The sequence below is a fragment of the Diplotaxodon limnothrissa genome, linkage group LG8, assembly GCF_057381915.1.
Source record: "Diplotaxodon limnothrissa isolate DT_005_m linkage group LG8, D_limnothrissa_male_GT1.1, whole genome shotgun sequence".
Classification (NCBI taxonomy): Eukaryota; Metazoa; Chordata; class Actinopteri; order Cichliformes; family Cichlidae; genus Diplotaxodon; species Diplotaxodon limnothrissa.
In genome coordinates this window covers 12719646-12997960 of record NC_140603.1, presented here as the reverse complement: position 1 = coordinate 12997960, position 278315 = coordinate 12719646, and the positions used below count along the sequence as shown (strand labels likewise).

Genomic DNA, 278315 nt, shown 5'->3' with positions numbered 1-278315 from the left:
TTGCATGATATACATGGCCCGCCCCTCACATGAGCACTCTTGTGACAGCCACCGTTTGCCTCACTCCACTGCCTATTGCTCAAACTTCTGGTGTCCAATGGGAAGTTTATTAAACCCTTAATCTCCTTAGTGAGTTCATGGAACAGGCCAGAGTTTTTAAAGCAGCCTTTCCTTCTCTCAAATCTCCCTCCACCCCAGTTCCTCTCAGGTTTTTTTTGTACTTGCTTCCTTTCTTTATCAAGAAACTGCAGCTCCATCTCCTCCCTATTTTCCTGTACTCCACAGCAATGTGCTATCTTTCATCATGTCTACTTTATTGGCTGACCACTGGCTAAAACCTGGCCTAGCTGACCTTCTCTAATTGATGGAGTAAGCTCCCACTCTCCCCCTTCATCCTTTAGGAGTTGCTCTCTCCCAGAAGTACTCTCTCCTTCATCCCCAGTGAAATAATGCCCCTTGGGGGGTTGTAGTTCACTGTGCACTTTTCACAGGCAAATTGCAAACACTTCATCTACTATTTTTAAAGAAAAAAGTGTGTCTCAGGTATTTAGTGCAGGTTTTTTAGTCATTGCAACTGCTCATAGGTCTTCAACATCACTGTTTGGATATACACAAGAAAAAGTGTGTTGGAAAACAAAGAGAACAACTGCAACAAGCAGGTTAAGTTGCACTCCACAGATTTTAGTGTAGCATGAAGTCTGCCCTGGAAATTGGTTGGAGGTCATGTGTCTGACACCCTATACTTTTCAATCAGTTGTAGTATAGCAGCATTGGTACCTTTGGGGCACTATCTTGCAAATGAATGTTCTTCTTTTACACAGGTGAGTGCACAAAATGTCTGTGTCTACAGTGTCAACATCCTGTTGTGACCTTATTGAGGCACTCATCTGGTACAGCGCTGACGTTAAACAGATACGAGCGTGCTCCAACTCAGCGGAAGACAAATGTCCTGAGAGGAACTTAAAGCGAAAAAAGAACAAGAGATGAGCAGCCTGACCTCCCCCTTTAGACTGGTCTGTGCCATACCATTCCATAGTAAAAGGGCTGCAGAACATCTGATCCTTAACCCCTTTAGCTCTTAGACCTGCCTTTTTATCACCTAAGAAGTGTCCCCTGGGAAGCTGACAGATAATGACAAACCCTGTCTCTATGTATTAGCAATGTGAAATTGCGCTGACAGCCAGCTGTAAATCACTTTTATGACTCTGTTTCTTTTCATAGAATTAATGGGAGTTTAAAAAATACAAAAACTATATCTAAATATCTAAATTAGTCACAAAACAGGAGTTCACTTTAAGACCCTACATACAGGAAGAAAAAAAATGTTCCAACTTTTAAATATGTATTCCCCTGACCCACATGTAAGCTAACACCAGTCTCTGTGAACCATGGGGAAAAAGAGCAAAATACACTTGGTTCCCCTAGAGTCTCTGTTCTGGAACTGTTAACCCACAAGACACACATGGAATGTAATTTGCAATTTATCTGCCGGCTTCCTGTTTTGTTTTTTCTCTACCAAATCAACCACCATCCCATCCCCCATCACCATAGTGCATAACCCACTCAAAAACCTAAATTCAACCCTTCCCCTAATTCAAATTACTACAATGTTTGTCTTTCTGCACCAGAACATCCACTTAATTCATCAGGTTAGGATTATATGCTTATAGCATCTTCATGCTCAGCTTTCCTGCTGCTTTGTGCTTTGTTACATACTCCAAACTGAGCTCTATGAAGGCCTCCATTGACAGAATGCTGAAGGCTGATGGGGTGGATGCTATGTGGAGTTCTGATCTGAATGCCTGATAGTGGAAATGGACTTGTGTATTGTAGAGGGCTGTGGAAAGAGCAGAAATGTGAGGGCATGATTATCCTCCATAACAGTCCCATAATAATTAATCTTCCTGACAGGACTTTGTACTGTACTCCCCTGCCTTGTAAACCTGAAATTACACAGATTTTTTAAAAGCATAACTAGATGGCATCCTCATCTTGAATTTCTATGAATATTAATCCACATTAGCTGAACCGGAGAACAGAACATACAGAGCAGAACACTGACTAAATATGAAACACAGCACGCTCTCACACCGAGCCCTGGCTGCCCGGTGACGGCTGAGCTGCTTGTTGCCATGGAGCTGAGAGTTGCTATGAAGGCAGTATGTTCCGAGCGGCGGTAATGTCTGTCGAGGACACTGTGGTCTGTTTAAACTCCAGCAAGTCCTCTTGCTGGGCTCAAATGACCTTTCGCAGGACAGAACACAATCTATTCAGGAAACCAAAGAGTATTTATGCACAAAGCACACAAATAATGTGTTCTTTATAGCAGTGTGGACACAACTTCTTCTGCACTCTTAGTGTACCTATATAAAGTGAACTTTTGTCCAACCAGCAGGAGATAAAAGACAACAAACTCCATTTTTTCCCTGTTGTGTGACTTGAGCTGTCTGGCCCCAGGGTAATCTATTTTTATAACAAAATATGAATAAAACATGAGCGTAATCTAATAATATGACATTTATTCTCATAAGCGTGAATATTGTAGCCAACTTGCATTCCCTAGTTTTTAAAGAAAAAAGTTGCAGGCAGCACAGCACCACTGTAGGGCAGTCCATAAAGAGGTCATAGTCACATCGCCCCATTATATCTCCCAACAAATGTTCACAACAGTAAGAAACAACTGACAGTTTGGTATGAAGGCAAGAATTTTACCCATTTTATCAACTGAAATCTCATTATTAGACAGATCTTTAGCTTGAGATTGAGGAAGCAAAGGATGGAACCCCCTTAAGGGCCACCACACACATTATGATTATATATGGAACAGTTTGCCTGAGATTTCCATCTTCCTTGTTTCTGCGGTTTTGCCGAATCCTCATTTGGGAGTGGGAGTGTGGCGTTTGAAGTTTTCCATGCATCTGTGCCGTATACAAATGTGTTCATGGTATGTGTCTGTGTAGGTGTAAATATTTGAGAGTATATGCTCACATTTGTTCATATGAGCGTGGGGGGATTTATGTCAGGATTCACATGTCTGTGTTTGGTTTGTGTGTGTAACGGGAAGGAAATGCAGCAGGGGTTTAGGACCCGCGCATGTCTGGGGTGGGGGGTGTAGGGTGGTCCTCTGGTGCTGTAGCATAGGAATGTATAGCCTGAAGAAGAAGGCGTGGCCCTGAACACTCTCCCTACTGTCCAGAAGCACCTGTTTTTCAGCTTAGCTTTCAGATAGAGAGCTGGGAAACAGTGGGATGTAATGACTGCATGACAGCTGCTTCAATTCCACAATTCACACACTCATTTCTAACTCAGTCCCCAGATACCGAACACATTTTATCTTTAAACTTCTTTAAAAACAGTAGTTTTGCATTTGGAGAGTTGACTTAGGGATTGATAGCAATTTCATATCTTTTACATTAAAACTGAAAAAAGGAAAACACAATTTTACCTGCCCAAAACCAACCAGTTATTGGTTAATTTCTCCTTTAGCCAGTTCTGTAAGCTGTAGAAAAGCCAAACTAAAAAAAAAGAAAAGAAAGAAATTAATGATTTGAGCTTTAACAGGGAGTGCCAGGTTATTTCTGAGGAGTGAACAGTAACTTCCTGGCAACCTCAAGGTGACAAAGACTCTAACAAGACAAATAAATAACATAGTACCCAGTGACCTTTAAAAGTGTCGGCACAGACGGATTTTTGTTCCCCTCAGAGAGGGGAAGCTCACTGGCTGCTTGCTATAGTGTACTACACAGCTACGAGAGAGAAACGCTGAGCCTCCAAATAACCTCTTAAAGGTGCAAAAAGGCACCTTTAAGAGGTTATTTGGCTTGAACCAATCACTGTAATCTCAGGAAGAACTAACAACTGAGATTGTTTTTGCAAATGCTGGGGGTGACAGGAATGTTCTTAATGGACTATATAACCTGCTAGAAATGCACTTAGTGCGATTTGCTGACACGAAAATAAAATAACAAATATTAATCAATTCTAAACTGTCATGAAACATTGCGTTAAAAGTAAGAGAAATGTAAGTTAACGATTGAGGAGCAAAAATGAAATTAAAGTACTGACACCCTCTCAGCAGGGTTTAATCATTAAAACGGAGCGACTGGATGCAGCATTCCTTTCTCTGCTCGTAGAGAAACTTTTGTTTGAAAGAACAATTCAGTGCTGAGGAGTCATAGGTAGGTCTACATAAAGAAATGCCCGAGGGGAGGCTGGGTTTGATTTGGCTTAATGCCCAGAGGGCCGATAACCTTGGGCATGAATTCTCAGTCTGAAAGATAGAGAACGAATAACCACAAGAAAAATGTCCAAAACAATACAGTTATTATTCACCCAGTGCAACTTAGTTATATATGACAGTTAGATCTTCAAAGGAGTGGCAGAGTAAAGGAGCTATTTCTCTGGGGAGTGATACCAGCTTGACCTTTAGTCAGAAATCAGTCATAACAAAACTCCCTCTGACCACACCAGTCATTAGGAATAGCTTTTGTATGTGTGTGAGAAAGCTCGGGAAAATATCTCACCCTTCTTCCTCCACCCATGGGGACTCATTAACTTAGAACTTGATACTTAACAACCCTATGAAGCCCACACCGTCACTTGGCTGCAATGTTTACTAAAGGAGCAGCTATCTATCACAGAGACTTAAACAATCCCCTTTCTGTCACAGAGGGCAACATTATGTTTATGGGTACACGGGGCAACATTGTGTGCTGCAACAGTGTAATCGCTGGAGATGAGGCATCATGAAAAGATGGGGAGCTGGCATGCAATTGTCTCTGAAAGTAGCCTCGACAAACCCCCAAAATGATATTCCCATTTAGATTCACCTAATCCAATTGTTAACAACCTCAATATTCTTCACCCTGGATAATAGGTAGATATACAGGGCAGTAAATCTGATGCATGTTGCTGTGACTGGGCGTAATTTTATTCCGTGGACAGACCATTGAGTGATGAGACAATCTGGAGGGCAAACGCAGTAAATCTGAACAGTGTGGTGGCCCATTGCTCCTTCTATCTCTGTGCTGTGGTGAAATGAGTTGCTGTGATTTACAGTGCTGCTTTATAAAGCCTCCTTCCTGTCTGTGCAGCATATACTGTAGGCTGTCTGGTTTCCTGACCCCAGCTTCACTGGTTATCCCTTCGACTTCCTATAAACACTCGCCCTCTTTTGATCGGCTGTTTGCTGTGGATGCTCCGTGACCACATGGTGCCGTTTTGTTTATATCTTGCACGACCTGCAAGTAAACGTTGGGGCATAAAAAGATGTGTTTTTTGATTGGAAACATGTGTTGGTTTTTGACGAGCGGCTCTTGGTTCTCCACGTGTTGAGATTGGCAGATGGTCAAGATTGGATTTGTAATAAAACTGCAGGAAGGTTTCATAAACTGACTGCACAGTTAAGGCAACTGGAGCTACAAAGATTTACATCTGAAAGACTTTCCGTACTGGTAAATTGTGAAAATATTCTTAAAACCTTGTGCGTACCACTCTTGATACAAAACACTGTGCCTGTGCGCTAATCCACTCTGTCCCTCTTTAACTCTGTGTGTGTGAATGCAGAGCTGCCATGCGCATTTTCCACTCAATTGAATGGCCCTCTCAGATCATTAAATATCCATTCATTTGTGAGGGACACTGGGAGGAACTCAGCAGCAAGGCAAATACAGAGAGGCCTGTCTGAGGGGCACCGCACTTCACAATGTGACCTGGAAGAGGATGGGTGGCAATACCACTCAAAAATGCCCACCGACTCAGTATGTAGCCATATATATATATATATATATATATATATATATATATATATATATATATATATATATATATATATAGAGAGAGAGAGAGAGAGAGAGAGAGATAGATAGATAGATAGATAGATAGAGAGAGAGAGAGAGAGAGAGATAGATAGAGAGAGAGATATAGCTATATTTAAAAGTTCAGATTCAGATAAAGTTAATTAGCTAATCTACTCTAAAATCTGTATCTGTAGCAAGTAAATGTACCCCCTGAGGAACAAGTGCTTCTGTTTTTCTGGTCTAGACTTGGTGTTTTTACTTCTCTCCTGGGGACACCAAATCCTGAAAAAAAGGAAAGGGGAAAAAAGAAAACCCGCCAATACAGGAGGGAGTGGTGGTAGGATACTCAACCCCTGCAGCAAAATATTTCTGCATATACTTTCACACTAACGCTCCCAGGCTGGCTTTAGCACCTGATTGTCTCAGATGTGCAACATTTAATTCAAGGGACATGAATTCAAAAACACGGAGATGAGAACACACAGAGTTTGAAAGAGAAATGTGCTGGAATGGGAACTCTCGACTTTCGCCATGCTTAGACATGCCTACGAAAATCTATGCTGTGTTAACAAGCCCACCAGATAAGTAGGTGGATGTCTTACACAAGACCTTTCTGTGATTTTTCTTTCAAGCATTCATTTTCCAGTCAGAGGTAGTCGGTGGGAGCAATTTTAGGCCACAGAAAGGTGCTGAACACTAGCTGATTTTATGTGCCTTAAAATGTGAAACTCTTCGGAATTTAGCATTTTATTATTAACAGTTACGCCACAACTAGAAGTGAATTACTGTTAATGTGTGAGGTCAGATCAGAAGCAGAAATGCCAATACATTTGATAGTGTTTATGGGAAAAAGTGGTGTCACACTGACTGCAGATTTCTTATAGATAGGCTGCTTCCAAGGAAGCACTTTCATCTAATTTGTATGTTTCAGACTAAGCCCGAATAAACATGTCTGGATTTGGGTGGGGCTTCCTGCTGAAATCCTGGGAGAGGGCATCTCAACCCATAGACTCAGGAGAGTGTTGTATATTCACTCTCCAGGGATCAGTGCTAGAAGAGACTATGACAAAAGGGGTGAAGGGTCAAGATGGACTGTCAAAAATTGGTACCGAGAGTCATGAGAGACAGAGACATTTGCAAATATTACACATAGTTTAAATTAAAGTTTAGTGGGAGGTTCTGGATGGCAGCTGGCTGAAGAAGCAGATAGCTTTAAATTACAAATCATGGCAAGTCTAGCCTTGTGAATCCACTTGGCTCATGGCCCATTTAGAGAGTGGCCTCAATGAATGGAAAAGTTTGAGTGGTAGGTGAACAAAGGGGTGGTAATCAAAGAAGTCTCTCTCTTTTGATCACTCCCTGAACAGCTGTTTCTGCGGACCGCTCTTACTCATCCACTCTTGGCAAAGTGGAGCCAGAGAATAGGCGCATTCTTGTCAGGGAAGCTGGGGCTGCCAAGATGGGGACACTTGTACGGATGCATCTGTGCAGCTTCTGGTTTCGGTGCCAGCTGAATCGATGGAGTGGACAGACCATGTGAGGAACACAAAAAGATGTAATACAGCTAAAAAAATTTAAATTAAAAATAAACAAACAAACAAAAAAGGTTAGCAAAGAGGAAGTGGCCAGAGGATGGACAGGATATTGATGTGGACACCTTTTTTTCCCTGTGTATGAAAAGAACACACAAACAGTGCGTTGTTAGGCTGCCTATTGTTCAGCTCAATGGAGTTGGCTCTGCTCTCGCACACCACTCAATTAGTGCAGTGCAGTGTTTCAAATACTGACTGACATGGAATGCTATACAGGTCATAGGCCTGTTGTCTCTATCCAGGAGGCTGTTTGTTTATGTGCCTGCTTTCAAACTGTTAAATAGTGGATACTTGTTGAAGTAGTGTGTCATCACAGTGGGAGGTCTGATTACAGTGGAGTCATACTGGACAGCTTGGTATGATTAAAATGAAAATAACCAGTGATGTTTTTTTAATATGCATATAAGCACCACTTTCTATTACTACTGGCTATTTTATCTATTTAGCTATCCACTGATTTGACCAGTTTATTTTTAGAAACATATTTAAACTGTTTATCAGTCACCTTTAGCCTTTTCAACATTTTAACTACTTCACAGGGTTTTTTTTATTACTTATGGTACTTCAGTTATTGTCTTTAGGCACATATTTGAACTCTGAGTTACTGGCTTGAGTCTTTTATACAGTCATTTGCTCAAATTAGTAACAGTGGTTAGTAAGGTTTTATGGGAAGCCAAAATAATTCATGCACTTGCATATGTAGGTGCATCTGACAGACACAGATAATAATTATTTCTAACAGAAAGTATCACTGTATTTCTAGTCACCAAAACAGTCTTATAGACTGCAAGAGACCTTTAGGATACAGCAGCTGCTCAAGCACCCCAAAATTTCATCACAGCACTCCTAAAAATAACTTTATTACTAGTAATAATAATAGCATATTTAGTATTATTTTCTGACATTGCTTTCTAAATGTTATATATTCCTAACTTGTCTACTGACGACAGTAGAGAATATAATGAAAACAGGTTTTGTAACCTGTGTTGATGTCATGATGTTGCACTGCACTGACGCAGAGGCGCTGTTGCTGTGGCTTGTCATCAATAGCCTAATAAGACTTCCGTTGCCTCAGCAGAAGGAGAATGCAGAGGGAATTTAATGACGCAAATCAGTGATGCAGATTTAAAACACACTTTAACTGAAAAACAAAAGTTCAAACTGTTCTGATAATGTGGGGATATTGCTATGACTTATAAAGTGTCTGCTTATTTTTATTTGATCAAAAATTAGCACCAAAAACATTCGCTTAGCTAATTTTAACCTTCTGATCCACTAGTCTGCTGGTATATCTGCCAGCAAAGGAGCTGATATATATGCAGCAGCCTGTATTTAGTTTGAATATTGCTATATATTATTGCTATATATGCTATATTTATATTGCTATATGAATCAGTTTGCCTTTCATTCTCTGTAAGATTTAACTTTTGGGTGATGGTGCAAAGACTGAGAGAGGAGGACAGAGTAACATATAAGAGTGGACATGTAGTCAAATTCACCCCAAATCATAAAGCTGTAGCTTCTGTTTTACCCACACTCATTGATGTTGATTTCACATAACTAAGTAGTGTGCTGTACTCTTATCATAATTACTATAAGATTATATTTTTGATATTTTATAACAAATACAATTCTAGATGGTTGGAGAGAGGACAGATAGGATAAAAACAGGAAGAACAAGAAAGCAAATTGTGAAGCTAGCTGGAAAAACAATTGTTATTTTTCACAAAGTAGTTTTTCCACATGTTTCATGGATATTTTTGCATGCTTTCCAGCAGCACACTCAAAATAGATTCTAAAAAGAGCATATTGATATGAATGATCACATTTTACAGGATTTATACCACTCTGAACATGGCTGACACTACATTGATGTGATGACTGCAAATCTGCTGGGGTACATCATGGTCTGTGCTGAGTCTGCATAATAAAGGGAGGGTTTGCATGAATTTAAAAAAAAAACTTTAATATAAAACTTTATTATTAGTTTGTTTTGTGTACAGGTCTGTGGAGTGACAGGGTGATTTTCCAGTGTCGGTACTGAAATTGTGTACAGACACTGTCCTGACACTGTACATTTGATTGTTGGGTTTTTCTCTGTATGTATTATTGTAGGGTCTACCTTACAAAATAAAGCGCCTTGAGGCGACTGTTGTTGTGTTTTGGTGCTATATAAATAAAATTGAATTGAATTGAAAAATGCTACGTTAAGTGATTGATGATTTGCTGGACTGCATCTATGCGGTTAAGAGACTAAAATAATGTTTCTCTTACTTACCTGCTTTGCCACAAATATTTATTTTACTTTAATGTCTGAGCCTTTGCCTGGGGTTTGATAACTAACTTAGCTCCACCCTAAAAGGGGTGGATTATATTGAAATCTCTGATTATTCAAACTGAATTATTCTTAGACGCTACAACAGGTCATCCAACTAATTCGGCCGATTTTTGTCCAGTTTAGTGAAGGTTGGCAGACAACTTATTCTACCCCCAACTATCATTCAAAACAGTCCTGCCCCTCTGTTGCACTTAAACCAGGGATGTCAAACATAAGTCCATGGTAACAAGAATCGGCCTGGCAAAGACTCTAAACCGACCCAGTGGACAACTTCAGAAAATATGATGGATGGCATTCAGTTTTGGATTGTGTGCTGTGTTTTTTCCTGCTGATATGAAATGGGGGAATTTAGCTTCAGAAAATAAAGCTATTTTGGTACTAGGCTATAAACATGTCTATTCCTGCTCTAAAGTTTGGCCTTTTAACGTGGTACTCTGTGGGGACAGAGTCAGTCTCAGAGGTCCACTCAGTAAACCATTTGGCATTTTAATGCTGGCTTCATTTTTCAGCCCCAGAGGTTATCACATGGATTTTAAGAGCTCAGAACTTTTTTACTGAAAAACAAAAAAACAAAAACAAAAACAAAAAAACATTAGTACTTATTTTTGGCCCATTATCTTTTGCTCAAAATTATCCATTAGCACAGTTTGATTATATATCAGCACAATAACAGTGACAAGTAAAATAACAATAAAAAACATAAATTAACAATATGTAACAATGCAGAATAGGAGATGATGCTAGAAGAACAAAGACAGATGTTCAAAGGAAGTGGGTTTCCTCCTTAGCGTGATGGCAGAGAGACAAGTGTCATTAGTGCTCCATTAAAACAAGCAGATGGCCAATAGCTGTGGATCAATTCTGACTTTTAGCCCACAGGAAGAACCCAGTGTGGGTGGAAGACATCCTGCAGAGGAGCATTTAACTTTAGTAGGTGTTTTGGATATGTTGACGTGTGTGTGTGTATTTAGAGAAACGGAGTATGCCCTTTAACTTCTGGCCACATATGTCTTCCATTAGCTCAACGGGCAGCTGTGGACCCCTGGGAACACATACCTGGGCTCTTTCCTCTGGTCCACTTCAGTATACAGCACACACGTGTACACAAATCTTTGCACATAGCACGCTGCTGTGGTGTGAGGAAGCCTGAGAACAGCTTCAGTTCCGTGTAACCAAGCCAACTTACAACACCACTGGGAAGCTGGAGCGATCATTTGTTCCAAAAAAGGTCCCAGATCAAGTCAAGTATTTTAAGCTCAGGGATGGGAGCCCTGAAACTGTCTGCCAGTTTCAGGGGAAGCCAATGATTGTAGTAGCTTTCCGATGACCTTGAGTTTCCCTTTGAGCATTTATACTAAGTCTTGCCCGGGTAATGCATATTGCAGACTATGTATAGTTACCTAGAAGAACTTAGGGAAAACGCTGGCAACCGTTTAATCACAAAAAGAAGTTGAAGTTTAAAGATTCAGGTGATTTTCTCTGCCTGTGTGCACAGCCCTACATCATGTAGATGTCAGAAAGTCCTTGACTTTCCTTTTTATCTCTAATCAGAACTAAAAGAAGATACGCGAATGAGATAGCATTTAATAGACTTCCACGTCTCCCACTCATGAGAGTGCTCTGACTCCCTGAGAGAGCTGGCCATTCAGTCAGATCAGCACAAACCGGGCACTTCGTTATCTCCGGGAGCTCTGCGCTGCTGCCTTGAAGTTTTCAAAGGCAGATAAAATTGCGCTGATTGTTGTGGGGGCGTAGGAAGCAATAAGCTTGTTTCTCTGGCGACACAGACTCGGCGTAATTAAGGTCTAAACATCCTCCTCGATGTAGGTGTGTGTACGTAGGACCACGTGCACATTACTGATGGGGGGTCCCTTTGTTTAATTTATGTGTGTAGGCTGTAAATATGACACTCAGAGTTGCTGTAAGAGTTGGTAGTAAGCGCATGCATAAATGTGCCATTTCTGCGTGAAAAGTGCCGTTCTGTTATTCTTTCCGAAATGTCAAAGAAAGAAGGAATGTAAAACATTTGTCCCGAGGGCTTCCTAGTTTTGAGGGACACTCATTTCACTCTGGAGTGCGAAGGTGGTGTTTTGAAAATCAAAAACCAGAGAAGAGGTGGGACAAGACACACAAGGAATGCTTATACTTGGAATTAAACTTTGATAAGTGCAGTACAGCAATCTTTATCTTATCTAGGTGCTGAGAAAAAAAAAGGTCAACTACCTCTGATCCCCGCTTCATGTGTCATATGCGAGGGTCACTGTCTGTAGTATTTGTCCTTTAATCACACTGATGACTCTGTTTTAAAAGTTTAAAATGGGAAAAATTGCTTTCTCTGGGGGAAAATTGCTTCATTTGTAAGGTACAGTACAAAAGGTACTTTTTTTTAAAGGTCGACAACAATCAGGCTGAACCCAGTCGATAATTGCAGGGTTTTCTCTCTGAAAGGTCTGAGCTTTTGTCCTGTGTTGGCCCAAAGCCAGTTGTTCCACTTTTACACACTGCATTAGAAAAGTACAAAACAGGACCCTGAATGCTGTCTCATGTTACCGTGTTGTGAGGGTTTGATCAGCTTACTTGCTGAGAAGTTCATTTGACCAAAAGATTATCGCCTATATTGCACGTTTCCTTTTAAAGTTATTCGAGACACAGACTCTTACACGCATTTATGACTGGCTTCTGCAGCAATATGTGGAACTGGACATGCAAAATGAGAAATGTAGGAGTTCTTGGTATGTGGGGGATCAGCACTATCAAGTAACAGTAAAGTCAGTATCACATTCAAAACACAAATGGCTTTTAACAGTCCAGCATCAGTTGTTCTGCACTCAGCCTGAAGCCCTTTTTTCCACTAATATTAGAAGGTCCCATGTCTGATATGACAGAGAGCTTAGCTTAAACTTTAAAAGATAAATCCAGTTCAAATTAATGGAGTCTAATGGGACTTTAATAAAACAGTATTTTGACTGTTTTATTAACCAACTTTGTTTTAAGATGTGTATTAATTCAACTGTGTGGCCATTTTGCTGTTGAAATATGAGGGGAAAAACCCAAACTGACTTTTAGTGTTTTGTCCATTCAAATAATGTAAATACAGGTGAATGGTGAATACAGGCTAAATTGTTAAAGCACCCTTCTGACGAGTGCAAAACAATTTGGCGTCGCTGGTTATTCTCCAAAAATACCATATATTTGAATTCATGAAAAATGGGATTTATTGGAGGACAGTGTTAGCTGGTTATACATAGTACTCTGACAAATGATTGTATATTCAAACGTGCATGTGCCCTGAGATAAAGAAACTAGCTTTAATGACTTTTACAACATTTGCACCATCTACTGGTAACTCTGTAGTATTACAACATCTGTTTCACAACAACACTGGAACTTCCATATGTCAAATGTTGTCGCTTATTAATTTCATTCTATTTCTTTGTTTTCGAAAGGCAAACAAATGACATTTTTCTCAAGGTAAAACTCGTAGAGTCACTTGTTACAAGCAAGGTATGGATAAGAGCATCTATGAACACACATCACATTAAAGAAGATGGGTTACAGCAGCAGAGGAACACACTGGTTGACCACTCCTGCCAGCTGCGAAAAGAAAACTGAGGCTACACTTTGGCTTGGCTCACCAAACAGAACATTGGGAAAATGTGTCCTGGACTGATGATTTCTGCTGCAACATTTACAGGGTCACAATTTGGCATAGACAACACCTGCAACACAGCCATGTGGATCACTTTATGACCACAGAGTACCCATCTTCTGACAGCTGTTTCCAGCAGCATAATGTGTTTGTGACAACGCTCAGGTCATCTCAAACTGGCTTCTTGAAAATGAGAGTTAGTTCACTGTACTCAAATGGGCACCACTGTCACCAGATCTCAAGCCAGTAAGGCACCTGAGGTATGTGATGGACCACAGATGGACTCATCTACTCAAAGATGAGTTGTGACCGGTGAGCATAAATAATGCAAATCAGTAGGTGAAAAATATAAACAGACAACGTGTGAGGTCTGAAAGGGCAAGGACAGAAAATGAGTCTTAATAAAGTAAGTTGGTGGTTGCATAGTACATGCATGTACGCCATACTGAATGCCGTAATGTACTGGTACCAAAGACCTCCATCCCAAAGACCTCAGCAGCTACAGGCCGGTAGCCCTGACATCACATCTGATGAAGACCCTCGAGAGGTTGGTTCTAAGCCATCTGCGCCCCCTGGTGAAGTCTTCATTGGATCCACTGCAGTTTGCTTACCAGCCTGGCATCAGGGTGGAGGACGCCATCATCAGCCTCCTGCACCGAGCTCTGACTCACCCGGAGAAGCCTGGCAGCACTGTGAGGATCATGTTCTTTGATTTCTCCAGTGCTTTCAACACCATCCACCCTCGATTTCTGAGGGCCAAGCTGGAGCTATCAGGAGTGGACCACCACATGTCCCAGTGAATACTGGACTACCTCACAGGATGCCCACAGTACATGAGGACACAGGGCTGTGTCTCTGATATGCTGGTCTGTTGGCACTGTTCTTCTTCACTCTCTACACTGCAGACTTCTCCATCAACTCCCCACGCTGCCACCTACAGAAGTTCTCTGACGACTCTGCCATAGTTGGCCTCATCACAGGTGAGGACGACTCAGATATAGATAGTGGACTGTGGACTTTGTGGACTGGTGCCAGCAGAAACACCTGCTGATCAACGCCAGGAAAACCAAGGAGTTGGTGGTGGACTTCCGGAGACGCAGACCCACCACACTGACACCGGTGAACATCCAGAGAGTGGACATTGAGATAGTGGACTCTTATAGGTATCTGGGTGTTCACCTGAATAATACACTGAACTGGAACCACAACACTAATGCTCTTTACAGGAAGGGTCAGAGCAGACTACCTGCTGAGGCGGTTGAGGTCATTTGGAGTCCAGGGAGCGCTTCTAGAGACATTCTATGACTCTGTGGTGGCATCCGTCATTTTTTACACTGTCGTATGTTGGAGCAGCAGTTTATTGGCAGTTGAGAGGAAGAGGTTGGATAAACTCATTAGGAAGGCCAGCTCTGTTCTGGGATGCACCCTGGATCCAGTGCAGGTGGTGGGAGACAGAAGGACTCTGGACAAAATAACATCTCTGATGGACAGAGTCTCCCACCCCATGCATGTAAATGTTGCTGAACTGCAGAGCTCCTTCAGTGACAGACTGCTGCATCCTAGATGCATGAAGGAATGTTTCCACAGGTCCTTCCTCCTTGCAGCTGTCAGACTGTCAAAACTGCTCCCAACAAACATAGATGTTTACATAAGCGCTGTAATTTGCACTAATCAACCGAACACCTACTACTGTTATAAATTGCACATTACGTTTCTTAGTTTATATATACTAACTCATTGGAAGTTACATGTCTACTTTTTAATAACCAAAACAATACACAATCTGTACTTATTCTAAATATTCTTAACTGTTTAAACATATTTCAGTATCCTGCTCTGTTTGCACACTACAACTCGGTTTTGACACTTATCTGTACTTGAATTTTAATAACTGTACAGTACTGTTTTGGTAACTATTGTCCATGATGTAAATATGTAAAAAAAATTGTGTGCTTCTGTTCTATGTCCTGTTCTGTTTCTGTTTCTGTTTGTATTTTTTCGCTGCTGTTACAACCAAATTTCCGCCAGTGGGACAATTGAAGGATTATTCCATTCTATTCTAAATCAATATTTGATGCTCATGGTCTTGAGACCATCGGGTGACACAGGATTAAAATGCCGTGGAAGTCAGTGAATGAGCTCAGGAACACTTCCAGAAATGACTGTCTTCTGGGCAAAGCTCTTTGTGCCATACCAATACAGGTTAAAGCTCTATCATACAAAGAAGAAGCCACATGTGAGCATGTTCCAGTTATTTCAAATGAACAGAGGCAAAGTAGAAAACTATTCTGTGATCAGACAAAAATTGAAATTTGAAATTCTTTTTGGAAAACACAGATGCTGTGTCTGCTGGACTAAAGAGAAGAGAGACTCTGTAGCTTGTTATCACTGCCCAGTTCAAAAGCATCTCTGACAGTATGGAGCTGCCTATGGAGTTGGCAGCTTGCACATCTGGAAGGGTACCGTTACTGCTGAAAGGCATATTCAGGTTTTACAGCAATATATTCTCCATCCCTGTAAGATTTTTATCAGAGAAGGCTTTGAGTATTTGAGCAAGATGATGTTAAACTCCACACTGCATCTATAACAACAGCACAGCTTAGTGGGAGGAGTTTGGGTGCTGAACTGGTCTGCCTGCAGCCTAGACTTTGCACCAATTGAAAACATCTGGCACATCATGACATGCTATATAGCAGGTGCTGTCCATGCAGTGCTTTATATGTTCAAATGATTTAAAGTGGATTCTGATTTTCACGGGAAGCCAGTGAAGAGATGCGAGAATAGGCGTGATATGTGAGAGATGCAAAGATGAAAGGTCTCTTCATCTTTCATGAAGGGAGAAAATTAAAGCGTGTACTAAAAGTTTCGGATAAATTACAGTAAAGATTTGATTTTTTGCAATTTGCAATATTTATAAGGTGAAGGGAAAAAAAGACTGGATGGGCTTTGAGATGTGAGATACAAAATCCAGATACTGGTTAAAGATGATACCGAGGTTCTGAGCAGATGTTACGCTTCATGACTGATTTATGTTTATCGAAAGGGTTGGTGTTATTTTAATGTCTCTGAAATTACAATATCAGGTTATAGGCTTCCACAAATGTAGGCAAATATTAGTCAGCCTTTTTTCTCACTTGTCATAAATAATTATTAAAAAGGGTTTACCAAACATCACACTCCCATTAGTGCAAATTAAATAAATCAATTGTGTCATTGCCATTTAAACATTTAGACCTCTTCTTTTAGAGTTCTTTTAACTTTGGTTCTAACACGGGATCAGATTTTAGCACCAACCGGGTATCTCCTTTAAATTTGTCTTATTTAAAATTTCGTGAACAGAACTTTTGAAACTACAGAGCGGCGCTGCAGGAATTTACCTAAAGAGGGCGGCAGTTCACAACACATGAGAATCTAGAGAGTTGCATAAAAGCAAATCAGAAGCTTCACTTGAAAAGTTTTTAAATAATCTTTAATAGTGAGTCTATGAAAGTTGGTCGTTCAAAATTTTAATTTTAAGCTGTAGATAGAAAAACAATCTTCGTACACCTTTAACTGTATGAAGCTCCAGGTTTTCCTTCTTGCAGGAAGAAAATGAAAGATACATTTGCAATCTCGCACAGCAGGGGGCGCTGTGCACTGTGATTTCATCAGGAGGGACCTAAGCCAAGGAAACACAATGAAAATTATAATGAAAAGTTGTATAAGTGAGAAGGGACGGATTTTAATCATTGATAATATTAGAATAAAAAACATTATATAATAAAACTACAGTTTTACCTCTAATATTATCTAAAGACTGTTATGAACTGGTACAGCGCAGTTCTTAACCGTCATCTTAAACAGTGTTGGTGGAATTTGCATTTACAAAAAGCAAAACACGGACAGTGTGGAGGAATTCAGCCGTAGGCATTATCAGTTGAACGAGTCTTTTATCTATTTGCTGCATCTCTTTCACGTAAAGTCCGCCGTCCGCCAACACCTTTAAATGACAATAGGAGTCTGTGGGAGACGGGTATGCAGCTTTTCAACATGCTGAGCAATGTCTGATCTCTTGGTACTGTTACGAAAACATTGCATAAAACATTGAGGAGACGACCTGGCTGAAGGATTAGTCTTTAGAAAAGCTCTGGGCTACTTTTGTGTTGAAGCACCACGACCCCACTATGCAGCCTGTAGAGCAATTGGGGAGAAAACTGGGCCTTTGGTTTAAGTTTGAACACAGTCTCTAAATGCAATACTTCACGTTTCACACGTGAACAAGTAAATTCAAATGTAAAGGGAACGAAAAAACTCGGGGCAATGGGCTATGTGTGCACATATGCGCTCTTAGCTAAAGGCTGGCTTTCGCCAAGGCTTCGCCCGGAGCGCAAAGGAGGAGGAGGAGAGGGGGCAGTGGAACCAATAGGAAGCCAGCACTAGCTCAGTTCTTTAAAACTGTGTCACAGGGGCAGAGCAATGCCACAACCAAGTTTCTGCAGCTGGAAGAGTTTCAGTGGACTATAGGCTCGTCACAGTCGTGCGTTCAAAGAGCGCGCACACAGCAGTTCTGCGTCGCGAATTTGCTTTGCACAATCCGCAGAAGAAAGGATCCACCAGTGGACTTTCTTTATTCTGGGGGGGACTGCTTTCACAATGAGCGCCGGACAGACGTACGAGAAGAAGATTGCGAGTATTTTGACCGATCTCCCAGGATCTATGAGTTGCCATCCGAACTCCAAGGACTCCCCTACTCTGCCCGAGTCGTCCGTGACGGACATGGGCTACTACAGTGGACAGACGGCCCACGGCCATCATGAATATTATCAGAGTCAGCCGTACGGGCAGCCCATGAACTCTTACCATCACCAGTTTAATCTGAACGGAATGGGAGCTGCTGGAGCGTACGCCACCAAATCTGAATACCCATACACGAATGGCTACAGACAGTACGGACATTACAACAGAGATCACCTGCAAGCTTCACCTCCGGGCTCAGGTAAATGAAGAGATAATCACAGGCTGTGTTTTGTTTTGTATATCTCCAGTGTGCATAATGTGATCTACGCCAACTTTAAATCTAATCACTTGTTTCCCTCTTGCATGATCTGGTTGGACATTTTTTAAAAAGAGGTATCCCTCATAGCAAGTTACATTTCATTATAAACTTTATTTCCTATTTGAATGCCAACTTGGCGCACATTTTGTCATTTTGATTTGATAACAATTGGTAGATATCCAAGTAATCCAAACATAAAAGTATTACAAATATAAAAGCAACGTGGTGCTCACTGATTATTTTATTTCTTGTGCAGTCATGCGTAAAAGATAACATTTGTCCAGTGGTAGTGTGCCGTTTTATGCTACTGTAGTGTTATAATTGCCTACCCTGGACTGAAACAGCAATTAATAGGTATGCATAAACTGGTAAGGGTTAGATGGTAATATATTCACTTCATAAATTTTAATGTTACCAACGTTTAACCTTTGAAGTGAAATGCAAGTTTAGACAAAAATATTTTTTTGAACCGTGAACAGTTTGGTTTCCTTCTTTGCCTCCGATGTTCTTACTAAAGTGCCATACTTGTGTTTTCAACTGAGGAGATTTTTATTATTATTATTTTGATTTAGGAAAATTATTCTCAGTTGTTGTTTTTCCCCCTCCCTGGCTAAATTCCCATATCGCCAAATGTCTTACTACCGTGAGACTGCTACCGTTTTGTTTGTTTTTTAAATTTTATTTTCCTGGTGTTTCATGTTTAAGCCTTTGAGGCCGTTCGAAGTTCTATTCAGTGATCAATATTTATTTATTTATGTGTGTATATATTTATTTATTTGCAGTGAAAGAGGAGCCAGAGCCGGAGGTTCGTATGGTAAATGGAAAGCCGAAAAAGATTCGCAAGCCGAGGACGATCTACTCTAGCTACCAGCTTGCTGCTCTGCAGAGACGCTTCCAGAAGGCACAATACCTCGCCCTGCCTGAAAGAGCGGAGCTGGCGGCTCAGCTTGGCCTCACTCAGACGCAGGTAAGCCACCTGTAAACACCTCACATTTTCCAAATGATCAGCGCTTTAAAGTCACGTGAATTAGGGTTTCCCCAGTATGGCCAATAATGTAACCTTTAATAACACCCTGGTGCGTAATTACGCACAGCATATATGCTTTTTGTGTCTGCACTGGATATCCCTAATTTAGGTAAACGATTAAAAATTAAATGCGCTGCTATCCTGAAGTTAAACACTCTTTGAATAAACTAGAATCACAAACATTTTAACATAACAGTTAATGCTGATCCTCTGATTCGTAGGTCAAGATCTGGTTCCAGAACCGGAGATCCAAGTTCAAGAAGCTGTACAAAAACGGCGAGGTTCCCTTGGAGCACAGCCCCAATGCCAGCGACTCCATGGCCTGCAACTCCCCGCCATCTCCCGCTGTCTGGGACAACAGCAGCACCCCTCAGAACACCCCGATCAGCAGACCTCAGGTGCCGCAGCCGACGCACAGTTCATCGCCGCCGTACCTGGAGGATTATAATAACCACTGGTACCAGCAGGGATCACACCTACAACACCCGGGAGCCGTGCACCACCCAGTCCCGCAGCAAAGCGTGGGAGCTGTTTATTAACACTGACTCAAGAGCAGATTTCTGTCTTCGGTTTTATTTCAAGCGAGGTCTCTCCACAATGACTCTGCAGAGAAAACGATGACTGGACCGGGAGACAAACCTGAGATGAAACATTGCTGTGGTTTTTTTTTTTGTTTTTTTTTTAGATGATCAAGAATGTTTCAGAACTGGGTTTCCATTCACAAAAGTACATAAGGGATTTCTGATCACTTGTGGCAGCATATTTAACGGACATCTGGCGTGTTTTTAAATTATTTATCGCTTCAGTTTTTTCCTTACCTTCTTTTGTAAATGAATAAATGGTAAATATGCAAGTTTTTTTTAAATAAATAAGATGCCTATACACAAACCGAATAATAGCAAAAAGAAAAACAGAAAAACAAAACAAAAAACAAAACTGTGCGGTTGATCCATGCTACATCAAATCTTGTGGGTTTGTAGAGAGCGCTCAAAACAACTCAGGTCATATTTATATGGATTTGTACAAAATGTCGAAGGCTGTAAATATGTGTTTATATGCAGAACCACTATGATCATATTTGTTCAAACGGAACGACTGCACTGTGGTGCTTTCAAAAACCTTCTTTGTTTTTTGTTTTTTTTATATTCATGTAATTAGTCCACTTGTTGCCTTCCTGTCAATTGAATAAAGGTGTTAATTGTACGTGGTGTGTGAAGCCCCTTTCATAAAGAGCCTGTCGAGAGACGCACTGGAAAACCGTGCACACATCTCAGTGTTTTCAGTTTATGTCACCTTAAACTGCGACGCATTTTCAAACCAGTTTGAACTGGATTGAACTGTGGAAGATTTATTTGCACTGGAAGCAGACATTATAATTACGGCTTATACGGACATTTGTAAAGAACAACAAATATGCAAGCGGTAGCCTATGCTTTAAATGTATATTTAATATATTTACTATATATATTTTACGTAACTTTATTTCAACTTCTAAACTGGCCAGTGCCAACATCTGTGCCGAGAGGCGTCTGCTGTTACAGGCGCAGGTACAGTGCGGCTTTTTTGGGATTTAGTGGCGCGCTGACGTGTAGACACATTGGAGTCACTCAGTTTTATTACGATTCTGCTGCCAGATAACAAGAAAGAGTTCAGTGTGTATGTGTGTTAGTAGGGGAGGGAGCGGGGTGGTTAGGTGAAGCAAGACTGTTCCGAGGGGAATCTCCCACGCACGTATGAACGCGCATAAGAATGGAAGAAAACAGTGCCAAATATTGAAGGTACGACAAAACACAAGCGCGTTTGTGTGTGTGTGGGAGAGCGCGCACCCGTTTAAAGGTTTATTCATTCCCTTTGCGTTGGCAGACTAGTTTTCCTCGCCTTCGCTACCGTCATTCACACAGTGATATAAAAGACACTTTTTTTTAATCTCACAAAAGGGCTTTCCCAGGTGATAACATAAAACAGGCTGTGTGTGCGCTCACAAAAGCTGGGGGAAAACACCTATATGAATCACCTGAGAGACGCTTCATAAACACGACATCGACTGTTGTGACAGCTACAATAAGGCTGTCACAGGAAAAGAAGAAGAAGAAGAAGAAGAAGAAGAAAAAACAGCTTTCCCCGCTACACACCACCCCCTTCCCCAGCCTCGACCCTTGCGTCAGCTAATAAATAATGACAGTGGACAATAACCTCGGTTTGGCCACATAAACCTTGCGTTATTAAATATGCAGCCCAAAACTGACATGATGGAGAGCCGCTAATGGCGAGCTTATCCACATGGACCACCAAAGCGCCATTACGCACTGAGCGAAAACGTAGGGTGGGGCAGGGGCTAAGGGTGTGAGAGGTTTATAACCTTTTATACTGCTTCTAGTAACAAGAATGGTATGCCCCCATGAGTGGAGCTGTTAATGTATGAAACTTCACTGCAACATGATGTCGGGTTTCCCTAAATAATTTCGCTGATTTCTCAATTTACCTGAGACAGGAATAAAAAAAATATTTCAATAAGGCTTAATACTGATATCAGCTTTAAAAAAATAATTCTCGTTTCTAATTAATAAATAGTTTTATGTTAGGAAATTAAACCTTGGATAATTTAGCTATATTAGCCAAACGTAAACCTCAAAGTGCAATATTGGAAAAGAGTACATTAACGCAAATTACAATAAGAAAAGAGCTTTAAACTAAAATAATAATAATCATTATTATTATTAATATTATTATAAATCAGTAATCAGAAAAACTTGTAGGGATAAAACAATAATAATAATAATTATTATTATTATTATTATATTGTTTTTGTTGTTGTTGTTGTTGTTGTTCGATATAAACTATGTTTTCAAATTGTTTAATTATTTTACATTTAATTTTTAATTAAAAAAGAATAAAAAATACACAGCTATATTGACTCACATAATGCAAATCTGAGGGATATTAAGAAATATAATGGCAGCTATAATAATAAGTATTGGGCTGTAGAAAAATAGTTTATACTTTAAAATATTGGATATATTTCCCACGTTTTTGTCATTAAGCTGTAATAAAAACCAAGTGTTTTTCCACACCCTTTGTAGTGTGTTTAGAGATTACGTTTATCCTCAAAGTTTCTGCCAGACTTCACACACATTCTCTCATAATTCTGCTGTAAACAGTGAAATGTATCACAGCTCCCAGTTCTGTTTCCCTAATGTCTTCTTGGCTTATTTCTCTGAACCCAACACCAGTTGCCTATGGCTTCAGTCATCATGTCGATGCCCTGTGCTGATTTGACAAAAGCAATATGATTACTATTGCCTTTTAATATCAATGAAATCTCATCAAGAACACATGTGACCTCCCTTCAGCGGCTCCCTCAGCGTGTGTGGGCCTCGGCCGTAGCTGTCAGGGGAAACATTTGTGCACTTGTGTGTGTGGGCTGTAGGACATGTCGATGTATGTCATGCCTAAACATCAACAAGTGTAAGTAGCCACGGAGGTGGAGGTGAACTGTTGAACTTGAATGTGATCCTGCATGGCACGACATCACAGCACCCTAAATAGAGCTGTTGCTCAGGCCCCTGTAACCCTTCTTCTCCTTTTTCCCACTGCAACAATCAACAGTGTGGTGTCAGCACTTGTCCCCAGGGTGCAGCAAAACGGGTTGATGCGGAGGTCGGCAACTCAAATGTATCCATGGAAAGACTCTCAGCAGCTGTCCTGCACTGAGTCCCTGCATGGGCTGGGCCTTGGCTGCATTAGGATCACTCATGCTCTCCATTTTGCTGCAAACTTGGACGAAATGATGGGAGAAAGGCATTCTTGACAGCTGTGGACTTGTGAACCCTGCCTGACCTCAGGCCATGGCTGGGCCGGGCTGTGTGTTGATGCTTCACAGCCAGTCGTCACAACCCGATGAAGCCACGAGGAGACCTTTGTGCATCTTACCTTGGCCTATAAATTAAAGCTCAGGATTTAAAGACTGTCAAATGCTGAAAAGGAGAAAAGGAAACTATATTTTCCCACACTTTCATTTATGATAACACAGGCATGCTCGAATTGAATTCACTGAATCTAAGTGTGAGTCAGTGTACATACCTTTCTGCCTGCATTGTGTTTGTAATCCCTCCAGACTCTGTGTGCATCATGCCACAGAGTAAGCCAGGCCTTCCTTCAGACAAAACCAAATCATGCATTCACTCTCTCTAACAGGGAAGCTGCTCACAATTACCCGAGATGTCAGATCACTCAAGTTAATAACAATAATCACCCCAGAGACCTGCTATGCCATTCACCCATTCAAAGCAAGTGGGATTTAATAACAAGCTATTTTCCCTCTTATTGCTATCCTGCAATTAAAACCCATCAGACAGTTCGTATCTGATAACCCAGACCATCCACATCACTGATACAGTCAGACTTGGCTTTATCATTACCCTTCAACCCACCACCCCAGCTTCCACCCCCCTCCTCTTTAGCCTGTCTATTACACCAGGAGTCTTTTCACTTTCTCTTCAATCCGCCTGCATGATAATTGCCCCCCCGTTTGAAAGGTCCTACTCTTCTCTGTCCAACTCCACAAGCCCATTATTCTAATCTGGAGATGTGAAATTGCCTATAATTTTCCCTGATGCCCCGTCACTTGCTTCAGCAATGCTCGCTTCTTCTTCCCTGGGTCCGCATGTTTAACAAGGCACATAATCATCAGGAATGAGGAAAAGGGCACGAGGGTGTATATATATATAAAGAAGGAGATGTTAATGTAACACAATGCTTGTCGTTATGTGAGAAAATCAGCTCGGAGGAGCGAAAACACGGGGCTATGGTGTGGCTTTGTTCTTCACAGGAGCACCACAGAAGGCTTTAGAGCTCCCGAACAAGGTACCACTTCTCTGACTAGGTAAGGCAGGGCTGATTGCATGCTGTGCGACTGAGTGTTCTGGTGACTTGGTGTGGACATGCAGCTAGAAATGGGTGTTATTTTATGTTTTTGTATCTAAAGAGGCTGTTTTGCAACTAAAGCTTGTTTTTACCAGGTGCTCCGCTAGAAGTTCACTTAGCTTTTGTTTAGAATTATGAAAGGTGGCTGTCTGGATTATTATGAATGCATTTTCTGGGAACTTCTCTACTTCAGCATGAGGCATGAAAATCCTTTCACCACACAACTAAAATATGCAGAATTTTCAGCAATGTACTTTATAGCAACACAAGTTTAGGATAAATATTTCCAAAAGGCTTCACTTTATTTTTTTAAACCCTGAGTGTGACATCAGGAAAAAAAGATAACTAATGCTTGCCAGACAGTTTGAAGCAGCAGAGTGATGAATGAAAAAGACAAAAAGAAGTCACTGGCTGTTTCTCTAAGCTTCATTAAGCAGAAATCAACTCTCCATTTAATCAAGAGCATCAGCCCCGATTGTTTGCAAAGGTATAAAGAGCTAATTCTCCGTGTTTAAACAGTCTAAGCACTAGAATTAGCAAATCATTTCAAAAGACTATAAACCAGGCGAGGTTTATTGTCGGGACAGAGCAGCCATTTATCATCTGATTATGATAGGGCGAGTTTGCTTTTTGATCTCACTGGAAAACAAGGGAAATATTGTAAAAATGCTTTCTTGCACGTCATCTCCGCTCTCCACTTTGATGATGAAAAAAGATGGATGGTGGATATTCTCTTCAACGTCTTTAAACGCATACAACTGTGTGTTTTTAGACTAAACACATTTTATAACCAACACCCAAAACAAGCAATAAAAATGCAGTGAAATGTTATTTTTGAATAATATTAAAGGTATTTTTAGCTGTAATACTGGCTTTCAGATAAAAGCATTTTAACAGCACGTGTCTTAGAGTTTTTATCCTGTGCAGAAATGTTACGTTAAAACTCAGCCACGGTGCGTAAAGGTGGCCACCCTCTCTTTTTTGTCTCAGCTGGAAACAACTGCTTTCCTGTAAGGCAACAGCCTTCCTTTCGATTTATATCGAGCCCAGTCATACTCAAACGGTAAAACCAAAACAGCCTACGAAACCGAAAAAAGATACCAGGGCCGATATTTGCTTTTTGTCTAACAGAAATCAATCCCCAGGTGTTTTGACAATGGCTGTCGAAATTCAAGCAGGGTCGCAGGTTTTTGTGGATCGCAGTTCAGGAGTGTTGATGGACAAAAGACAGCTTTTATTCTCGCACGGCATTATCACAGGCCGAGCTGTGCAGTGCTCAGAAAGCTCTGAAGAGTTTAAGCTTGTGTTTGTCAGTGTCTCATAGCACCGGTTGTTATTAATCCAGGCTTCTTTAAGGAACCGGCAATTCCATCTTTCTTTTGAAATTACCTGAAAGTGAGGGGAAGATAAAGAAACCTAAGCAAAGACATTTAGTGACAATAAAGTGACAGCTGGTTAACTGCTGGCTAATAAAGCAGACGCACGGACACAGTATATTTGAAAAAAGTTATTTTATCCAGAATGTCTTTTAAACTGCACACACAAACCCACGTTTCACTGATGTCAGACCCTGCAACAAGAGCTTGCAGTGATATAACGCCCCCCCCCCCCCCTTTTTTTTCTTTGATGCCTGAATAGTTCTTGTAGTGAGAATTTTAAAATTCAAAACACACACAGAATACAGTGAATATAAACAAGGTCTCCTAAACTCTCAGTTCTGAGAGGAGACCTCTGGAGGCACCAGCAAGTTCAGTGCAGCCCGATGGACTCAAGTGTCCAAAAACTGTCCACTCACATCATCTGAGGCCTGTGCATCGCGTCCTGATGATGAGGGTGATGATTCGGATACCAATGACCGAAAGTGTTCATGTAACTGCTCGGATGGACCGGGGCTCCTTTGTTCGCCATAGAGACCTCCCATAGCTGGGGCAATGCGGGCGAGCAGGGAGAGATGGAGCTGGTGCCGTGGAGATGTTCTCCCTCTGATCCGCTGCCATGCTTCATGATCTTTTTGTACTTGGAGCGCTTATTTTGAAACCATATTTTCACCTAAAGTGGGAGAACAAAAGAGAAAATGGGCATAATTGTCACTGCAGTTAACAATCAGCAGCAATATAAAAGAAATCTCATTGTCGTTTTCTTTTTATTAGCATATTTCCCCCGCATTAAACTCGGTGCTCTTTTCATCATAAACTACCCCGAAGGGAACACTGTGAGCAATAAAGAAAGTAAAACTCATAATAACTCATCTTTTGGGGTTGTTTTTGCAAGTCCCAGGCCTAATCTTGGCGCACAGTTAGCTATTCAGCCTTGCAGATGAGTGCCACTTGTTACCCATTAAAGCTAAGCCCTTTTATTGTTCGCTGTTTTATAAGTCTAGTGATGCATGAGTGTGACAGCAACAAGCCGGGACTGAAAGAATTGTGAAATAAAAGCGGCTCCAAACGCGCCGTGATAGGTCAGCGAAAATGTTTGTGGGTTCAGTTCATGGTGGCTATTTTTATACCCGAGAACAATGGTGTGAATATTCATTTTTTTTAAAAGAAAGCACCAAAGAGCCCGCTGGATATCTAGGCAACAACAACAGCACCAACAACCACACGAATGGCAGAACAACTGGGAGATAATTGTCGGGAGAAGTGTTCAGGGATTAAGAATAAAGTGCAGGAGGCGGCTGAGATGACAGGGTGGATTTCATAATATTGTTTATCTTCTATTTTAAAACTCTGACGACTTAATCGTTTAACTTTAGAACTCAACTGAAACAAAAAAAAGTGATCCAAAGGTCTCATTTTTGTCCCATCCGAGGGGGGTCAGTTGACACGTGCACCTGTTTGTCTTGGAAACGCGTGTAATTATTATAGTGCGTGTGCATGTGTGCTTGTGTGGCCTATAGGTACTGAAAGACTTACAACTACACCGTAAAAAAGTACGTAAAAACGAATAAATACAAGCATATCCCATTGTTAGGGGCTGGTTTAATACTCTATAATAAACTACTGAAAAACATCTGCCAACCACTGCTTTTGCATATATTTTTTCCTCCTTTTGGTAATTTTGTTCCTACTGCAGCCACTGATCACAAAAACTCTTCAAGGACCGCAAATGACAAAAGAGATACAGCCAGTAAATAAGGAATGCATTAAGGGATAGGGGTATGAAATTGCTGTGATCCTCGATAATGCTGCAAGTATTTCTTTTCAATCATATCCAACACTATCCTCTTTCACTAATACATATATTTTATTCAGTCTACCATGAGTCACACTGATTCAAAATTGTTGTATATAAATTATTAGTCTATACAAGGAGTGGAAATGTTGCAAGGGAGTCATTTTAACCATAACATATTGACTATTTCTAGCTTTCACTACATCCTCCTAAATAATCCGTTTATTAGTTAATATAGTGCATAAACGACAGAGAGCCTCGCAAAGTGATGCGTTTAAGGCCTACCTGAGTTTGTGTGAGCCCCAGCTTTGCCGCAAGGTCTGCGCGCTCCGGTAAGGCCAGATACTGTGTCTGCTGGAAGCGCTGGTGCAGAGCCTGCAGCTGCAGACTGGAGTAGATGGTCCGAGGCTTGCGAATTTTCTTCCCTTTTCCATTTAGACGAATGTCTCTGCCTTCAATCACAGAGGACTTGTCGTGGTCTTGAAGATGAAACACAGAGCACAGAGTTTGAGCAGAAGAAGACGTCCGATTTATGAGTTTTCATCATATCCGTCAAACCAAAGCGTAAAAGTCCCATTGGACAAGCTTTGAACGTGGTCTCTGAGCAAAACCTACAGTTGCAACCAACACGAAGACCAGAGGAGTAGTTCGGTTTTACAGCCTTAATGCATACAAATTGTAGTCTCCGGATACTGCATCTGATAGGCCCTGGACGCCAACACAAAACGCCAGGGCCTGAAACGAATTACATTTGCGCATCAGATATTAATCTAATGCTCCCAAATTCTACCTTAATCTGGACGGAACATTTTAGTGCGAGCTTCACGTGGCAATGTTTACACTTCTAAGCTTTCTGGATCAGAAGGCCGTAATGCCAACAACACACGCAGCAAATGATCACACACACAAGGATGAAAGGACGGTTTTATTCCGACACCACTGGGTTAATGTGCATTAACAATAGGGGTACCTGTGGTAGGCCCAGACCATACTCAGAGAATATTATTAATATAATAATTAATATTTAATGCGACTGCATATCTTTCTTATATAACAAGGCAAAGAAAGAACACCCTACCGAGACTTAATCCTTTATTATTTCTGCATTAATAATAATAAAAATACCCCAATGTGAACGTACCTCCACTAAAATTATTTTTTTAGTAAATCTTTGCAATGAAAAAAAAAAAAAAAAAAAAAAAAAAAAAAAAAAATATATATATATATATATATATATATATATATATATATATATATATATATATATATATATATATATATATATAATCAACTCACTACACATCTAAACGCGCTTTCCCCCCCTCTCCCTTGCCATGTGCGCAAATAGACTTAAGGCATATCAGTTTATGGCCGTTAATGATATACAACAGTTCAGTGACTTTCTCACGTACCTGTGTGCTCTAATCTGCTGTGGGTCACACTGTTGCTGTTGCTGTGATTGCTGTGTTGGTAGGGCATGTAAGCGGACGGGGGATGAGTGTTCACCGTGCCGGGGTAGGCGTAGCCCAAAGAGCGGCCATAGGACGCGGTACCAGGAAAGGGGCTTTCGTGCTGGGAATGGCCAGCAGCTTGCAAGCCGTGAACCGGATAAACGTGAGAGAGTCCGGAGGAGTGCTGCTGGTGCGTCGAGTGTCCGTGTCCGAATTCTAGAAAGGCCGACTTGGAGGGATCTGAGCCATTCAGACTGTCAGGGATAAAACCCACAGACATCATTAGCTAATGCGCAAGTCCACAAACCGTCGCTCTGAAGAGGGTTTCATGAGTTCTGTCGGACAGCCTGGAAGAAATCCACGCGTAACTCCAACGCATCATCAGCGAGAAAAGAGCCCCCAGTGGTTACAAGTTGTGGGGTGCATGCTCATAACTGTCGGGGAGTCAAAAAAAATCAAATAAAAGCGAAAGGATCCGTCTTTACATCACGAACAGAGCTCACATGGTTCTTCAAACACCTCCTGCCTGCAGAACCTCAAACTCACACTGGCTTCCATCTACGAGCGCTCTGATTGGTCTTCGGCAGCCAGCTGTCACTGAAGCTCCGCCATTAACTTCATTAACATATGATAGACCTATACAGGATGCAGCTCTGCAGCCCAGAGGCACCTCCTTCCATAGATTAGCAAATAAATATAATTACTATTTATTCCTTTCTCCATTAAGCAATATAAACAACAACTCCCAGGACAATAATCTCATTTTGAGAATTTGAAAAAGAGAGGAAAAACGAGCCAAACTAAATTTATTTGACTTTATTTACTGAATAATATGTGTTTGTGTGTTTCCATGTGCCCGACGCTCTTTTACAGAACGAATCGGACTCATTCGGGGGTGTAAGCAATTTAGTAACCAGCAGAAAAACATCATGCTAATTTTGCTCATTCTTATGTGGCGTTAATGATCACGATTAAGGTCGGGATTGTGAACGCTGTTTTTTTCCAAAGCTCCAGTGTTTTTCTTCTGGTTTTAATAATCGAAATTAAGGCAAACGAAGTTTCTAATAAATTCTTCCTGCATCAAATCTGCGACAAAAAGTTTAATTTCTAAATTTCAGCAGTGTACTCAACGACATTCCTGCACTGTGCTGCCAGAAAAAAAAAGAATTAAAAAAAATATAGTAGTTTACTGCGAATAACCCCTGAACTAACCCTAAAATCGTCGAGAGACATTTTCCAGTATTTGGAAATTCACTTCTTTGATATTGCAACAAACACTTAAAAAATCTTAATAAATGCAAGTACATATACAACTGCTTACAAAGCATGCTTTATTTATTTATTAAAGTGTAACAGGAAATGTTTTTGTTCATTTAATGCTCATTAAAATGTCATATTTTCATTATTTTAGCTTGTGTAATGCTTCTACAGTCAATTTAAACGCAGGGAAATGCGGGCAATAATACACAGAGATTCAGTGACACACATTTTTTTTTAAAGTATGTGTCATTTATTAGTCTTAGAAGGTTCTGGCTACTGCAGATGTGTGAATGTGACAAATATTTCCAGACATATTTCCATACCCTGGAAACCAGAGGGAGAAATAGAAGACAAAGAATAACAAAGTCCGGTATTTATTTATTTTGTTCTGTGAAACTAAGGGAAAAAAAAGGTCAGCCCACACGTCACTCATATTGTCACCACACGATAAGGTTTATAAAACAAGGGAAACTTGCCAAAAGAGGGCAGAATTGCAACTGCGTGGTCAGCAAAATCTAGAAGGTGCTCGTGGATGCAGATGGAGAGACAACTGTGGCAAGAGGCCCAAAGTAGTAATAACTGTTTCTATATTTTCAGGCATGCCTGTTTCAGTCTGGAGCTGCAGTCTCAATCGACTACTACGAGAAAGCTACTGCGGCTACCGAGGCTTTTGCTTTCAATAAAACCACGTTTTACAACACAGTTTGATACAGATCTCAGATAAATCACATATAAGCTGCAGCGAAATTATAAACAGAGTGTTTGGTGGGTTGAGTGTGGTGCTGCGCTGCTGTCCAACCCCGTCATTTTGGTCATGTCCCTACCCTGCCTGAAACTACTGGGAATCCAGCGGCATTAAAGGGCCTGCTGGGGGCTGGACTGCTTCCCAAATCTCCCCACAGGCCTCAACCATGCAGCCAGCCAGAACAAAGCCACAAATTATTATCACAGTCAAATTTCAGTCACAATAAACGAAGAAGAAAAAAATCGGCAGTGAGGCCAGTTTCATATTGTGGGCGACACTGGCTTCACACATAAGAGTTGTAAATGGAAATGGTCTCTGGGAAATTAGAGGTGTTACGTCCATTGGCGTTTTACTGCAACATTATTGTGTTACTGCAGCGTGGAGATTGGAGTTGGAGGGAACTGATGTGACTTTTGGAACAGGTGTTGCTTTCACGGCTTAAAACACCATTGCGCACCGCACAACGCACGGCCTCAGTTTAATTCTTTGAAGGCATGGCCTGTATACAGACACAGCTCTGGTCTTAGGCACTTCCTGGATGTGTGTCAGAGCTAAGGGAAGGGAGGAAGCAAGGTGAGGAGGCTCTTTAAGGTTTGTAATTATGCCTGTATTACCGGTAAAGAACAAAGGCGGGCCCTGCAGTCATAGGGCAGGGATGGACGTTGCTCTATTAATACACGCACAGGGATGATGTTAGAAATAGTCACACTCCTGAATGCAGCCCAGACTTACTGGCGTCTTACTGTGCTGCACAATGCGCATGAGCGTCAAATCTGCAGAGGTGTGTTTGACATAGGTGTTCTCTCTCTCTCTCTCTCTCTCTCTCTCTCTCTCTCTCTCTCTCTTAAACACACACAAGCACGCAAACCGATCGAGTTTGTCCATCTCTAATGCAGAGTGACAGTGTTCTTTGTGTACACACCAGAAAAAACACACACTCCCAGGCAACTGCCGCCACTGTGATCTTCCCCACTGTGGCACGTCTTGTTCTACAAGTAACCCTGTGCTGCTGGAGCTGAGCCGAGGCCCAGATACAGGATGACAGTCCATGACCCCCACACACCCCGAGAAGTGGATGCAAGCATTTATTATCACAGGCTCAACTCAGCACATAATAGACCCGAATAAAGACCCACATGTCCAATTTAAGCGGCACAGCCTGATGGCTCTGAAGCCGAGGCGTGCTTTGACACAATTATCCAACTAGGAATGGATCAGAAACAACATCCCAGGATTTTCTTAAATTATTTTGTGAGATTGAGGAATATCTATGTCGCATATGTGCATGCTTTCGTATTTTAGGTGTTAAGATTGAAGAAAGCTTCCTAGTTTGCCGGTAAAAAATAAAAAAATAAAAAATAAGAATGTGTCCGAACGAGGCGGCTGTGTTTCATCTGTGCAGACAATAGGCCTGACATTTTTCTGACTGTTCTTTGCCCCAGGAAAAAAGAAAATAACGAAAGAAGTAGAGAAGAGAGAAGGTTCCAGAGTGGAGCTGAGGATGAACAGCCTTAATCTCACCTCCAGGCGAAGTCATCACACAGAAACACTCATATCTGCACCGGCCGGATCCTCATTCCTTAAGTGCCGTGCCTTTGCTGGCAGCCTGTGAGGGCCCACAGAGTTCAGCTGTGTCACATGATCAGCATCATTCCAGTGCCGGGTACACACAGATCTAATGTGTACTCACTGGTTCCTCTGACTAAAAATAAAACACCTGCTCATTGGATTATTTTTTTCATCACGCAATTTCCTCATGAAATTTGTTTTTGCCAGTCGAACCACAGAGAAGACGGACTGCGGTTTCATGTTTCCCCCACCGCTCATTAATTTAAATGTTATTTATAATTTCACAACAGAACAGCTCACCACTCACCACTTCAAGTTCATGATACTTTTTTTAATAATCTCCTCATTAGCGAATAATAAAACTAAGGTTTTTTTGTTTTAAATTCAAATACAAATATTTCTTTCCTCCTTAAATTCAACATGTTTTCGTTCGTAAATATATAATTTTCAATAAGTTTTGTTTAATAAGGTAGTTTTGTGAAAAAGTTCGTGTCTGCAGTCTAGCTATTATTATTTGCAATTTAATTAAATTAATTCTATTCTGTTTTCACATTTTATTTTATTTTTTTTTACTAAAAAAAGTTTTGGAGCCAATAAATAAATAAATAATTAAAGATGCCAGTGTGCTAGCAATCAATAAAATGGAAAAAGAAAAAATGCTAATATGACTATTCAGCATCTTCAAATAATTAAAATGCAGGGAGAAACGATCTTTTTCTTGATGAATTCTTTGCGAAATATTCAGACTAAAATAGCCCAAGGTCCAAATATACATTATTATACCAGTTATAGTTCTTATGACGCATTTTTGTGCAATTACAAAATTTAAATTGTTTTTTAGATTTTAATCCGACCCATTTATTGAGCTATCTGTCAAAATTCGGCACCAAAATAAAGACGAAACGAGAAAAGGGGACACAGGACATAGAGAAAATGGGTAGATAGCCTGAATAGCTCAGAGGAAAAAGACACACGTACAATTAAATCTAAAAGCTAAAGTGACTCGAAGTGAATATTGTTGCGTGGGAAATGCCGGAATGTGCCTGGTTTTCCAATCTTAAGCACTAAATTCATCATTGGCATAATTGTTGCCAGACAGCAGATGACAGCAGCATCGCCCACTGCCGCTCACGGTTAAACTTAAACTTAAAACTGACTGGTTAAATACAGATGTCTAGGCAACTCTGTACAAAAAAGAAAGAAAAGAAAAAAGAAAAAGATATAAATAAAAATCCTTCAGGAAACCGTTAGCCGCAATATGCAGGATGAACCATTCTAGTGCAGCCTGAGCTTGATGGCACACGGGGCATCTGATTTAAATGGCTTCATTTGCAAATTATGCATTGCTGATTTTTCTTTCTTTCTTCCAGCCTTCTTCTCTGGTTTAGTGGCGGCTCCAAATACCCAGTTGGTATTATTCTGACTGTGGGCGCACACCGTGACCAGTGCACGCACTTATCTCTCCATGAAAATGCCACTGTGTCAGCAGGCACTAACCTGTCCGCATGGATACAGTGAGAGCCCAGCTGATGGACAGGCAGTGGGAGTGTATAGAGGTACATCTCCAGGCCTGCTCCACATCTGGAACAAAGAAGCCAGTCTGGGTCTACCCTCGGTGTTTACAGCTCTGTTGTTTTTTCACACTCCTCGCAAAATCTTGCCCAAACACACATTCCAGACTCACCAGCTCAACATGGGGGAAAAAAAATGCTATATTTTTCCACTGTAAATCTTGCCCCCAGTACCAAGGGAGGCAGGCAGAACAACAAAAGCTTGAAGCTGGCATGGATCAGTGGAGGCGACAGGAGGGTGGCAGCGGCTCCAGAGAAAGAGAGAAAATCCTGCGTGGCTGGGTGGCTGACATGGCACATGAGTTTAACTGAGGTCAGAAACGGCTGATGGGATGGCATCACAGGCCTTTACAACATTTCTGAAGACACGTGATGCTAGATTCAAGCAGTATTTTTAATTAATATTATTTTTTATCAACACTGATTTTGACAGAGAACATCTTCAGGCCATAAATCTCCTTCTTAAACAATAAAAAGATTCACAGCATTCATTAAGTCACTACAAAGGCCCACAGGTTTAACAAGCTGCATATGTTTAGACAAGTAAGAAATTAAAATGTGCACAGCATCACAATAAAAAAAGCAAAACACCTTTTCTCTCAGTCCAGAGCAGATGAGGTGATGGGAGGTAGAAATGATAAAAACACTGGGCGATGATTTCCCTAGGGGGAATCACAGATGCACACCCGATCAACATACAATGACACAGGGCTCAGGGTTGCCAGGTTTAGACACTAGGTCCTGTTAAAGACCGGTTTACCAGGTCCAAGGATTATCCATCTGAAATTACCTGCCCCTCTGGTAACTTGAACTCCTTTTGTGGTCTGCAGGGCAACTGTGTGCAAGACAAGCATCGGTTTGAAATGCCAGAGGTGACGGGGATGACAAACCGTGGAGGATGGGACGCCTGTCTGAGCAGCAGAATGGATCACACGGGCAGCGGCTCCAGGTTGAGAGACACGGCTGTAACCTTTATCTCCCATCGACGAGGATCTTGTGAGAATTTCTGACAAGGAACATGTAAACTAAGTGTCAAAACAAGTTTCCAGTAAAGCAGAAACACCTACAGCAGATCACCTATTATGTATGACTATCCTTTAATAAGGGAATTAATATTTGGCCCCATATAGATCTTTCACAGCCGTGAGGTCAAAGCCCTTTCTTTATACCTCTTCACTGGGAACAACTTGACTGGATCAAGTTTAGCTCCTGACAACAAGCCCTGGCTCTGTCAAGTGTTAAGTTCCATTGTGACCTACAACAAGACACAATGCCCCTGCAGCACCCTGCCTCTACTGGGCTGCCTATCAAATGACAACATCTCTCGGAGAAAAGCTTGGCAAATTGATATTAAGAAATGCACCTTGGAAGTATCATGTGCTCCTTTTTAAATTTAAAAAGAAAATAAAAGAAAAAAATCAGTACAGTGTACATATAAAATAGGAACAATGATGTGTACAGTACAGATTCTATCCTGTACCTTTACTGCTTTCATAGGAATTTAGAGGTTAAGGAGCAGGTAGGTGCTGCTAATCAAATGCACTTTATTAACTGATCAGCAGCAAGTGTGAGCACCTTTATAAAAGCAGAGGCTTTGATAGTTCTGATCCCTCAAGAGCTACATGTCAGACTCTACAGGGCTCCGTTAGCGTGTTAGATGTTAAAGTTTGTGACGGTACGATTACAGAAAGACTTCCTCCAAAATTCCTCCACAGCAATGCGAGGGAGTCATAAAGTCATATGGAAAACAATGGCTTCAAGTTACCAAGTTATTGCTGCTAAAGGTGCTGCTACAAGCTAACGAATCATGGGGGGTACTTATTTTTTGCAAAAGGATGTCGAGTACAAACTTCTACCAATAAGGAAAAAAATGTTGGTCACATGACAAATATATTATGCCAAGGTGCCACTATGACAGAAACCAGTATAAGCTGGACAATGACAAATTCTCTCTCCTCCTGTTTAGGTTATTATGAAACAACAACTGTGATAAAGCTCAGAAAAAAATCTATAATTATACAGCACAGCATGTAAGAATGATATCCTACATAAAGTATACAGAAATATATAAACATATAAATTATCCATACTTTTAATTCTGTTTTCAACTACCAGCTCCTGTGCCTGATTCTGTAGCTGCTAAATCCTTGACATGCATACAGACTACAACAGTGGGAGTGAACCAAAACAATAAATTTTGTTCCTGAAAACCAACAAAGTGAGTTTAAGAAGGTTATAAATCTTAACAGAGCTGAGAGCGACATCTGGAGATAATTCTCCGTAGGGTTGTCACAACAAGCAGGCAGCACCCTTCAGTTCAGTTCAGTAGTCCTGTGATGATCAAGTCTCAATATGAAGATATTGATTAAAGCAGATTTGACACTGATGATTTTCCTTGAGAATAAATTGACGAATGAAGAGGACTCTTTATGCTTTAAACTGTCATAAATAAACGAGCAGACTGTTCAACTAGAAAGCTATCCCAAGATTAAAGTTGCTCCCCTGACCTTGGTTTCATTGTGACATTTTGCTGCAGTACTTCAGGTGTTTAACCTTGTCACATTAAAGCGTTTGTAACTGCAGGGCTAGACGACTGGGGCCAGGATGGGGCACGGTCTCAAAAAAAAAAAAAAGGCCTGCGCTCCCAGATCATCAGATTGTCAGTGGCCGCCTAAAGCCTGCCAAGAAACATCAAAGCCTTCGAGACTGTCTCGTTTTATCTTTGAACCTCACCAAAACACGCCTTCTCCGCTCCCTCCCTCCCTGCATCCTTATACCACCGGTTTAATTTGATAATTAAAAAAAAAAAGGGAAAAAAGTTCTAAAAAGGAGAACACAATCAAATCAAGTAGAAAGATAAACACAGAAATCCACTGAGGGTTTTGTTTGCGTGTAGCTTTTGTGTAGATGCCTGACATGTCATGCCATTCCTCTGTCACGGCAAGGAGACAGTCTCAGTCTGAGCAAGTCCGTCCTCACAGGGAGCAGCCTTCCATCAGCTCCTGGCTAAGAGTGATGGCTGTGAAAGAGCTACCTGAGGCAGAGATCAAAGACAGACAGGATACATACGCCCCAGCATTTAACTCTTTTCATCCCTCACCGATTCTCTGTGACTCATCGTGACCCTTCACCTGCCTGTCTGTTTGGGCTCTGTGTGACGAGCGGCAGTGGCATTGAAGTGATTATGAAATGTTGCTGTATTGGACAAAAACAAAGGGGAGACAGCATAAAGTTTGGAGAATGGAAATCTACTGTCTGATGCAGCTCTGACAGCCAGGACTGAAAGTAGCCTGGATGTGATTTTTGGCTTTTATTATGTGTTTTTACCGACTCACCACAATAAGCGGGACCTTGGTTTCTCCACTTTCGGCTCACCTCGCAGTGGAGGCCAGTTTCGAGGGCTATTTGCATTCCAGCAGAGAGAGTGAGGACAATTAAGCCATTTCCCCTCCAATCTATCTCCCTCCAGCCAGCTATCCCAGCATCCCCTGGTAGATCAATGGGAAGTGCAGCTGCGAGGCCCATGTGTGCCAGGCTGTGAGACGAGGGAGGAGAAGATTGGGGTTAAAACCCTCCTGGCCCTCAGATTGGCTCCATACCTGAGTCAAAGCACCAGACAAATCCACAGCTGTTGCCGGGCAGAGGAGGGAAGCAAGAGGCTCTCACCGCATCTGTAAAAGCATTACACGCTTTCTGGCTTCGGTCCACTGTTTATTTTCTTAATGATATGAGTTCAAGCATCTGCATTTTGTATTTAGCATCTTGCAATTGAAAGGAGAGAGCTAATGTAGACACAGGTTAATTTCACCACCTGTTACACATAAAGGAAGCAGCCTCTGCTTCTATCACAGTACATCTTTGTGCCCCCCCCTCCCTCTGGGCACTCAGACTGGCCACTCCAAAATCAATTAGCCAAATCACATATCACAAAAGTAGCTGAGCTCTGCTTTCAGTGGCCAGGCCCCTCAGGTGTCACGGAGTCAGCTTAAAGGGGCAGGCGACAAATCTTGGTTTAAGTTGTGTGGGATTAGACCAAACAAAGAGCCATAGATATCCAGCCGCACCTGTGCAACTTGCTCCTCAAGGACCGTTAACAGGGAGACGATTTGGTCCAAATGGTGGCTTGCTCAGAACTTAATCTCCCAGCTCTCGCGGGCAGTTGCAGGTATCTGTTTCCACTGCTCCCAGCAAAAGAGACTGTCCTGAACGCTGACAAAAAGAATTGCAGAGCCATCGTGCAACAGGGACTTCCATCAGTGCGGCCCACGCCGAGTCCAGGTGATCAATCATTTACATGTGTAATTAGGAACGGGTGTCAAAACAGAAACTGTACACTCACCTGGGGACCCTGTGTGCAGAAGGCTGACATCAGACTTGGCAAGTTATTGGGTAAACAGGGGCAGAGAAGAAGAAAAATGAGATGCTGCAGGTTTTTCTGACACTTTCAACTTCTTAGCACCCAAGGGGAAATCTCCTCTTTACCATATCAAGTTATGTAAGACCATGTAGTTAAATAATACTGTGTTTAACTTTAGTAGTAGTGTAAGCGTATCCCTGTATTTCTGAATTCAACTTGGCATACTTTTCCACATTTAGTTTTAAAGCTTTGATGTTTTATGATTCGCTTATATTATGTTTAGCTCACCTTGTTGGACAGGTGACCATATGCCACAAGGCTCAATACAGTAGACTGGGCCAGGGTCTTTTTCCTGCATGTCTTGCCCCACTCTGTCTCCCTGTCTGAAAAATCTTCACTGTTGGATCAAATAAAGGCAAAAAACACCCCCAAAATCCTGGGGAATAGGAATTTTTTGCAGATCAGAGAGAAACGCAAACATAACTGTCACCCTAATGAACAAGTCAAACTACTTCTGTTTTCCTCAAGTGGCTAAATGAGCTTCTAAGTGCCCAAGCAGCCATCCATTTGAACCCACAACAAGGGATTACACAGCAACAACAAACCTGTCTCAGTGTAAGCTGATAGTTTCAAGACATATGATAAAACAGTAAAGTACAGGTCATCTTACACTATTTTTTTTTCAAATATCCTGTCCTGAGATCAAAAGTGAAGCATAGTTCAAATCTTATGTAATCGCGTTCCAGAAATATAAAACTCGCTTAACTGAAACAATCTGACAGGAATTCGCATAAAAATGATGGTGACATTTTCCCACGCTCGGTGGGCGTGTTTGTAGCTGGACCAAAAAATGCTGAAATACCAATGCCCAATAATCCACCCATCACCTGAGGGGGATAGGTGTGGTGCTGCAGGGCTGAGGAGATATGTGCAGGCTGCCGTGACTTACGTGGACTCGCCCAGCCACCACCTCACTACCTGGGGGGGTTTCAGGAGCCTATCTGGGGGCCTAAGTTTAAGGTTTCCCAGTGCAGAGTGGTTCAGCTTTGAAGAGGCAGGTTCAGTAATGAATTAGAGTATTGTCTACGTGGAGGGAGAAGCCTCTGGGTGGGACATCAGATCAAAGGAGGTCTTACTTTATTACTGACTGTGTGAGTTCAGGTATGCAACTGGACAGCACAGAGGGCAGACATGCTGACCCTTAAAAAGGACCGCAAGCACCCTGACGTAAATGTTTAGGATAAAAGATTGTTATTGCAGCCCAAGTGAAATGCAGAGATTAAAGTAGGAATACTATAATAACAGTATAATGGCACCAAGTGACCATTATTATATTTTAAAGCTTACATTTTATGCAGAACTGTAAGTCGACGTCTAGTGAAGAAGATTTCACTGGTTAAATCGTTTTTTTATAGTCAGGAAAGAGTCACCGGATTTGTTCTCGTGGTATGTTGTGTGCTGCAAGGTCTGTAGCTGAGACTGTGAAACAGGTTCTTTCTCTCAGGCATATGATGACTTCTTGTCTTAGCATCGTAGGGCCACTCAGCCTTTACAGTGGAATGCTATGACCTCTCCTCTCAGGTGACTCCACATTGTCCTGGGGCTTGATCAGCCTCTCGCCGGGTCATTCTCCCATGACACTCTCCTTAGTGTGGAGAGGGAACAACACACCTTTGCTTTGAAGTCAAAAGTGGTCAGGTTTAGGGGATAGGGCAATGATGCGAGAGACAAAAGCACCTGGAAGTAGCGTAACTAAACAGGAATGCAGCTTAGATATTACATGAGCGGGTGCCATCAATAAATCTAAACTATTTTTAAAAAGTAGTACACTAAAAGAAATTAGACTGTTTAAATCAATGTTAATGTTAATGTTAATGTTAATGTTACACAAAAATGATTAACAGTCAAAAGGCATAAATGAGCTTATTACTAAATAGGCAAAAGCTCTTGATTGGTTAAAAACGTAGACAGCGCGATGGTCATTTGTATGTGTCTCTAATGAGAGAGCCTACAGTGATCAACAAGTGCATAATTTCCAGCAAAGGTAAAGCATATTTCATATTTCATATTATGCCATCTCTGAAGCAGCAGTACATGTAAAGGTCTTTATAAGATGATGGAGCACTCTTAGAAGAAATATATTAACAATAACCTAAAAATAAATGCACTGTCGCACTTGTAACACATTTTAACACATATTTAACAGAATTTATGTGTAATTATGTGTCAATCCTACTTTTAATTAAATCAAATTGTGTATTAATTGCTGTATAATAAGAATATAAGCAGAATAAAAACGGAATCAGTCCTTGCCATTTTTATTTGGGGCAACATGTGTACTACATTTAGAAAGAGATTGACCCTAATTTAGTTAATCTTTTACTTCTCAAGTGGATATGGAACAACCAATTAGGGACCTTGTAGGCCTACTATAAGCACACAAATCATTTTCATAATTTAAGGTTCTAGAAAAAGTTACTAAAAAAACCACATACCGGTAAATCATTTTATTATATCAGTTTCATTGCAACAATGTGAGCTTTGATTATTGCAGTACTGGAATGATCATCATGCATTGTTGTATGATGCAACTGTGTTTCACTAAAATGATCCCACACCCTTAAAACAAAAAAAAAACAAAGAACCGAAACATGGAGAAAACCAAACACGTGATTGCTGTTGTGGACTTTGCTTTATTTTTCTTATTCAGCTAACAGTATTCCTGTGGGACTAACAATAAAATTCTAGCTTCAATAGCCTCAGCAAACACAGAAATTCTCACAGTCTTTAAAAATTAACATACAAATTTGCCTTTACAACTTTCAGCTGTGTCCCCTTCATTTTCAGCTAGTGTGTTTTCAGTGCCCCTCCAAAGCCCATATAAATGAGAGCCTCAATCAAGAAGAATGTCTGGTATTAAAAATCTTTGCCAAACCAAATATTTCATTGTTAACTGCACAGGGCTTACTGTAACTCAAGTCAATAAAAACAGTAAAAAGTTCAGAAGCTCAAAAATCTATTGAATTATGTTGCCTTAATATTTTTGGTTTTCTGTCCATCCATCCATCCAGTTTATCCATCCTTATTTTTTTGCCTTTGTTTTATATGTTGCTCACTTATGTCAGTCTCCATTGGTTGACAGAAGTCAAACCCAACAGCTAAATGAGACTACAGTCCTAAATTGGCTGAGGCATGAGCATACTTAGTCATCTGTCAGCAAATAAGAGTTTAATAAATGTCATCCATTAACTGCAAAAATATACGTACTGAGGATGAGCCCCGATGACGAGTGCTGACACCGTGCCTGATATTTATTTGTGTAAGTTATAGTTAATGGTTGTGAATATAAAAAAAAACAAAAAACCACACACACAAAACAAGTTCGTCTGCGTTCGAATCTTGAGCTGAATTGGATCAGATCATTACAGCTCTAGTCAAGCATCCATCATCACCCACAAATGAAGAACATAGTCTTTCCATGTGGTGGATTGCTTTCCTGTGGGAACAGTTGCTCTCTGGTTGCCCATTCCTCCCTTCTGTTTCCCACCAGCTGGGACTGCTGCTCAGCCACCCAGCCATAATGTCATAATTGTCCTGTTTCTCTGCTCCTCTTCAGCAAGCCTGAAACAATGGACGACAGCTTAGGCTCAGTGAGAATAGGGCCCGTGGCATACTGGGTGGGTCTCCGATTATTCCCCACACCTGCTGCTCTCACCTGGGCACTGTGAAGATCTCATTCAAGGAGTAGAAAAGCAGCCTGGTGCTTCAAGTGAAAGTTGTAATAATCACTAACTGGACAAATAGTATCTGACTAAAGGAATATGTCAACTCTTTTCAGTTTGGGCTAATGCATGAATGACATCTTAGTGACCAGACAGGGAATTTACTGTAAAACAACTCCAAAGCAGCTAAAAATGAAATCATCCTTCAGTGGAGTTCCCCAGGTCTCAATTAGGCCTGATGACTAACCTAGAGGGAGCTTGTGTTTAAGTCAGCGGAGGAAATTATTGCTGGGGAGGTGTTTTAATTGATTTTTGGCCACAGAACCACAAAACAATTACTGATCACTGATTTATGTTTTGCCAGCCACGACAAACAAGGGGTTTCAATAAAGCAGCAGGAAGGGGCACACTAAAGCTGTACACAGGGGATCAAAGTCACACTGGAAAACTATAATTGCAAGAATATTTAATTCAAAGCTATGATTAGATTTTTTTTTTTTTGACATTAATTTTATATATCTGGCCCGGTGGCACCAGTGTCCGGCAGCCTCGCCTCTGTCAGTGTACCCCAGGGTGGCTGTGGCTACAATGTAGCTTGCCATCACCAGTGTGTGAATGTGTGTGTGAATGGGTGCATGACTGGTTGTGTAAAGCGCTTTGGGGTCCTTAGGTACTAGTAAAGCGCTATACGAATACAGGCCATTTACCATTTTACCATATCTAACAGCGAGCATAAAAGTTTCACTACAATGACACAATGAGCCAAACATGTCTCTACATGTTTTTGAATATAAAAACATCATCCCTTGTGGATCATCTGGCTAAAAGACAAGTGCACATACAAAATGGGACACAAAGGACCAGGGAACAGGTGTCCTGGATGTACTGTATGCAGCTTCATCAGGTAAATGAAACCACAATACCATCTGCCTCAATCCTCTATCCCCCTCTTGCAGGATAGGTGTGCCGAGAGAAATAACCCTTACCATGTACGCACAACTGCGGAACATTTCAGCATTTTTTTCCCCAAGATTTCCTTATAAGCTCATTTGTGGTAGACGTGATTGGCGTCGGCAGTGATGTACTTCCCGTTGGTTTGTCCCTCCGTCTAGCCCGTGGAGAGATCCTATGATAAAGATTTTAAATGGGGCCTGTTTCTCACCAGCTGCCTCCTCCGGTCACATTAACTTGGACCTCATTAGTCATAATCTGGTCCCCAGGGCCTGCCTTGAAAAACCTCTGCCTGCCTGGCAACTGCATAGAAATGCTCCGAGCAAAACGTTCCTCTCATGTGACTGACCCAGAGACGAAAGAAGCAAAATCTTTTATCTGATGGATGGAGCTTTGGCAGTTTTCCTGTTCGAATGAGGCGGAAAGGAAACGCTTTCTCCAAGAGCTGAACTTCAGATAACAGATACAGCCACTTCTGAAAATCTGAATGTGTGGATACATAGCTGTGCAGTCGAGTGATTGAAAGAAAAACATCAAAAATAATGTTAGTATATATTTTTTTGTGGCTACACCTAAAATGGTAACCATTTTTAAAATGCAGGGACAGAAGCCGAGAAACAAGCCGTGACCTGAGGATAGTAATCTCTGGCCGGGGAACTCAGCAGACATGATGTAGTGATAACAGCAGCAGAGTCGCTGATCCTGCTCAAACCCAAACATGTAAGCTCTTCGTTGGCTGTGTAGAGACTAGCATGATATCAAACACATCCATATTTCAGTGACAGCAAGCTTTAGGCTAAAACAACCCAATTAGATGTATGTACCTGTTATAAATACAGCCCACAAGGAGAGCCCCGGGAGGTTGTCTGAGGAGATGTGCGTTTTAAAACTGCATCACGACTTTGATCCCATTAGGCCCAGGGAATCTTTTTTTAATGTACCCTAAAACCAAATGCTCCAAGTAACCTAAATAAATTTATATTATTACACCTTAAAAATGTTGCTATCTTAAAATTGATAGTTTCTTGTAGAATTTCTCTACTTAAGAGTTATTAGTTTTGGTTTGTGAATTAAGCACCACATAAAATGACACATTCCACACGTATGTTTATTGAACTGAAACATGATTACAGGCTGTTCCAAAAAATAGTAATGTCAAAGTATCTTACTGTATATTTTACAGTTTTGTACTGTCTTTCTAGAATATCATTAAATTTACATAAGTAGACTGTGATTTTACATGTCAAAGGTAAAATAACATAACATCACTGTAAATATAGTAAAACACAATTTACTTGTTTTTTAAATGTTTTTCTGTACATATGCATATTTAGATTGTAAAAATACATTCAGAAATGTATCATAATTTCACAAATATTTGTCTGTTATGTGAGAGAATGATCTGTTAAATTCAAATGTAATACTATGGGAAAATATATAAAATGATCGAAAATTAATGAGAATAATCAATAATTAAAGGAGTATCTGAATTATAATTTTGCTGAAGATTTCATGTCATCTAGGTCTGATTCAATAATTCAGAGGTAACAAGTGAAAATATAATTAATAGGAATAAAAACTAAAAAAAAACATATAAAACATTGCATGGCCACGTTGTGCTAATTATATATATTAAAAATAAATGTAGAGGTAGGAATCGCAATTAATATAAATCTGAAAGTTGTTATATCTTCACTCCAGGTTACTAGTATAACAATGATACTCGGACCACGACGTAACTTGCGGTATTTATTATAACGGAGCAACTTAACATGGAGCTAGCCTGAGCAACAGCCGAAAAGCATCATTTCCCATAATGCATCGGGGCAAGCCCACTACGGATCCTGTTATAACCCAAAATACACAACATCTCCTCCCCTCTTACAAAGGATGTACTATGAAATAAACAGGTGATCTACTCACAAACTTCAGTCTTCACTGGCACATGACAGTAATAGCCTCACAAACATTTCACCTCTTATTAACTGTAAGGTTACAACACCAACTCTTTTAATTGCTATCTTGGGGAGTGAGGGTGGACTACCTCAACCTCCCCCATGACCCATGGGGATTATTCTGCCCCGTTCATTTGGGTCAGGTGCCATCTAATAACTCAGACGAACAGGAGGCCGCCGCTCTCTATTGGGGTATCGGCGGTCTGTGGTAACGTCAGTCTGTGTGCTCTCTTGTGGAGCCTTTGTTCCTGACACCGAAGATGTCTCAGTCTCTCTTACAGTCTCCTTTACAGGTGGAACCACTGTTCCTGATGTGGTGGAGTTCTCTACTTGTGTGTGTGAAGGGGCTGACGAGTCGATGAGTGCATTTTCAAGATCTCCGCAAGACCCTTCTGCAGACACTGGTGCGGACCGGAGTACCTGATCCACGTGTCTTCTCCAGACTCCATCGGCCACCTGAACTGTATATGAAACTGGACCAGTTTGAGCAATGACAGTTGCAGGAACCCACTTGTGTACTCCTCGGTAGTTCCTGGCCTGCACTGACTCGCCGGTGCTGAAGACTCTGCCCTTGACCTTTTGACCCCTGTACATGATTTGTTTCTCTTGTTGTTTTTGTACAGTGTCCTTCACAGTTGAGGGTTTCAAAAGATCAAAGGTAGTGCGCAGATCTCTTTTGAACATTGCGTTGGCAGGAGATGTCCTTGTGGTCGCATGTGGACTATTCCGGTAGTTAAGCAGAAACTTGTGCAGTCTCTGATGCAGTGTTCCTTGGCCTTGTGATGTTTTCAGTACATGTTTCATTGTCTGAACAAACCTTTCTGCAAGACCATTCGTTGCAGGATGGTATGGAGCTGACGTAATGTGCTGCACTCCATTAGCCTGTAGGAAAGCCTCCATTTCCTGTGAAACCAGTTGAGGTCCATTGTCAGAGACTATCTGAGTAGGAGATCCAAACCTACTGCACATTTCTCCTAGAGCTTCTATGGTCTTTTCAGTGGTGGCTGATTTCATGATGGTCACTTCAGGCCATTTACTGTGTGCATCAACAGCTACAAGAAACATTTTGTCCTCGTATGGACCTGCAAAGTCAATGTGTACCCGATGCCATGGCTCCTGTGGGAACTCCCAGGGATGAAGAGGAGCAAGTGGTGGGTTGTTCCGGACCATCTGACACGAAGAGCAGTTCTTAGCAATCTCCTCGATCTGTTTGTCCATATTTGGCCACCAAAAATAGCTTCTCGCTATTTCCTTCATTCTCACTATTCCACTATGTCCTGCATGCAGTTGCTTCAACAGTTTTGGTCGCAGTGACATGGGAATGATGACTCTCCTCCCCCACAGCAAACATCCCGCCTGAACAGAAAGCTCCGCCCGCTTTCCCAGGAAAGCCTTCAGGTCTACACCCTTACTTGCAGGCAGACCCTTAATGATCCAGTCCAGCACTGCTGCCAACACAGGGTCATTTCTGGACGCCTTTTTCACCTGCACAGCCGAAACAGGTGCTGTCTCTACCTCCCTGAAGTAGAGGATCTCAACTGTGTCAGAGACGGGTTTTTTAACAGGAAGGGGTAACCTGGACAACCCATCTGCATTGCAATGAGACTCCGATTTGCGATACTTGATGTCATAAGAATGTCCTGACAATATCAACGCCCACCTCTGGAGACGTGAAGCAGCAAGAGATGGAATCCCTGTATAGGGTCCCAGGATGGTTGTGAGAGGCCTATGGTCAGTAAACAGTGTAAACTTCCTACCGTACAGGTACTGGTGGAATTTCCGAACACCGAATACAATGCTCAGCGCCTCTCGTTCCAGCTGAGCATAGTTGGACTCTGCTGTGTTTAATGTCCTTGATGCGAATGCAATTGGCCTTTCTTCGCCATTTGGGAGAATGTGGGAAATCACTGCCCCCACCCCATAGGGAGAAGCATCACAAGCAAGCTGAATTGGGAACTTGGGATTGAAGTGGGTTAGCACCTCAGATGCAGTCAGTGAATCCTTTGCCTTTTGAAAGGCGTCTTGGCAGCTTGCTGTCCACTCCCATGCTTCTTCCTTGCGTAGCAGGTTGTGCAGTGGTTTCAGGAGTGATGCCAAGTTGGGTATGAACCGTCCGTAGTAGTTCAACAGCCCTAAGAAAGACTTTAACTGACTGACATTTCGTGGTGGGGGTGCATCCACGATTGCTGTGATCTTCGAAGGTGCAGTGTGAAGTCCATTTGCATCAATCACGTGCCCTAGATATTCCACAGATGACTGGAAAAAGTCACATTTCTCCTTACGGACTCTCAATCCGTATTCCTTCAGCCTCTGAAGGGTCGCAGCCAAGTTGCGCAGATGCTCTTCATCATCTGCTCCTGTACACAGGATATCATCCAGATAGCATTGCACACCAGGTAGTCCGCTCAGGATTTGATCAATCGCTCGTTGAAACAATGCTGGAGCTGATGTGATGCCAAAAGGCAACCTGCAAAATCTGAAAAGTCCCTTATGTGTGTTAATAGTCAACATGTCACGTGACTGCTCTTCAACGTGCATTTGCAGGTAAGCTTGGTTGAGATCTATTTTGCTGAACTTTTGTCCTCCACTCAGACCAGCAAATAAGTCATCAATCAGTGGAAGGGGATACTGCTCTGCTGTTAATACAGGATTCACGGATACCTTGAAGTCTCCGCAGATCCGGATTCCGCCGTCCTTTTTGGGAACTGGAACGATGGGCGTGGCCCACTCGCTGGTCGTAACCGGCTCCAGAACACCATTCTTGACCAATGCGTCTAAATTAGACTCCACCTTGGGCCGAATGGCGTACGGCACAGGTCTAGCCTTCATAAAGACTGGCTTGGAGTCAGGCTTGAGATGCAGCTTCACTGTAATTTTTTTCATGCTGCCCAGCTCCTCACGAAAAACCTCCTGGTGTTTTCCCAGTATGGCCTGTAGCTGAGAGGAACCATGCGACAGCTTTCTCACCTCTTGCCAGTTGAGTCTGATTGTTTTGAGCCACACACGTCCCATTATAGCAGGGCAGTTCTTCTGCGTAACATACACAGGCAGCTTAGCAGTTTGGCCATTGTATTGAACAGTCACCTCTGCCATTCCTTTCATAGGCACTCGATGTCCAGTATATCCTTTAAATACTGTGTCGGAGGGTTTGAGTGGAAGGTGCTTCAGACATGTCCTATAGACATTATATGACACTAGTGATGCTTTTGACCCAGTGTCAATCTGCATTTTTACAACATGTCCCTCCAGTTTGGGCGTGACCCAAAAGCCGTCTGAGGTTTCGTCCACCTTCAGTATTCGCACAGTATTTATTGCAGACAACACTTCTTCATCTGAGGAGTCATTTGCTCTATCCTCATGAAGCTTAACTGTGTGAACATGTCTTTCTTTTTTGAATCTTGCAGTGCCTCTTTTATTCCCAGGCTTTGAGCCCTTATCCTTGCACCTTTTGTTCCTGCATGCCCGTGCTACATGACCTTTTTTTCCACAGTTGTTGCAATCCATTTCTTTGCACCAGCAATCACTAGCAAGGTGTCCTAACTTGCCACAGCGGAAGCATGGTCCCTGTGCATTTGCTTTACCATTGTCTAGTTTGTGTACTCTGTCTGTAGCATGTAGCGCATGGGCTTCTTTTGATGCCATTTCCATGGTCACACTGATATTAATTGCCTTCTCAAGAGTCAAATCACTTTCCGTGAGCAATTTCTTCTGTGCAGCTTCATTTCTTAAACCACACACGAGTCTGTCTCTTAATGTGTCATTTAAAACATCTTTAAACTCACAGTGTTCAGCTAATTTGCGTAACGATGCAACGAACATTGTGACAGACTCACCCTCTTCTTGGTTTCGCTTGTGAAACTTGAACCGTTCAGCGATCACGAGGGGCTTGGGCGAGAAGTGTTTGGTCAGTGTGTCCACGATCTCTGTGAAACTTTTACTGCCTGGCTTTGCTGGCTGTAGCAGGCTCCTTAGCAGGGTAAAAGTCTTTGGGCCTATCACACTCAAAAAAATGGGCACCAGTTTAGCATCCTGTATGTCGTTAGCCGCAACGAAATATCCAAAACGCTCCGTATATGAGCTCCATTGCTCCGTGCTTTCGTCGAAGGGACCAATAGGGCCAGTAACTCCAGCCATTACTCGGCTCCTGGTTGAATGGCACTCTTCCCCTCACAACTGTTCCTTTTCGTAACGTCTCTTTTATCCGTTTATGTTTTGGTTAACGTCACTTACGGAGTCTGCCTTCGTCGTCCTGTCCGCTGTACATTCCTCCCCGTTTCGATGAGAAAAAAAAAAAAACGGCATCCACCTTCGCACACCGGTAGCGTCGTCCTACCTCCGGCGCCGTCTAACACCAGGTTAGCGCAAGGCATCAGCAGGAAAAAAAATGTAAAACTCCAAAGCGGACTGCAGCGTCGGTCCAGACGTCCTCGTCGCCACTTTTGTTATATCTTCACTCCGGGTTACTAGTATAACAATGATACTCGGACCACGACGTAACTTGCGGTATTTATTATAACGGAGCAACTTAACATGGAGCTAGCCCGAGCAACAGCCGAAAAGCATCATTTCCCATAATGCATCGGGGCAAGCCCACTACGGATCCTGTTATAACCCAAAATACACAACAAAAGTATTCACAACATTCCTGAACAGAAATAGGCCTCTGCACCTGGGGTGAGGGTGTGGCCATGAAAACAATGTGACATGCCATTAGATGTTGGGACACATAATAACATGATGCTAAGCATCGGCCAATGAATGTGAACTAACAACCACAAGGTCGCGGGTATGGCTGCACTGTAGGAAAATCCTAATATAAAAGTATTTTACTGTGCATTTCACAGTTTTGTTCTGTTCTTCTAGAATATCATTAAAGTTACGTAAATAGACTTTGACTTCACATTTCAAATGTAAATTAACGTTAAATCACTGCAATGTAATAAAACACAATTTTCATGATTATTAAATGTATTTGTCTGTACGTATGCATATTTAGATTGTTAAAATACATTCACAAATGTATCATGATTTCACAAATATCTGTAAGTTATTTGAAAGATTGAACTGTTGAATTCAAATGTAATGCTATGGAAAAGTATATAACATGAGTCCTATAAGCTTGCGTTACATCACATAAGTATTATTATCATCGCTATTTAAGGCGATCATGGCTCAAGAGTTAGCAGTTCGCCTTGTGGTCAGAAGGTTGGGGAGCACCTTCTGAGCACCTGGAGACTCTGTTGTCCTGCTGGGAGACTTCAATGCTCACGTGGGTAACGACAGCGAGACCTGGAGGGGCGTGATTGGGAGGAACGGCCTCCCTGATCTGAGTGGTGCTTTGTTATTGGACTTCTGTGCTAATCACAGTTTGGCCATAACGAACACCCTGTTCGAACATAAGATTGTCCATAAGTGCACGTGGCACCAGGACGCTCTAGGCCGTAGGTCGATGATCGATTTTGTAATCGTATCACCAGACCTGCGACCATATGTTCTGGACACTCGGGTAAAGAGAGGGGCTGAGCTGTCAACTGATCACCACCTGGTGGTGAGTTGGATCAGGTGGCGGGGGAGGACGCTGGACAGACCTGGTGCACCTAAACGCGTAGTGAGGGTGTGCTGGGAACGTCTAGCAGAGGCACCAGTCTGCGAGATCTTCAACGCACACCTCCGGCAGCGCTTCAACAGCATTCTGAGGGAGACTGGGGACATTGAGTCCGAATGGACCATGTTCAGCATCTCCATTGCCGAAGCTGCTGCATTGAGCTGCGGCCGCAAGGTGGTTGGTGCCTGCCGTGGTGGTAATCCCCGAACCAAATGGTGGACACCAGAGGTGAAGGGAGCCACCAGGCTGAAGAAGGAGTCCTATCGGGCTTGGTTAGCCTGTGGGACTCCGGAGGCAGCCGACAGGTATCGACAGGCCAAGCGGAATGCGGCTCGGGCAGTGGCTGAAGCAAAAACTCGGGTGTGGGAGGAGTTCGGAGAGGCCATGGAAAAAGACTTTCGGACTGCCTCGAAGAGATTCTGGCAAACCGTCAGGCGTCTCAGGAGGGGAAAGCGGTGCTCTACCTGCACTGTGTATAGTGCTGGTGGAGCGCTGCTGACGTCGACTGAGAAAATTGTCAGGTGGTGGAAGGAATACTTCGAGGACCTCCTTAATCCCACTGACACGTCTTCCGAGGAGGAAGCAGAGTCTGGGGATGAGGGGAATGACCCGCCAATTTCCGGGGGCGAGGTCACTGAGGCAGTTAAACAACTCCTTGGTGGCAGAGCCCCTGGTGTTGATGAGGTCCGCCCCGAGTTCCTGAAGGCTCTGGACGTTGTAGGGATGTCCTGGTTGACACGCCTCTGCAATGTTGCGTGGAGATCAGGGGCAGTACCTGTGGACTGGCAGACCGGGGTGGTGGTCCCCATCTTTAAGAAGGGGGACCGGAGGGTGTGTTCCAACTACAGGGGGATCACACTCCTCAGCCTCCCTGGGAAAGTCTATGCCAGGGTGCTGGAAAGGAGAGTTCGTCCACTAGTCGAACCTCGGATACAGGAGGAACAATGCGGTTTTCGTCCTGGTCGCGGAACACTGGACCAGCTCTTTATCCTCTCCAGGATACTTGAGGGTTCATGGGAGTTTGCCCAACCAGTCTACATGTGTTTTGTGGACTTGGAGAAGGCATTCGACCATGTCCCTCGGGGTGTCCTGTGGGAGGTGTTGCGCGAGTATGGGGTGTCTGGCCCATTGCTACGGGCCATTCGATCCCTATACAACCGTTGCAAGAGCTTGGTTCGCATTGCCGGCAATAAGTCGGACTCGTTCCCGGTGGGTGATGGGCTCCGCCAGGGCTGCCCTTTGTCTCTGGTTCTGTTCATAATTTTTATGGACAGGATTTCTAGGTGCAGCCAAGTGGCGGAGGGCTTTCGCTTTGGTGGCCTCAGAATCTCATCTCTGATTTTTGTGGATGATGTGGTTCTGTTGGCTTCATCGGGTGAGGGCCTCCAGCTCGCACTGGAACGGTTCGCAGCCGAGTGTGAAGCAGCGGGAATGAGGATCAGCACCTCCAAATCTGAGGCCATGGTTCTCAGCCGGAAAAGGGTGGAGTGCCCACTCCGGGTCGGGGATGAGTTCCTGCCCCAAGTGGAGGAGTTCAAGTATCTCGGGGTCTTGTTCGCGAGTGATGGGAGAAGGGAGCTGGAGATTGACAGACGGATTGGTGCTGCGGCCGCAGTGATGCAGACGCTGCACCGGTCCGTCGTGTTGAAGAGGGAGCTGAGTGTAAAAGCGAAGCTCTCAATTTACGGGTCGATCTACGTCCCTACCCTCACCTATGGCCACGAGCTGTGGGTAGTGACCAAAAGAACGAGATCGCGGATACAAGCGGCAGAAATGAGCTTCCTCCGAAGGGTGGCTGGCCTCTCCCTTAGAGATAGGGTGAGAAGTTCGGCCATCCGGGAGGGGCTCAGAGTAGAGCAGCTGCTGCTCCACATCGAAAGGAGCCAGCTGAGGTGGTTCGGGCATCTGACAAGGATGCCCCCTGGGCGCCTGCTGGGTGAGGTGTTCCAGGCATGTCCCACCGGGAGGAGGCCCCGGGGCAGACCCAGGACACGCTGGAGAGATTATATCTCTCGGCTGGCCTGGGAACGCCTTGGTATTCCCCCGGATAAGCTGGAGGAGGTGGCTGGGGAGAGGGAGGTCTGGGCCTCTTTGCTTAGGCTGCTGCCCCCGCGACCCGGCCTCGGATAAAGCGGATGAAGATGGATGGATGGAATATTGTAGGGGTTAAAAAGTTTACATAACACATGAGAGGTCCCGAGATCACTGATCATTTGAGATTACTTGATACCACTGCTGGTACCAAACCTGAATAATTAATTAAAGTTCAAATTGTCAGAACTAAATCTTAATAAAGTCAGCAACAACAGTCAAAAGCTGAGAAAACTCAAAAGTTGTTGAATTAGTTGCCTTGATATTTTGAGTTTTCTTTCTTCTATTTTTACAGTGTAGGTCACTGATGAAACACATTCCTTTGGAATTGCATTAAATAGCAGTATTGATTCATTGCAGTGTTTTGCCTGGAGATTCTTGGCATATTGCAGCGCCCTATTAATTTTTTTGGTCTGTTTTCTTTGCCTGTACAGTATCTCGCCCATCTATGCACTATAGTCTGCACATAGTTCATTAATACTGTAACAGCGGTCCCCAACCCCCGGGCCTCGGACTGGTACCGGTCCGTGAGTCGTTTGGTACCGGGCCGCGAGAGTTGAGGCTCAGGTGTGAAATGTATGGTTTTCAAGGTTTCTATCGGTTTTCAGCGTTATTTTGTTATCGTTTTTATCGTTAACTCGGTTTTCCTGGGTCTTTTCAAGTGTGTTATGAATAAATCTTCTTTTTTTCGGTACCGGTACTAGTTTTATTTTGTTGTATTTATCCGCGACACCTTAAAGGCCGGTCCGTGAAAATATTGTCGGGCATAAACCGGTCCGTGGCGCAAAAAAGGTTGGGGACCGCTGTACTGTAACACATAGAGAGTGGGATTAGCATTAACAAATCTTAGCTTTGCTACACATAATTATTATATTTTTTTCATTTACAGTTAGAGTTCAGCTGCTCAGCTTGTGTTTTATCTGCCATCATATTGGAATAGGTTTTGACGCCATGTGTGAAATGAGTTGCTAGGTAGATTACTATTAGTGTGTTTGAAAAGATTCATAAAGTGTGCCAAAAAAAGGTAAGATACACAGCAAATCCAGCATGTCCAAATTAACACTGTCAGATTTGATTTCAACACTATTAAAGTGTCTATATGGGTCCACACCAGAGTGTTAATTTAACTCTTTTTGGAGGGTTGGTACGTTAACTCTGATTTAGTGTTAAACACCAAATCTGTCTGGAGTTGATAATTTAACACTTGGTGTTAAGAGTTTATATATTAACTCTCAAAGAGTATTTTAGTTTAACTACGTAAGAGTTATCTTCTAATTCAGTCTAAAAAGCGGGAATTTTACTGTTCTGAACTTCTAGAAATTTCTTTTGGAAATAAACATTTACTAAAAAGACGCAATGGTTTTTGAAAAACATTTATTCTGAACTGTGCACCACAATTTCAAAACATTTTCTGAAAGATGTAACAGTATACATGTTCTCACTTTCATTAGAATTTTGTTTATCAAATAGTCTGACATAGCTGAGCTGGTAAATGCAAATAACAGCATTCTCATCACTTATTTCTTCAATACAATATGCATGTCCTTCATTCATCCCTTTGTGGAACTTCAACGCACTTCTGCTCTCCCCCATATTCCATCTTCACAAGCATATCCTGTGCGGAGATTGAATAAAAATTAGTTGACACTAATTAATGGCACAAATAATCCAGTAAACAATTGCAGCACAGTAAAAAAAAAAGGAATCCTCTTTGAGCCATTACTTGTGTAAAGTATTTTTCCAAAAGACAAGGACACAGGCAACAGGTAATACTGAACTAAATGTAAAACCTCATCCTTTTTAATTTTTACCTAAACCGTGTGCACAAAACTCTGGAGGGATCTATGCTAACGTAGAATCCAGTCAGGACGCCTGCTACTGCTGTTTGCTCGTTTTTTTTTATGGGAGATCGTTTTCAGGCTTCAAGCAGCACCATTATACCAACATTTCACATTCTAGACATTGTTTTAGGTGTATTTGACCAAAAGTTTGACTGAAAATTCACATGCAAGCTTTTTTTCAAGGCTGTGGTATTTGCCCGCAAACAATACCTTTCAGCTAGCTAAAACAGAATATTATGCTATCACCGAGCAACATGGCTAATGCCTTTCACACAGCTTTGTCTCGACTCGAAAGAGCCACAGAAGTAAAAGCTAATAATAATAATTGAAACAATCTTTGAAAAAATGACTTACCAAGCATGGCAAACAACTCAAATATGTAGTGCAAAATGTTCTGAAACGGCTTCACTACAGCTTCGATTGGAGCCTATGGTGCTGGGGGCGGAGTCTGTGAATTTACTCTGTAGGAGTTCAGAGTTAAGAGGTCAAGAGTTAATGTTTCCATTGTAACACCTCCAGATTTGACAGAGAAACACTCATTTTTAACACTCGATTTTAACTACTATCATTTTACACCTCAGAGTTACATTAAAAGAATGTGACTCTACTTAGAGTAAAATGAACTCTACTTTTGCAAGAAGACTACTAACACCAAAACATTTAACACTTTTGAATTTGCTGTGTATTTGAGGTAAGATGTCTTATGGAAGTTGATACAAACTCGGTTATTGCTCAGTAAGTAAAATATGAAAAATTCTTTTATGGAAATATTGTAAATATTGTAAAAATTTAATAATTAATTGATTTGAGTAGCAATTATGTTACTTATAGCTACGTAATGTAAGGTAATTAAACACAACAACAACAGCTTGGTTTACGCAGAATATTTACAGCAGCAGCAGAATATAACTGGAGTTTGACGTCTGCATTCTGAGATCACTCCCCACTGGGATGCTGGGCTAGTGAAGGGTTGAAAGAGCCGGCAGGTATGCACGCGAGCAGCAGCACTGACATGTCAGCTTAAATGACGTGGGGAGAGGGAGGTATGTTCCTGTTGTATGACGCTTGATTTGACTTCCTGAATTAGCTCAAAGGCTTCGCTTTACGAACTGAAACTATGTGCTTACGTGATTCGGCTGTACTCAAATAGGACATATGACATGTACGCAAAATGTTTAAATTCTTAAGTTTGTCACTTTAAGCCAGTTGCTTTGATTTTTTTTGTTTACAGTGTGCGTCCCATTTATTGAGTGTCTTTGGCAGGGTGCCATTTTCATTTTCTAAAGGCAAATCAACCTTTTTTGATGCACAGATAGACATTTTCAAAGGGGAGTGTGTGTTTAAGATGAGCAAATATGAAAAGTGTGATGTTAAACTGTTAATATAAATAATGACACTGCAGCTAAACAGTGAAATAATTAACTGTTGATTTCAGAGAGAAATATCATATTTAGTAAATCATTTTTAGGCAGCCTTTTTCCCTGTTTACTTTTTTAAATCTATTTTTTGTGTTTGAAGTCCTGAAGGCCACAAAGTCCCCAAGGGAGGTCACCTTCAATTGTTTCCCATTAGATTTAAAATCCTGTTGTTTTGTCATCTTTGTCCTTTCCTGCTACTGTTCTCTAGTGCACACTGACTCCAGAGCCAGGAGGAATGTTGGAGTAAGACTGGCCAACAATGACCAAAAAAAACAACAATCACAAAAGCCAAAGGGCCAGATGCGACTTAGTCACCGCCCCTACATATACAATGCCCATACTTGCCTCAATGCTTCACCCTGCCCCGCCATTTCAACCCAATCCTTGCCCCCCTGCCAGGTCAGGAATGTTGAGGGACAGCAGCCCTTTCCCCCAGGAGTCCCACCTGGGTTTCTCAGGAAGATTAGGAGGTGGTAGAGGAACTGGGAGTGTCCCAGCGAAGCTCGCTGTTGTTCCCACTTAGAGAACCTTTTGGAGAAGGACCAAGTCTGGAATTCTCAGGTCTTGAATTTCATGCTGTATTGCAACAACCTTGTAGGCTTTTTTCTGCTTCACTGGTTTGGCGACCATTCAAAAATGCAAAACCAACGCAACTGCAACACAGCAGTTTTCTATTACTGAGCTTTCCATTATGAATAACTGAACACAGCCTCATTAAAGGGGCTTCTCCTCAGTGGCAGCAGACTGTTAGCAAACATAAAAGTGTGATTGCTGATTTTATGGGCTTTGCTTTCAAATTTGGTTTCCCTTGACTTCCGTGTTGGCGTTGGAGCGTTGCTCAAAACCAACGTTCCAGCCGTCTGCCAGACTCCCAGGAGAAAAGAACCACAGGGAGCACCATCAGGTGTGTTCACCGTGCTGAGGCACTCATCAGGTGGCCTGAGGCTCCACAACAGCTGTGTGGGTGGCAACACAGGGCCACCAACTGCTGACATTACATGAGCACTGCTGGTTACACAGGGAGCATGACAGCATATCCTCAGCCCCCGCAGACTGTGTGCTGAGCATGAAATGAGAACACACACACACACAGCGTGTATGGACAGCATGTACAGGAAAGTCAGTGTGTGAGAGTGCGTGGGTGTTTAATTCTTATTAACTTTAAAACCCACTTATATTTCCTTCCTTGTGACTATAAATTTCAAAATGCTCTACTGGATGTCATTGACTAGTAAAGTAAAAATTCTAGTTTGTCGAAAAAATGTTAAAAACAAAATGCCTTAATGTTAAAAGAGCAAAGGGGGGAAAAGTGCTGTAAGGAAATCTGCTTACATCTGCATGGCACATTTAAGGATTACCTCAACCATATAAAGTCTCACCATGTTACACACTGGCGAAAAGACAAACAACAGCAATAGTGGCAAGAAAAGCGAACTGAGCGAACTCCAGATTTTAAGATCGCTGCTACAGCTGGGTGTTACCTCAGCAAACCAAACCAAGGAGCCAAACTTCAGAGTTTTCCACAATTAAACTGCAATGTCTGAAATTCCAGCGCTGAGATAAAAAAGTAATCCACATCCTTCGCTCCCGATAGCAAAAGTGTTACCAGACCAGACAATGTGATCATCTGTTCTCACATCTTTGCACTTTAAGTTTTTTCATCTCACACTTTCCTCAGCAACTGAGTGTTATTCAGTTGGTAGCAGTTTGATCTGAATATGAAACTGGGTTCTGGTGTTTCCTAAGCATAGCTTCACATGAATACATTTCAGCTATATAATAATAACACTAAGTACATTTCAGTGATCAAGGGAGAAGCTCTGACTAGTAATTGTGCAATAGTCTGCACTTTTCTCAATCTTTCTGTGAACTGTAGGAAGATTTAAGGAATCTTTTTTAAGCTGAGATATAATCTTGCACTCCTACAAGTGAGCCACTGAACAGCATACATTATAATATAGAACATAAAGCAGTGAGATTCAATTTCACTCATTTGAAGGCTGTATGTGCATAATTATACATTTAAAAATGAGGTAAATAGCTGGAACATCATATACTTATTTTACAATAAAAGCATCAATTTTATTGCCTCTTTCAAGATTAATTGTGTTTCAACTTGTCTGATCATTAATAAAATGTGTCATAAATGTCCATGCTAAATTCCAGTAAGGTGCAGCTAGATTTACAAGCATGAAAAAGTACTTAGACTCACAGCTTCACTGTACGGTAATAGACTGTAATAGACTTTAAGTCTATTAAAGTGATGCATTCATAACCTGTGTGCCAATAAATCATATCCAAGGGATACAATTTTAAGACCAATTAGTTAGAAAACCCAAACAATCAATAAAGGTTTTTAATTGTTTTCGCCACAAATGATTATACCATACTTGCTGCGTAAACAGATTAGTGATTCCACAGTGTAAAGCTCATCATGCAAATGAATTGCCAGTCAAAATCAATAACTCCTAAAGTTGCCAGATCTTATCCATTTAGACGTCTCTTTTCAGATCTTGACCATGAACACAAGACGGGTTTTGGCTTAGGAAACTTAACATCATAATAGCTACCTTAAAAAGTTTAAGTAGTGTAATGCATTGCTCTCGAGTGGATATCTATTTTCTCCCAGTAAATGATTAATCTCAGCAGGACATAGCAAGTTTGTTTGCATCTAGGTGAAACGGAAACCCAATCCATCAGGGCAGGGTGAGGCCGGTGGGCCTGTGCTGTGTGACATAGTCCAGACTCCTTCCTGACAAATCTGGATTCACAGCTGACACATGTGTTACTAACAGCAGACACTGAGGGAAACAAGGGCACCAAGAAACCATCATAAATCAGGACTGACCATTATCTTACTCTGCTTTATTATAGCTAAAACAAATTAATAGCTAAATTGTTAATTTAGAAATTGAAACAAAGAGGGTATATATAACTATCCCAGCCTCTCATAATGTGTTTTATCATAAAGCGATTTAATAAAACTGGTTGAGAGCAGTTAAATGCTAATGCTAAAATGCTAATTTAATGACTTACTATTATGATTACTAATTGTAATTTAAAATGTTTGCAACAGCTCTCACTGCCTCTTTATCCAGGCGCTGCTAATCCACAGGATCCTACTGCAATCAATCCTTTGTAAACTTTACAACTTAAGCAAGTTGGTGTCCTCTGCTGTTTTATCTCAACCTCTCTGTGACCACAAATAGGTCTAAATCAACCCAATTACTTACTGCTTCCTTAAATGCTTAAATGTATGCACTTACTTGCCGTAATCTTACATGTTTAATCTATATGCCTTTGTCACAAAACCAGCCATGTCTCCTTTGGCATCTATCCTACACCTCACTTGTCAAGGGTCACATTAAAATGTGTTGAACAAGCCTAATTTTTGAACATACTATTGTGAATGGGTTTGTCAAATTCCAGACCACAACCTTTTTTTAAACTTAACCAATTTGTTTTTGTTACCTACACCCCAAATATAACTAAACACCAACCAAATAAACTCTCAAACTGGAAACTGAACCAAGGTAGCTTAGTTGAAAAAAACGTACTCTAGACTTACTCTACTGTCCTCTCTGCAAATGGACTTTAACTGCATTTAAGCATGGGGATATTGTGTTAGGCCACCAACATAGACGGACACTTGTGCACATCTTTGAGATGCCGGATGTATTAATCTCTCACACAGTAACTCAGAGGTTATACATTCTTTATAATGTTTATAAGATTCCATTTTCCACAAAACTTTCTATTTAAATCCTCACTGAAGATATTTTAGAACACGCTTGCACATAGTTACACCATGCAGTGCTGCATAAACAGAAAAAAACAGAGAGACAGTGAAGGTGACAGATGAGATTCTCCTCTCTGAGTGGGTTAACATATGGTAGCAATCAGAGAAAGTGAGGGTCTGCCGGCCCAACAGTAATTAGCACACGGCCTCATGTTCATGTTTCTTTTAATAGCTCAACATGGCCCACTGTGGACTAAAAATAAACAGGGCAATTAGAGGCGGCAAGGAAGGCCGTCATTTGAGGGTCTGACCTTTGAACCTGGGTCAGAACCCATATAGAGGTGTCCATGTGGACCACCTGCATCCCCTTGGGTCACTGGGGAAAGGAGCCCTGTAGTGTTTATGTTAAGGGTCAGACACAGAGGTAGGCCTTTGTTGGGTAAACTAGACGTGTGAGTAAATACTGTCTATTTATATCATATGAGGAATCTATAAAGCCTTGTTGTGCTTAGGATCCAAGATGCAACAGTTGCACCAGCTGTCTGCAAGTTCGAACTTGTCCAAGTTGTTTACTAAGTGAAGATATATGAATTATTAAATTAAACTATGCCATGCATTAATTATTTGTCACATGCACACAGGTGTAACTGCTGCACAGCCATCTGAACCACATAACACAGTTAATGTTAGATTGCTTGTGACCCAACAGTAAGAGGGCGTGGTCAACACTTCTGACCGGACTGTGGACCCTATTGCTAGAGGATATTTCACTGTATTAAAATAAAAAACAACAAAAACATTACCACTAGCCATTACATAAAGATCTGTTATAAAAATTCAATGTGTTCTCGTCAATGCAAGTAGTACTAACTCAATGAACACCAGCCTTTGCAGAATTTTGCATACATAAACCTGTACCTTGTTTTGCAAAATAGGTTTAAAGTTACAGTTAAGTAAGTTATTAGTTTGGAGTTTAGTTAGAAGTTTTGTAATGTAACTGCACATATTGTATCCTTTTATGTGATGCTTTTATTCACCCTGTGTGCTCTTTGCCTGTTTGAGGCCACACGTTTGACTGTCATGTGTCCTAGACTTGGTTTCTCTTATAAAGTGACACAGAATGTGAATGAATCCAGGCTCAGTTCATAGGCTATGAAACATCCCTGCAAGTAAGAGAATATGCATGAAGAGGGTGTTGGGCTTGGGTCCAATAATCAACAGAATACAATTCTTTAACAACCAACTATATCTCCTTCTTCCTTTCCAGCTCAGGACATGTCCAGACATTTGAACTAGTTTCACATATGAATTCCAGAAACTGTTCAGAGAATCAGGTCATGACATTGCCAGAAGTTGCCTTTTCTTAAATGCAGCACACAACAGGCAATGGCAAATGTGAGTCAGGTGCATTCACACTTCTGGAACTACTCAGCTTGGTTTGAGCAGCGGTGCTTCCTGGATGGGACGTACAGGAGGCAGCAAGCACGACGCCTGCTTGCACACTTTGAATTCAGAAGACACATATGTGCCCCGTTCTCATGTGGACTCAATCAGATATTACATTTGTACTCTGGAGCTGGCAAGGTAATGAGCGTCTTGTGTCCAGACCTCCTGCATCAGACATTTGCATTTTCACATGAAAGGAGGGAAACTTCTGGGAAAGGTCAGGGCTGCAGAGCATGTGTGAAAACAGCTTGGCAGTCCGGCAAAAGAACTTTAAAACAGATATCCTCGGTTAGAACAATGAGACAGAAAATTAGGAAAATATCAGCCAACATCCACAGCTCCTAGTATCGGCTGTTAAAAACCATAAAGTTGGTTGCTGTGCAAGTATTACTGCAGTAGGTAAATGTTTTTAAACATTAAATCAAATATTAGATTTTCATATTTGATATTTTTACTTGTCAGATTAAAGATCTAACGAGTGAAACACTTTTCTCATTTGGGCCTTAGTATTTGCTTTAGTGTGTATGGCCTCTGACAGTGGACTCATCTCTGTGCTTGTCCTGCTAGACCTTAGCGCAGCATTCGATACTGTTGACCATAATATTCTATTAGAGCGATTAGAACATGCTGTAGGTGTTACAGGTACTGCACTGCAGTGGTTTGTATCATATCTATCTAATAGACTCCAATTTGTGCATGTAAATGGAGAGTCCTCTTCACACACTGAGGTTAATTATGGAGTTCCACGGGGTTCAATGCTAGGACCAATTCTGTTTACATTATACATGCTTCCCATAGGCAGCATCATTAGAAGACATAGCATACATTTTCACTGCTATGCTGATGACACCCAGCTCTATCTGTCCATGAAGCCAGATAACACACACCAATTAGTTAAACTGCAGGAATGTCTTAAAGACATAAAGACCTGGATGGCCGCTAACTTTCTGCTTCTTAATTCAGATAAAACTGAGGTTATTGTACTCGGCCCTGAAAATCTTAGAAATATGGTATCTAACCAGATTCTTACTCTGGATGGCATTACCTTGGCCTCCAGTAACGCTGTGAGGAACCTTGGAGTCATTTTTGACCAGGACATGTCCTTCAACGCACATATTAAACAAATATGTAAGACTGCTTTCTTCCATTTGCGCAACATCTCTAAAGTTAGAAATATCCTGTCTCAGAGTGACGCTGAAAAACTAGTTCATGCATTTATTACTTCCAGGCTGGACTACTGTAATTCATTATTATCAGGATGTCCAAAAAACTCACTGAAAAGCCTTCAGCTAATCCAAAATGCTGCAGCAAGAGTCCTGACAGGGACTAGAAAGAGAGAGCATATTTCTCCTGTTTTGGCTTCCCTTCATTGGCTTCCTGTTAAATCCAGAATTGAATTCAAAATCCTGCTCCTCACATACAAGGTCTTAAATAATCAGGCCCCATCTTATCTTAATGACCTTGTAGTACCATATCACCCTATTATAGCACTTCGCTCTCGCTCTGCAGGCCTACTTGTTGTTCCTAGAGTATTTAAAAGTAGAATGGGAGGGAGAGCCTTCAGTTTTCAGGCCCCTCTTCTGTGGAACCAGCTTCCAGTTTGGATTCGGGAGACAGACACTATCTCTACTTTTAAGATTAGGCTTCAAACTTTCCTTTTTGCTAAAGCATATAGTTAGGGCTGGACCAGGTGACCCTGAATCCTCCCTTAGTTATGCTGCAATAGACGTAGGCTGCCGGGGGATTCCCATGATGCATTGAGTTTTTCCTTTCCAGTCACCTTTCTCACTCACTATGTATTAATAGACCTCTCTGCATTGAATCATATCTGTTATTAACCTCTGTCTCTCTTCCACAGCATGTCTTTATCCTGTCTTCCTTCTCTCACCCCAACCGGTCGCAGCAGATGGCCGCCCCTCCCTGAGCCTGGTTCTGCCGGAGGTTTCTTCCTGTTAAAAGGGAGTTTTTCCTTCCCACTGTTGCCAAAGTGCTTGCTCATAGGGGGTCATATGATTGTTGGGTTTTTCTCTGTATCTATGAAGCGCCTTGAGGCGACTTTTGTTGTGATTTGGCGTTATATAAATAAAATTGAATTGAATTGAAATTGTATCATTATGGTTATATCCTTTCAGGATAGGCGTGGACAGTATAAAGCTGACAGCAGATCGTCACACTGTACCCATCACAATTAACCAGTCATTTATCTAATGCCACTGGAGGACACAAACTCCTGTAGCTCACCAAAGGGCATCTCTATGTAGTTTATTCGATGCCTGTGAAGACTGCATTATGTGAAAGTGTCAAAAAGTACTTTAGCGAAGAAATGCAAAGAGGTTTAATTCCCTAGCCATTTCTCCACCCATAAGTGTATTTTCTCAAAATTACTGTGTGTTTAAGGGGATTTCAAAGTCTCGAGCTTCAGCGTGACTCTTATTCTCTGCACTGGCTAGTAGTCCGACGCAGATGTTCATAAAGGCCCAAGAACAACAAGAAAAGCTTCTCACACATGGCAACTCTCAGGCAAAACTTGGCACCAGAGAACATACAAGGTTGTCCCAGATTGACCTTTCACCTCTTGTGATGTCAATGATCCTCTCAACCAATTAGATGCTGGAACCTGACCTTGGATTTGCCGGCTCCAGACACAAAGACAAATGATTCTATCAGATTAAATGTTTTTTAATGGCAGACAGAGAGGCCAAACGTGGGTCTTTCACTTGAAGCCATATGTGCATTTCTCGGGTTATCATTCAAAATGAGGCTCATTTGTAACCAATATGTGAATGAAAGGCTAAGTTCTGGCAGACATGCAGAGGAAAATTTCTTGTTTGTTAACTCAGAAGGGGACAGCACACAAAAACAGCAATGTAACAATTTATTTCCTTTGGTCAATATTGCTGCCTCATCTGCATGTTCTCAGATTTGATTGACTGTGAGAATAACTGGCAGGCTGTAGTGACACGGAATCATATTATGCAGCTTTGCATATGAAGCGGATTATGGGTAATATGCTCTGACCTCAATCTGCTAAGAGAAACAGTGAGAGCAAGCCACACATCACAGGCCTCTCTATTTTTAAACCCACATTTGGACTTGGCGCTCAGTTCCTACCACAGCAAAGGCTGCTGGAGCCATCATTGAACCCAAGACGAAAACATTGTCCCTGAGGCTGGAGCTTCAAAAGATCAGCAAGGTCAAACACTGTAGTTTTAATTGTTGGTTCTGGGCCGCGCTGTAGGGCCAACTGGACCTCACATTGATTTTCCATGTACACAGACGCAGACCTCTCGTCTCTCACTCATTGCGCTATTATGAGGGAGTAGGATTTGGGGTTCTTTACCTGAAGATGTGGTGACCCAGTCACTCTCATGGTCCTCTGTCAGTAGATTAGCTGCCCCTCCCCCTTTATGAGGAGTTTGTTCTTCCTTGTCAGCCTTCAATTGAGGATAATTGTGTCCTTTAGATCTTGAGCGCCTGTGATCAGCCATCCATTCAGCCCAAAAGGGGGTTATGTTTCACCTCAGGTTGGACAGGGTGCTATTGGAAGGCAGTGATTTCAAATTCAAACAGGAATGCCTTGATATTATTAAGAAAGCAGAGTCAACACCAATATGGCAAACCTGGAATGTTAAGAGAAAAGTTAACATCTGGGACTGATGATCCAAACATTGCACACGATCTTCAGAAGAGGGTGATTCATGGAATTATTCAGGTTGAAAGTCACCGGTACTTAGTAAAATGCACGTTTTATTGAGGTTTTAGTTTTCTTCCTTTTTATATTCTGTTTGTTTTATTGTTGCTCAGACACAGCCATATGCTTGCACACACATACAAACTACTTCCTTTCTACTCCTTCCCCAAGCTGAACATGCTCTGCATAGCAGTCAGTTAAAATTTACATTCCATGTCCAGGACTGCTGACATCAGAGAGGGTTTCCTGCTCTTCCTGCCTTTTCTCTTACACCTGCAGCTGCTCGGGTCACATAATCAACTCCCAATGGCAGTCCTGTAGCAGAACAGCTGTGCACCACTGTGGGAAATTAGCATAAGTTGAGCGTCTAAGATCATCTGTGCATCTGCACAACATAATAATTTTCAAACTCCAAGCGCAGCCTGAATGTTGCCTCAGCTGTCGTCATGCATGCACCCACACAACATATAAACACAACACCCCTCCTTTCTCTCTATCTCTCCATCGTCCTCTCTCTCTCTCTCTCTCACACACACACACACACACACACACACACACACACACACACACACACACACACACACACACACACAAACACACACTATCTGAATTGCGGGGCAGTACCTCATGTGGTGACAATGTGTGCACTATGCTGTGGTGGTGGAGGCAGCAGCCAGTCTGCAAAAAGAGGAAGTGGTGCTGTATACCCTGGAGGAGTAGGGTCCTAGGGAAGAATGTTTATCCTGTCCACCTCCTTTGATCTTTTACTGTTAATCACTTCCTGCACACTGTATATGAACTAAACAGCCACCAGTGACAGGAAGTGGAGGATTTTTGGATATTCTCCACACTCACTTGTATACTTTGTTTAATATGTTAATTTTCATGCAGCACACTATGTACACAATGTACTTCCTTACATAGTGAATGAATTTCAACACGGTAGTGTTGTCTCAAATTAGACTTCAGTTTTGCACAATTTTTGACTGGGCCTGTCCCTAGTTGCTAATTTTGTGCAGCAGCTTTGTGAACATTTGGAAATTGAGTATTATGTGAGGTTGGACCACACATAACACTCAACTATTCTGTGGCAAAGATAAGATTTAAACCCTTGTAAATACTAAAAGAAATCCCACAACTAATATAGTCTATAGTTTTATCTGCAAAGCCTGAAAATAAATCTCCGGATGTTTGCTAGCTTGATAAAAGTACACCTAGACGAGCTGCTTGGCCATGGCATGAAGCTTCTAGCACAGTGTTTGCGCTGATGTTAATGCCAGAGGAGGTTTGTAATTCTACATTTATTGACTAAGCAAAGTGTTGGTGGCTTTTACTAGCTAGCTAGGCGCCTCAGAACTCAGTGGCTCTTTAACTTTGTGGCTGAGTTACTGGGCTAAATACTTTCATTTTGCAGTAATAACAGTTACAGTTGATCAGGAAATTTTAGAAGACACTTGTTGAATTCAAATTCCATGAGCTCTTTCAACTCATCTGTTCACAAATGTTTCTATTGGTAGACTTTGTTGCACAGTGTCCAATTTTATTATTGGAATTCAGGTGTTTGGGAGTGCAAACACCTGAATTCAAAGATGAAGAGGTGTGGCCCAATTTTCTATATAGTGAAGCATTGGCATCATCATCGGTGCTGAGGATGAATCATCCTCTTTTTCGCCCATGTCGCAAAGATAGCTCTGTTTAGAGGGCAAGAAGTGTATAGTGTTCCTCTTGTAGAATACCTCGTGTAGTTGTACATGTTAGCATGCAGTGAAAATAGCAAACAAAGAAAAATGTCTGACAGCAAAATAGTTAAAAGAGTGAAATATTTCTCTGTGTTGCTTTATAGACCACTAAGAACAAAATATATCAAAGTCCAGAGCTGCACAATTGTCTTTTAACATGTAACAGCACTCTGTGGGAGTTCCAGGAAGAGCAACCATGAAGAGTTACAGTAATTCTGCCGTGCTTGAGACTTACGAGGCCCTTATTTGCATCTACCAAACCGTGTGGTTTGACTGGTGGTGACAGTCTGTGGCAATTATAATCCAAAATCTCTGCCTGTGTTATGAAAGTCTCCAAGCCAATGCCACCAATCGCATGAGGAACAACTCAGACGTTCTCTCATGTACAGACTAGTGGCCTGGATTTTGCTTTCCATCTCTGTCTCTTGCTGTCTCACAGGACCCTGTGCAGCACATCCAACCCCCTGCCCATTTTAACCCCCAAGCATCTGAGAGCATTTATACAGCTTAGGAATTCAGAGGGTCTAAACCCCACACCTGGCAACTAAAATTAGGATCTGCAACCAAGGACATTCAGACTTAAATAACACCTTCCTGACCTCTTCAAAAGCCACAGCTTCATGTCTGACTTAAGCTGGGTAGGGCAGAAAAAGAAAACATTAGTTTGTGACAGGTTGAACAGCACCCATTGCCTGCTATGGCAGTTGCCAGTTGGTTGGCAATTGCCAGTGGGTGGATGCACCGCTGAGAGACAAGGCACGAAAGCCTTTGTCAAGTCGTGACCGCTGTGTATTGTGTGTTGCCATGGCAGACTGCATGTGTCATGAAATGCTGTGAACAAATAATTGTCATCGCAAGACGAGCCGACACCAAACAAGGTTGAACTGAGGTGAAGATTTGTAAGGATTTTGCTCTTATTTATTTTGGATAGCATGTGGCAGTGTATGTATTTATGTTTGTGCAGATGAGCGGGTGTGTCCGTGTAAACTGTGTCTGTGTTAGAGAGTGAGTGTGTGTTTGGAGCTTTGTTTTAAATGTGTCTCCTATCAGTCATTCAGCAATGCCCTGCAGCCTGTTCTGAAGCATGTATCCTGCTAGAACAGTCCCTCCTCTCTCACACTTTGTGCTTCTCACACATTTACTGAAACTATGCAGCACGCTCAGCGACGCTCCACAAGGGAAATCACAGTAGCAGTGTGTCGTTGTTACAGTACTTCCAGTAGATGTGTGAACTCAACTGCTCATGCAAATACACAAATCCTAATTATCCCCACACAGTTCTCACTTCTTCTCTGAGGCTGAGACAGCCAAGAAGTTCAGAAATACAAAAATCACGGCCACAGAGAATACGAGAATTTCCAAGAATTCCGCATAACCACACAAGCCACAAATATGGCCTTACACAGCATGTAAAACTACCATTCTGAGGTACTCCTTTGACTCATTTCGTTTAAGTGTGAGGTTTTCGTCTGCGAGCTTTCCTGTGACTGTGCAAGTGTGCGTGCATGCACCTATCTCTGACAGGGCTTGCGTGACTAGTGAGGGAGTGTGAGCAGAGAGTGGAAAGGTTCCTCTTCTGCCTAAGGGAAATAGCAGTGTGTTGTGTGCATCTAACCTCATTTAATCCCACAGGAACTTTTAAAAGGCCATGTAAAACAGCGAGCCCCTCAGGTAGCTGCACACACATGCATTACCATAATGTTAACATGCGTGAACACTACAGCGCCCACAAAGCCTTTGAGCCACCATGTCACGTAAGTGTAACGGCAGTATTGTTCTTCAGTTTATAGTCTTAAAAACTCTGTTAAAATCCTGCAATTCTGCAAGTAAACTTTTACAGATTTAAAGCGTTGCGTGCAGCTCCGTACTTTTCAATAACAGGTTTCAGCAGCTCTCAGCTGCTTGGCACCGCGGCCGTGAGTCAGAGTCATGCTGTTCACGGTGACTCACTGCTTGTCATTTCTCCACCAAAACATTTATTTCCTTTTAAAAATAGTAGTTACTTAATGAAAATTAACCAAGCATGTTCACTTTTCCTTATTCAAATTATGTAATATTCATACCCTCAGGCCGCTCGCTATGTGACCTTTAGCTGATGCTGAAAGGTAGCATCCATCTACCAGAGCTGGCTGGATAATCTATACCCAACAATATAGGAAAGAGTTGGTTTTGTTATAGAAATAATGTAGAAATGAGTTTTAAAGATGAGGAAAAAACGATATAGAGCGTTTCAGTAGCATGTTTGGTCACTCTGTGCTAAGGAACAGCTTCAGTACTTCTTGGTAATGAGTCTCCAAGTTTCTGGAACTCTATTGGTGAGATCTAACACCCTTCGTCCAAATGACAGTTTTGCATTTGGTGTGTATGGTAGCGAATGCAGTTCAACCCAAAAGCATAATTCATCCATAATTCATCCACTTGCTGCACACAATGCCACTTACTGCACATAGTGTCCCCCATGTATATTCACTTAATGTACATAATGTTCTTCTCTCCCCTTTTGCACATTCGAGGAGCGTGTCAGGATACATTTCACTGCGTGTTATAAAGAATAAAGAATCTTGAATCTTGACGTTTCCAAAACTGGGTGTAGACTGCGAAGACCATGCATTATGATTCATACAATTTTCATATTGTACTATTTGATGACACCTAATGCCCTTCAGATGATGTCACTGGCATCCTAGAAAGGACTACTCCCATCAGGTTAGGAATATTTCACCACTGGGAAAGGTTATTTTCATTTGCAGTAGCCGTTCCCACCAAGCCAGTGGTTTCTTTCTGGCCCCACTTCAGAAAGCAAAAGAATTCATGCCCCACAATTTACTTTTTAAAAAGTAAATAATATAACGAGAAAAAAAGGTCCAAGATGACCAGCAACCACCTTCTTTGTTTATTTATTCATTCCACTTATTCTCCTGATCCCCTGGTCATCCACATCTAAACTGCAGTAGCTCCATACACCAGCCCTAAAGTTTGCAGAGAAATAATGGACCCAAGCCTTGCCAAACAACCCCCCACACACCACCACCAGCACCTCGACACATACACAAACCCGCACCTCCCTGCAATTAATACTACCACATTTTAGCCCCTGTTGGGCTAAGTAGCTGTAGTGTTTGTGTACTGCAGTTACTCAGAGATCACTTGCTAATCAAAGGCTGTGGGCAGGACTGCGGTGTCTTTTTGGGATTTGCTGTTAATGTTGTTTGTGTTTCTTTTATTTGTCTGTCCAAAAGTGGCAGATGTTGCTGCTCACGCTAACTGCACAGATCAAAACACTGCTGCTGCTTCTGGAAAAAGGAAGGAAAATGGTATACTTGCTGAGCAGACCGTGGACAGTTTTCAACAGCAGAAAGAAAACTCTGGGCACCTTCAGAAAGCTCTAAAGCTGGATGTCTGGAAGGCAGCAGTAAACTATAAAATTTACTATTAAATTAAAAGCCTGCAGAAGAACAAATAACAATTTATGGTAAAAAATAAAAATAAAAATTGCAGCGCAGCGAAGCAGTTGGCCTTATATGAGAATGGGTGGGTGTAACAGAGATGGAGTATGTAATAGAGGGTGGAAAGGGTGGAGGGAAGCACCCTGCTGGTTCTTAGTCCAAGTGACAGAGTGACAGGTGGAGCTGTGTGTGTTTGAATGCAACAAAACAAGAGCAGGCAGGGCCTTAGGGACGAGGAGGGGGGGCTCTTACCTGTTCTGCTCGTGTCCTGACAGGTAAGATCCCCTTTCTGCCAAAGACCCCACCCCCAGCTCAACTACTGCCAGACCCCACGGTTTCTTTTATTTCTTCTCAGGGTTCAGTTTGGTCAGCAAAGCCCCCCCTTATGTTCTGGTTCGTGGGCAGATGTTCTGAAGCATGTAGATGGCAGCTTAAGGATTCCCATCTGCTGTCCTTGACGCTGTGCCAGAGCAGCTGGGAATTGGCTGTCTCTGTTGCAGGAGGTACAGGGAATTGTTTTCTTACACAGGGTCAGCAAGGATTTCAGGACATTAATACAGCAGGATGATGAAAAACAAAAAATCAAGATGCTTGGAATATCTGATGTGTCTGTGATGAATGTATTGAGACATTAAAACCTGACAAAGTCAATAACACTTATCATTTTTGTTACAATAAGAAGCCTTTAAACAATGTTGCAAGCACACATAGCCGCATTACCAAAACTACACAGAAATGGCTTTGAGGAACTTGAAACTTAAAAAAGAGCCCAAACCCATGACCCAGCATCCAAACTGCCCAGGTCCATGAGATGCACAGGAATAAGCCTCATCCACCACAGCACCCAAAGGATCTTCCTGGTGCCAGACATCTAAAAAAGGATGTGCCCCAGAGGTCCTGTGTCCATGCCACAATGGGTCTGAGCTGTTTCAGCAGCACAACGGGGACATATTAGACAGATGGTTTTAATGTTTTGTCTATTCTGTCTCCACATCATTTTTTATTTTATTTTTTTAAGAGAGTGAAGGTCTGAAAATGCTGACCCAACCCTTCAGTTTGGATTAATGTCCCTGGGGTTGAAGTTAGATTAAACTTGATATGGTTTGGTTTTGGGTGGTTGTGGAGAGGTTTTGGACACAGTTTCACGTTTGCTCTTAAATGCCACCCTGGTGGAGCTGCTTTTTATATGTCATCCTATGAAAAACTTTCATCTTCTCACAAAGAAACTCTGGGATAGTCCTTGATGATAAGAAAACATCCTGACTTCTAGGTTCTCATGCCTTTCGAAGGTTGCTTTTCCCTTTAGTTGTTTTAGCAGTACCATGATACAATGACTGTTTTACTTTAATTGCTCTTAGTAGATACAGCAATTATAAGCAAACATCCAAATGGCATTATGACAAATAACCACAGCTACGTGCTTCTCTGTTATTCTGTCTGTTATATTTCTGTGTGTTCCCCCTGGGGTAGACAGGGAAGTGGTCACTTGGTGCCAGTAAACACAGAGCTTTTGTTTGTGGGAATCGGCCTCAGGTGCAGTTGACCCCTGACCTGTAAGCCTGTAGGTTGAACAAAGGGCCATTAAGGAGCGCTGGGTATGTCTCCACTCCAAAATGACTGAAACAGAGAGGTTTGTGGAGAGCATTCAAAGGGTCAAGGCTTCAGAAAGGCAGGTTAAAGACATTTTGGAATTTACTTTTTTAAGATTACAAAACAGTCATGCAGAGAAAAGGAAATGCCATGCAGAAAAGCCTCCTGTCTTGTTTGTAATATTTATCAGTTTACTGGCATTTTTGAGGGACACCCATCAAAGAAGTGCTGACAGCTGCCATCAACACTTGTGAATCCAGAGCAGGACACTTCATCATCAACCGATCTCTAAAACAAGGTTCCCTTGGAAGTATCTCCTTGTCCTCGTGTCACTGTTATAACAAATTAGAGACAGAGGCCCTCTTCTTAGGGCTATAGCTGGTGACAGGCAAGTCCCTCAGACCAAGCACTCACAATGCCTTCAGTCTCTTGCAGCCCCCGAGGAAACAACTGGGTCACTTAGGAATAAAAAAGTTTTGTGAGTAGGGTGGCCTGTCCTTACACCTGAAAATGAACAGGTGAACTACGGCTGAGAAATCATTTAATGAAAACAGAAAAAAGAAAAATAGGAAATCTAAAACAATTTCTCCCCGTAGAGTTGTTTTAATGAACTTATTGTTGCTTGTCAACATTCACATCTCGCCTTTTGAGAACATACTGTACTGTATGTGCTGTATGTGCATGGAGCCACAGTCCTCCTCTCATCTTTTCCCTCCTCCATCTTTCCCTCCATTTTGGCTCAACACTGCCACCCAGTGATCCAAACCAGCGGGCTTCAGTTCCAAGGTCTGTGGTTAGGCAGACAACATGACCTCACTGTCAGGGAAATACAGAGGACAGGACAGATTGGGATTTTCCATTTCACCCTGAAGGGAGTATGCTCAGACCCCTCTCAATCCTCAAATGATGAGCTAACGCAGAGAAGTGGTTGACACAGCCAGAAAAGTCTGCAGCAGACACCTATGAAGGTCTGAAAATGTGATTTACACCACAGAGCTGCTTTTTGTCTTGAAGCTGCTCTGATTTTCTTTCCCGTCCTTCTATCAGTCTTTAAAAAACAAAAAAAACCCTTTCATCACAAAAGCCAAAATCAAGGTAGACATCTCCTTACGCTGCTTTCAGATTTATTCCAAGGCGCAGTGGAAGGTTTGTGTGTCTGTGCCAAGTGTGATATGCAACAAAAAAGTGCATCAGTGGCGCCAGCACCAGAAGGTTGAATGGCACGAAACATATATTTACATCTGTCATGTATACAAACAAACCACTCCAGGAAAATAGGTCATATCTCAGGGATGACTGTGCAAGTGACTGTTCCCTCCGAAGTAGACATACAACTAAATCACGATGATGTGGATGAAAGGTTGTCATTAAAATTAAATATATAACATGCTAAGATGTTACTCCACACTGAAAGGTAATAACAGGCAATCTTCACTTTTAAACAGGCCAGTAAAGTAATTTGCGAGGCATTAACAAACTGTCCCCATACCCAAAGTGCTTTAGATTATCATCTTCTGCTATTATCCTAACAGGGAGCCTTTCAATAGTGGTTCCTCTGAGAAGACAAGGTATACCATGAAAATGTAGATGTAATTAGTGCTGTGGAAACAGGAGCTGACGGGGGGCATCGTACTTCCCGGAGATCAGCGGCAGTGTCTGTAAAGATGTTTAAATAATTCAAAGTACAGCAATAAAGCTGCTGCTCCCCATACCCCTGCCTAACTTGTTAGTCGATGAATGGGGACTCAAGCATGCAGGTCAGAAACGTGCATGCACAAATAGATGGGTGTTCTAACATTCACACGTTAAAGAACTTGACTGAACAGTAAGTTATACACTTTATTAACAATGGCGACATACAAAGTCATAAACTATTCTGAATACCATTGGGACAGCTGTCATTGTTGTTATCGGTAGTGGGAAGGTTGAATTCAAAAACCTACCTGTCGCTTTCTCGCTGTGAGTTTTATTTTCATACACCTACACTATCCTGTAAAGAGCCTTTTTGGATTAGAAAATAAATCCATAATAATTCACACAAATGACTTGGCGAAATAGAAGAAATTGTGAATATATAACTTTGCAATTATTTTGTTGAGTTTTTCTTTGTTATTTTTACTTTTTTTTTTTAACTATCAACCTTTTTCCGCAATTTCCATATGCAATATACACCAAATCTACAGGCCTGCATGCACAGATACTGAATGTTTGCATGTTTTGAACATTTAAAAACACATGAAATTCAGAGCGGCATCATCCTCCTCCTGCTCGACACCTTGTAGGGATTACAGGTGTTGGTTTTCTTTCCACTGTGCAAGAAGAACCAAGGTCCTACTCCCCATGCACTGGAGGATTTGTATGTATACAAGAGCACCGGAAACCTGATCCTATTTAATAATTCATGACAACTCTGAAACCCCTTCACCTCCATCCATTAGTTCCTCTAAGACCTCTGGCCTAACACTACTTTGTAACTTTTGAGTGTGTCTTCCCACGGCTTTACATTTAGAGTGACTAATATCAGCTGTTGCTTGCAACTCTGGGTCTCACTCATCAGCTGTGTGATCTTGCAATGCACATTTTCAATGATATTTCCAATTAAACATGCACAATGGGGGGTAGAACGGCAGTATATGGTAAATGGTAAATGGCCTGTATTTATATAGCGCTTTACTAGTCCCTAAGGACCCCAAAGCGCTTTACATATCCAGTCATCCACCCATTCACACACACATTCACACACTGGTGATGGCAAGTATAAATCAAGTGCCATGCTGTCCAGCTACACTTTGTCTCCATTTCCCTAATTAATGTGCGCTTCTTGCTCCTGCCATGGACACCGGAGATATAAATCCTAGCTGTCACTGACAGTGCGCATGTAGTGATGCTCGCTAATAAATAATTCACACAGCATACCTAAGAGTGTGACTAATCCAAAGCTCTTGACACGAGATGGCCCAGGCTTAGCCGTGACAGCCGCTGACAACGTCCTGCGCTCTGGCGCCTCTTGGCCTTGGAAGTGCATGCGTATGTGCACCTTGTTCCAGAATAAGCAGAAAGAAAAAGAAAGCATAATAGATGAAATCACAAATCTCATTTTCAACATGGACTGAGACCATCTGCAGTAACAAGCTGGCAGCACAACAAAGGAGAAGACTGTCACTGGAATTGTGCCCTGAGCGCTCTGTAAACTCACGAGTTCGTCTGAGGTGAATAGCTGATTACATTCATCGGTGCATTCGTTTTAATCCAGAGTGCCACCCTGTTCTTCTACTAACACCCTCAACACACCCTAAACAAACATCTTAAATATTAAATAACTTTCTCATGTAAAATCGACTATTAGAAACTCTTTTTTTTGCTCTAGAAAAAGCGAGAGGCACTTATTTAAATTGTTTTTCAGGGTAATCTAATAAGTGCAGTCATAACAGTCGGCAGATCCAGGCTCACGCTGCACCTGCTGGAATGCAGGTTTCCCTTGATAATTGGAGCAATTAGAGATTCCCCCTGCTTCAACTATCACTGGTCATGGAGGAACCCTGTTATTATTATTATTACACAAGTCAGCTAGGAAAGACTTACCTCAGGGTCTGTTACTAGTTCGTGCTAATTATCATATCAGCTTTCCTGTTAGCCAAATGTAAATTATTGACAAAAGGATGTGGGGCCATTACAGCATAATGAGTGCTATTACGAGGTAAATGAGGTTGCAAATGTGTGAAACACTTATCTAATTTTAACTGGCAAGAGACTGGATATGGGGATACATTACATTAAGTTAGTCTAGGCGTAATCAGTGTACGTAACTTTTTTAATGGACTATATATTTTTGTTTTTTATGTTATTTTCACTGTTTAATCACCTTCTCACTGCCAGAGAAACTCTTGAATAAAAGTGTGTAACACTGAAAGTAAAGAACACTTTCGCTGCTGTTCATGAAGCCAAAAAGTGACAACTGAGATCACAAAGAAGGCAGCGTTTAGGTGTGGCTGTCCTAGAAGTGCAACTGTAGGAGTTGCTCTGGCATCTCTCTCTTGAGCAAGTGTTTCTTCTTGTACCTCGTGACAGCTGATGGCAATCATTCACTTTTATTTGCCAGCTATTACTTAAAGACCCCGCAAATTCTCACGCAGGACGGGCCTTTCCTCTCAACTGCCAAGTTAGATTAATATTCTTCACCCACCTTTTTCCACACATTTGAGGCCTTGTTGTTGTTGTGGCTTGGCTTTGGGAACGCTTCACAGAAAAGTCTGGGGGATGACATGGGAGAGAGAAAATACAAGAGGAATATTGTGAGTGATGGAGTTGTCGTTTCAACATGAGCAAAACCAAAAATAAACACGAGATATGTAACGAAAAGCTCAGGCCCAGGTAGGAGACCAGGGCTACCTGTCAGATCCACTGTCTCCACTAAAGCTCTTGTTTTACAATACACAGTGATGGAGACAGCAGACACAGTAAGTAAGTGTTTGTGTCGGGCAAGGCTAAGCCCCTTAGACTCCAATAGTCCCCTGACGTCTACTCAGGTTCCTCAGGTTCTCAGGGTTGGACCTGTGTTCTGTTCCCTGAGTGCTATCATGACACTGGCCCTCAATGCCCACAAACACAAACAGTAATTGTGATAAAGTCACACAAACAGGCACAGTAGCGCGCATGTACACAAACACACTCGGTGTACCACCCCTCCCTTTGGGCAAAAAAAGCATCCCAGTGGAATGTAGTGGTGTGTGCGTCTGACGCCACGCTAAGCCACCTCAGTCCTGCTGAGGAGTCTACTTTTGCAAGCCCTGTCGTCTGCGTCTGGCCATCACAATCATGAGAAAATCACTAGGTGCCTGCAGGGCACATCTCCCTGGTTACAGGTATGCCTGTTGACACATGCCAAATCCCCCTCTTTCTCCCAGCTTGGTGGTGAACGCGCTGGAACGCCCTGTCTAAACCGCAGACATCACATAGGCCGCTAAAGCAGGGCAGGACATGTCGGGTCACGTGATGGAACCGCTGCCTGCGTCGATGCCTTGTAAACATGCATGAGTGTAGACTTGTGTGCTGATCTTTACCTGCACGACAAACACACACACACACACACTTGCGCATGAGCATTCTAGCTGATTAACCAGGTAAGGTGCTGCTGCCCCGAAGGCTCTCTGGGGCCTACAGCGAGCCACGGCTCTGCCTGATCTAGTTGAGCTGCTGATGGATGGGAGTGCTGGCACATTCCTCTGACAGGTGACGGGACCGACTCCTATTTGATCTGCCACCGAGTGCAGAGAGAAGAGGAAGAGGCAGAGAAAATAAAGCTGGCCTGCATGCAAATCTAATGACAAACCTGTTGGGTGGTAGCATGTTGATCTTCAGTAGTTGTCGATGAAAGCTGATATGACATGTGAAATAGAACCCAGTTTTTCCCCCCCCAAAAAATTGGGCTGCTGTATAAAATATTAAGAAAAACACAGCGCAGTGATTTGCAGATCATTTAAAAAGCCTCTGTGTGTTTGAAAATACGTAGCACTTGTTCTCGGAAAATGTCACGTCCTTTTGAAACTGATTCCAGTTGCATACTCGAAAAAAACAAAATAGTTGAAAGAGGAGCATGTTTATTAGAACCTGTTGGGACGCGTATATATATCAGTCAACTTTAGCGGGGCCTTCAAAGAGTTGCACCATTAATGTGCCCGCCCATGCTGTGCCACTCTGGCATCAGATTCAGAGCAAGCATTTATTTTTCAGATGTCTTCGACGTGTGATGTGACATATGCTGTCTAATTCTCTGGATTCCATGAATCTTTTCATCGTATTATGCAATGTAGATGGCCCGGAATGAGTTAAACAAGATATTTTCCCATTTTTGTCTTCAGTTTTAAAAGACCCAGCCTCTCCCCAAAGTTGTTTTTCACTAGCTGGCCTCACGTCCTCATTTTAGTTTTGACAGCGTCTTAGTAGGGAAAGGTGAATGCTTGGACATGCATTGAGCTGCGGTTTGGGGAAGGCCTCAAAAGGGACTGGCGACGGTTCCCGGGCCTGGTTTGGAGGCGTGGCCCCGCTACTGAAATTTTGATACATAATCTCCAATTATATCCAATTCATGCTAAGTGTGAGATGTTTCAATTTTGTTTTGTTTTTTTCTCTGCTATTTTATATTAAAAATTATATCCGTGCATCCATTGTCTTCTGCTTATCCAATTCAGGGTCGAGGCTTGGAGTCTACCCGAGCTGTCATAAAGCAAGAGGCAGAGTACACCCTGCACCAGAAGCCAGTTTTTCAGGGTGAAAACAGTGAGGAAGACAATCATTCAAACTCATGGCCAATTTTAGAATCACCAATTAACCTAACGAGCATGTCTTCGGCCTGTGGAAGAACACCAGAGTGGCTGGAAAGAACCATGCAGGCGCAGGGAGAACATGCAAAACTTCCACAGAAAGGCCTGAACCAGCTGAAACTAAAACCCAGAACCTTCTTGCTCTAAGCATTACTCACCACCACACGTCTGTATCCTGGCATTAAGTCATTAGTGGAGGAAAAAAAACAAAACAAAAAAACCCAAGTACATTCATTTACATATTATACTTTTAAATATGTAAATATATAGATATATAAATGACCTACAGATAAAAATGTGACAATTTATGTGCTATCTTTGTTATTCTAAAATCTTCCTACAGATTACATTACCCTATGAATGTTCCATTATGACCGCTCTGATCCCGTACAACAAAAAAGTCTGCTTACATGGAACAATGGAACAGTTGTAATATATAATAACATACCTAAAATATAACCCAGAACTTGGTCTTTCAACATGAGTGCATTTATTCATTTTGCTGTTTATCTCCAGTTGCATTTTGAATACACCAGTACAATGACTGACTGGACATAAACACTTACAAGGTTGAAAACTGATCTAACAATTATATTTCCTCGTAGCCAGACGTGTGGGTACTTCTAGTCAGCTCACGTTTCAGAAAGTCATTTAACCAACTCTGCCAGCAGCATCTTAACATTTCACCGTGGCCGTGACATCACAAAATTCTCCCATTTATCGTCAGTTGTGCTTGAAACCGCACTGTGTACAGCACAATGCACTCTAAGTCCAACAACCACAAATGCAAGCAGTGCCACAATGCATTCTGTACACCTTAATGCACTATTGTCTCCGCTCGCAAACCATAACATCCTTTAATGTGGGTAAAAGACGCCGCTTTTGTGACTGAAATGCTACCTCTAATGCGAGTATTTGTTTTGCCGCCATAGTGACAGAATCTAGGCGTAGGAGGGAACATGAACAAGCATGGAAACAGGAACAGGGAGACTCAGGTGATCAGTTTGGCATTATATAAAAAACACAGGATCAGACTGTTATCATCACACACTGCAGAATATGCCTGGCACATTATGCCAAAGAGAGAAATGCCTATTTCACAGCACACACTGTCCTGTATGTGTTCCTATCAGCACCAGCTCTACTTGTTGGTTAGCCCCTTGCAGGTATCTGTCATTCTAGCACTAGAGACACAACAAGCTTGTTCACACCCCTGGCGAAGTATTGCATTTCAAAGCCAGGCTTGACATATAGGCAGGCAAGAGCAAGTCTGAAGCAAAATGAAATTCAGTGGTGAGCAAGGGGGGAAAATTTGATTAAAAGTGGATATCATCAAACAACTTATTCTTCTTTGAATGTGAAGTGTTTAATTAAATTTACTCTCTTGTGGCATCGGCCTCTCTGGTGCGTGTAGCTGCTGCCATCACGTGCTATCCTTGTAAATAAGGCTGGCTTGTATTTGCTGCTGCCTGGCTGGCACGCCATCTTTCTGCATCCACTGTGCTGAGGAACTTGTAAGAAGAGAGGAGGAGATGAAGTTGGTGAATTTGTGCAAGTGTGTGTGTACTCATGTGCTTTTCTGTGAAATGCGCTCACTCGTACGTGTGTTTGGGGAGTGGGCTGGATTGCGGAGGGAAGGTGGTTCAGCCACCGCCCTAACTGACTTCCAGGCTCCCGGCAGAACCGCAAAGCCCGCTTCCCCCCTCTCTGCTCACCCCTGCAGAGGCCGCTGCCAGATTCAACACAGCATCCACGAAACAAACACAAACTCCCACTGTTCTCCTCTACGTGGCTTGCAGCGGTTGTGCAAGACGTTTGGTAGAAAATCCTTGTTTATATCTCAACCATAAAACAGTAGATCTACAAAGAGAAACTCCGGCCCACGCCAGAACCACTCAAAACATTACTGACCACCTTTTAAACACTGAAATTGAGCCTCATTGCAATGTAAAGGTTTGGGGCTATGGAGGTTTGGCTCACCCTTGCACAAATTCTGTTCATACTTTTAAATGCGTAAAAATATTAAGACACACATTTTTAAGTTTAAAGTTTTTGAGAAATTTGTTGGAAAATATTAAAAAAGTCTTTGGGTATATGTCATATTTCTGCACCAAAGCGTGACATTTAAGACTATATACATCAGGTTGTAAGAGCCTCAGGAGGGCTGGTTACCTCACGTCCCCGCTCCTCCATGTCCCCCTCTATAAACCTCCAGCACGCCTCTCAGTCTAAGCACTGCCACTCTGTAATTGTGGGGAAACCACAGCACACAGCCCCATATATAAATACTCTATTCTCCCAGCCTTGTCAAAATAAAGGTTATGTGGGGAGAAAGAAATAGGGCTTTTTTGGTGGCCCTCTCCCCCACTTTGGAGCTATTTTGAGTAAACTAACTCTTTACCTTTGGGTGAAGCTGCACAGATTGAATATGATGCTTGAAGACAAAAGTGAGGAGGTTCCTTCCGTGTGTGAGTATTTTTAAAGCATAGCTCAGCATCAAAAGAGCTAAAAATAAAATTGCGTCCCTCTCTTGCAGTCGAGAAATTTTAACAGCTGCACGAGAAAGGTGACTGCATGTAAATATGTTGACACAGGCAGTTCAGAGTATGTGTCATGGTGCTTGTGGGACAACACACAGGTGAGCTGATGTGACAGGTTTATGAAAAAAAGGTATAAATCCTTTGACACAGTGACAAAGAAAGAAATACAGTGATTTGTAAGCCAAGGCCTGAACTATGTACACAGTGCAGCCTGTTGATGTGCAGCCAGCTTTGATCTACGTTTTCAGTGTGCCGAGACTTCCTCATTGTCTTTCCAGCCCACTCACCTGTCTGTGTCTACAGCAGGTCTCGTCTCTTCCAAACACTCTCTCAAAACAAAAACTTCTCCAAGAAACCTGTCCAATGTAGTCTCAGACCAGGTGTCTCAGAACTAAAACCACATTGTTTAACTTCTGCTGTAAAGCAAGTGGGGCGCAAACTTGCAGTCACTGTCTGTCACAAGCAGCAGGGTTCAGATTAAGATCAGAAAATTGCATGTTACACTAACAAGGCATTGTCTACACTGCATGACCTGCCAGCTCAGTATGGAAACCTGTTAACTTAGCACTTAAATGCAGACAGGTTGATGTTAAATGGTTAAAGTAGGCCTTGATAGATTTTAAGCACTTTCTTCCTTCTGTAATACAAACTCACACACTTTGATTAAAATGATAGAAACTGAAAATGTTAAAAAAAAAAAAAGCTGTAAAATTGATGCTAATCACAATTACAGTTTATAATATGTCAAATATCAACGTACTTTATATTTCAGCTGCACTCGTTACACTTCTGGAAAAAAGTGGGATGCTAAGTAGTAAATAAAACAGAAAACAAAAAAAATGTATCGTTGTATAAATGATATAAAATTGTGCCAATAAAAAAGAATTTTGAATTTTATGCCAGCAACACATCTCGGAAAAGCTGCAACTGTGCCATATTTAACATCTGTTGCATCACCTTCTCTTTTAACAGCACTCTGTAAGCATTCAACAACTGAGGACATCAAATGTTGGGCGTTCTTGCACAATCTAGGACTTCTAGTCTTAAAGCCTCTATTCTCATATTTTTTATTCCATTTTGATTGAAATCAAGGTCTGGACTGCAGGAAGGCAAGTTTAGTACCCAGTTGAGTACTACTATGAGCCATGCTGTTGGAAGACATACAGAATGTGGTTTTGGCTTTTTTCTTTTCTTTTTTTTCCAAACAAGCAAGGCTTCACCTGGAAAGGCAACATCTGTATGGCAGCTATGCCAAAAACTACAAATGTATATTCATTTGGCCCTTAATATTATTTCCAGTGATTTAAATGATTTGCTGATACTCATATTATATTTATATTTCCATTTAGTGCCTTAATCTTAAGCTATATCATAAAATAAAGCCAAAATGCTATCACCAAGGACAGTTAAAATATAAATTATATGTTATTTACAAACGATTTTAAAAAGTAGGGGGAAAGATGAGGACAATTCTGAAAAGTATTTCAAACAACAGCCTTTCCTGTTCATTTACTTATCTAAGATTTTATATTAAAACTGCAATTTAAAACAAACATATAGGCATGGTGGCAGCAGCATTATGTGAAAGGGGCTTTCCAGATTTAACAATGTGTCTTAGTCTGTTAAATGTTAAATCTGCTAAATTAAAGCCCATGTTTCAGAGGATTCGTGATGCTACAAATTCATGTTTTCTGACTTCTGTCTTTAGCACAGTTTTTCATCCACTAAGAGTGAAACTAAACTGCTTTGCTTTAAATAAGTTGCACAATAATAGACTGCTTGGTCTAGTCAAAAACATTCAAGAGCAACTCATGTAAGTTTTCTAAAGATGTTTGTCTGTACAGTGGCTATTTAATCAAGTTGGTCTTCTCCTTCTCAGCCTCAGATATCACCACAGTTACTGCTTGTTGTCACTGATCTGGCCCTGTTTTTGCCTTTGCTGCACTATCCACTCAGCAAAAGATGTAAAACATGCACACATCCTGTGTACATATGTTTATGAACATGCAAACATATTGGATCTTTCACACATCTCCTTCCCTTGCTCTCTGTCTTATTCATATCCACACATACACATACAGGCAGGCAGGCAGCCATGGGAGGAGGGAATGTGAGGAATGCTCCAAACCCCGGGCTGGTGTTCTGACTCGTCCCAGACTTCATGCCGTCACCGCCGGGGTCTGTGGCCAGACCTCCCTGTGCCAGACCCACTGGCTCCAACACCCGCCCAGGCCAGCCGAGCAGCAGCTCGCGACCCATAATTAACCAGCAAGCCGCACTGCAGAGCATATCCCCGCCCCCTCCCCACACTAGTAAGCCAAGGGCCCCTTGGAAAATCAGAGGAAGACTATATGGACTCATACTGCAAGAAGGGGAGAAGAAGTGGAGGTATCCATAATGCATATATATGTGTATTAACATCCTTACACGGCAACAGTCTCAGTCATTTGCCTTCGGGTGTCACAAATTCCCTGGTTGTAATTTAGCCTCTGCTGCTTAACTCATAATTATAGCCAGCAATCTTGGCAGAGATCAAAGTCGCAAAGCTAAATGGTTTTCTGAAGAGTTTACCAACTGGAATCATGAGAAAACAAGAGTGTAGAACCTTTTGATACAGAAGAAGCAAGTGTGTGTGTATCTTAACGTGTATTAGAGGTAATGCCAGGGTGCCTGTAATTCTCCTAGACTGGCATAATTATGACTGAGACGTCTGGAGTTGCACTTAAAGAGTAAGCAGTGATCATCTTCATTCTTCTAAAGGCTGATCTCTTGTTCAGGCAGGAAAGACCTTTATTCAGGGTGAGTTTTCTTTAAATCAGGGTTTTATTCACGAATCTCATACCAGCCAAGTTTGGTATGTACGAACATTTGCGCTAAACCGTGACAGAGGTGCTTGACGTGTCTGATTTATCGCTTTTTTTTTCTTTTGAACTCAGAGCCAAACTCAGTACTTTGATTACTTGCTCTGAATCTGATTAATAGACAGTAAAGATTTTTGAAAAGCAACAAGCTAGCTCCATCAAGCGCTAGACATCAAGTCATAAACCTCCATCCATGCCTCCTCTTCCCTGTCAGAGGAGTCTCCTTCCCGCTGATGTGGGGTCATGGCTTGTAAATTTAACAGGGCTTCCTCGAGGAATACCTCATCCTTTGAAAAAGAAACAGGAAAATTACACACTAGACAGCCCACTTGGTTTTTCACCCCCTTTCTTGCACTGTAATTTGCTGCTGGAGCGGGTCGGCCTAAAATAACCTTAACCTAATATTCACAATATAAGAAGACTTTGAGTGATGCTGGAGGTCTCCCCTTGGGTGGCAGTGCACTGTCCTCGTCCTGTGGGCGTCAAGAGATTGTTTACTTGCTTACCTATCTCAGATACATCAAAAGCACAAAGGCAAGGTACTCATTTGAACTACTGATTTATTACAAAAATCAAATGACTTTCCCACTTCTCAGTACAAGTCATGTTTGAAAGAAGTAGGCGTGATGTGATTTACTGCGAATACAGTATATCGCATTCTCTGCATCTCGGTGAATGGCTCCAAGGCTCCGTTTCAGCATTATTTCCCGAGTCTCAACCAGAAAACCACTAAACCAAAGTGATGGGCATCAAAAGAGAATGCCCATGATCTCACTTGAACCAAAGTTTCCTACAGGCAGGTTTCTCATTAATCTGAGGCTCCGCTCTTCTCCATATCCTCATCGTATTTCCATGCTCAGCAACCATGACGCCCCCAGATGTTTATGCAGGAAAGGTTAGAAAAGGATTGGCTCGATTGCAGCTCCAGTATTGTCTCTTTATATACAGTATCCATAAATTTGAGAGGGACTGATGATTTGTCATTCACAAAATACCAACTTGTAGCTCCTATATATTGCGTAGCATGTGCCACATGAATAAGTGAAGGTTACTGTTTTGTTTGTTTCAGGGTATAATTAAAGTGCAACGTAGACAAGGTGTAAAGTTTCTGATTATAGAATAGCATTGTTTTTTAACAACGCTTTAAATATAAATGCTTTTGAATGCTAAGCCACGCCACACATGCCAGCACATATAAGTGTAAAGCTAGCATTTCCTCATAAAAGTATTCACACACACAGGCACATACAAACTTGCCCCACCACCCCCTTCTATTCCTCAACCCCCAACACTCACATGTACCACAAGTCACCACACACACACTGATTCTCATATGGAATATCGTGGGTGGTGCTGGACCGGTAGAGGGCTCTGTAAATAGCTCGGGAGCAACCCCTCCATTTCAGCGACCCAAATTTCCTTTTCTGAGGTCGGCTGCCTGGGCTGGAAGTGCTGTGCAGCAAGCCTCCAGTCGCCACGGGAGACCACAACAGCCACGCTGACAGCACTTCACAGGGACCACGGCATGGCATGGGTGACCAGATGGCCCTCCATGCACATCACATGACAAAGGCGGCCTGAGCCCTCAAACACACCTCATGCGTGCATACGCTCCATGCTCCGGTGCTTTTAGCCATGCACTCATGCACCTTCATGTCTTCAAGTCTTTAAACACTCATTAATTCTGATCTGTTGTTAAGCTTACTGGGAAATATGTGGGACATGCAACAGAGATCCATGCACAAAAGATATGCAACTACATTCTGTCTAAGACACTGTCAAGGAAACAGTGGGTGGGAAGATGGGAGGATGCATGTGGTGCATGTTTGTGTGTTTGGTTTGTATCTGTGAGTGTAGGAGGTGATTAGTTTGCTTTACTTTTTGACTCTAACTATTTTTGACATTGGTTTGTATTATATATGTGTGTTTGTTGTGAGGGTAAATCTCCACAGAGGAGAGATGGAAAAACATTGGAATGGAAGAGGTTCTTTCCACCACCACCACAGATTGCTTCAACTTTACGTTTATATGTTCACATTGCAGGTATGCTGAACACTGGTAAAACTGGTAACTCAACTCATTACTGGCACTTTAACTTTTTAAAGTCTGACAATGTTTTCAATTTTTTCTGGTTTCATATGTTTCATTTACACTGCTACTTTGAGCACTAAGCTTTGATTTGTTTACGTCCACTGGAGGGACTTCATAGTTTGCATTTACATGACCCTGAAAAGCAAAAACACCATTACAGCTAACTGGCCAATGCTGGATAGTAATTTTTCCAGCAGTTTCAAACAAGCATATTTAGACCACGTCTTGAAAGAAGAGCAACATTTAAGTATTTATAATCCACATACTGGATCTTCCAAAGCATTTCCATAGCTAAAAACAAATTTACTGCCAGAGGAGTGAAGAATCCCACTTCTTACACTGTCACTAAGATAAAAGCAAAGTACAAACAGTCATGCATATTTTCTGTCAGGATGTGTCAATAATGTAAAAGCTAATTAGCTAAGCATAGCTAGTTATCAAATGTTCATCCATTTGTCATTCAGAGTGCTTGGGGTAGTAGTGACAAGATGCCAATATGACTTACTCCTATAATAATAGGATATGATAATACTTATTTCTTATGTAAGTATGACTCACCATTAACAAACTGGGATTCTCTGGAGAAGGAGAGATTTATGCTAGTATAACAGCATTCCTGCATATAATGTAATACTTGTAAATAAACGGTTTGGCTTATAAATGTATCTTATTGAACAACTATTCACCCATTTGAAAAGAAAGGCAGCAGAAGGAAGCCTTGATTTCCTCCTACAGGTAAGTAATCCTATAATAAATCACTGTAACGTAAAATCAAACCATAAACACTGCTTAACACAAACAGTTTTGATTAGGCACAGGTTCCAGTGGTGTTTCTGAGGGATGAAAGATAGTCATGAATTGTTTTACCCTCCATTATGGATGCTACTAAATTGCAATATCTCTCTATAAGAGAAGACAAATACTTGTGTCCTGTTTTTATGGAAAATATTAGTGGTAATTTTACAGAAAGGCAAATAGAGACAATGTCTGCCTTTCTGTAAAAAACAAAATAGAAAAATCTTTGTCACAGAGTACTCATTTACCGCCTAATGCTGGGCCAGTTTCCACACAATGTGCAGATTGTATTGTAACTGATCTCAGAGTGGTGAAAGCTGTGCCAGCAGCAGCTTGTCTAGCACGCTAGTCTCCCATGAATTTCACGTGAAAGACCAGAGGCTTATCCACAAAAACTTGTGTCTCTTTGGTAACCCATCAAATGACAAATATGATAGATTTTAGTGTGTCAGAGTCAAGCTCAGTTCCACAAACATTAGCCAACTACAGTGATACAAAAAATGGCAGTAGTTCAAATAATGAAACTAGAACTTTTATGACCAGATCATGTTTGAGCTCTAAGAAAGGAGATCATTTTTACTTAGGTTTTAATAGGTTTTAATTTGATGCCTTTTAGATTTCACTGGACAAGCACAGCTGACTTTGCTTGCCCTGACACAATGATACTGGTAAATAATATGTAATACTTTTTTGAGTTTGATCATTAGCATTTAACACCTGAAAAGCTTGGCTAAAGGAGCACCACGAAGCTACATCATTAATTTTTCCCAAACACATTTGGCTGTTATGCAAATAGTCTGGGTTTTATCATATACTTTTACTATATTTCCAACTGATATAAAACTGTTTAAAAAAAGCAATCACGTGGATTTCACAGACCAAATTTTATAAGTGATGATATTTCCAATAATTTGAAATCATTACTATACGGAGGTGATACTAAACAGTTAGAAGTACTATTCTTTGGGGTTATTAAACCATATCATGCACAATATCTCTGCAAGAAAGCACAGAGCACTTACTAACAACATAAAATGAACTATGAGAAAAGCAAAACATAAGCGCCTGAGCAGCAAAGGAAGAAAAAATAACAATGACTACCCAGTGTCTGTACTTCAAAAACCCCTTTGTTTGTAGTGGAGAAACTGAATGTTGCCATTCACCTCGGCCATTTTTACCCGGGACAATATTTTATAAGCCCTTCAGAGAGAACCTTTTTGCTTCCTTTTCCTGTGGTTTGGCCTGGGCTGAGCTGTCGGTAGAGGGGAACAGCCAAACCCAAATGTAGATGCTCAACTTGGCAGGCTCTCCATGGAGTGTCCTGACCAGACAAAAGCAGAGAGAGAAATACAGCCATTTATTTATATTCACTGTGGTTTTGCGTGCTGCGTCCTAGACTTCCAGACCCCGGGTGGATATTCCGTCTGAAGACGAAGACAGATGGATAGCTTTCCATTGACATACTTAAAGGAACCTTGAGGATTAATGTCAGATCCATATGTGTTAATCGAGTGTGAGCATTTGATGTGTGGTCCACCCTCATCCACCAATGCCATCCTTTTTTTTTCTAAACAGAATGCTGTAGGTCTATCTTTAAGACAAGCTTATGGCTGACGACAGACTATCCTCTTGCTGTATGATGGTCTATAATAACAGCACTGCAAAAAGTATGAAATTTGAGCATTGTCAGAATCACTGGCTCTTTTTTTTCTGTGAGGGATGACCTCATCACTGTCAGCCTGTATGGAAGCAATTTAGAGGAGCTCCCCTGAATTGCCTGTGTTCATATTTGTCAAACTCCAGTACATCTGGGCTCACTTCCACTTAAGTTACATGCATACTTTACTATTGCGGAGACTGTGTGTATGGATTGGGGGTTATAACAAAAACTGAAAATTCTTCCAAAAGAAACTTTACTCGAGCCTCTCTGACTCACACCTGGGTACTGTGTCTATGTGGGAGAGCCCATAAACGAGGCAACCATAGCTATTTCTATATAGTCTTAGAAGCTGGAAGGGGGAAAGGGTATATATGTTCACACACAAACACACACACATACACACACAGTGGCTGCGGCTAGCTAGACCTCTCTGGTCAGGAGTCGATGCCAAGACCAAGCCGAACAGTGGAACACTGGGAGTCTTGTGACTGATTTTGGAGCCTCTGGCTCTCTCCCGACCTTGCTTCAAAATACACTGCGGCTTCGAGGAACAGCACTCTCAGCAGTAGGGAGGCCAGGCATGGAAAATTTAGACGCAACAAGAAAGAAGGAGAGAAAAAAGTTTATGTGCTCATTCACATTTGCGGCCACGGGCATTTTCTTAATGCTTTTAACACACTTACTGTAAAGAGAAAAGCTCACAGAGGAAATTTCAAATCTGAAAGTGAAAGAATAAAAGTGCACTGTAACAGCAGGCTGGTTTGTGACTTTATCCAAACAATCAAGAGACTCTGTATATGCTGCAATGCGATGACAGGTTTCATAACTAGGCATTTCAAAATGTCATTTTGTATGAATTTTGATTTATCTTTGAATGTTTTATTCCAAAACCAACCATATTTTCTCCAGAAAATATCAACTAATCAAGCTATGAAAACAAAACATTACTTTTCATTTAGAAAAGATTTATATATTTGCCTCTTTGTTAATGTATTTCAGAGAGCAGGTTGACTCGTTACTCGTAAGTCTGCTGATCTAGCAATTGTAAGCATGACACACAGCCGCTGCTCTGACATCTCACCTGACACCAGAGGCATAATAACACCTTGTCTTGCTAATAGTGTGTGTTATTGCTGCTCTACCCTGTAATCTCTTCCCTTTCTGACGCTCGCAATGGCTTGAAATATCAAACTGGCCTGCAGTGAAACAATCCATACAAATGCATGTAAACACAAATAGTATGTCATTCAATGATATAAACACACACGCACACACACACATACATGTGAGTGTTTTAGCAGCAAGTGAGCTCATCTGATGAGAGAAGGCCACATATTTTGGTCAACAAGTGACGCCTATTTTGTTTTGTATCCTCGGGAGTGTTATTGTCGTAATCTAACTCTCAGTAGTTATCTGTTTTTTATTTTATTTCAGTATGTATAAAAGCATGTACTCAGATTTGCATGTTGACTAAAGAATCTGCATTAAAAGCACTTCACTTCAAAAGAATAAAACCAAATTTCAATCTTAGATCCAGTATATCTCAGTTGGTTATCTCAACTCACTTTTAAGATATGCAAATGGAAAATGTAGGGAAACAATGTATTTGTATTTGTTTTTTGAGATAATACTAATAATACGTTCTGTTAACAAGGTTGCCAAATTTGTGTGCACATGCCAGCATTTTGAAGCCATTTTCTTTCTTTGGAGCTCATTTAGATCAGATGAATTGTTATCAGGCTGCATTAGCTAGCTTGGTTAGCAAGCTACATCCATAGAACTGTGGGCTAATGCTAAAAAAACTAAAAATTCACTCACCAAAAGAGTTGCCAGGTACACTTATCAGCTCTAACTAGGGAGAAAACAATTTATTTATACATTTTTTGTGCTAGGTGATTTAGTTCAATGCTGACGTTAGATATTTTAACACAATAGTCAATATGGATTTTGTAAGCCTCAAGTGGCCACTGGCGGAAATACAGTTTTGCTGCTTGGCATAATATATGGTGTTGCATATGGTCTGCAGAAAAACAGACTGTGAGTCACCACAAAGGAAATGCAGCATGATTTTAGACCTGACAAAATAGATAAAGATGATGCTTAATTTTATGAATGATGAGAGCCAAAAATGAAGCCACTGTAGCTGTCTGCATTATAATTTATCAAAGCATAATAGAGTTAGCTAGGGCTAAATGTAGTAAGAGCTACACTTAAAAATACAAACATACTAGTGAGTACACTGAGGCTCAACCAAAACACTCAGTAATTTTGGATAAATTTAAAAGCATGTCAGTGTCTCTTTGGGCACTAACCAGTAAATCTTTGATCACAGCTCAGACATTTTAAAACTCTGTCTGTGTTTTCATGTGTGCTTTACATGTGTAACTGATATGTCACTGCTTTGAAAGAGCACAGGTGAGAAGGCAGCCACAAGAGTGGTGGTGTGGTTGTTAGAAGCACATATCAAAGTTAGTGGGATTTTTTTAATGCCACGGTGAAGACTTCTGTCTTCCTTTCATCATTTTATTAGCTTGATTTGGAGAGTCACTGTGAGCGTCTTCTGTTTTCTCTGTGAAACAAACAAAGGCAAGACTACCTCTTTCATTCACCAGAGCATATCTGACAGGATGTTTGATCATTTGTGTGCGGCCCCATCCTGTCTACCTCAGTGCTAATCCCATTGCTCCGATACACATATTAGTACACAAACCCCACATTCCTCCAGTGGGAATATAAACAGTTAAATACCTGAAAGCCCAGATCACATTTGCTGGTATTTTATTAGGATTTTGTTTTATTAGCCTTGCTCTGTGGGAATTTTACAGTTATTTTAATGGCACCGGCTTTGTGAAACATAGCGTATTAAAATGCAGTGTAAGGCATGTATGGTAGCTATGTATTCATGGAAAAAAATACACCTAGATTTTTTTAAAGGAAAGATGAGTAATACCAAAATCAAACATGTTTTGTCTGCTAGTCACTGACAGTTTACACCTCAACACACCTCAGCACACTTCAACACCAAGTGAGTTATGATGCACAGGCACGCCTGTGGGTGAGGAAGACAGACAAAGCGAAAGAAGGGGATGAAAAGGAAAAAAAAGACAGTTTACGAACAGAAACTTGGCCCTGAGAAGGGAGAGAAGAGGTGCAGAGAGGGAGGTGGAATAGGAAAGAGGAAAAAGGGGTGGCGAAGCGGGGAAGACATGAGGAGTGAGCGGAGAGCTAAAGGAGGGTAGGAGAGGATGAAGGGAGGAAGGAGGAGGGGTTGCTTCCTGTCGCCATTCCTGCCTGCCCACATAGACAGCCCGAGAAGGAGAGAGAGAGGGAGAGAAAGAGAATATCTGGGCGGACTGCAGGCCACATGACATTCTCTCTGGGTCCCTTGCTTTTCCTCCGCGCCGAGTGATGTGCTCCTTCCCTTCCCGTTCCCTCCCCCTCTCCCTCCCTTCCTCTGCCCTTCAAAGCTTCGACATGTCATCTCCCACCACAAAAACAGAGGTGGGAAGACTCGCTGGCGCTACCGCTGCCTCAGGGTGTCTGGCACTAAAGCTGACTGCAAATACAGCAGGGAGAGGAGGAGGAGTGGGAGGAGTGAAGAGACAGAGAAAGACAGAAGGAGGGAGGGAAAGAGGAAGAAGGAGATGGAGACAGAAAGCTAAAGAGAGAGAGAGAGACTGAGGCAGCAAGCAGGACAGTGTGAATTAAGCAGGACTCATAAAGCCGTGGGCATCAAAGTGTGTGTGTGAAGAGGAGCTGTTATTAAGGTGGAAAGACTGACATGAGTCCTGTCTGTTCTTTGTTTTTTAAAGTGACACTGTGACAACCGTGCTGGCTGCATCTTCTGTCTCGCACACAAACAGAGTGAAGTTTATGAAGAGGGATTTAGGGACACATCTCAAACTATGTGGTGGGAAACCTGTCAGACACAGAGCTGGGACACTTTTCTAGCTGTGTGGTCTCTCCCACTATCAGAACCGCAAAAACACAATGATGCCCTTAAAGGTTAACAAAAAGGATGAATTGTACTAAGGCTAATATGAAATGCATGGAAACCACAGGCTTATAATTGAATGTATCATCCCCAATTCACATGTAATTTCCTCCAGGACGCTGTAATATTTTCTGCGACTCTAAATGCATACTATGAACAGCTGTTCCGTGTGAATAAACGATTCCAGGCCAACTTGCCGCTCGGATACCACGAAATTTGCAGATTGATTTAAGGAGCAATTATGCACTTGGCTTTTGAACCCCTGAGGCTTTGGAAATGAATTGGTGATTGGCTCCCCGACAAAGTAAGCAGATCTGACCAAAAGAGGCCTTGCCATAGGCTGAGAGTGTCAAAGAAGCCACAAGAGCCCAGCAAACAAGAAGACCAGTAACGTTGTTTATTATGGGCCTCTGGAGACCAGTGGGCACTGACCGACCAACTGATGTTGGAGAATGCTAAAGAGAGGCTGGGAAAAGACAACAAATAATCACACTGAGACAGAGGAATCCAACATATAAATGACACAGACAAGTTCAGTACAAGTCTAAAGCCTTAATACTAAAAATGAAGCTATTCTGCATCCAGTTCATGTCAGAGTTAGCATAATTTCCAGTTCTCCCCACTGGTGAATGGGGAAACAGCTAGCATGCTTCAAGCCAGAGCTATATCATGAGCACACCTCTTTGTTTATATGAGTAAAACATGAAAAACATCAATTTTAGAGGTTCTAACATGTAGATTTAGTTGTCTCGGACCGAGCAGAGCTGAGGCTCAAAAATTAGGCTAATAGATACCAACCCAAATGCTAAAACTGCAGTTCATTGTGTGGCCACTTGGGGCTGGTGTCAAGAGAAGACAAATCTCATAGACTCTCATGTTCAAGTTTTACAGTATTAAAAAGTTAAAATGCTATATACATAGCCTGGTGCAAAGCTGTCACCAAATCTATGGCTCACAAGAAAACTTCATAAAAACTCTTCAGAGGTTAATGTTTTTCTAAAGAGCTGTTTAGATAGCTTTTCAGTGTGAATTAGAAGGTATCTGCATACCTGGGTTTATCTTCCTAATGAAGTGTGTTTATGTTAGCAACATCCCTCTGTTGTAGATAAACAGAACCAAGTAAACTGGTTCCCTTGTGTTTAACTAAGAGCTAAATTATACTTTCCACATCTGCAATTCCAATAAGGTCAGCTTGAGTCCAAGTGACATAAAATGTATTATCAATTAAAATCAATGAAGTATCTGTACTTTCACAATAAGCATACAGATGAGTGTGACATTTATCCTCTCTTCACAGGGCACAATTGACAAAATGTTAGCTTATCCCTTAAGGCAAAGGATGTGTAGTTAAATCCAGTGAACAGAGTAAAACAAACCGATTTTGAATGGAATCTAAATGATTTGACCTACCTCATATGGAAAAGAAATAGTAAAAACTTGTAAGAGACTTGCATAAGATGTGGCCTACTTCATATAGTGAATCATATAAGGCTTATATGATTTACTCATGAAAGTGGCCACTTTCTCATTGCTTTCATATATTGTTTTAGTAAAGTATCCAAAACATACAAGTTTGATTTATATAATTTTTCAAGGGATCTTATATCTGTTTTCACTCTTGTATGCTTTTCATACAAGTTTCACAAAAGACAGATACAAACTTTATAAGATTTATATATATCTTTTCCATATGGGACACATCTGAAAACTAGTATTAAGAACACTTTGTTTCCAACAAAGGTTAATCATTATAATGATCAGAATAACCCAGTTGTGTAATGTCAAAATCAGCTAACATGGCCCACAGAAGTTAGGGGTGGAACTGGTCTAAACCGGTAAGACAACGGCTATGTTCAAGCTATGCAAAGGAAAATTATTTTTTAAAAATGTGAGGATTTTCATAATACTAAGGGAATGATGATTTCTTTTTTGATGATTTTATGCGGTAACACTGAAACACCTCTAGTTGTGATTTTGAGGAGCTCCAAAGTAAACAATCAGCTGCTTCCAGCACACGCCTCTCAGAGAGAACATGTTTCTGTCTTTGACAAAATTTCTCCACCTGACATCACTTCCAAAAAAGCGTGACCACTGCGATAAGATGTATGTGTGAGGCAGTGGAATGCCTTTATCATCTATCAAACAGGAAACGGCTCTTTATAATCTGTTTACATTGAAGACTGCTTACTTTTTAAGTTGTGTGAAATGCTGCCATCAATCATGGCAAAGGTATCTGTACTTTTATTTTTTTCCAATTTTTTCAAAAGAAAGTTGAGATGACAGTGCTGGAGCAGCTGGTGTGGTAGAATCAAACATATCTTATGCTTCTTTTGGTTCAATCCCATGACACCAGGCTGTCTCACACTACTGGAGAAAGCTAGAGCCACCACGATCAGCCTGAAGCCCCCAGTCTGAACATGCAAAGGCAGACAGTGGTATTTCATTCTCAGAGAGCCTTGAAGAGCCAAATTTATGCCTCTCTAGAGAAACCACAGTAAAGTGCCACAGGGCACCAAACGAGAAAAACAACTTGGGGAACAAGAGAGTTAAGAGAGGCGTTCAGACTAAGTGAAATAGTGAAATGTTTAATATTATTTATAGTTACGTGTATACTGCTTTGTAATGCCTAACGTATGAGTGGACTCTTTCACACAAAGGTTGTTCCTGTGTGATTCATGAAAATGATGGGCATCAGGTCTGTGTGGGAGTTACTGACAAAACCTGATCTCTCTTATATCTTAACAATATTTTTATATGCACTTGTGTTTTTGCTTTTAGTTGTGCCTTAGTGTGCTCAGAATCTGAGCGAAATATATAGAATAATTAGCATTATTACATAATTTCCTACCGGTGCCAGTTTTGAAACTTTCTGACTAGGAAAGTGTTGAAATGTGTTTCACATTTATCGACACTGCGGCCTGAGCAGATGCCATCACACAAAGTCTCAAGCATTTATTTATGCAAAATGGGTACTTTCGCAGCAGCAAAAGTTTCATGTTTTAATGGATGTGGTTTAATGCCACTTCACAGTGTACAACAACGCACAAGCAGATGTCTTTGTAGTGGTAAAATATTGTTTTCATTAAAAAAGGAAAAAGGAAAAAAGACACAAAAAAAGACAAAAAAGAACCACAAAAATTAAAGACAAATCATAACATGTGTGATGATGCCCCTGACCAAAACAATACAATCACATTCTTTCATTTTTGACTATGTCATATAAATAGACAAAAACAAGCCCATGGGGAGGAAAATATACTCATCAAGCCTGGTCTCTCCAGTGAGGTTCTGGTGCTTTGAATTTATGTGTTAGACAACACTGACACCTGCTGGATAAGATGTTCACTGTATACAGGTACACATACGTTTATATAGACGTAACATGACTTCTTCAAATTCATACTTCTGCTTTCTAGTCAAATTGTTCCAAGTCCTAATGTATGATCATGATCATTTTGTAGGAGGTAGTTTGTAATAAACTAACCATCTTAATTCAATGAATTCAGTTTTTTTTATGGAGCTACATGCTTCATGAAAAAAATACATTGTGATGTGCAGTACTGTGCAAAAAATTAGAAATAGGTGAAATGATTTATTGAAATATGCAAACATTCATGAAAGTCCAATTTATTTATATAGCACATTTAAAACAATAACTGCCCCTTGAGTTAAGTGCCTTTTTATACTTGAATGAATCATAGATCAGTGTTAAATGGCTTAACAAACAAGCACAAATCATTCCTTTGGAAATGATCAATGCAAGAACTGGACTGAAAATAAGTGAAAAAGCAGCCAAAGTCCAAAGAAAGAGAGAGAGTACCTTTGGAGAAGTCTGAAATGAGGGGCAGCCAAAGACTTTTGCACACTATTGTAGCTCCTACACATATTATACACTATTTTATTCCAGCACAGTGACCATGCTTTGCCACATTTTTTAAAAATGCATTCACTGGTTCATTCAGTTCAACAAAACCCACTTAGTTCCAAATGAATGGACCAACTTGTTAGTATTAAGACAGATTAAGATATGCAGATAAGAACTGTGACAACCATAAAACCACCCCAAGGCAGGAAGAGATAGTATCAGTCCTGATGACTAAAGTTACCACAGCGAGACATCTTACAATACAGTGTCTGTCAGCAGGATATTATGACCCCCAGCTCTAATGAGAGATCCGTAACTGGTGTTGTCAGGTTGCACCACCTTGTTTCATGTATTGGCATTTAGGTATGTGCCTATAGCCTTTTAAAGCCACTTTAAAGTCTATCTGAGCTGTCTCAGAAAGTACCATCCCTATTAAAAGAAGAGCGTGGTGACATGTGAACACCATATGAAACCAGTTATGTAATGGACTCAACAATACAAAAGAGTATGGTTTGCATTAGTTCAGACCACTGATAAATTATCCACAGACGCAGCATATTGGTTTCTGTCATGCATAATTTCCCTGCCTGATGTTGATTAGTGTAATACAGTGGATGTGTTTCAGTGCTAATATAAGGAATAGCCCCCTCTGATTACTGCTTGAACTTTTTTGATTATTGAACAATGTTTACACATGTGAGGAAAGTTCTAGCAGTCTTTGTAATGCGGATAAAGAAGTAGATGAAGAGGATTTACTGGGAAATGCTGAATGCACAATTAGAGGCCTGGGTAAACATGACATCAGCATGGTTACTTGCTGTAGAAAGCTCCCACCAGAGACACAGAAGACATTAAAAATGGTTTTCAGAGGCTGCGTAGTACTAACAACAGTGTGTGTGTAAGTTGTAGTTGTATGTCTCTTTTAATATAATGAAAAGATAAGAACAATGAGAACAGTCCTAACCCATATTTCACTTATTTAAAGGTGAAATGGATCACAGGTGAAGTTCAAACTCAGCGCCCCGCAGTGAATCACTGTCAGAGCAGCGCAGATCCTGAAAAGGCCTCTACCACTGCGTCACATGCAGCGTTCTGTCATTACGGGAGCTCTTTGTGACTCAACCATTTCATATGCAAATGCCGTGCCTCTGATTTCTTTTGATTCGCCTCTCCACGTTAGCCGTGGCTTAGACTACGTGCACACGAGGGCTTTTCAGGTGTAATTGCCTTTCAGGGATAATTGTCCTGGGCTCGTCTTCCTACAGAAGCACCTGTGTGTGGATCAAAGCATTTGATGTGTGTGTCAGCTTTGTTTCGAGTGGGTGTCTTTGGAGCACACAGATTGTCAAGTAATTGCCCCTCCAGAAATTTCTATGACCAGAGTGTGTGTGTGTGCGGGGGGGGGGGTCAGCTTTCATTAAAACAGAGCATTTAAATGGCTAAGTAAGTAAAGAGTATCAAAAGGTTTAATAACAGTGTAATTATCTCAGGAGATGGAAAATAAATCACCCTGCTGACATATCGCTTAATGGAAAAGTTACAAATATTGACATTGTCAGCATTTTCCACACATCTGAGGTCACAAATGTCATGTAACACAATTCATACAGTCTTCATTGCGCTTGAATTTCATCTGCGTTTTTGAGATTTCATCCATCACCTTGTCGTGTATGACTTCTGACCATCAGGTGCACTACACAACCTTCAGCGCTTCCACATGTGTTAAATCGTAATAAGTCAACGCACTTTTATTTCAGTCTACTTGACCTTTGAGGTCACCGCTGTGCTCTCCTGCTTAATAAATTCCCAGCTAAACATTCACCAAGTCAACTGGCAACCCAATAAAACCTTCAAAGTAGACGGGTATATTTACAAAGCATCACTCAAAGACCCGACACACCTGCCCTCTTCCTCTGTAATATCAAAGAAGCATGTGAACATCACAAGGTCACAAATGAGCAAGAGGAGAATATTTTTAGACCAACCACAATCTAGACGTCTAATAAAGATGGAAATGAAAGGCGACCTTCTCAAATGTAAATATTTGATATTGAAGAGGTGGGGTTTTTTTCTTAGAATTGACCCCTGCCTGTAAGTTTTTAGATGACGTCTTATAGGTCCAACTATTTCAAAAAAAAAAAAAAGTTTAATTGTTAATTCAATCACATTTTCTCCCATTTAATGACTACAAAATATGAGGGAAAGAATTTAAAAGCTTGATCTTTTACAAATACTCCAATACAATAAATTAGGGAGTTGTAATAAATTGAATGGTGGCAAGTGAATAGTCCTGTTTAGAGGGGAGGGGTCTATTAGCAGGGGTTTAGAGGTATAAAGGCGCCATGGATGCAGTTCGCACAGACTGAATAATACGAAAACCCATCCTGCCAACATCATCTGTAATGTATTATTAGCTTTTGCTGGGATAAAAAATATATTTGATTAAAAAGAAGTAGAAGCAGAGCTTTTCTCTTTGAGATAGCAATGGATAACTGGAAGATCCAGCTGGTTATTGTGACTTTTTGTGCTTTGGTGCAAACCTATCAGAGATTCTCGTGCAGTGCAGAAGAGCAGAGAGGACTTCTGAAAGAGTGGAAGGTGAGAAGCACTATTGTTTTTATAATGGGTTGAGCAATGGACAAATTTAAATATCAAAGCATTGAGTTCATTCACTTATTCTGTTCAAGCTTAGGTGAAGAGGAGAAAATCTTAGATGATTGTTGAGATTTCTTGCTTATATACAAGAAAAAAATATACTTTCAAAGAAGTCTGAAAGCTGTGTGTTTTAAAATTCTGCATTTGTTTTTGTTTTTTACAAGAGGCAAAGTTCTGTAAGTAACACATATTATAATGGTGCATAAGTATTTTTAACATTTTTGCAAATAAATCTGTATTTCTTTTTTTTTTTACTAATTTGAAAGAAGATACAGAAAGAAAACTCAAAATGTTAGACGACCATTGCATTAACAATGCGTTTGCTTGTAGACTCTTGTAGATATACTTTTTAAATATAAAAACTGGTTTACTTTAAATAAAATAGTGAAATGTTTCTTGCAGGATGAATCACTGCAGACAAGCCTGACCAGTCCAATGTCCAGTGTAATAAAAAGATCCAAAGCCCTTCGATTCTACGGACTCATGGGGAAACGCTCAGGTAACCTTGAAACATATCCATGCATAACATAATGTCTCATTTTTGTGCTTATCACCATTTTTATGTCTCATAATAAGTATTAAAGCCTGTTGCATGACAATAAATTTATCTTTTCACAGATGCAAAAAAACCCTATCAAGTAAAAAGACGTGAGTGGCTTGATCTTATTGAAGCAGAACTCTTATCATACTAACGGTTTTGAAAACTAGTAGTTCCAGAAATTGGAATCTAATATTTAATCACAGCATCATTGCATATTTCTTATTCTTATAGGAAATAAAGGAGAAATGTTTGTGGGCCTGATGGGAAGAAGCATCTCCAGTGGTGGTAAGCATAAAATCATCAATAGACCGCATGTAAATTGTAGATATTTCAAAATATCAAGGCAGCTTTATTGATATTAAAAATATCAAAGTGCTAATACACATTACACAGCTATGATTCAAAGTACAAGCCGAAAACCATCCTAGTCAAACGTTTCCTGTTTATTACAGAATCTCTACCCAAAGTAAATCGTTCTGCAAAGACCACTGCGATCCATGATTCAGAGAACCCATACAAGCAAGGTACGATTGTACCAGTATAAAAACCTGAGGCTGTTTTGTTTCTATGTGCATTCATATAGTGGTGTTACATTTGTATTTTATATCCTCAGCAAATTAAAAATCTCCTCTTTCCCCTCATCATTGGCAGGTTCAGCAAAGGAATGGATCAGAATCCTGTATTGATGGAATTAGAAAAAAAAAAAAAAAAAAGACATTATGACGAAGATCTATACAATTTTATACCAACCAAAGGCGTGTTGCCATAAATCATACTCATTAAAAGTACACCCTGCTCAATTTCATGTTTCGATTCATGCTAACAGTTACTGTATTAACGCTCAAAAAGAATAACCACCATTGTCAAAAAGCACATTTCTCATAGTAAATAAAAATAACCTCTAAATGCACTCAAATGTAGCTATTCTAACATTAATGTTATCCATCACATTGGACCGTTCATCATTTAACATTCAGCACACAAAGGCAGTTTTAAAGCAAATCCTCGACACTCATTTTTCACAATGCTGACAAAAAGCATTTGACTTGGAACGTATGCTGGTTTGGCTAGAAATGACAGTAAAATATAAAAAGGTGTTTAAAAAATTCACATTACAGACAAGAAGAAATAAACAGGGTCAAAGGGATGAAAGAAAAAAAACACTGATCTTTATTGACAGTTCATAGGTCTAGGCTACTTGTGGCTGGTGAGGCTAGAGGCGAGTGTTTTCAGTAGCCTGAGCTTCTCAGTGTTTATGTCCCTTTGGGAGGGGTCCATTTTAGCGAGCTTGGGTCGATGGTTTTGTTGCTATTGCCTCGCTTGATCTCCTTTGCTTTCCACTCATCAATCAGGTCCTGGGATGAGAAACAGGGTAACGAGCTAGGTTATCACATCTAATTTTTCCAGTAAGATAGAAATAGAAAGAAGGGCCTGGTATAAAACGTGTTTTACAGCATTAACGTAAAATTTTACTTCCAAAATTAATCAAAATATTAGAAATAGACAAGTAAATGATCTCAGTAACCCAAATAATTTGATACAAAAGCAATTATTTCAATAAATAAATACAAGCATAAATAAAATGGAGAGGAGCCAGCTTACCTGACGCTTCAGTACTAAGTGCTTTCCCTTCCAATACTTCAGCATCTGAAGAGACTGCAGGGTGCTCACAATGTCCACCGGGTTGACAGCAGTTTCCTGACTGATCTCTGTGCAGCACGCAAATATTAAAACAAATATTAATTGTATGCATTTGTCTTGTTTATTAAATGCATGAATCTTCTTGTGCGGATTCATTATGCTCTTCCTTTTATCTATCATCGATATACATATTCTGAGATCAGTGTATGTACAAGTAATCTTTAAGGGCCTAAAGCTCAAGCTTCAGACTTCTCTAAACACTCTGGTTTAGGCATTTTTTCCTGCTCTTGACTGTCAATGAGAGGGATTTTCTTTAATATGGTTATCTGAGGCACACAGCTCAGACTTTGAGCGCAGCACTCCCACCCAGCTGCTGCTGCGCAAATCTTTTACTTGCAAGGGACAGCCAAACAGAAAAAAACATAGCTTAAGAGGTGAGCTAAGAGGGAAAGAAGCTAAACTGGCTTGTTACTAGTCAGAAGATGGACTTTGGGACTTCACCAAGGCCAATATAAGCTAAAATTAAGATTATTTTAAACTGGTAATTGGTAACTGGTAACAAAGTACAGAGCCACTTTCAGCTTTTTTTGTAAACATATAATTTAAGCTGCCAAATTATAGGGTTTGTGCTTTCACTTACCTTTGATGGAGATCTCCTTGCCTTGAAAGTTGTACATGTATCTGAGTAATACCTCCTTCCAGTAACTCCTGTAACTGATGAGGCCCAGATCAGAGAGAGGTCTCTCTGGCGAGCCCACCTTCTCCTCAACTTTTGACAACAGATAACCTAAATAAAGCACAGGACAGTCAGAATGAACGCTTTCAGAAGGAAGAGAGAATTATCTGTATTTCATTATGCAAAAAGACTAAAATGCAATTTAATGATTACATTGAGAATAGAATAAATTAACATATATACATACTAAAGTCAATGAGCATCTTTCCAAAGCCTTGTCTCATGTACTGTGGCATTGTCAGGATACAGGATACATTGTAGTTCAGGAAGGAATTTTTCTCCTTAAAGAAATAAATAGAAGGAAAAAACACTTTTTAGACATTTCTGTTCTGGAACATAAATTCAATCATTGTGTGGGTAAAAACAATAACCTTGTTCTTCTTTACCTTTGAAAAATAGCCTACTAAATGGCAGCCAGTGTTGTCAGCTTCAGTCATGACATAGAAGAGAAAAGGCTCCACGTCATAGTAAAGTGTTTTGTGGTCCAGAAAAAGCTTGGCAAGTAAACACAAGTTCTGACAGTAGATCTGGGGATGATATGGCCCTTGATTACTTTAAAAGTGGCTTATATATTTGATTACAATTTAAAAAGAAAAGAAATGCCAGTGTTCACTAAGTAAGACTCTTACCTTATTCTTTTTGCCATCGACTTCAAACACAGATATAGACCCCTTTCTGTACACCTCATCTCCTGGAGGATGCTTCCACACACATTTGGCCTGAAAAGACAAATAATCTACAGTACTTCCAAACCAGTGAGTTCATAAAGATAAATTATTCTTATTTAAAGGCCACCGTGCAGTAAAAATATATAATGTAATAAGAGCAACGGCTGTTTGCCAAAACTGAACTTTAAAAAATGAATGTTTAGAATGTTTTTATAAAAATCATTTCTAAGTGTAGCACGACTCCAATGACTTGGGATTAGTCTCTCTCACCATGTGTCGCCTGAGGATGGTCTGGCTCTTCATGTATTTGAGGCAGAATTCACAGACGTACAGACGACCCAGACGCGCATACTCCTCAGGATAGGGCGAGTGGTACCAGGTGTCCAGCTCGTAGCGACCAAACAAGATAGTCTTGATCATGTTACTGCCCTCTGTGATCTGACCCTGGATGCGCAGCTTCTCCTGCAGGCATAAAGATGGGAAACATTAATGTCCAATGTGTGTGATGAGGTTATCAATCAAAAAACTAGAATGCTAACATACTGACAGTTTAAAAAATAAATAAACAAAACAAAATAGTGACAACTCAGTTTTTAAAGAAAAATAATGTACCTGGAACAATGAAAGGCACCAGTTCTAGCTTCATTTCCTTTTATCTTATTCTAAAATGCTAAAAAGAAAGTACTTATGGAGATGTGAAACCCCATCATTACCAGGTCTTCAGATGCTCGGGCCTGTGCTTTCCTGAACAGCTCCAGGTCATATTCACTGGTGATGTTCTCCAGCAGAGGCTCTCTGGTGTTGCCGTGTGTTTGCCGATGCTCCTGTGGGCCACGAGAAAAGGCAAGCAGGAAATGAAGTAACACGCCAGCTATGAGGTGGAATAAGCTTAGAAATAGCAAAACAAAAGTACTGGTGATGTACCACATGCTTTTCTTTCTGCTCCTTCTGCAGGCCAGAGTTTCGACCCTTCCTTATCTCAGCCACTTGCTCCTTGTATCGAATCTGTTTCGGTGTTGGTGTCTACAAATAAGGATAAATAACCAATTCACTTTCCTGGTATGAGAAATTACTGACAGTAGTTAAAATAATAAACAGATAATTAAGCAAAGTGTAAAATTCAATGTCATGCTCTCATTTCTAAAGCAGACCTACCTGGTGACGAGTTGCATGGCGCGAGTTGCTGTCCTCCTGTGCCTTTACCTCCTCCTCTTGTTTCTCACGGCTAATGGCTTTTACCTGACAAATAAATAAATAGATAAATAAATAAAGCATGGATTATATCTCTTCTTGGTCTCTCATTTCTCTCTGATACGGCTCAGGCAGCCAAATACTCATACCAGCCACTTCAACCTACAACATTAATAACATTTGCTGGGAACATCCCTGTTTAAGTGATGCAGTTTGTTACTTGTGGCTGTTTTTACTGATAGCAAAAGACATTGTGTACTTGTACTACAGCTGAAATTGTCATTTACTACACTCAACCTTTGGAGTATCAGTTATGTCCCAAAGAAAGTTGTACAGTCCAGCCACTGCCAGTGTTTCAGGTTAATAACTGTATAGATAAAGTAAATTCACATAATATTGTAAAGTATTCTGAACATGATTTATAATAATCACCTTGCATTCATCAGCAGAAAGATTGTGGTAAAGAGGACAGCCTGACACAGCAAAATGACGTTCATGCTTTCCTGTGAGGTGACCTAAGAAAAAAGAGAAAAATAAGCATGATGTTTGCTGATATGCCATATTTCCCATGTTCAAATTTTTAATAACACTTTTGACGTTTGGCAAAAAAAGTAATATATTTTACCAAGGGAATTGCACCCCGGGGTTGGACATTTCATGTTGAAATTATAGGTTTCGTGACAGCGGCGGCGTTTAGGTCGGTGGGAGAGATCTTTATCCGAATCTCTGTTGGCTTGGTCCTTGGCCTGGCTCTCATCATGTGAGGCATTGGGACTGGAGATGTCCAACTCTGATTCAGAGGAGGGTGCATTTCCAGTGGGCGTCAGTGGTGGAGATTCATCGTGATCCACAGCTCGCTTTAATTCCTGAGTATCTAAGGGAAAATAAAATAAAAGTAATCTTCAAATCACTGTAAAAGTATATATATACATATGTGTGTGTGTGTGCATATGTATAGGCTATGTTGCCAACCCTGAGAGCTTTGGCTAAGGCGAGTAGAGGCTCTGGTGAGGCGCTGTCTCTTGGGCACAGTCCCTTCACTTTCTGAGCTATTGGTCTGTTCTCTTTCAGCAGAGGAGTCAGAGTCTTCAGTTCCATCTGAACCACTCCCAGCCATGTGTCTCTGTCAGGGGAACAAACGGTAAATGAAAGGCACCTTTTACTAAATAATGTCAAATAGAGGTGCGGAAAAAAACAAGCATGGATAACACTGATGGTGTCCACAAGCCAAAAAGACAGAGTTGTTCTGGCGATAGCAACTACAGTTTTACAGAGCAGTTAATTCAGCATTCACAGTATATCTATTCATTGTTGAGTCATAAATCCACCAAATTAAAAGCGTAGCTGAGGTAACACTGTAGAAGTGCTGTTTGTGGACATTTTTCTTTTCGATTTCTGACTGGCTACAATCAAATGATAGCTCTCCATTAGCTGTTTAATTATTATTATCAGCATAAACAGGTCTTAACACCATCTACCCCTTACTAATACCAAAGCAATATATTCCGCCAAACTAGTGTTAAAAACTGGCCAAATACTGTCACACGTGTAGTAATTACCACGACAAAGTAACCAGTCTGCTTAGCACGTCAACTGTTATTGTTGTTAGCTTAGCGTTAACGGTTAGCTCTGCTCTTGGTTTTTAGTATTTGTTTTTTTCCCAGCCAATGTGGCACAACACTGTATTCACAAACAGCAATTTAAGCAGGACTGATCTTGTTTTAGTCTTAGGGCAAAGCCTACATATACATGAACCGCAAAGCGCCGTTACATTTCACCAAACGTGAAGTAAAAGTTTTAGCTTCTTTTAGCTGCTTTTAACTGTACACTGGGTGTTTAATGAGCTCGAACAATACCGACACAAGCTGAATGTGGCAATGCAGTTAAAGTCAGTATGTTTAAATTATTCTGTGCAGATTTATCAGCTGATGCTAACACCGTGTTTTAGCGCGTTACACTGTCAGAATATTGAATGGAATATGGTGGAACCTCCTGGTTAACCATTAGCGCTAACTTAGCTAACGTTACCCTCTTGTGCGACCTACATGCACTCTTACCTGTCTTCTACGAGGCATGTTCTTCTTGATGGCTACTACTTCACGATGGTCTAAAGCAGCAAATGTAAACGTTACGTTTAAAAAATAAACTGTTTAATGATTTATAGATTTTTTACTTTATTAGTTTATATGTACACAGCGTTTAGTAGCTCGAGCTGCATTCCTCGCTCAGACAGAGCGAAGAAATGAATTTCCGGTAACCAGTAGACCAGCAGGGGGCGACTTCCGGATAAAATAAATGTATTACTAATGCCTGTCTAAAATCTGAAGTGGGCTGGGTGGGGGTTAATTTGAAATGCACTGTCGTAGTATCGTGTCTTTTTTTTTCTTTAATAAAAATATGACTCCCAAGGAGCCAATCTTTCTTGCCATTTTGAAAAAAGTGCTCTTGTTCAATAGATCCCAAGGCTTTCTCTGGGACATTTTCAGTTCAGTCCTTGTACCTGACCATTTTCAGAGGAATGCTTTTTTGTTTGTTAAATCACTGAAAATTGAGATTTACAGCAGATGAACAGTATCTGAAAAATCATGTGCTTAAGAAAAAGGGGGGGGAATCCATCAAGGACCTGACACAAGACCTGATATATCTGTTACTTCAGCGGATCCATTTACTGTTGGCCTCAGAAATTGCTTTAGTGCTGTGGTGGCTGTCAAGAAGTTATTCTTAAGGAATAGTATTGGATAACAGCCTTTATCCAAAGAAGAAGCCTTTAAAAACCCCGGAGAACTCATCCTGAAGGTTACTTTAAGAAGTTACAAGATACAGTAGCTTGACTAGGAGAGTTCAGGCTGTGTTGGAGAATAAAGATGGCCATACCAAATATTGACTTTCAAACTCGTAAAAATTATCCAAGCTGCCTTTTAAACTTGTTGGATTTTTACCAACTCTGTTTTTGGCCTATCTATGTTTACACATGCTCCAGTCAGTTCCTGCACATAGTTCCAATTTCCTTACCAAAATATAAAAAAAAGGCTGACTCAAGACTTTTAAATTGTATCTATTAAATTTTGCTTTGTCGAATTTACTGATTTTACTGAGCTGTTTCACTTAGAAGAGCCACGTTCTTGTATATTCATATTTTGTTTGGTTAACTTCAATTTGGTCATATCGTTATTATCATATATTGTATTTTATCAACATGTTTACTTATTGAGCCCTGTTATTTCATTTGACTGTATTTTTCCTTTTTTTTTTTTTTTACTTTATTAAGTTATTGTGTATTTGACACATACTTTATTGAAATATTCTACTTTATTTAAACTTTTATATATATATATATATATATATATATGTAGTGGATGTTCTGGCTGGTCTACCACAGGATTTTTTTTTACTTTTGGAAAATAAATAAAGTATTTTATCTTTATTATATCTACCTTCCTATATATAAAGTTTACATTTACAATTCTACTCTTTAAACAATATTGATGGCCAAAATACTGATTTTAAGTAATTTAATTTTGTTGCATAACTAAGATTTAAACTTAATGAAACGCTGTCAAATGAAATTCACTTGATTATTCATGTATGTGTATGTTGGTAAATGATTCATAAATTCAGCAAAATCAATTTTAAAATTATCAATGTGTCAAGATTTTGTCCAAAATTATTAAAGTTCCATTGCATCCCTCAGGCAATGTTGGTCAACAACCTCCCAAGTGTTGAAGTGGGTCCCATTAGGTAATTTTCTTGTTGGATTCTTTCTGCCCCCACCTCCATCCTCTTAAACAATCAATTAAAGGTGGCTGAACCACTTTGAGAACCCAGAAAATGCATCTGTTTTCCCGAGTGTTCCACAGTCAGGCTATAAAGGGCACGGAAGGGGCTGTGGCAGGCAAGTCTCCTAACAGCTGATACCAGATGGTCTATATATAGCTTCTAGGGCCTGGCCGCTGCATCAGAGCACACTACTAACTCAGCTGGACACGTGTGAGTTAGCTTTCTCTTGGTAAAAAGGAATTGTATAGCAACTTCTCTTTTATTTAAAAACAACAACAAGAATGAACAAACCTAAAATTGTCAGACCAGAGGAAAGGTAAGTGCTGCCAAACTCACTGAGCAATAAAGCATGTTTTTTTCCCCTAAATCTTTCATTATGAAAAGGTTTCAGGTTTGATTCATAAGCAGTTTCTTGGTGTTTTAACAGCAAGCCAGCACATGCGCTGTGGTTTGACAGGAAGAAATACGTCACCATCAACTTCATGGTTCAGAAACCTAAAGATGTCCAAGTTGATATCCAGCCAGACAAACTGATTCTGTGGTGAGTTTTTAAAGACGTTCCCTCTCTTGAAGTCACATGTGATTCAGTTTAGAAAATGTCTAAAATGGTTTCTTTGACAACCCCATTGCCTCTCTGCAACAGCTGCAAAAACGAAACAGATGATGTGTACTACAACGAGCTGCACTTCTATGACAAAGTCCAGATCCACGTAAGCATCCGCATTATATTCTGTATTCTTCAATGTACAGAAAGCAGGCTGTTAAACGCTCCTTTAACTTGTCATCACTTGAAAGGACTCCAGAGAAAGGGTCTATGACCGCACCATCAATGTCTTGCTAAGGAAGATGAAACCTGATTGTGCTTGGCCTCGTCTTCAGAAAGATCCAGCTAAGGTAAGCACACGTGTTTGTGTCTGTGTCCTTAAACCGATCAGTATCAAGGTATTCTATTCTTCTCATCTGGTATTTACTCAGGTTCATAAAAATAGCATGGCTCATGTTAAGACTGTTTTTATGAGGCTGAAGAATTTTTTTTTTTACCAATGATACTTCCTCACTATTCATTTACCAGTTTCAATCACAAACCCTAAGTTGAAAAAGTCTTAGCTCACTGTTTCCGTCTCATAAAAATGCATTATATAAGCAAAGAGAAGCTTTATATAAGTATTAATAGAGTGCCTGAGGATATTACAACTAACTAAGTAGGATGTTCTGTAATTCTTGCAACTTTACTTTTAGTAAATAATACCTAAAATGGTGCTGTTATGTCTTCATTCCACAGGCCAGTTGGATTTCAGTTGACTTTGATAACTGGAGGGACTGGGAGCACGAAGACGATGAGGGAAAGGAGGAATATGACCGTTATGTGGATGTGAGTGAATTCAGTCTTCTTAGTAATAAGATCAATCAAATTCCAATATTGCTTCTGATCCCAGTGCATGTAATATGCAATACCTTCCATTATTTTTTTGTTTAAATGGCTTTCCTTTTACAGATGATCCGAGAGATGGCTAACAGTGACAAAGGAGAAGCTCCAGATATGGGGGATCTTAGTGATGTAAGTGAAGTGTTCTCCATATAAGTGAGGAGTGTACAATGTAAAATTGGGAATTGCTTCTGCAATAGTCTATATTTAAGTATTCTACAATCAATGCCGACTGAAAATCTGTAACTTATATTGATCATTTTATTGCGGAGACTGACCATTCATCCATTTTTTTCCCTTTCAACAGTCTGACTGATACTTTATCCTCTCTGGTGAAGCCTGCTGTAAATGTATAACTCAGGATACTGAGGACAACAGTTTGTTTACTGAAAGCTGTATTATATGCTAAAAATGGATGTGCTATTGTCCAAAATGCTGTTTTTAAATGTATGATGATATTTTATGTGAGATTATTTATTGCTCTGTAATTGTTTACTGTACACCGGCATGTGATTGATAATAAAAGTTTTATTAAACACAAAATTGCATTATGTTGCTTGAGGTAATAACACTAGCTGAATGAACTGGGGGATATAGAACATGATTGTGTCGGTAACTCCAGAAGATGGCAGTAACGTTGCAGTAAATTTAAAAGTCTCAATCAGTAGCCCAAATTTAGTTTACACTCGTAGTAATGCACTAAAAACACAGCCTCGCTTTTTATACGTAGTCATATTAGTGACCTGTTGCCGGTTAACATAACTAGTTGTAAAAAAAAAAACGTTTCCAGCCTTTTGTTGAAATGCTGTCTAATTTGAAATTACCCCATTTCCTCTTAAATCGGTTCATTTCATCACTTTCAACGTTTGGTATGTTGTCTGCGTTCTACTGAGAATCATTTATAGCTGTATCAGATTTAAAAAATCATTGCATTCTGGTTTTATTTACATTTTACAATTCGGGTTGCAATTTATTCGATTTTATAGAGCACATCCTAAGGTTTTCTCTTCCTCCTGTTAAAAAAAAGTGCACTTAAATGATGATTAAATAATAGTGGCTTAATTAATCCTTTTCGCTTAAGTTAAAAAAGTTATGAAGCGAAAGTCGAAGTCATTAAGTTTGGGCTATTATGGTACCCGTAGGCGTCAGCTGACAGCTGTAGGCTTCACCTCCCCGTGCTCGTGCTACCGGCTGGCGCAGTTTTCCTTTCAAAAACAGGACAAAATGGCTTTTCAGTGTCAGCGAGACTGCTATATGAAAGAGGTGCGAAGCTTTTAAAAGCATCCGAAAAGACCTCCCGGAAATTTATCAGCAGTTCGGTGCAGAAGTGATTAGCATGCCTGCTAACTGATGCACCTGCTAGCTACTTTTGTAACCAGAGCAAGGGCTGGCAACTGATTTATAGGTCGCACTTTTATCTTACATAACCTTAGATTTATTCAGTTTTACTTTGTTAGAGGTTGTAATTGTGTAATTTCCACACTCTATATTTCAGATCGTATCATTTTTCTCCTTTAAAACGCCGCTTAAAAGTAATAAATCACCTTAAATGCTATGCATTTAGAGAATTTAGGATACTGTCTCCTTTTTTAAGTCTTCAGTCTTTGTACTTGCTGTCACATAAATTGTCCTTTACAAAGCCAGACCTTTATAAAGTCTTGTATGAGACTGAAATCTTGCACACACTTAAACAACTGCAGTCCTTTAAGAAGCATGTAATGTTTCTGGTTGTAAATTTTATATGACACGATTATTATCGTTATTTCTCTGGTCCCCTTCCAGTTTGTTACCTCTGTAGTCTCCTGCTGCCCGGCGGAACTAAAACAAGAAGTAAATGGAAAGAAAGAAACTATTAAAGGATTCCACATCAAGCTACAAGATACCATCTTGTTTCCTGAGGGAGGTGGCCAGGTAAGCATGTTCATTTTCTTTTTCTTTCAAGTTCTTACTCCATTATTTAAATGTGTACGTCACATGTTCCTTCATTGCAAATGTTTATGCAAATGCGAGACTGTACAATGTCACTTGCAAAATTTGCATGCTTTACGTTGTCCTCCTGCAGCCAGATGACCATGGATTCCTTGGAGATGTCCCAGTTTTGAGAGTGACAAGGCAGGGACCGGACGCCCTGCATTTTGTGGCCTCACCTCTGGAGGTGGGTCAGGAGGTTCAAGTGAAGGTAGACTGGGAAAGGAGATTTGATCATATGCAGCAGCACTCGGGTAATAATCACCACAGAGACAGGAAAAAACGCCATCGCGCATTTTGTTTTACCTGTTGCCTAAGCAGTAATTGTTTTCTTCTTGACTCTTAGGTCAGCATTTGATTACAGCTTTGGCAGACACAATGTTTGGATACAAGACCACATCCTGGTACTTTACCACTGCATATGTTCTTTTCCATGTAGCCACTAAGCCTTGTAGGATTACAGATTTTCTGGGTTTTTATCAGGGAACTGGGTCGTCAAAGAAGCACCATTGAGCTGGACACTCCCTGTGTGAAACCTGGCCAGCTTCAGGAACTGGAAGAATGTGTAAATGAGAAGATCAGAGCTCACATTCCTGTCATGGTTCAGCTTCTCTCTATAGATGACCCAGCTGTGGAGAAGGTACAGATATTGCACTTACTGGTTGTAAAAGAGACCTGTTGCCCTGTGTTAAGTGTATTACACAATATGTATTTGTACAAATCAGGTGAGAAGTCGAGGGCTGCCAGAGGACCACGCAGGACCCATTCGGATCATTGATATAGAGGGCATAGATGCCAACATGTGCTGTGGAACCCACGTCTCCAACCTCGGTCACTTACAGGTACAACATTGACACTTTCACAATTATATTTAGTGTTTGTGCCATTAACCGTTGTGTATCTAATTTCTTTGTATTCAAATTTAAGGTAATAAAGCTGCTGGGAACTGAGAAAGGAAAGAAAAACAAAACCAACCTAATTTTCCTGGCAGGAAAAAGGGTACTAAAGTATGCAGAGAAAAGCTACAACACAGAGCGTTCACTGGTGTCACTTCTAAAGTAAGTTCTAAATCTGAATAGTCAAAATTTAACTTTGAATCATTCAGAAATTTGAAGTGAAAACTCCTTTTGGTCATTTATCATCAGAACGGGACCAGATGAGCACGTTGAGGCAGTCGACAAGTTGCAGAAGTCTGTTAAGCTGCTACAGAAAGTAAGAACAGTTTCTTTCTAGATTACTGTTTGACAGATTTGGTAAAAAAAAAATGGTATGGTAATAATAAATTAATAATAGTAGAATTAGATTTTTTTTACAGGGTAAATATGCTTCAGCTTAAGATATTGCATATAAGGCTCCTCAACTACTACAAAACTGTCTTTGGCAGACTAACCTGGGCCTGCTTCGTGATATGGCGGTTCTCATTGCTCAGAGCTTTAAGAATGATCCTCACAAAGACTTCTTCACCTTCCACAAGTAAGAGGTTCTGCTTAGAGATATCATGGCACACTGCACTAACCAGTTAACCATTTAAAAAAAACCCTCAGAAATGATCCATTCTTTACAACCTGGTGACGTTTTGGCATCAAGGTGAGTATGTCAATAACAAAACGGTGTTCTTGTTCTTCTTGTAGAAAAGAGGGAGACAATGAGTTTATGAATATCATTGCAAATGAAATAAACACTGAGGTAAGATCACAATTTCACTGCTTTACTGCTAGGCATTACCACGTCAGTATATTTATTTTCAATCCCTACTCTGGTTATAGGAAACACTGGTTTTCCTGACTGTTGGAGAGGAAAAGGGACCTGGTTTGTTTCTGCTGGCTGGACCCAGTGAACTAGTCACTGAGATGGGACCACAGTAAGAGTTTTCATATTTATGTAGCTTCTACTGTTAAAATCTTAATGTAGGTTGGCACTATATCTGTGTGTTTACTTTCCAGAGTGTTAGAATTGCTCCAAGGGAAGGGAGCAGGGAAGAACGGGCGATTCCAAGGCAAAGCCAACAGCCTGGCACGGAGAGGAGAGGTGGAGGCTTTACTGAAGCAGCGCTGCAATCAACGCAGCTCACAGGAAGAATAAATTTTCATTAGAAAGAAACGTTTTATACTTCCAAAAGGGGAACATTAAGGTTGGCTTACATGGCTGTTTTATACACCCATAATCTGTGGTAATCACTAAATGATGTGTTGGGTTACACATCATGAGAAAGTGACCATTTTGTGAAAATGTATATAATTCAACTTCTGTACAACATGTGCTGTACATATTTCAATATTAAATGTAAAGTGCTGGCTTTATTCAGTCAAAATCCAAATTTTTGAACAATTTATTTTTTTAATCCCATCTTTTATCCAGGAAGGAAATCTCAGAAAGTTGTTTCTGTCTTTGTGGTTGTAGCATTTTCAGTGGGAGAAACGTTTCATCACTTGTTCAAGTGACTTCCAGCTGGACAATTGTCAAAGCTTGGAAGGTACCTAAAGAATGCTCCAGGCGATCCAGGAGGGGGAAAAAGAACAACTGCTGCCTTAGTAAAATCTGTAGTGAGTCCTCAAGTGTGAGGAGTATCAGAACATCTAAGACACATTTTCTCAAAACACAGCATCTCTGTGGCTTTTAAAACCCAAAACACACTACGCCCTAAGGATCAGGTCTCCATTGCGAGATGAGAAAGATGGAATTTTCCACATTGCAATTTTGCAATTTTTGAGCAGTCAAGTAATACAAATACACTTTAAGAAACTTTGAGCTATTAATTGTGATCCCATTTATATATAATATCCACAAATATGGAAACATTTTAATAAAAAGGAATATTCTGTTTAATAAAAGTTATCCCTAAATATCACCCAAACTGGGCTAATGGGAAACACCTTTTCCATATAGTGTCTTAAACAAAACCCTTTCAAAACTAGACTGTAATGGACTGTATTGTCACAGTTCGGTGGTGTAGAAAATGTGTTCATATGTTGAAATAGTGCAAATGTGCAAGCTCCCCTTCCCATTTGTTGAAAAAAACTAAAGTTAAAAAAAGGTACAAGTTGAGATAATCTGGCAGTATCTGTGTGGAGTTCGTTGCTCCTGGTGGTCCTTATTGCTAACTTAAGGGTTTCACGATCTTCATTGAGATGTAGTTCTGTAAAATGCAAGAAAGAACAATCAATCACACATTCACAAGTTTCCTATAAGTACAAAGATGATAAGACTGAACAATTTTATAATATGAGAAAACTTTGGTGTCCAGTGGTTCGCTTTTGTCTGTCCTTACCGGTAAAGAATACAACAGGATGGCGATGAAGAGGACCACTATGATGAGGATGATAAGTCCAATAAAGACCCACTTGAACCTTCTCCACACAATGAACTTCATGGTCTTACATGGGTTGGTGAACCAGAAGAAGGATGTTTCTGGGCGACTAGTAGTTGACAGAAAATGTATTTAGTAGACATCATAGCCTGTATACCTTTCAAAATTCAGCCCAGCTAATCTTGTAAAGCAGGCTCTTACTTTGGAAGGTCCAGTTTTGGATTCATGTTGGGTTCATCCCGACCTTTTCCTGCAGGTCGCTCGTCTGCATCCACTTCACTCACAATCTCCAGTGTCATCTCCACTTTGCCCTGAAAACCCAACACAAACAGAGTGACAAGACGACAAGGACCTGTGATATTTTTGGAATACTTCAACTAAATTAAGACCAATTTATCTGACAATCTTCTGCAGGTAACACATTTCCAATTTAGGAATTTAGGACTAGTCAATAGAAAATAAAGTAGAAGTATAATGGTGTTGTCCAAAGCTCTTAATCTTTTCTCTTCATGGCACTTTGGGAATATTGTATTTTAACTCTACATTTCCAAATGTCTTGTGGTTCCATCTTATCAAATGAAAACTGAAGTTTCTATTCATACTTACACCCAGGACCTTCTTCCCATCTTGTTCAATAGAGCAAGGCCACCAGCCTCTGACTGACTGCTGAGCAAACAGAGACTTGTTCTGCTCTGCCTTGTGTGGACCTATTTCCACATTATCCATCATATCCAGAGAGCATTTCTCTGGGGTCTTCGCAGGAGCAACCAGGTTACGCAAATCCAGCTCCACAGTACCTGGGATCACAGCACATTGTACTCAGGTTTTATAAAGGTTAGGCATAGACACACAGGTTGGACTTGAAAGTTTCTTACCTAGGTAATCATCCAGTGAGAATTTGTCATTATCCCAAATCTGAACAATCAGTTTGGGAGGAATCCGGAACTCTGTTTTATCAAGACTCCAAAAGTGTTCCTGTTATAAAAAAAAAGAAGAAGACATTCAAACATGCTTTAACTTAATTCCAACAATACCTGTGTTATTTTTTTTAAAATGGTATTAAAATAATCTTTGATCTACAGTATGATAAACCAACTGGCAACAAGCCTCACCTTCTTGGATACAAGGCAGAGTTGTTCAGCTGGCAGGTAGTCAAGCCCAAAGACGAATCGCCAGTTAAAGTTACCATCGCCATCCAGAGACCTGTAGTGGACATCGGTCTTCTGCTTGTCCTCCTCCATTCCTGGCATCCAGCTAGCACATAAACAACAAGCATGAATAATCATTGGCCTTTAACAGTAACCCTCTAACACAAAGTGCTGCTACCTCCTAAAGGAAGATTTTGGAGAAAGTAAACAACAATAGATTTGGACAAACAAGGGCTTTGATGCAGAATTAACACACCCTTTAACATAGATGTCGCTCATGCGCTCTCCAGTGATACTGGTCTCATCCAGAGTCACATCTGTGGTGTTCCAGATGACAGCACGCAGGAAATACCTGAATATTTGAACACAGTCATTGTTAGCTCTCAGTGACATCCGCAGCGATGAAGTACTGAAGAGAAACACAGCACTTACTTCTTTGGTTTGCGTGGTGTGATGTCAAAGGGAGGCTCGGGGAGGCCTAAGCTTTTGGGAAAAACATCCACCCACATCTGAAGTTGTCCCTAAACCAATGCAATATATACATTTTACAAAAATAACTGAGCCTGAGTCATTGCAGCCAGAAACAGGTACAGTATGAGATGTCTAACCTGAGAGAGGTTGGGCTGAAAGGTGCTGTAAAGCGTCCTAGTTTCCACATGTTCAGGGACGAGACCCTGTGTTCTGAGCACGTGCAGACAGAGGCGTTCATAAGGTGGACCCAAGTGCTGATGAATTTCCTTGTTGCTCTCTTAATGTAGAAAAAGAAATCGATCACTAGATTGGTATTAAAACAATCTGGTGTTATAGGGGCAAAACAGTTCAGTCACAACAATATTGTGTTGTTGTTGCGACCTACGCATCTACTAATCAGAAGGTTGGTGGTTCGATGCCTGCAGTTGCATGGCAAAGTATTCTTGGGCAAGATGATGAACCCCAATTTCCTCCCAGTACATTCATCGGAGTGTGAAAGTTCGATATAAAGCCCTTAAATGTAGAATAAAGTGCTTGTGTGAATGTGTATGTGATTGGATGAATGAGACATGCTGTACAAAGCACTTTGGTAGCTGAAGTAGGATACTAATGTGCTGTATGATGATCAGTCATTTATCATTTAAACAGTAAGAGATTCAAATGAACTGATTCATCTTCTTGAAATCTGAAAGTTGGAGACACATCTGAATTTCAAAACAATTCTGCTGTTTTAGCTGCATTCAAATAAATTTTGTTTAATTAATAAAACATCTAGTATTAGATGTTTTAGGGAATTAAACTATAACAATATGTAGCAATGTGAAATGTGCTAAAGACAAAACGTACTGTTAATCTTTGCCAAACAATGAGGGCATGTAGACGGGCATAATAGGGCTTAATTGTTGCTCATTTTTCAACACAAAACATCTAAATCACTCATTTATACTATTATGCTTCTAACCCCTTACCAAACTGAGCCAGTGTGTATTCTTTTCCATTGAAGGTGAGTGAATTTCCATTATCTTCCGTCCTGGGCTTGGAAAGTCCTTTAAGACGAGCCAGATTCTCAAGAATCTGAGATGGCTTCAGCTGGTCCCGCCACTGGTTGATGCCAGAACTAGATGACAGGACAGTTGGAATTAATATTTCCTCAGCTCTGACTCCATGTTTTCCAAAAAATATTAAAAGGTTTCCCATCTGCTTCCTTACATGCAGTAGCTTTGAGGCAAGCCGCAGTATGAATTATATCGAGACAGGAAGCGGTTCTCCAGGTCGATCACTGTCTCGCCGACCTTCTCGTCACGAGTAAGCAGATCATAGTCATAAACAGAGATCTTCAGGTCCTTGTCCTGGGGCAGGAAACACGTCATCTCAAACATCCTAAACAACAAAAAGGACAGTTATAGAAATCTTAAGATGTAATAAATTTTCTATTTATACCTGTTTGAATCCATTGACACATAAGGTTTACCTTCCAAACACAGGGTTGAGGGTGTTGGGTAGGTAGTGGTCTCTGTCATCGATCGTGTTTTTTCCCAGTGATATCTTTATGTATGGATCGCACTGAGCAGAAAAGACAAGAAACGGTACTGACCGTACTATGTTTGACAAGATTTGTATTACTGTAGGTAATGCAGATTAACACTCACACTGCCATTATTGTCTTTGGGCTGGAGGTCCATGCCCCGAACCACATAAATCCTAACCAGACACTCCTGAGGTCCGCTATCTGGGAGTTCTCTGAACTGACGCGGTGGAGGAGCTACACCTGGGTCATCTGGCAAGGGGTACACTTTGAACGAACCCTGCAGGTACAAGAGTAAACCCCACACTCAAACAAAGAAATCAAGTTCACTGTAGTCCCCCCGTTGTAGTTAATTAACGTTTTTCTCTATCTCCAAATATTATTGTTCTAAATGATGTTAGACAACCTTAAACTCTCCAACCACAGTGGGATCATCATCGCCATTGTCGTTCTTGCCTTGCTGGAGTTTGAAGGTGTCGCAGAAATCAGTAAGCCCTTTGAATTCTGGGACATCTTCCAGTTCGCAGTCATAGATCTGAAAATGAACAACACTCACATTCAAGTTGTCTGTAACAACCAAAGAGGAGCGTACGTACTATTTGAAATACATAGACCAAGATGAATGATTAGTTTATGAGTGTTGTGTGAGGAAATGGAGCTGGCTTACTTTGAGGGTATCGTATCCTTTCTTGAGGTAAGGACCACATTTCTCCTGGTCTCCTAGCGAGACGTAGAATTTACTCCACCAATCAACTGTCTCTTTTTCCTAAAGATGGAATTGTCCTGCATTTTAATCTCACTGCATTTGGGAAAAGAAGTTGATTTGTCTGCTATTAAATCTTATTTCATCAACTACTAATAAGTCTTACCTTCTCAGCAACCTTTGGCGATTGAAGATGCACCAAAAACAAAAATAAAAACAAGTCAAAAATATTTATAACAGTAACAAAAAAAGTAAGAAGACAAACATTAAATGGAACAAAACTGAAAAGATAGCAGAAAATCGAAATGCAAAGAAGTTGATAAAGTGCTTTCAGCCACAGTTTGATGACTGACAGTGATTCTGTGAAAGGGTGTAGCAACAACAATGAGCTTTTAACACAGCAGACATTTTGACATATCAAACTGAGATCTAAATGATTCATTTCATTTAGTGTATACCTTAATATTCGACATTGCTGTTTTAATATCTTGTGTTAACTTACTGAATCAATATTGATTTTATTTTTCATATATGCCCTTCATGCTATGCCAGTTTAAAATGTCTGCTGTGAAAAGGGTGCTAATAGCAGGTAGCGTGGCTCTGGTGGTGAGGCCCATTGCCTGCCATGACTGACATCTGTTTTTAAATAAATCAAAGGACTAAATTTTCACGTCATTCATAGATTTCATTTTTCACTAAGTTTCTTTTGTGGTCAGAACAACAATTTATTTATTGGTCAACTAAAAAAAAGACATTTTGGGAAATACAGTATTGTCTAAATGTCTTGAGCCACCCCTCATTTCTGCATATTTTACTTCCAAGGATAATTGTCTGCGCTGTGTCCTTAAAGAAATTTAAGGACACTGGACGAGTGGAATACAAAACAAAACTAGGTGCAATGCCTCTTCTAGTATCCGAAGCCTCATTAGAAATGGTCTCGATGTAAGGATGGCTGTCAAGAAGCCATTCTTAAGGAAGGGAAACAGGGAGAAAACATTTGGTTCAAATCTTTGTCACCACAAACAAGAGAGAGGTACAACAGTGGCTGTCTACAGCCATCTGTAAAACATGGTTTGGAGCTGCATTTAAGCCAGTCAGGTTGAGCATCCTGTCAAAACTGATGGAATTATAAATGCAGAAATATAGCTTCTGATTTTGCTCCCATATAAAATAGCATGTGGAAAGCACTGAATCAGCAACAGCCTCATATATGAATGAGAGGTGGCTTTTGCACAATACTGTACCTTTATTTTCTTGAGTCACACGATTTAGATGCAAACAATCATTATGATTCCACACACGTCTATGTGCTAAATTTGAGTCTACTGCCACCACCCAGTTATCTCTGCATAAAGACTGCTGTTGTTAGTAGTATTTTTTTACAGATTTAATACTGGCTACTGTTTGAACTGTTGAATGAATTAATAATAGCACTTAGACTGTACCCACGGACAATCCCAGACTAGCTTTTTCTACCTAATTTGAGTCTGAACTTGAGTACTAGCAGTAGCATCACATTTAGCATTTAGAGCAGTTTCATTTTTAAACTCCATGCAGGAAAATATAGGAAAAATAAGGGTATTTCCCAAAGTATCAAACTTTCTTTAAGTAGGAAACTTGTAGGCATGTTCTTTTTGAGGTTTCAGTAGCAGCACTAGCTTCTAAGTTTAGATGCCTGAACATCTATGCTACAATCGATGCTACAATAACAATGTGCTCAATAAAATATGCCAGATAAGACTGCAGTTACTGTGGCAACTCCCCTGTAGATTCATGGCTTTGTGATAGGATTTTTGTTCAGCTTTCTTTAGCTCTGTGATTGTCAGCCATTCAGCATCATTGGAGCCCCGCCTTATGAATTAGAAAGCCATAATAAGTAACCATACATACAAAATGGGAGGTAGGGGATGCCATTTTGTCGACAGCAGCTGACATGCTGTACATAAACTGTAAGCCAGAGTAATCAGAGTAAGTTTGTCAGATTTGACTTGATAGTCAAATTCTGCTCTTAGGTGAACAGAGGAAACGTCTGAGTGTTAGGAAAGGTGGTGGGGCGTACCTGAGCTTCTAGCAGTGGCCTTGTCTCCTCCATGGTGATAGAGACATGTTTGTGAGGCGACGCCATCATCAGAGCCACTGTTAACATTGAGCAGTTACTTTTATCTCTGTGCATAAACTGTATCAAAGTTTGTACCTAGCGTTTCTCTATTAACATACTACAGGCTGTATAAACAACCCTAATTCAAAAAAGATGGGATGCCGGGAATAAAAAAGGATAAATAAAGATTCAGAAATCTCATAAGCCCAATAAAACATATCAAATGGTATAATTTAAGAAAGAAAATTAGTTCCTTTTGAATTTGGTGGCAGCACTGTTCACCACTGTATAGCATCCCATCTTCTTTTAACAAACAGATTGTAAACATCTGGGAACTAAGGAGACCAGTTGCTGAACTTTTGGGAGGGGAATGTGGTCCCACTCTTGTCTGATGTTAGATTCTAGTTGATCAACAGTTCTCAATCTTCTGTGTGGAATTTTTCATTTCATGATGTGTCAAATGTTTTTAACGTCTGGACTGCAGGCAGGCCACATCCAGACCCCAGATTCTTCTCCTAGGAATCCATGCTGTTGTTATAGCTGCAGAAAGTTGCTGCCATCAAAAGTAATTTTTTTCTGATAAACACTTGATAAGTTTTCTATTTTCTGTTGTGATGAGATTTTGAAATCATCACATTATTTTTCTATTACATGGTTGCACAGTGTCCCAGCTTAAGTGCCTTAAACTTAAATTCCTTCTAATGGCCGTAGGGACCAATTCCTCTGGTCGCAAAGCAAAAGTTAACTGCTAGTTTTTCAACATGACGTTCATTGCAGGTTGCTGCAGTCTATGATCTGCTCTTACTTTTAGATGACATTGCTCCTTCGGCGGTGATGACATATGGATCACATCTGAACTGCTCCAAAGAACTGATAGTGCACTGGCCTACCACGGGCTTCCTGCCAAATGGACGGTGGTCTATTACCTTCAGCACAATTGGAGGCGTGTACATCTCTTCCTTCGGAAGAAGCTGGATGGAGAGTAATGAGGAAATGGAATAAATAATCAGGGTTTAAATCAATAATAAATAATAATTGAATATTAAGTTGAATGATTCGGGTGTTGGTGTTTTTTTAGACTTTTTCAGAGCAAGAGTAAAGTTTCCTTTTTTTGACAAAGCGTATAGTTGGTGCTTGATCGGGTGACCTCCCTTAGTTACACTGCAAGAGGTCTAGGCTGCTACGGGCTACCCATGATGCACTGGTTTTCTTCTTCACTCACTGAGTGTTTATACACAACTCTGCATTTAATCATTATTTACTTTTAATCTCTGGCTCTCTGCCATAGTATGTCTTTGTTTTGTCTTCCTCACCTCACCCACGACACATAATAGCAGATGTGCCTGGTTCTGCCCCAGGTTTCTTCCTGTTAAAAGGGAGTTTTCCCTCTCACGGTTGGAAAAGTGCTTACTAATAGCGGGTCTTCTTATCGTTGGGGTTTTCTCTGTTTTTTCTATTTTATTGTAGGGTCTTTACATTAAAATATAAAGTGTTTTGAAGAAACTGTTGTGCTTTTGGGCTATATAAACAAAACTAAACTGAAATGAATCGAAAAAAGTTTCAAAATTAAAAGTTAATTTAGTTAAATTATTCTTTCTTTCAGACACTTATTTTCCTAATTCTTATGCATAACATAGAGCTTGTGTAGTACTGCCATTACCACTTTGATGAAGAGGACAGAGCTCGGGAAGTTTGGATTCTTCTTCATGTTCTTGATGACGGCCGACTCTACCCTCTGCCCCCCACATTCCACCACGAGGCTGGGTGACGATATTGCTGCCAGTTGGTATGGCTTCATTTTCCTCAGGCCCCATGCAAGAATCTGAAATCAATTATAGATTGGGGAGTTTTAATGAGGTCAAATTCCATGCGTGTCCATCACTTTAGAAGGGAAAGTTATATATAAGGCTGTATTTTACCTCCACAGCAGTCAGCTGCACCACAGGCCGAATGCCCTGAGGTACCATGTAGATGTTCTCTCTCTTTGGGGGAACTAGTGGAAGATCTGAGTCTCCTGACTACAGAGACAGAGGCATTCATTAGGCTTTATTTTTTTCTTGTTATTTTTCCTACAAGATTACACTTGGTTCCATGGGAGTTATAAAGGAATGACGAAAACAACATTACACCTTACATTTCATATAAGAAATGTCAACAGTAATCACCAAAACTACATGGACATGATAAAAGGAGACGAAAAGATGAAAACATTGTTTAAGTTAAGGATTTATTACTCAGTATGTATGTATGACAGACTGCGTGCGACGGAGGTAACACAGTTTTGAGGACGTCTCACAGACCTGAAGGCCCAGAGAACAATTTTTAAACAATGCTATAAAACAGACTATTGTCCACTACTTTCTTTTCAAACCTTGTTTTTAAGAATGAGTTCAGCAGCCACAAGAGCCTCCCCGGCCACCTTCCCCTTCTGGATGATGGGATGCCACAACAGTTTTGGTGTCTGATCCATAGCAGAATTCAGTTTTACTATTGGGGTACAAATACTGCGGCCCAGCATTTCGTCCTTCCCCTGAAACAGAAACTTCCAAGATTACCATGCATATTCTGATATGTGTGCATAATTAAATAAACATGAGTTTTACAGAGGATGTTGTAAGAGTAACAGATGAATGATGTATATTGCTTTAAAGACAATTAAAACTGTGTAAAGGAAGATGTCAAATGTTTTTTCTTATAATTTAAGCTGGAAAAGTAAAAAGTTTCACTGAAGTCAACTTCAGTGTGATTTCAAAATACAGTTTTACTGTAAGTATCTGCACAAAATCATCAATCAGGGATCTTACAACACTGTAAGCACTGAACAAACAGATTCATTGTGCAGAAGACTTCTCTATATACGCTCTATATCCCTCAGCGTACCACTTGGTCACTATCGTAGAACTCCAGGACAACATTGGGAGGGCGGTAAGCAATCTTCTGGGGGTCTCCGTAAATCTCTACATCATTAAAAATCAGAGTCTGGTCCCAGGTTGGGTTCAGAGTTGCTCTTAGCTTCTCTGTTGTCTTACTGACATGCAGGAAGGAGACATGTGCATATGGATCTGTGGTGGAAAAAAAAAGTAGTTTTACCATTTTATTTAACAAAGGGCTTTTGCAGTGATACTTATTTAAGTTCAAATCTAAATCCACTCGAAGTCTTAGGTTTTATATGCATTAAATTTCATTCTTGATTTAATCTTACCAGAGAAACTATCTTTGTCCATGGAGGTCATGTTGCGTGCCTGATGGACGTAGACACGGAGATGGTACATATATGACCCTAAAGAGGAACACAACATGAATGAAGCGGACAGTCAAAAATCCTTCTATGCAAATGCGAAATGCATTCATATGTTCACTTGTATGTGCATCACTCACTGTCAAAGGAGCAGGACACAGTAGGCGTGTTGGCACCAAATAGCTTGGTAGCGTCACCCTTGGAATCTTTCTCGTTCTCCTCTCTGTCAATACCCTGCCAAGAAAACCAGAGAGTTATTACACATTCATATTTCACACGCTCCCAGGAACAAAGAAAACACACACACACATGACAGCTCTGTAGATGGGGTTAATTCATAAGCAAATATTTGGTGACTCCGCAAGATCAGGTTGACTTCCAGCTTTGTATAACATCCCATCCTCTCTGGCTTATTCTCGCACTATTACTACTATGCCATTTTCTCATTCTCACCAATGCTCCCTCCAGCTGGAAGATGGCAGCTGCTCCGAGGCGACTTTCCGGTGCCATTTTTCTCCTCCAGCGCCTTCGCCGAAACGTATCTGATGACCTCTCATTTCTGTGGAATTTCCAGCCAATCAGAGAAGAGAATTCCCAGCCCTCAGGGTTGCCTTGATCCCGTCTCTGCGTGCAAAAAGGGACTTGTAGTTAACAGGTAGAAACATTTGTTCTACCTGGATCTAAGAACTAAATTGAGCATAGCATTAGTTCAGGCAGGCCACCAAGTCAAACACAGCCACAGCCCTGGCAAATTATCTCATGTATGTGTCAATACGCATGGAAGTTGCAACTGTATTTTACAAAATTAGAATCAATTATAAAAGAAATGGCAAAGCAGTACATAGTCCTGCCCTACTGTGCAGTGCTGACCTCCACAGCTGTTCCTCCGGGGACTTTACTCCTCTTGCGGGGTCGAATCAGCCTTCTTCTGCGGTGAACGTGGTACATCTTCTCTGCAGGAACCCAGGACCGAGGCTTGTCATCTGGAGGAATGGTGACTCCATATTCCCAGCCTTTAAACACCAAAAATGTCCTTAGTTATATGGTTTAAATTTTTTTTTTAATTATGCTGTGAGGTGAGTGTCTGCACCTTGATCATCCACAGCTCTGTTGATATCCACAGTCCACTCATCCTCCCAGTTCCAACCTGGGGGACAATCAAACTCTGTAGGGTTGCGACTTTTCTCTCCATTCTGCACAACCAAAAAGAGTCACTTAGTGGTATATATATGCTTATAAATGTATCTATATTAAGAGTGTGGGATTATTATCTATTCCAGGCATTTGGGTGAGTCAGCAGTTAACGTGTATGGTTACATTAATGCCTCGATATTTGTTTATCAAGAAGAAAAGAAAACTGTGTTCTCACCACATCAGTGAAGGGTTCAGAAGCAGCCTTCCAGTCTCCACCTGGGAAGCGGGTCTCATTCTGGAAAACCTCATCCATGAATTCAGTGTGTCCTGCATCAGCTTCTGTTAGCAGACTGAATATGAAATAAGACTAAATATGAAAAGAGAATTCAACAATGAGAATATCTACCGTTGCAAACGTCAGTATCAAAAACACAAAACACGCGGCAACATCAGTGCACTGTAGCGTGTGTGCGTGTGGTGTGAAACACAAGGAAGCGTTTACATAGTTTGTCAAGCAGTGTTTACATGTTGGGAGTTTCCTAACCGATAAGTTAGCCTAACAAACCCTGTGCTCATCTTACTGAAAGTATGTGCTCCATATTATTACTGTTAGACTCACGTCTGACACCCTCCATCAAACAATGTTTGGGAGTTCTGTTTTTCCACTTTACTCTGCTTTTTTTGACAGCTAGAAGTTTGGGTATACAGTGAGAGGCAAAAATCGGCTGGTAACACTTGGAGTGCAGAATGAGTTCGCCTCTGAGTTTACAGATAGGTTAAAAAGATTACGTGAATGACTTCCGTCAGTTTGATACATTTCCATTAATTGACTGCTCTGTGGCATGAGGAGAATGTAAACATGAGAGAGTCCATGTGGCTTATTTCCTTCACACTGCACCACTCAGTGTTTACCAAGGTAAGGTAGTGGTGAAAACATCAAACAAATCCTGCTTAGATGACCAATTCCAATTACACTCACGCTTTCTCTGGATCAATGAACCACTCAGACTCCCACTCCCATCCTCTGGGTGGAATGAAGTACTCCTTTTTTAGCTTTAGTTTGCCGGTTACATCAGAAAATTTATGGCGCCCCACCAGTCCCGTAGTCCCCCACTTCCCGAACACCTGAGCCTGATTTTCGTACTGTAATACACAGGAAGACGGGCTTGGTTTTAGGAGCTGAGAACACTTGTAATAAGACACATGTATTACAATGTAATACTTGTGTGTGAATCCCAGGTATGTGTGGGAGAAACATACCAGTTCGGCAAACACACTGAAGCTTCCCTCGGAGTATGAGCTGAACTTTTTCTCATGTGCAGACAGACCCAGCCACATGTTAACTCTAATCTGAACTGGCACCTTTAAGCCCTTGTTCTTGTCCATGGGGTACTGTGGAGATGGAGAATAAAAAGCATAGAAAAGCAGCTGATTACTACATAACATTCAAACATTTCTTTTATTTATTTATTTAGTCTGTTTTTGACAGTTCATGTGTACCTGTAAATACACAGTCTGTGTCTTGCCGCAATGCTGCCCACAGGCCTGCTCACTGAATGTAGAGTAGAGGATCTGATGAGCTGGGATGCGACTGCAGGCCACTCTTTTCTCACCCCGTAGCATCCAGATGATCACATCAGGCATGCTGATCTGGGGCTGGACACAGTTAGAAAAACCATGTGAACTTATGCAGTGCTTATGGAAAGACTGTGTATCATGCCTTAGCACACAGATTTGTCCAATAATTAGGATGAATGTCTTGCATTCTTTTGACATGTTACTGCATCACGAGGCTTTTGCATGACACAGTGTATATAATCAATGCTGTACAGATTCCTACAAATGCTATTTTTCCTACTAATGCAATTTTTTTTAAATCAAAGAAGCATTTTTGCTGTGTTTATACCTCTTCAGCCAGCGTTTTGAGCTTTTCTACCCAGGACTCCAAATCGGACAAAGTGTCACGGATCTCTCCGGCCTCCTCTCTCATGCGTCTGGCTCCATCTTTGATGCTTGTCAAAGCCCTGTCTCGCAGCTTCTTGATTTGGATGTCCAGAGTTGTCAGGTTGGAGTGGCCCTCGAGCTCAGGTGTTGGGAAACTTAAGGAAAGCAGACACAATCTTACTCATTTCAGCGCGGCCAAAAAAGTTAAATAATTAAGCAGTTAACTCTTCATAACTGAAGCCGGTTCTTTCTCAGCCTACTATCATCTTATATACTCAAAATCCTCTCAAGCAAATATGTGGCATATCTCAACTGTTATGAATTGCTGTCAAATTAAGACAGTGTTTTATGTAAAATCCTTTCCCCCCCCCATTTTTACCTAATATATAAATCATGTACTCTCAATAGTTTGTGTACTTCATGTAGGAATCAGGCCGAGTAGTCATTATACACTGCATGTTTCTTAGGCAGTAGGTCACTCTAGAGTTAAAAAAGGACCATGATCTCTAAACAGTTGCTACACATTAGAGATATGACACAGAGAATTCATTCACAAATTAATCTAAGCTAGTGAGTCTAAAGGGAAACTTTTCAAGTGTATGTATCCATAAAATGTTACAATTTTTTTGAACAACCCTCCATGCTTATGTCTTATGACCAGTACTACCACATATCTAAGAGTGGCTATAGTAGAGGATAAATAAGACTTGAACTAAAAAATGCAATTCAAAACAGGTGAGATAAGTCACAGGTCCTTTGATAAATGGATTTTATACATATATATATATATATATATATATATATATATATATATATATATATATAGGGAGGGTGAAGGTAACGGTGGTCCCCGTGGTAATCGGAGCACTAGGTGCGGTGACTCCCAAGCTAGGCCAGTGGCTCCAGCAGATCCCGGGAACAACATCGGAGATCTCTGTCCAGAAGAGCACAGTCCTGGGAACAGCTAAGATACTGCGCAGGACCCTCAAGCTCCCAGGCCTCTGGTAGAGGACCCGAGCTTGAAGGATAAACCGCCCGCATGGGCGTGCTGGGTGTTTTTTTATATATATATATATATATAAAACAAAAAACAAACACCCATATATATATATATATATATATATATATATATATATATATATATATATATATATATATATATATATATATATATATATATATACATATATATATTTATTTATTTATTTATTTATTTCTATTCAAGGGATCCATCCCGTGAATCACCAGGATGTACTTGTGCTTCATTTATTTGTATTTCTCACAACGTGCTCCATTTACCTTTCTAGGTCTTCAATCAGCTGATTGAGTAACTTCAGCCACACCTCAGCTAGCTGGTTGTCTGAGACTTTTGCCAAGATTGCCGTTTTAAATTCCTCCAAGTTTGATTGCTGCAACAACAAAACAGTGGTGAGGATTATGTTGGATTATGCTCCCACCTCACGGAGTTACAAACACATGTCAAACATTAGCAGAGCCGTTTCAAAGCAGGCTCTGTACAGGCCATGAATCCTAAACTCAACTGAAAGCATTCATTGCAGTATTACCAAGTGGTGAGTAATGTAGAGGATGATGTTGACGGAGTCCAGACGGTGGCTGATGTCCTCCCAGTATGAGGTAACCACAACCACTGGCTTAGTGTTTGCCCAGGGCAGGTAGTAATAATGATTACCTGGAGAAACATTACATGCCATTAAAAATCATGTGGTCATTCAGTGCTTGAGAACATCATGTATTCAGTGCAGATTTCACCACTCACCATCAAATATAGCACAACTATATTGTGTGGTGGAGGCCAGCGGTTTGCAGGTGGTGTCCAGTTTGTTGCCATAATTACCGATGCTGACCTCAAACTGGATTGGTTCTCCAGGTTCCTGAATCATTGAGGCGCTGTGGAAGACTGCACAGAGGCAGTATTTTCTCCTCCTCTGGTATTTCTGATTAAGGAGGAGACGCAGAACAGAGAAAGAGAGGTAGAAAGTTGTTGACTATAGGCTGTATATAAAAGATGGCCATAGCTTCTGGTCTTAAAAACTGAACCCAGCGCTAAAGGTGCCTTAAAAATGCATTCTTCCTAATGGAAAGCAGGGGGTGACTATTGGTTCCAAAAAGAAACCCAATTCTATGTCCATGAGAAGTCTCTGACCAAATTAGTCAGCCTTCCACACGATTCATTGGCTCATTAAACTTTTTTCTAAAGATCTTATGATTTCAATAACTAGCTTATAATCTTGTTGTTTATTTTCTAACTTATGGGCTCATTCAGAATAACATGGAAGATAAAGCAGGGTACGCCTTAAGCCAAGATTGACAAGTCACTCATATAAGGGTGATATCCAAATATGCATCCATCTTTTATATACAGTCTATGGTTTTGACCTATGAAAAAAGTAACAGGAAAAGTGAAAATTGAAACCAGCCACACGACAGCCAATACCTGTACCACCAGGACGTCATCACTGTGGATTTTGTCTACTGCTTTGTCTGCTTTCCCCTCTAGCTTAGTGGACAGCTCGACCAGAATCCTGCCTCTGTACGCCACGCCTTCTCCCTTTACAAGGACAACATAATGAAATCTTAAAAACCCAACAAAGGCGATTGAAGAAAAAGCATGAAAGAGAAATTCATAAGATAGCAGTTATCGTGTCTTCTCCACTACCTTGCCAAAATTGAGATCCTCATAGGGGTCTGGGAAGCCAGTGAACTCTCTGGGGCTGCCATACAAGTTGATATAACAGGGCCCAAATGCAGGCAGGAAGCCCACCTCAGACTCCCCTGAGTTACCTGGAGAGAGAAAATGGCAAAACAGTCAAGCTGATATAGTGAAGCAAAGTCAAGCTAAAGCGAAAGGTTTGATGCCACTAGGTGTTACTAGGTGACTATTGGAGGTGGCGGCTGGAGGCAGTGAATGGTGGGGCAAGCAGGTGCAGAGACTGTGACAGCAAAACATTCAATATGAAAACAGAGCAACGCACAGTTATATTGGCAACAGGGAACAAAGAAAGTTAGACATAATCAACATTGTAGCACGAGCGTCATGCGCTATGACCCATGCAACACAGAGCAAAAAGAGAAACCTTCATAAGACGCCGTTGCCCCATATTCTGGATGTTCCTCTATTCCAGGAGAAGAAAAGGACAAGTCGAGTACCATTTAGAAGGGAACACAATGAGGCACATTGGTATAATGCATTTTTCATACACTCATACAACAACATCTAGATATGTGAGATGAAGAAAAAATCAACTTCTCTGCTGACGTTTTAATTTAAAGCTAAAATGTTACGTCTTGGTCCTGTTTTCTGGGATAAAGTAGACATAAATAAATGATTACCTTCTATCTCTCCACCAGAGGAGGCTATGTTGGCCAGATTCAGGTATGTGGTGCCGATGGCATCATTTCCTGTCAAACGATCCCTGCAGTCACACATAATAACTTCAGGCCCAGTCCACACAAACATGCACACATAGACACATAGCCCGCACTCGTGCGATTAACTGTAAAATGACATGCAAATGTCACAGTGTATCTGCGGTGCTACGCTCTGCTTTGTCCACTACCACTATGAAGTAGGACATTGAACAATGGCTCACGTTTTATTGCTTTTTGTTGGAAGTTTTGGGATGTTTTCTGTTTTTTCTTTCTTTTTTTCACAGTGGACTTTATGGCCCTCTCAGTATATTTTCAACACCTAACAGACTTTTTTCTAACCTTTTCCTCTGGCACTTTTTTTCTATCCAGCCTTCCTGGAGCCGAGTTATCTGACAGTTGCTTTTCTCAGAAACACACAATGATTACCCGAGAGTCAGTGCCAGCCGAGCATGTTATTCAGGGAAGGGTGTGGCTAGCACAGCATTATTCTCTTAAAGCTAGTATTAGGACAAGGATATGCACACACCTGCGTGCACACACACACTGACCACACTACACAAACTTTGTGCAATACTGTTTCAGCCAAAAGCAAGTGCCTCATATTTTCTTTAGTAATAATATAAAAAAAGAAGAAGAACAGAACATTACAGATAAACCGTAATTGTATTTAACTTACCAATCAAACACCGTTAGTTTGACACGCTCACACATGGAGGGGAACTAGAGACACACGCACACACACACACACACACACACACACACACACACACACACACACACACACACACACACACACACACACACACACACACACACACACAAAAAGCTTAAACACAGTAATTTCTCTGTTACTTTCTGCTATTTAGCTTTTATCTTAAGGAGCACTACCTTGACTTGAAGGTTCAGTACTTCGTTCCACTCTGGGTTGGCATTCGTCTCAATGATTTGTGTGCACAACTGGAGAGGCAGAATAACACACATCAGCATTTTTTTCTCTATAGGATAAGAATAAAAAATCTAATTTTCTTAATCTAACATTATAGCCCAAAAAAAAGGAGGAAAATCGAGAACCTTTCTGCCAGCAAAGCTAGCCTCCAAAAAGGGATCCACCAGGTTTTTCTTGTTTGCTTCTCCTCCAAAAAGTTCTTTCAAATTCTGGACAAATGCATCATCCACTGTAGCAAGAAAACAGTTGTTAGGTAATAAATATATAATCTTAAATGCTTATATGCTGATTATTATTGGTTTATATGAGAGAGACCCAGACTTCAGTGTAAAACTAGGTTACAGGCTGACCAGAAACTGCATGTTTTTGTAGAATATGAGCTCCAGACAGAGTGAAACTAAGTTCAGACAGAAGGGTGACAGGTTGCCCTCTCAACAGACTTTAGAAAGAGGAGGTTATTGCAAGCTGCACAGGACGTTTTAGTGCACAGGCATATCAATAAAATCAGACACAGAAAAGAGGAACTGAATAGAAGAAGTGTTGTGTGTAATGAACAGAGATGGGCAGTAACGCGTTGCTGTAATCTGATTACTTTTTTCAGGTAACGAGTAAAGTAAGGGATTACTATTGCAAAAACGGTAATTAGATTACCGTTACTTTCCCGTAGGAACGCTGCATTACTGCGTTACTAAAACCGTGATTTTTTTTGCGAGAATGTCTCACGACAGTGACGTAAGCGAGTGCGATGTTCGTGACAACAGCTGTCTGCAGATCAACAATGGATCATATATCAAGTGCGGGAGAGAGTATGAGCGTGCAGCGTTTAAAGCGTGAAAGTACTGACCTTACTTTAAGTTTGATTCCATAAAAAGTGACAAAAACATTAGTGTCCGTTGTGCGTGGGAAGAAAACTTCTTTTTACAGCGAAAAAAACCCCCTAAACTTCCAAGCAAGCACTGAGTGCGCTACGACGTAATGGGAAATTCACAGAGAAACTCGCGGATTCTTCCACTGACCGCTGCGGCACACCTGCACCAGGGTAAATCTCCGCCTACCTCACTCCTGCTTTACAGGTGAAAATAGAGCAAAAGGACCGCTAGTCTTTGATTTTATTTATTCTCTGCTGTGTTTTACTTGCATCTATTTGAAAGACTGAGTGTAAACACTTTTTATGTGCTGGAATGTGCAGAAAATAGGTTTAAATATTAAACAAATTTCTTCCAGTCAGAGAGTGTTGCATATAATTAAATTTTTGCTTGATGCATAAAGTTAAAAGATTAAAACTAATAAAACAAGTTTTAAAAAGGGACTTTTCCATTTGATTACATTTTGTATGATGGATTGTAGAAAAAGTAGAATTGGGCTGAGAGATCTATCGCTTTATCACCTATTCAGGTTGTAAATCGTGTTTTTAAAAAGTAACTAAGTAACTAAGTGATTAATTACTTTTGAAAATAAGGAATCAGTAAAGTAACGGGATTACTTTTTTGGGGAAGTAATCAGTAATTAGTTACTGATTACTTTTTTCAAGTAACTTGACCAACACTGGTAATGAAACTGTGTGTGACGTATGTGACGTCGAGAGGTACATAAATAACCTGGCTTCCTGTTTTCTGTTTGAGACTGGCTGATGTGAGCAGGCGTTTCTGTGTGTGCTCAGTCTCCATATCCCGGGATATGTAAATAAAGATCATTTTTTAAAGTAAAAGACCACTTTTGAGCTGTGTCTTTTTGGCCCTAAGAATCAAAAGAACCGTTTTTAACACAGTGCAAGAAAGAATCAGTCTTAATTTATTTAAGACAATAAAAACATCAGTTTAATAGGGTTAACAAGGAGAACTAAACTTCATTTTATTATGATTTAAATGACCAGTCGGTTTGGTATAAATGCAGAGTGAATGCTGATCTAGATCTGCTCTTACTCTGGGGAATGTCCTCAGCTCTGAACACCTTCAGTGACAGCGTGGCCCATCTAAGAGTCACGCCCGCTGGAAGCAGCAGATTACTCTCTATGTCATCATGGTCATCATTGGACTCTCTCTTTTCCACCTGCAGCGTTTGAGGCAGAACAAAGAAAGAATGCATGAGAGAAAGCGAATCGTGTAAGCAGCCTATTTACATTGTGGAGGAGGAAGCAAAGAGCTGCAGTCAAAGTCCTCTGAGAGCTGCAGCTCATCGGTCATACCGGAGGATCATCGCCAGTCCCGACAACAAAGAGGCTGACTTTCAGGTAGCCTTTAGCCCCAGAGCTGGAGTCATCTAGGTCATTCAAAAGGATCCACTTCCTCATGACACAATGGGCTGTAAAAGGACCACACACATAAAAATACCACATAGGATAAACAGACTTTACTAGGGCACCATCAGGGAGAGTGTGTGGAGAAGTTAAAAAGCACTTCAGACTTTGTAACTTTGAAAAAATCTCAGAAAAAGTAAAAGAAAATTAGTTTTCAGCATTTTAGATGTGGAGACATTAAATAACATAGTAGTTACTAAATCTGGCACAAGCTTTTTGGCCCCTTGTTGGCACCAGTAACACAATACTGACATTTTGCCTACAAAGTTGTAATTGGTCTTAGTTTTTTGTCTTGATTTTGACCTTTAAACTGGTCACTTTGTCTAAGATTTTCTCCTCCACCATGCACCATGCGACACTGACAGCAGCCCACTGCATTATGATCTCCACAAAATAAACTAAAGTACCGTCTGTGTGGATGCAAATGACACTCAAATCTGTGGTTGAACCAGCTTACCTGGCTCATCATAAACATAACCAACGTCCACCTGTTTGAGAGAATAAGATGAGATTAGCCAGACTTGTTTGTCATTTTAGATGTTTCAGCATTTTGTATGGAGGAGAGTAGACCGGGTACCTTGAATTCTCCCATAAGACTGTCAGCCCTCAGTGAACAGGAGTTATACACCTGCAGAGAAGAGTGCAACCATCAGCAGGTGGTATAAATGCTAACAGAGGACTTCAACATTTCCTATTAATACTAACCCGAAAACTAATGTTCTCATCAAACAGATCGGACGGTAACATGTGGACATTGTAGAAGAATATCTGCAAAAAAGGAAAAAGGAAAAAAACATCATACAAGGTTCAAACAAAGCAAAACATTTCACATCTCTGTAGAATCTGGTGTGGCATGTTTGGATAGACTCGACTTTAATTAGTTATAATGAGATTGATAGAATAAGAAAAATATTTTTATCCATATCTGAGTTTTGTGTAGTCACTCTGTGCAAATAAATGGCAGTACCTCATCGAAGAAGGGGTTGTTTCCCCTCTTAATCCTGGTCCTGTGGGTGTGCCCACAAACGTAAACCTTGACTACTGGTTTGATGTTGTTGCCAGGCAACTGACGGGCCTCGATGATCCGGACTCGAATCTGAGAGACAGAATGAGGGAGGATAAATTTACAGGTACACCACACAAGAAGCCTTTTGACTTCAGACCTGCCTTAATTCTTCGTGGTACAGATTTAACAAGGTGCTGAAAATATTCCTCACAGATTTTTGTCTGAGGAATATATATCTTGTCTATAAACAATCTTCTCCCATGAACATAGAATCAATGCACTGTACAAATTTGTACACCACCAACTACATAAATATTTTAGTAACATCTCACTCATGAAGGGCTTAATTTAAAGTTCACGATCCTCGTGTTCTGATCCTCACCAGCACATCCAAAGTTTTTTTCTGCAGTTATTGATCTTTATTGATAATCAAACTGACCTGAAAGTCCTGAGGTTTATTTGCAAGTCGATATCGACTCTGTGCCCTGGCCACACCCCGACGAAGATTAACCGACTGACCACCGGATGGGGACGTCCCTGCAGGGCCGCTTTGGCTCCCATCTGGAAGAGTTCCATTGCCCTCCTCGCCGCCACCACCACCTCCTAAAAAGCACAAAGACAGGGCGATCACAGGTCAAATACCTGACAAACCTCTAAAAAAATGTAATACTCTCAGTAGACACATGCTCTATTGTGCAGTATTACTGGAAATTACATAAACATACCAGCATCCACTGTAGTTTCTCCTGACTGAGGATCATTGGGGTTTGGTACAGCGTTTGCTGGAGCATCATAGCCGACCAAAAGATTGATTGTTGCCTGAAAGGAAATTATTGGCTAGTCTTCTATTTTAAATATATATTTTTTATGAAATTATATTTTGCTTATATTTTTGAGTTCATATCAAAGGATGAAAACTTACTCCAATATTCTGTCCACTTTCACTGACCAGGGGAACATTTTTACACGGCAGTGATCTCGCTTGACCTGAAGCGAGGTCTTTCAAATAGATTTTAGCAGACCCGAGGAATCTATTGGAAAAAAACAAACAGTGTCAGACAGCATACTTTTCAATACATACAACACACACACAACTTGGAGGACTTTGCCGGGTGACCATTCTGTTTCAATGTCCTGATTGAATCGGGCAAAACATGTGCTACCATTTTAGTCGGCAAATTTACCAGTAATCAGATTACACAGATTACACAAAAATTAAAAGCTGCATGTGTGCACAGTGAAGTCTACATTCACACAAAAAGCCATGGAGAAGGTCACCACCCAGAGCTAACAAACCATACTTGTTCAGATGCACAAACACAACACTATGAGCTACCACACACTCAATACTACCAGCCTCTGTTTTAAACAGCAACAACTTTCTGCACCGAGGACGGAAATGAATTAACGCTTCCTATTTGGGAGACCTTTAAAAAGTGGGAGTGATAAAGTTTAAACTTCCAAATAATAATAAATGAATAACACAATACAACTCTACAGTATTAAAATGTGCAAAACACCACTGCCATATGTATCATGCAATGATCGAATAAAACAGGTTTTCTGATAAATCTCATGCGTCTTTGAAGGCATCAAACATCTACTAAAAGTAATATTACTTACAGCATTACCCAATTATTTCATCTCCAAAGTCAAGTAATTATTAACCCGATTAATGTTCCTTGGGAAAAACAGAATTGTGTTCCTCAGTTAACGTGTCCTTTAATGTTTTAAAGAAAACAAATCAAATGAAACTATGTGAGCTGTGAGCTATGTGAGCTATGCCCAAAACACCAGTGTCACACAGTGTATCTCAGCATTTCCAGCATTGTCCTTTCATTGCTTATTGTGTCTGTGTCTGCCTTGGCGCGCAGTCAAAAACTACACTGTTTCCTGTTTATCTTGCTTATTCTTTCACAATTACAAGAAATTTGACAGCAACTACTAAAACTGCAAAACTTGCAACTAAACGTATAAAAGGCCAGAATTTCAAACCCATGTTTTCTCCTCCTGATATAGACAGAGAAAACATTACTGTGTCCAAAAGGAATACAGCTAACCCAATGGAGTGTTATGAACACCGTGTAAGTTGTCTCTCTTTGGGTGGATACTGTCATTTTATTTTGGCAGCATTCCTGGCGGAGGAATTCCTGCAACATAAACTTGCTGCTGACCTACATCTGACACCAAAGGCTGCAGCATTTAAACATCTCGTGTGAAAGAGATTTAAATATACTACTATCCATGCACTATAATAGTGTACTCAAAAAACCTCAGCAGTGAGTGTGACATGGTGATACGATGAGCAGTAACTTAACTTGTCGAGATGACTTTAGGACACTGTACAAATACTTGGACAGAATTTATTGTGGGGAGGAGATCCAGTCATTATTCCACATGAGGAAGGAGACCAACACTGGTACTCCCTAGACATTCAGTGACTCATGAAACTGGCATTTAACCTCATATTAAACCAGCCCTTTTTGTGTATTTTATTACACAACAGAATTTAAAGCTCTATCAAATAGTGTTTCCAAGCAGGAAGAGCCTGTGTTAGAGCTTTTCCTTGCATAGCCTGACCAAAATCTCTCGACAAATGAAGGCCATTCAGCGGAGAGTTTGACATGGTTCAGCACATGACTTTGCATATCTGCTGTTTTTAGAACATTCAAATACTAAGTAGTGCCGTACTAACTGTGTTAGCGTCCTCACTGAGCAGTGGGAAAATCATTAGAGCCCTGGTGTAAGTGCAGAGTAGGGAAATTATACCTGGAGTGCCAACTTCCCATTTAAACAAATAACAACCAGCAGACTTTGTGACCATTGTCGAGGCTTGGTGATGTCATGTTCAAAATATTGCTCTCGCCTACATGCAGGATAAAATCTGAACTCATACTGAGTTATTATTGTAATAACTCAGGGTTTTTTTCCACTTTGTCAGGATGTTAAATTTTTCTAAGAATACAAATATACAAGGGTGCCTCTGACACAATGACGTTCTCACTTATATCAGTTCAATCACTATAATTAACTATGTGTTAACGGGAATGAGTGACTTACAGTACAAATAACCTTGAATGTCTGCCACCCACCCTCTGTCAACATTCATTTCCCTTTGCACGACTGCTCGGCTTTGAAATATTGCGGCTCATCTGAGATACATTTGTGACAAGAGTGTGAAAATCACCCATGTTGCACTTAAAAAGCTTAAAAGCCCAGAAATATCTTTCATCGGCAAGTGAAAAGTGGTTTGAAATATTTGCACAGACCAACAGGAAATGAGACTACTTAAGCGTTTGATATGAAAGAATTCCCTCAGCCAAAAACTGTGACAAACTGGAAATCTCTGCATTTCAAATATACAGTCAAATTTTATACGCTTACATTTTAATTTTTTTATTGTCGAGTCATGAACCATTCAGTGATTTCTAAAAGCCTACAGCTCTATTTGAGCCTCAACTGCATAACAGGGGAAATGAAAAGTTCTATCAGGGATGGATGCAAAGCAGGTAAAGGGAGGATAGTTAAGACCACAAGCTTTCAAATGGACTTCAAAGGTAAGTTATTAACCAGAAGCTGTGGAAAACAGTGTCGCAGTTACAACGAAATATGCTGTAGATATTCATTGTCTGCAGGGTATGAACTATGATGGCTGTTGATACTTGGACTCTTTTTTTCTTCAGTTTCATGTTAAAGACTGCATCGCTGTTTGCACTGGGAGACTTTATCCCACAATCTTCTGATTCCTCACAAAATCAAATTAGTCAGGAAGAATGCGTATTTTCCTCCCTCCTGTTGCTACAGCGACAGGGAATACCCATAACAGTATCTGCAAAGCTATCTGAGAAGGACAAATCCTCCTCTGCTTCCACTCTGTAGCTCTTTAGAGAGTGTGTCAGACGGCCAGCTCAGTGGAAAACTTTACTCTGTATGGAGACACATTTGCAAAGCCCCTCCTTCAGTTATGACTGTCCCATGCACAAGGGAAACTTTTACTCAGTTTAGCACATATGTGTGCATAAATCCACAGGAAATCCATCTCAGGACTGACATGTTTCATACAAAACAAGAACTTTTAGCATCATCAGTTTTCTTAGCATAAAAAAGACCTTGATCGTGATAATTAGTGATGTTGGGGAAACATTCCTTGTGGTTGGCCTGAATCAGTCCCATATGGGATTCTGGCTTTAGCTGGAAGTGAAAACCTTTTAGCGTATTTTTGGAGCAGGTTCAGGCTTTTTTTGGCATTACAGCACATCTCACTCAAACAGTATTAAAATAGCTCATACCACTACATCTACTACAACAACTCCACATTAGCTTTGAGAATTTGCTTTGTTCTCTATCACACTGTGCTACACAAATCTCAAAGACGGGGGGAAAAAAGACATCCATTGTTGCACAAGAAGGCATCCCACACAGCTCTGCAAGTCTCAGCATGGCAAGAAGGGTGTAGCAGGCTGAGGGGGTTGGAAAAAACGAACTACATAGCTGCAATATTGAGTTATTATGAACACATCAAACTTCTTTTTGTTTATATTGGTGTGTCCTTGTTCTGACACACACACACACGCACACACAATATGTTGATGCTGTTATGTTGTTCTGATCCTGCTTCTAAGCAACTGGTAGTAGCAGCCTGTGACATGTGCAAATAGCAGGTAGCCCATGCACAGCTCAAGCTATGATGGCTCTGCAGTAAGCGAATAATCAGTTTCTTAAAAGCAACATAAAAGAAAACGGGACACACACCTCTACCTGTGTTGACTAATCTGCTACCTGACTAAACAGGCTCAATTCTTACAAGCTCCTGTTTCAGACAATACTAAGCTTGTATTGTAATTCAGTAAGGTGAGGCAAAGCTTTTCATGACTTGTTGCACAAAGCTGAGAGGGGATCTCAGTTTCCAGGCATGCAGTGTACTTACTTATCTTTCCCAATAGTTTCATAGTCTTTCACAATCACATCGATGAAGGAGCTGGAGTCCAGTGCCTTGCCTTTTAGATCAAATTCAACCAACTACAAGCGAACAAATGTGAGAAAAGCATGCCATCAGATACAGAACCTAAACTGCTGTCATGTCTTAAATAAGCACATTTTATCAAGGAACAACATATATATTACAGATAATCATATATGTGTGTATGTTAGCCATGTGGTGTGTGGGACTGCAATTGCAGTATGGAAAGTTTGCATTAAGTATTGCTACATTCCTGGCAATTCATCTTAAAAAATAATAAAAACAGGTAAAAGGGAGTGAAGTATTGCAGAGTGTTTCTTTGTCTGTGTGATTTACCTCATTCCACACTGGATTCAACTCTTTGTCAATCGATTTTGTTTTCTTCTTGTCATCTGAAAGGGGAACACATTTTTTTTCCTTAATGCTCCCTTTTTATTGAAAAGTTAAGAAAAGTAACATTCACATCTTATTGTTTTAAATCAAATGACACGGTACCTTTATAGCAACAGCAATGCTAGGATCAGTACTGTAAGTCAGTACTGTGTCTGCTCTGTCTTGTGCAGAACTGTCATATATGATTTTAATTCTGTGGCTGAAGCCAACTTTGAGTACAGACTCAAACTTGTCTGTTCACTTCTTTGCCCGAGTTCATTTCACTGTATCACACACATGCAAACAAGTCACTCCCCAGCTATGCGTCAGGAAATTAAATTATTCTTGGATTTAAAAAAAAAAAAAGCACTTTTGTTTTTTAACATTTGTAATCTGGCCAGTTCATCTGATGAGCTCAGCAGCACCTCTGTACCTCAGCTACCACAAACCAGATGAAAGAATATTAAATTAGATGCCTAAAAAACTTCAAGCCCTGCAACAATCACTATTACAAATTATTAGGCAACATTTACTTTTTACTGAAGACAAGAACACACCCAAACTGTTTTACGTGTAGAGAAAAGAGACCTACCTCTAAAAATCACAGTGGTAATTGGATCAGGAACTCCAAGGGTCTTTTTAGGTAGACCCTTAGCCGACTCTACTACAACCCGCAACATGACACCAAATGAGTTTAAATGAAAAGAAAACTAAACTAATCAGTTTAAAAGAAGAAATGTCCACGCAAGACCGACATCCTCACGGCCCCATCACAGAAGCTGTCAGGGCAGGGCTGACAAAGTCTAGCTCCAGGATTCAGGAACAAGGGCGGATCACGGGTCTATAATTATGCTGAGCAACAGCCTTAACTATTGCTGCCTTCTGTTGGTGTGAGTGGAAAAGAGAAAACGCAGCTGGAAAACGGTTCACTGGGAAATAGTTGTTTCATAGGCTACAAAAGTGTATTCACATTCCTGAAAAAGAAACGGATAATAACTTAAAAAATAAATCTTTAAAAACGTTTCGCAAGTGTCTTTTAAAAAATAAAATAAAATAAAAAAATCCAGCTCTTATAGCCAAGATCATCATTGCAACCGTGGTTGGCTCCATCTGGTGGCAGTACCCGGATGCACGACCTGGTCTCTCAGCAGTCCCTGAAATAGTCACGAAATGTCTATTGGACACGAATTTTCATGCATTTATGGATTTTAACCTAACTGAAAAAAAAATCGGGATCAAACGTGTGAATACGTGAGTAGTTTTCATAGGTCAGTCCATCGTTTTTTGTTTTTTTTTTTCAAATTATGGCTTTAACTACCATATTTGTGTTTTTGAGGTCTAAATTGCTATTTACAAGTTTGTAGTTAATTCTCCATGTCGATGTTTGTGTTAGTTTCAGAATCTTACGTGTGTGTGTGTGTGTGTGTGTGTGTGTGTGTGTGAACATCTTGTTGTTTAAGCCTTGTAGATAAAGGAACTACAAGGCGTACAACTGAAAGTTTCGGAGCGTCCAGGTGGTAGTTATGCAGGTATGCAGTTAGTGGGATTGGGTTAATTGGTGATTCTTAAATTGGTGTGAATGTGTTAAGCTCCAGTCTCCCTGACAGGATGAGTGAGAGACAATGGATGAGTAGTTCTGGGTAGTTTTTAATAATGTCTACTAACAGTATATCATATTTTAAAATATATATAATACATATACATAATGTTTCCTCTAACAGTTTCTGCCTGTGCAGGTTATTCATTCTGGACACACCAAAACCAAAGTGGGGGTACTTAATAATATAATTATTAACATATGTGTTATCATTTCCACTTGTCCCTTTTTATTTTTACTTTTTACGTGCATTATAAAACACTCAGTGGGTCAGTTTGAGCTTATTCATTATTATTGACTTCTTGACTGTTATTGACTCTTTTATCAGATGGATAAAAGAAGGTTGCTTTAAATGACATTGCAAGCCTAAAAGGAGATCAAGTTCAAGGACTTGCTCAGCAGACTGTGAAACACTGGGACTTGAGTATATTCATTAAACATAGTAAGACAGCACTTTTGATAGCTCATTATAAGGAAGAAAACTGCTGCTGGTTGCCTGGCAATGATTAAACTACATCAGTTGAAGAACGGTAAGAATAGCTGAAAATATGCCACCATATCATGACTTTTCGCTTTTACCCTCTCTTAATTTTGAATATAGATGTTCCTGATTTAATATCTAGGATTTCTGGACAGTCCTACTTATGGTAGAAACTATATCCCATATACATAGATTCTTGATAAAGCTCAGAAAGCTCAGCCTTTTCTTGGTGGTGAATAACTTTGCTTCTTTAAATGATTAACCCACAGAGGTCTGTGGGGTTTGTGGCTCTGTTGCCCCAAATAGACTTTGGAAATTCTCAGGTCTCCTTGGCAGTCTCTTCAGAGATGTGTTGACTATCTTTTGTCGGTGTGGTCAAACATTTGCGACCGATAGCTTCTGTGGATGTGGACATTCCTTCCCTGTCTGAAGACAACAGGCTTTGTTTGAGGACTGCATGAAAAGCGAGAGGAGTGGACAGAAACAACGGCTGTGCATGGTTAGGCTCAAGGCACAGCCAGGATCGCGGAGTCGACTCAACTCATTTATACAGAAGTCTTGGCTTCTCTCTTCATTTCTTTTTTTCATGCTCACCATAAAAGAAGAGTTTAAGGAGGAGTTCAGACTGTGATAAAGGTAGAATCGGGCTATCACTATGGATACTTTTAGAAACAAAAAAAATTTGTGGACACTTTATGAGAAAGAGGTGCCACACAGCAGGTTTTGGTAAGTTTTTTTCCCCTTGTTTGGTCTTGGCAAACATAAAATATTATTTTTAATTAGGGATTGCTTTATGTAGAAAATCTGTTTTATAAACTTTGCACATTGATATGGATTTTTGTCACCTCTGGATAGTAGTGCCTGCTAACACATTCTTATATCTGATTCTGTCCTATATTTTCTAATAAGCTAAAAAAAAAACAAAACAAAAAAAACATTTTAACTTTCATTATTTGTACTTCATTCCATTTTTCCACCTTAAACAATTCATGAAAAGTCAATAGAAGCTGAACACTGGTATCAAACGTTCAAATAACTTCTTAAATTCACACATTTCTCCATTCATTTCTCTTCCATCCACTCCACACAGTTTAAACTCAGAGACAACAGCTTCTTTATTACTTAATTATTTTATTGTTCCATTTGCTGATTGTAAGTAATGTGTATGATGTAAAGGACCACTCATGCATGCCCCAATGGACCAGGAAAATACCTCACAATGGTAAGACATGTGACTTATTGTTAGTTTCCCTTAGCAACAGGCCCACACCGGAGGTGCTGGTGGCAGGGAGCGCTTTTCTTAAAAACACATCCCCCTAACTTTACATATTCTTTCATTACTTATTCCCTTTATTTGAAAAAAAAAAGTGTGTTATATCAAAACTACCACATGGGAGTGCTGCACTCATTCTGCAGTGACCTTTTTACTAGCTGTCAGTGATGTAATGGCTTCAATAAAGAATCAGAAATAAAAAATAAAATAGGGGTTAGACACTGAACTTAACAGTTCTTTAATGCTTAAGAAATGATCATGTTTTTATGCTCAGTTAAGCTGGGGTGCTGCCTTATTGGCAATGTCCTCCACATTTTATTCTACTTCTGCTCTTTCGTTTCACTGATCATTGATGTGCTGCTTTCTGCAGTGATCCGGCCTGCGGTGTCAGTCCTGCAGAGAAACTGAGCCCAGAGCACCTACAGCTTCTGAGAAATGCTTTTACCTGTTCAAAGGCTGGACTTGAGACACAGGAACACAAGCTGAAGGGAAGCAATAGAGGTACAAGTGAAGAACGTGGATTGACGTTTGAGGAGTTTTGGGATGTTCTGAAGTCTGTCATCGGCCCAAATATTGAGGACACGTGGTGCAAGAGATTCTTTTATGAGGTAAAAAGTAATAAAGTTTTTTTATAAGTCTTGACAAAACTGGATGCGGGTTATATTGTAATCCACGATTTAAAAAAAAGTTTATAAAACAGCATCCTGTCAGTCTATTACTGGTTTGAAGTGACTGTCCTATTAAAAGACAACAGTGGTGTATTGCTGACTTGACTCTTACATTCTTCATGTCTAGGTAGATATCAGCTGCACTGGACAAATAAAATGGCAGCAGCTGTGTTCCTACTTGCTTTTGGAGTACACTGAGCGACAGCGGGCCTCCAATCCCACAGCTGCTCTGCTGGAGGCCCAGCCTCAGATTAGACACTGCTCTCATAACAAGGTAACTCTGGTGCATCGTGGTCAGATGGTCTGATTTTTAGACAGTTTTTTTTAAATTACTTACCAGAATTAGGCAACTACCTAGTCAAAATTAACATTTAGAGAATTCAAGTTTCAAAAACCTCCCAAAAGCTGAGTGCAGCAGAAAAAAAAACTGTCTCAAAGCAAAATTGCTATCCAAATACTAAAATGAACAACATTATAATATGACTTAAACAAACTTGGGGAAAAGAAACTCAAATGGATTAGAGTATTTTGTATCTCTAAAGGAGAAACAGTTATAGAGAGTAAATGGTCAGTGACTCCAAGTTAGTATTTGGAAAAGGACATAAAACTTAAAACAATATGTAATCACTTTTTAAGAGTTTAATGGTATATTACAAAATGGAACATTTATATTTTACTACCCAGTAAAAAGAAATACAGAGGAAATGGAATTAACCATTAATAAATGATTTGTACAGTATAAATATATTAAAATCAATGACAACTTACTTAAATTGTAAATTGTTGTTGTATATTTAGACATTCAAATTATCTATCACTATCAGATATTTTAAAAGAAAAGAATTTTTTTTTTTACAAAAATATTTATATGATCAATAAATAATTCAAATGGGAAATTGATTTATGGAAATCAATAAACAATAAGCACTCAATAAAAGTCTCTTTTGAAAACATTTTTCAATTAATTAGAAGTAAGATTTTTTTTAAAAGATTTATTTTTGAAAATGTAATTTAAAAGCGGCATACACATATACATTAATAGATATGATACCAAATATACTACTATTATTAATATAGGCTACTTTTTCTAATGTTAATGCTATATTTATTTCCTAAACGTTTGATGCTTTCTAATAGGTTGTTTATACTTTCATGTAAATAAAGTAGAAAATGTATCAAAATATTTTGGCATGCTGTGTATTTGTAGGAGATGAATATACAAGCTTCTTTACAAGAAAATCCAATACAGCAAGTCACTTTTACTTACTTTAAGCTAGTTTAACTAGTTTAGGCAAAATTTATTTGATGAATTAAATTACTACTTTCAATATAAAGATTATCACGCATATAAATAAAAAAAATCAACACTGCAGCACTACAAAGCCTTTGTCTATTTAAAGCTTGTTGGGTTTTTTTGTTTTGTTTTTTTAAAAAAGGTTTTATGTCCCTTGACAACTGTGTAAACCTTTTCTTCATTTCAGCTAAGCTAACAGTCTCTAGTAAAAATAACAATGGCACAAAGATAAAGTTAGCAACTATAGAGTTAGCAACTATAGAGTTAGCAACTATAGAGTTAGCAACGAAAAAAGACAGAGCCATTGTTCATGGAAGATGACCAACAAAGGTAAGAGAATATAATAATGTTGGACTGTATTAATTTATTACCTGACTTCAGAGAAAAGTATTAGGTGGTCATATTTTTTATAGGTTATTTAGCTTGTTAGCCTAGCTTAAAGAGTTCTTCTGTGGCCAAAAATTGTGTCTTAGGGCTCTCTTTGGCTACGTTCACACTGCAGGCGAAAGTACATCAAATCTGACTTTTTTGACCCTATGCGACCCATATCCGATCATGGTATGACAGTGTGAAAAGCACAAATCCGATATTTTTAAAAGTGATCTGGGTCACTTTCGTATGTGGTACTGAATCTGATACATATCTGATGTTTTAGAAAGCCACTGCTGTTTGAACGGTCATGTCGCATTAAATCCGTCTTTTACGTCACCGACACAAGACAGATGTCTTGTTATTATCAGCGCCGGAGAAGACATTGCAAACGTAGATGTTAGTGAAACTGTTGGGAAGACAACGTTGGAGAAACGTGAACATTTTATTTGTACTGTATAATCTGCAGATTCTGACAGAAATCTGCAACTATACTTTGAAGCACCGCTCCTCTCTAAAACCGCAATAAGGATAATTATTAGGCCATTTGTAAATAACAAAATAACTTTATAACTTAAAGCAAAATTGGGAAAAGTAAAGTCTGAAACAAGTCTTTATATCAAGGGCCATCAGTCAAACAATATTGTTTGGTCTGGGTCTAAACAGAGCACGTTGTGTGTGACGCCTTCTTTTGCGCATGCGGGCCGCTTTGTGGGTGTTAGGTGACGGCTGTGTGCAAACAGGAATAGGACCCAAGATGCAGACTCCGGAGACAAACTTAAACCAAAACAGCTTTAATGCTGAACGCAAACATAACATAACTGGGAAAAACTGAAAATAAACTAACACCGGTGGACTGGCAAAACACACAGCAAAATAAACGGTAGATCGCGACACAGACACAGAGAAACACAGGGCTTAAATACACAGAGGGAGCAATCAGGGAATGAGTAACAGGAGGGAAACACAGCTGGGACAAATCAGAACTGACGAGACCAAAGAAGCGTAAACCGAACACACTGAGATAAGACAGAGACCTTCAAAGTAAAACAGGAAACACATAACACAGACTCACATGCAGGCACTACAGAGGGAACAGAGACGTGGGACCAGGGCAGACACAAACACTGACTGGATGTGGGGATACAGCAGACAGGGAAGACAGCAACTATGGAACACAGACAGAAAACCAGAACACTAAAACTCTAACCAACCCCACCCAGAGAACCTAAACTAAGAATGATCCTAAAACCCATAAAGCAAAGCTAGAATATAATGAAATAACAAAATCAAAGAACCAAAAACACAAAACACTGGGTCAACGACCCAGGGACCCTAACAGTGGGTTCACACTAGAGCGCGTTTGCTGTCACATTTTATTTGTAGTGTGAACAAGCAGACAAAAAAATCGGATTTGATCAAAAAATGGGAATTGAGCTTTAAGACCTGCAGTGTGAATGTAGCCTTTGAGACATTTTGACTGGTTACAGTAGTGAAACACATGATTTGTGATGACTTTCTTGCCTCAGCCATAATGGTTACAGGCTAACTGTGCTGCACTAAATGGCTAAAGAAGCTAAACAGACCTTGGAACTCATTATTTTAATTATTTTCACCTGGCCTGTGAAGATATTCTCATATATTATTATAGTATCATTCGCTACTTTTGGATTTCACCCTGCAGGAGTTAAGCAGGGCAGTTTGCCAAACCTTTTTAATAACTCTAGGGTTCATCAGGGTCTGTTAAATCTAACCAATGTAAGTATAAAAGAGTGCACTCAGCTGCTCCTATAAATTATAATGAATAAAGTGTTCCATTACTATAATAGATGAAAGATGAAGCATCTTAATTTTTCTGCCCTGAGTTATATGTTATTTTCGACAACCATTACTTTTTTCCTCCTGTAACCTTTCTCTAATTGATTACACTTGTCTCATACTTATTGCTCTGCAGCGGGAGCCAACAGTTCGTGTGGTTGCTCTTTCCCATCCTCCTCCACTCCGCTATATTAGCGTCAGTAAGGGGGGTCAGATCACCGCCTGGAACAGCAGCCTACACACCCTCAAAACTTTAGGGGTGAGTGACATCATGTTGCTACTTTAATATCCACGTGGAATTACAGCACACTCACTCACGTTTTTCTATTTAAACCAGCTTGCTGGAGACCCAACAGAGGAAGTGGCAAACACAAGGAGATTCAGGGGTTGGACCACCGATGCGGTGTACATGGGCAACGTCCACAAGATTGCCATAGCAACTGACTGCAGGGACTTGCGCTTTGTTACTATTTCTTCAAACTGTTTGTTGGAGGAAATTCACTTATATGGTACTTTTATTCCTAACAAAAACCAACTAAACCACGTGAAGCCCGGAAATATTGTTAACTCTTTGTCCTATAATTGCTCCCAGGGTTTCGCAGTGTGCCGACCTGTCTGTGTTACTGGTATGATGTGCAGGTAGGACAACTGTTTGTGTGAGATTTTACTGTTTTAGCTGGATGTCTCCATTTGGAAAGCACTAAATGCATCACTTCAATCTAAAGGGTTTTCACTCCAAGAGTCTAGAACAGCCTCCTCTGCTGCTACTGGGGGATGAAAAAGGAGGAGTCCACCTGATGTGGTTCCTAAACTCATCCAAGGGACTTTTTAAGAAACCATCAAAGAGAGACAAAGGTCCACAAAGGATCTTTTTCCAAGTAGGTTTTCCCTCCTCTATTTACTGAATTCTGTTACAGAAGCATGGAAGCAAGAAGCTTTGAAGTGTTGCTGCTTACACTACAACTTTTCCTTAAACATCATTTGGACTCACTGTTTTTTCTTGTTTCACCCTCGTTCCTCACAGGATCTTGGTGAACACAGCGACATGGTGTCCTATCAACACATCCCCAGCATCCACCAGGAACCAATTACCAGAGTAATGTTTGAACCCAGTGCCAATGTCATCATGACATCGTCAGAAAGTAACACCACATCTGTGGTCTTTATGAATGTGTCATTGAAGCAGGAGCCTTACATTTGGAAATTTAACCAGGTAATTAACAAGGTAACAAGGTCAGTTTGATTGATAATACACTCATTGGCCACTTCAAAAATACATTTTTCCAGCACCAGGTTGGACCACTTTTGTGAGCATTATTTATTTATAATATTTCATAATTATTGTAGTACTGAACATGTAATATGTCATCTGCAGTGAAAACAGTTGCTATAGCTTTCATTTTAATGTGGCCTCTACATGCTAGAGTGAGCCAAGCCAGGGTCAACTCCGTTGATGTCAGGAGATAAGCTCATTAACATTACCTGTTTTATTTTGAATACATTTATTTTACCTGAAGAAATTAAATCAAATGTGTTCTTATCCTCCCCTTTGCCTTCTACATTTTAGTTGAATTGTTTTATTTATAAGATCTGGTAACATCACTGACTTCAAATTAACTTCTCATGTTGTGGCTTTTAGACTTTGTTGTGATTTTCATAGTTATCCACTTCTGATCTGGATCAATGTCAGTCAGACCTGTGTGTCACAGCACTGGGGACTGGGTGACACAGACCTACGAGGGCAGGTTGACATGTGAAAATAAACTCTGTTTAAGAGAGAAAGAGTTTTATATAGTATTAAATGTCCTAGTGTGACAGTGTTACAGTGTAGTAAATGCTGTTATAACTGGCCAGTTTTATCTAGAAGAGCAAACACAGCAGTATGCAGAAACAGACAGTGTCACCGGCTGCTGTGAAAGGAGTAAAACTGGGTGGTGATGCTTCCTGTCACTCACAATGGGTTTGTTTGTTTTTTGTTTGTTTTTTTGAAACCCAAGGTTTACTCTCCAAATAACTGTCTGAACATTGTAAAACAAAAATCTCAGTCATGTATCTTTGAAAGGAAAGAAGCATTTACCACCACTTCATTTATATTTTCACCTGCATAAAACACCATCTTCTGTATACTATACGATATTAATGCTTTTGCCTCATGTCAGGGAGCCAAGTGTTTCGACTACAACGCGTCCCTACAGTTGATGGTTACAGGAGGCTCTGACCGAAAAGTCAGACTGTGGTCACAATATGTGACTTCAAGTCCTGTGGCTACACTGCCGGGTCACCACACCACGGTACTAGATGTTGCAATTTACCAACATGTCGGGCAGATCTTCAGCTACTCTAGAGATGCTGTGAGTGAATTAGGATTTACCATAAATGCATACATAATTGTATATTTTATGTGAATATATGCTAGTAGAGCTTGTTTATGTTCGAATTAATGATGATGCATTTGTCTTCTTTTGCCAGGAACTGAGAGTTTGGGACATTTCTACCCATCAGTGTTTGAAAGTTCTCCGTCTGCAGTTTCCCTGTCTGCAACCAGGTCGCATCCCAGAACATGGAAATTTCCCCTTCCTGTTGCTTAGCCCTCCTCTTCCTGATGAGATGCAACCTCATTTAGTGGTGGCCTGCAAAGATTACCTGGCAGTGCTCAATCTGTCAGAAAAGAGAAGAGGAGGAGGTGGTTGGTTGACTGATGAGGAATTCAGGACAGAATTTAAACAGGGTCCATACCTCTCCTGCGCCTTGTACAACCCCACCCTGAGGCAGGTGGTGACTGGACATGCTGACTCATCAGTCTTTCTGTGGGATGTAGAGACAGGAAGGAGGCGGCTTTACATTTTAAATGCTCATGGAGAAGAGGTGCTCTCCTCTATGGCACTGGACTCCTCTCACAGAAGACTAATCACGGGAGCTCGTAATGGCACTATTAAGGTTCAATACATCTTATTACTTATTATTATATAGAGAAAGAAATTTGGCTGTAATGCATCAATGTGTAAAATACTTAAATCAGAGTGTTGGCCACTCCCCAAGCAGGTGTGGAATCTACTAAATGGCCTAAACTTACACAAGCTGGAGCCCGTCACCAACTCTGAAGTCACTGGGTTGACCTGCCTCCATGACAACCATTTACTGGCTGTGGGGTGGAACCAGTGCATCACTCAGTACAGCATTGCAGGAGACAAGGTAAAATCAAGGGTGCGTTAAAGTTATAATCCACACATAAATACAGTTTTAAGGGTTACTGAACACCAGGCTGGAAAACAATGTTTTTCTTCCCGCTCTAGTTTTGCAGAGAAGAAAGAAAACGTATTTTCAGGGAGGATTATAGTTTATCTTTCCATCCTAAAATATCCTAAAATTAAGATTGACTTGGTACTCTGGGTTTTACTATCCTTTTCGGCTCTGTCTTTTATCTAAAAAAAAGCTCCATGGATGCCATTTATACAGTCAACACCCATCCATCCATCCATCCATCCATTTTCTTTACTGTTTCAGGGTCAAAGAGCCTATCTCAGGTGTCATAGGATGAGAGAGGCCAGGTACACCTTGGACAGGTCACCAATCAATCACAAGGCAAACGGCAAAGAGAGACAAGCATTCACAAATGCACCTAAAATTATTATATTCAATGTAACTTATATGTAACGTGTATATTCAACACAGCAAGAAACCAGCTGGCCTGTGGTTTTGACAGGGATAACTGTAAGTTTTCCAAAAGCAGTAATGTCTAATCGTCACAGGAACACGCTGAATTTGTAGGCAAACAGCAGAATGTGAGCTACTGGAACTTTTCTGTTGTGGCTTGCAGTATTGACCAATCAGGTTTGATCAGGCATTGGTTAGGTGCAGATAAACAGTCCTGTAAAGAACAACAAGCACTGAGAGTTTGAAAGAAGAAGGCAGAATGTCCTATATCTTATGCTGCTTGTATGAATATATAGAAACATAGGTAAGGTGTGGTAGATGAAGCACGTAAGACAAACGTCACCCTCATCACCAAAATTCAACTGTACCGCGCACTAGTATTGCCCATTCTTCTCTATGGATCCGAGACCTGGGTCATCCTCAAGCATGACCTCAACAAGCTTGAGGTCTTCCACGTGCGCTGTTTGCATCAGATTATCCGGGTGTCCCCCCGTGACCGTCTCAGCAACAGCACAATGCGTAGTCAATGTCACCATCAGCCCTAGATGGAAGAGCTGATCCAGAAGCGACGACTGCAATGGTTTGGCCACACACTAGGGAATCAAGCATGACGCTCCCAAGAAGACTTGGATCAAGCAAACTGAAGACGATCTTCAACAATGACGTCTAATCCTCAAGCAAGAAAAGGTCAAGGCCAGATCGCAAGTCTTGGAAGTGCATCGCTGACAAAGATGAGAACCCTGCGGCACCCACAGCGACGTATTGGCTTGGTGGACGACCTTCCCTGCCGACCGCCAGCTAGGGACAAAAGAAAAATAGTTGAAGCACGTGAGGGCTTTTCAAGCTCTCAAAACTACTGTGATCTGGATGACTGAGAACCTCCATAGGCAGCAAAAGACACGCTAAAATGTGTTCTCAGAACTATTTTGCTGTAACTTGATAATGATTAACTTTTATATTTGCTTTTTAAATTTACCTGCATTTGTAACACTGACCTTCATCTCCACACTCTTAGTCATCTGACAGTAGCTGCTGGTTCTCAGATTGGAAAGGCAGTGAAAAAAATTCATTAGCTGTGGGTCAAGAAAGAACAACATAACAAAGTATTAAATGCATTACATAAACTTTTGATTGACAGGGGATTCTGGGTAATGCAGTCCACCCAAGAAGCTCAGATATATTAAGATGCTATAAAATTAGTCTCACAGAGTTTTAGCCTTGACATATTTTTTTTTCTTGCTACAAGTTCTTTCCCAGATGTTTAAAGCAGCGTGATGAGTCCTACACAAACAGCTGTCACCATAGTGACTAATCTAGTACAGACTCAGAAAACATTTAAGTGTTTTTTTTAAGAATGCCAACAACAACTTGGCCTTAAGAAGACTGTGGTCCAAATTAGGCTCAGAAAATATTTCCTCCAATAGTAACACTAACTTGTCCCATCATATTCAGTATAATAATTCAGAAGTCTTGTGTTTTCCTGTCAGTAGTGAAGAAAGTCTCTAAAGTCTTTTCAGCGCATAAATACAAACCCACATCCACCTACAGCTATGCATGCTGCTGCACAGGTCTCAGTGTATAAATATATAACAGTCTGCATTTGCACATTATTCTCAAGCTTCAAATTCTTGTGTTACATTTTACCTTTCAACCTTCAGCTGCCATCTGCTCTGTGGCTGGAGTCATCTGTTAAAGCGAACAGTAGTAGCACTGAGTATTTATGCTTCTGCAGCAGATTCTTAATGCTGCTTTTTTCCTTTCCTCTGCCCAGTTACATAATGTTTCTCACTGTAAAGTCCCTCGCTTAAGCAGAACTTAGCTTGTCTGTTTCGTTATATATTTTTTTCATTTCCAAAACCTAGAGGGGCAATCACAAATCAGTAAATTGCACTTATATATATGCATACGTTATATACGCCCCTGGTAAGTTCAAATTCTTCACACAGCCATAATTTGTTTAAAAAAGTCTACTGCAACATGGTACACTTTTTTATGAGCAACCTGGGGAAGTAAGTAGAGCTTCTACAGAAGAGACAGGTTATTTCACCTCATTTATAAACTGTGTTTATAAATGAGGTATATAGGTATATAGTTATCATCATTTCAACCAAAATGCTTGTGCACTAAGCTGTGCTTTATTTTTCTTTTACTCGTGCACTGAAGGACTTGAAGGTGAGAGCAGACATGTCCTGGAAGTCCAGCGGTGTCCACAAATCAGACATCTTGGCTGTGTGTCAGTGCTCCGCTCTGAGCGTTGTTGCTACAGCCAGTTATGATGGAGAGGTAGTGATCTGGAGCATGGAGACACAAGGACCGATGCTCCACCTGCAGAGAGGGACGCAGGCACGGTAAGGAGATGCAGCTCCGAGTGCTGTCTTGCAGTCAGTGAGGGTTTACTATTAAACTTGATGTGTATGACTTGCAGGTTTTGACACAAAACAAATCAGCATGGATCAGTTTACTAATGATTTATCTACTAATTTACATCGTGTTTCTTGTATCCCAGATCAAATTTTGTTGCTGGCGTGGTAAAAAATTATTTATCTTTGGCTCTCTGCAGTCTTTATTGACGATAACACACAATAAAAGCTTAGATTAACAAATGTTTAAATAACATGCAGATTATTATTGAAATATCAAATAGATGTAAAATGTCAGAACTCAAAAAGGGTATTCCTTTTATCATCATGCATGAATGATAAAGGTATAAAAGAATAAGTAATTAAAGTAACGAAGACATAATCAAACTAATTTCTCATAAATTTTCCTGACAGTTAATTAAATGATGAATAAATGAAGTCAAGTATCTTGCATCCTTAGCTGATAGTGACATATTCATGATTGTGGTTTTCTTTCTGCTTGTGTGCGTCCAGGTCAGCTCTCCCCGTGGATAGCATCTTGTTCCTTCAGCATCGAGCTGGCAGGAAACAATTAAGAAACAAGGGTGTCCTAGTGTCATCCCAGGGTGGTTGGCTGTGCTTTTGGAGCATCACTGATGACAATCACAGTTATGGTGAGTGGGATGCACAAGAAAAAGCTTAAAGAAGAGATTGATGTGAGGTCCTTTAAAAAAAAAAGATGCTGCAGTAGAAAACATTAATCTAAGATAAAAACTCTTAATCATCCGTCACTTCTAATTCTCCTCCTCCCATAAGAAGGATTTACAAACAGCCCTTGCAAGCAGTGACAGTTAGGCTGAACTGTCGACTTGGCTGCCAGCCGGTACCATTCCTGGCAGCCCACAACTATGTCTCTTTCCAGATCCCATCTGTGTTTAGTGGTGTGGGATTCATGCACTGTAACCACTGCATATGGGTACAGGCTTGCATGAGTGCATTTGAGTGAACTGTATGTCTGTATAGATTTATATATGTATCTATGTGTCTGTGCATGCTTCCAGCAGAGAGGGGGATTTGAAATCATGACATAAGAGGAATGCAGGTGACAACTAAAATCTGTTGAAGAGTTTGCAGTTTGTCTCAGAAGTACTTTTGTTATTGAAGTGAAGAAAGAATTCTTGAAAATGGTACAAAAGCAGAATATAAATAGATTTGCTTGCATGCACTTTTGAGTGAACCAGCAGACTTTTTAACTGCCTATAAAGATATATCCAAGCCTATTGTTACAAGAAAATCTCTTTTAGATTGTACTTAGTACTTTATGCTTGGATGAGTTTATGAGCACAAGTCTATTTTTTCTGTGTTTTTTCCCTCCAGGTCATTTCTACGCTCCAGAGCAGCCAGGTGAGCGTGTGCTTAGCCTGAACTCAGATCAGTCTAAAAACACCTTTCTGGTCTCAGGTGACACAACAGGCTCACTTCAGATTTGGGACATTTCTTCCTTTGCAGTGGACATCCAACCTGAGGTGTGCTGGGAATAAGATTGCACCTGGTGCACTGCACCTCATATCCCCATATACTTGACATATTTTTCTTCATACAGGCAACTTGTGAACAACCTCCACTGCTGCTGCAATCTTGGAGGGCTCACAAAAGGGCTTTGATATGTGTGGAAGTCCTTGAAGTGTTTGACAGACTGTTTGTCCTGACAGCATCAGTTGATGGTTCTGCTGGACTATGGACAGAGGACGGCAATCATGTGGGGTTTTTTGGGCAAGAGGTGACGTGGAATATCGCTGACCCAGGAACTTATCATAGGTAGGTAAACTGGCTTGTGTCTTCATTAATCATTAAAAAAAACACATAAAGAATTACAGAGAGCATTTTTGGATGATGGTTCTGGATCTGCTATTTGAGTTATTTTGGCTTGCATCCTCTGCAATCTGCCTTGCAACCCACCTCCTCCATTTCATGCTGTTCATGCTGTATCCAACTTAATCAATGTCAGGTCTACCGTGCATTCCCATGCCCCTGCTCATTTCTGCATCTTTCCATGCTTGTGCATGGTATGGTGGAAGGTCCCAGCAGAGGGCCGTACATCCAGATATAAACAGCTGTAGATGGAAATAACATTTTTATTGTGACTAGTGGTCTTGACAGAAATGTGTTTAATACACACAGGGTAAGAGGTCAGTAGAGAGAAAATAAAATTGAGCCAAAACGTCACTCCTTGTTCATTAGAGGCAATAAATGCTAAAAGTGATTGCACACATAATAATTTGAAGCACAATTTTTATTATACATGCCAAGTTTCAAGATGAGGCTTGCAAACATGGCAGTCTTTTGAGATTAGATCATTCAAGAGCAGAGATGTAACGCGTTACTGTAATCCGATTACTTTTTTCAAGTAACTAGTAAAGTAAGGGATTACTATTGCAAAAACGGTAATTAGATTACCGTTACTTTCCCGTAGGAACGCTGCGTTACTGCGTTACTAAAACCGTGATTTTTTTGCGAGAATGTCTCATGACAGTGACGTAAGCGAGTGCGACATTCGTGACAACAGCTGTGTGCAGATCAACAATGGATCATATATCGAGTGCGGGAGAGAGTATGAGCGTGCAGCGTTTAAAGCGTGGAAGTACTGACCTTACTTTGAGTTTGATTCCATAAAAAGTGACAAAAACATTAGTGTCCATTAGCATTGTGCGTGGGAAGAAAACATCTTTTTACAGCGAAAAAAACCCTAAACTTCCAAGCAAGCTCCGAGTGCGCTATGACGTAATGGAAAATTCACAGAGAAACTGCCGTATCCTTCCACTGACCGCTGCGGCACACCTGCACCAGGGTAAACCTCCGCCTACCCAACTCCTGCTGTACAGGTGAAAATAGAGCAACAGGACCGCTAGTCTTTGATTTTATTTATTTTCTGCTGTGTTTTACTTGCATCTATTTGAAAGAGTGAGTGTAAACACACAAAAAAAATATATTTTATGTGCTGGAATGTGCAGAAAATAGGTTTAAATATTAAACAAATTTCTTCCAGTCAGAGAATGTTGCATATAATTAAATTTTTGCTTGATGCATAAAGTTAAAAGATTTAAATTAATAAAACTATAAAAGTTTTAAAAAGAGACTTTTCCATTTGATTACATTTTGTATGATGGATTATGCAGAAAAAGTAGAATTGGGCTGAAAGATCTATCGCTTTATCACCTATTCAGGTTGTAAATCGTGTTTTTAAAAAGTAACTAAGTAACTAAGTAATTAATTACTTTTGAAAATAAGTAATCAGTAAAGTAACGGGATTACTTTTGGGGGGAAGTAATCAGTAATTAGTTACTGATTACTTTTTTCAAGTAACTTGACCAACACTGTTCAAGAGTATCAACAACTAGAAGAGTGGCAAATTAAAGCTGCCAGTATCAAACAGAAGACAAGTCCAATAAGTGATAATATCAACAGTGCAGGGTTTGTACCAAATCTAATATAAGTATGAAATGTAAGAAATGTACGTCATGATTGAACATGTTCTCCAAAATAAACTTCCCTCACTGTTCCACAAACATTTGAGTCTTTAATAAAAACTTCATTTTGGTTAAAGGTCGTAAACTCTGGCTTGGCTCACATCTTTGCTCTCTGTATTTCTGTCACATGCTGGGTAACATGGACCATGAAGGAGAGAGCTGTCAGGAATAATTTAATTTCAGGGGATGGAAAAAGCACAGTTAAAGTTAAAGACAGAGTCAGCACATGCTTAGAAATATAAATAAATGTCTGCATAAACCTCACGAGGAGCAAAATCATGACAACAGTATTGTTTAACTTATGGAGAGTGTACATTTAATGTCTGTGTGAGGAAGAGAGTGACAGAGCCAAAGTGTAAATAGAGTGCTGCAGGGATGATGTTTTTTTCATTAGTCATTGTTTCATATAAAAAAGGAGACTTTTTTGTAGGTTTTTAAATTTAGAATAAGCTTTATGTGAAGTTTGTGACATTTACAACAAGATCATCTTTATGAATTTGTCACGGTTCTGGGTCCGTCGGACCCAGTAGTTTGAGTTTTATTATGTTTTGGTTTTAGTTTGCATCAGGGATTGTTTTCTTGTTCTCTTGTAGTGTTGATTATGATGATGTTTATTATTTGAGTTTCATGTTTCTGTGGTGTTTAGGATTTGTTCTTCAGTTGTGTCTGCTTAGTATTTGTCTAGCTCCATGTGCCATTTTCTGTCTGTCTCTCTATGTCGAGTTTGTGTCTTAGTGTGATGGTTGCTTGTTCCTGTTTTATTGTGATGGTCTGCGTCTCATGTGAGTGTGTTCAGTTTTACCTTTGTCTCGTCTTGTTGATTATTCCCAGCTGTGTCCACCACCTGTGTGTAATTCCCCTGTGATTCTCTGTGTATTTAAGTCATGTCTGCCGTCATTGTAGTTGCTGGTCCGTCTGTGTATTCCACCCTGCTTCATCTGCGTTTCTACCATGTCTCACCCGTGTGTTCTCCCTGCTGTCCGCCGTTAGTCTCTTCTGGTCGTTCTCGTTAAGGTTTGTGCTCTGTAGTTTAGTTGATCCCAGTATAGTTTAGTTCTAGCTCCATTTGCCATTTGTATTTACTTTCATGTTCAATAAACCACCTTTACACCTTCACGACTGCCTGCATTTGGATCCTCCTTCATTTCCTCCACACGGCTCACCTCACTCGCCGTGACAGTAGGGACCAGCCAGATATGGATCCAGCGGCATTCACCCCACCCACGGAGCTTCGGGACCTCATCACGAACTCCGCTTCAAAAATAATCAACCTGTGGCTAGAGCATGAGGGAGAAGCATTCCTCTACGTTCTGGAAGCCAGACTGCAACAGTTGCTCACGGATTATCCCTGGCTATTGGACTCACTACACCCACTCGTGCAAGACTTCATCCTTCACGAACTTCACCTACACCCACCAGCCGCTACCGCTTCCCAACCCAGCCGGACGCCGGAGGTTTTGCCCGGCCCGCCGGAGGTTTTGCCCGGCCCGCCGGAGGTTGTTCCCGGGAGGAAGCGACGATCGCGCCGTCGGCGCGTCGCCCCACAGCCGGAGATTAGGACTTTGGAACTGCCGGCTGTGGTGAGTGGAAAAGACGCTCCGTCTGTTTCGCCAGTTCATATGACTGTTTATACCGGGGCTGTGTTCGTTGAGTCAGCTGCTCAGCCGGTAGTTCGGTTAGCTGCTCAGCCGGTAGTTCGGTTAGCTGCTCAGCCGGTAGCTCGGTTAGCTGCTCAGCCGGTAGCTCGGTTAGCTGCTCAGCCGGTAGCTCGGTTAGCTGCTCAGCCGGTAGCTCGGTTAGCTGCTCAGCCGGTAGCTCGGTTAGCTGCCCAGCAGTCGCTAACTCGGTCAGCCGCCCAGCAGTCGCTAACTCGGTCAGCCGCCCAGCAGTCGCTAACTCAGTCAGCCACTCACTCATCACCTCCATTACAGTCACAGTCAGACCCAGTAGACACCATGTTACAGTCCATAGCCCAGTCAATAGCTCAGTTGGCAAGAGATTCATCAGCCTTATTATCAGTTCAGCCAGCCACTCCACCACCTGTTACTACTTCGCTACCTGTAGCTCAGTTACCACCAGTTCAGCAGCCTGTCCACTCATTTACCCAGCCTTTATCCTCACAGCCTCATTACAAGCAGGGAACACACTCCACACAAACTTTTGCTGGTTCATTTAAGCTGGCCATCTCAGAGACAGTTGCTCCCTCTAGGGCCTCCCCAGAGGCTGGGTGTCAGTCACCAGCCAACTCTGGACCCCTAGAGGTCAAGACGCCAGCACCAGCAGCCTCACCGGAGAACTCACCTGAACAGTCTCAGCTCTCAGCACCCCCTGAGAGCTCAAGTGAGTTCACCCGTCCGCCTCAGTCCTCTGCTGAGTGTATTGGGGAACACTTTCAGCCCTCTGAGGACTGTATCCCACTGTTGCTGCCTGAGTCTAGCCACGATGCTGCTCAGTCCCAGCCAGTGTCCACACTGGCAGAGGTCTCCGTACCTGCTGCTTCAGAGACTGCTTTCACTGGAGGGCCTGAGGAGCCCGTCCAGTCTCAAGTCATGTTAGCTGGGGGTTCAGGTGAACCCAGCCAGCGTCCTGCCTCGTCGGCTGGAGGGCCTGAGGAGCCCGGCCAGCCTCAAGTGTCGTCTGCTGGGGGTTTAGGAGAACCCAGCCAGCCTCAAGTGTCGTCTGCTGGGGGTTTAGGAGAACCCAGCCAGCCTCGAGTGTCGTCTGCTGGGGGTTTAGGAGAACCCAGCCCAGCCTCAAGCCACGTCTGCTGGGGGGCCCGAGGAGCCCGTCCAGCCTCAAGCCACGTCTGCTGGAGGGCCCGAGGAGCCCGTCCAGCCTCAAGCCACGTCTGCTGGAGGGCCCGAGGAGCCCGTCCAGCCTCAAGCCACGTCTGCTGGAGGGCCCGAGGAGCCCGTCCAGCCTCAAGCCACGTCTGCTGGAGGGCCCGTGGAGCCCGTCCAGCCTCAAGCCACGTCTGCTGGAGGGCCCGTGGAGCCCGTCCAGCCTCAAGCCACGTCTGCTGGAGGGCCCGTGGAGCCCGTCCAGCCTCAAGCCACGTCTGCTGGAGGGCCCGTGGAGCCCGTCCAGCCTCAAGCCACGTCTGCTGGAGGGCCCGTGGAGCCCACCCAGCACATCCTCACATCTGCTGGTGGTCCTGGAGGACCCAGCCAGCACATCTCCACATCACCTCCTGCAGCATCACCGCCGTCAGGTTCCGCAGCTGTCCCGCTGCCGTCTTCATCATCTTCGCCTGGTCCAGCCTCCGTGTCTTCATCATCTTCGCCTGGTCCAGCCTCCGTGTCTTCATCATCTTCGCCTGGTCCAGCCTCTGCTTCGTCTTCGCCTGGTCCAGCCTCGCCTGGTCCTGCCTCGCCTGGTCCAGCCTCGCCTGGTCCTGCCTCGCCTGGTCCTGCCTCGCCTGGTCCTGCCTCGCCTGGTCCTGCCTCGTCTGGTCCTGTGGTTGCCACGCCGCCGTCGGTGCCAGCTCGACCCGTTCCGCCTCGCCTCTGCCGGCCGTTTTCCGGGCCTCTAAGATGGCGTCATGGCCTTCGGGGACGGCCTCCGGAAGGTGTTCGTCGCCGCCGCTGGCATCGCGGCCGTCCTCCGGACCTGCTCGGTGGCCGCCACTGCCTTCCACGTGGTCGGCCTCCGGAACTGTTTGCCCGCCGTTGCCGTGTGCACGGTCGGCCTCCAGAACTGCATTCGCGCCGCCGTTGCCGTCCGCACGGTCGGTCCCCGGACCTGCTTCCTCGCCGCCGTTGCTGCACGCATGGTCGGCCTCCGGAACTGTTTGCCCGTCGCCACCGTTGCCGTGTGCACGGTCGGCCTCCTGAAATGTTTGCCTGTCGCCGCCGTTGCTGTGTGCAGGGTCGGCCCCCTGAACTGTTTCGGCTCTTGTGTTGTCGGCCCCCGGACTTTACTGTGGACTCGTGACTGGTCTTGTTTTGTGTTGGCCTGTTTTTGGTTTATTCTGGTCTCTTGTGCTCCTTGTTTTTTGTTTCGGACCCTCCTTCCTGAGCCCCCTCCGCCCGCCCTGGCTTGGTGCTTTGTGCTTTTTTGTTTGGGGCTGTCGGGAGCCAGCCCTTAGAGGGGGGGTACTGTCACGGTTCTGGGTCCGTCGGACCCAGTAGTTTGAGTTTTATTATGTTTTGGTTTTAGTTTGCATCAGGGATTGTTTTCTTGTTCTCTTGTAGTGTTGATTATGATGATGTTTATTATTTGAGTTTCATGTTTCTGTGGTGTTTAGGATTTGTTCTTCAGTTGTGTCTGCTTAGTATTTGTCTAGCTCCATGTGCCATTTTCTGTCTGTCTCTCTATGTCGAGTTTGTGTCTTAGTGTGATGGTTGCTTGTTCCTGTTTTATTGTGATGGTCTGCGTCTCATGTGAGTGTGTTCAGTTTTACCTTTGTCTCGTCTTGTTGATTATTCCCAGCTGTGTCCACCACCTGTGTGTAATTCCCCTGTGATTCTCTGTGTATTTAAGTCATGTCTGCCGTCATTGTAGTTGCTGGTCCGTCTGTGTATTCCACCCTGCTTCATCTGCGTTTCTACCATGTCTCACCCGTGTGTTCTCCCTGCTGTCCGCCGTTAGTCTCTTCTGGTCGTTCTCGTTAAGGTTTGTGCTCTGTAGTTTAGTTGATCCCAGTATAGTTTAGTTCTAGCTCCATTTGCCATTTGTATTTACTTTCATGTTCAATAAACCACCTTTACACCTTCACGACTGCCTGCATTTGGATCCTCCTTCATTTCCTCCACACGGCTCACCTCACTCGCCGTGACAGAATTATCACCAATATTAGGCTATAAATAAGCACATCTGGAGATAAAAAATCTTGGATGCAGTAAAACTTGCAGTTGCTCCAATAGTAGAAACAAACAAGCTCACAGCCTTTTTTTCCACCTTCATAAGATCCAAGGGGTGGGGGTGGGGGGGTTAGGAGTGAGGCCACTTTTAGTGATAAGTAGTGACCACCGACAATATAAAACCTGGATGTAACTTCCAGGTCTGTCTGAAGACCAACTATTAGATGTGGTTGCAAAAAACAGAATCAATGGGAAAATGGACTATTTTGGACAATTTTCTAGAAAGGTTCAGTCACTAATTTTGGGTCACATTGAATAAAAAAACAAAACAAAACCAAAAAAACTTGCTTTGTAAACACAGTACCATTTTCTCGCTTGTCAATCACAACGATTGACAAGCGAGAAAATGGTACTGTGTTTACAAAGCATGCACAGACACATATACCAGGGCCAATGAGCGTGGAGTTCCACAGTTACACCCGCCCTTTCTAATCACGTGTAGAAAACCAACACGGTGACAGAGGAAATGCTCATTATAGCAGTAATTACTAATAATTATTTGCGTATGTGCATTGTGAAATTTTTGTAGCAGCTTGCTACTATAACATTAAGTAATAACTTACCATGAGGCCATCTTTTATATATAGTCAATGACTGTGATGATGTTTAATAGGCCTAATAACATCCATAACCTCATTTAGCCACTTCTTTTTTTTTCTTTTTTTTCTTTTTTAGCAAACTACAGGTTTGGGAAGTGTAAAAGATTTAAAATTGTGTTTGTTTTGTTTTTATAGATTTTATATTATAGAACAAAATTGGAAAATCTCCTACATTTTTATTAAAGACAGACCTTATTTCAGACAGAGAAATTAATAATAATAATAATAATAATAATAATAAAATCCCATTAACTTTGATACAACAGAACTTGAAGTGGAAAATAATAACTCAGTTCTGAGTTTTAGCACTCATTCAAGCAGCTTCTTGTCAGTTATACTCTTTATATGGATGGCACTTCACCACTCTCTGCTGCTGCCACTTTGGCTTCAAATTCTGTGGGTGGTTTAATCAGCAACCCACAGAGCACTAGACAACACGCAAGTGTCCTTTAGCATACTCTGGTTGTAAGGGCAGGTTCACAAAGCAGCTTACATGTTTGCTTACCAGGTTTTAACCCAGCAGTATGACCAGGATTTTTCCATTATTCCAGCCCAGCAAGCTCAACGAGGAAGTAATGTAACACACCATACCTCATTCAACCACAGTGCAGGTCATACTATGCATATAGCTGCACAGACTGAGACCTAGGAAACAGTTTTCTTCCATTCGAGTCATCCTAGCTGACTAAACCTTTATAGCCCTAATTAATAGAGTTGGATTTTTAAAATGTAGTTCCCACCTCAGCAATGATTATAAACATGTACAGAAGTGACAACTACTGACATAAGGCACCATCCTTTAGGGCATTTTTACTGTGCAGCCATAAATCAAACACTGGCTCCCTAAATTGTCACTCAGTTATTGTAACTTTGAGAATTCATCTTTTATATCTGACACAGCAAGTGTAAACATCGTAACTTCACAATATAGCAGTTTTTCATGTATGTAACTGCGTCACAGATGGTACCAATTAACTTTTAAAGTATCTTTAGCCTCATTTTACCACTAATGTCAACTGCTTATCACAATAAAAATGCTCTGCCGGCACTTATTAGCTTGTAAAGTTGTGAAGTTGAAATCTTGCATATGTTGAAGTCATTATGTCAGTTTTAACTCATCCACTAAAGCAGCGCACGCACAAACGCACACACAGACACACACACACACAGAAGGAGCACACAGAGTACTCAAATGCTTCACCACAGAGATCGAGAGCAGTAACAGCTCTGGTTTGAATCAAATCTAACAACAAACATCCTCACAGATATCGGCCTCTGTGACAAATCTTCATCCAATAGGATCACTGACCCATGTCTTGTCTATCAGGAGCTTGACGTGCATGAAATTGGCAAACCCATATCTCAAGTAAACACTGGTATTGTTTTGCTCTGACACTCTCAGGAATACACAGAACAATCTGAGAGAAGAGAGGAGGACTGAAGATGAAAATATGGAAGGCAGTGACGTCCAAAATCAAGTACCTGACCCTACTAGCCGTGATCAGACTTCACAGGAAGAATGGTGTTCTGAAGGTAAACACACACACACATACAATCAAGGCCGTTTCCAGTAACATTTGGCTACCCCTTCCAGTAATTAGCCATTTCATCAGATAACCTTCTGCACACATATGTGAGTTTGCACAGCTGCTGCTGACAATGTTCATAAAAAGGGGTTAAACAGTGCAGGTCAGGATGACCTTCTAAGCTAATCTAACCTGATACTCAGATTCTATCATGTCCAATTTCTGCACATTATGAAGAGAAGAGTCAGAGCATTCTTCACATTCTCCTCCTGCAAAGTTTGGAGCTCGGCTCTGGAACATTTGGGCAATGTTCTCCTTTAGACACACAGGCCAGAATGTTTTTTCTTTAAAAAAACCCACAAATACTCAAGGTTGGTGTGTGAGGGTGTGTATCTGCGAGACGTTTCCTACACTTTCCTCTCACAGTCTGCCATTGCTCAGGACTTGCCAAAATAAGCGATTAGCTGTGCTTTTTCTGCACACACACCCAGGCAGACATACACATGTATGCTTTTACCCACTTTTCTTTGTCTTTTGTCATCCATCCTCTTTCAGCTTCATCCACCCAAGCAGGAGTGAATGACCACGAGCAACCTCAGCAACCTATGGTAACCTGGGAGGACAACATCAGCTGCTGCTGAGTGCATTTGTCATATTTAGCTCTATTGTTTAGCTACCCCTCCCTCATGCAAACACAGTTTTTCATCCTCCATCTGTACCTGTCTATGCGTGTCTCAGTATTCATGTGAGGACCTCTGCCAGACAGTAGCTTTGTGTTACGAGAGGAGAGGACTCTTTGAGGACATCGACCACAGCAATCGCTGCTGATTGGCTGTTTCTTGTCTCTTCAGACTCAGGTGGTCCTGCTGGTGAGATTTGTGCTGATTACTTGATCTTATCCCCTCTCTTCTGCTCCTGCTAGCTTCATGAATACCTTATTTTATGTTCTGTTGGTGTCTTGTGTCTGCAGTAAGAAATAACTCATCTTTTTCATCCTTTTTCTATCCACTCTGTCCCAGACAAATGCCAAAAATTCTGCAAATCGAACTTACAAGAATAGTTCCACATTTTTGGAAATTCATTGTTGCCAAATGTTCCATGAGAAGATTAATATTGTCCATTGCTATTCTAAAAATATTAAGCTACAGCAACCAAATAGCTGAACTTTTCATAAAAGCTGTGTGAATTTGGAAGCTCTCTCCAAAGGTAACAAAATGTGCTCAATGAACCAATAATGCTCACTACTTAACACATCAGCTTGGTGATCTGTACCTTGGTTGGGGAATTACTAGAAAACTGCTGGTGTTTTGTTTGAGGGTTTGTTTGTTTTTTTCCAGTCTTTATGGTAAAAATAGTTTGGTATACTAGACTAGAATGAGGACAAATGATGCCCTGTCCAACCATGTCAAAGTCTGTAGTTCTTCAAAGCAGCCAAACCTCATGGTGTGGTGAAAGGCAGCAGTCATAAACAAGAAAGAATACGTGATATAGTTTAAATGCTGGAAATTTTTAAACACTCTCACCTGGAAAACATTCATAGTACTGCATTTGTTTTTGTTTTTAAATGGGACGATGTTCAAAATACAGATATAAAATATGTTCAAACCCTGGGTTCCTATATTTTACAATTATTTGACCATTCACTAATCACTAATCACGCCTGGCTGTTGCTTCTTGTTGTCATGGCAATATGACCACCACCCTCGCCCATGTCACGTGTAGCTTGCTTTTTGGAAAATGAGAATATACACTCATAGGGCATTTTATTAAATACACCTTGCTAGTACTGGGTTGGACTCGTTTTGCCTTCAGAACTGCTGTAATTCAACAGGGTGCTGGAAACATTCCTCTGAGATTTTTGTCCATATCAACATGACAGCATCATGAAAGTGCTGCAGATTTCTTAGCTAAATATCTTTGATGTAAAACTCCTGTTCCACCACATCCTAAAGGTGCTCTGTTGGACTGGATCTGGTAAGTGTGGAAGCCATTTAAGTACAGGGAACTGACTGTCACATTCAAGAAACCAGTTTGAGATGATGTGAACTGACATGACATGTTATCCTGCTGGAAACAGCCTGGAGAAGATGGCTACTCTGTGATCATAAAGAGATGACCGTGTTCAGCAACAATATGGAGGATATTGGACCAAGAGGGACCAAAAATTTGCCAGGAAAATATTGATACGAGGCAGGATGAAGTTCTGATCCCACCATCTGAATGTCACAGCAGAAATCAAGACTCATCAGAGTCTCAGCTTCCTCTTCTGTGGTAACATCAGTGATATTTGGTGTAGTCTTCTGCTGCTGTAGCTCATTATGTCGTGTATTCAGGGACGCTCTTCTTACCTTGGTTGTAACAAGTGTTTTTTTGAGTTACTGTTGCTGTCCTATCAGCTTGAAGAAGTCTGGCTATTGTCCTCTGATCCTGCATCAACAGGACATCAAGTGTCGCTAAATGGATATTTTCTCTTTCTTGAAGCATCCTCTGTAAACCTGAGAGATGGTTGTGTTGGAAACTCCCAGTAGATCAGTAGTTTCTGAAACACTCAGAGCAGCCTGTCTGGCACACACAACCATGCCACGTTTATATTCACTTAAATCACCTTTCCTCTCCAGTCTGATGCTCGGTTTGAATTTCAGTATGTTGTCTTGACCATGTCTACATGCGTAAATGCAAAAAGTTGCTGTCATGTGATGACTAGATATTTGTATTAATTTATATTACAGCAGGTGAACAGACAAGGCTTCCAGATCTGAAAAGTAAGGCCAAAGTGGAAGTGGCATAAACGTGCATTCGTTGTCCAGCAGGGGGCGACTCCTCTTCTTTCTAATTGTCTTGAAGTTTATGAAAAAATGCACCCACTGTTCATGTTTCTCTAATTATGTTGTGCTTTCATTTGCTAGTTTCAAGTTGCATTGAACACGATGTGTAAATTATGGTTCCATGTAGAGCAAAACAGACAATAAAATGGGGTATATTATAGATCACAGCTACTGTAGCTTTGTAGTCTAGGTTTCTGGACAACACAGATATACTGGTCAGCACTGGTCAGCACATGCAGCTATAAAAGACTCGATCAATTTTGCAGGAATGCGACAGCTCGGTTTCACCTCCTTTTTAACCGAAGTCAGTCTAAAGTTTTCCAAAAGAGCTTGATTGATGGGAAAGTAAAATGGGACGGAAACAGAAGCAAGAAATGAGTTCTGCTACTCTGTTTAGGATGCATCTGGTGAGAAATTTGTCTTTTCTGATTTTCTTGCTTTTCTCCCTCTGTTGATCTTCTTCATCCTCTCTCGCCCTCTTCTTCTTCTGCCAGCCCTGTCCCTTTCATAAAACTACCACATTGTGCATTTGTGGCCTAGACATGGAGGATGTTTTTTCCTGTAGCTGCCAGTTCAGTTCATGTGGACTGACCATTGAAAGGTCAAGAAGAAGGAGCCCTGCACTGATTAATCTAACGTCTTTATTTGTGATCTGAATTAAGAATGCTGAAAAATGTCTTCCCGATATCGATCTGTGAAGTCTTATATTTGTGTTTTCTGATATTGAAAAGTCTGGTTTTGATTTTTTCTTCTTTTCTTTCACTCATTCCTTCTCCAGGAGGCTTTATTGAAGATTTGCCCACAATCGGCTGTGTGTTTTATCAAAATTTGACTGGCAGCTCAAAGCTCAGCGTGCAGCGTCTGAAAGAAAAAAGTGAGCCAGATGTAGAAAGAGATTCAAACGTGAACATTGTTCCTTTGTGTTCCTTTTATGAAGTTATTTTGAAACAGCAAATTGAATATGTCCTTTTGAATATGCGATGAACTCACTGTGCTGGAAGGATTTTCAGTGTCACTGCACTGTCTCTTCTGCATTTCATATGCTGTATTATTTTTTTTGCCCTTTGTCCCTCGCTTTCAGCTTTCGTCTTATTCCACTTTAATGTTTGCAAACTAATGTCTGTTGTTTGGCCCATTTATTCATAATATACTTCTTTTATATGCAAAAAGAAAAAAATACACATTGGGAAATATCAACACTGTGATGGTGGTGTGCTAGCCTAGCATAGTAGAGTGTAAATTATGTAAATGGATTGCCTGGCTCTGTGCAACAGTATTGAAATTTGCCTAATCAGCACCTCTAAAAGCTCACAATGTGTAACAATGAGAAATAACTTTATGGAGGTTGGGGTGGGATTGTTCTCTGTGCTATTCTTGTTTTTGTTTTTTGAGTGGGTGCAACTTAGAGTCGTCCTCCCAGGAAATGACTATACTCTATTTCCATTTGTGTTTGTATCTATTTCCCATTTTCCTAGCAAAATATGAAGAAATTATGCGCTTTTGTACAGTATAGTGGGATGCTTAGCATTTTGTTACCTTTGGAAAAAGCTGAGCTGTTTCGCTGTAATTCCCCACTTTATGCTAAGCTATAGCAAAAAGAATGATATATAACTATGGAAGGACAGAGAGCTGAAGTAGTTTTAAATGAAGTCTAGCTGTCTGACTTGTTGCAGCTCTTTGCAGATAATTTGAAGCTTCCTGATATGATACTTCTAGGTCATCCAAACAGTCATCTAGACAGGAAAACATCAGAGCCATCGCATCGCTTTATCTCAACAAAAGCCACCCTGTACTTATCATCACAGTTTGGCTAAATTGCAGAAATTGGTGACACAAGACTCAATGTCCTATTTTCATGTGTTTTCTTCATACATTCGATTTTGAAACATCTTTGCACGCACTTTTCCTGTTATTGAAGAACTGGGTTAGTTTAAGTACCGGTATGGATGTTCAAGCGGGGGTGGAGGCATGCTCAGAGCTTCTTCCCTAGTGTGCTTCCCGGGGATAAATGCGAACAGACACAGCTTGGACAAACAGGGCAAGTCATCCGCAGAGCATTTTTCCCACTCCAGCATCTTCAAGTCAACAGTGCATGAGTGAACTCCACCAAATGTGTTGTCAGAAATATCTCCAGCCTGCTCATGAACACGGATGGTTTGATTTTAAGTCATTACAACTTAACGTTCCTGTCTTTTTTATGCGTTGGCATAAAAGCATAAATATGGCTTGAATTTCGTTTTGTTGCCTTGAAAGCTTCCAATAAGACTGTTGCCTTAAAAGTTAAGTACAACCAGGAGAAACTTAAATAGATGATTTATTCAGTTATGAAAAATGTGACCTCTCCTTGTACTCTTTACGCAAATACGTAATGTAAAAATACAATACTGTGCAAAAGTCTTGAGCCACTCTCATTTGTTTAGGAGGTGTTGCTTTTAGCAATAGTTCTCCAAATGTTCTGAAAGTCTTTTGAAGGTTTTATTTGGACATTGACTGCTTTTTCACTCATTTTCAGTTGAGTCCTAGTACCTGACCATCTTCAGAGTAACATAAAAAAAACTTTTTTTTCCTGACTCTGTAAAAATTGTCAAAGATAAAAAGAGTTTGATCAGTATAAAATAATATTATTACACCAACAAGATGATTTAAAGCATGGTGTGAAGTGTGTTCTTAAAAAATTTGAGGAGACTGGAGAAATGGAGGGCAAAAGAAGTAGTGGCAGAAAACACAAATGTTGAGTTTTCAGGGCAGTTTCTGTGGTATGAATACAAATAAACCCAGAATCATTTGTCTTATGGAGTCCATGCTTTCCTGGGTCAGGGCTGTTCTGGCAGCACAAGTTCATGTTTCTTGTAATTCTGCATACTACATACTGCATACATCTACTACAGATTAACAGTATCTGAAAGTCATGTTCTTAAAAAATAGAAAAACAAATCCAGCAAATGCCTGACACAGGCCCTGAGAGATGCATCTGGTCCTTCAGCTGATCCATCTACTGTTCATTGAAGACTCAGCAGAAATGGTCTCAGTGGAAGGGTGGCTGTCAAGAAGCCATTTTTAAGGAAGGAAAACGGGGAGAAAAGGCTGAGGGATGCCAAATTACACAAGAACAGAGTGTCTGCAGCCATCTCTAAGACACGACGGAGGCTCTGTTGTGGTTTGGGGCTCTATCTCAGGCAGTGGTGGAGATGTTAAAATTGATGGAATTATAGAATCGGAAAAGTACCATCAGATTTTGATCCACCATGCAATACCATTTGACTGGCAATGGCTTCGTTTTTCAGCATGACAATGATGCCAAGCACATCACCAGTGAAGAAAAGAAAAGAAACATGACATAAAATACAAGAACGCTTGCCTGAGAGACTTTAGGCTGTGTTGAAGAATAAATGTAGTCATGCCAAATCTTGGCTTTCAATGTTAGAATTGTACAAACTATATTTTTCCCTTAGATATTGTATTCCCATGCAAGTTTGTGTTGCACCTATTTCTCATTTTCCTTGCAAAACATAAAGGAATGAGTGGTTCTAGAAATGGTGGCACAAAACTTTTGCATAGTATTGTGTCTGCTTTTAGACAACAGCATCCCCTTTTCTTTGACTCGTAAAAAAGACCAAAAAAAAAAGGAAACTGTGGTTGTAGTGGCAAAGCTCATCTACAGTCTGGCTAATTGGCAGGTTAAAGCTTCCTGTCACTGATTTCCAACATCAGCAACAGCTTCTCTCGCCCTGCTTTCTCTTCTGAGAGGGTAAAACACCCTGGAGAGCTGCTCCCAGACATCAACACATCACTTTGCCAGAATTCCACACACACACAAACACATACAGCCAAGCAGACGACAGATGTTCCAAAATACCACAACAGTGCCGATGCAGGCTGGGAAAAGCCCTGTGAGGTTTACATTGCTTCACTATAAAGCTGCCTAGGGCTTTTACGGTTGACGTGAGCGACAAGCAGACTTTGTGAGTCAGGAATCAGGAAGACAAAGAATAAGGAAAAGTGTCCTAACACAGTGAGGTATTTGATTTCTTTTCATTTCCTCATTTCAAGTTGTGCAACAACTTCTTTTTTCCCTCCTGCGCTGCCTTTTATGAACGTTTGTATCAGTGTGGTTCAGGGCAAGAGAGGTGAAGGAGTCGTGTGTGGGAACTACAGCAGGAAGGAAAGCGCAGCTGGGAGTTTTTGCCTGGAGCGAGACAGACTGGAGGTCTGTAGCATAAAAGGAGGCAAAAATAGAGGCAACATAAAGAAGAAAAGGAGAGAGAAAGAAACGAGCAAGGAGCGCAGACGATGAAGAGAAGATGAGAGGACGTAATGAGCTTTGACAAGAAGTGAAAGTGGACTTCATGAGGAGGAGTAGGGTGGAGACAAGAAGATAAGATAGGGAAGGGAAACTTTCCTCCACACCCCTCTTGGGGGAAAAAAAGAAAAAGAAAGGATGGCAAGGCAAATAGCACAGTCACGCCACCTTAACTCATTTCTACACCTGTGCATTTTAAACATGTAGATTTAAATCTTCCTGTCAGAAATCACGCAGGAAGGCGGCCAGCTTAAACACACGATAATGAAAACCGGACCTGGACCTGCACACAAGCGCTGGCACTGCCTTAGACCCGCCACGCCAGCTGGACGGGGTTTTATTCAAATCTGTTGTAATAAGCAGAAGTGCGTTGTGTTGCTTCCGAGGACTTTGCTCTCCAACAGTGTGTGAGAGTTGTGCTTTCTGCACCCCCATCTGCACTCGCCACTCTCTCCCTCTGCTAACCTGTAATTTGATGTTTGTGTACATACCTGCACATGCACACCCACACGCTCTACTCTCTCTCTCTCTCTCGCTCTTGCTTATATGTACACTTGCACATGCTCTCTCTCGCTCTTCCTCTGAGCAGCAGGTCCCTGGAAGCAGCCAGACTGTCACTGACTGCTGCTAGCACATGCTCGCTCTCAGCTCGGCACTTTCTTCAGTAGCTGCCAAGAGAGGAGGAGGAGGAGGAGGAGGAAAAGTGAGGCTGGAAGAAACAGACTGAAACACAGATAGAGAACAGAAAGAGAGAGAGAGAGAGACTTGGACCAACCTGTGACTGCTTGCCTCTGCCCGGCTGACTGTGTGTGTGTGTGTGTGTGTGTGTGTGTGTGTGTGTGTGTGTGTGTGTGTGTGTGTGTGTGTGTGTGTGTGTGTGCGAGACTGGAGGGAGACTACAAGTGATGCCTCACACAGTCCCGAGCAGCACATAGCCAGGACTTTGCTCAGCTTTCTTTGCCCCCCCTATACCCCCCTCCTTCTGTTTCAATGATGAGAAGAGATCGCATCTTATTAGCTGTGACCCTCACGGCCGTCTTCTCCGCCGACCTCTACTTCATCCTCTTGCCAAAGATGCGGAGCAAGGGCCTGACATCGGGACACTCCTGCTCATGTGGCCCCAACAAACTCACCCTCCCCCCCAGCCAGGGGGGTCTGGCCACGCCGCAGCTCTCCAACTGGACTTCTGCACCACTCCTGGACGGCACCATGTCTGAGCCTGCGTACGGAGGCTCAAAACTGGTGAGGCTTTTCTCTCACCCTCTATACAACATCCAGACTCCGGCTCTGGGGCCAGAAGAGAGACTGCTGCAGGTGGAACAGCTGATTGACTACTATAGGAGGAAAGTGTCGCACTGGGAAAGGTCAGTTTCTGGTGTCATGTTTCATCATTCTAAATTAAGATAATGTTTGTTGTGACAATAATGCCACTGATTTTGCAATGCGTGACTTGACGGAGTTACTTCACTTTATTGTTAAATTGCGTGTTCGTTTTGGCTCAGAGTTCCCACTGTGGTAGCACGTGTTGAGGCTTGACTGTGGTCAGGAGGCAGGGTCAGTGACACTGGGGCCAAACCCACCCGAGGCACACACACAAACACATATCCATGAACTTGGATGCACTTTGTTCGTGGTGACAGGCATACACCCACAGACAGACATCCGGATCTGTAGACAATTCTGTGCGTCATAAAAACTCCAGTGTCATGTGGGCTGGGTCAGAAAACCCTGACAAACACGTCACTTCTGAGAGCCAGCATCTGGAACGGTTTCTTTAAGGTAAACATGGATTTTTAAAACTGCCGGGGCCCATCTCAATCTTTGGGAGTTGTAGCCGTCTTGGCTTGTGAGGCTGTCTGTCTGTCTCCCTCAGAGAGATATAGATATTGGGCTCTCACAGTGGAAAATAAGAAGAATTATGAGCAATGGATCTCCCCGCTGTGCTGCCTTACAAATGTGCACTAAAAAAAAGGCAGCTCACAGGCTTGTTATTGCAAAATATTGCAACAGCGTCTAAACATCACATCTACTGCATTCGTTGTGTGCATTCGTGACTTATCTGTTTCCCACAGTGTGTGTTTGGATACACGCTCTGCTGTCTGCACTTGTCCAGCGGCCTGATTACTCTGTGTCACGTCAAATTAAATGAATGAGGTGGTAGGAATGACAGAAAAACAAACTTCTATTCTTAGCGCTTTGCTCCATTATCTCATTTTGTTATCCGGTCTGTGATGGAGTTTGTTTGGGTGGAGAAATGGCAATCCCACTCACTGTGGTCAGCCCTTGTCATGTGGTGCCCCTCTTACCACAGACAGTATTTCTTTTGGTATCAGTTTATTCTTATTCCTACTTGGAGGGGAAAGGGGGCTGGGCAGTTTAGATTTGTTAAAACTCAATTTAGAAACAGTAAAAAGCCTGTATATAAGAGACTAATAAAACTTGGCTGACTATAAATGACTAATGGAGGCAGGAGTAAAGTGGTAAATAGAACAAGTACTTTATAACACAACATGTTTTTCTTTCCTTTGCTTTAAGCATGTCATCTTAGGTTCAGTGTAAGCATCTCTTTAAATCAGCTACTCTGTTGTTTTAAATAACATAGGATTAACAATGGCTTTACAGAAAATTGATGTGTTTACATATGTTAACCATTTATTTAGGGCTCTGATAATAGGGAGTTGACAGCATCCTGTATCCCACAGCTAACATCTGTCCTATGTGTTATTCGTCTTCCTCAGACATATGAAGCTCTACAGTCTGGCAGCGGCTCTGGCTAACATCACTGTGACTAATCATGAGGTGACCTACGACCCTGATACCAGCTGGCTGAAGTTCCACCTGGGAATAAACCGCTATGCTCTGTACTCCCGTGATGACCCTACTGTCCTTCAACTTATCAAGGACATGCAGAGCATGACAGTCATCAGTGCAGGTGAAGGTCAGATGGGATTTGGAGCGTCTAGCTCGATGATGTCAGGGAAAGATTATCGGCTTCCTGTGTTTATGCTGTACTGTCATATCCCTCATGGGGTCTAATTTTGTGAACTGGGTGGAATTTTACATGTAGTGCAGTATAATTGAATAAATATGCAATGAAAAACGCTTCTGTTAATATAGGACAGATGTAGGAAAGATATAATATAATATCAGTACAAGAGCAACCAAACAGCTGATTGTATTGTATTGTAAAGCTCCTTTACAGCACAGGACTCTAATGTTTTTTACAGTAAGGACTGTTCAGCTAGCGTTTTATGCAGATGGCAAATCTAGCACCCATTACTTTTCTGGAATTAGACAGGTACATTCCCTGCACTAAGTGTGCTAATTTATTACCTAACAAGTTCATTGTCTTACAGATTACACTCAAGATGAGAAAGCCCTAAAAGGAGCGTGTGATTGCACCCAAGGTATGACAACGTCATCACCACCTGTAATGAGCCTTTTATCCATTCGGGGATTTGGGCTTTTATTTTCTTTACCTCATATCTCATGTTGTGCAACCGCATGAGTCTGATTTCTCACTAGCCTCTTTGTTTCTCTTTTTGTTTGTCTGCCTCTCTCTCACTCTGCCTTTTCTGCTTGGCAGTACCATGAGAGACAAACACACTGTTGCCTTTGTGATAGTGAGGATTTTTGGTTTTTCTATTGGCACCAAAATCCAGATTTGTCTTTCTGTATAAGACACTTTGCTCTGGGGGCAAATAAAACCCAGGAATTAGTCTGCGTTCAAAGGCAGAGCTCCTAATTAAGCGTTTGATGTCTGCACGCGCCGAGGGAAGCCAGCGTTTCTTACCACCTACGCTGCCATCTCCTACTTTACTTCTGAGCAGCACGCAAACCAAAGCTACGGATGGATAATTGAAAGTTAGTGACGTGCCAAACAATAGATGCTACTGAGCTTTTCACTAAGTAAGTGCTGTAAAAGCGTCGCAGGTAGAAATGTAAACATTAAGGAGGACAAATAGCTCATTATTGGTTTTATATGTTAAATTTTTCTCCCAGCTACGTTTCTTCTTCTTCCACGCTGACTTGTCTGACCTGTCTCGTCTGTGCTTTGTCAGCATCCCTGCGCAGTGAAGTGCATGGCCACACAAACATCACTCACTGCCAAGAAGAAACAAGCAACAAAACAATCGCTACCCCCCACAGTTTAAATTTAACCTTCTCATTATTTCAGTCACCAAAGAGCGACGTAATTCATCGGCCACAGAAGCTGTTTGTGCCAGTTGGATTCGCGTTGAGTCATTTCCAGAAATGGTTTTATATTATAAACCTTGCTTGATTGTTAACTATTAAGAACCTGGAGTTTCACTGAGCACTGTGGGGAGGGGGGTGCTTGTATGTGCTGATCTGGACTACTGCTGTGACACAATATGGAGCCAGTCAGAGAAAGCGCAGGGTGCATCCAATTACCTTATTACTCGGGCGAGGCCAGACAATGATTCACATTTTGCAAATCTAAAATCTTAAAATAATGAGTCAGTTTGCATGCTGCTCACTGTTTGCTTTTCCCTGGCCAAAAACATTGAGATAAGTGTGGAGTGGAAGTCATGTAGGGCAAATGTTGTGGTACAAAAAAACGTCTCGATCTCGCACCACACATCATGTTTCTGTGTGTCTTCCCACAGTGGTGAAGCCCAGCGGACATCACCTGAAACTGGCCCTGAAAATGCGCAACCTAGCTAAAGCCATGTTTAAACCAATGAGGTGAGGAAATCTAGTTGGTTATTTTCAGTTGGTGAAATCAATGAAATCACACAAAAACATGAAATGCTGAGTTAGGTAACATAGACTGTGTACTGTAATAGCATGCTATGTCATGTTCTGTGTGAATTTATGTCAGTCAAAAGCCTCGAGTTGGCCACCTGTAATGTCTTGATTATATATTGCAGAGTGTTGGAACTGACAGTTTGATCACTCTGTGTGCGTGCACGTGTGTGTTTGTCTGTGTGTGTGTGTGTGTGTGTGTGTGTGTGTGTGTCAGGCAGCAGAGGGACGAGGAGACTCCAGAAGACGTCTTCTATTTCGTTGACCTCCAGAGACACAATGCAGAGATTGCTGCTTTTCATCTGGACAGGTGCAGCCTCATTATCCCTCACTGTTTTCACGTCTTCTCGGTCATTGCTGTTAGACTGGGTAATTTTAGTGTCCTCTCACTGTGGTTATATGACTGCTTGGCTTGCTGGGGGTAATTTTAGTGTTGATTGCACACATGTTATTTTATTGATCTCAGTTACGTCCTTGTATATATAAAGGTACTATGACTGTTTTTGGAGGGAGGACGAATGCGACCAAATGGGAGGAAAAAAAGCTTATTTATCACTTTGATTCATTTTCTTTTTTTCTTAGTCAATTATCCAATTCATTTCTTGAGGGGAACGATAACATCTGATCCAGATTTCATTATAATCCATAAAAATGACCAAAAGCCAGCCCCAGCTTCCTCCCACAGTCAGAAGACTTGCATGTTAGGTTAATTAGTGAGTCTAAATAGCCAGAAGGTATGAATGTGAGTGACAGCTGTGGACAGATAGCCAGTCTATTGCAGTGCCAATACACTGCAATAGACTGGCTATCTGTCTGTGGTGTACCCTGCCTCTAGCTGTATGCCAGCTAGGCTCTGCCACCTCTGTGCCTCTAAATAACTTCAGTGACTGATGTCATCACAGCAGGCAGCATGGTGGTGCGATGATTTGCACTGTTGCCCCACACCAAGAAGTTCCTGGGTTTTAATCCACCATCTGGCCATGGCCTTTTTTGTGTGGACTTTCCACATTCTCACCATGTCTGTGTGGGTACTTCAGCTTCCTCCCACAGTCCAAAGAACATGCTATTAGTGGGGTTAGGTTAATTTGTGGTTCTAAATTGCCCATAGGTGTAAATGTGAGTGTCTGTGTTGGCCAGGATGTACCCCACCTCTTACCTTAAGACAGCTGGGGTAAGCTCCACCTTGGTTTGTGATTGGTTACACTAAGAATGTGAATATAGTAAACAAACAAGCTTAAAATCCGCATGGTTAGATGACAGTATTTGGACACTCAACGATAGACTGTATATAAAAGATGGATGCATGACATCACATTTTTTAACTTCTATTCTAAAGGCTCAATTTTGTTATTATGAAGCCAGAAAAAAATTGCATTTGAGGGAGGTGACAAAATTCTTAGTTATCCCAAATGCTAGCTAGCTAGGCTAGCAAGCTGCATCCACATACACAAATGTTTGCTAATTAGTGCTAATTAATAAATAGCCTACTTGCATTAAAAATGCTCCAAAAGGTACTGCAAACATGGTCGAGAGATACATTTTAGTTACTTGAATAAGCTAAGAAGCACTTGGCAGATGTGTCTAGCAACTACAACTGCCGGTGTTAACATCAAAGTGTCATGTATCAATTTGTGGCTGGCAGTTTTGCGGACCCAAATTGCAGACATGCAGATGAAAATTAAAGAATTTGCCCCAAGTGACCTTTCACAAAATTCTTATTTTAGATTTTTCCATTTCCATGCTGAAGTTTACATCCTGATGTTAGGATCGGGTCTAAACTTTGTGAAACTCTTTCTAAAACGTATAAAACAAAAATCCTAAAATTGACCAAAAATGAATCCAATTTAATTCAGTTTTTTTCTATAGCGCCAAATCACTACAACAGTCATCTAAAGGCCCTTATGATTTTGTAAGGTCAAGACCCTATAATAATAATCCATTTTTAGATTTATGGATCCATCCATTATGTCTTAGAGAGAAAGTGATGAAATTAAAGAATCCTCAGAGACGATGTGGCAGCATTCTTGTAATAGCGAGATTCAAAAACATCCTTAAAATCCCAAACCGTCTCCAACAATTAAGTCTAAAAAAAACAGGTCCCCCTGTGCGAACGAATGTATCATGGAGCCTCGAAAAAGATTGCAACATTTTGGCACACCCTCAGATTTCCCAACTTGCTGATCAGTTCGAACCACAGTGTTTGGACACAGATGAGGACACACTTATCTTTATGCAATTACACATTAGCTGAGGCGAGGTGATTCACTCATCTGAACTAGACGGTATCATTAACAGACCCACACACACACAGTGTTAAGTCACAGACAGAAAACAACTCCAGCACCACGTCAACAGCTCGAACAATTACTGTAATTACTCTCAAACAGTGCCTTTTCTCCTTATCTGCTCATACTTTATCAGTTATTCTTTAAAAAGTGAGAATGTTGTACAACTCCTGTTCCTGTTTTCTTTTTTTAAATTTTAATTTGCTATGTGTGTAATCTGTGGCAGTGTGTTGCCTCTCTCTCTTCGTTGTGTCTCACTTGCCAGAAGCCCTCATCATTATCACTCGCAATCAGGGGCTGGGGAATGCCAACCATTTTAGAAACAGCAATTCGGCATGACACGCTGATTGTTGTTTGATTACTATTTGCGAGACATGACTAAAACTCTGCCTCTGGGGAGTACAAGCTCTCGATAGTTTATATGAACGCAGCCAGCTGGATTACACAGCACGGCGGCTGTCAAGCGGACTCATTCACTGATAAGAATCAGTAAAATCAGTGAAAGTGGAGCGTGGGCTCCTGTGAGATGAGGATTTAAAGTTAGATAAGACTACCATCACCTTTGGAAGGTTTACACTGCATTAATATTTATGCCAGCACGAGCTGTCTCCCTACACGAGTAAAAGGTTTTCCTCTGAATCACATCAATATATTTTCTAGGATCCTAGACTTCCGGAGAGTTCCTCCAGTGGTTGGCAGGCTGGTGAACATCACTAGTGAAGTCCTAAAAGTAACCCAGAATGAAGACCTACGAGCTGTGTTCTTCACCTCCCCGGGTAAAAAAAAAACCCACATCAGTTCCTCAAAGTAATACCTTTAGATTAGACTCAACGGTTATGCCTGTATGTTAAATATAAACTCCTTTACAATAGTTCAAATACTTGATTGACACATGAATAGTGTTTCTCAGTAGCTGTGCATCTGATTGGGAGCTTGTTTATCTCTGCCCTTTGCATATCTTTGCAAACAAGCATGTCTGCGTGAAGCTAAGATGATCCGCGAGTTATTTTTTACTCAGTTTGATGTTTGTTTGTGTTTTTCCTTGCTGTTGATATGGCATCCAGCTAGAGGGAAAGGCAGAGCTGATTGGAAAGCATGTAATCGGAAGTGAACAGAAAAACTCATTTTGCATTCTTCCGTTTTTGTTCTGCTTCCCAAACAGCAAACAACACTTGTTTCTTTGCCAAGTGCCTGTATGTGTGCAAGACAGAATATGCAGCGTGCGGGAGCCCCGACCTGCTGGAGGGCTCCCTGTCCGCCTACCTGCCGGGACTCAGCATTGCTCCCCGCATCTCCATCCCCAGCCCGTGGATCCGTTCCTACACCTTCACCGGACGGGAGGAGTAAGACCTCGTTTTTTTTAATGCAGCACAAAACTGTTTAACTGCCAGCAAGCATTCTGCAAAATGGTGAGCTGGCGGTTGTTGATGGCAGTTGTTCAGCTTGAGGCTGAAGGGATGAATTTTTCAGCAGTTTCAAGACAAGCTGGTTGATGCACGAGCCAAATTCTTAAATGATTTCAGCTTTACTGACACCAGTTATTATGCAGAATGCTTGTAAATTCACTGGTAAACAGTGCATTCAAGTTCATTCTTGGCACACAGTCCACTGTTGCCTGCAAGATTTTAGACTTAAAGTCTGTTTTCCAGTGACCAAGCCTGTCATCAACTTAGGTTAGGCCAAATCTTGCCAACAGAGAACCGGTCCAAACATCACTTTAGTTATGAGAGTCAGTTTCATTTAGTTTATCCAGACAGGAAGCAATAAATTCCACATTTATCAGAAGCTCCTTAACCAACACACTCTTCCTGTCCTGCCTAGATTCCAATCAGTCAGCAATTTTTATGGACGATGATGTACTCTGTCACACTGCAAAGCAGCTAAAACCGCTCCCTTCAACCTGATAACGTTAAAATAATGAGACGCTTGTCTCAGAGTCTTTATCTTAATGCAGTCGAGAATCTGTGGAAGCTCACTGAGGACAAAATTAAGGCTCCATCCTGCAGGAACAGATGTCCTCAAGTCATTCCAAGAAAGTGGTGTCCATCACATCCTGCCGGTTTTTGAAAACTGGAACAATAATAATTTTCTGTATTTTGCTACTAATTGCTGCTGTGGTTACTGTTCTGTGACTCCGATCACAATTCTTTATAAAACTAACCATTTAAGTTTTTAATTCTGATATAGAATATTATAGTTTTGTTCACTTTAAACAGAAATAAGTAGTGGCGGTGGAATTCAGGAAAATATAATAATAATAAGACAACAATATTTCTGCTGTGTATATGCAGTTAATTTAATGGATATTTCTTGCTACTAAAACATGAGTGTCATTTTCCATAAATCAGAGTGCAAGATTTCAAAGACTCTTTTATTTACTATAGCATCCATTATTTTTAAGGCCTCCAAAGTCAGATTGCACAAGTCAAATGAAAACCACTTCCTGTTTTATATCATTAAAACACCTCAGTGACTTTGTCACACAAAATAAATGAGAGGCCTCCTGACTCTGTTATCTGGTTACATCATTGTAATAACATATTAACATTGTACTGTATAATGCATTTTAGAGCATCCTACATCCAGTTGATGCCTTTTAAAGGGAAGATTTTGCTTATTTTTGCAAGACTAACCAGATTCTGCAATTACCACAGGTCTGTAGAGTTATTACCAGTTAATTACATTTGGGGCCTTGTGAAATTAAAAAATGTGGCAAAGCAAGCACTAAACTGTTAAGATGTAAATAAAATAAAATACAGCATCTGTCTACTCAGTTCTGAATGCTTGCAGAGTGTTAGGAAATGAGGGAGGTAACACAGTGTTACACATCAACCCCTTTGTTTTGCTGGAGCATCACATTGAAAGTGAGCAATAAAAAGTTGTGGCTAATTTATTTTAATTGCTTCATTTTCCAAAGAATATTCTCCATCGGCTCCTTTTAATTTCCTCTCGTTTATGCTTCTTTCAAAAGGTGGGAAGTGAATCCTTTCTACTGCGACACAATAAAGCAGCAGTACCCCTATAACTCAGGAAACAGGCTCCTAAACATCATAGACATGTCCATCTTCGACTTTCTCATAGGTATTTCATTACCTCTGCATTATAAACTGTTCATGTAGCGTCAGATATTTTATATTGCGGAAATCTAGCTACACGTGTAGAGATTTGTTCCCCTCGTTAAAGTCACGCCTTCGTTACAGGGAACATGGACAGACACCACTATGAGATTTTTACCAAGTTTGGGGATGAAGGCTTCCTTCTTCACTTGGACAATGCCAGAGGGTGAGACAGAACCGCTGCTGAGCACTAAATGATGCTGCTTTTGTTCGCTGTCGGGGTTTAACGTGTGTTGTTTATGCACCAGGTTTGGGAAGCACGCTAAAGATGAGATGTCCATCCTGTCTCCACTGTCCCAGTGCTGCATGTGAGTATGACTCAGTCTATGGAAGTTGTGTACATAAGGGCATAAGTAAAAAAAATTTAATAAAATCTGTGAAGGAATTAAGGAAACTAATTTCTCTTCTCCTGTTGATCGTGTGTTCTGCCCTGTCCTCTTACCCCCAGGATAAAGCAATCCACACTACTAAGGCTGCAGCTCCTGGCCCAATCAGAGTTCAGGCTCAGTGATGTGATGAGGGAGTCCCTGCAGGAAGACTCTTTAAGGCCCATCCTGACAGAGCCCCACCTGTTGGCCCTGGACCGCAGGTTGCACAAGGTCCTCCGAGTGGTCCACCGGTGCGTCCGGAGGCTGGGCAAAGACGAAGTGATCACTGAGGACTTTTTTAAATCCACAGTGACTCCCGAGGCTGCCACAGACGGGACGATGCAAAGGTAACAGAGGATGCGCTCGGCTTCTGGCTGCTCGGGAAGAGACTCGTATAAATAAGACTCGATAAATTTTTAGGAAAAAGCCGTGAGTCTTCATCACAGAAGGAAGGAATCTCTGACACCTTCACATTTTTAAATAAAGACCCTGTTTTTTTTTTTTTTTAAATGAAATAAAATGAAGCTTTGTGAGTGGAAACTTACAGCATCTGATATGTAGAGCCACCACTGGATCAGCTTTTTTTTTTAATGATTGTTGGTTTACACTGTGGATGTGGAAAGAGAGCTCTGCGTGTCCGTGACATATAATCAGAAAATAAAGTCTTTATGTGATGATTCTGCAAGTTCTGAGGAGAAGTTATCACCTTAGAGCGGCAGACTGTGTGTGTGCGCGCTCAGCCATATGTTTGTGAGAAAAGTGCTACCTATTAAACAGCCACTTAGTTTACTCCACCCTGTTTTCCAGACTTGTAATCCTCCGTCTCATCAGAGTGTTTAAACAGCTTCACAACGTCACCGTCAGCTCCGCCAGGCAAGGATACAGAAACAGCAAACCCAAAACAATTAGCAAATATGCATTTCGTTGCACCACAGTAATAACTCTCACCCAAGCGGACTTGTGTGAGGTTTTCGTCTGAACATGTCAGAGCTTTGACCCGTTCATTCCCTTTGTTCTCCTCCAACTAACCTGATAGTCTGCGTTGCTCTGTGATGTAGAGTAAGATAAATAACCACAACTATTTTTAAGAGACTTTAGAGCCAAGTGGAGTCAGACTTGAGCTTGACAAAGCAGAAAGAGTGGCTGATAAGGATCCTTTACTTAAAACAGGCCCTCGAGCACAGGTAAATCCCTTCATACCGAAGCATTTTTACAATACGCCTTCTCTAAAAGCTTTCAGTGAATGAATGTCTAAAATAAAAGATTTACCAAAGGAAAGCACAGAGAGGATTTGCAAATAACCAGTAGCTAAAGTTTAGAGAAATATAAATGTTGGGTCATAGTGCCAAATACAACAATCTAACTTTAAATGTGCTCAGTTGAATAATATCTGCTAAAGACGGAGTTTTAAAAAGCTTGAGAAAAAAACAAATTTATTATAAACTGGACAAAATTCTCAAATGAGGAATGAAGAATTGTATCTGTTGTTTAAATTGTTTAATTTAGGCTTTTTCTTGTTGAGCAAATCAATGTTGTTTATTTTTCTGTGCAATACCTCCACCTAGTGTGCAAATTTGATATTACATCTTTTTGAAAATACAGGCTTTTTCTCTCTTTCTTAAGAACACCTTCTTGACAGCCACACTTCCACTGAGACCATTTCTGATGAGGCTTCAGTGAACAGTATGAGATACATATTTTTCTTCCTATTTCTTATTAGGACACGTGACGTTCAGATACTGTTCATCTGCCGTAGGTAGCTTTTGAGTCAGCAATGCCTTCTTCTGTCCTCTATTTGTCGAGTTTCCTCAATGTTTTAAACACATTTGACACCATGCTGAGATATAGCAAGTTTCTGGGTAAAAGCTCAGCTTGTTGGTGCAAAAATACTATTGTACACCCGTCAAACTGTGTTTTATCTTGGACATTTTTCATTCAGTGAACTAAAGAAATGAGAACAGATTAAAAACAAACAAAAACAGGCTGCTCGTAACAAAATGCCCAGAATCTACAAGATTTTGAAAGTTATGTTATGTTGTGTAGACACGACACTGGCCAATCCTTTTAGTTTCATAGGTCCATGTTAAGTGGCTTAAACAAAACCACTCTTCTGAAAATGGTCAGGTATGAGGACTGGACTGGAAATGAGTGATCAAGCAGCCAAGAAGAACCCTGCACAGTATTGAAAGTCTGCAAAGGAAGAAGTCTGAGACAAAGCAGAGTTTCTTTTTTACTATTTTATTGCTTAAACTGCCATCTGGAACAATCTATACCAAAAGGATAAACATCTTTGCACATACAGGAGGTCAAACTAAATACAGGACAGAATAGAAAAAGAATGGTCCTCTTATAATCTGCAGCTCTCTGTGCTGCAGGCCTAACAAACTCACTGAAGGTCGGGCTAGCAGGAGTGACTGACTTCTACTGTAAGCCCAGGTTAGGTAAGCTAAGGCAAACTGGGACGACTGCAGTGTGGCTAAAAACGTTTTGGACTCAAACCAATGATGCAGCTATTTACACGAAAACAATATTCTGACAGAAAGGTGAAACCCTCACCCCTAACGGAGCCATTTCCCAGATGTGTTGTCAGTGGACACAAATCCACAGGTAAGCCACATCCGCAAGGTTTAACCTGAGGGTTAGGGGCATGATGATCAGATTTAAGCGTGAAGAAACATACACTCACATCCATGAGGTCTTCTCACCAACCTGACTACCCTGCAATCGGCACATAAAACCAAACACACATCTCAGCTGTAAGCGAGTACAAACGCTCTGAATGAGAACCAAAAGAAACATGATTACAGGTCATCTCTGCTAACAGACAGTGATGCAGGAATGTAGAGTCCAGAAGTCAACATCATGTGATTTGGTAAAGGTTTTTTTTTTGTCCGTTTGTTTGTTTGTTTTTTAAAAAGAAATATTTCATTTTATTATGGCATCTAAATAGTTGTGAAGCAGTTCAGCTAAGGAGTAACAAACCAAATATTCGACAGGGTTCCTGCGTCTGCAGGACTTTTTTTCCTTTCTTTTTTTTTTTTTAAATACACACTTCCATTCATACCAGATCACTGGATGCCTAAAACATCATGCCAGGTAAGCATAGAGAACAGGTCACAAGCTACTCTGATGAAAAGACAGCCACCTTTTCAAATAGGCAATAAGCAATGACACTAGTTTTAAATAAATATCCGCTCGCTCTGCCTGTCAACTCGCCTGTGCCGAGCTGTGAAACAGAAATACTTCAGATGTCCTGAAAAGTCCTTTAAAACCGCTTTGTACTCCCCGCTTCGATAAACCTTTAATTATCCCTTTGATCTATTTAAAAAAGTTTTTACCCATGACATTTTACACAATACAATTACATACTGTTTCATCAGTTGACAAGAAGAAGCATTTATTTTTACTTTGTGGCACTGGACACCTAAAATAGAATTTATGGAAAAATAAGTGTTTACAAAAAGACAAAGTTCAACATATTTTTTTTTAAACAATCACCATCACTCCAAACCATAAGTTTATCATTTAGTCAATGATAATAATATAACTAGGATCATTTTAACTATACTATAACATTTTGATTACAAACCATAGCAGAAGAGTGACCAAGTTATTTGGTATATACTAAAGAAACTGAATACTGAAATACACTTAATACTCTTTTTTTTGTCTTCCTTTCTTTTTATTTATTTATTTATTTTCCTCAGAGTAGTCAAGGCAGTTCTTGTATGGTCGTCCTATTGATTAAGATGACTACAGGGTGATAACTACTTCCTGTTTGGAACAGAGCACGCATTGCATTCCCACGGCTATGCATCTTTGCATTGAATGACAGTAATCAACATTTGGCACTAGCCTGGTAGCTGCACAATAAAAAATATTTGTTGTACAAGCTCTCTCGAACTAAAAGAGACATTGTTTTCTCGTCGTACCAATCAAACGGTAACCAAAGTCGAGCATTAGATCTTCACGCCCTCTACAGTTTCTCGGGTCTGCTCTCTCTCTGTGTAGTCAAGCTAATTGATGTCCAAAAAAAAAAAAAAAAAAAAAAAAAAAGCCCGACAACAAAGGAAACTTTTCTTCACTTCAGTCTGCAACAAAAAAATAATAATTTTACTGAAAGCGCAATGTAAAGTCTGATTGTCTGTCTCATCAGTCTGAGAACCTTTCAGATCTCCCGCTTCGTATCGAAAAAAAAAGAAGCTTAATCAGCAAATATATATATATAACATAAGTTACATGTGGTGTAACTGTGCCTACAAGGTAGCGTACAGCAGCTGGTACAAGCGCTGGTGAATGGCTTAAAAAAAAAACAACAAAAAAACAAAAACAGTCACAGCAGCGTGACCGGTGGGAACAATAAAATGATTTGTGTGTGAAATTAAGAGTGGGAATGGGGGAACTGAAATCAGAAGAAGGTGACAGAAAGCAAAAAAAAAAAAAAAAACTAACAAAAAAAGAAAAGCACTGGTGGACCCCTGGGTCTGAAAGGAGAGAAGAAGAGGTGGAGAGGGTGCGGCGGGGGGCGGAGAAGTGAGTGTGAGGAGAAATGCTCCCTCAGACAGACAGCGACACAAAGCTGTTGTACTGTTGGATGTTGCGTTTGAGGATGTCTGAGCAGGGACCCAGGACACGCTCAAAGCGAGGCCGATCGAGCTTGACGCACTTCAGGGGGCCGCGGGCAACCACGGTGGCGGCGCGGGGGCGGTTCATCAGCAGAGCAATCTCACCTGGGGGAAAAAAAAAAAACAAGTGTCACAGACTTAAAATTCAAAATTCATGAAAACATCCTTCAGTGTCACACACAGAGACATGTATACAGAAATAATGTTGGTCATAGTCACAAAGATCTGTTTTTCCACCATTTTTAATGCTCCCTATCTTTTTTTTGTTACTTAAAATAAAAAACTACTGAGTTAATGGCATGACACATACTTACATACATGCATATGGGGCTGCTCGATTATGGCAAAAATGATAATCACGATTATTTTCACTGAAATTGAGATCTCGATTATTTGACGATATTTATTTAACAATAACAATGTATTGAATAATGACTTTAAAAATTGTCAAAAAATAATATAAAATAGTGTGCAAATACTGATAACAGTGCAAATGTTTGCAGTATAAAAAATAAATGAAAAATGTAAAGATCTATGTTTAGTGAACTTTGCAGTGTTGCTCTGTGGTGCAGCTACGACACTGTAGCAAAGTTTACACACTATGTCTACTTGATCCACGACTGACTCCGCGAACCCATAATGTTTCCACACCACTGAAGTTTTTTTTTACCTCTCTTTTTAACCAGCAGCAGTCACTTTCCTCTCCAAATAACTTCTGCTTAGCTTTCCGAGCTTCCCTCGGGTCCTCTTAATCAGCTGTCCCCAACCCCCGGGCCTCGGACTAGTACCGGTCCGTGAGTCGTTTGGTACTGGGACGCGAGAGTTGAGGCTCAGGTGTGAAATGTATAGTTTTCAGGGTTTTTATCGGTTTTCAGCGTTATTTTGTTATTGTTTTTATCGTTTACTCGGTTTTCCTTGGTCTTTTCACTTGTGTTATGCATAAATTTTCTTTTTTTCGGTACCTGTACTAATTTTATTTTGTTGTATTTATCCGCGACATCTTAAAGGCTGGTCCATGAAAATATTGTCGGGCATAAACCGGTCCGTGGCGCAAAACAGGTTGGGGACCGCTGCTCTTAATTGTTGTGACACGTGTTCGAAATGCAGAGAGGTGCGCTCGATTTGCCACACGGAGCAGCGCGAGAGTAAAGCACGAGGGAGGGGCTAATAATCGGCTCAGTCATTTTTAATGATCGTTGAAAGCCCAGATCGTAATCGAGATTAAAATTCGATTAATTGAGCAGCCCTACATGCATATATATGTAAAAGACTCCTATGTAACACTTTAGTTCTTACCAAAGTAGTCTGATGGTCCTAATCTCCCAACTTCCACAAACTCCTCATTCTCTGAGCGACGCTGCAACACAGCTGCAGAGCCCTGAAAACACACAAACATCAGCTTATCATAAAAGTGCTTTTAATACATTGATGAATCAAGACTGCGACTAATGAGGGTTTCAGTTGTTTAAACCAATGCTTATTTTGTTCAGTGGTACATTTTTATAAAAACTACAGTAAAGAAAAAACAAAAACGTTGTAACAACTTCATAACAACCTTAAAGCTAAATATGTTCATGTTGGAATAATGCAGATAAAGAAAAACTAAGCTGGAACTGAAATATTCCACAGTGTGGGATTATTCCATTTTTTCCTGTGAATTAACTTTCTGACACTAACCGATCATCTGTCAATCACATGCATGACCACAAGAGGGAGTGTGTGGAAAACAGAGGTCAACAACTGTAGAGCAGCTTTGCATGATTCAGTTTAAAATTAGTCATATTTATGTTATTTTGTAGCTTTGTGCGGCTCATTAGTTTATGTAAATATGGCAGAAAACCAGGAAAAGCAGGAGCAGACAAGGTCATTCAACTCATTGACAAATGTTTGATAAAGTAGCCATTTACATTTACAGAAATGTAAAATATTGCTTGCTGCCAGCATTACAAGATATAGAAACCAGGTAACCAAAGGAAGCTGAGCAAAAATTCACCTATGATCCTACCCTCTCGCTGCTGGCATGCTGCTAACACTAATGCTAAACATACTGGTGTGCACTACCAGCAGCAAGACATACTTTGGCCAAAAAAAAAAAAAAAAAGAAAAGAAAAAAAGATTTCAACTGCTGGATATATTTAAAGTGTTGTCTGGGCGTACGCTGCTGTCACACAGCTCTTTCTGAAGAGGAACTGAAGCCTCCATCTCTCTTAAAGTCGTCAGACTTTGATGAAAAAGAAAGCAGTAATTTAACACTGCTGAACACAAAGCTGCTGAAGTTTGTTTGTGTGACTTTAAGATATGAGCACAATTATTGAGTATCGCACTAAAAGCTGTTAAACATCAGAGCTGCACAGGAAGCCAGTGTTTGCCAAAGTTAGTTTGGGTCATTTCTGGAATCTGGTTGCTTAAAATAAAGAAAATATGAAAAAAGTCTGCGTGACACCAAGCAAAGCGTTGAAAATACAGCCCACAACTAACCAAACTAACACTTTCATGTATTCCTGTCACCTTAACAACTGAAAGCTCAGTGAATTACATTAGCCAATCATGTCACCATAGGAAAAGGAAATCCTGTTGTTTCCTAGGGAGGGCTCATGTGACCTAATTAGTACACGCACAGGTCAGAGGTCTGGGGGCAACATAACGATGAGAGACAACCACAGAGTGTAGAAAAAGGACTGATTCATAACCAACAGAGAAGTAGAGAAGTGCGTGTTCATGTCATTTTACGTGTTTCCGTTACATTCAAATGCTGAACAGAAATCCAGCTGAGTGTGTCTTCTCCTGTCCTGCACTTCACACTCATGTACATATTTATCTGTTTCCGTTTCCAGAAAACATTGTGATCAGAAAATATTGAGTTTAAAGACACTAACTACAAGGGGAAACTGCTAACATAGTAATGCACTGCACTGCTGAAATTTAGATTTTTATAGCTGCGAGGTAGTCGAACAAACTCTGCATTCACAAACACTGTGCTGAGAATTTAGCTCTATTCAAAAGTGAAATATCCACACACAAAGAAAGAAGCCACAGAGTGTCTCGTGCATGAGTGTCAGCAGCCGTGCACTCTGACCTCACTGAACTGAATGAGCGCCAAACCACAGATATACAAACGTGTGGCTCAAAAAACAAAATGACACTTTGAAACTTGAAATATTCTGGAGACAAGTGAGACTAATACTAATATGTCATAAAGCAGTACAACACGAGACCTTTAATGTGTGTAAAAGGAGACGAATGAATCAAGTGGATACCTCTAAGATGATGAAGAACTCATCTCCGGGCTCTCCTTGCACAACAATCTTTTGTCCATCCTCAAACTGGACAGGCTCCAAGGCATCGGCGACTGTCAGACGCTCCCATTTGTCAAGCGACTCTGAGGAAGGAGAGCAGAGCAAAGTTTAATAATGAGACATAATGATGACAGAATAAAAAACAAACCAAAAAAGAAAAAAATCTTCTGAAGGCCTGAACCTGTTACTGTTTTTCTTTTAAAAGTGAGATATTTTTAAAGTTCTTTTCAGGTTATTTTAATCTCAGCAACAGACACAGGTAATGTGCTTCCCTTCCTCTGCTTTAATTTCTGATATGGTTAATTTAAAAACAAGTAACCCACCTAAAATGGAGACTTTTCTGAGGAATTCCTCATACATCTTCCTCTTTCTCAAAGTGCTTCCCTAAAAGAGAAGGACATTTTTTAAAAGTGTAAATGCTTAAAAAGAAAAAAAACAAACAAACATAGTGTCAAGAATATGCTGGTGGATTAGAAGTGTGAACATGAGAACGATGGCACACCTATAAGAAGAAATTAGCTCAATACAACAGCAACAGAAAAAAAGAGCAAACAGTGAATCTACAGTACAAGAATAGATCAAAAACATTTCAACTTCAAGCTTTAGAAACGCTGGTCTGCAGCCGCACATCTCCTCACCATAAGTATTCTCCTGTAGCTGTCTCTGTCGATGCCCCACAGTTTAACGTTGGTCTTGGCTCTGACAGTAGCCGCTCTTGGGGTGCCGTAGATCAGTGCCAGCTCTCCAAAGCTGCCACCTTCCCCTATGCTGGTCACCCATTCATTGTTCACATACACCTACCGGATTGGAAAAGGGACAAACCAAAATAAATACTTGCAAATGTTAAATGTGATTTTAAATGAGTCATTTAACAGAGCTACTTGACAATCCAAACACTCACATCCATCTCTCCTTGGTCGATGACGTAGAAATTGTCACCTTCGTCACCTGAGGGCATAAAGCCGAGTCAGTTAGCATGACAGAAAGCAGTGCTATGATTTTGGTTAATGCTTTTTTGTGATCAATGCTGACAAGCTGTAATCATACCCTGCAGAATAACTGTTTCCCCAGCAATGTAGGTGACTGGAAACATTGCATCAAATATGTCACTAAATAAAGAAAAGAAACAGAGAGGTGAGCCAGTCATCCAAATCATCCCCACGAATATACTTTTTGAAAATTATAAAAAATATTAAGTCTGGTACCTCCGCTCATTGTCATCCAGGTGTGAGAAGAGAACATTCTTTTCAATAGCTTTGGCCAAGGCAGCCATTGTTTTGTAGTCTTTTGGAATGACCTTAGGAATCAAAAAGAAAGCAATGTCAGGATGCTGGCACAAATAGAAATCATATGTGCCATAGCGTCGTATCTGCTGTATGCATTTACCTTTCTGACATATGAGGCGGCATCCTCCTCTGTGTAAACCTCTGCGCTGAAGGCGCCTCTCCGCCGGCGGCCCTTTACCACGGGGTTCATGGGCGGAGACACCTCTTCATCACGAGAGTCTGAACGGGAACTGCTGGCCTTCTGCTGGTTCTGAATCTGCTTGGCCTCCTCCTAAATAGGAGGGACAGGACTGAGTCAGTCAGGGAAACAAGATTTATACAGTCACAACTAATTGTATGATAGAAAGCAACGCATCCTACACTCAGGACTCATGGTAATGTTTTCCTCCAGCATGCATCAGATGGGTGTGTTCCTCTATTGCAGACACTACACTTTTGATTTATATGCAATTTATTTGGACAGCAGTTCACATGAGGTGAAATCAGTTTGTTGCATTTGGTTGAATCTGAGCACACAAAAAGCCACTGTGTACCCCTACACTCATCCTGTTGTTTCTATGAGCAGTGAAATGATCAATACGTTTTATTGTCCCAGTTCCACTGGCAGTCACATGTGCACAAGCCACACTTTCCCCTTTCCATCGTTCTGAGGTCGATTTTTGCTTCATCACTCCATATAACACTGTGAAATCTATGAGTTCCACTCTCGCCCTTTTGTTTTTGTAATCTGGACTGTAGCCTTTATGTTGTGATGATTTCACTGGGTCTGAAAATTTTAATAAATCCTGAGAGGTTTTGGTGCAGCCCATTATCCAGTTGTTCCTGTGTACGTAACAAGATTTTTAACGTTTTTTGTTACAGGCAGTACAACTTTGAAACATATGCATTTCAATAGGAAGTATGTTTCCTGTTTGCACCATGCATGCTGCTGAGACTCTTCAGAAGGAATTCATGAAACCACATTCTTTTTATAACAAACACTAAGTATTTGTATTGCCCAAAACTGAGGCCCCTAGTGTATAGAAACACACACAAAAAAAAACAGACAAACAAATTGAGTTTAGAAAACCAACAAAAGTAATTAATATTGTAACTATTTTATGAAATTGTGTTGTCTGGTCTTATTTTAATCATGTGCTGGACAGAAATCTAGACTAGCCATGGAGTTATTTGAAAAAAATAAACTAAAAAGAGTCGTCTTTCCCATGCAAATTACATCAACAGTTTCTCTTTTAGATCTAATAGTTTATTTGCATTTGGCTATCATTATTTTTTTACTCTTCATATTGCCAAGACAAACTCATTCTAGGTCGAATAAATCATCTCTAAATCACCTCTGGGCTACTCCTGAGCTCTTTTCAGCAATGAAAACAATGAAATGACACGGCTCAAGAAACACTTTGGAGCCAAGCGTCCGATTACTTTTTAACCTTTTATAATTCAATATTGACAAAAGCCTCATGTGACAGACTGGCGACCTGTCCAGGGTGCACGCTGCCTCCCACCCTGTGGCAGCTGAAATAGTCCACAGCCACACTGCCATGGTGATTTGGATAAGCGAAAGAAAATAGATAAAAAGATGGACGAAAGCCTCAAATGTTCTGAATGTTGAACGTAAATAACTGCAAACCTGAAGAAGAAAAAACTCTGAAACTGTCCATCTATGTATGATCATGACTACAGTTGAAGAAAATAATAATATAAGATAAACAAAATAGTAGCTAAGGTATTATTTCATTTTCCTGTCTCTGGAAGATAAAAATCTGCAAAAGATCTGACAGTAACCAGACTACTAATTAATTGTTTTACTTATTCTCTGTTCCTTCATATGAGCTATTGCTGACTCTGGCTGGCAATATTTTACTAATATTTAGAGTAAACTATAGCATCCACTTCTCAAAGAGTTTTCTGGAAGTCTGTTCTCCAAGTGTGCACGCACATTTGGTGGGTCTAAATATTTTTCCACAAGATGTGCTTTGAAAAAAAGAAAGAAAGAAAAGAAAGGGGAAAAATGTATAATATAGGGCTTGTCTGTTTTCCCCCATTGCATGCTGAAAAAATTAAAAATCAAGAACCAACTGTAAATAGAAAAAGGTCAATGTGGGAGGTTAAGTGCTGTCAGCCTGCTGGACCAATAGCTAATCATTCTGCTTTAAAGTGCTATGAATTTTGGCGTCACTGTAAGTGACACAAATCAGAAGGTAGGTTACAGTAACTGGCAGTAGTACAGTCCAATACAAGGGTATAAGATGCCCACCCATCACTGACAAATGGCTTGCATTTGTCCAAGACACAAACATACATTAGCACACAAACCTTCTCCAGCCTCTCAAAGTACTCCCTGAGGAAAGCCATGGGCCTATCTGGCCTGGAGGTGCACAGCTGGACAATGCAGTCCTTCAGCAGCTGTTGAATGTTGTGTTTCTGCACGTACTGCTCACACTCCCTCAGGCTCCGCTCCTCCTCGCTGCTCGTACTTCCAGATGCCATGACGACAGCCGCAACCCTGCTCTGTGACCTCTAACCTTTGTGCTGAGAGGAAAGGAAAAGAAGCATGGTGTCAGATCATCAGCGCACAACACTGAGGACAGAGAGTGACACGGGGTAAAAGAGCCTGAGCGTCTCAATGTGAACTGGACACACAGAAAAATGTGAGAATGTGAGAAAAATGGAGCCGGAGTGAGAAAGCACAGCATGTTGTTTTTGTCACTATGGAACCCGAGTGCTCCTAATTGTCTGGAGCGAAAAATGGTCATATGATGTGATCACACACAGGCAGACACAACAAAACTAAAACAAGCACACCGTTTTTCTTGGTTTTATTTACACAAAACAGTTCAAGTTTTTTTCCCCCAGACTGAATTAAGCCCTCTATCAATGACAGAGCAGCTGGCTAGGGCTGAAACATTATCATAGACAAGGCCTAAATTTAGACGAATGGTGAAATGTGAAACAGGCCAAAAGCAAGCGCACATGATTGAGGTTTCAACATTTCACGCCACAATACTGGTGCTGAGCAAGACAGCCTGACAGCTCCTTAGATCATCTGATCAGCCTCTGTGATATAAGTTTCTTCAGACAGCTCTGAGCTTGATCTGGCTATGTAGTCTAAATCAGGAAGGCCTCTAAAGTCCTGATGTAACCCATCTCTGCCATTTAGAAGGGTAAATGAGTAAACAAGTCCTGCGGAGTGAGAGTACAATCTATTCTGTGCCTGCAAGTGTATCGTGCATGTGCATCAGTATAATAGGATTCGGATAATTTCTAATCTGACAAGGCCCAGGGGAGATTACTAGCCATGTTATCAAAGATGAAGCTCGCACAGCCGTTATGCACAACTAACTACGCTTGTAGTGGAAACTTGGCAGGCTTGCTTTAATCTAAACCCAGCACAGGAATAACTATGTGGTAAACGATACTGTTTTCGGACCAGGTGGTATAAATTAAGAGCTACGGCAACCTCTACTAGGAAAGCTCTCCTGTCTTATGCAATAAGAAAGTCTTACTTTATTTGAAATGTCGTAAAATAGTTATTTATATTTAAATGTCGATTCTTTGAATCAGCTACTATCCTGCAGCATCGCCTAAAACTAACTATGCAATTAAACAAAACAACAGCGAGGCACAATGACCTTGCTAAACAGCAGACAAATGAGCATAGCTGATGATGGATTGTAATAACGCATTTAATGGTTTAAAAAGTGGTGAAATACTACCACCGTTAGAGTAAATATGAAGCAGATGCCCTGTCTGTAACACTGTCTAGGTCAGGAAGGCTTCGCGAGAAAGCTGACGGCTGCAGTCAAGTAACTTACACGAGCAGATTAATGCTAATAAAACGAGCAACCCGACATATGAAGAAGCAGCAGAAAACTCCTCAAATGAGCAACACGCGTATCAGAGGATTGCTAAACTACCTTCGGCCTAGTTTATGTATGTCAGGTTTGATGCCTAGCTCGCTAGCTCCGTGCAAAGGCAAAGCGCTCCTCCAATGACGCCATCTTGAGTTCTAGCATAAACAAACGAGAGACGGAGGAAACAAATTTCACCTATACAGAGGTCATATGTTCCGCGAACCAAAACAACACGAATACTCACAAGAAACGGTAAAATCCTGCCGAGCCTTTAAACGGTGACTCGGAATGTAAGATATTTCTCAAAGCGCACCGTTACCAGATCTTCCTCCTCTTTTCGATTTTTTTCCCCGAGCCCTGGACCGCTGCCCCACCGGATACGGCTGAGAACCAATCAACAGCCGTCACTGACGTCAATTCTCTTCGTTCTGACATGTGAGCCGGTAACCCGTGGCAACCTTAAAGGAGACCGCACGGAAATCGTGACGTCAAGGAAAAGGCAAAGAAATTGATTAATATTTGATTTCAAAAAGTGGTCGTGGTGGCAAAAGCAACAACACTACGAACCCCAACTACAAGAACAAGTCTTTCATTTAACTTGTAACGGTAAACAACTTTAAAGTAGTAGTATCAGAAGCTGAAGCAGCTACTCATTAGGGAGAAAAATGTCTCATATGAATGTTATTCGTTATTTTTTACAGATATAGTGTTATACCTTATTGGGTAATTCAGTAATACTGCATGTATCCACAGATGATATTGTGATAGTGATCTATGGTGAGATTAGGGAGCAGGTGGAAAAGAGCACGGAGAGGTGACCATATAATCTGGAGGAAAGGGGAATGAAAGTCAGTGAATAAGAGGACAGGTGTAACAGTGAAGCTGCAAGGAGCAGAGATAGTGAAGGTAGAGTGAGTTTAAATAGCTGGGGTCAACGATCCAAGGCAAAGGACAGTGCACAAGAGAGAAGAAGGGCAGGGTGGGGTGGGTGGAGATGAGTGTCAGGGATGATTTGTGACAGAAGGAGCAAGAGTGAAAGGGAAGGTTACAAGATTTCAGTGAAACCTGCTATGATGCATGATTTTGAGATGGTGACAGTGACAAAAAAGACATGAGACTGAGCTTGATGTGGCAAAGGTGAAGATTTTCAGTGGGAGTGACCAAGATAACCTAAATTAAATGCTATTATATGCTGAACATGGAGGTGCTGCTGGGCAGGAAGAAAAGGAAAAGACTTCAGAGGAGGTTCATGGATGCAGTGAAGGAGAGCATACACAGGGTTGGTGTGACAGGACGCTAGGGATAAGGTACAATGGAGGGAAATTTATTTTATTTATTATTTATTTAACAAGATTACTGCATGAATACATTGCCCTGAAATAAAATCAGTGAAATGTTCATACATGTTTGGGTACTGACATCACTTTCAGGTCACATTTGTATATAGGGCTTTGGAGTTGAGGTCACGCAATGCATTGTGGATATAACCCTTATTTCAATGGAACCGTGTGTCATTTTAATGCGGTTTTTTTTTTAAATAAGAAATGTATTAATTAATAGGCTTCCTGTTTCTAAACTCTGTTGCTGTTTCTTTTGCAAGACTGGGCTATTTATTCACTATTTCAACATCAGTTAAGTGTTTAAAAGTCTGAAACTGATGCCAAGTGTGCCACTGAATTTGAAAGCTATTGCTGTCAAAAAGAAAAAAAATCCCTTATTATCATATATTAAATTAAAGCAGGAAGTCTGCACTTCAACTTCATCTAGACGTGGCTCACAGAGCCAACAATAATGACTCAGTAATGTATTGCACATCCAAGTTTTTAATTTACATTTTTATTTTTGTAAGCATGACAAACGAACATAGACACGACATAGATGAACAGCCACCGCAAGTAGGAACTGAAAGAGGAAAGACTTTCTTTGGGTCACAGTTTTAGCTTAATAGTAAAAGCTTTAAACTACTTAATCTTTTGTTTGTTTTTATGGTTAATTAGTTGTTTTAAAAACCTGAATTCACGTCAGTGCTTTAAACCGAAACTTTGAAATAGAAATATTTTCGTATACGAATAAATTAAAAATGTTCTTACATAAAAATATTTTTACATAGATATTATAGTAGTATATTTAATTTCATATTACTTTGTTTAAAAAAAAAAGTAAACTATTACCAAAAATTGCGTACTGTAATTTAAGCTGTTTGCGTGTCACTGGGTTTTCATCCAATCAAATCATCAAAACAATTCCTCATGACAAGACTGAAAGCAAAACTGGCCAATCACCAGTTTTTCCTCTTACACAAGGCGCTCGGTTGATTGATAGCTGTTTGCTAAAACCATTCTTGGATTTTATCAACTTGACCAATAGAAAAGCCAGAGAGGCGTGCAGACGTATGGTTGGAAAGCCAATCACGATGTACCTCAGGGTGACGCATCCTCCCATCAGCTGTTTTTGTTTTCCTGTGTGGACACTGGAAGTTAATAACACAATAATAACAACGGGAGTGTAGCCTCTCCGAAGTAAAACGGTCGTCAGTGAGCTGTTCCTGTTTATCTTTGCTCCCGTTCCGGTTAGCCATAGCAGCTCACGCTCCTGTTTACGATGTGCACCATCTGAGCCAGCCTGCCCGGACATTCCTGTCCCCGAAGAGTGTGAGCGTGGCGCTTACAGTCGGGGAGCAGCAAAAGGGGAAGCGGGTTCCGGCGGTGATCGACCCGGGCCCAAGGCCTCCGACCTCTAGAGGAGGGGGAATTCAGCTGCTGGGATGGAGTCACCGGACTTATCCGACGACCCCGGAGTGCATCGAGGTTTCATCTGTGCCTCGTTTAACCAGGACACCACGTAAGCGACCTGCGAGCTGGGCCCTGCATGAACTCAATCTCCTTGATACACCTGACCGTTGCATAATTATTTTCAGCTGCATTTCTATAATGTGGTTTATTTTCTGATGGGACCTGCAAAGTGAGCGCATGCAAAATGAAGTAACCTTTTTGTGTGCACCATTTAAACTTCTAGACGAGAGTCCCATAGAGCTGGATATGAAGTAGGCCACTGTGTGGCCTATTGCACTTTTGAGTAGTCTTTTAGTATTATAACCAAACTTGTAGTAACACAGTTTAACAGTCTCTTGACAGTCTCTTGCTTACACTCCCAGTCAACGTGCAGTGCTATTTGTTAATAATGAAAATAAAGGAGCTTTAAGAAAAATCTGCTTTACAGTATCTCATACTGAACCAAGAATTCACAAACTCTTGATTTTAATGTGTGTCTCCTTAAACAAACAACTCCTTTGGGTATGCTTCAGGCTAAACAGCCAAATAAGCCTGCTGACCACAATGCTCCTCTCATCTCCAGCTGAGCTAGGAAGGCAGGCATCTTTATGGAAATTAACCGCTTTTAATGGTAATTGCTTTAAGGCTTTGTTGCCTAAGCATGATAATGACTCAGGTGCCAAAGACTTATGCACATAAACAGATGTTTGCCTGAAATTCTTTGTGGCAGGCTTAAGCTGCCCTAAGCCTAACAAAGTAGTTCTGTGATCTGATAACCATGTCCTAACCCTGTTGTCAGTTATGGTCATGCTACTATTGCATCATGGACAATGATGGGTTAGTTATCAGTAGAGCTGTAAGGAAGTCAACTGAGGCCACAGTGTATTATTTTCTTGCTTAGAAAGTAGCTATTACAGCATTGGTATCTATGATCCATTATAACCATTCGCAATGGTTTACAGTATTATACTAGTGACCATATGTGTGTGTTGGTGTATAATACTAAAGACATTATTTTTTTAAGGTATTCCAATGTATCCAACTTAAATTAAAGGCCGATGGTATACTATGTAACTACAGTGTTACTAAAAAAAGTATTTGGGTGTGCTTCCATTGTAGCTCTCTATCAGTGGGCACTAAGACCGGCTACCGGCTCTTCTCAGTCACAGCTGTGGACAAACTGGACTGCATCCATGAAGGGGGTAGGAGTGACACTGTTCTTCACTCTCTTTAATCAGCAAACAAACCAACCTGCATTCTGCCCCCTAAATATGACACGAGTACACAGTGACAGAGGTCTGCACAGCATAGTTTGAGCTGTGGTCATGTTCAACTTAATTTAGGCTGTTCAAGTCATGTTTAGTCTGATGTGCAAGGTAGGTAAACGCAGACGGAGGCACTTCTTTTTTTTTTGTACCAAAAGGCTGCTGCGAAGACTGGCAGCAAGTCTGCTACAGGTCAAACCATTCTCACAGCTCACAAATAGATGGGATACTGTGAATGTACTATGAATGAATTTTGACATGAGGTACTTTCCATAACTTCTCTGAGTAGAAGTACAGGGAGTGCAGAATTATTAGGCAAATGAGTATTTTGTCCACATCATCCTCTTCATGCATGTTGTCTTACTCCAAGCTGTATAGGCTCGAAAGCCTACTACCAATTAAGCATATTAGGTGATGTGCATCTCTGTAATGAGAAGGGGTGTGGTCTAATGACATCAACACCCTATATCAGGTGTGCATAATTATTAGGCAACTTCCTTTCCTTTGGCAAAATGGGTCAAAAGAAAGACTTGACAGGCTCAGAAAAGTCAAAAATAGTGAGATATCTTGCAGAGGGATGCAGCAGTCTCAAAATTGCAGAGCTTCTGAAGCGTGATCATCAAACAATCAAGCGTTTCATTCAAGATAGCCAACAGGGTCGCAAGAAGCGTGTGGAAAAACCAAGGAGCAAAATAACTACCCATGAACTGAGAAAAGTCAAGCGTGCAGCTGCCAAGATGCCACTTGCCACCAGTTTGGCCATATTTCAGAGCTGCAACATCACTGGAGTGCCCAAAAGCACAAGGTGTGCAATACTCAGAGACATGGCCAAGGTAAGAAAGGCTGAAAGACGACCACCACTGAACAAGACACACAAGCTGAAACGTCAAGACTGGGCCAAGAAATATCTCAAGACTGGTTTTTCTAAGGTTTTATGGACTGATGAAATGAGAGTGAGTCTTGATGGGCCAGATGGATGGGCCCGTGGCTGGATTGGTAAAGGGCGGAGAGCTCCAGTCCGACTCAGACGCCAGCAAGGTGGAGATGGAGTACTGGTTTGGGCTGGTATCATCAAAGATGAGCTTGTGGGGCCTTTTCGGGTTGAGGATGGAGTCAAGCTCAACTCCCAGTCCTACTGCCAGTTTCTGGAAGACACCTTCTTCAAGCAGTGGTACAGGAAGAAGTCTGCATCCTTCAAGAAAAACATGATTTTCATGCAGGACAATGCTCCATCACACGCGTCCAAGTACTCCACAGTGTGGCTGGCAAGAAAGGGTATAAAAGAAGAAAAACTAATGACATGGCCTCCTTGTTCACCTGATCTGAACCCCATTGAGAACCTGTGGTCCGTCATCAAATGTGAGATTTACAAGGAGGGAAAACAGTACACCTCTCTGAACAGTGTCTGGGAGGCTGTGGTTGCTGCTGCACGCAATGGGCGATCGTGGCTCAAGAGTTGGGAGTTCGCCTTGTAATCTGAAGGTTGCCGGTTCGAGCCCCGGCTTGGACAGTCTCAGTCGTTGTGTCCTTGGGCAAGACACTTCACCCGTTGCCTACTGGTGGTGGTCAGAGGGCCCGGTGGTGCCAGTGTTCGGCAGCCTCGCCTCTGTCAGTGCGCCCCAGGGTGGCTGTGGCTACAATGTAGCTTGCCATCACCAGTGTGTGAATGTGTGTGTGAATGGGTGGATGACTGGATATGTAAAGCGCTTTGGGGTCCTTAGGGACTAGTAAAGCACTATATAAATACAGGCCATGTTGATGGTGAACAGATCAAAACACTGACAGAATCCATGGATGGCAGGCTTTTGAGTGTCCTTGCAAAGAAAGGTGGCTATATTGGTCGCTGATTTGTTTTTGTTTTGTTTTTAAATGTCAGAAATGTATATTTGTGAATGTGGAGATGTTATATTGGTTTCACTGGTAAAAATAAATAATTGAAATGGGTATATATTTGTTTTTTGTTAAGTTGCCTAATAATTCTGCACAGTAATAGTCACCTGCACACACAGATATCCCCCTAAAATAGCTAAAACTAAAAACAAACTAAAAACTACTTCCAAAAACATTCAGCTTTGATATTAATGAGTTTTTTGGGTTCATTGAGAACATGGTTCAATAATAAAATTATTCCTCAAAAATACAACTTGCCTTATAATTCTGCACTCCCTGTAAGCAAGTATTCAAGAGATTCATCTGTTTTTCTTTCCCCAGTGGAGTGTCCAGATGTCTATATAGTGGAGCGACTGTTTTCCAGCAGCCTAGTGGTTGTGGTCAGTCTGTCCATGCCACGACGAATGAACGTCTATCACTTTAAGAAAGGCACGGAAATTTGTAACTACAGCTACTCCAACAACATCCTCTCTGTCAGGCTCAACAGACAGGTAAAGACAAGAGTGACAGCTTTGCATACCCCTTTATCATCCCAGTTTGTGCTGATAATTACATGTTCTTGTGCTCGTGTCTCATTTCAACATCAGCGGCTCGTGGTGTGCCTCGAAGAGTCGATCTACATCCACAATATCAAAGACATGAAGCTCCTTAAGACGCTGCTCAACACACCCATCAACCCCTCAGGTAGACTACAGCTTTTGGAAGAAATTAAAGCTTTGCCTGCTGAAACATGACAAAAAAACCCCCAAAACTCCCAACTGTTAGAGAGACAGCCTGATGCCCAGATGTTGCCAAGTTGTTCTGTGGGCTAGAAGACACTGAAGCATTAATAATAGTACAGCACCTTTAAAATCTCTTTAGAAAGTTTTTTAATGAAGGCAAAAGAAGGATGCTTAGAAGGTAAAGCCAGTCTGCAATCGCAAACAATAATAGATTAAAAAAAAAGAAGATATAATTGATACAAGGAAAAGGGGCATAGAACTGAATGCAAAATGTCAGTAGAAAAAGAACAAAAAGCAAAGTAATATCAAAAAGACAAACAGACACATCGCATAAAACCTGGTCTATAAAAACATGTTTTCAGAAAAGATCTAAGGGAAGTCAATGAAGCTGCGAGCCACAATAGCCGAGAGGCCCTGATGGCAGACACATGGTCACCTTAGAACAGCCAGAAAGGGCTCAGCTGAGATTTTAAGGTTGCCATACTGTTTATGAGGGCTGCATACAGTTCAGATGGGATCAGCATGTCTTTTACGTAGCCTGCCGGAGATTCCAGTTGGCTTTAAAGGTGATTAAGTGATTAAAGAGAGAGTTAGAAGTTACTGTGTGCAGAGAAAATAAATGCAGCTACAATTTGATTTGACATTATGCTATCCAATGCAATGAAATTTATGCATTTTGTGACACTTGAATAATATATGGGAATATTTGGGGGACTGTAAGGAAAAGTAGTATCATATACATGTGTGTTAGCTGTGTATTTAATCATGCAAGTGGAATTTACATTACTTTTTTGACTGGAAGCCACTGTGGATACATTTTCAATTTACAAAACAAGCAGACAACAATCATAAAGTCAGCAAATGGACTCTGCTATATCAATACTGATTAAATGTGACAAGGCGCTTCAGTTCCTGTAACAGTGATAAGAATTTTGCATTTCATAGGCTTTCCAAAGCACTGTGTTTAAAAAAGCATGCAACAGTTGCTTGATCCAATGTATTCACAGGCCTAACACATTATTCTTTATAAGTAATAAGTCAGATTAGATAATGCATGTTAACTCCAATAGGCAAAAAAGCCAAATCAGTGATTATGAAAAGAAAAAAAAAAGATAAAATAGTAAATAATCCTCTTGTCTCCTTTATAGGTCTCTGTGCACTCTCCATCAACCATGGCAACTCCTTCCTGGCGTATCCTGGTAGCGCCACCATGGGAGAGATCACAGTCTATGATGCCAACAATCTGGTGAGGCAACAAAGGAAAGAAATGCAGCTGTTTTCATTTCACCTGGAAACCCCATGGGGGAAAAGAGCAGCCTTGTGTTAAAGAGCATTGTTGCCCCTTTAGAGCACTGTGACGCTGATCCAGGCCCATGACAGTCCCCTGGCAGCTCTCACATTCAACGCCTCCGGCACAAAGCTGGCTAGTGCTTCGGAGAAGGTGAGGGTTTGATTTCCTTTTTCACCTTCCTTCTCTTTTATTACACATCAGTCCCTCCTGACCACGCTTTCCTCCACAGGGTACTGTCATCAGAGTTTTCAGCATCCCTGAAGGACAGAAGCTGTTTGAATTTCGCAGAGGCATGAAAAGGTTATTATTATTCTTTTCACGTAGTTTAGGCATTAAGTACTGACCAGCAGTCAGAATTGAAAAGAAAAAAAATCATTGAACAAACATGATTCATAATGTAGGAAAGAGGTTTAATAAATTTCTCGTGACATGAAGGTGAGCAGTGCAAATAAATCTGGTAATATTCACCACTTACATGTTTTGGTGAGTAAGATACTTTACTGCTCTTCCGCTCAACAGCCAATGATACATGGCTGTGAATGTGCTGAGCAGGTTCCAGTGTCAGTGACTGACTAACAGTAATGTGAGTGGTGGGGTCATGGAAACATTACACTGTAAGATAGCATGGAGGCTGTCATACACAGCGTTTCAACACTCACACTGCTGTGACCGGACTGTGTCCAAAGGTTTGCAGAGTCATTTCTTATCTCAGACAAAAATCCTTAAAGGCAAAGTCGTGCACGGGCTTTAATAATACATCACTGTAATGTTAGTTTTGGATTACTTAAAAGAAATTAAATCTCACTGTTTTGTTTCTCTTTCTATTTCCTGTGTGTGTTCCAGATATGTTAGTATCAGTTCGCTGTCCTTCAGTGCAGATGCACAGTTCCTGTGTGCCTCCAGCAACACTGAGACGGTCCATATCTTTAAACTGGAGCAGCACAGCCCAAGGTTGACTCTCTCTTCCTTTTTCAAGCTTCTTTTTTCAGTTACTCACTATCTAATTTTGAAAAGAAAATTGTGTTGAGAATAATATTAATCCTATTATATAAAGTCATATGTTAATTAATGTAAATATTCACAGTCACTTATTAGGTGCATCTATAAAAGTAGTTGGCACTGGATTGGACCCACTTTTTCTCTTCAGCATTAATTCTTAATGGCAGAATTTCAACAAGGTGTTTCTGTGTGGGGTTTGCATGTTCTCCCTGTGTTTGCGTGGGTTCTCTTCAGACACTCTGTCTTAATCCCACAGTCCAAAGACATGCAGTTAGTGGTTAATTGGTGATTCTAAATTGTGAATGCAAATGGTTTTCTGTCTCTAAGTGTTAGACTGGGGACCCTGTCTCTTGCCCTAACAGCTGCAGCCTTGTATTGGATAACCAGAAGATAATGGATGGATGCTGAAAATATTCCTTAGGTCTTTTGGAGCATATTGACATAATAGTATCACACAGCTGCTGCAGATCTGCCTGCTGGTCAGCTGTAAATCTCCTGTTCATCAGATCCCAAAACGTGTGAGGCTGGAGGCCATTTGAATATAGCAGACTCCCTGTCATGATCAAGAAAGGGATGGCTTGAGCTTTGAGATATAGGGTGTTATTAGACAATGGTGCACCGTGTATAGGGATGTGCATGCTCAGTAACAATACTTTGGTAGGCTGAGTAGCATTTAGATGATGCTCTGTTGTTTCTAAGGGACCCAAAGCTAGCCAACAAAATACTCCTCCACACCATTACATGTGTGGAGGAGTATTTGGCCAACTTTGCCTAAACCATTGATAAAAGGTAGGAGGAATCAATTTTTTCATGTTGTTTATGCCAAATTCTGACCTTACCATCCAAATATTTCAGCAGAAATTGAGACACGTCAGATTATACAATCTTCTATTGTCCAGTTTTGAAATGTAGCCTCAGTTTCGTGTTCTTAGCTGAAGGAAGTGGCACCTAGCGTGGTCTCCTCCTGCTTCATGGTTTGATGTGTTTTGTGTTCAGAGATGCTCTTCTGCCCACCTTGGTTGTAACAAGGGGTTATTCGAGTTGGTTTTTTTCGTCCTGTCAGCTTGAAGCAGTTTAGTAATTTTCTCCTGACCTTCTGACATCAACAAGGCATTTTCACCCAGAGAACTGCTGCTTACTGGACATTTTCTCTTTTTCAGATTTTCTGGAAATTCTAGAGATGGTAGTGCGAGAAAATCACAGCAGATCAGCAGTTTCTGAGATGCCCATCTGGCACCAACAACCAAGCCTCATTCAAAGTCACTTAAATCATCTTTTTTCCTCTGATGCTCGGTTTGAACTTTAGTAGAACTGGTGTACCTAATAAAGTGGCTGGTGATAACTGATAATAAACCATTATTTAGATGAGTATTATCCTGCTTCACCATTACTATTATTTTATTTTGCACGGGGGACTCACTGACAGTTGAGATGCTTTTGTCTCAAACGTTGCTCTTCCTAACCAGAGTAAATGAATGCCTCGGCCTCTCTGCTGTGTTATTATTAAAAACAGCACTTTTTTCTAACTCTCATTGCTCCATTATATTATAAAACTGTTATCTTTAGTAGTCTTTTATTCATGTTAAATGTTTTCTTTCTCTTTAACTACAAAGCATCTTGTTTGATTCCAGCCAAGAGGAAGAGTCCCCTACATGGTCAGCATATGTGGGGAAAATGTTCACAGCAGCCAGTACCTACTTACCCACTCAGGTATCTGACATGATGAATCAGGACAGAGCCTTTGCCACAGTGCGACTCAACATGTTCGGTCTGAAGAACATTTGTGCCCTCGCTACGTAAGAGAACTACAACTATACAGGTATATTGAAAAAACACAAGTCTGTATCTGTGCAGGTTCATTTATATTGTGTGTGTGTTGTTTTTGTTGATGTTGTTGTCAGGATTCAGAAGCTTCCTCGCCTGCTTGTGGCATCTTCAGATGGGTTTCTTTACATCTATAATGTGGATCCACAGGATGGAGGCGAGTGTGTCCTTGTTCAAAAGCACAGGTGTGTATATCTTAGTGGGATGTACAGGTTATAAATATGGCAGGAAATCCTCATTCTAAATTAAAATGTATACTTATTTTGGTTCCCCTTGACTTACTCTAACTGAAAAGTTAGACATCTTGAGGCAGATAGAAAGGTGAAGATGAAGATGTAATCATTAGAGATGGACCGATCCGATATTACGTATCGGTATCGGTCCGATACTGACCTAAATTACTGGATCGGATATCGGAGAAAAATAAAAAATGTAATCCGATCCATTAAATATCACGAAAGCACCTCACAAAACTTGCAACACGCCGTAACTCGCCTCAGAACGTTAGCACGTCGGAGCAGTATGCATCACGTGATAGAGCGGCTGTGGCATGCGGGACCTGTCGGTGGTCTGGATAGCATTTGGAGCTTCGCTAGCAACCCGGCATTTCATCTCCGACAAAGTTATCCCCGAGAGCAGTAAAGCAAGTGTGTAAGTCCATCTCTGAATGTTTGTAAAGCATTCCTGCGTTAAGCTTAACAAACGATATATGGAGCAACTGCCTCTTCTTGCTGCTACTTCAATCATGAAACTGCTTAATGATCAGCTGATCGGCTTTTCTGTCGCAATTCCGTCTCTCTGGTTTGTTTTTAGCCCACTTTGCACCAGAAAGAGGAAACCAGTGGATAAACAACAGCAGCACGTTTAAGCTTGATAAGCTGTTGTTAGAATTTATTTAATATTACTTTCTACACCAGGATCTTTTTTTACGTAGCTGACGCTGGTAACTGAGCAGGGGCGGATCTAGCAAAGTTTAGCCAGGGGGGCCGATAGGGCATTAACAGGGAAAAGGGGGCACAAAGACATACTTTTCTTTCTTATTCTCATTTAAAATGTCTAGCTTTTAATAAATAATTATCTGACACGCAAAGTTTTAATTTGATGTAAAATGAATAGAAGTCAATTACTGTATATAGTAACTATTAAGTCTAATATATATACCCTAGTAAGCTATAGTACTTTTTCCTTTGGGAAGGTACCATCTGTGCAGTCTGCAATTTTGTTGAAGAAAGATGTTGAATCTATTTAATATTTCTTGAAAAATAATTGATTTCTGTGCATTTTTTTTTCACACTGCATCAAATTAAGGTTGATTACGTCGATTAAGCATCATGAGGTGGAGCGTGAGGGGTGGTTCCCTATTTTTTATTTATTTATCTTTGTTGTTGCTGGGAGTTGGAACCCTATTAGTTAGGTTGCTTAATATTTACGCTAAGTACTCTTTAAAATACCAGAATAGGGAGGATGGTGTAGGTTTAAGTTTATTAGATTGATCAGTATTGCTGAACTATGAAATTAATTTTTTTTTTGCATACAGGTATAACAGAATAGCTTTAGTGTAGTTGTTGTTTTAAACTTGAGTATGAACTTATACAAAATGCAGCAAGATATTTAAAAAAACAGTTTTGTTGATTAAAAAACACTATATCGGATTCATATCGGTATCGGCAGATATCCAAATTTATGATATCGGTATCGGTATCGGACATAAAAAAGTCGTATCGTGCCATCTCTAGTAATCATGTGCACTATAATCACATGTAGGAGCTGAAAACGCTTGAATGCTATTTTTTTGTATCTGTATGCATTTAAACAGTTGTCCATTTCCTTACTTCCATACTTTTCCATCTTTTGTTGCTGTTTAGAAATCTCACATTGTTGTGCATTCCTGTTGTCGCATTATCTTAGGTGTTAAATCCTATTCAGCCCATTTCTTCCATGCTTCCTCAGGCTCTTTGAGTCCAATGAGGAGCAGGTGGACCAGAAGGAAGAGGAGAACCCCGAGAATGTCCCTCCACAACCACCTAGCCAAACATATGCTGCCACTGTGGCTCTCCCCACGACCGCACCCTCCTCCACCACTCTAATGGGTAAGATTTAAGGCTGACACTTTAAAATGAGCATAGTCAGTATACTTTATGTTTAATGGCTATTAAACACAGCTGTAAATAGTGTGTGTATGTTCAACTCTTAGTATTGTTGTCAAGCGACTCCTGTTTAAATGAAGCTTGTTTCTTTATAGTTAAAACCCTAGCCATCCAAATATGATCAGAAATATTTGAAATTTTAAAATGCTCTTTCTTTGCTTCTTTCCAGGCTACTCCGAAGACGGTGGAGCCCAGAAGGGTGAAGTCATCCCCGAGCACGAATTTGCTGAGGGCCCCGTTTGTCTGGATGATGAGAATGAGTTCCCTCCGGTTGGAAACCAGAATAACTGACCAAATTCCCCAGGGTACCCTCCCTGCCCCTGCCCCTGCACACAAACCAGACTTACCTGTTTCTAGTAGGAAGGTTGGACAAAATATTCCTAATGTGTTGCGACATTGTGGCTTCCCAACCCTCTCACAAGTTACCCTGCACACCTAAAGTTAAATCTTGGAAGGATATTACCTTCTTGTATTTCTGTATTTTGTGTACCCATTGTTATTTGTAAAGGATATAGAAAAAAACACTAAAACAGAGCAGAAGGTCCACTCATCCTAAAGAAAAAAACATCAACAGAACATTTGTTCTTTAAGTCAAAGGCTGTCTGAACCATCCTAATGTTAACTCCCATATACTACCACTAACAACAGTGTTAAACATGTTGAAATAATCACTGTGCACAGCTAGAAATTCTGACTTTTATACTACTGTTGAATATATGTATTGTCCAACGACAAATCATTACTATGGTAGCAACCTAAAGAGCAGGTAAGTAGTATGAGCTGACCGACAATACTTAAGCTCAATAATATCCAGGGGTTAAAATAACAAAAGTGCTCCTATGGCCTCAGTCACACTAGGAAAAAATTGGCAATTGGCAAGTTTTTTTTGGGACCAAATACAAATTGTTGACCAACTGGTCACCCAGAGGTTGAGTGTACAGTGCCCCCAACCTCTGAGCGATTGCTTTTGATTGCAAGGCATTTGCACAGGTCATCTGGGGGGAAGCAACCTGCCTCCAAATTATTTCAGTTATTTCAGATTTCCAAATAATTGCCAGCTTATTTATAAATGCAAATAGAACGCCAAAATGTTGCAGTAAGTTGCTGCAACCCGGAGTCAGTCTGCGTGGATGAGGATCTCGTCTGCACCATCATGTTTATTTCTCCAAGTGAGGATACAATGAATCGCGTCAGTGTCAGTTACAAAGATTTGTGGTGGGCAACTCACTGCAAGCTGCACTGAATTCAATGCTGCAAAGCATGTCTTATGTTCAGACTTTCAGAAGGCTGTAGGAGAACCACATATGAGTATACAGCTTGTCATCCTTTTTACAGTGAGTTACAGTGTTTAATCACATTTCAGCATTGCCTTTTCTCAGCAGCGTGCACACAGAGCAAGATTCATTTTTCTTTCTTTCTCTTTCTTTCTTTCCCTCGACAGACACTAATACATACATTACATGTGTCTTTCAAAATTGAGCTATCAGTGGGACTGTGCTAGTGTATTATAGCAGTGTCTGAATGTTATAGTATGTTAGGATTAGTTAAATTAATATTTTATGCTTAACAGATGCCTTAATTCAAGGTTTTCTAACTGTGGGATGTGAGACAGCAGCCCTGGTGCATAACTCCAATTCAGGTTCACAAAGTGTACATAGATTTCAGGTATATGAAGGAAGTGTTTGCAGTGAAGTAAATCTCTGGATAAAACCTGGGCTCCGCCTGAACCTCAGTTCTCAGGGCCACACAGTCCCCAGTTATTCATAACAAAATAAGAGATCACCGTTATCCTTTTAAAGTCTGAGCAATGAAATTAAGACAGAAAATTGAGTGTTTATTGACCCTTCTAACGCTTTAAAATTAATTAAATATTAATTTTGATATATGAGTTTTAACTTGTATCATGCTTACCACATCTGTGTTTTTCTTTGCAATTTATTTCTTAAAAAATGTGTTTTGCAATTTTTTCAGGGGGGAAAGAAATCACACTGATGATGTAAGATTCTCTAAAACTCATGTATCAAGTTTGACACACTAGAAGTTAATGTGTTGTAGCATAAACATGTTGATTCTCCTTCCGCCTTCTCTCACTTTTCTCAACTGTCCCACTGTTTTCAGAGCAGAACGTCCCTGAAACCTGAATTCAAACTGTATCGTGTTGTTATTACATTTCTGGTATCCTCATTTTTGAGCCACACAGTTACGTTGCTCTTGATATAACGTTGGTCATTGATGGAATGAATTAGCTGCAGCTGTTTGTTTATAAATTTATAAAGTTTTCCCAGTCCACTTGTGCTGAGTCCACCCTTGGCTCTGGTAGGACTGACTGAGGACTGAGGTAGACGGCAACAGATTTCAATTAGGGTATTATTGCATACAGCGCTTAAGTGCCAACTTAACCCTGTTTAATCAAAAATTTATAGCAGACTGACTTCGTCTTATTACCGTTTTATCCCAGTTTTATTGCCAAATTAACGCACCAAAGTTGGTTTAAAGACAGCAGCTGAGCATTGCTTCAAAATGATCTGTCTTTGAAGAGACCATTTCAAAGGCAATACCACTGCAAGTTAATTGCATACAGGCATAATTTTTTTTTTCCGCACAGCAGTCTCCGACCGCTGTTTTCCCTAGTGTGACTGGTCCCTGGGAGGTATGCTTAAAACTCACCTAAGATTTTACTTCTTAACAAGCCAAGTGCAATGTTAAGTCTTAGGACATTTATCAGGGCCATTCCTGTGTATGGGGCTCCAGAACATTTCAATCAGTGGTCATAAAAATGTATGATACCTCAGGAGAGACAAGCAGTAGTTCACTCAGAAAGAAATTATACATAGATATTATACAATACACTATTTAAATCACGATACATGCCATAAGTATCATATGACTTGCCGATGCAGCTGTGATACTAATTATGGTAGCAATACACGAGACTGAAAAATCCTGCAGAGTCACAAATGTAACCTGATGAAATATTTTGCTCTGTAGGTGCAGCAGTCGACAGCTAAATGCAAATCCTGGGACGAGCTGTACACGACAAAGCTACAGGTCCATTGTTTTCAGTGCAAGCCTAAAAAACGTGTTATTTACTTAATAATTCTGAATATGTTAACATATACGTCAAGTTATTTTTACATTAATGCATTAAGTATCCTTTTTGTGTAATGTGTTACACATCAACACATAGACTTAACATTCGTAAAATATATGTTAATGGGTTTTTACAGTGTATAATGTGTATATAACATTTCTTTATAGTACTGTTGTAATAAGTAACATAGTAATATGACTTGCCAGAAGGTGGCGCTGTTAGGGCACCTGTGAGCTGCATTGAGCTGTTCAATACTGGACATTTACACCAGAGACTCATTAAATCTTAGAAATGATTTGACCTCTGCAACAAGTTTTGTTTTGTTTGTTTTTTATTTGTAATTATATTATAAATGTTTGAATATTATAATAAAAGCCATCAAATATTCAACAAGATAACAATAAGGATCTATTTTCAGATGTTTGGTCTCCAAAATTTGATTGTCGCAACAAAAGTCTCTGCCCTAAGCCCAATCCTATCCACTAAATTTAGTATGTCTTATGATCTGATATAAGATGTGTTATTTTTCTAAAATTACTGAGAATTACTCCAGCCACTGTTTTACTAACAGGCCAAAGTTCATCCACCTACTTCTCTTTGCCCTCTCATCTTGTTTGTACATGTCCTGTAGCCTCTGGCCATTGAACCCCTTCACTAATGGCTTCTTCTACAAACAAAGTGCTAATCACATTTTTTTAAAGAGTGAGACTTGTTTCTCCAGCTGTGAGCCTGTCTTATCAGCCTCTTCTGTGAGTGTTTACATGTGAATCCCACCCTCAACCCAGCCTGGGGCAACGACAAACAGTCTGTGTCAGGTCACAGCACGGTGCTGCTGACTCGTCTGTCCTGTAATCTGCGATGGACACTGACTTGTCAGTGGCGATGTCCCATAATAGCTTCTCCCTCCTCCGAGCGATCCTCTCCGCTACCACCTGGTATTCAGTTGTCTTGACATCCAAAGGTGTTTCCTCAGCCTCATCACGCTCAAGATCAAATATTAGTGGAGGATCGTGGACCTGCTGCTTTCCTGTTTCTCCACCGCATGCTTCTGCTGCACCTATAAAGAAACAGGAATACATGCATTCCCCATAAGCCCCTTTTCGCCTACATTAAATTGAAGAGTGTTCTGAAACGCTGCTGAGTTACTACTTTAGTTCAGGGTTTAGAATTATTTAAATAAATGCAAAGATTTTTGCAAGATGATGCTTCAGGATGAGAATGAATCTGCTACAATGTAGCCTTTAGGATTGTTTTTCTCTTTTAAACATCTGTCTGCAGAGCAGGGTCACCAGTCTGGTACCACCATGATGACATTATGTAAACCATCCACCACAGTGGTAGGGCATAACAAGCAGCACTGCAAACATATGTGAATAAACACGTCATCAGCATTAGAGAAGTTTGTTTCTCAAGCTGTTTTAATAACATGACATCATGCCCGACTGTAGTGTAATGGATTGTGGATGGTGGGCACGCGTGCCCTCCATTTGACCAGTACCTGTGATGTAGAAAGCTTTGTGTCTCCCACTGCGAACTGTCTGAAGGTCACCAAACCTCCCTGCAGCACCACTGTTAGGGTGGAAGAGAAACTACAGAAAAGAAGGATTGATGTCTGCAGGCAACTCAAAAATACAACATCACTGTGAAAAGTACACTCGCAGGCCACTTGGTAATACAACTTGCTAATACCAGGCTAAACCCTCTTTGGGATTCAGAACTGCCCTAAATCTTCACAGTATAAATAATCAAAGCATTCAATAAGTTGTCAAAACTCTCAGAGATTTTGGTCCACGTCGACACGATAGTGTCAAATAGTGGCCCAGATTTGTCATCTGCATGCCCATGATGCAAACTGCTTGTTTCACCACATCCAAAAGGTGTAAGAGATTGTGAGGTTTGCGACATGGCATTTTATCCTACTTGAATGAGCTATCAGAACATGGGTACATGTGGTCATAAAAGCATGGATATAGTTAGCAACAATACTCAGGTTTTGGCATTTAAACGACTGGTACTCAATTAGTTCTCAGAGAATATAAGAAAGCATCCCTCACACTATTACACTACCAGCAGCAGACTGAACCATGGACACAAGCCAGGATCGTTCAATGCTTTTATTCTATTCAAGCCAAATTCTGACCCCGCATTTAGAGATGCTCTTCTGATAACCCCGGTTGTAATGAGTGGTTATTTGAGTTACTGTTATCTTCCCATCAGCTGGTCATTCTTCTTTGACCTATGTCATCGACAAAGCAGTGTTGACCAAAGAACTGTCGCTCACTGGATATTATCTCCTTTTCCTGGACCATTCTTTGCAAACCCTAGAGATGGTTGTGCAGGAAAATCCCAGCAGATCAGCTGTTTCTTAAATACTCAGACCAGCCTGACTGGCACTAACAACTGCTGAACAGGTGTACGTAGCAAAGTGGCCAGCAAGTGTATACAGCTAAATATAAATTCAAAGTGAATTTTTTTTTCACCTCATGGCCCAACTGTTCACCATGTAGGAGGATATTTGTGGCATCAATGCCATCATAACGTCTGTCAGAAGGGAGTGTTACCCCCGCCAGAGACAGAACAGTTGGGAAGATGTCCATACCACTGCACAAAGAGATAAGGAGTGAGTAAGCACTGTTTTTAATGGCTGGTAAAAGACTGTTGGGTGAGTCAGTAAACAAGGTTCTTCTGTACTCTTTGGCTTTATGACCGTGTAGGGTAGTCATATATTTTATAGGATCTATAAAATTGCTCATCTATATTCACAAATATATTGTATGCATACTATATACCTATTTAAATGATATAAACTAGCCTGTGCACGCTACTAAAGTGGTGCACCTGAGCAGGGACGAGCTGGTGGTATTTGCAGGAATCCTTCCAGGCCAATAAGCCACTGTAGGCACTCTGTGACCACCCTCCCACGTAGTCTGCTTAGCTGAACCGCCACCTAGTACACAGGCAGAAAAAAATGTAAATATGATGATGCAAAGCAATAAAGTGGACGTTATACTGCTCAGGAAGCTTATTTTATTTACCTTTGCTGGTCTGCCATTTGCCTCTGAAGGGCCCTACGCTTCCTGCATACTGGCATTTCTGTTCCCATGGACCGTTGTCACCTGTAAAGAGTGTGCACACAAGGCAAGACATTCAAGACAGTATTACAGGCTTTGTCAGAATATCAGACATGAATCCAGGTGACCAACCAGTGAACCAGATGAGTGTATTGTCTCTGTCTGTGGCCTCAGAAGCATTCTTTATTGCCCCAACCAGACTATCCAGCTCTCGCAGACTGGCAGCATACACTCCACTATTTGGGTGATTATCAGTGGTAGGGGCATCTGGAGATAGTGGAGGGGCCAAGGGGACGTGCATATGAGCAAGTGCTATGTAGAGCAGATAAGGTTGTCCTCGCTCACTGAAAATACAATTAATAAAAGGAAACTGTGTCAAAAAAATAAGGCTGGCGGATGCTGCATTGAAAAAATAAACTATTGGCTTACAAGCAGATTTGTATTAAAGGTAAATGACCTGACAAACTCTTCATTCACTGACTGCCAAATACTATTTCAGACACTTGTCACAGCAACATAACAGTAATCCTGGACAAACACAGTTATGGGGTACTTGGAGAGCAGCCATCAGCGGTGTATTTCCTGCTGATGATGCCTCAGGATATCTGCCATGCTATTGTGCTGTATTGTGCTTCATTCAAAAGCTCCAAACCAGCTTCTACATCAGAATTACCCATTTTTACTCATGCTTAAACTGAAACAAAACCATGTCTGTCAAAAAACAAGCAGTTCTGTGCTTGCAATTAAATTTTTCCATCCAAAACACAGCATTATCAACTTAAAAGAGCTTCACTGATAAAAAACAAACAAACAAAAAAACCCTTCTATGTCTTTACAGCTCATTACTTACAATCACAGCTACACTCGTTCAAATGATGCAGTCATGTAACATAAAGGCATGTTTTTTGTTATGTTTGTAAATTTAATATAGCATATTTCAAAAATATATACTCTACTGCTCTGTTAGCAGGCTATATTCTGTTATTAACAATTTCCATCAGGAATGGTTCAGAAGTCATAATGCACACCACAGAGCCATACTAAAACATTGTGGTAATGTTCTTTCATTACGATAAACATAGACAACTGTGTAGACTGCAGCAGTTTCTCCTTTTGTCATCCAAGGCAATCAACTACAGATGTCTGCAAGAGCTACCTGGTTTCACCCCCCCACCATGTGTCGACAGAGGATCCACAGTACATGCATATCCTCAGGCAATAAAGCAGCATTTTGAAACACTGTTCAGATCAAGCCGATGATAAAAGCCTCACGTGGAATCATTCAAAGAGAATCATATGCACAGACATAGTAACAGACAACAGTTTCTATTGTTGTGGAAGTAATGCGTGAAACTCTAAATCACATCAGATTTCACTTCTTAACTTTCACACACACGCATATTGTCTAAAGAAAGATGTAACATACCTGGCTGTAGGGAACTAGGGCATTTTTGGCTCTGACACATGGTTGCAAAATAAGGCTCAGGAAACGCTGTGCTGCTTTAATGTACATTTTTTTACAGCATATTTGCACTACAGTAACCTTTCTAAACTTAACACAGGTAACTCAGGAGGTGCAAATATGTTTTTAGCTCATACAGTTCTGTACTGGGTTCAACCCAGTACTAGGAAGGTGTAAGGTCTGTGTAAATTAGTGCAACCTCATTGTACCTTGCATTGTGTATAATCCGGAGTGCAGCAGACTTGTATTGCTCTGTTAGTGTCCACAGGTCAAGCGGCTGCTCCACAATAGTGCTATTTTCAATCAGAGGAAGGCCGATTCTGGAATAACAACCTCCATGTATGTTCCTCTTCAATCTAGAGCACAAAAGCAATAGATTGTAATAAAACTACATTTCGCTTGGTGAGGCCTTGGAAGAAAGAACTGGCATCCATTCATGGTTGTTATAGTATAGTAAAAAAAAAATACTTCTAATAAATAAATAGCTACTTGCAAAGTATTGCTAGTCACTGTGCAACCTATACTTTCATTATTGTGTGACACTGTCACAGTACTACACCTGATCACTTGTGGTCCATGTGAGTCACAGGGGAGGCACTGGGGCAGGTTATATCCTGGGATATCAGTACATCCCATGTCATTACTGAAGGGAATACCTAAGTAGTAGTCAAAACCTGCACAAGAGATATAGAAAATATTGCAAATATTGATCAAAGTATCAGCATGTTATCACCTTACCATAAAAAAGGTCTTATCTCTCAACTCTCTACACATGTCCTTATGATAACTAGAGTAGTCAGGTATTTTTCCCTGCACTACCTGTTTATACCTGCCTGAGCACAAGGCTAGTCAGTGCTTTAAAGATGCTGATGTGAAACTTTTGTGGTTGTGGTGCAGGGAAGGGGATGGGACAGGGGCAGTTGTAAGTCTGTCCTGTGTGTTGTCAGGTGCAAATATGTTGTCTCACTAGACACAGCTGGTTGGAGGACGTGATTAGTGACCCTGTGCAGTCTGCTCCCTGCAGTGAGGTTGGGAAATGTTTCACAGATACCAAACAACAAAACTTAAGTGGAAAGATACAGCATTGTGCAACAGGAAAACTGTCTACATTAACCCACTGATCACTGTTTTATGTGAAACACACAAAAAGTATCGAATGCTCAACTGCTAGATAAATTCCTGCACATTAATTTTTTCAGCATTTCTTCTGGCTGTACTGCTGCCGTTTTGCTAACTCTTAGCAGCTCTTAGCAGCTGACTATACACTCTTATACTTCTATAAATTCTCAAAGTATAGAATAGCTTGTGGTTTCCAGTTGAAACATACAATTTACTGTGATTTAGAACAGAGTTTTTGAAACCTTATCAGTACATTTAAATAAAATTGCGTATCAAATTGTGTATCAAAGGTTTACATATTGAAGTGACAAAAGCAAAAGTCTAATATACTGTCATGGTAAAAGAAAGCACAGTGTGTGTCGTTTCAAAGGTTTTAAAGGTAGAATGGTTTAGTTTTGTGATGTTAAATGTGAACAAAGACTTCTGCATTGATGTACCAAAGTATTGCAGAGTGAAATGTGAGGCCATCTGTCTGACAGCTTGTCCAACACATTACAGTGATCCCACATGTAGCAGCATATCCACATCAGAATGACTGACAAAGACAAAATCAAGATGTTATAATGGCCCAGTCAAATTCCAGACCTCAACCTGACTAAAATACTATGTTGGGGCATTAAAAGAGCTGTGCATAAACCTCAGCAACCTTTGAAAGCGAGGGAAGACAACATGGGGGACAAAGTCACACAGAAAATGAATATTTAAAATTATTGCTGCTAAAGGTGATTCTATAAGCTATTAAACCATGGACTACACTTATTTTTTAAACACTGCTTCCACATTTTGGCTCAGTTTTTGTTAAATGAATAATGACACAGTGTAATATATCATTATATTATTTTATTATATTATATTATTATGCTTATATTTTGCACTTAAATAGTTCTTATCTAAAACTAACTGCTATTTTTTCCACTACATGAAGTTGACAGACACTTTGCTTAAATGTCCCACATACCTCTGTTAGTTGGACTGTATAGTCCATTGTGTCCAAGATGCCATTTCCCAATCATGGCAGTGTGATATCCTGCCTTGTGTAATAGCTGGGGTAAGGTAACTTCAGACAGAGGCAGGCCAGCTAGAGACTTCACCCCGAAGTTGTGAGTCACCCCGTTTCTTAGGCCATAACGACCTGTCAGGATAGCAGCACGGGACGGAGAGCATGTCGAGGCTGGGGAGTGGAAGTCGGTCATTCTAGAGAATTAAAAACATAAAAATATTTTATCGTCATACCATCTTGTGGTTTTGTGTTATTCTTGAATTTTTTAAGTTTCTGTTTAGTTTTCATTATTATTCTAACCACATCAAGCTTCACTTTTTCTTTATTTCACTGTCATTTTAGTGAAATTTTCTTGCAAAATCACTGACTTCTGATTTTATTATTCTATTTCCCAGACTGTGTTCCCTGTTTTGTTTATGTATCTGTGCTTCATAACTTTCATTGTCTCTTTCATCTTGGTTAATGTGCAGGAGTCTTCTTGTCTCAATATTATCTGACTTTTGGTTGTTGGCAGGTTTACAATGGAGAGTTCTTTTTAGTGTCTAGTTCTAGCTATCCTGCATGGCTTTGTGACTGTATGCATCTCTCATACTGACTCCTCTTGTTATGAACCGTTTCCTTGTGTGTTCTGCTCTGTGTTATCTGTGTAAATACATGATCAAGATGCTTTTATGTCCTGTGTTTCACGTTTTCTGGATTTCTGTTTGTTCCGGTGTTGCCTGATGCCTTCTGTCATGCTTTCTTGTTGTTGTGCTTCCACTTTTGTTCCTTTTCCCATGGTCTGTGTGAGAACTTTGTCTTTAAAAGGACTCACAAATAAAGGCTCCACTTGTAACTTAACTTCCTGCCTCAAAGTCTTCCTCTAACATAATATCCCATATATTTTCTCTATGGACTTCAGGTCAAGCAAACTGGCTTGCTAATCAAACAGTAATAACATGGTCAACAATTTATTTGGTAGTAGTTTTGGCATTGCTGCTGTGACGGCCAAATCCATGGCCACACTCTAAAGTCGGTAACGCTTGTGTATTTTCATTTCTTCATTTGAACACAATAACACATTTTAGTTTCCAATAAGTTTATTGATTGGTTTGGATACATTTGTTCCATTTGCAAGCGCGCACATTTAGGTTATGTATTCATACCAGTTCATTATTTTGTTTGACTTCTGACTAACTACTTACCTGCCATCATCCCTGGGAGTTGCCGGACAAAAGGGGGTGGACATGGTTTGAAACCACTAAATACAAAGAGCGATAATTGGACCGCACCACCACTTCCTGCTGAAGGGGAGAATGTGTATTTTCTTTAATTTAAAAAAAGCTTTTGTATTTGATTAGATATTTGAGTTTAGGGTTCAGTGGTTTTGATTTTCTTCTTTGGTGTTTAGTTTATAAACAAACCACGCAGTACTGCATCATTTTCGTGGTTTATAATTGTGTTTTGTCTAGTTACCCCTCGTGTGTCATAGTGGTCTGATCAGCCATTATATATACCCTTGTGTGTCATTTCCTGTTAGGTCAGTTATGTTTGTTTGGGCAGTTGCTTGGTTTGTTAAATTTGCAGTCTTTGCCTGAGCTTCGATTTGTTTCTTTGATCTCTTTTATGAGCTCAACATTTGGTATTTTTGTAAATATGATTTTTGGGGTTAAATAAATGGAAACCCTATTTTCTATTCATTCCTTTGAGTCCTCCTGCTTTTTCAACTTGGTCCATCACAGTTGCCATGTGCTATGCCTTGTTGGAAAAGGAAATCAGCATCTCCATAAAGAATGTCAATAGATGGAGGGCTCAAAAATGACTAAGCTGATTGTGGATTTCATCAAACACACTGAACCATCCGCCACCAATATGAGAAGATAGTATGGCACTCAAAATCACAGACTCCCACCGGACTTGTATTCTTAATCTCTCTGGTGTTCCTCTAGAGTGCAGGTCCTCGATTTCTAAACACAATATTGACTTTTGTCTAAAAAGAGAATTTTGGGCCACTGAACAACAGTCCGCTTACTTTTCCCCTGAGCTCAGATAAGATTAGACTTAATTAGAAATGCAAAGGTCACAGCTCTTTTTCAGAAGACAGCAATGTGTGCTACCTCTTGATGCACTGACAAAATCTTCACTCCACTCCTTGTAATGCTCTGGAGGTTGGAACCATCCCTGTTGCTTGTACATCTTTTCCTGTGACACTAATTATTAACTAATTGTGGTAGTGTGGTTAATAATAATTACTTATTATTAATCTCTAGCTCAGTTCCAGAGCATGCCTTCATCCTGTGTTGCTCACCTCAAACCCAACCGGCCGTGACAGATGGCTGCCCCTCCATGAGCCTAGCTCTGCTAGAAGTTTCTTCCTGTTAAAAGAGCATTTTTCCATCCCACTGTTGCCAAAGCGCTTACTTAATTGAATTGTCCCCTCCAGTCCACCTTCCATTAATATTCTTTGATACAGTACCCTGTGAACACCAAGCCTTTTTAGCCTTAATGACTGTCAAAGCAGCAGTATTCTCCATCACTGAGTTTACTAGTACTGAACTATACAGTGGGGCAAAAAAGTATTTAGTCAGCCACCGATTGTGCAAGTTCCCCCACTTAAAATGATGACAGAGGTCAGTAATTTGCACCAGAGGTACACTTCAACTGTGAGAGACAGAATGTGAAAAAAAAATCCATGAATTCACATGGTAGGATTTGTAAAGAATTTATCCGTAAATTAGGGTGGAAAATAAGTATTTGGTCACCTCAAACATGGAAAATCTCTGGCTCTCACAGACCTGTAACGTCTTCTGTAAGAAGCTTTTCTGTCCCCACTCGTTACCTGTATGAATGGCACCTGTTTGAACTCATCATCTGTATAAAAGACACCTGTCCACAGCCTCAAACAGTCAGACTCCAAACTCCGCCATGGCCAAGACCAAAGAGCTTTCGAAGGACACCAGGAAAAGTATTGTAGACCTGCACCAGACTAGGAAGAGTGAATCTACAATAGGCAAGCAGCTTGGTGTGAAAAAATCAACTGTGGGAGCAATCATCAGAAAATAGAAGACATACAAGACCACTGATAATCTCCCTCGATCTGGGGCTCCACGCAAGATCTCATCCCGTGGGGTCAAAATGATCATGAGAATGGTGAGCAAAGATCCCAGAACCACACAGGGGGACCTGGTGAATGACCTGCAGAGAGCTGGGACCAAAGTAACAAAGGTCACCATCAGTAACACACTACAACGGCAGGGAATCAAATCCCGCAGTGCCAGACGTGTTCCGCTGCTGAAGCCAGTGCATGTCCAGGCCCGTCTGAAGTTTGCCAGAGAGCACATGGATGATACAGCAGAGGATTGGGAGAATGTCATGTGGTCAGATGAAACCAAAGTAGAACTTTTTGGTATAAAGTCAACTCGTCGTGTTTGGAGGAAGAAGAATACTGAGTTGCATCCCAAGAACACCATACCTACTGTGAAGCATGGGGGTGGAAACATCATGCTATGGGGCTGTTTTTCTGCCAAGGGGACAGGACGACTGATCCGTGTTAAGGACAGAATGAATGGGGCCATGTATCGTGAGATTTTGAGCCAAAACCTCCTTCCATCAGTGAGAACTTTGAAGATGAAACGAGGCTGGGTCTTCCAACATGACAATGATCCAAGACACACCGCCCGGGCAACAAAGGAGTGGCTCCGTAAGAAGCATTTGAAAGTCCTGGAGTGGCCTAGCCAGTCTCCAGACCTCAACCCCATAGAAAATCTGTGGCGGGAGTTGAAAGTCCATGTTGCTCGGCGACAGCCCCAAAACATCACTGCTCTCGAGAAGATCTGCATGGAGGAATGGGCCAAAATACCAGCTACTGTGTGTGCAAACCTGGTAAAGACCTATAGTAAACGTTTGACCTCTGTTATTGCCAACAAAGGTTATGTTACAAAGTATTGAGTTGTATTTTTGTTATTGACCAAATACTTATTTGCCACCCTGATTTACGAATAAATTCTTTACAAATCCTACCATGTGAATTCATGGATTTTTTTTTCACATTCTGTCTCTCACAGTTGAAGTGTACCTCTGGTGCAAATTTCTGACCTCTGTCATCATTTTAGGTGGGGGAACTTGCACAATCGGTGGCTGACTAAATACTTTTTTGCCCCACTGTATATGCTGGTGTACTGTGCCTCAGATAATAGTATTGAAATACTGACATCAAAAACACCCAAGGGTAGAAACATCCGTCTGATACATAATGAATATAAAATAAGAAAAGGTTCATAGATCTGAATCAAATTCTGTACCGTAGTCCTTGCAGGGCCATCAGGTTGAGGTAAGGTGTGTTGTTTGCCCTCTCTTCGAGCTGATTAGCATCCAGATCACCCCAGCCAATGTCATCTGCCAGTATGATGATGAAATTGGGTTTTTCTTTGGGTTTATCAGCTGTGGGTCCATGCTGGGACACTGTGTGGAGCAGCAGCCCGAATAGCAGCATTGCAGTAGGAGGAAGCTGGGGTGTGCCCTCCGCCATTTTGAATCAAAACCTGCAAAAGATTACTTGCAATTATAACCTTAATTCCCCAAAAAGGGATGCTTTGTAATAATAAAAACAGAAAGCAATGATCTACAAATCTAAAAGCCCATATTCTAATCACAATAGAAAAAATAGAGCAAAGAAAACAGAAATATTTCACAAAGACTGTTTGTTCACTTTGAATTGTATGGCAGCAACACAGAGACTGAAAAGGAAGGAACAAGACTGAAAATCAATATGCTCGTGATAGCTCCTCCGTCATGGTCGTGGATCTTTTCACTCAGCATTTTCAGTTATGGACTAAGATTTATATTGTTTAGTATTCTGAGTTATTAGTTCTAATTTTTTTATCCATGGATTTTAGATATCAATGGTGTGCTGCTTTGTTTTTATCCTTAGGCTGTAGTTTAGTTCTTGGTTTTAGTTTGTTTACGTTCTCTTCCTTTTTGTTATGTCTCCCTCTGCATTTCCTGACACCTAACACAGAGAAGTCTCCTTTTCTGCGTTCAGTGTTCTCCCGTTTTAGTTACTTCCTGTTTTATTTTGGTAAACTTTGTCCCAGGTGTTTAGCTTTCGGCTTTACTTTCCCAAGTCTTGTTTCCGTGATTGGTCCCAACTATGCTCCCACCTGTTTCCTCTTCTTTGTCGTCGTCTGAATGTCCCCTTGTTTCTTGTCATTTCTTTCCCACTTGGTAGTGTGTTGTCCTTGTTCCACGTCCACTAGTGATTATTGGTTGTTGATTATTAGCTCAGCTTTTGATGTAATAGTTCCATAATAAACCTGCCTCTGGAGCTTATTTTCTATCAAGAGTCCTACATTTTGGTCCACATACTTCCCACCACACTGCCAAATCGTGACAGCCTCAGGAGGAAGTGCATTAAAATCTGCATATGCAGGTTAAAGCTCTACTGTACAAAGTAGAACCAGTGTTTGCACATGATCCAGAAACGCTGCTGTCTGCTCTGGGCAAAAGTGAAATTAAAATGGACTCAGGCAAAGTGAAAAACTGTTCTTTGGTCAGACAAATCAAAATTTGAAATTTTTTTTGGAAGACATGGACATCAAACAAAGGACTATCTGGCTTGTTATCAGTGCTTGGTTCAAAAACCTGCAACTCTGATGGTACATGGATGCATCAGTTCTTATGGAATTGTCAGCTTACACACTTTAAAAAGCAGCATCACTGCTGAAGGGTATATACAAGTTTTAGAGCAACATCCAGATGATATTTTTTTCAGTGAAGTCTTTGTATATTTGAGCACGATGAAGATAAACCACGCACTGCAATGATTACAGCAGCATGACTTCATAGGAGAAGAGATCAGGTGCTGAAGTGAAGACCTTTCACCAGCTGAAAACATCTGGCACACCATGACAGGAAAAATGTGACAAAAACGACCCAGTACAATGTGACCATATTTCTCTCTCAAATGTCCAGCAGCTGGTCTCCTCAGATTATGAGCTGTTGTTAAAAGAAGACTTGATGCTACAGAATGGTGAAAATGCTAGACATCCCTGTGTATCAACACAGCACATCAATAATACAGCTTTATTAACTATCAGGCATTGACCAGTGCTACTAGTTTTAAATCTGAGTGTTTGTGACTGTTGTGTAGTCTAGGATCAGAGTATTATAAACTAGCATGGACCAAGATGCCGCTATGTTTAAGCTTCTATGGAAAATTACTAACTACATTTCAAGATTTTGCAGAGTAAGCTTACACAGAATAAAGAGATCAGTCGATCCAAATTACCTTAAATCATTTCAAAACCTGTTACATATCCTGTAATAAGAGACGCGATCTCTCTAATCATGCAGGTAGTGTTCCTGTTGCAACCCACTTTTTATCAAAGCAGCCTAGTTTGTTGAGGGCAAATCAGTTAGCCTCTGATCACGACCCGTGCTCAACTTTCTGCTTCATCACACCAGCACGTGTGATGTTTGTCTAGTTCCTAACAGTTTTAAGATGGTGTCAGCATTTGTGGTTAAGAATTAATCAACAAAAAAGCTGAAATTTTATAGGTGCATCAAAAGAGTCGTCAGTAAGCCCACTGGGTCAGATGTCAGTGAGTAAAATCTTTTGGCATAGAGCAGCAGAGTTAGTTCCTTGGACAGTATTTGTTTTTTAAAGAATCCTTAAGAAAAAAACAAGTATTACATTATGTATGAATGGACAATGTAACTGTAGAAGGATACCCTAAAAAGTGCAATCCTTAATTCAGGTAAATGGCAGTCATCACTTTTTAACCAAACAAAGTTTAGGGATTTAAAAAACAAACAAACAACAAATCTGTACTTTTCTGATTTGACAAAACGTTTTTCAAATATTCAAGCCTGAGGTTGGGCACAAACTCCCAGTCTGTCTCTCTCTCTCTGGCCAGCTATTAACTCAGAGCACCGCTCAAACAACACCCCAAGTTAAAGAACTTTGTGTGTGTATGTGTGTTTAGTTTGCCGGGGTACTATGAAGAACTGGCTGCAACCAGATCTCTTTAACCCCTTCTTCCACCCCCCACCCCGTTCTCGTTCATGAATGTCAGCTTTTATCTGATACAGCATGCTTGTACACGTGCTTACATATATGTAATATATGTCAGTGTGGGTGTCTGTGTACACGTGTGTGTCCTTGTGAGAGAAAAAAAACGCCTGTGGAAATATGTGCACCATAAGTTAGCTTAAGTTTGAAAGTTTATTGACGTCGCTCGCGCGCCACTTACGGGACTATAGCAACGAGCGAAGACAGGACCCTCTGAAAGTAGCTTCTTACAGGTGAGACAGCTCACTCCGACTTATTACAGCCATGTCATTACAAACGAATACGTTCGCTTTTAATTAGCTACTTCAAATAATTATCCGGCCAACACGCGACGCACAAATACTTACAAACTATTTGTGAGCACTTATTTAGACGTTATTGCCCAAGGGTATCACGCGCCCCCGCAGACGGACCGGATTGCGTCAGTCGCACGAGAACGGACCGTTGGGGTGGGGCACCCAAAGGTTAACATTACCACCCGCGTCTCTGGCTCTTAATTTAAAGTTATTTCTTTACAGCTAAATATTGTTCAGTGGTCAATTTCCGGCTGTAATTAAACCGTTCTATTTTATGTTATTTAATTTTAAAGCACATATATATCATATTTCTCTATTAATTTGGATCCACACAAAGACGATAAAGGTAGAAAAATTTCAAACGCCTGAAAAAACCCCAAAAGAAAAAAAACAAAACAAGCTGCAGTCTGTGGTTGTCAGTTAGTATTTTTCAACGCCTTAAACATGTCTAAATGTCGATTATATCCTTCGGGATTAGTTTCGTCTTGTGACTACTTTCCTTGATGCATTTGATAATATTTAAGAAACGGATCACTTAGGTTATGAAATGATACTTTTAAAGAGCCGAACCATTTGTGCGTACTGATTAAACATTAGTTAATTTGTTAGTAAATTAGTTAAATGTTGACCTTTAAAAAACAGTTTATTAAAATCAGTTTTATTTATATATCACCAAATCACAAAAACAGCCCCCTTGAGAGGTTTTATATTGTAGTTTACCCTACAATATATATATAATGTATATTATTACAAGAATAACAGAGAGAAAATCCGAACAGTCAGACAGTGGGAAGGAAAAACTCCCTTTTAACAGGAAGAAATCTCTGGCAGAACCAAGCTCAGGGAGGGCAATCCATCTGCCACAACTGGTTGAGGGTGACTCACCAGCTATTTTATTAGGTACACAAGACCAAAAACCAAAAACTATCCCCCACACCATTACAGTACAACCACCACCAATCTTTTATGTTGTTTATGCAAATTCTAACTCTACCATGTGAATCAAGACTTATCTGACCTGGCAAAATTTTTCCAATCTTCTATTGTCCAGTTTGGACATGAGTGACACCCAGTGTGGTCTTCTGCTGCTTTAGCCCATCTGCTTCAAGGTTTGATGTGCTGTTCATCCATAGATGTTTATTTGCATACCTTGGCTCTAACAAGTGGTTACGTTATTGCTGCCTTCCTATCAGCTCAAAGCAGTCTGGCCAATCTAATCTGACCTCTGTAAAGCCCAGAGATGATTGTGTGGGAAAATCCCTGCAGACCAGGCCATCTGGCACTAACAACCATGCCAGGATCAAAGTCAGTTAAATCAACTTTCTTCTCCATTCTGATGCTCAGTGACCATGTCTACAATCCTAAATACACTGAATTTCTGCTATGTGATTGGCTGAGTTAACAGCCAATCACATGTTCTACTGCTTGAGTTAACAAGCAGTTTATCTAATAAAGGGATGTGTAAGCATATGTATAAAATTAAAATGTTAATGGAAGATTCACTGAACAGCTTAGTAAGTGTCACAAAATATATGTTAAAATGTTTTTATTTTATTTTATTAGTCCTTTATTTATCCAGGTAAAAAATCTCATTGAGATTAAAAATCTAATTTTCAAGAGAGACCTGGCATCATGGCAACAACAGTCAAAATGTGATCCATTGATGTGCTTGTGTGTGTTTGCTTTTGCATGTAATAATAAAGAATATGCATGATGACAGACTTTTATCATTCTGGTCATTCACTGATATTTACATGTTTTACAGAAAAGAATACAGAGTAATTGTGTGGCTCAAGAGTTGGGAGTTCGCCTTGCCGGTTCGAGCCCCAGCGTGGACAGTCTCGGTCGTTGTGTCCTTGGGCAAGACACTTCACCCGTTGCCTACTGGTGGTGGTCAGAGGGCCCGGTGGCGCCAGTTTCCGGCAGCCTCGCCTCGGTCAGTGCGCCCCAGGGTGGCTGTGGCTACACACATCACCAGTGTGTGAATGTGTGTGTGAATGGGTGGATGACTGGATGTGTAAAGCGCTTTGGGGTCCTTAGGGACTAGTAATAGTAACTAGCCATTTACCATTTAACTGAAAATTTACAGCAGGTGTACAGAATGCCATAGTTGTTTGTTTGTTTGTTTTTCAACAATATATGACATGTAATATGAGAAGCCTGTATATCAAAAACAGGATTTACACTATGCTTAACATACCAGCACAGCTTATGAAGGCTAGGTTCAGAAATTTTACAAAATCTGGTAGGAGGGGGATACTTACACAACAGCTTTGCAGCTCTGGAGAGTTATGAGGTCAAACAAACCACGCTGGAGATTATAAATCCAAACACAGGTAGGTTGGGAGACCTGGGAATCCCATAAAAAATACTCAGATGCATGGAAAATGTATAATTCCTGCACATAATTTCACAAAGGAGCTGTATTTCTATATCACCTGGTGGTACATTTAAGGATTTAGGATTTAATCTGTCATTATTGCTTCACTTTTTTCTCCCGTTCTTACAAAAATAAAAACATATTTGCTCAGCTTCATTAATAATTGATCAGGGAGAATGGAGAGACTGAACTTCAGCGGCTGTTGCCTTTCCCCCTCCTGACCATCTTTTGTTGCAGCACTGCCAGTGTTTGTACATTAAACAGATGTCCGTAAGAATGTACAGAGAGACTTTATTTAAGAGGCAAGCAGCTAAAGAAAGACCGATATAAAAGAGGGTGTAACACTATATGAACTTCTACTGGAAACACCAGCCAGTTATCAAGTCAGCTGATTTGAGTAATTTGACAAGGATCAGGCTTACCACCTCTTACTCAGACTGTCTGTGATCAGAAGAGGAACACTTCAAAAAGCTGTGACTCAGTCCTCACAGAGCTGAAGCTGGCTTTTGTGCGGCAGGTACCTACAGCACCACAGCAGCGCGTGCGCTCCCTGATGCTGGATCGTTTATTGCTAGAAGAAAAAAAAAGGCAACTCGCTTCTCCTTACATTTACCGCTCAGGCTGCCGAACGAGAGCAATTTCCAGTTTAAGATGAATTTTCCCCGAATGCGTCATTAAAGTATTCCTGCCGGTTTGTGTGAGCGAAACGGAATTGTGGGTTTGATCTGTAAGTACTTACAGCGAGTCCCGGCCAGTGTCCTGCGGCTATGGGCGCATTCTCGTTCCGCTCGTGTTGACGCGTCAGAGCGCCTCTACAGTAACAGTCCAGCATTTGTTGCCACCCTACTTTGTGTTTTTGTCTTAATTCGATCATCCATTCAAAGTACGCACATTTGATTTATTATTATTATTACTTTTTTTTAATTGATTACTTTGCAGTTATGCTAATCCGCTGTTTTTCTTTCCAGGGCATGGGATTGAGTGGTTTCTTGGGGCCCAATGTGTACTCGGAGGTCCCCGACGGTGGCTGGGGATGGGTGGTGGCTGTGGCATTTTTCTTGGTGGAGGTGTTCACCTATGGCACCATCAAAAGCTTTGGCATCTTCCTCCAGAACTTGATAGATGAGTTTGGAGAGACCAACAGTCGAGTCTCCTGGATTGTTTCCATTAGTGTGTTTGTCATGGCATTCAATGGTAAGCACATGTGTTGTTGCTATGTGGCTGCAGCTTTAAAAAACTTAACATTACATGCGTACAAAAATAACATTGAAATAATGAGAATCGCTGTACCACTTAGCACCTTTTGCTTCCATGATGACCAACCGCTTTGGCTTTCAACTTGTTGTCATGACTGGAGGACTGCTTATTACTTCTGGCACCATCGCCACCATCTTTACCAGCTCCATAAACCAAATCTACATCACCTACGGATTAGTTGCAGGTATTCATTTAGTCACTTTTTCACTACTTTTCCACTTCAAAAAACTTTGCACACAATGCTGTTATTCTTTGAATTTCTTGTACATATTTATTCAACTGTTCAGGCATGGGTTACTGTCTGACCTTCCTCCCCACGGTGACCATCCTTTCTCAGTATTTCAACCATCGGCGATCTCTGGCCACTGCTGTCGCTTCTACTGGAGAGTCCCTGTCAATGTTTGCTTTGGCACCAGGTGGGATGTTTTTTATAAAGACGCTTTAAAGACAAGTGTGAGTGACAGGGGTTAGAAAAAACGTGATTAATATTCCCAAATAATATCAAGAAAAGATTACAGTTTGCAACAGTTTCAACATCACATTTTCATTTCATAAGCCAGATCTTGAACATTACATACTTAATACTCATGCAGATTTGTTTGTGGACACTCATGGAATGCCTCTTCTTCCCTCTTAGCCTTTGCAGCATTAAGGGACCATATTGGCTGGAGAAATACCATGGCAGTATTAGGAGCTTTGCAAAGCGTCATCATCATCTGTGGCGCATTGCTTCGGCCGATAATTATTAAACCCAATGAGACGCTGAAACCAGAGGCTGACACCTTAACCTTAAAAGATCTGAGCAAACATAATGACTGTACAGAGGGCACAACTTCAGGGGTCTCTGTGACAAACAAGGCATTCTCTGATCAAAATACCTTCTGCAGTTTGACTAACGAGCTAACTACAGGCTCTGTGAGCACTGCAGACTCTGGTGTTCAGTCTCTAAGTGACACTGACAGCGGCAAGCAACAGGAGACATCTTTACCTCACAAAGAAGCAAAGGTGGAGATTGAACGGGAACAACTGGAAGAAAGCAAGGGAGAAATAAAAACATCTGAAAAAGAGGAAAAAACAAGCAGAGATGCAGAAAAACAAGCGATGAAAGAGGAACTAAACAATGCAGCTGACAAAAAGTTATCTGAAAACAATTCCAAACTCTTGGACTTCTCCATCCTCAAAGAGTGCAGCTTCATTTTCTATTCTCTCTTTGGACTGTTTGCCACTCTGGGCTTTTTCGCTCCACAGCTCTACATCATCCAGCTGAGTGAGAGTCGAGGAGTCGAAAAGGACCACGCGACTTACATGCTCTCCACCATAGCCGTGGCTGAAATCTTAGGCCGATTCTCTATTGGATGGATCCTCACACGGAGGCAGTTTAGGAAGAAGAAGCTTTTGGTGCTTTTAGCCTGTGTGATTACACTGACTGTGGTGCTGGTGGGATTTACTTTGGTCACAGAGTTTTACGGCCTAGCTGTGTGCTGTGCTCTCTACGGGTTCTTCCTGGGAACTGTGGTGTGCACCCACATTCCTCTGCTGGCTGAGGATGATGTGGTGGGCATAGAGAGGATGACTTCAGCTGCTGGCGTCTATGTTTTCATCCAGAGCTTTGCTGGGCTGGCAGGACCACCACTTGGAGGTACTGAGGAATGACATATTTACTGGACATAACCTCCAGGATCAACTTTACTACAAATGATACTATATCTTAAAACAATATATATTTTAGTAGTGAAAAACACACATGTTCATTTATGGGATTTATGGGAATCTTATACTTGTAGTTACAACTCATAATCTTGCAAAATACACACAAACCAAAAGTATAAAGTTTGGCTGGATCATCTAGATCAGGATATTTGATTCAGTCCCTGCAGAACATGACAAGACACAATGCAATTGCTTCCAGCCTTTGTTTAAGATGAGTACATAGACCTTTTGACAAGCTGGCTTTTTAGTTCTTACTTCTACCTCTATTCTCCTTTGCTCCTCAGGCATGCTGGTGGACATGACCCATAACTATGGATCAGCCTTCTACTCTTGTGCAGCTGGCATGGCTCTGAGTGCTTTGTTCCTGGGTTTGGTGAAGCCTGCTAAGAGAGGATTTTCCTGTATGAGGAGAAGACGCTCTGAAAGCAATGCAGCCCACAAGGAGGAGAGTGAAGAGCAAACTGAGGAGAACTAGAGATCCAAATGATTTCTCTGACTTTGACACTAAGTGATGTAGAGGGTGTTTTACCTTTTAAGCTGATGTAAAATGAGAGTAATAAAGGGTTCAAGCCATAGAACGGTAGTTAAAGGCTAATGCTGATAAACTGTAACAGCATGAATACACTGAAGAGAAAGACGCTTACTAAGTGCTTAAAATCTGCCTTTGTAGGTCTGGTTTCTGAGAGCAATCTCAAAAATTTTTAGACCACAGTATCTAAGTAATAATTGTGCCTTAATTACCTGATATACCAAACAGTGTTTTTAACAGTGTCAGTACCTTTAAATTATCTTTGAAGAAGCTTCATTTAGTCTTGCACTTAATGGATGGCAGTGACAAAGGGTACACTCAGAGTGATTAAGCGTTAAGGGAGGTGTCTTAGTTTGACAGGAGACTTTAACACTGACGCTCAATAATTACCTCAGTGATCAGTTCAATAACAATAGCCAGACAAAATGTGATGCTAATGTTGCAGCAAGAACAATCAGTTGCACAGATCTTTGTTACACTTGTTATGGGAAATACCTGAAGCTCAGGACAATTTGATTATATGTGTTTTACTTGCAATCAAATCAAACTGTCACTTAGTTAACGGTGCACTGCTATTTAATACGGGATGTCAACCCGCAAACAATTTTTGTATCAAAAACGTGTTTGTTCGTAATAAAGCAACACTGTGAAACAGACAGGTGAACGTGGTTTATTCTCTAAAACCCAGCAGACAAACTGACAACATGTTCATTCACTGAACACAACATTTATTTGAAAACATGCAAATTAATCCCAGAATGCACAGATACACTGACAGAAAAGAAATTTGCTGGCTTAGTCTTCCAAAACCTGTAAACCTATAAATGCTAACATTATATGATAAATCTTATATACATACTACATGTTTAATTGAATTTACATTGTGCAAACACAGGTTTCCAAAGTGCTACCATCACGTCATTAAGTAAAATAGAGTTGTTTAGTGTTTTAGTCTATGATTTTAAGTGCTTTCTAAGCATCACATTGCACTGGGGGCAATATTTTTCAGATTGAAGGAGCTGAAAAATAAACCACTGACCTTCTGATCAGTAGATGACCCACTCAACCACGCAAGATGCCCATTACATATGGTTTTGGGCTTTAATCAGCACAGTTCAGTAGACTGTTTACAGTGGCTAGCCAATACTTAGACTTTTGATACATAAAATCTACTTTGATAATCAAACAGCAACACAAATGTTAAGAACAGAAAAAAATTGGATGGAGGGTGTAAGAAAGCACTCTCAAGTACCTTCATCAAAACACCAAATGACGGAGGAGGTACGGCTTTCTATTACTCCAGTAGTGTTAGACCTGAAGAATAAACATTTTTGGGATTGTAAAAAGTGCTTGTATGACTGAGTGGATGAATGCAATTTATAAAGTGCTCAAATAGAGTAAAAAAGAACTATTATTGATCCTTTTCCAGTATTTCCAAACACCTGCAGACCCAAAGTTTGGATGCATTAAAGGCTTCGGTGGGTTTTGTAAAGTGAGGTGTGGTATGACTGGCTGATGCCTTCACTGATGTTTGAGTCTGATCCTCGTCCATCCAGTGAAGTAAGGCCTGATAAACAGTAAAAAAAAAAAAAAAAAAGGTTAACTGATGTTTATTATATTATTTTATATTATTCAAAATATAAATATTATAAAAATATTATAAATATTAAAAATAAATATTATTTATTTTTTATGATTTTTATTTGATGTATTTCTGTGTATCTTTCCATTTTTTATTTTTATATGCATTTTCAATACTGTGTGGGAGATTCTTGCATTCTTGCTTTGACAGTGACTGTTACCAGATGCTTCATAAACAACAAATAAGTGCAGTGTGATGACATTTCCACAAAACGTGGAAAACAAAATAAAGTACGAGAAAAAAAACGCCAAGTTAAAAATCAAGCCGGCACTGTGAAGCAGCCTGTGTGAAATATGTTTTTTACTATCTACTTGCTCAGCGCATTGGGGTCAAAATTCAGTCTGATTTAAAGGCCCACTGTGAACTCAAGCATGTCAGGTAGGCTGAGGACACAGTGCAGCGCATAGATTTAGCTAGAAATCTGAAATAATCAATATTTTTAACCCATGACCCCACATCAAATAAGTACTCAGATGAACTCTCACTATTCCAGCACAGAGTATACAAAGACTATATCTTTGTTAAAATAACAATGGTCTGATAAACTCCAATTAATGTCTTGCTGGTGCTGTATTTATTCAATAACCAAATAGTAAAGAGAGTAAAGGGATTAATATTGTAATTATCTCCTTGTCTTCAGCAATCAATGTGTCATTACCTTGTATCTTTCAGCTATATTGAAGCCGATTGCGAACTGCAGTTTGCGAAGGCAGATGGGACAAAAGTCCAAGGGCCTTCGATCAGACTCATCGAGGTGGTTGGAGCCTTGCATGACACAGCTCAACCACTGGCAATGTGAGATTCCAAACATGTGGCCGATCTCGTGAGTCATTGTCTGGAGCAGAAACACTAAAGTTACAATGAAGACTAAAAACAGACACAAGAGTGAAGGTTTACAAGGGTCTATGGAAATAAGTGCTTTGATAAGACATGTTGATACAAGTGGGCAGATCATGACCACTGGCAAACCAACAATAACTAAATACATTAAGTAAACTGAGATGTTTCTTAGTAACCTTGCAGGATCGAAGCAGCAGAGAGCTAGTGATCAGTGGAGTGTAATAGCCGTCAAACACAGAATAATCCTTCTGCCTTGGCTGAAGATGCTTCTTCAGCCTTCCAGCATAACTTCTCTTATAGAAGTTGTCATCATATCTGGCAAAACTGAAAACGCCCATTCCTGTACACATTTAGGAAAAATTTGAGGAAAGGAAACAGGAAGCTATCTCCCCTCTAATGTATTTCACTTTAGCACTATCTAGTGGCTACTCAGTCACATTGCATCACACACAAAAAAACTAAGCATCTCCTCCCCAATGCTCATGGAACAAATTGCATCAAGACGGATTTGTGTTTGAATAACCTAGTGCTTTGCTTTTAGAAACCTCACCCTCTGTCAGAGAAGCTTGTCCAAAGACAAAGTTCCATGAATCTTTGGGGTAGAGGTCAATCATTGTGATTCCAACAATACAAAAAGCATCTTTTGGTTTCCTCTTCTTCAGAAATTGTAGCAGATCGCCTTTAGTTAAAGAGAAAAACAGTACTGACAAAGAAAATTGCACCAACCCAGATTGACACTGCAAGGAAAATGTCCAAAGTCACTAACTGATATGGAAAAATGTTAAATGTACGTTTTTTGTTTTTATTTTTAAGTCATTACCAGTAAGGATTTGAAGGTTGTAAGAGTTACTGTTGACCCTGAAAGAGCACTTTGTTTCAGACACTGCAACTGCTGGAAGCAACTTCACAGAAAGCCCGTAGAAGAAGGCTTGGCAGTAATCTCGCAGCCACTCCATATACTGGTCTGTCTGGGCAGCAACTTCTCCAAAAGAACCTACAACAAACAAAGTGCAGAATTAAGCCTAAGCAACCAAGTGGCATGCTGAATTTGGAGACCACACCCTTTTGTTGCACACACTAGACATACTTTACCCATTTGTAATGCCCAAAATTAACTGACTATAGTTTTTTCTTTCTCATTTTTTCTTCTCATGCTCTCTATGTCCACTGCTAAGGGCATCAACTGAAAGCTACTGAATCCTGTAAGAAACATTTCACAACTCCCCACACATACTCCGCTAGAACTGAGAGAAATAGAGATTCTGAGTACATGATATGCAGATATGCACACCTATGGTTTGAATATAAATAGTACTCTGGCTTTCATTTGGGGTCTTGCGATAAGGCTTTCTGTAAAAGGCCTCAAAGTCTTCGGGCTCCTCGGGGTGAGCGAGGATCCAGTCAGAGTCAGAGTGCACGGTGAGGAGTTGGAAAAGGGAACCCGGCTGCCCAGCGTGGAATCCTTCCTCCAGAAGGCGCTTTTCTTCTTTTGTGTACTTACTATAAACCTTAGTTAAATACTGAGAATTGGAGACCAAAGCTGTATGGAGTTTCTCTGGAGTGTACTGGATCACCTTCATCTGCAGGAGAAATGCATTGCATTAACTTGAATTACCCTGCAGACAAGACAATGTTTTTTCCCATCTTTTATCCCCCCATCACATAAATTGATTCTTTTTACTCCTTTTACATGGATGTCTTGCTCTCTTTGGATGCATGTGGCAAGGAAAAGTTTGACATTTTGAGAAATGTATTTGTAAATGTTTTTGCTTTCTTGCCGAGAGTTAGATAGGAGGACTGATCCACTCTAGTGTTTTGTGATAAACATTAAGCCACCAAGAGATCAAAGTAAGCTAAACTAAAATTAAAAGGGAGTGACTGCACCTGGCCAAAACAATTACAATTACGGTCCGACTACTTTGGATTCTCTGAAGGGAGGTACTGTGTGTAAAATGGCTGTACTTCCTGAACAGTTATTCTAACTCTTTTGTCAAACCCCTTCAATATAAAAGCTAAATACTTATGCACTAATTGTAGACTAATTATATCAGGTCAGTCCAGTTCTGTCAGCAGCTAAATAGCGGAGACTGGAAGAAGAGAAAACCATTATCACACATTAATAGCAGCTACATTACATTACAGTAAATATAAACTCACAAGCTAGCTTAATGCTATATGATATTTTCTAAAGAATAGTTAGCAAACGCGTTTTTGCACTTTTGTTCGACACGCAATAAAAAAAACACTTAAAACACTTAAAAGTACAAATAAGGCAAATGGGTCAATAGGGAAGGATACAATAATGAGAAAATACCTTAACCGACACTTCTATTTGTTCACACCGGAAGCTATATTTACGTCATGTAAACAGAGGGGCGGGGTTAAAGAAAAAAGAAAGCTCGCAGTCGCGATTGTCTTCCAAAAGACTTCGGAGTATCACGTATTGTAGTGCAGACATTAAAATCAGATTTATCGTAAACTTGCCGGTCTGGTTTCTCGTAGCGGACTGTTGCAAACTAAAGAGAACAATTCAACACGCTTATTGGCAAGTAGACGTCATACGAAAGCGGAAGAACTTTCGGTTAGTGCAGCTAAAGTTAGCTAGATAAGTGGCTACTCAAACGGTAGCAGGTAGCAGCTAGCGGGCTAGCTTGCTTCTTTGCTGTCATGACCGGGGCTCCTCGAGATTTCACAGCGTAAACGAGAATACCTAGCAACTTGCTTGTTAGCTTTTATTCGTTCGGCTAAATTTGTGGCCCCGCCGAGACGCTGGCAGAGCGGAGATTTTTTGCTTTCCTGTGGCTACCGGTGCTTCTTCAGCCGGCTGAAGATAGCTCGTTTTACACACCCTGGACTTCCCAGTGAGATGAGAGAGAGCAGCATTGCCAAAGCATTTAAATAAGACATCTTAACCCGGCTGACAAGGAGTGTCAACCTTTCTGTTTGCCAAAAATAAGCATCCGATAAGACTGGAGAAATGCTGACTGACAGCAGGTAAAGACGAGAACATACATTTTCACAATATTTCACAATTATTTATTATAGGATCATCACCATATGGAAAAATACACTGAGTTATTATGTCATTGTAATTCAATGTTATGACTAAGTCACATTTTTCAGGCATCCAAGTTCTAGTCATATAATATAGCTTCATACAGACCCCAGTAAAGCTGTGTAAGTCTGTATGGTCTCATAGTACCAGTGCCACATGCCTGTTCATATAACTGCTTCAGCCTGTGTTGCTATTTTTGGTTCCTCGTCATGTACTCTCTTTCTGATACTCTTGGCTTCCTCCGCCCAATCTGTCTCCCCCTCCCTGCATCATTTCTGTCACACAATCTCTCTGTTCCTTGCATCGCTGTTTTGTACAGGAAAAGGCACCATAGCTGCAACAGCGAGGAAGACCAACAGCTGAGGCCTCAGGCCAAGAGGTCAGGAGGGGGTCCCTCGTTGCTTGTATCAGATTTGGACTCAGAGGTGAGACACATACATAGATTGTGGATTTGCTCCTGATTGTCTATAAAAGTTGACGTCTTTTACCTTATAATGTAAATCTTGCTGCATTTTTGCAGATAGAGCACGTGTCTTGGGATCACATACAGTGCGCCGCTGTCAGAAAGAGCTTAGACCGTCTTTATTCACAGGCTGTGCATCCATCTGTGAAGCTGCTGTTCAGACTCCAACTCTGTTCTGTGTTTGCAGTCTTCCAGCAGTGACAGCAGCAATGGGATCAGCAGTCCAGAGAGAGCAATAGTGGCCACCACCAGACCATGCATACACAGCCAAAACAGCTGCAGGACCCAGGACCCCGTCAGCCCAAAGCCCGAAGTCTCTGCCAGCTCCTTGCAGCATGGTTTCCATGGTGACGGAAGAAGTGTCTCATATGACTACATCAACAGAGTCCTGAGGGAGGCGCACTTCAGCAGTCTGCAGACCAGAGGACGACCAGGGTCGACATGACCGTGACCTCCGGCCCTCGCCCGACCTTGCCTCCTGACCATTTTGTCCCTCACCCATCAGTGTCAACACTGCTGGCATGATGGTGCCTCCCAGAAAGCCTCAATAACACCATGGGGTCAGGTGTAAGGCGATGATGTGTAGGGAATAGGGTTGCAACAGTATGAGATTTTCACTGTCTCTGAAAATATTATGGTATTACAAAGTTCTTATCATTATTATTATTAATAACAACTTTTTTATTGATTGAAATGTATGTGGCATGATAACTTTCAGTTGTCGTACCATCGCACACGACATATTATGAAAACAGCATACAGCTGCAACCCCACTGGGGAGGTTTATGGATCCTGGGCTCATCCCCACCTCGACATGTACCATTTGTCAAGATCATAAGCACATCCGCCTTTCCATGGCCCAGCCACTGTGGTTTTCTGTGCAGTATCGATGTGTACGTGTGGATTTGTGTGTATGTGTGTGTGTATGCATGCACCCCGTGCACTTTATGAAGAGGTCTCCTTCTCTTTACATGCGTGCGTCGATGCGTGGACATTTTCATTGGTGCTAATCACAAGAAAAGTGTGATGATGATGATGATCCAAAGTGCTTGCAGAACTAAATAAAGCTAAGCACTTTACTCTGGAAGTCTTTCTGTTTACTCTTGACTGGGACAGTCGGTCGCTTGTTTCCATCAGAGAAGTGGGAGTTATTGTGATCCCATATGGAGAAGGCCAATGGATTCACTCCTAAGGAGCACGATCAATACAATCCATTAAAGAATATTTTAGGCTTTGTTTTCTCTAACCAAAGCTATAAAGTTAGAGCATTCTACTTTTTGCAGTCACTGGCTAAATGAATCTAAAATGTCTAGGTGTGGTTGGTCAGTGGGTTTAAGAGGATGGAACAGAGATCCTCATAGACTTTTTGGCTGAAATCCAACCTTAGATTAAACCCTGGCTAATTATAGGTCCTTAAGAAGGCACTGTGGAAAGTGCAGGTCAGGCAGCACTCCGCTCGGCACAGCGCTTCTAACAAAAACAGACTCTTTAAAATAATTTAGAACCCAGTGTTTACTTGTTCCACATTTTCCACATTGTGTATCTGTGTGTCATAAGCCGGTCAGCCATACTTGTTTATGGGTGGTTTAATATGACCAGTACACTGTGTTTGGAATAAAATGAAATGTAAAAGTGATTCATATGTAATTTCCCTGAATCATTTGAAATAAAGTGTTGCCAAAAGTGATGTGTGCAAACATGTCGGATAAAAAAAACAAAACAAATCACATCAAGACTGCGTAGTGGTTAGTGCTGTGACAAAAATACAGCATGCTTTATTGTCCTGCATGTTGAACAGCTTGGCTTGTGTTCACTGAACTGAAACACATCAGTGGCGTTCATTATAGTACAATTACGCTGAATTACGATTTAGGCGTGTAGTTTGAACTACATTCCACTGCAATAAATATGTAACTGAAACAATGAAGGCAAACCTTTGCTGAAATGAGAAATCCTTTATGACTGCTTACATATGATCAAACAGTCGAGACATTAGTTATGCACACACAATAACCCAAAAATATTAATTCCCCCAAGTTTTTTTTTTTAAAATCATGCACTCTACAAGTCTCATTTTAGTCAACAGAGCAGACGTAATAAATATATTTCTAAATTTACACTTGGAACATTTACAATGACTTAATAGCTTAGTACCAAAAATAATGGAAGACAACTCTCTTTTGATTTGAGTTCATAAGAAAAGCGACTGTAGTGCAAATTTCAAACAGAGGTTCTCCCCCTCAGAGGTTCAGGCCGTGCTGCAGAGGTGGAAGTTGTTACATAAAAGAAATCCTGAGAAAAAGCAACCACCAGTGTGCCCCGCAAAGCCAAAACACAGTAACTGCGTACTTTATTAGATTTAAATTTAGGCCTACATCTGTCATTTTACTATTTAAACATTATGATTTCACAGAAGTGTCATTTTTAGGAAAAATGGAAAAGTAGCAGGTTGGAGCATTTTTGTTTGCAAATGATGCAGGAACTAAAACTGGTGCTGCTGAAGACTAGCCTCGCTTAGACTTTGGTTTGGACTTTTATTTGATCAGCCTTCCAGATATTGAATAAGCCTTTTCATAAACCATGATTTTTTTTTTTAAAGAAGTATTTATTCATTAGTTCTTTTTCCCCCTCATAACACATGTCAAGGCTGTGCTTTCCTTGCACTATGTAGAAAGGGGACCCATTATGTTTTTTATTTGCTTAAACAGATGGAAGTTTCAAATAATGAGGTCAGTGTTTGCTCAAGTAATTCTTGTAAACTAAAAGCTCAGGCTTCAGATTGATCGAAACATTTTTTTCCTACCCGTCTCTGTATGACATCAGTGAGAGCAGATACCCCTAATGAGACCACCTCAGGTACACAGATCTGGCCATGAGCACAGAAGAGTAAAAGACAGCTCGTTTCTGACGGTGAGGATGAACTGATGAGCTGCACTGAGGCCCAGTATGACATAAATAAATGTGATTTTGAACTGTAATGTCATGCAAAGCTGCACAAGAGTCTTGGATTAAAGATACGGAGGTGGAAAAACAGCTTAAGTTTTCTAAAGTAAATGTTACAAAGATCTCTCATTTCATGTTTTCTGCAGTTATTGTCCTGTAACTTTGTAAGGCAGAGTAAAGACCTCTTATCCAAGACAACTTCAGTCATTAAATACTTTTAAAATACACTGCAGCAGACAAAGACCTGTCTTTAAGAAGACAAACCATCCATAGATGGACATGATCTGCAGGCTCTATTTATGAGTCCCAAATCTCACTCTTGGCCCAATTTGCTGTTTAAAAACAGTTTCTGAAGAGGCACACAGATAAGAAAAGAAACTGAATTAGAATCTGCTATCCACTTACAACTTAACTGGTTGGATCTTGGTTTGGAACATTAAACAGGTTTCCAAAAGGATCAACGCATGATGACATCATTGGTTTAAAGTAGAACAGCTCTAAACGGTTGCCTGCAATCAAAAGTTGAGAAAGGAGAAAGCTGATACTGACTGGCTGCAATTAGATGCAGAGGAACTGCAAACTGAGGGAACATCCTCACTGGTTTTACTGGTGATAGATGAGTTCACTGAACAATCGGACTTATGCACAGCGTCCATCTCCTTTATCCTGTCGCCTATTTTGTCCTCCACCTCTTCATGTGATGTTTCACTGTTACACAGCGGCTTTCCTTTGGTCACCAGCTCCATGCCACTGAACAGAGACAGTCTGCTCTGGGGGTGTGGCTTACTCTGAGGTTCACATGAAGCAAGGGTGCTTTTATCTTGAACAGTCTCGGAATCTTCAGCATGCAGTCTCACCTCGCCTGTCCTTACTGGTTGGACCTGATCTTCTGCTAATTCGTGGCTCTGAGCCAGATCCTGACTAGGAGGGGGAGATGGGTGCTTTGGTGGTTGAATGACACCTGCAGATGAAGTGTCCGGCTGTTGAAGTTTGAAACTGTCAAACAAGTGTGTTGGCAGTAAATTGCTGCTAGAGGTGTGAAGCTGATTCACTGTTGCCTGATGGCTGTTTACTGCATCCTGCCTGGTAGCATGCAGAGATCCGCCCATCAAAGCCTCAAACTGTCGCAAGATCTAGTCAGAGGAGATATGCAGATTAAAAAAAAAGAAAAAGAAAAAAAAGCACAAATAAGTATTATTGGGTTTACTACTTGTCCTTAAGTAGTAAAGTAGTCTCCCTCTGCTTCGTTTACCTTGGTGGCTTTATTTGCCACCGGTCCTGGAGGGCCCTCGCTCAGCTGGCGAAGTCTGTGCTGTGTGGCTCCAAACATTTGTTCCAGAGAGAGGAGGTCAGAGGTCATCAGGGATGCGACAGCACACAGCGCCCGCTGCAAGAGTAGACAAACAACACTATAATCAGAGTAAAGTTGAAACAAAGAATTCTGATTTTCGATGTCTTCTCATTGTTACCATCTTAATGGTGTAGGAAGGATCTTGAAGCTTGCAAGACAGCAACTCCACCACAACCTCACAGTTAAGAATGGAGCACCTGACAGAGTTAAAAAAAAAAGAAGAAAAAAAACAAAGAAAAAAAAAAAAGAGAGACTGAAATCGTGCCACAAGTCCCAACAATTTACTGCATCACAGAAACCAAAACAACCAATAAAAAAGCTTAAAATAGAATAGAGTAAAATAGTTGAATTAAATAAAAATAACACAAAAGCAGGAGCACAAAAATGTATAATAAGATGAAAATAGCTCAATTAATAATATTAAAAAAGGCAACTGAATACAATCAGGAGTTTACTAAAAAACTAATTAAAAATGAGAAACCAGCTTGTAGAAAAGAACCAGCCCAGGCTGTTGTGTTTTAAATGGGATTTTGGTGCACTGACTCTTTGATGAAGTGTTGGCTCTCCTCTCTGGAAAGGAAAACTTTGGAGCCTTCAGTCAGTTTATTGATGAGTGCCATCTCCTGACCACAATCCCCTAGCTGCAAGGCCTCCACCCTGGAAACCACACAAAGTATGAGAGGAAAGTAACAAACTTAAAGAAAACACAGGCTTATAATGCTCAGGAACATGGCTTACTGCATAGAAAAACTGACAATCCTGGCAAAAGGTTTATTCTTAGGTGACCAGTAAACAGTAAATTGTACAAACTGCACACAGAACATTTGGAGATTATGCTACAAGCTCCTAAATGTGACTGCACTGGAATAAAAACAGCTGGTTTAACAAACTACAAGCCCTCTTCAAACATGAACAATTTTCTGATGTTTCCTTTTCTCGTGTGTCACACAACAGGAGATTAAATGCACTGTCACTGTACAGGCATTGGGTAAAGTCTGTTTAAAATCCAGTACTTGCTCTCAGCTAATGCATTAAAAAGAAAAAAAAAAGGCTCGAGGGCATGATGTGTTAAAAAGGTTAAACTTTTTTGACACTGACCGATCTGATAGGTCCCCACTGCTCTCTCTGCTGGCCCCTGATTGGCTTCCTGTGCCAGCTGACTTGCTGCCCACCGACGCCCTGCTATTGGCAGCGATGTCCTGAGAGGAGTTGTGAGAGGAGCTGTTGCCACTGTCCGTCTCTTCCCAGCCACCTCCTACCTGCCCCGGACACCACTTAGTCACTGGTGAAGTGAAGACACATGAGGAAAACCTTAATTTATAAACATCTGTTTGCTACTAAGGCTTCAGTTGATACTTTTTCCTCAATCTTGCCTCAATAAAATGCGTAATTGTGCCAGCTTCATTTCTGACCTTTCGGTCTACAAGCAGGCAGATTATAGGCACACGCTGGCACGGCCACCTCTATGGGTGCAGAAGGCACCACCACGGCCCGGTAATGGTTGTCATGGAGACGGATCCCCTGATGCTCAGTAGGGGGAAGGACAGCGCTCGCCACCACCTCAGCTGCTTTCTGAATCTTATCCAGAAGTGAGTCGCTGCCTGCTGCAAGGCACAGGTCCAGAAATTTACACACACAGTAAGTTTGATTTGTATGTACTGTGCAGCTCGGCTTCCCTCACCTGTCCCCTGCTTTCTTGGACTGTATCCAAAACCCTGCATTCCTGATCTGTGGGAAGTGGCCGATCCCATACCTAAAGAGAATGAAACAAATTAACTATTGTACACACAATGCAATTTAATGACTACTTCTTTCATCCCATCTACAGATACCCATTCTCTTCTATTACTTGTTTATTACATGGCGCTAAAGTCAAACCTGATAGCAAAGTGATGTACAATAGTTTGGCATACAGGACGTAGTACATATATTTGGGTCTTTAAGTCTTTAAAGCTTATATCTTTCATCAGGAAAATTATACTTTCTAATTCATTTTTGAGTTATCACTTTCACAAACTTTGGTGTCCACGTCACCCGCCCGCCTGCCCATCTTTGAAAGATGAGTGCCGTTTATGGTCATAATCAATGTGTGTTAGCACTTACCCATTGTAGGGGGGGCAAGGTTAGTTGAAGTGATACTGTTTTTGGAGGGAATGACATCTGTGAAAAGTAAGCGGGCCACTTCCTGTAAATGGATGAACGGCAAAGAATAAAAGTTCTTATTCAAGCCACCTTCCCTTTCTGTGTAACTAACTATATTGAGATGAAAATACAAAACAACCCATGTCGTACCTGTGCTGTATTCCTCACTTTCTCATATAATGCTGTGCCATGGATGGGATCAGGAGGGCCGCTGTAAACTTATCAAATAAAAATTACCCAAAGTGAATATGTATGAACGATGGGAGCAGCAAAATAATGAAAGTTGAACGCACAAATGAGAAAAATCTAACCGGATGCTTGCTGGATGAAGGTGGAGTTCCTTCTGAGTTCTGTGAGGAAATGGTTGGACCCATGACCACAGAGGTGGACAAAAATCTTCAGCACCTGATACACCAGAAGCAAGAACAGAACCCACACTTACTCGTAAACTGCAATCAGCAATGTACAGGTCCTTTAAAGAGACAGAAACAGTAGCAAAAGCAATTCTCTCACCTTCAGTTTGACATGACAGGACTCCACTTGTAGCCTCTCCAGGAGGTATTCCAACAAACACTGACCACAACCTGAAGACTCATGGGAGATTTCTACAGTGTGCTTAGAATTAAGGATATAACACTTCATCACACAGATATTACTACTCCCATGGTTTAGCTGGTATAAACATTTGACTGATAACCCACGTGAGACCTTTTCTTCACACACACAAAAAATATAATTTTAACCTATCCTATCCTAGCCATGCTCAAGGTATGTACCCATCAGTGATTATGTAGAGTCATGGCCACAGCCTACTTATACAGCTCTAAGATGCAAAAGAGGCCAGCAGGAGTAGGAACTTTTTGCAGTCAACAGCAGAAGCAGCTAAAGGATACTTCCAATCTCCTGGAAAAGGTAGCCAGGACAGGGGTTTTCATCATCTGCTGTAGCCTTCATCAGGGTGGGCACCTTGGATAGTTAGACGAAATTGTGGTTTACCACTTCGGTTGACCGCAAACTGACCCTTAAACCAGTGTGCAGCATTAAGTTTTAACGAAACAACCTGACACGTCCAGTGAAAAACAGAAAGTAAAAAGCCAAAAGATGTTGGTTAAGGATGTTAGCTAGCAGGCTAAAAGAAAGCTATGGTTTCGCAAAAGCTAATAGATTTAAATAAGTACGTCAACGTTACGTGACATTTAACATGTTCGTTTCGGCTTCTCTGTGTTCTTTTTTTTTTTAAAATAACGACTGTCGATATTACTTACTTTCTGAAGAAAGGCTAATCGTTCCATAAATGTTGCCATGATTTAGCAGTCCCAGCTGCGGGTTACTCATCTTCCTTCGAGGTGTACGATGGAAAGGCGGGGCTTGAGGTGACCGCTAGCCAATAACAAAACACTAAGCAGCAATCCTCGACTCTATTGGCGTTCTGGTTAAACCAGGAGTTGGTACATGACGAATCAACCTTCAGAAATGTTTTTTCTGACAAGGAAATGAACGAATCATAGTTCAGATTTTTTTATGGGCGTAAACAGTCGTCAACATGGCGCTGCCCAGGGTTTTCACCGGAGCTCCGTCTGTTAGTTGTATGATAAAAATAATTTCGGTTCTTTTGAGTTGTCAGAGGTTTTAAGAAACTATTTGACACGAAAATATTGCTGCTTCGTTTTTTTTTAAAATCGTTGACTTAAAAAATTTACCAGATATTAAAACAAATCTATTTACGCCTGAACAGCATGTCTGGGTCAAATGTCTGGAGTCGCACTAGGGAGAAAATGAGACTTTTCCCGGAACTTTTTGCACAGTGTGCGAACGAGGTAAGTACATGGTGGAAAAATACTGCTTGGTAGATTATCCTTTGAACGGGTTCAACTCTGGAACCTCTCTTCTTCTCATTAGATATGAATAAACTTAGCTGCCTCTCCCATCAAAGCCAGCTGCCATCTCTACAGCAGCTCCCAGTAGGGGACATCCAAAATATTTCCTCATTTAAGCTTTTAACAATATACACGTGCTGCCATGTACTTTATTATCTCAAGATGTAGTTTACAAAAAGACCTACCAGTTAATTATTCTTTAAAGCACACATAAGCACTTGTTTGTATTGTATTATTATTTTTTATTACTAGATTTACCTAGTTAACATTTTAGAGCATGGTTTAGCTTCTGGTGAATTTTTGGCAATAAAGTTAATGTGCCAATTCTTAATAAACAAACAGTGGAAATTAAGTTAATAAAAATGGGTACATTTGTTAATAAAACATTGGTCCAAGTAATGCAGTTATTTATTACATTAACAAATGTGCTTCATGTGACGTTTTAATTTGTGTGTTATTCAGGCAGCAGTGTATGGAAAGTGTGTTGCTGCTACCACAACAGGCACACAGGAGCTGAGGAAGGATCTGTGTGCCAAAGAGTTTGAAGCACTGAAGATCTGCTTTACCAATGCAGTAAGTGCCAGTGTCAGCAACTGTCACACTGAAAGTTCTGTTTAATGTTATCCATTTACCTATTTATATATTTGATTTTATTACAGGCCAAAAAAAGAGCCAGATGAATGGAAATCATCCAGGCTTATCTGGACCAATCTCAAGAAGACCAAGTTGACTGACTTTTGATGCTAAGAAGTTTTTCACGTTGGTGTGGTTGAGATAAGCCATTAAGAACTGCCGTAGTCTTTAACGTGAAAACCTGTGCGTGTCTGTGTGTAAATAAATAAAACCCTGACTTTGATGTTTCGATATATGATCTTTATTAATTTTTATCAGCAAAATGTACAGAAATAACATGCATGTAGAAAAATAGTCACAAAAATAGCCTCTTTTATAAAGCAAAGGTCCAATATGTTGAAGTGCTAGGCAATGAAAGACAATACAGAAGTCCAAAATACCTTCCATTATTATATCTTCAAATAAGATCATTTAGTGGAAGAAAAAGACCAGATATTGAGGGGAAAAAAAACACATTTTGTTTGAATAAAATATACGCTGTAGTATGTTAAGTGAAAGGCACTAATAAATCAACCTGGAAGAAATACTAGGAATAAAGATGGAATGATTAGAAACTACAGGTATTGATCCAGGTTGTCTGGTTCGAGCTGCTCTGCTGTCCACAGTTTATGGAAATAGTAAGGCTACTCTATATCTCAAAACTCCAGCGTGTAGTTAAATACCTCATTTTGAAAGCATGAAGCAAAAACACTATCAAAGGGCCTGAAGCCACAGTACATTAAATTTGGGGTAACTGGGTTCTATAAGAAAATACATGGATCACATTTAAAAGCATTTACAACATTTACAAAGACCAAGGAACAACTGAATAACAAAAGGAGTACATGTGACTCAAATACGAATAGCGTCCTTTTCAAAAACACTCCACAGAAAGGTAATTGCATAGATGTATGTACACTTTAAACAATGACCTCTTCAAAATTTTCTCTGGAAACAAAAATAAGTTAATATTTACATTCACTTTTGCTCTTTGATAAAGACTTTGGCTTCCTGGCAGATTACACAGTATCAAGAAAAACAACACAGTCCACTTCTTAACAACTCCAAAGGCAAAAGAGAATGTAAGGCAGCAATATCACGGTCCACAGTATTAGAGGTTCTGCAGGTCTACAGTATGTGTTTGACCGCTAAATAAGAATGTGTGTGTGTTATTTAGCTTCTTCATCCTCTGAGGCCTGTTTAATCTGCCGTGTGTGTAGCCTTGCCCCAGCCAGTAGCTGCCCCTCCAGGGCTGCGTGCAGATCTTGCCCCCCCAGCTCCAGCAGGGGCTCCAACCCTGGAACCCCCCTGGACGCCTCAGTGTCCTCCAGGGGCCCTCTAGCCTCTCCAAGTGACCTACGCCTCCGCTTCAGATCTATCTCTCCCTGCTTCCTAACTTTCTCGTGGGAGCCCTGGGGGTGAACCTCGCCATCTTCCTCCCCTTCTCCGGGTTCTGGCTGAGCAGCAGCTTTCTCTTTGAGGTCTCGTCCTCCTTTCTTCAAAGCCTCACCATCATCTATCTTGCCCCCCTGTGCAGCTTTTCCAGCATTTTGAGCTTCTATGGCCTGCTGCAGCTGAAGCAGCCTCTCCTGAGCCTCCTGCAATGCCTCCTCTTTCTTTGCTTTATCAAGTATTTCATTGTCCGCTTTCTGCAGCTCCTGCTCATATCGCTCTTTTGCAGCTTTGTCGCGTGCAAGTTTCTCTTTTAATGCTTTTTCTTTCTCAAGCTCTTGCTCTCTGATCAGATTCTCTTTTATTTCCCTTTCCAGTCGTTCTTTTTCCAGCCTTTCTCGAACTTCTTTCTCTATCTTTTCCCTCTCCAACTCTTGTTTGGCCACCACTTCCTGTCTTTCCTTTTCTATCCTTTCTTCCTCTAGCCTTTCCTTTTCTTTTCTCTCCATTTCTAGCCGTTCTTTTTCTAATCGTGCCTGAACTTCTTTCTCTATCCTTTCTCTCTCTGATCTTTCCCTCTCTAACTCCTCTTCCCTGGCTAGCTTCTCCTTCATTTCCCTCTCCAGCCGTTCTTTTCCTTGTTTTGCCTGATCTTCTTTGCCTACCATTTCTTTCTTAAGTTTTTCAATTGCCTCTTCTTCTGGTAACTGATCATTCTGAGCTACAGGTTCAAGTTTTTGCTTCCCCAATGGCACTCCCCTCGCCCCGACCTCACTTTCCTTATGTGATTCTCCTGCGAGCGCAACATTTGCATCCTCCTTGTAAGCTGCTGGTACGGCTACTTTTGCAGGGTTAGCTTCAGCACCTTTATCTTCAACCTGAGCTTGATTCTGGGCCAGAGCATGAGCCTCATTTCCTCCAGCCTGTGGAGCTCCAGCTCCCTCCTTGGGCTGCTCCAGTCCAGACTCCTTAGGTTTTGCTGCTCCACCTTCCATCATCTCTGGTTGTCCTTGGATGCCTTTCTCACCATCGCCTTCAGCAGCGCCCCCTTTAAATGCAAAAACATTACATTTAAGTTAAGGGCCACCACTTAAATGTGGCCCTTAACTTAAATGGGCCACATTTAAGTTGTGTTTTCTTTACAAGTTGTCATGACTACAAAAAAAAAAAAAAAAAGAAGGTATATACACACCAGCAGGTTGTTTCTGGTGGATTTCCTTGTGTTGTTCTTCTATGACAGCCAATAGTTTTTCCTGTTGGTCCAGAAGCCTTTTCTGTTGTTCTTGTTGCTCCTTAATGACCTGCAGAAGCACCGCGTGGTCCAGCTGACCCTCTACATGGAAACAAACCATTCAAAAACATTTAATTAAAATAAGTAACGACCTGTTCAGAGAACAGGGCATTAGTTAGGAGGCTTAATAAAACTAGGGCCAGACTCTGGGGGTGAGGGGGGCAGACAGGAAACAGTTAATAATCTACTACTTCCAGTTAACACGCTCTTCTAGACTGTAGCCTTAAACAGGCAGGTGTGGACACAGATTATGTTAACAGGCAATGTGAGTGGGTGCTTTTAGTTTACTAGTATTAAGTTTAAATATAAACACACACAAACATAAAACACACACAACTGTATAAGCAATAATTAAAAAAAAAAAAAAGATGAGCCATTTTGTAAATGTTTAAAAATTTGAGTGACAGACAGATTGAGATAACCTGAAGAAGAGGCAAGAGGGAGTTCATACCTGCAACCAGCTTTTTTATCACTGCGACAGGAGTCCAGCAGAGACAGAAAGAAAAGATGGAGAAAAAAGGAAGAGAAGGCAAAAGTAAACAACAGAATAACAGAATGAGAAAGTCAACAAAAGCCAAAAAAGAGGATCGAGCTAAGTCAAGAAGTGAGAGGAAACATCTGTACTTCTTTTTCTTTTTTAACACCATCAAACAGGGAATAATAGGCAAGAAGGGATCATTAAGATAAAACAAGCGAAGCAGGAGAAAAGAAAGAGGAAGTGGGCTACATAGCAGTCTAAATTAGCCAATAAGAGGAATACTGCACTCTCCCACCCAGAAAACAAAGAGGTTAAATTAAGTGTTTGTTATTTATTTATTTATTTATTGAGCCTTTCCTGTAACCTGACTTCATATTTGGATTTTTTTTTAAAGTCCAGCATTTCATTTTTAAATAAAGTCCTCATATATCACTTAGTTAAAGTTTCACAATTTTACCAGTTTGACATTTTTAATGTTCAAAAACACATTTTTTCACATGCTGATTTTCCTGCAGCAGGAACTCTGAAACAACGTTTTACCTCCAGTCTCTTCAAATCCTGCCTCTGGAAAGCTCAGTCTGCTCTGATTGGTCAGTTGATACCACATTAGCGAATCAACATTGGCTACATACATCCAGTACAGCTCTCTAAGAGCTGGAAACTGCTAAAAACAACAAATCGTCTTCTAAATATAACCAACACCAACACACCTGCTGCCTTAAACACGTCTTAACTTCAGCAAAGTGATTTTGTAAGAAAATATTTGATATTTGAAAATTAGAAGAATATAAATATAAAGATAAATGTACTGGGATTTTCCCATTAATGTTGGGACAATGTTGTGGCCATAAAGGTGATTCACTAGGTCTTCAGCTTGTCAGATGCAGTGAATGCATGGAGACTCTTGTATTGAGTCTTGCTGGAAACAAGAGAACGTCTCGTATGTGTTTCTCATAGCGGAAGCAATTTAAAGTCAGAGTTGGCGGAAGTGGCTCTAGTGGGACAATTAGGGTGCATCTGGATTCCATTCAGGCAGCAGCTCTTTCCATGCTTAGCAAGCTCTGCTACAAACTTAGTATGTCAGTGTTACACAGTGACACAGATAAGGAAAGCCTGGACCACATTTTAGCAAACTATTAATATAAAATAAAAACCCAAGTCTGTGTCTGCACAAATGTGAGGGCATTTCCCCCGACCGAGAGCAGGTCATGGTTTACAAAAAAAACTATCAGCCACTATAAATGCGAGTGCAAATTGATTTAGGCTGATTTTTAAATGTGGACGTGATTAAGGTTTTTCACAACATGCTGAAAAAATTGGCAGCTACTAAATAAATGAATTTAACTTTGAATTTTATTGAACATGTCTACTCCACTTACCTTCCATCTTGTCATCTGCTGCATCTTTGCCTTCAGCAGCTGGAGCCTCTTCTCCAGCAGGGCGATGCTCTCCTTCAGCAGGGCGATGCTCTCCTTCAGCAGGTGGAGCTTAAAGGTCATTACATATCACAAACACTCTCTTAGAACGCCTTTTTCATCATTTTGCTTAACCAACAGTTAAACAGCTTGAAATGCTCACCTTTCTCTGCAGCATCTGCAGCTTTCCCCACTTTATGGACTTGGGCTGCTGCATCCTGATTGGCTTCTGCAGCCTGATTGGCCACTACACCTGCATTATCTGCAAGGGGCTCTTTAACAGCGTTGAGATTCTCACCCTCCTTTAATGGGGCAACTTCCAACTTTTTGCCTGCTTCTGCAACAGGCTTATCAACCAGCTCGTTCGACAAGACTTCACCTCCACCCAGATCCTCTTCTTTTGCAGGTTTTTCATCAACCTTGTCATCTTTGTTTTCCACTTTCAAAGCATTCTCGAAATCTTGCTCGTTGCCTCTTAGAGGGTTTTCTTCAACACCTTCTGCAGCAACAGGTTGTTTGTTTTCATCTTTCAGCTCTGCAATGTTCTTTCTTCTGTCTACCATTACTTTGTCATGAGGAATGGGTGGTTCATGACGATGGGCCTCTCCCTCTGGCACTGCCACACCTGGATAAATAAGAAATGGTAATCCTTACAAGTTCGACATCCAGTTAATGTTCCGATTTTGGTTCAGTTTCCTTACCCGCATCAGGACGATCCAACTGCACCTCCTCGTCCTTCTTCTCCTTCGATAGATCAACTGGTCCTTTAATCTGGGGGGGCTCACCTGGGTCCCGCTCCACAGGCTGCACCACCTCCACAGGCAGATGATTGTCAGGCTTTTCTATCTCCACTGGCTTCTTGTTTGCAGGGTTGTCTGCATGTAGGTGCAAAAAATGGAATGTCTCATTAATGCTACTGTTCTACTGTTTCACTATGGTCAGCTAATCTAATGCCAGATATCATCCCAAGATATCCCCATATTTTCATCACAGTTTTCTGACACAAACAAGACGATAGGTAAACAAAAATTTATGCAGACAAATATATGAGGACAAAATCTGTGATCGAATGTATTGACACTTTCGTCAATGATTAAAAATGAGTTGAAAATTTTCTGGAGAGACGAGATCAAATCAGAACTAATTAAGTTGCGAATAAGGCTGGGACGAGTTTAGTGATCCAATTAGAAGTTCTCTTTTTGGAACAAGGCTAAACAAAAATTTGATCTGCCCCCAGGTAACAGTACAGGTTCTTTTGTTTATTTCCCTGATTATATTCACTTGGGAGGAAAAGAAAACACGACACATAGCCAGATTTCAAAAATAAGAAAAATAAGCTGCTTTGTAAACTGTGTGGAGCAACCATCACCGGTAAAAACATGACAAACTTTACACTTTATCTTTTAGTCGACCGAATCAACTTTAGATTTTAGCCCACTATAGTCTTATGACATTTAGTTGATTAAAAGTCTAAGATTAAAACAGTTAATCTTAGACTTCATTTCTTGGTGCTATAATTCTCATACCAAATGCCATCTGAAAATATGGACATTTTTGGTTTTGGACGTGTACAGCCACTAGGGGGCAGCAAATACTGAAAATGGCAAGACTGGCATCAGTGATGTGTCGAATTAATGAGGGTGACGGGAGAGAGAAATGATATCAGAGTGTGGCAGAAAGAAAACAAGTTTTTATCCTGGCTCTTGTGAGTTTAGTGTGAAGCAAAGCTGGGAGGGAAAAACAAAAATCCACAAATGAGAGTTTCTGGATGGGAGTGAACAAGAAGGAACTGCACAGTAAGAAAAGACCACGAGAGCTGAGGATGATTAACTGTCAGGACTCCCTCCATGCTCTTCTTCTTTCACCCTAAAACTGGAAACATCAGCTCAGAAGGTTTCCTCTGGGTCTCGTCTCCATTTTTTTTTCATTTATCCCCAAACCCATATCATCATCACCCCACACCCCATTTCCTTTTATACAGCCAGCGCTTGCAGGCATTTTATAGCTGCCATGTGAGATATGCGGGGAGAAAGGGGGTGTAGACAATGTATTTTGGGGGGGAAGAGGTTTGGAGGGGGGTGGCAGGAGAAATGAACAGAGGTAGAGGGGTGGAGAGAAATTGCTGGAGTTTGAAGGGCATCAATCTCGCTTCATCAGTGTCAAGCACTCAACACTGCTTTCAGATATTATCAAGAGGTTATCTCCTCACCCTGCCTGTCTGTCTACCAGTCACTCTGTCTGTCTCCATCTTTTCTTCTCCGAGAGATAAAAGAAAGCCTTTCTTCTGCCGTGGCTTTGTGCTTTTGTTTTAGTCTCACTGGCCCTTTGCTACTGGTTCACATTCTCTTTACAATGCGCCTTCAAGGTGCTGCGAGCAGTCTGTGACTTTAAAAATAAGACAAGAAACAAACATGTCTCTTGTACTGCTGGTGCATTTTAAAGGAAATAATTACATGCAACTCTGCTGTCCAATCTCAGATGCTACAGACAGCTCCGGCTCTGGCCCACTGAGGTAAATGTTTCCATGGCTCATTAGTAAACCACTTTCATTTACAGCCCATCTAGTTCCTAAGTGATTGCCAGCCATTACAGAAACTCGCGATCTTTACCGTGCAGTTCAGGGATGTCTGGTAGTTCTTGCTGGCTGTTCTTGCCAGGTGCAGGAGGAGGAGGTTGGATCCTTGGACCGGGGCTACTGGCCGAAATTGAGAGAGTGGTAAAGGTGCTGATCAGCAGGATGCCCAGACCAACAAAAAGCACCAGCTACAGGACAGGAAGTGGAGAACAACAAATTGTCAGACAAAATATTTTCCCCAAATAAATATACTGGAAAAGTGCAGATTCAAAGCTTCTAACCTGAGCAATGATGCTGTTCTTTTGGATCTTTCTGTAGATGAGAGCAGGACAAATGAAGCAGATGAGGCTGCCCATGGTGGCTCCAGTCAGACCCAGAATAGTTTCCACTAAAGACAGGAAAACCGGTTTAATAAAAAATCTGCGGGCCTGTAGTGCACTAGTTCCAAAACAGAGGTGCTCACCAAATGTTAATGGATAGAGTGCTGAAAGAGTTAGCTTAAATGTCTGAAATGGTTATAACAAACTGGACAAAAGTTAGCTCGACAAGTGGTACAACAACTAAACTAACAGGAAAATGATCTGGAGATCCAAGGTGTGCCTCCCCAGATGTTGCAGTACAATGAAAACTTAATTAAACCAACCTAAACACTGTTAAATCAACATGACACCAACGTTACCAGAGCTGAAGCGTTTCTGTCTGTTTCAGTGCACTGGTTCTGTTTCTTTGTGCCAAAAAAAGACTGGGTGAAAAAAGACTGCTAGAGTCCCAGATCTGGGCTCCTCATTACAAACTGGATTCATAACGGCCCCTCACAGACGCCATCCGTGGCACACTGCTGCTGGCAGCAGCGAGCCGTGGCCACACCCAAGTCACAACGAATGGGCCTACTGGGCGTCAAGCCCGGAAACCCATCGTTCATCTAGAGGACGGACACCATATTGTTTCCCTCAGATTTAGTGCCCATTCCCCCCAGGGTCCTTACCTCCTTTCTCCGCAGTCTATTAGCCTGATTAAATACACAAAGAGCCAATCTGACCGGCTCTGTGTGTGTCTCCGTGTTCACCCAATCAAAACTTTAACAAACAGTGGGTGGACAAAACACAAAATAATGCTAACCTTTACATCTATGCAATTTTGGAGCGTTTTGTGAGAGAGACAAGGACTTAAGGAAGCTGACGGAGAGCCAATACTGGTGTGTACTGGACGTTTGTTTGTGTGCGAGTGTGTGAGAAAGAGTCTGGGAGAATAATAGCCCTATCTTCCTGTCTGCCCATCTAAAAGGAGATAAAAGTAAGGGCCCTGATTTAAGGACTGTGTTAGAGTGTGACAGTCACTGACTCGTAAAGTCACATTCACACACATCGTAAAGCTCCCCAGCTACGCCCACATAAAGGAACACATGCACCTTAAGACCTCCAGCGAGCAGCACACATACACACACCATTTTATTTTAGTCCATGCAATCCACAACCAATTTTTCTCACTCTCACACACACACACACACACACACACACACACACACACACACACACACACACACACACACACACACACACACACAAAAAGGACGTACCGTTGGGGATGAGAATGCCCCCCAGCATAGTGCCAAACACAATGCACAGGGTGATCATCTTGAAGCGCAGAGGAGGCATGTAACCCCCAGCGGCAAATGTCCCATCCTTCTGCTGTAAGACAAAAATGGTAAGATAGAAAAAAAAAGAGCTAAAGAGGGGATTTAGTGATGTAACAAATCTCACATTTACAAACTGATTACAGATTCAATACATTTATGCTGCGCACAGCAGGGAAACACCTGCTGTTTGTGTTTACACGAAAAACTTCTAAATGCATCTTCAAACTGCATGAAAGAAAGAATGGGAGGTCCTCTTTCACAATCTAATTTGTATCCAAATTCTCATCCCTCTACTATTAACAATTCAGTAAAGTGAGAAAACCATCAAGCAAACAAGCATTAAGACTTTCTTTTTTAAAATGTAGAGGACAAAGGGAGCGTCTGAGTATATCTGAACTCACTTGCTGCTCAAAAAGCATAGTGTTGATGGCCTGGCGGCAGGGCAGGATCATCATGGGAAATCCAACAGCTACAGACATCATAAAACCAACGCGTATCATCTCTGTCACCAGGTTGGATGGAAAGTTCATCAGCACGTTCCCTGCGATGTTCTCTGTAAAGCTGACGTACCCAAAGAAACCCACCTGGAGACAGAACCAAACATGGTGTTTGGGGAAAAGCAAAAAGAAGGAGGAATTTTTATAGTTTCTGATGCCAATATCAGCCATCAAGACTGTTTTAATATCAGGATAAAGACACATTTCTGCCATAAATAATATAAAATACCAGAAACTCCATCAAGAGTGTGTACTGTAGGATGCTAAGCTCAGAATACACATTGTTGTTGTTTATATAGAGGTCATAAAATCTTGTTGTTTCATGAGTGAGACCTATGACAGACTAAATGTTGCTCTCTGATTAATCACGCTTACCAACTTACATGCAGGACAATGTCACTGCTCTTTCTCTTCATCATGTTTCCCTCACAGAAGTGACAAAACCATCATGAAAGACTGCAAAAATCTAACATGCTAGTCTTTCTCTCAGGACAAGATACAGTGCAAGTTTTGTCCATAAAGACCAGAGGCAGTATGTACAAGACTGATGTAGCCTCAGTGTCTGAAACATGAAGCCGGTGTGGAAGTGCCTCAAGACCTAATTTTTTTTGTCACATCCGGTTTTAAAAACAGCAAGAGAGCAATGGCTAAAACTCAGCGGGTCTTTGGTAACTAGTGAGTGAAGTTAAGGTAGCTGTTTGCATCTTTTATATACAGTCTATGAATAACTGACTGATTTGCAAGCTCCAGATTCAAATCAATGCCTTACACCATCCAGATTAGTCTGATATTGTGTAATCTAATCCCATTAAAAGACATTAAAAAAAGTGAACTCATGTCATTAGCTTTTTTGGCAGTGACCTGTTAAAATTTTAAGATAAGTAAACTCAGATACTCTTTAATATTACAAAATAGGAGTGATGTGAACACAACTGAGAAAGAGTGGTTCCACTCACTGTGATGTAGAAGATGGTAACAACGTTGAGAGATGAAGTGAAAATGGTGCTCATGCGCTTAACAGACGGCTCATCGAGGCTGTCGTAGGTTGGTAGCACTTGCCTGTAAGAGATAGTAAGCCAAAAAACAAAACAAAAACACCCTGTATACTGCATGGCACAACACTATTGTTGCAATGTGATCTTATACTGTCTGAATTATCAGACATACAAATTCTACAATGCAACAGTTCTAGCAGGGAGATCGAGGAACGTAGTCCTACAGATGTTTCATTTGATTTTTGTCCCCCCAAACAGCTGGCAATATGACAGTCTTCACGGCCACTTACTTCAAATTTAGAAACCGCTCTGTAGCGTTCCTTTATTAAGCAGCCATATGGGGGTCCATTTGCGATGCTCAGTAATCAAATGATGCATCTCTTCCCTCATGTCCTTGTCAACACTAACACTGGATGGTTTAATCTACACGATTTCATCTTCTTTGTTTAGCCCATTAAAAATATATGAATGCAATGCAATTATCAATAAACATTTGAAATTAATACTTCAATCTTCTACTTAGATGTAATCAAACTACTTTAAAAAGTCATTCGACTCAATCAATCATACAACATCATATAAATGAAGGTTTTTCAACAATTGGAATCTTCATATTGAGAATATGAATCTTAATTCATATTAATATCAATTCATGCTTAAAGTTTTATTTTTTTATTGCAGTCATTTCTCACGATGGCAGTAGATGAAAGTAATGTAATGGGAGTGGTAGTGATGTACGGTATGCACAAGTGTTTGTCTAGATACCACTGCATATGTGTTTGTGTGTGTGAGAGACACAGTATGGGTGACAGTAGTGAAGGCCGGCTGAGGCTGAAATGCTCGTCTATTAACACAGGTGTCGACCTCCTTTCATCATTTCCTGTCCTGTGCTTTAAGGCGAGTGTGGGAGTGTGGAGGGGACCATCGGCACATTAACCAGTGAATTTACAGGCTTTATATATAACTGCAAGTGGCTGGACAGGTTTTAGAGCATTATAAACTTTCCTGGCAGACTCTTTTTACTCGCCTCCTTTTTCTCTCTCCCTCCCTTTCTCTTATACATGTGAGAGGCGAAAGACAGAAGAGAGAGAGAAACCATAACTTTCACTGGCCTTTGTTCTCCCTTTGCCTGACTCTCTGTTCACACACTCGGTTTTATTAGCTAGCATGATGCCATTCCTTGTGCTTGTTTAATGTGGAAACCAGTTAATGTTATAACCAATGTTAAATAAAACGTTATACTGCAAGCGCAGTGCAAAAGCATCTAATGGTTGCTCAATAGACCTGACTCGGAGGCTAGTCCTTAAACACAATGAAATCTCAAATATGATGCAGACTGACTGTGGGAGAAGTGAGTGTGTGGAAGACAGTGTCATTAAATGGGACTGGAAAACACACCAGCAGTAGCATCATAGAAAGATGTTTCTGCCATACATGTTTTTCTTATGTCCCTCTATTATGAGCTAACTGCTCCTCGCTGTTCAGACGCTCAGCCAAAAAACAACAGGGCCAGCTCCCATCCCATCATAATGGTGATGTTAAGTAATGTTTTAACTGAAAGTAAACACATTTCATGAATGTAATAAAAATCCAATGTGCTGAGAGCTGTTTAATCAGCCTGTGAATACATCAGTGTGTCTGTGAGATGGCGGCAGTCCAATGTGTTGATTAGTGGTTTGGCTTAAGCTGCCTGCCGCCTAACGGAGCGCTTGCCTCGCTCAGCCTTACCACAGGCCAAGAAATCGCCATGCCAAATATCACTCAGCACTACTAGTGGGACGACGGAGGAAGCACACATAAACACATACAAGCTCATACTTTCTTCTTGTTGGATCACATGCACACCTCGCTTGCTAATGATCACGCCTGTCTGCCATACCATAATGTTATGTTAGCTTTGTGTGATTACATTAATTAAAAAGTCCTGTTTCACTCCCAAGGCTACAGTCGCCCACTTCTATCACTTACCTCACTCTTTCTCGCACAAAACAAAACCATACACTGCCACCACCCAAACATCTGGCCCCTGATGACCTCACCGTAACACCCTACAGCCCTCTCCAGCACCAAAGATTAACTTGCTCCTGTTAGACATTCATGTCTAACAGGATACTGGTGCAGTGAGCTGAACCACCCGCTCAGCTCACTGCACGCCCAGAGTGGGCACTGAAGCGTAGAGGACAGGACAAAAAGAGGCAGTGACAAAGCATGCAAATGAGTGAAAATGGAGGCAGTAAAGAAGAAGAAGCTGTGATCAGTGAAAATAAACCAGTGAGCATTGTGAACAGCATGCAAACGCTGTGTTGGAAACCTTCCTATTATTTACTGTTAGTAAAGACTGCAGCACAGCATTCATTATATATAAGAGCCCAACCGATAGGACGCTCAAACTTTGCTAGCTCTTTTGACCTAATAAATACATTATTACCATTACATGTAGTGGTATAGCATCACAGCTGGGCACACAGCGGTCTGGAGTCAAACAGGGTCTTTACACTAACACGTTTCTTAATAAAACATTGCTGGGAAGTGAAAAGAACACCTCATTTTCCCCCATCATTTTTCACTTTCGCTAATATTAGGGTTGATATCAGATGTTCACCACATGAATATCAAGGCCAAAAGAATTCACTTTTATCCTTAACCACTTATCCAATTCCGGATCACTGGGGCTCCCCGAGTCTACTCCAGCTGTCATTTGCTAAGAGGCGGGGTACTTTATTTAAAGTGCACTTTAACTAGAGCACCAGACTGCTGTGACTCGATCAGGTGAGTAACAAACTGAAGAAACCTGCGACTTAAAGCACAATAACGGAGTCTCGTGTGGCGTTAGTGTTAGCTGACGAATGCAGAGGAGAGAGGAGGAGCAGCGGCACAAGAAGGCAACAACGCGGAAGCTAAATTAAGAATTAATTCCTCAACAGCTTAACTCTCCCTGTGTGAGCATCGCAGTTTGATTTAGTGGGATTGTTGTGGAACGTGAGTCTCTCTCTGCGTGTAAGAGAGACGTTATCACAGCTACAGAAAAATTCATGGATTATTAAAGTAAGGTGACCACCTCACTTTAAAAATGCATAATATGTGTAGGCAAGAAGAAGCTAGTGATGGATTGCTCACATATATTATCAATTGCTTCTTCTGTATGTCATGATTATCATCAATAGCCATATATTTCAACACCTCTGGTGCATATTTATAGACAGCAGCTAATGCATAGTCAGCTTCAAAAATCCAACATGCCTTCCCTCTCAAAAAGCATCCAGTACTTTGCAGCTTTTGCAAATCTAAACCATCCACTTGATTTTATTTTTTCTTATAAGTGTCCGCTCATCTTCTGTGTCAGATTCCGTCATTTTCTGGCTGAATTAGAAAACACAAAGCGAAAAGTAAGCGCAGATGGTTAAAACTAAAGAAAGCACATCTAAGCAACAAAAGCAGCTTCTTTTTACAAATAGCGATGCCTTATCAACCACCTCCACCACAAATCTGTTTCTCTTTACCCCAAATCCTCCACCGTGGCTTTAAAAAAAAATGCTGTGAGTATTCATGCACCAATTGTGAAATTTTCTCTACATGCAGCGATAAAACATTTAGTTTCCTGTGTGGAAGAGCGGAAAAGCCCACGTTTTGGGAGTTACACTGCACATATTTATAAGACTAATATCGAACGTTCACTATAGGTCACTGAGCTTCCAACGTCAGAATTCTATTTAGTCGTGGTTGACATTACTTTCATCATGTGATCCTGCACAGGTGGAGGAGTACTTACGACTGGCAGGCGAAGGCCATCCCACAGATGGGGAGACAGCGAAACACACCCTCCCAGCGCACCATATTGATGTGCCCTAGCCACCAGCCGCTGAGCAGCCCATGTTTGAACGAGGACAGCACCATCTGAGGGGAAGGAGGCGGGGGGAAGGGGGAGTTACAGCCCAAACCAAATGGAGAAAAGTTGGGGAAAGAGTGAAAAGAAGAATGGGAACAATACCCTCGCTTATGGCTCACAGACAGATAATGAAAGTAATAAATGGGGAGAGAAAAACCAGAGAAAATGAAGAGCTGGAAATAACAAAGAGACGTGACAGGAAATCCCACACTGAACAAAACCTGCTGTAGTGGAAAAACTGGAGTAATGAAGATGATACAAAATGAATAAAAGCAAAAATCATAAATTTGCAAGAAATAAGAGGCATATGAAAGGAATATGTAGACAAACACTAATTCATAGGTTTTCATCAGCATGTGCTCTGTCTTGCTCCTCACAGCACCTGATAAGATCCCAAAGGAAAACCTGCCACACCCACACAGACCAGGACTGAAGGTGGAGGGCAGCAAAAATGAGCCTGTCACTTCCCTATGTTCTCTGCCTTATTACTACTGCCACCAAAAACACACACACAAACACACAGAGCTCAAATGGCTCAGACCAGATCACAATCAAAGGTGAGATTGTGGATGATTGAAAGAAGGAGGAAGAAGGCTCAGGTAGGTCGGAGGAGGGAGTAAGGAGTGTCACACTGCGGGGGAAACATCGCGCTTCCTTCACTCACCCCCTCTCCGTCCCCACCGCCTTACAGTGGTATGTTATATTTTTGGGGAGGGGGAGGGGGGTGGATTCTATGGTTTACTTACGGGTGACAGCAGAAGGTTGTGGCGATAATAGGCAGGCACTGAATGACCCCCTTGAAGCGCCACAGGTGAACTCGCTCCACCCAGGAGCCCGAGATTATGCCGTAGCGCAGAGACGACAACACTATCTACAGCACCAGAAGCAGAAACAGCAGTGGAAAAGGAGGGGGTGGGAGGGAGCAAACAAAGGGTGCGGAAAGATGAGGAGAGTGGAGTGAAAGAGTGATGGTGGGCAGAAGGACGAGAGAGACAAGACGGGAAAGAAAGAAGTAAAGTAGTACAATGGAGAGAAATGAAAGAGGGGGACAATTAATGGTAGGATGAAAAAGGGAGGGAAGCAGGTACATCACTGTTAGATGGTTAGGGGTCTGGGCCAGGCCGGGCCTGGATCTAAAGCCGGACACACACCACACCACTGTTCCACCTTATCGACATGCCACAGAGCTAGAACTCACATCACACAGAAATAGTACAAACAGCATTTTGAAGTCTGTGGAACCAGTACTGCAGGTCAGTAAAACAGAGCTACCCACACATGCACGCACCAACTGTGTGTGCATATTTAAAGAGTAAATGAGTTGAATCACATGAGCCAGAAAACTGCTGCTGGATGGTTTCTACACTCAAACTTTTCACCTCTGACCACACTTCAGACTAAATGCATCTTGTGCAGGGGGCTGTGTGCAAATGCAAATGGCAGCGTGCTCCTGCGGTTCTATCAGAACGTGCTGCATAAAGCATCATTTCTGGTCCCACCAGAGTGCATGTCTGCATACACGTTTTTGCTTGGATGGGGTGCAGAGAGGTTTTTACGGACCACACGTGCTTCCGTGTGTTGTTGTGTGGGCCAAAATAGCGGCGCGAGCAACAGCGGAGGTTATCGCGAATGGGAGAAACATGAAATAACTTCAAAGATCAAAAAATAAAGTATGCAAAGCACAGATAGTGTCTCAAATGGACACTTTTCATTGTTTTTAACAGTTTGGCTTGTTGTATGCAAGAACTTTGCTTTTCTCTGAGTTGGCCTGATAGACCAACAACAACACAAGCAAGAGTGGCCCACAGACCGGTTGTACCACATTCTCTGTTGTTAAAAGGAGAAAACGTGCATAGCTCCCTGCAGGCCAACAGGCCATCTCCGCCCTGCCAGCGGACTGTGAACGCGCTCTTCCTGCTGAATTTCGCCTTCGTGGCATACAACTGCACTTCTTTTAGAAACTGTTCAAAATTCTGAAATCTGTTGCAAGAAATGTGCTCCGTGCTGCACTGACGCCTATTTAGACTGAACTTCACATGCATGACATGCAGTTACTGTGGCCAGAAGTGAAGTTTGATTTAAACATTGGGCTTGGCCACAGAGCAAAAGTTGTAATTTATGTAACTTCACAAACTTGAAGGTTATATTTTGATTTCTTAAAGGAAACTATGTCCCAGTAGTTACTACCGCAGCCAGCTGATGTGGTGGTGCTGTCAATCAGTGCTGACTAGCTGCTCCAGAAAGATATGCACACACACTGTTTTGTCTTTAAAGAAAAAAAAGCATTTTACATGCTGCATAAACAGCCAAAAGTTTAAGTTTGATATATGTAAAATAAATCGGACATATGTGGGAGTTTCTGTTCTACAGTTGAGTTTGATGTTTATTGCAACTGACCATTTATTCTCCACTTACTTTCCATTTACACAACTTTTAATGTCTCCTGTGGCCATTTCCAAGTAGTGCCTTCCCAGGGCAGAGCCTTTTTTCAGTCTATAACGAGCAGCGCAGCAACTGTTCTCTGTCTCAAATGATTTCATGCAGATTTTCTGTTTATAAATAGGAGCAAGACAATATGGCATTGCACAAGGATGTCACAGCTCTGTACAATGGTGCGCGTAAGAAAGAATTAACAGGGAAGACAACAAAACGACCACTTGGCCAAATAACATTTTGAAAATCAAATAAGCAACCATGGCTAATAAGCTGTGCTGCAACTTACACATGCTTTAAATCTATTTGTACTTTACTTGCTGTACTAACAGACAGGCAACAAAAACAATCTTTTTTAATCTTTTTTACTGATAATTATGCTTCAACTATTTGCTTCTCAAGATCTGCAACTAAAAAGAATTTCTGCTACAGCCTATTCACATGCACTGTGTAAAGTTTAGATGTATGTGTGTGTGTGTGTCAGTGGGCTAACCGTGAACATGAAGAGGGTGTAGAACATCAGCGCCATAGCTGAGAAGGACTGCAGAGTGGCCATCATGTTCCTCTGCAGACTCAGAGGGAGTACGATGAACAGCGACACTATAATCAGCAACAGCACGCGAAAACTGCCGGTCACCTATACACAACAGAGTGACAAAACAACACACTTGCTTAGTTTCAGTATTTTTCCTGTTTTCACAACATCTTTACAAGTGTTGGTCGCAAAAGCCTAAAATTATGAAAAAGTAGAAGCGAGTAGCAACAAAATCATGATATCAAACCTGTAAACCCAACAGCTGAGCAAAGAAATTTGAGCCCAAATCAGCAATGACAACATAGAAGGCAATACAGGTCCCCAACATCAAACCGATCATGCTGCAGGGACACAAAAAGAGAGAGACAAGAGAAACCTTGTGAAAATGTGTTTTTAAACATGACCTACAATGCATAATCTAAATATCCATTGTAATGGATCCATTGTTTCCACTGAACATCTAAAATGTTCCAGTGATCCAACAACTGTATTACTGATAGGCAGAAACTAAAATTTGTCAATGAACTTGCCTCGTTTCCACCAGTGCTTTTCCTGGTTTCCCGTAAGCGTGGAAGGCTGCGAAGAATAAAAGTGCCATCAGTGTGAGCAACATGCAGTGCACTAAAAATATTCCGTCCTGATAAAACTAACAATCAAACAAGATTAAATGTCCTCATTCATCGTTTGTAACACATATGGAAGCAGCTTAAATATTGTCCTTGTGGGCAGAGATTTGTTTACTTTACTGTTATTGACACTTCTGCACTTGATGTCATCTAACATTGTTATAAGCAAATAACGTTCTGCAAACAGTTATTAACTGTTCGCAGAACTAGTGACAAGTAACAACTTCTTTCGCCACTTTAACCAGGAATCAGCTGTTGCTTAAAATGGGCACCATTCAGGCTTTTCCACAAACATACTGGCGACTGAAAACATTACATAACAGAACAAAATAAATACAAGTAAATATTTCTCTTGTTTGCCACTTTAGCTCACCCAGTCCAGCATAGGTCCTTCGTTTGGTGCTGCTGGCCGTGTGGACCAGAAACATACAAGACTTGTGGGTCATCCATGAACAGAAGAACAGCAGGATAGTTCCCAGCACTATCCCACACTGTGAGAAGACAGATGGAAAGTTAGCAGGCGTGTCCTCAAGCCAATTCAAATGAGATCGTTCTTAAACTTTAAACAATATTTCTTCCTTCAAACTACTTAGAAGCACAATACGGGGGAGGAAACCTTCAGCCAGCTGGAAAACAAGTATACCCTGGAAAAGATTCTGATGCTAGGCCTACAGAAAGGAACAGCCAAAACAAATACAAGCTCCAAACATGTAGTTGTGCTAAAAAGGCATGACAAAGTTAAAAATTTGGGAATAGCTTCGTTGACTAAAAAGAAAAATCATGTAATAAAGCACTAAATGCGATGTGAAGGCATTACATGTTCATAGAAAGTGGAGATATCCTCCAAGATAAATCTGCTAAATCTGCTCCATCCCTGCTGTCATAGGCTGAGAACCTAACATTCGAGGAAACCAGAGTACCCGGAGAGCACTGATGAAACCGAGCACCACTGAGCTCCCCAGAGGGTGAAATCCTTCACATGAAAACACCTCCTAATTTCATATAGTGATAGTGATGATATAAATTCATCTCTCTATGAAAAGTGCTGCTGATGGATGGAGATGCTGCTTACCAAGTGCTCACTGACATTCTGAGGAAGCTGGTGATTCTCACAGTCACTCATTAATATCCCGTCATGCTTATTCACTTTTATATCTCATTTTGTTGTTATTCTTCTACTCTACTACCTTTAAGAGGCAAATAATGTACTTCTTATTCAATCACATAACCCTTTGACATTGATATATATTATATTTGTACTGGTAAAAATGAAGCTACCTGACAGTGAATAACACTGTTAATATGTTAAAATGAGTTTTCCTTTTAAAAATTAGAAGATGAATGCAGTAACAGCAGATCTTTTTCCCAGCAGTCCCTTTCTTATGAAAGATGTATAAGTTACTAATGTTACTAATGATATTAATAAAGGCATTGTTCACTTCAGGTGCTTAGTAACACCTGTTTACCTGTTGTACCTTACTAAAACTTTGTGAAACAAGATTATGACCTAATATGACAAAAAGAGGAGAAAGGGATTTGAGCATTCCCTCTGATCCTGCAAATATTTTAACAGAGAGTGGGGATTTTCGGAGAGACTTAAGGACAAGTCCCGCAAGGTAAGCGTCGCAGCAGCAGACTCACCTGTTTGAAGCAGAAGGGCATGGTGAGCACACTGACTCCAACGATGCTGTTCACCACGTTCATGATGAGACCCGAGTTGGACGCAGTCATCTTTAATCTCCTAAGCGACGCTTCTTGCTCCTTCGGTAAGAAAATGTCAAGCAAAGCCGGACAGCAGCAAGCTGCAGGCGAACGGAGTTATAGGAGTGATGGCAGAAACGGCAGCGCACAGCTGGAACCAAACTCATCCGCCGATTAATGACGTGGCGCTCTGAGAGGAAACACGGAAACAACAGAGCTTAACCCGCGACACACTTCCAGTCTGTCTTCCTTTCAAATGTTACAGTAAAACCGATTCACACCGCCGAGCTCAATGTTTACAATGCGACCGGATAAAAGTATTTTAAGTCACAGGTTGACCCGTTAGTAGTGGCACCACTGTAGTCTCATTAGCTCACCTTTCTCTTCCACTTCTGTTCCTCGCCCTCCGCCTCGCTGTCCTGTTTATGTTATCATTGGTAATTTTGTGACATTAAAGGTCAACTGTCGTCTTTTTGTGTATATAACCTGCGAGTTGATTAAAAAAGGCAGTAAGTCCACCAAGGCTGTTTTTCTAAACGTGTTTCCAGGAAGTACAGATGGCAGCCGAGGAGGTGAGTGAAGACAAGTCAGCCTGCTAGTTTCAGTACTGTGGAAATGCTTGGGCGCCCACTAGTGGTCACTTTGTTATTTTATTTTTTCCTTAATAGATAGATAGATAGATATCTATCTATCTATCTATCTATCTATCTATCTATATATATATATATATATATATATATATATATATATATATATATATATATATATATATATATATATATATATCCTATCATATAGTCCTATGATACATTTTTCCAGAGTGCTTTCAATACTATTTTTGTTTCTTTTCCCCTGAGTATTTTGGCATTGTTGTATTTGCACTTTTACTTAACTAAAGAACCTAAATAGTTCTTCCGTCACTGATGAGCTCTGTAACCACAACAGTGCCAACAACAGACACGCTTGAATCCTGTTTTTCCAGAGCCCTCAGATATTCCCGTCAGGAAAGGGAAGCAAGCAACAAAAGCCTAAAAGAGAATAGACCAAACTTGAATGACGTTGGAGAAAATATTCAGCCTTGCACCTGAAACATTGCTGGCAGTATGGGCGGTTTATTTCCGTTAGCTTTAGTGCCTGCCTGGTGCCCTCTCTGATAGATGACTATTGTGTTGTATGACCAGGAAAGAGAAGAAGGAGCCCCAGGTTGGACGGGGGGAGAGGTGGGGGTTTGACCTAAGAGCGCTTCCCCCCCACTCACCAAATTCGGGTGTGCTTCCCCCCGGGGACAAGGGATTTTCAGCAGCAGGGATGTGATGAAGCTTTAAGAGGCGCAGGAGGGGAATTTTGAATTGTAGAGAGGTATGTGTGTGTGTGTGTGTGTGTGTGTGTGTGTGTGTGTGTGTGTGTGTGTGTGTGTGTGTGTGTGTGTGTGAGAGAGAGAGAGAGAGAGAGAGAGAGAGAGAGGAATTTCCAGCCTTTCAGTATCACCTTCATCTGAAAACACACTTTTATTTGAATATATTTCTCCATTCTCCTTTAATTGTACTTATTTGTCTATTTTTTCAGCACTTTGTATATTTGCCGTTCATTTTTTAAAATTTAGACGGTCTAATGTTTATTATGTATACATGTGGATGAGTGCGTGCTTGTGTGTTTATGTGTGTGTGTGTGTGTGCATATGTGTATGATCAGAGAGGTTAAGACAGGAAAACCCTGGCCATTGTGCGCCAGTGACCCCTCAAAATCAATGTGACAGACCGGCTGATTGGCTGGAGGGTCCTGTCTCTCTGCACATAATCCCTCAAGGTAGACCCTCAGCCAGGCCTCCTGCGCTTGTGTGTGCTGTGTGTGTGTGTGCTGTGCATGTGTGCGTGGCAATATCTCTGCTCGTATATGTGTCTTTCTGCACCTAATCCCTCTAGATAGACCAAAGGCCATGGGATGGAGTATTAGTGCAGTTACAGCAGGTCGGTCCTGTGTGTGTGTGTGTGTGTGTGTGTGTGTGTGTGTGTGTGTGTGTGTGTGTGTGTGTGTGCGCGAGCGTGTAGGAGATAGAGAGCTTGAGTGTGGGGACTACTTCACAGTAGCCCAATTAGGCTGCAGAGTGCTTATGTATTTCAGTAGGGCGCAGTTATGTGTGGAGGCAGTAGTGGGTTTTAGAGGGAGAAGGGGGGCAAATTTTAGGGCAGATTTGGACGGATAACCCGGTTGGGGTAAAATTAGACGCAGGCCTCTGAATTTGACCTCAGGCCCTCAGCAAGACCCCAGGTCACTTAAGGGTCACGGGGCACAAAGCAGAGCACTGACCCTGCACAGGTCAAGCATGCAGGCGGCTGAAAGGACGCCTTTGTGGGGCCTGGCATGCTCACTATTTCCCATGAGCACCAGGGGGACTGTGTCTGCCCAGGAAACTGGACCAGAGAGTGAGCCAGAAAAAGGTGTGTGCGTGTGTGCATGGAAACCATAATTGATTTGTGTTTATATTTCTGCTTGTTTGCCTTACGATTATCACCAGTGAAGGTCATAGTTAATGCTGATTTCTTATGAAAAAAAGTAAAAATTATTTACCTTTGCATGCTGTGGTATGTGTTTGTTTTTGTGCATTTGTAATAACACAACTCAACTAAACTTCATGTTTTAAGTTTCAGCTGAAGGATCATTTGGTTAAAAGAAACATTTTCAGTTTCTCAGCCAATTAATCCTTTGGGCTTATTCCCTGTTAAATCCAATGGTGCTTTTCTTAGTAGCCGGATGGTTGAAATTTTAGAGTTAAGTGATATTTTACTTGTATTTGAGTTTGTGTCAGAGTGAGAGATGGCTGAGAATTTTTAGGTACGCCTGTGGTTGTTGCTCGTGTACATCTGTTAGCGCCTCCTTATTGAGCGCATGCACGCAGCCTCCAGTCCTGTGTGTGGCCCTCAGAGAGGGAGAGAGAAGCCCTCTGCTCCAGTAATCACATTTAATTACGCACCAGCATTAGACAGCCTATGAATAGGGTTTTTAGGCAGGCCTCTCACACAGAAATTGGCTGCATCCAGCTGAACATTGCCCACCTTTGTCCTGCCCGTCCTACTATATTCTATTAAGACTTTGTCATTTGACCATCATCAAAGCACCATGCTCTAGCACTAACAACTGCACGACTAATGCTACACATTAAAAAAACGGGAAGGTAAAGGGAACAATAGGCGTTTTCTTGGCTGAACGACTAGCGTCTGCCCCATTAATGAAGCAAATGGACCACACATTAGACTTCATCCACAATTACGTAGCACCTAAAATCGCAGATAAAGAACACATAGTCTCAAGAAAATTCTCCATGTCTGCTTATCTGAGGTTTAAGCAAAAATCTGTGGGTGCTTCTTTCAGACACAAGAAGTGGAATTTACTTTGTTAATCTCCAGGAGGAGGGGAGGGGTGGGGTGCGGGGGCTTCCTGCACTGTGAAATCAATTTGAAAGCAGAACAATTTTTTTTTAAGATGATAGGGGATTTTGTGTTGCAGAGAGGAAGATGCCAAGTCACCATCTGCACCGCTCAGCTCTGTTTGCATGCGTGATGCGTGTTTACGTGTTAATATCGACTTTAATCACTGTGTTTACATGCGGTAAGAATTCTTGGTCGGCGCCTGTAAACATCACAACTCAGACAGTTTGCAGCCTACATTAAACATGTTACTGTCCACTGTGCGAGGCTACTGTAGAATTAATGGAGAAAGTCTGGATAGCAATGCAAATTAAATATCTACGCATTAATACTGATAAACAGCAAGTCACTGTACTTGACTTGAGTCTCGGTCTGTTGCCAGGATCTGCTCATATATGAGCACAATTGTGTTGCATCACGTTGCACTATACCTCATTACCATGCAGGTGTACAACACTGCAGCAACCTGAGGAGAGTCTCCCTCTAATTATGGGCAGCTTTGTGCTGGCACATGCAAAAAACTTATGAGAGTGTAAATGTTAGATACAGATAGTTCATTTAGTAGTACCGTGATGGTTATGTGATTGTTGGGGATGTGTGATGTGGTTTTCAGTGTTTGTGCAGGCAAGAACAATAGGTTCAGACAGTAATTGGCCACCATGACCAAGACTCCTGGAGCCTCTTAATCAGAGCCAGCATTCATCCTCAGGGTGGGTAAAAGATGTTGAAAACCGATGCAAGGTTTTAAAGATTCAGATCTACAGGATTTAAGACATTTTACAGTATGAAACCATCTATGAAGATAAAGCTGGCAGTGTTACTGGGGCCTATTATAATTTTTTACAGCAATAAACTGTTGTGGTATGGGCACATTGTAAATTAACAGTTTTATGCTGCTACTTTTACTTTACTGTAATTTCATGGGGAAACTTGTTGGTGTATGGCATTAAATCATTTTAGTGCTTCTCTTGTACTCTTTTGTTCTTATCCCCTTTTTGCTGTTTAATATGTTGTTTTTTTAAGATCGAGTTACTATTTTTCCTGATTTTGCATAAATGAGAGAGCAGTTAAACAAGCATCCAGTTGCATCGTCTAATAATCCTTTTACTAAACCAGAGAAACTTCAAATTGTGATCTATATTGCAAGAAAATATAATATTCTAATAAGAGAAGGATGTAAGCACAAATGGCAAGTAAATGTATTCATATAGTCCCTTTCAAGATAGAAATAAAAACCAGAGCATTTATAAAGCAACATTAAGAAATAAACAGTAAAACGAAATTAAAGCTTCAGCTGTTTTTGAAAGAACTACCGTACACAATAAATTAAATATTGCACAAAATAATTTATAGCTTTGCAACTTTTATATTTAAAAAATCCAACACAAAACATCTCTTTACTCCCTTTTCCCCCCTCAGTGAAACACGCTGTGGTGTTGAAGTAACACGTGGCGCTGCTAATGATCTCGCCACTTTAAATGTTTATGTTGTTAAATTCACTTCTCTTGACAGCAAACGAGACAAATTCTCTACTTGAGCCCCACACACCGTCTCTGAGATAGTGCCCAAACCTGCCATAAATCCAGTGTGTTTTTAAAAGGCCAGACTCATAAAGAGAAGGGGTGACAGAGCAGCACTGATGGGTCAATATTACCCCCCACCTCGTTGCACACACACACACACACACACACACGCTAAGATGTCACTTGCACGGTTAACGTCCACACATACAGCTTAAGTACACCCACACAGTCACATTTGCATGAAAACACCTTCAGTCAGATTCATATACGAACACTGTATATATATCCAACCAGCCCCCCACACACTCACAGTGCATAGTGAAGCGCATAATGTGCAGTATGTTCACTCCTGTATGTGTGTCTATTAACATGCACACACTGGCCCAGTGTGTTGTGAATGGTGTGTTTGACTGGAACAGAATGACTGTGGGGATTCATGCTGGGTTTCCTCTATTAAACTCTGCAATAAGGCTCACTGTGTATGAGAGTGCTGACGTCCCTGCCCACCTCAGTGATCTACAGCCTGTGTGCGCATGCTAAACTCTCTACCTGTTCCCAATGATCTATGGCTCCGGGGGATTTTATATAGCATATACGAACATTTGTGTGCATTTGTGTGTGTTTAAATCAATGTTTGCGAGTGAGCGTGTCCACATGGGCGTGCAGCTGCATGCTTCACAGACTCCGTTTGCAATGGTTTGGGGTTTGGCACACAGAGGGAGGGAATTCCTTTAGATTCGGACCGAAACAGAGGAGGGTCTCACTGGTGACTCCAAACTGCTCCAAACCTCGGATAGAGGGGGGTGATAATTTACAGTCCGAGTGGGCTGCAACTAAAGGGGACTCAGCAAAGTGGTTGAAACAGGCCGGCCCGTATATCTCCCAGTAATTGACGGCATTTAAGCCGAGTGCAGAGTTCAGAGCCAGGAGAGATGGTGTTACCCCAGGTTCTCTTCAGGTTCCTCCACTCCTCCTTTCTCTCTGGCTGCTTGCGGCTTGCTCGGCAGAAACAAGCTTTTCATTTGAAACGCTCCTTTATGTGGCTCTCTGGTGCCAGCGGCATCATTAGGATTTTAGGAGGGTACTTATCACATGAGCAGCCAGGTCCTTACCCACGAATATGAGGATTATTTCTGCTTTTTTTTTTTTTTTTTTTTTTTTTTTTTTAAGTGCTTTACTGATTTATTACGGACAGCGATAGAATAGACAGGAGTCTGAATGGCCTCAACAAATCTAGTAAACAGCTTTTATGATAGGATCCAGACTAAAAACTTTGCTTGTTAACAAATATGTATGTGAAACCACTATCAATTTAATGGTTGAAGAGTTTATCATCACTGCTTTCAACTCTGTTGACCATTTATAAATCGTACAAAGGACTATTCACTGCAGAATATAGTAGGCTCACTGGGGGGTGGCAATCATGGAAAATATTCAGGGATGATTCCTTTAGAAGCTTTATTTCTGGTTTTGTTTATTTATTGTATTTGATTTATTTATTTTTGCATTTTTTGCTTTTATTTCGATAAATGCAGACAATCTCAGATCCCTGATTACTGCACTAAAATTCACAACAGCAAACCCTTCCACCAAAAAGTCACCTTCTTCTTACTAGCACATGACAAGGGGGAAAAAAGATTAAATAAAGATTAAACTAATAATTAAATAAATACACATTAGGAATGCATGAAAAGGAATGTTTTTTAAAAGGGAATTAAAAAATTGCTGTCTCTGGGTGATTTTAAAAGTTAAACTGGAGGTAATATTTCTTGTAGGAGCAATTCATTAGGCACGCCGTTTACTTTTACTTTCATATCTAAAACTTATATAACAACAAGCTGTTCTAAATGGTTGTTAAGTGTGGTTGTTAGTGTGTTTTGGTTTGGTTTAGTTCGGATCGGTTTGGTTGTCCGTCTCTGTGCGCGTGTGTTAGCCCTGTTAATGGGACCAGTCCAGGATCTGTCCCACCTCTCACTCTATGACAGCTGGGATTGCTTCCAGCCCCTTTGCAGTTCTCCTTCTAGGGTGCTGAGGCCTTAATATGAAAAATCTGAGCAAAGATCGTAGGTCACAGTCAAACTCACAACTCCAGATATGTGTTAACATCCCCAATAACATCACGCCAGGATGGAAAAAGAGTGACTGATGATGCAAATCTTAACTAACAGCTGCTGGGTTTGTTTTTTCTATTGTTTTTGTTCTTTTCTGTCTCTTAATACTTGTGTGTTAATGGATGCGGCTCCTCGCCCTATAAACAGGAAATATCTGTTAAATCCCAGCAAATAAGACACATGCACAGCCATTCATTTGTCAGCACAAACTATGGCCCGAGTCTCACAGTTATGAATGTCATCTCAGTCTTGCCAAAGCACACATCCAAACACCTCAAAACGCACTCACTGAGGTTCGTTTTCAGCATCATAATCTTATTTATTTAATTTTTAATTATTTCTTGCTCTATTTTCAGTATCAAGACTCGGAAGGGCCTACGCACCCTCGTTCAGTCCCCTACATACTTTTCCACATTCCTCCCATTTCTTTCTCTCCCTTGAACGATAGATATACTATCCTCCTTCCCTCTCTCCCTTTTCACATGCCTTCCCCGCCTCTACTTGTTCTCCCTTCCTCTTCCTTTCTTCTGCTCTCATCGAAATTCAGCGGTGTAATTCTCTCTCCGAGGACACCATTGATCTCTCCCTTCCCGCATGTTTGAGAAACACTGGGCGGGCAGAGCTGGGATTTTTAACGTATGAGGGGAGCAGCGGGGAAACGGTGAGAGGAGGAGGACGAACAGGAGAGGGGATGACAGAAGCGAACTAGAGAGGAACAGGAAACAGAAAGAGAAAAGGGGGGAGAGAGGAGAGAGTGAGAGAGAGAGGAGAAAAAGCAGTGGGGGGAGAAGGGGGAGGCAGAAGAGGACTGCCAGGCCCCCCTCCCTCACTCCCTCTATAGTGACTGCAGAAGAAAAGACACGGGCTTTCCTCGTGATCACATCTTCCGCCCCTCTTTTTGAAGCACAGAGAGACAAGAGAGCAGCTATTTACTGGAGCACACACATAATGGCCACTTTTATTTACTTTCGTCCATTTAGCTTCTGCCAAGGACTCTCTAGTGTGTGGGCCAAAAACAGAAACCCGAGGTGTTTTACAAAGTCCCCCTCCTCCTCCCCCTCCTCCATTTTCTCCTCTATATGCATGTATTTGGGTTCCTTATTTACTTGCTTATAGCTAATTCTTAACCACCCACAAAACAAAACAAAAAATCCAAAGCAGAGGTGATATCCAACCCCTGCTCAACATGTGGCCACATTTATATATGACCTGCCTTCAAATCTCCTTCAGGCCAGGCCACATCCAGACTCACACACACACTCCCCTACTCTGACATCAGAAAGGTCACTAGTACTACCCAGGCGGTGATGGAGCTGACCCTCTGTCCCGAGGCGGGCCGATGACCAACCAGCCTTCAGCAGCAGCAGTCGTCCTCTCTTCTAAGTTCACCGCTGACCTTTAAGAGAGTTTCATTGCTACCAGACCTCAGACAAACTGCAGCTCATCAGGCAGAAATGCATAATCCCCCTCAGCCTCACGCAAGTCAGACTTTCTGTCTTTACACAGGTTTCGTTTTTGTGTTTGTTTCTTTTCCCCACCTTCATATGGAATTTATTTAATTCCTTTAAACTCAACATTAAGAAATAGCTACAGTTATTTATTTATTTTAGATTTTTGTAAAAGTTTGCTTCTTAGTACACCAAATCTGATCATCTCCTTTTATTTTACACATATACATTTGTTGTATTTATTTATTTTATCTCTGCACATATTGTACATTTTATTCTGTATGTTATTTATTGTGATCACTGCTTGCCTTTCTTTTAGCACCAGCATGGGAGAGTACTCTAATTCTGTTGCACTATTATACAGAGAATAACAATAAAGGGGTAAATATTTAATTTAAGGAAATTCCACATTTTTAAAATTTATTTTTAATATAATTTTAATATCAAATTTCTACTAGTCTGAATAGTTACAGTAAAATATTTTAGTTCAGGTCAGGAATAAATTATTTGAGCTTTTAGTTACCCTTTTTAAAAAAAATGAGATTTAATAACCAAGGAAGGTGACACTTTTTTATTTTAGTGCATCTACAGACTTAATATTTCAAACGTGTCGTCTTCACTGGTTGAATAATGACGCAAAATAATTTAATATTTCATTTAATTTCTCAACTGCTGAGCTGGGGTAAAGAGTTTTCTTTTAAACGTCTGAACAGCCTTCATTTATTTATTTAGAAGTGGTATAAGCGGTCTTAATACAAAGTGCTCGTTTTGCAGCCTGTAAACTGCCCTCACCCAAAATTACAGGTTTTCTGACCATATTTTCCTCTTGGTTTTGTAACCGGATCGCATCCATTTCTCACTTCTTACTTTTTTTCCCCACTCATTGTGTTCTTTATCACCGAAACTTCATCTGTTGTGTGACTAATCATCCCGCTCTTGTTTTCTCTTTCGCGAAAAAGAGAAGCCACTTTCTCTCAAATGAAGCTCACAAGGGGGCTGATCACAAGACGGAGCAGGTCGTGTGTCTTTCTCTCTTCCTGCCTCGTTGTTCTGTGTGTGTCTGTGTGTGCGTGTGTGTGTCTGCTGACAGTACAGTGACGGATGCCCCTCTTGCCCTGTGCTTGATGCCTTTACTTAGGGGCCTCTGAGCCTCCTGCATTCAAAAACAAATAAGCTGCCACATAAAGATCATCCCTCATTTCTTCTCAAGTCACTCAGAGCCTCGTCCCCCGACACAAACACACACAAAGATGTACCAATCACTAACGTACCAACTTCCTTTTCAAAAGTATCCCGCGTTCTCTGCATTGCATTTGTGAACCAGGCACACACGGCTCAACGCACACACACAAACGCACACATACACACAAGCACACTAGGGGCTAACATCTGTAAGGGATTTGTACAGTGAGATGATACTCAATAATAAATAATGTGAACATTTGAAACTCATTTCAGTCCCCCTCTGTGCGACCCCAAACAAGGTCAGAGAAAAATGTGTGTGTGAGTGTGTTTTGCAGGAGAAAGGCAGAGAGAGAGAGAGACCCCCGCGCGCACGTTTACGCTATATCTGAGTATTATTCATGCATGTCTGCGATATGACGACTCCCAGAATCCCACAGGTGTTCCCAATTCCCAGTTACAGCAGTGACCTCGCCTCGGTGTCCCCACTCTCACCTTTCACCATTTCCTCTCAAAGAACTGGGGGGAAAAGTCATGTATCATGTTTTCTATCAAATCTCACCTCCTCTGCTAACTTTTAATCTTACGGATCCTTTAATTGGTTTACTTAACGAGGTTCAGATGATTCAGGATCAGACCCCTAGCCCCCTTCCCCCCTCACAGTGTGCTTTGGTATGTGGCCAGTAGGGGAGGCTGTGGTCCATCCTATAAGGCTCCACAGAGCACAAAAGCAGCTGATGTTGCTGGTCAGAGGTCAGCAGACAGCCTCTGAGAAGCACCAGGCGTTCCAGTTGAGCTGACTCAGAATTTAACAGGCCAAAGAAACCTGAAGAAAGGCAGAGAAGGGGTGTGAAGTCACTTTACACTAAGAGAGAGGAAAGGACTCCTCATCTGTCCTCCACCTACTCCTCCAGCCTTTGACCTCCTTGTCCTCCCTCCCTTCTTCTTCTTAAAGGACGGCCGCTTGCGTATTTTCTTGTGGCCGTGGAAGCTGGAGGTCTGCTTAAAACTGTGACGAGATCACCTCATCTGACCCCACTCTGAAAACACTCAAGTCTAATGTGATGTCATCTACAACAAGACCTCACCAGCATCCACCACCCTTAAAATGAAGCTCCGATTCAACGTGAGCGTTCATGTGTTTGTTGCACATGTGCGTGTGTGATTGCATCCTATAGAGGAATGCAGAAAGGCAGGAACTGAATGTGTGTCTGTGTCCAGTTTCTGGTAGGTGAGGCCGGAGAGGTGGGAGATGACGTGTATGTCAGCTAGGGGTGCAGGGAGATGGAGTAAATCTGACTCTGACACACCTCACCACGTAAACACACAAGGGTAAATGCACACACACCTTCACATCTGGTGTGGTCATCGGTCCACTTCTCAGTGGATGTGCCCCTCCTCCAACACACACACACACACACACACACACACACACACACACACACACACACACACACACACACACACACACACACACACACACACACACACATTAATTCTCCCTGTAGTGCTGCTCCTCACCCCTTTCTCTATCACTGGCAAAGTAAACCCACCATGTGAGAATGATGAATGGGCTATTCTGCACCGGAAGCACACGTTGGAAACCTCCTGCCACCCCTGCCCTGCTTCTCTCTCTCTCACACACACACACCTGCACACACACATGCTCCCCCACTTGCTTTCTCTTACCCTCTCGAGTCTGTTATCGTCTCTCCTCCTCTTTCTCCCCTGGTGACCTCACAGGCCTCCTTCCTTCCTGGTCGCCACATCTCTCTGCACACACAAGATCCTGATGTCTGTGTGTGTGTGTGTGTGTGTGTGAGAGAGAGACTAATACAGAGAGCGTAGTGTCTTGCAGACGGTGTCCAGTGTTGCACACACACCTGCAGGTCATGTGCTTATTTATTGAGCACTTTGTGCAATTAGATGTCCAAAAAAAAGAACCAAAAAAAAAGAGTTAAAACATACGTTTGCTTTTTAAAATCTTTATTTGAAAACGTTAGCATGACTTATAAATTATTGCAGATAAAACGGAAAATAACAGCATGCAATCCGCGAAACACTATATGAATTTTTGAATTGCAGATTCCCCCCCCCCCTTTTCATCTGTCTTTTCTTCAGCCATAGACGTCACATTGGTGTGAGGGAGTCTGAAATCAGCCAGGGGAAATGTTGAAACTCCAGGTGGTCGGCAACCAATTAAATAAAGCGTCACTGTGCTGCTTCTTCTTTTTTTTTTTTTGAATTGCACACACACTCCTTTTGATGCAGAGACAAAAAGTAAAAAAAAAAAAAGTTAATGTAAAACACACACACACACACACACATGTATGTATGTGTGTGTGTGTGTGTGTATATATATATATATATATATATATATATATATATATATATATATATATATATATATATATATATAAATTTCCTTCTACAAAACCTCGACCCAATGTGGAGGAAAAAGGGGGAAAGAAACAAGTTTAATTTGCTGTCGAAACATTTGTAGTGGAATTAAACATATGGATGCCACAGGCAAACTGAGGGCTGGAATATATTAGAGCCGCACAATGTTACACTAACCCTCCAGTATCTTACACCGCTCTGAGAGATTAATGGAATAAAGAGGAGAGAGGAGGTGGGGAGGTAAGGGTGTGGGGGTGGAGAATTGGGGGGAGAAAGAAAAAGAGTGAGTGAGTGTTCGTCTGGCTTTCTCAGGCTACTGCAAAATCAATATTTTGCCATGATACACAGCTCTCTCCTCGCAGCTTTTTGGCTGAATACATCCAGATCTGCCCATCTAAACCTAAATATTAGGTATCCCGTGCCGCAGTCAGACTTCAAAGGCAATTACGCACATCTGTTTGAAATTGTAGTATTTGATTTGTTTATGAATCTGTTCATTTGAGGTTTTCCTTCTTTTTTTTTTAACAAAATAAAACAGAGGAAAACATACAAATAAAAAATAAATCCCGAGTCACATTGTCTCTGTGCATCTTTTCCACACGCTCCCGCAAAGTGTAAGTGGGTCATCATTCCTCACTTTACAGATAATATTTTGCATCCTGTTCCAACACGTTGGGTCTCATCATGCCAGCATGTTGGTGTCTGTGAAGAAGAAACCCAAGGAGCAAAACGCTGGAGTGGTTTTATTTTATTTTTTCCTATTGTTAAATTAGTGATTTTCAGCACAGCAAGGTAATTGAAGGGAAAGGCTTGTGTGAAAAAATGTCACAGAGAAGAGGAGGAGGAGGAGAAAAAAGGAGGAATGTGCAGATTTGTTCACAAATGAATAGTGTGCTTGTTGTTCTTTATACCTCGAGTAAGGAGAGAATTGAACTGTCTCAAGGGGAGCAGAGCCGGATGTGAAGAGCAGCTCAAATCTCGGGTTTAAAAAGTTTGCGTCATGAATTTAGGACAAAAAGTGTGACGTTTAAAGAAAGAAGAAACAAAAAGAAGTCATTATGGTTTTCACTTCTTCTTCTACTACTACTATAAGCTCCTGTATTTGACAACAGGGAGATCCCACTTGCTGTGATATGAACTATGAATATGAGTCAGACACCGAGTGTTGTGGTTTGACCTCAATGTATTTACTCGCTCGCTGGGAGAATCTGACTAATATCTATCACAGTTCATGCGGGTAGTTTCATAAACTGCTGTGAAATGAAAGTTCACCTATAATATGATACGTATTATATTTTAACATGTGATCTTTTTTGTGGTATTTTCTTCATATTCTGATTAACAGAAGGCTGTGAGGCTGCAGAGGAAGTGCTGAAATTTGAATTTCAGTTTTTATCTGATGGCGAAAACAGCTGATTGAAGGGAAACGTGGTGTGGAATTTTACACAACAGCTGGTCAGGGATCAGTCCAAACGATAATTCATCGTTTATTCATCACAGCTGATTTATATAAATGGTCCTTTTAATTGTTTGATCAAAATTAGTCTCTTATTTTATAGTTTAATTTACAGCGTAATTAGAAAAAAGGGGCCACACGTTCCTGCTCATATTTGGTTTCAGTAATAACTGACACACACCTTTTAGAAGATTTCAGTGCCATCTTATAATTATTAACAATCGACCCCGTTCCCGAATAGATAGCCATTCTTTCTATTTCTAGTTCTCCCCGCTGATCCTAAAACTTACCGCACAGTTTGCAGATTTCACGCGAAGGACAGTGAATGCGCCTAAAGAATATTTTTAAATGAGTTCACGTGGTTCACACACAATCCACCTTCCATTCCCCTCTGACTGGGCTCTCCCTGCATTCGTAATTATTGTTTACATCGTTTACTGCTAAACCCTTTTTTTTTTTGCCATGTACTAATTTCATGCTAGACAGCTGCAAAATTATTCAGCATTCTCACAATATGCAAAAGACGTAAATAAATACATTTTTATTTCCTCTCTCGCTCTCTGGGTAACAATGTGCCAGTTCTGGCCCCCATGTAGCAGTTTGACCTTAAACACGCGCTTTTAGGCACAGACCTGGCTATTGGAGCAGGAATTCCCGGACAAAAGGCGCAGACGGCCTTGCCGCCCCCTCCTGGACTAAATTTGGTAAACCTAGTCCCTGCGCATATTTTACACAACCATCCCGCCTATTACCGCAGCTCGTCCAGATCCTACAGTGTGAGAACGACCCGCCAATTT

At 41.0% G+C, this 278315-nt stretch overlaps 18 protein-coding genes across 25 annotated transcripts; 10 read left to right on the top strand and 8 right to left on the bottom strand.

Moving 5' to 3' along the window:
• The first annotated feature begins 18009 nt into the window (after positions 1-18009).
• Positions 18010-19978, top strand: dlx3b (distal-less homeobox 3b). Its single transcript, XM_085360545.1, has 3 exons — positions 18010-18352; positions 19195-19379; positions 19661-19978. Exons 1-3 carry the CDS (start codon positions 18010-18012, stop codon positions 19976-19978), a joined length of 846 nt encoding a protein of 281 aa, XP_085216671.1.
• A 6175-nt stretch (positions 19979-26153) lies between these two features.
• Positions 26154-29267, bottom strand: dlx4b (distal-less homeobox 4b). Its single transcript, XM_085360544.1, has 3 exons — positions 28946-29267; positions 27819-28012; positions 26154-26411 (listed from the first exon to the last, which is right to left on the bottom strand). The coding sequence occupies exons 1-3, from the start codon at positions 29265-29267 to the stop codon at positions 26154-26156; spliced, it is 774 nt and encodes a 257-aa protein (XP_085216670.1).
• A 69063-nt stretch (positions 29268-98330) lies between these two features.
• LOC146626427 (uncharacterized) lies at positions 98331-99728 on the top strand. The gene is made up of 6 exons (XM_085360543.1): positions 98331-98444; positions 98904-99000; positions 99120-99149; positions 99274-99327; positions 99495-99566; positions 99694-99728. Exons 1-6 carry the CDS (start codon positions 98331-98333, stop codon positions 99726-99728), a joined length of 402 nt encoding a protein of 133 aa, XP_085216669.1.
• Positions 99729-100001: 273 nt separating this feature from the next.
• kat7b (K(lysine) acetyltransferase 7b) lies at positions 100002-105499 on the bottom strand. Its single transcript, XM_085360542.1, has 14 exons — positions 105336-105499; positions 104251-104401; positions 103904-104152; positions 103711-103793; positions 103243-103326; positions 103012-103110; positions 102801-102911; positions 102358-102549; positions 102049-102138; positions 101806-101946; positions 101607-101700; positions 101324-101470; positions 100645-100751; positions 100002-100397 (listed from the first exon to the last, which is right to left on the bottom strand). Exons 1-14 carry the CDS (start codon positions 105351-105353, stop codon positions 100296-100298), a joined length of 1668 nt encoding a protein of 555 aa, XP_085216668.1. The 5' UTR covers positions 105354-105499; the 3' UTR covers positions 100002-100295.
• Positions 105500-107192: 1693 nt separating this feature from the next.
• Positions 107193-108983, top strand: ptges3l (prostaglandin E synthase 3 like). The gene is made up of 7 exons (XM_085360541.1): positions 107193-107371; positions 107483-107596; positions 107699-107765; positions 107851-107949; positions 108338-108427; positions 108551-108613; positions 108789-108983. Exons 1-7 carry the CDS (start codon positions 107337-107339, stop codon positions 108795-108797), a joined length of 477 nt encoding a protein of 158 aa, XP_085216667.1. The 5' UTR covers positions 107193-107336; the 3' UTR covers positions 108798-108983.
• A 655-nt stretch (positions 108984-109638) lies between these two features.
• Positions 109639-112698, top strand: aarsd1 (alanyl-tRNA synthetase domain containing 1). Its single transcript, XM_085360540.1, has 12 exons — positions 109639-109744; positions 110264-110392; positions 110544-110703; positions 110796-110853; positions 110933-111089; positions 111175-111291; positions 111377-111507; positions 111595-111661; positions 111834-111922; positions 112081-112135; positions 112216-112310; positions 112393-112698. The coding sequence occupies exons 1-12, from the start codon at positions 109706-109708 to the stop codon at positions 112529-112531; spliced, it is 1236 nt and encodes a 411-aa protein (XP_085216666.1). The 5' UTR covers positions 109639-109705; the 3' UTR covers positions 112532-112698.
• A 645-nt stretch (positions 112699-113343) lies between these two features.
• On the bottom strand, positions 113344-139692 carry LOC146626423 (myoferlin-like). The gene is made up of 54 exons (XM_085361296.1): positions 139580-139692; positions 138952-139007; positions 138583-138674; positions 134578-134686; positions 134381-134474; positions 134095-134258; positions 133617-133745; positions 133355-133417; positions 133227-133277; positions 133107-133137; positions 132539-132654; positions 132276-132402; positions 130479-130582; positions 130296-130364; positions 130084-130127; positions 129369-129451; positions 129113-129151; positions 128695-128819; positions 128473-128586; positions 127795-127972; positions 127583-127707; positions 127317-127426; positions 125980-126172; positions 125574-125729; positions 125334-125465; positions 125053-125216; positions 124309-124423; positions 124030-124132; positions 123810-123952; positions 123393-123563; positions 123080-123173; positions 122904-122981; positions 122582-122763; positions 122073-122231; positions 121621-121719; positions 121362-121523; positions 120507-120672; positions 119663-119739; positions 117770-117781; positions 117568-117666; positions 117307-117435; positions 117025-117180; positions 116847-116938; positions 116585-116755; positions 116344-116492; positions 115513-115652; positions 115337-115425; positions 115161-115256; positions 114869-115010; positions 114632-114731; positions 114363-114553; positions 113958-114067; positions 113718-113865; positions 113344-113585 (listed from the first exon to the last, which is right to left on the bottom strand). Exons 1-54 carry the CDS (start codon positions 139665-139667, stop codon positions 113547-113549), a joined length of 6168 nt encoding a protein of 2055 aa, XP_085217422.1. The 5' UTR covers positions 139668-139692; the 3' UTR covers positions 113344-113546.
• A 2028-nt stretch (positions 139693-141720) lies between these two features.
• LOC146626422 (cilia- and flagella-associated protein 337) lies at positions 141721-166691 on the top strand. 3 transcript variants are annotated; one of them, XM_085360538.1, is made up of 19 exons: positions 141721-141791; positions 142709-142946; positions 143134-143280; positions 146624-146746; positions 146825-146996; positions 147080-147126; positions 147213-147365; positions 147512-147700; positions 148647-148838; positions 148957-149424; positions 149530-149691; positions 152305-152489; positions 153015-153154; positions 153858-154006; positions 154084-154298; positions 162871-163001; positions 163550-163602; positions 163733-163863; positions 166598-166691. In XM_085360538.1, the coding sequence occupies exons 1-18, from the start codon at positions 141721-141723 to the stop codon at positions 163820-163822; spliced, it is 2925 nt and encodes a 974-aa protein (XP_085216664.1). In that variant the 3' UTR covers positions 163823-163863; positions 166598-166691. The 3 variants fall into 3 exon arrangements, with proteins under 3 accessions (XP_085216664.1, XP_085216663.1, XP_085216665.1); XM_085360537.1 differs by lacking the exon at positions 166598-166691 and having other exon boundaries at positions 163733-163907; XM_085360539.1 differs by lacking the exons at positions 162871-163001; positions 163550-163602; positions 163733-163863; positions 166598-166691 and having other exon boundaries at positions 147228-147365; positions 149530-149679; positions 154084-154302.
• Positions 166692-170678: 3987 nt separating this feature from the next.
• Positions 170679-182252, top strand: fam20a (FAM20A golgi associated secretory pathway pseudokinase). Its single transcript, XM_085361295.1, has 11 exons — positions 170679-171483; positions 172858-173051; positions 173476-173526; positions 174748-174826; positions 175104-175196; positions 177832-177947; positions 178334-178514; positions 180143-180252; positions 180372-180453; positions 180536-180595; positions 180736-182252. The coding sequence occupies exons 1-11, from the start codon at positions 171110-171112 to the stop codon at positions 181004-181006; spliced, it is 1611 nt and encodes a 536-aa protein (XP_085217421.1). The 5' UTR covers positions 170679-171109; the 3' UTR covers positions 181007-182252.
• Positions 182253-184718: 2466 nt separating this feature from the next.
• LOC146626420 (cAMP-dependent protein kinase type I-alpha regulatory subunit) lies at positions 184719-194085 on the bottom strand. Its single transcript, XM_085361294.1, has 11 exons — positions 193961-194085; positions 192179-192394; positions 189963-190133; positions 189782-189873; positions 189624-189685; positions 189478-189524; positions 189215-189373; positions 188900-188960; positions 188538-188659; positions 186577-186658; positions 184719-185385 (listed from the first exon to the last, which is right to left on the bottom strand). The coding sequence occupies exons 2-11, from the start codon at positions 192350-192352 to the stop codon at positions 185213-185215; spliced, it is 1143 nt and encodes a 380-aa protein (XP_085217420.1). The 5' UTR covers positions 192353-192394; positions 193961-194085; the 3' UTR covers positions 184719-185212.
• Positions 194086-196164: 2079 nt separating this feature from the next.
• On the top strand, positions 196165-210104 carry wipi1 (WD repeat domain, phosphoinositide interacting 1). The gene is made up of 12 exons (XM_085361290.1): positions 196165-196557; positions 197607-197689; positions 199964-200133; positions 200230-200326; positions 201513-201610; positions 201713-201805; positions 201885-201955; positions 202499-202606; positions 204286-204450; positions 204556-204663; positions 206429-206568; positions 206795-210104. The coding sequence occupies exons 1-12, from the start codon at positions 196481-196483 to the stop codon at positions 206914-206916; spliced, it is 1332 nt and encodes a 443-aa protein (XP_085217416.1). The 5' UTR covers positions 196165-196480; the 3' UTR covers positions 206917-210104.
• arsg (arylsulfatase G) lies at positions 210024-226935 on the bottom strand. The gene is made up of 12 exons (XM_085361289.1): positions 226832-226935; positions 225977-226062; positions 220649-220888; positions 216327-216562; positions 214809-214923; positions 214459-214605; positions 212920-213131; positions 212752-212832; positions 212555-212663; positions 212197-212317; positions 211215-211305; positions 210024-210773 (listed from the first exon to the last, which is right to left on the bottom strand). Exons 3-12 carry the CDS (start codon positions 220873-220875, stop codon positions 210493-210495), a joined length of 1620 nt encoding a protein of 539 aa, XP_085217415.1. The 5' UTR covers positions 220876-220888; positions 225977-226062; positions 226832-226935; the 3' UTR covers positions 210024-210492.
• LOC146626417 (monocarboxylate transporter 7-like) lies at positions 223471-230218 on the top strand. Of its 3 annotated transcripts, XM_085361288.1 has the most exons (7): positions 223471-223649; positions 225478-225648; positions 227061-227286; positions 227390-227533; positions 227637-227765; positions 227987-228988; positions 229344-230218. In XM_085361288.1, the coding sequence occupies exons 3-7, from the start codon at positions 227064-227066 to the stop codon at positions 229532-229534; spliced, it is 1689 nt and encodes a 562-aa protein (XP_085217414.1). In that variant the 5' UTR covers positions 223471-223649; positions 225478-225648; positions 227061-227063; the 3' UTR covers positions 229535-230218. The 3 variants fall into 3 exon arrangements, with proteins under 3 accessions (XP_085217414.1, XP_085217413.1, XP_085217412.1); XM_085361287.1 differs by lacking the exons at positions 223471-223649; positions 225478-225648 and adding an exon at positions 226261-226609 and having other exon boundaries at positions 229344-230217; XM_085361286.1 differs by lacking the exons at positions 223471-223649; positions 225478-225648 and adding an exon at positions 226261-226975 and having other exon boundaries at positions 229344-230217.
• Positions 230219-230500: 282 nt separating this feature from the next.
• LOC146626416 (archaemetzincin-2) lies at positions 230501-234439 on the bottom strand. The gene is made up of 7 exons (XM_085360536.1): positions 234385-234439; positions 233362-233650; positions 232891-233064; positions 232621-232749; positions 232247-232410; positions 231889-232065; positions 230501-231155 (listed from the first exon to the last, which is right to left on the bottom strand). Exons 2-7 carry the CDS (start codon positions 233648-233650, stop codon positions 231000-231002), a joined length of 1089 nt encoding a protein of 362 aa, XP_085216662.1. The 5' UTR covers positions 234385-234439; the 3' UTR covers positions 230501-230999.
• A 42-nt stretch (positions 234440-234481) lies between these two features.
• On the top strand, positions 234482-237262 carry LOC146626415 (protein VCF1). Of its 2 annotated transcripts, XM_085361293.1 has the most exons (3): positions 234482-235064; positions 235445-235550; positions 235776-237262. In XM_085361293.1, the coding sequence occupies exons 1-3, from the start codon at positions 235048-235050 to the stop codon at positions 236031-236033; spliced, it is 381 nt and encodes a 126-aa protein (XP_085217419.1). In that variant the 5' UTR covers positions 234482-235047; the 3' UTR covers positions 236034-237262. The 2 variants fall into 2 exon arrangements, with proteins under 2 accessions (XP_085217419.1, XP_085217418.1); XM_085361292.1 differs by lacking the exon at positions 234482-235064 and having other exon boundaries at positions 235282-235550.
• Positions 237263-239032: 1770 nt separating this feature from the next.
• tepsin (TEPSIN adaptor related protein complex 4 accessory protein) lies at positions 239033-243364 on the bottom strand. 2 transcript variants are annotated; one of them, XM_085360534.1, is made up of 13 exons: positions 243290-243364; positions 242918-242990; positions 242538-242629; positions 242336-242429; positions 242175-242242; positions 241986-242067; positions 241564-241635; positions 241295-241486; positions 240981-241164; positions 240426-240539; positions 240001-240079; positions 239784-239918; positions 239033-239664 (listed from the first exon to the last, which is right to left on the bottom strand). In XM_085360534.1, the coding sequence occupies exons 1-13, from the start codon at positions 243326-243328 to the stop codon at positions 239047-239049; spliced, it is 1842 nt and encodes a 613-aa protein (XP_085216660.1). In that variant the 5' UTR covers positions 243329-243364; the 3' UTR covers positions 239033-239046. The 2 variants fall into 2 exon arrangements, with proteins under 2 accessions (XP_085216660.1, XP_085216661.1); XM_085360535.1 differs by having other exon boundaries at positions 241295-241483.
• A 204-nt stretch (positions 243365-243568) lies between these two features.
• ndufaf8 (NADH:ubiquinone oxidoreductase complex assembly factor 8) lies at positions 243569-244746 on the top strand. Its single transcript, XM_085360533.1, has 3 exons — positions 243569-243841; positions 244364-244474; positions 244561-244746. Exons 1-3 carry the CDS (start codon positions 243761-243763, stop codon positions 244579-244581), a joined length of 213 nt encoding a protein of 70 aa, XP_085216659.1. The 5' UTR covers positions 243569-243760; the 3' UTR covers positions 244582-244746.
• Positions 244747-245467: 721 nt separating this feature from the next.
• slc38a10 (solute carrier family 38 member 10) lies at positions 245468-264511 on the bottom strand. Of its 2 annotated transcripts, none has more exons than XM_085361285.1 (17): positions 264351-264511; positions 263914-264163; positions 262646-262763; positions 262177-262222; positions 261894-261987; positions 261605-261748; positions 259425-259549; positions 254754-254856; positions 253702-253884; positions 253241-253352; positions 251946-252052; positions 251699-251852; positions 249791-249964; positions 249253-249714; positions 249054-249161; positions 247098-247238; positions 245468-246953 (listed from the first exon to the last, which is right to left on the bottom strand). In XM_085361285.1, exons 2-17 carry the CDS (start codon positions 264001-264003, stop codon positions 245683-245685), a joined length of 3432 nt encoding a protein of 1143 aa, XP_085217411.1. In that variant the 5' UTR covers positions 264004-264163; positions 264351-264511; the 3' UTR covers positions 245468-245682. The 2 variants fall into 2 exon arrangements, with proteins under 2 accessions (XP_085217411.1, XP_085217410.1); XM_085361284.1 differs by lacking the exon at positions 259425-259549 and adding an exon at positions 258562-258686.
• Between the last annotated feature and the right edge of the window lie 13804 nt (positions 264512-278315).

Bases quoted from the DNA above. Each gene is read 5' to 3' on its own strand.
- dlx3b (XM_085360545.1), top strand. From the start codon at position 18,010: ATGAGCGCCGGACAGACGTACGAGAAGAAGATTGCGAGTATTTTGACC. The intron at 18,353-19,194 runs GTAAATGAAGAG...ATTTATTTGCAG, and splicing joins AGCTTCACCTCCGGGCTCAG to TGAAAGAGGAGCCAGAGCCG. The intron at 19,380-19,660 runs GTAAGCCACCTG...TCTGATTCGTAG, and splicing joins TTGGCCTCACTCAGACGCAG to GTCAAGATCTGGTTCCAGAA.
- dlx4b (XM_085360544.1), bottom strand. From the start codon at position 29,267: ATGATGTCTGTGGGTTTTATCCCTGACAGTCTGAATGGCTCAGATCCC. The intron at 28,013-28,945 runs GTACGTGAGAAA...TTCATCTTCAAG, and splicing joins CAGCAGATTAGAGCACACAG to ACCACGACAAGTCCTCTGTG. The intron at 26,412-27,818 runs GTAGGCCTTAAA...CTCCCACTTTAG, and splicing joins TGGGGCTCACACAAACTCAG to GTGAAAATATGGTTTCAAAA.
- LOC146626427 (XM_085360543.1), top strand. From the start codon at position 98,331: ATGGATAACTGGAAGATCCAGCTGGTTATTGTGACTTTTTGTGCTTTG. The intron at 99,001-99,119 runs GTAACCTTGAAA...ATCTTTTCACAG, and splicing joins ACTCATGGGGAAACGCTCAG to ATGCAAAAAAACCCTATCAA. The intron at 99,328-99,494 runs GTAAGCATAAAA...TGTTTATTACAG, and splicing joins AAGAAGCATCTCCAGTGGTG to AATCTCTACCCAAAGTAAAT.
- kat7b (XM_085360542.1), bottom strand. The intron at 101,947-102,048 runs GTAAGAGTCTTA...TATCATCCCCAG, and splicing joins TCGATGGCAAAAAGAATAAG to ATCTACTGTCAGAACTTGTG. The intron at 101,471-101,606 runs GTATGTATATAT...TGCTTTATTTAG, and splicing joins AAAGATGCTCATTGACTTTA to GTTATCTGTTGTCAAAAGTT.
- ptges3l (XM_085360541.1), top strand. From the start codon at position 107,337: ATGAACAAACCTAAAATTGTCAGACCAGAGGAAAG. The intron at 107,766-107,850 runs GTAAGCATCCGC...ATCACTTGAAAG, and splicing joins ATGACAAAGTCCAGATCCAC to GACTCCAGAGAAAGGGTCTA. The intron at 107,950-108,337 runs GTAAGCACACGT...TTCATTCCACAG, and splicing joins TTCAGAAAGATCCAGCTAAG to GCCAGTTGGATTTCAGTTGA.
- aarsd1 (XM_085360540.1), top strand. From the start codon at position 109,706: ATGGCTTTTCAGTGTCAGCGAGACTGCTATATGAAAGAG. The intron at 111,090-111,174 runs GTACAGATATTG...TGTACAAATCAG, and splicing joins ATGACCCAGCTGTGGAGAAG to GTGAGAAGTCGAGGGCTGCC. The intron at 111,292-111,376 runs GTACAACATTGA...TTCAAATTTAAG, and splicing joins CCAACCTCGGTCACTTACAG to GTAATAAAGCTGCTGGGAAC.
- LOC146626423 (XM_085361296.1), bottom strand. From the start codon at position 139,667: ATGTTGCGGGTTGTAGTAGAGTCGGCTAAGGGTCTACCTAAAAAGACC. The intron at 129,152-129,368 runs GTAATCATTTAT...CTCCTGGAATAG, and splicing joins CTCTGGTGGAGAGATAGAAG to AGGAACATCCAGAATATGGG. The intron at 122,982-123,079 runs GTGAGTGATGCA...GTTCCTCTTTAG, and splicing joins TGTGTCCTGCTCCTTTGACA to GGTCATATATGTACCATCTC.
- LOC146626422 (XM_085360538.1), top strand. From the start codon at position 141,721: ATGGATACTTTTAGAAACAAAAAAAATTTGTGGACACTTTATGAGAAA. The intron at 141,792-142,708 runs GTAAGTTTTTTT...TGCTTTCTGCAG, and splicing joins GTGCCACACAGCAGGTTTTG to TGATCCGGCCTGCGGTGTCA. The intron at 146,997-147,079 runs GTACTTTTATTC...AATTGCTCCCAG, and splicing joins GGAGGAAATTCACTTATATG to GGTTTCGCAGTGTGCCGACC.
- fam20a (XM_085361295.1), top strand. From the start codon at position 171,110: ATGATGAGAAGAGATCGCATCTTATTAGCTGTGACCCTCACGGCCGTC. The intron at 175,197-177,831 runs GTGCAGCCTCAT...TATATTTTCTAG, and splicing joins GCTGCTTTTCATCTGGACAG to GATCCTAGACTTCCGGAGAG. The intron at 178,515-180,142 runs GTAAGACCTCGT...TTCTTTCAAAAG, and splicing joins ACCTTCACCGGACGGGAGGA to GTGGGAAGTGAATCCTTTCT.
- LOC146626420 (XM_085361294.1), bottom strand. From the start codon at position 192,352: ATGGCATCTGGAAGTACGAGCAGCGAGGAGGAGCGGAGCCTGAGGGAG. The intron at 186,659-188,537 runs GTATCCACTTGA...GTGTGTTTTCAG, and splicing joins AGTTCTTCATCATCTTAGAG to GGCTCTGCAGCTGTGTTGCA. The intron at 185,386-186,576 runs GTAAGAACTAAA...TTTTTCCCCCAG, and splicing joins AGGACCATCAGACTACTTTG to GTGAGATTGCTCTGCTGATG.
- wipi1 (XM_085361290.1), top strand. From the start codon at position 196,481: ATGGAGTCACCGGACTTATCCGACGACCCCGGAGTGCATCGAGGTTTC. The intron at 200,134-200,229 runs GTAAAGACAAGA...TTTCAACATCAG, and splicing joins CTGTCAGGCTCAACAGACAG to CGGCTCGTGGTGTGCCTCGA. The intron at 201,956-202,498 runs GTTATTATTATT...TGTGTGTTCCAG, and splicing joins TTTCGCAGAGGCATGAAAAG to ATATGTTAGTATCAGTTCGC.
- arsg (XM_085361289.1), bottom strand. From the start codon at position 220,875: ATGGCGGAGGGCACACCCCAGCTTCCTCCTACTGCAATGCTGCTATTC. The intron at 214,606-214,808 runs GTGTAGTACTGT...TTTGTGCTCTAG, and splicing joins CATGGACCACAAGTGATCAG to ATTGAAGAGGAACATACATG. The intron at 212,318-212,554 runs GTGCACCACTTT...CTCTTTGTGCAG, and splicing joins ACCAGCTCGTCCCTGCTCAG to TGGTATGGACATCTTCCCAA.
- LOC146626417 (XM_085361288.1), top strand. From the start codon at position 227,064: ATGGGATTGAGTGGTTTCTTGGGGCCCAATGTGTACTCGGAGGTCCCC. The intron at 227,287-227,389 runs GTAAGCACATGT...TGTACCACTTAG, and splicing joins GTTTGTCATGGCATTCAATG to CACCTTTTGCTTCCATGATG. The intron at 227,766-227,986 runs GTGGGATGTTTT...CTTCCCTCTTAG, and splicing joins AATGTTTGCTTTGGCACCAG to CCTTTGCAGCATTAAGGGAC.
- LOC146626416 (XM_085360536.1), bottom strand. From the start codon at position 233,650: ATGAAGGTGATCCAGTACACTCCAGAGAAACTCCATACAGCTTTGGTC. The intron at 232,750-232,890 runs GTAATGACTTAA...CTTTAACTAAAG, and splicing joins CAACCTTCAAATCCTTACTG to GCGATCTGCTACAATTTCTG. The intron at 232,411-232,620 runs GTGAGGTTTCTA...AAATGTGTACAG, and splicing joins ACAAGCTTCTCTGACAGAGG to GAATGGGCGTTTTCAGTTTT.
- LOC146626415 (XM_085361292.1), top strand. From the start codon at position 235,335: ATGTACTCTCTTTCTGATACTCTTGGCTTCCTCCGCCCAATCTGTCTC. The intron at 235,551-235,775 runs GTGAGACACATA...CTGTGTTTGCAG, and splicing joins TATCAGATTTGGACTCAGAG to TCTTCCAGCAGTGACAGCAG.
- tepsin (XM_085360534.1), bottom strand. From the start codon at position 243,328: ATGGCAACATTTATGGAACGATTAGCCTTTCTTCAGAAA. The intron at 242,243-242,335 runs GTTAGATTTTTC...TTATTTGATAAG, and splicing joins CTTCATCCAGCAAGCATCCG to TTTACAGCGGCCCTCCTGAT. The intron at 242,068-242,174 runs GTACGACATGGG...ATCCATTTACAG, and splicing joins AAGTGAGGAATACAGCACAG to GAAGTGGCCCGCTTACTTTT.
- ndufaf8 (XM_085360533.1), top strand. From the start codon at position 243,761: ATGTCTGGGTCAAATGTCTGGAGTCGCACTAGGGAGAAAATGAGACTT. The intron at 243,842-244,363 runs GTAAGTACATGG...TGTGTTATTCAG, and splicing joins TTGCACAGTGTGCGAACGAG to GCAGCAGTGTATGGAAAGTG. The intron at 244,475-244,560 runs GTAAGTGCCAGT...ATTTTATTACAG, and splicing joins AGATCTGCTTTACCAATGCA to GCCAAAAAAAGAGCCAGATG.
- slc38a10 (XM_085361285.1), bottom strand. From the start codon at position 264,003: ATGACTGCGTCCAACTCGGGTCTCATCATGAACGTGGTGAACAGCATC. The intron at 253,353-253,701 runs GTGAGTTCAGAT...TTTGTCTTACAG, and splicing joins CTATGCTTTTTGAGCAGCAA to CAGAAGGATGGGACATTTGC. The intron at 249,965-251,698 runs GTAAAGATCGCG...ACCTACATGCAG, and splicing joins AGACATCCCTGAACTGCACG to ACAACCCTGCAAACAAGAAG.